The 243,793-nt window shown below is 43.1% G+C and overlaps 1 protein-coding gene and 1 long non-coding RNA gene across 2 annotated transcripts; both read left to right on the forward strand.

The window, feature by feature from the left end:
- Positions 1-80,382: 80,382 nt before the first annotated feature.
- Positions 80,383-234,637, forward strand: RSPO3 (R-spondin 3). Its single transcript, XM_030195059.1, has 5 exons — positions 80,383-80,414; positions 166,769-166,960; positions 180,017-180,163; positions 189,616-189,818; positions 234,401-234,637. The coding sequence occupies exons 2-5, from the start codon at positions 166,879-166,881 to the stop codon at positions 234,635-234,637; spliced, it is 669 nt and encodes a 222-aa protein (XP_030050919.1). The 5' UTR covers positions 80,383-80,414; positions 166,769-166,878.
- LOC115466853 lies at positions 126,446-137,318 on the forward strand. Its single transcript, XR_003941605.1, has 3 exons — positions 126,446-126,457; positions 129,395-129,398; positions 137,232-137,318. It is a non-coding gene; the product is annotated as an uncharacterized LOC115466853 (long non-coding RNA).
- Positions 234,638-243,793: the final 9,156 nt, after the last annotated feature.

A 243,793-nucleotide genomic window follows, 5' to 3' on the forward strand; every position in this document is an offset into this window, starting at 1 on the left:
GGGCGCCGATGGATGCAAACCAGATTTGATCTGTGCATCTGGGCATAAGATGGTCATAAAAGTGTGACTTTTTTATTTTTATTTTTTGCATGCTAATACTTTTGCTCCTGTTCCTCCCAGCAAACAGGCCTTGTCTCTGACACCCTAACGCCAGCTCCAAGCTGGCATAGGGTTTTTGGCAGCAAGAGCACCCTTGTTTGGCATGCTATCCGCTGAGCATTGGGGAGGAATAGGGAGTGAGCTAATTAGCATGCATTTGAATGATTATTTCACTGGGAGCCGGCAACCTCGTTGTTTAGAAACTCATTAGAAGTAAAAAGTGCTACAACAAAGTACAAGAACTTTGTAACTAACCATCTCTGCCTACCACCTACAAAATAGGTGTCGATAGGGGCTCACGCACTAATGGGAAAATTAATGCATGTCCATTAATATGAAAAATAGGAATTTCAGCCATTTTATCCTAGTGGTACAAATGGCCTTAGTGAGCAGGAATGACCCACATAACATAGGGGAAAGAAAGCCAGCAGATCAATATCACAACAAAAAGATTTTATTGAAGATACCGTATATGAACAAATCGCCCGACACAGGCCATGTTTCGCCCACCTAGGGCTGCGTCAGGGGCTAATTTGAAACCTTCATAAAGGGGCAAATATGGTGCACAAAAGTCAAGAAAAAACCCGGCTCAAACGGGAATCCTGTAGTCTCTAGCGTACACAAATGGACACACCATTATTCCAGCTTCAATAATGGTGTGTCCATTTGTGTACGCTAGAGATTACAGGATTCCCGTTTGAGCTGTTTTTTTCTTGATTTTTATGCACCATATTTTCCCCTTTATGAAGGTTTCAAATTAGCCCCTGACGTAGCCCTAGGTGGGCGAAACACGGCCTGTGTCGGGCAATTTGTTCATACACGGTATCTTCAATAAAATCTTTTCGTTGTGATATTTGTCTGCTGGCTTTCTTTCCCATATTGGATTTTGCAGATCATTTGCCTTGTTGTTTTTTATGACCCACATAAGGGCACACTAAGGCCACTTTTTACCACTGTTTGGTAAAAATGTTCAAATATTTGCATTCCTTTTGTATATGTTCTTTTAAAAAAATTTACTTTGAGAAAATTCACAAACCTTGCCTAGTGCTAATAGGAGAAACTGCTGCACAACCTAGTTTCAGTGTACGTGTGAGGTCCCACGTATTTCCAACCATCATTGCTCGGAGATGTGGGATCAGTGGCATAGACAGGGGGGTGCCAGGGGAGCGGCCGCTCCCCCAAACGGAGTTCTGCCGGTGATGGCGCCTATTCTTTTTCAATGTGTTGCATTGAAAATGAGCTCTGGCACCGGCGGAAGTCTGCTCTCGCTCCCCCCACGCCGTCAGCCTGGCTACACTTCTGTGTGGGATATAACCATGCAAATATATGGTTGCTGAGAAGGCAAGGACAACTCTTTCTTCTGATGGTGAGTATTAACAACAGGCCTAACATCCAGGAAAGAACAACTGTTAATGAAGAAAAATGGAAAGGGTTTCCTGTCTTCCTTATTGCAGAGGTCTTGAAGGAGGGGGCGGGGGAGTTTCAATGATGGAAACAGAATGCAAATGGCTATTAGCAGAAAAATGTGGGAATTTCATGCAAGACCAAACTGCATGCTCCTGCCCTGCTATGCAGTAAAGCGGTGGGGGGGGGGGGGGGGGGGAGCCTTGGATTTCACAGATAGCTCCACAGACAGCTATTAGGGCTTAATCCAGTGTCACATTTCTGCCCAGCGCTGTCTGACTAGCAGCCAGATTTGCTGTCTTCCCTCTTGCTGTGTTTCTCTATTGTTGTGAGCCAAGCAGGGGCTTATTTTAATAATGGGTCAAGCTTCAGTCAGATGTGCTCAGCTGAAGGCCACCATGGGAGACTGCCAGGAGATTGGCTTTCCAACTGCAAGTGAATTGCAGGCAGCTTAAGCCAGTATCCGTTTCACACTCTAATAGCAGTTTGTGTTACAGCCCTTTTCAGCCTTCTAATTGCCCTGTATTGGTGACATTTATGGACATACCATATGTTAAATGAAAACATAACACTGGGGTCAGTGGGAGGAGGGTCTGAAATAACAGAGATCCTAGGTGAGGCAGAACAAGGAAATTACTTTACAACTCATAAATGTCAAGCACCTTTTGTTTAAAAGGAAAAGTAAATAAAGGTTTGGGGGCAGAGGATGGGGGCATGAATTATAAGACTATAACAATTGAATAATCCGCCTACCCCCTTTCAAATTTTTTTTTTGCAATATTACTTTTTTTCTATTGGTTTTCCTGGAGCTTGCCTAAAAGTTAGGCCTGACCAGGGCTGCATATCCTATATGAAATTCTGACTAATAAAAATGGCACTAGGGTTATTCACCTCTATCACGCTCCCCCCCCCCCCCCCTTTTTTTTCCTTCATGCATTAGAACAGGCCAACTGTTCCTAGAGAGAATGACTTTCCATAGAACATGAATCCCACCTTATGCCACCACTAACACACAAACCTCTGGGAGGTTTTCCTCATTTGGTTGGTTTTGTACAGGTAGGGCTCGATATTCAAAAAAAGCTGAGCTCCTAAGTTATACTGCTAAATCTGTGCCCTATTTTTAGCCAAAATTATGAGCAATTTATCTTTAGATTTTCATCCTAAGATCTTACTCATACTTTCACAAAACACATTATAAGTGATTTTAGGGGGGTGGGTGGGGTGGGATCCAATGACTAGTCTGAACCAGTTATAGGACCCTGGCACTATGACCCTTCATTCACAATATCCTGGGAATTTGTCACTCATGAACAGGATCAGAAAGCAATGGGAAGAGGGAGTTTCTCCCCCAGAGATCATACAACCTGGTCCTAAAGGGAAAGGGAATGGGACTTGATATATCACCTTTCTGTGGTTTTTGCAACTACATTCAAAAAGCATGTGAAAACAAGCTCCTGTTCAGCCCAGGTAGTTCTCTGATATCTTCGAAATTTGGCATCCTAGGCAATTGACTATGCCTAAATCCCCTGTTTTATAGGCACCTTCCTCCTCCTTTACCCTAGTCTGGCCATTAGATGATGTTTCTGAGGCCAAGAGGTGTCATCCTAGTTTGATGAAAAATGAGGTAGAAAACCATCCACTAACTTTAAAAATGTGTTAACACAATAGTGGACCAACTTGCCAAATAATGAAAATAAATTCTGTTATTAACTATTTTACAGCTCTTAAACATAAAATTTGTAATAAAAGAGGAAAAAGGAGGAGTGGAGGAGTAGCCTGGTTAGAGCACAAGTCTTGACATCCAGAGGTGCCTAGTTCAAATCTCACTGCTGCTCCTTGTGATCTTGGACAAGTCACTTAACCCTCCATTACCTCAGGTACAAAATTAAATTGTGAGCCCTCCAGGGACAGAGAAATATTCAGTGTACCTGGATGTAACTCACCTTGAGCTACTACTGAAAAAGGTGTGAGCAAAACCAAAATAAATAAAAGACCTCAGCAGAGCTGCACCAACTTGGACTAAACCTGGTCACACATTTGGCACTTCCAGACCACAGAGAAGGACAAGAATGGCCAGAATTGCTGGTGTTAAGGCATTTGATTGATATGGCTGCAATGACATTGCATATAAAACAAGCACTTTTCTGTCTCCTGAAGAAGTTGAGGTCCCCAAAGGGACATGTTTTCTATTTATTTAGATTTTTTTGCTCAAACCTTTTTCAGTAGTAGCTCAAGGTGAGTTACATTCAGGTACACTGGGTATTTCCCTGTCCCGGGAGGGCTCACAGTCTAATTTTGTACATGAGGCAATAGAGAGTTAAGTGACTTGCCCAAGATCACAAGGAACAGCAGTGGGATTTTAACCGAGCACCTCTGGATGTCAAAACGGCTGCTCTAACCACTAGGCCACTCCTATGTGCTACTTTGGTTGTATGGAAACAGTTATCATTGAATTTTGTATTTTGCCAAAGCGACACGTCAGCTAAAGATGTTTACATGCATTGGAACTTGTATACTTTGAATCACGGATACATTTTGAATATTTATTGTGAATCGCAAATATATGGTTTATAGGCGGTTTTGTGACCAGTGATTACAAACAGGGATCTAGTCATGACTATTAGTAGCTATAGTCCAATTCACCACTGACCCACTGAGGTCTTTTTCCTCCTTTATTATAAATATTGGGTCAGACCACGGGAAGTAGCTGGGCTGCCTCCCATGGTCGACACTGAGCCAGGATATTCAATTCTGGTCCGTTTCCAGCGACTGGCATTAAATATCTGGGCGTATTTTGGCTGGGTTCAACTTAACTGACCAAGCTAATATTCATCACTGACCGGTTAATTTGAAATCAGCCAAAGATAGGCCAGCTATTTCGGCAGCCTAATAGGGTTGCCAAACCTAGCCAGTGATGTGCTGAATATCTGGCTAGCCACTAGCCGCTAACCGGCAATATTCAGAGGGAGATAGCCAGCAATCTCCTGATGAATATCACTGGAAAGCAGCAACATGCAGTTAAACCAGCCAGGAGCCAATCATGACCGGTTAAAGGGTTTTAAATATTGGCCAACTTGTGTATAAGTGCAGCAATAAAAGCATGTTATTATTTGCAAGTTGGTCCACTATTAGTTCATATTATCCTAGTTTTTTGTCAATGACTCCTTCCTGACAAGAAGTATGATCAGTAGAGCCAGTGCAAATGTGGTGGGCACCCTAGGCAAACCTTCAACCTTATTCTCCCCTCCCCCCATTAACTTTCTGGCCCCTTGCCTGCATCTCACCCCCAATATTTTGATAATTAAAGTCAGCAATCATGATCATCACACAAACATCCTATAAAAATGCAGGTTAAATTATATGTTGATTCTGTGGCTGTCAATACTTGTTTGTTTAGACTGCAGCTGCTCTTAAGGGAAGGGAAATGGGACTTGATATATCACCTTTCTGTGGTATTTTGCAACTACATTCAAAGCGGTTTACATATATACAGGTACTTATTTTTTTGTACCTGGGGCAATGGAGGGTTAAGTGACTTGCCCACAGTCACAAGGAGCTGCAGTTGAAATTGAACCCAGTTCCCCAGGATCAAAGTCCGCTGCACTAACCACTAGGCTACTCCTCCACTCCCTAAGCAGCCACCTAGTCTTGCCTACTGGCAGGCCAGCCCTACCAATCTGGGAATTTAATTACTGAACCATTAGGCCAACCTAACATGTCTACTTTTTGCCTCATTAAAAAAGAGGAGTTCTGGAGAGCGTAGTTCAGCGGGGGAGTGGCCTAGTGGTTAGAGAACCAGTCTTGCAATCCAGAGGTGGCCAGTTCAATTCCCACTGCTGCTCCTTGTGGTCAATGGGCAAGTCACTTAACCCTCCATTGCCTCAGGTACAAACTTAGACTGTGAGCCCTCCTGGGACAGAGAAATATCAGTTTACCTGAATGTAACTCACCTTGAGCTACTAGTGAAAAAGGTGTGAGCAAAATCCAAATAAATAAATAGTTGGAAACTACATGCATACATTTAGGGCCAGGTTCTATACATTGCACTCAAAAATGGGTGCTGGAAAGCAATGATGCTAAACTTGATTCTATAAAAGGTGTGTGTCCTTTAGAGAATCATGCTTAGCATTGATTCCTAAGCCTAAACCTTAAGCACCATATTTATGCCTTATAAATAGTGTACAGCTAGTTGCGTGCGCAAGTTCTAATGGTACCAATTAACTTCAATAATTGGATGTTAGCACCCAATTATTGATGGCTCTGAGCTTGTTATTCAGTTAATTTATGTGCGCATTTCAGGGGTGTGCCCAAATTTGGGCGTGTAAATCTGGGCACCATTCATGCATAATTAACAAGAATGCTTTTAGCTTTCATTTGAAATATTATTTATTTATTTACTTATTAGTACTTATTTACCACCTTTTTGAAGGAATTCACTCAAGGCGGCGTACAATAAGAACAAATCAAACATGAGCAATAAACAACTACAGCAGTAAAATATTCAAATAATAATACAAAGTATGGCGTGGAGGGGCATAATCGAACGCGAACGCCCATCTCCATGGGTGTCTATCTTCAAGAACAGGTAGGTGAAGGGGTGGGACAGACCGTATTTTCGAAAAAAATGGGCGTCCATCTTTTTTTTCGATAATATGGTTTGTGCCGGGCAAATGCATCGGATTTGTGCGGATTTGAGCTGGGCGGTTTCACTTTTCAGCGATAATGGAAACCGAAGGCGCCCAGCTCAAAAACTAACAAATCCAAGGCATTTGATCGTGGGAAGGGCCAGGATTTGTAGTGCACTGGTCCCCCTCACATGCCAGGACACCAACGGGGCACCCTAGGGGGCACTTGTAACAATTAAAACAAAAAGTAAAATACCTCCCAAGTCCATAGCTCCCTTCCCTTGGGTGCTGAGCCCCCCAAATCCCCCCCCCAAAACCCACTGCCCACAACTCTACACCATTACCATAGCACTTATGGCTGAAGGGGGACACCTAGATGTGGGTACAGTGGGTTTTGGGGGCGGTTTGGAGCGCTCCCATTTACCCCCACAAGTGTAACAGGTAGGGGGGATGGGCCTGGGTCCACCTGGCTGAAGTCCACTGCATCCACTAACAACTGCTCCAGGGACCTACATACTGCTGTGATGGAGCTGGGTATGGCATTTGAGGCTGGCATACAGGCTGGAAAAAAAAGTTGTTGAAGTTTTTTTTTTGTGGGAGGGGGTTAGTGACCAGTGGGGGAGTCAGGGGAGGTCATCCCGGATTCCCTCCGGTGGTCATCTGGTCATTTAGGGCACTTTTTTGGGACTTGTTTGTGAAAAAAAGGGTCCAAAAAAAGTGACCCAAATTTGCGCTAAAAACGCCTTTCTTTTTTCGATTATCGGCCGAGGGGGCCCATCTCTCCTCGGCCGATAAACACACCCCAGTCCCACCTTCACCACGCCTCCAACATTCCCCTGTCAACTTTGCCCGTTTCCAAGACAGATTGCAGTTGAAGACACCCAAAATCGGCTTTCGATTATACCGATTTGGGCGCCCACGGGAGAAAGACGGGCTACATGACCAACCTAATAGATCTACCAAACCAAAATGCAATTAAGTCGGTGAGATCTTACCTAACCCTCCACTTCCCCAATTGTAAAGGCATTAAATATAAATCAACATACGATTATGGCTTCTCATATGTTTGCACCAAGCTCTGGAACACACTACTGAAAGACCTAACACTCAAGGACAATTACCTACTCTTCCAAAAACGCCTGAAAGCCCATTATTTCAGAAAGTTCCTCCCTGCTGAACCAACCTAACCAACCAGATTACCCAATCAGCACTACAGAAATACAATGGACAGAACTGAACTAAGCTTCATCACTCAATTCATCCCAAATACTTCACACACCTACCTGAAGCAGCTATAAACACATAAAGCCTGTCAAACTCAAGACAACCGTTAATCTCATTCTTCTATATAAATTATAACCTAGTTTTAAACAAATTGTACCCAATTAATTTTGTTCTATACAAACTGTAAACAATTTACTCTTGACTCTTGTAAGCCACTTTGAACTTACCCATAGGTGGGAAAATATGGGATACAAATGCAGAAATAAATAAAAATAAATAAATAAAAATAATCCAATCTTCAAAAATACACTATGGGCTAGATCCTAAAAAAAATCGATGCTGAAAAAAACATGCTTAGCGCTATTCTATAAATCTTGCCTAATGTTAGACACGATTTATAGAATACATGTAGCAGCTGTCGCACAACTAAAATGTAGGTGCAGGCATTTATACTAACTAAAACCTGGTGTGAATGCCCATGTCTTATTTAGGCGCAGATTTGGCATATTCTGTAACAGTTCATGTAAATTTTCGGAACGCATATGACTTGCCCATGTCCCTCCCATGACCATGCCTCCTTCTGAGATCCACGCGGTCTGATTTATGCGCATCACTTTATAGAATATGCTTAGCGAACTATGCATGTAAATCCTAATTCATTCCAATTAGTACTGATAACTGCTTAACATCCAATTATCAGCACTGATTGGCTTGTTAACCAATTAAGTTTTGCGCATAAATTGGCTACATGTGCTGATTTGCACACAGAACTTTACTCGCCATTTATAGAATCTGGGAGGATATGGCTGGAACAAGAAAATAAAATGTTAGGAATTATTTAGAAAGGAATGCAGAATAAAACAGAAAATACTAAAATGCATCTGTATCAATCCTTCATGCAACCACACCTTGAATATGGTGTAGAGTTCAATTCCCCATAACATATATTTGAAAAACAAAGGTTTTATGTGGTTCTAGATAATCAACATTATATGACCAACCTAAAGGAGGAAAATACGGACAACACCAACAAAACAGAGGGAAAGATCACAACAAGCACCCACCACCCAAGGAACGGCAACTAACAAAAATCCACATATCATCAAACCTAGCAACCCCATACCAAAATATCCAAGTGGGTTACATTAATGCTAGGTCCGTAGTTAACAAAACAACGACAATATCAGACTGGATCAGCTCAGAAAATCTCGATCTTATCTTCATCAACAAAACATGGATCCATGATCAAAAGGACCCCATAATCCTTGAACTTTGCCCTCCAGGTTACAAAATCACTCACTGGACCAGAACGGAAAAAAGAGGAGGAGGTATAGCTATAATCTATCGAACCCAATTCACCACAGAAACCATTGCGGAATCCATAACACCTCAACTAGAAATCGCATCATTCAGAATCCTTAACAAATCCCTGACCGAGCATCTGAACCACGTCCTGTTTTACAGACCGCCCGGCAACTGGAACGAAAGCCAACCTATTTTCACAGACTTTATCTCAAACACTTGTGTAAACAACTCCAATATATTAATACTAGGTGACATAAACCTTCACCTAAAAGACCCCAACTCTACCAATGCACGTGAATGCAAAGAATTCCTACAGTCATGGGATCTCAAATGGCCTCACATGCAAGCTACCTACATCAAGGGACACTAGACCTCTTATCACACAAACTGTCCACAGAGCATAACCTATTATTAACAAACATCAAATGGGCAGAAACACCTTGGATCAACCACTACAAATTGAACTTATCCCTAAACTGGCAGAAGAAGGGACTAAACCATTCACCAGCACACACAACTTACACCACGAGAGGGCAAATAGATTCACAACTATTCTGGCACCTGATATACAACAACGAATGGAAAACACAGACTCCATACACTACCTCAATCAGTGGGAGGATAGATGCAGAAGCGTACTAAACGAAATAGCACCAGTAAAGACAAGAATATCAAGAAGACAAAACTCGATACCATGGTTCAATGATGAATTAAAAAAAAACTCAGAACACAATACAGGAAACTTGAACGAGCATGGAGAAAGACAAAAGATGAACACACACTCAATGCATGGACACAAACACACAGAAAATACAAATATGCTATAAGACAAACCAAAAAGTCCTATTACAAAACTAAAATAGGACCAGATTACAAAGATCTGAAGAAACTATTACAACTCATAAATAAGATACTAGACACCACTCCTATCACCACGACCAACACAGACATCCCATCTGCAGACAAACTAGCTAACTACTTACTTTAACGAAAAAATAATAAAACTATGCAGCACAATTCCTCAGCACAACACTAACATCGAAAACTTCTTCAACGACCTGGACCTAATCCCTGGTGGATGTCCAGCTGACCATATCTGGTCAAAATTTACTCTCCTCGCCGTTTAGTTAGTTACAAAAGCAACTCATAGGTTTGCCAACACCCACTGCAAACTGGATATATGTCCAGTCATCTATTCAAATCCGCCCCCAACTGCTTCATGGCAGACCTCACATCCCACCTAACCTTCAGGCTATAACAAGGTCTCTTCCCCGAGGAATATGGTAACATCCTACTCATCCTAATACCTAAAGACACAAAGAAAAACACTAATGACCTAACCAATTACCGCCCAGTTGCATCTATCCCACTAGTAGTCAAACTGATGGAGAGCTTAGTGACCAAACAGCTTATGGAACACATGGACAAGTTCTCAATATCACACGACTCACAGTCAGGATTTTGCCCCCACCATAGTACTGAAACTGTCCTAATCACTCTCCTGGCCAAATTCAAGCAAGAAATAGCCACTGGTAAAATTATACTTCTCTCAGTGGCGATCCTAGCCGGCGTGACACCCGGGGCGGAGCGCCGATACGCCCCCCCCCAACGAGTGCAGCGCGGCCCCTCCCCCCGGTGAAATGACACCCCCCCCCGGGTGCACGCCACTGGGGGGGGGGTGTTGCGGCGCACGCCTGTCAGCTGAGTTCGCTGACTTCGCTGCAGCTCCCTCTGCCCCGGCCGGAACAGGAAGTAACCTGTTCCGGGGCAGAGGGAGCTGCAGTGAAGTTAGCGAAGTCAGCGAACTCAGCTGACAGGCGTGCGCCGCGGCGCGCGCCGCGGCACCCCCCCCCCAGCGGCGTGCACCCGAGGCGGACCGCTCCCCACCGCCCCCCCTTGGTACGCCACTGACTTCTCCAATTCGACATGTCGAGCGCATTCAACATGGTCAACCACAATATACTACTAAGACTCCTTGGCCACTTCAAGATTGATGGAAATGTACTTAACTGGATAAAGGGTTTTCTAACCACTAGAAATTACCAAGTAAAATCAAACTCAAACATATCACCACCGTGGAAAGCTACCTGTGGAGTACCTCAAGGATCACCATTATTACCAATACTCTTCAACATGATGATGATCCCACTGGCAAAGTCCCTATCCAACCGAGGCCTCAACCCGTTCATCTATGCAGACGACGTCACAATCGTCATTCCCTCCAGTCATGACCTAACAGAAATCAATGACGGCCTGAACATCATGGACTCCTGGGCAAACTCATTCCAATTGACTATCCTCGTAATAAATAAATAAATAAATAAATAAAGATCTCAGAAGCCCTGTTCTAAATGGCAATTGTTTTTACCTATCACTGGGACTGGGGTTTTTTCATTCATAGTTCAAAAATCTCCTCTAATGTCTATTCCCCCATTAAAAGAAAGATGTAGTGGTAATGTGGAAAAAGCGCACTGCCTCATCCTCTCATCTCAACATAACAAGTACAAACCCACATCCATAAACACCCCAGAACACACCCTCCCTACCTCAGACAGCCTAAAAATACTCGGCATCATAATCGACCATAACCTTACCCTTGAGAGCCAAGTAAACTCCGTAATAAAGAAAATGTTTTACTCAATGTGGAAACTCAAACTAACAAAACCTTTCTTCCCAAGGGAAATTTTTTGAAACCTAATACAATCAATGGTCCTAAGCCATACAGATTACTGCAACGGAATCTATGCGGGATGTAAAGAACTCGCAAAAAAACTCCAGACCGCCCAAAACACAGCAGCCAGGCTGATATTTAGTAAAACATGCTTCGAAAGCGCTAAACCCCACCGAGAAAAGCTACACTGGCTCCCAATCAAAGAATGGATCATCTTCAAAATCTGCACCTTGGTCCACAAAATTACGTATGGCGTAGTCCCAGGATACATGACAGACCTCATAAATCTACCAACCAGAAACAGATTCGCATCATCATGATCATACCTAAACCTACATTACCCAAATTGCAAAGGACTGAAATACAAAACAACTTATGCATCCAGCTTCTTCTACCTAAGCACACAACTATGGAATGGACTCCCTAAAGCTGTGAAAATAATCCATGACCATCTGAACTTCAGAAAATCATTAAAAACCACCTTCTTCAAAAAGGCCTACCCCACCGATCCAACGTAAATCCCCACACCCAGCAATACAATACAACTATGATCATACTGGACAATATACAATCTCCATCCCTCCCATCCTCATGGTGCCTGATACATATCTACCTCATTTCGACCGCAATATAACTTGTATTTGTTATCAACCGACTGGCGAACGCCTGTACGGTACAATGTAAGCCCCATTGAGCCTGCAACTAGGTGGGAAAATGTGGGGTACAAATGTAACAAATAAATAACATCTCAGAAGCCCTGTTCTAAATGGCAATTGCTTTTACCTATCACTGGGACTGGGCTTTTTCATTCATAGTTCAAAAACCTCCTCTAATGTCTATTCCCCCATTAAAAGAAAGGTGTAGTGGAAATAGAAAAGGTACAGAGAAAAGCAACCAAAATGAGTAGCAATTACAACTCTAGACAAAGACATGAAGGGTACCCTGTTTGCTAGCTACTATGATAATGAGGATAGAGCATCTCCTCTATGAAGAAAAGCTAAACAGATTAGGGCTTTTCAGCTTGAAGAGACAGCTGAGAAGATATCACAGACCCCTGTAAAATCATGAGTGGGATGGAGCAGGTAAGTAGGGAATGCTGTTTACCCTTTCAATAGTACTGAGACCAGGGACTTTTCATGAAGACAGTGAGTACCATATTTACAAGAAATCAAAGAAAGTATTTCTTTTTTTTTCGGTCATTATACAATTAAGTTGTGGAATTTGCTGTTGAAGGATTTAGGCAAGGCAGTTAACATAGCTGGATTTAAAAAGGGTTTAGATAGGATTCTGGAGGAAATGTCCATTAACCATTATTAGCCTGTAGATTCCAGAAAGCCAAAATATGTCAGCAAGAAACTTCTCAAATAATGTTTCCACAAAAATATTATTTCTAAAGAATTCTTAAATCTTACAAAAATTGGAAGGAAAAGCCTCAGGGTGTGGTTTTTTTTTTTTTTATTGTGAACCAAAAAACAATATTTCTCTCAACACATTGAACAAGCTGCAAATTCTACCAAGCAACTATTTAAAATAGTAAACAGTCTACTGCAAACCCCACAATAGAACCAGCCTTCCCAATCACAACTAACCAGCAATGATTTTGCCACATACTTTGCCAACAAAATTAAATGTCTCCAACAGGCTCTACAGACAGTTCCATCAAAGCTACCACCAGCTAATGAGGAGAACACTCCCTCTCCTCCACAATGTACAGCCATCTGGGACTCATTCAGCCAAGTCACAGAGGAAGATCTTGATAAAATCCTGAAAGTTCTACGGCCTACAACCTGCCCTCTTGACTCCTGCCCAGCAACAATAGTACAACAAGCGAGCATAGGCTTCATTGAAGGGGCCATTAAAGTTAATTCCTCTCTTGTGAAAGGGCAGCTACCAACAACACTAAAAAGAGCTGTGTGCCCGTTACTGAAAAAGGGCTCCCTTGACCTAATACTATCTAACATTCTATTTGCTTTCTTAGCCGCCGCACACTGAGCAGAGGGTTTCAACATATCGTGAATGATGACACCTAGATCCTTGATAGGAGTGTTATCTCAATGCCACCAGCCTTGTGTTCAAAGATGTTGACCCCTTTACAGAACACCAAGTCTATCTTATGGCCCTTTTCATGGGTTGGAGATTTGATCATTTGAGTAAATACTAGAGCTGCCATCTTATCAAGGAAAGCAGCAGTGGCAATGTCTGGAGTTTCAGTGTGTAGGTTAAAGTATCCCATGATCAGTAATCTAGGGTAGCTCAGGGTTACCTCAGTCATCAGATTTAGCAGTTCTTGCACGGATGATGTATTGTTGCGAGATGCTCTGTAGACCACAAGCAGCCACATTAGTTCCTTATTTCCTAGCTGGATTAGGAGACATTCTCACTAAGGTGCAGGATGGAGACTCTGTACAGTTTAATTGTCTCTCGGATCAGGACTACTACCCCTCCAACCCAATTCCCTTGTCTTGGTTGGTGCAGGATAGTGAATCCTATGGGGCATAGTTCAGCCAATGGTACTCCTCTGCTTTCATCCAGCCAGATCTCAGTTATTTCCAAGATGTCTAGGTGGTATTCACTGATTACATCATGGATCATAGGAAATTTTTTATTGGCTGATCTGGCATTTACCAGGCCCAAGTTTCCAAGTAGTGGTCTGTTAGTTGTGGCTGTGGTTGTAGTTGTAGGAGTTACCTATGTTTCCTTCTGTCTGTCCTACCCTTAGCCCTTATTGGTCCTGTCTGTCTGTCTGTCTGTCTTGATTTAGATTGTACTTGATGGTGGTAGGAAGGTATTTGTGTGGGTATAGCTAGATAAGTGTTTTGCCTCTTGAGTTTGTGTCCTCTAGGCATATGGGGGAATTTATTGTTTCTTCTTCCCCAGATTATTGAGATGTATTTATTTATTTGTTACATTTGTACCCCACATTTTCCCACCTATTTGCAGGCTCAATGTGGCTTACATAGTACCGTAATGGCGTTCGCCAAGTCGGTAGATAACAAATACAAGCTTATGAATATCTTTGGTTTACAAGGCCAATGCCCATTTTGTTTAAAGTAGGAAAGATTACAGAGCTCTCTAGCTATTCAGTATAGCAAAAAGCCAATTTGTCTTTGGCAGCATTTAACAGTGGAGTGTTGATTACGCAGACAGTGCTTGATGAGAATCTAAGTCCCTTTAAAGTATCTGCTTCCTAGGAAGCTGATCCTTTAGATGATATGTTCAGCCAGCCTTGTAGAACTAATTCAACCTATATTTTGTGCTTTTAAATCTATCTTGAAACAAGGTAAAATAGATATTCGATACTAGACTTTAAAAACTATCAGGCGCTTCTGTTTGCTAGAGACATAAATCAAATGGCTGTATTTCACTCCTGTGAAATTATTTGGAAGTTTTAATGCAGAGGAAGATTCAGCAGGATATCAGATATTTAGAGGTAAAATAAGTTAAAAATATGAATTTCAACTCACAGATTGTGCAGTTTATGAGCCAGATATCTTTTGATGATCCAACTGATGCAAAACACTGGAGGCTTTTTTGTTGTAGATCCAGCTCAGATCACAAGCAAAGAGAAAGGGTGCTTGCTTGAAAAATGCAGGGAGGCAGAAAGTTGCCTTTATTCAAACAAAACAAATAAAGTTATCTAAGGGCTTATTTTACAAAGCTGCACTAGTGATTCCAACATGGCAAATGTGACATAGCCCATAGGAATCGAATGGGCTTCGTTTCATTTGTCCCATGGGAATTGCTAGCACAGCTTTGTAAAAGGAGCCCTAAGTGAAAGAAAGACTCAAGTCTGGTACCCCAACATAGACTGAGCAGAAGTATGTAAACTTTTGAGCAGTAAATAAACAAATAGTGTATTATTAAACCTGAGTAGTAGGAGCCCCCATGTGAACACAGCCTCTGCCTTCCCCAGCCCCAGTCTATATGTAGGTACAGTAGGTTTTTGGTGGGTTTTGGAAGACTCATACTTTCCACCATAAGTGTACCAGTTAGAGTGGGATATGGACCTGGGTACCTTTCTCTACAGTCCATTGCACCAACCACTAGGTTACTCCAGGGAGCTGCTCGCAGCTCTAATAGGATTGGCAAATAACATTTGATGCGGTCATAGAGGCTGGTATGTACTATTTCTTTCACATCTTTGAGGGGTGGGAGGGGGTCAGTGACTACTGGGGGAGTTAGAGGGGTTATGCCTTAATTCCTCCAGCAGTCATTTAGGGCACCTTTTGGTCACTTAGTCATGATTGAAATAGGTCTAGCCAAACACATCTTAATTTTGGCCCTAGACGTTTTCATGTTGTTCCCTTATTTCAGAAAAACATCAATCTTTTGGCCCATGTCTCACCCAAAACACGCCCTCAACAGCCCCTCGAAATCTGGATGAACTGTGGGGCACATGTCTAAAACCGGGGTGTTGAAAATTGACACAACGTTTTAGAGATAAAAATATCTTTCTGCCACATTATGACACTTTTAGGATTTTTTTTTGTTTTGAAAATGAACCCCAATGTGTGCAATATGAATTGAATATTCTACATTAGGAAATTGTTCCTGAAGAAGCTTTATATAATGAACAGGTGGCTCCGTTGAGCCAGGAAAAGGTAAGTTCCCAGTTTATTGCTTTTTTGTTTGCAAGTTTGTGAAAGTCTTCCTTGCAGCAGGTTTTTCAGTTCAATATTGAAAATTTTAATTTGAGAATATATTGAAAGTTCAATGGCACATTTGAATGGAATATTTTTGAATGGGAACTAATTTTTATTATTGTCTTATATTAAGTATGGAGGTTTTTTGACCAATCATTGAATCTCTGTAAGATATATTCTGTCTCTGTATATGAGAATTCAAACTGCTACTGAGGTCTTTTTCCTCTATTCTTGTTGAAAGTTGATTACTACATGTAGGTATGTATTTAAATAATTTCAACTTGCCCAGGTCCCAGGTCCCAACATGGGCCATGTTTTGCCTAACAGCTACCTCAGGTGACCAAAAATTCAAATTCCAGAGAAAAGGGCAAGCTCTATAATCTACAAAGACAAAAGCTACAAATTAACACTAAAGGCCAGATTCTATATAAGGTGCCTAGAAACTCTGCGTGGAAAACATTTCTGCCTAAGCATATTCTATAAGCGATGTCTAGGTTTAGGTGCAGTATATAGAATACGCTTAGTTGATATCCTAGCACCTAAGACTATGCACCTCCATTTACACCAATGAAAATGTGGCGTAAATCCTGGCGCATAGATTTAGGTGCAGAGTGCCATATTTTACAACACACATAAATTTTGAAAAGACCATGAAATGTCCATTTCCCTGCCCATAACCTTGACTCTTTTTGCCTGCCCATTAAAATTTAGGTGCAATGCATTACAGAATACACTTAGGGAGTTGTGCGTCTAAATTCTAATTAATGCCAATTAGTTCTCATTAATGCTTGTTAAGTGCCATTAACAACGCTGATATCTTTCTCATAGAAACATCCAATTTTGGACGTCCTTAACTGCCCATTGCTGAACTGTCCAAATTTTGGACGTCCTCAACGGCCCCGTCGCTATACCTCCGACACCCCTTTGAAATTTGGCCATCCCTGCAACTGATGGAAAAAGGGGGAATTGATGTGGAAGGGAGTGCCCACACACTCACACACACACTCATTATATACCCTGATTTTTGGTAATGGTTCTGTTAACAACATAATTGCAATTACATCATCATTATCCTAGTGCCCGTTTCATTTCTTTCAGTAATGGGCCTTTTTTACTAGTTCAATATATAAAGGAAAAGGAACTTGACACGATTGGAGGAAAATGTCCATCAATCACTCCTCACAACCAATGGCATTCCACCAATTAAAGTTCAACACATATGATAAATTCATTCAAAATACAATTCTGATCCATTGATTGTGAATCAAGCACAAATGCAAACACACAATCTAATCACTGTTCTTAATTAAACCTAAATGAATCCCTTGTCACTACCTATATTTTTTCAAAATAAGGCTCTGAAAAAAGGTTATCATTTTAAAAAATCCATCTCTCAATTCAGTCCCGATGGCTGAACCGTATGTCATCTGTTCTTTTTGCCATAGTAATACCGGGGCGTATCTGCGTGGGGCCACAGGGGCCTGGGCCCCCGCAGATTTCGCCCTGGCCCCCCTCCCCGCCGTCAACCCTCCCCCGTCATTGGAGCCGACTCTATGGGTGCTGTGGGTGCTTGAGCACCCCCAATATTGAGAAAATTGCTTGTAGGGGTCCAGTGAGGGGTTATTTCCATTGGGCTTAGCACCCCCAATAATTTTGAAAAGTTGGCTCCTATGTCCCCCGCTGCTTACTTTTGCTGGCGCCAAGGTCCGACCCGAAGTCTTCATATTTCGTCTTCCTCCAACTCCTCCGTGGCAGACGAAATATGAAGACTGCGGGTCGGACCTCGGCTGGCGGGGGTTGGGGCCCCCCGCCAGCAAAAGTAAGCAGCGGGGGAGGGTTGACGGCGGGGGGGGTGGAGAGTGGCGGCGGCGGCGGGGGGAGGGAGGCAAAAATGTGCCCCCCCTCTCTGGCTCTGGCCCCCCCTACCGCCGGATTCCAGATATGCCCCTGAGTAATACAGGTAAATCCCCCCCTCCCGCTCAACTTTGGAGCCTCCAAAACTAGAAATCTCAAATCAGTAAGTTCATGCTGTGCTGACACCCAAAGGGGTTTGTAATTATCCACATATGGGCATACCGTGGCATTGCATGTGCAAATGAATGAGTTTGAGAAAAAAAAACACCTTATACGAATTGTTATGCAATTTTTGCTTGTTTAAATTATGCGTCTTAAGTACATAAGTAATGCCACACTAGGAAAATACCAAGGGTCCATCGAGCCCAGCATCCTGTCCACGACAGCGGCCAATCCAGGCACCTGGCAAGCTTCCCAAACGTACAAACATTTACACTACTTCCAAATTTTTGCACCCTATTTATCTTAACTGTACACAGTTCTACAAAACCTGTTGCGACATATTCCATTGGCACATGTGTTCTTTAATGCATTTTAACAGTGTGTTCTCTTGATAGACTCCAGATTTTATTTTTCTTTTATAGGGAGCTCGTTCATCAGAATTTAAGAGTGTTGTACACATTTTATTGCATTCATTAACAAAACAGATCTGTATATATGTGTCTCTAAGAAAAATAATGCTATGAATTGTCTTTAAAAGACTTTCAGCTGTTGTCTATAAAACAAGGCCCTACTGCAATACTCGTTGTAGCCACTTCAGTTTTCCTAAAGCTTCCCAAACAATGCACATACAGACATGGGTGTTTGGCGGGTCTTTCATTGGCAGTTTACCATCAGAAAAGGAAGGTGAATGGATTCTTTTGAGGTACATTCAGGTACACTAGCAGGCTGATTTTCGAAACAGAAGGACGCCCATCTTTTGACAAAAATCCGAAGATGGGCGTCCTTCTCACAGGGTCGCCCAAATCGGTATAATCGAAAGCCAATTTTGGGCGTCCCCAACTGCTTTCCGTCACGGGGATGACCAAAGTTCACGGGGGCGTGTTGGAGGCATAGCGAAGGCGGAACTTGGACATGCCTAACACATGGGCGTCCTCGACCCATAGTGAAAAAAGGGCGTCCCTGACAAGCACTTGGACAACTTTACCTGGTCCTGTTTTTCTTACAACCAAGGCACAAAAAGGTGCCCAAACTGACCAGATGACCACCGGAGAGAATCAGGGATCACCTCCCCTTACTCCCCCAGTGGTCACTAACCCCTCCCACCCTAAAAAAAACATCTTTAAAAATATTTTGTGCCAGCCTCTATGCCAGCTTCAAATGTCATACTCAGGTCCATCACAGCAGTATGCAGGTTCCTTGAGCAGTTTTAGTGGGTGCAATGCACTTCAGGCAGGCAGACCCAGGCCCATCCCCCCCCTACCTGTTACACTTGTGGTGGTAAATGTGAGCCCTCCAAAACCCACCAGAAACCCACTGTACCCACATGTAGGTGCCCCCCTTCGCCCATAAGGGCTATGGTAGTGGTATATAGTTGTGGGTAGTGGGGTTTGTTTGGGGTGGGGGGTTGGGGGGTTCAGCACACAAGGTAAGGGAGCTATGTACCTGGGAGCAATTTCTGAAGTCCACTGCAGTGCCCCCTAGGGTGCCCGGATGGTGTCCTGGCATGTCAGGGGGACCAGTGCACTACGAATGCTGGTTCCTCCCATGACCAAAGGGCTTGCATTTGGTTGTTTCAGAGATGGGCGTCCTTGGTTTCCATTATCGCCGAAAATCAGAAACAACCAAGTCTAGGGACGACCGTCTCTAAGGACGACCTAAATGTCAAGATTTGGGCGTCCCCGACCGTATTATCGAAACGAAAGATGGATGTCCATCTTGTTTCGATAATACGGGTTTCCCCGCCCCTCCACCAGGACGTTTTGCGAGGACGTCCTCAGCAAAACTTGGGCGTCCCTTTCGATTATGCCCCTCTATGTATTTCCCTGTCCCTAGAGGTCTTACAATCTAGTGATATATGGAAAAACAAAAGGCTGTACTGTATGGAAACAGGATCCTTGGTGAGAAATTCAGGCAATATGTTTCTAGTCATTTAAACTAGAAGGAGGGGGTGGCAAATGGAAGCAAGGGAAATTCACAAAGTCTCCTCCAACTAAAGCAAAATTGTGAAAGCAGTGAGGAAGGTAGAGTTAATAACACACACACATACGCAAAAAAAAAAACCATGTTAGCAAAAAATTAGAAGGGGAGACTAAGCAAAAATATATACAGCAGATGAGACAGTCAACAAAGTATAGCAGGATCTGCAAGCCCTAAAGTTAGAGGCAGACTTAGATATTATGGCTATCACGGAGATATGGTTCAATCACTCCCATGAATGGGATGCAACCATACCAGGCTATAATTTATTTAAGAAGGATAGAGATGGCCAAAAAGGTGGATGAGTAATGCTGTATGTATATATATTTAAAAAAAAACAATATAACAGCAGCTGGAGTACAGGGGGCTTAAGGAAAAGAGATCATTTACAGCTCTGGGTCTCACCAAAAGTATTATTTTTGCACAAGATATGTTGGTATTAGTTTGAACAACCTTTGTGCTTAGTGAACATGTCCTTGCTGAGATTTCTCATAATAAGAATGGCTTGAAACATTCATACATCTCTTGGGCACTAAAAAATTAAGTGCCAGATATATGCACTGTAACAGGCAAAGCTTGTCATGGACTGAAGAGAGGGGGGAAAATAAAGGGAAGCAGGCAAGAAAAGGTGAGCATTTTTCCCCATCCTCCAGGAAAAAAAGAAAAACTACCCTTATTGTAACCCCCTAAGGGGTTAATACATTTTTCTTACCTAGGTGCGGTCCTCCGGGACACTCTGGTGGTCCATGGGTGCCCATTTTGGCCAGTCCCGGCCCTATGAAGAGTCCCTGGTGGCCAGTGGCTTCATTTTTGGCCAGCTGGTAAGTTGCCTATGGGTCCAGAGGCATTTTGGGACCCCAGGGAGGAGATCGCATTAGGCACGACCTTCCTCTGTGCTGCCCGGCCAGGAAATGAGCTTTCCCAGGCTGGCGGTGCTTAGGAAAATGGCCGGCTTCAACCTAGGAGTGTCCCTGGGGCATGCATGTCTTTTTTACACATGCGCAATAGGCACCGGGAATATGAAAAGGCCCAAAGCTGAGCCTGGGCCTCAATTTATACAAGGCCTGGCCAGAGTTCCAGAGATTTTTGTGTTTGTGTTTTTTTAATTTGAGGCTCCGAAATCGCTGGGGTCTGTTGGGAACCAAACCAACAGTGATCACCAGTTAGAGGAACCTCAAGGAGCAAGGTAAGAGGTCTGGTGGCCTAAGGGTTAATTTAGTTGTTTTTTTTTTTTATTGTACTTTTTCAGTCCTGTTTGGCTGGGCTTTAAAGGGTTAATTTTTGTTTTAATGTAAAAGTAGTTTTGGGGTCCTGAGAATGTCCTGAAAATAGCAAGAACAAATCAAGATCCAGAGTATATATGTTATTTTGCATCACATGCTATGAGTTTATCTGATTGGGCAGACTGGATGGACAATGAAGGTCTTTATCTGTCATCATCTACTATGTTAATATAATTAAAATTACTAACAAATCTTCTATATCTGCGAATATAGTTGAGCTTCATATAAGCTGGCTTCCCTGTGGATGAAAGGCACTCTGTGGAGACCGTGATCGTTGTTGACAACTCTCCCAACAGTTACATAGTACAGCTTAAATCTGTCGACTGCATCCTCAGTCCATACTATCTCCCTCTCCATGTGGCAAAACATTTGAGGTCAATGGTGAGTCCTGTGCAGTCAGCTATTTTTCAACCTCAGAGGAGGACTAAAAACGTGCTGCACCCCATTCTTCCAGATATGTTTGATACATCATTACAAATCAGTAATTTTTTTCTTCTAGCTCGGAGCAGACTCTGGCAAAGGTGCGGTGCTCCATCAAAACTCTCGTTGAATAAGCATGGCATACCAACATTTGCTAATCCTGGTAGCTTAAATTCTGCTGTTTCCTGTAGACTTGCATTAAAGCCACCTTATGAGCATGGTTTAATATTTTTGCTATGTAACACTTACAGTCAGGATGAGGCCTCCTTCTTTGGCCCAGGTCTATGGGCTCACTCCACTCGGAACCTGCCCAGACGTTCAGTGAATCATAAGGCTTGGGGAAGCCATTGCTCTAAAAACCTGAGCAATTCTGAGTCCACAATTGATTCAGGTAGGCCCACAAACCAGAAAATGTTCCATCGGAAGTGATTCTTCAGATCATTAAGTTTTTGTTCATAGGCTTCCACTTGTGTCTGCATTGTTGACAGCTGTTTTCTTAATTGATGTACCTTGTCTTCTGCATCTAATATTCTCTGCTCCACATCTCCAACCCTAGTCGAGTGATCCAACAAGGTTTGTGAAAGCGACTGTATTTTCTCTGACAGTCTTTCAAATTTGTCAGTCAGTGCTTTCACTACAACCAAAGTAAGCTGCATCAATTGTTCCTCACCGAAGCTACCAGCACCATCATTGACCTCTGCCATCTTGGAATCTGCTACTCATAAGGGATTGTACTTTTTCTGTCCTTTTGAAGTCATTTCCCTGCCCATTTAGTAATGTATTTATCCATAAAACAGTCAATCAAAATCTTGAGAATCTTGCCACATCCATAAATGTAGAATAAAGGATGTGGGATGATGGCCCAAGAGGCTGCAAGAACCGCAGGAAATCACAACTTCCTGGGCTCAGCACAACATGTACTTTCCTCATGTCTGCCTAACGTTTAACATACTGTTTTTGATTTGTCTATTCACCGAGCAATTTGTTGCACTTCTATGAATATAAGTTTTAATGACCCCTGATGCAGGCGAGATGCCAAAATATGACTATGTTGTGTATTTTATAAATTTCTCCTTTTATTTATACTGTTTTTTGGCTCTTCACCCATTGAATTCACTATGGACCCCATTTACTAAACCATGCTAGTGATTCCTGTGCAGCATATGTGACAAAGCCCATTCGAATTGAATGGGCTGCGTCGCATTTGCCGCACCGGGAATCACCAGCATGGTTTAGTAGAAGGGCCCTATGTACGTGCATGCATATACCCCAGAAAGTAAGTTCCATTAACTATTGTTTAATCTTGTTTTTCTGAATTGATGTAGTTTGAATTTAAAGAAATTTCCTAATGAAGCAAGAGACTTAGAACCAAGCCCAATAGAAAGTGGTTAATGTTGATCTGTGTAATAACATCCTTATAGTGTTATTCAGGCCCATGTTGTGACCATTCATATTATCCTCTCTTGTCCTACTGAATCAAATAAAAGCTACTGTCAACAAGAAGAAAGTTCACTACTCTAATAGTGTAATTCTTTGTGCCGAAAATATAGCCATTAAATAGCACAGATGGACCTTAGTAATTCAAACCATCCTCATTTCCAGAGCTAGTTCAAACTAGCTGGGTCTTCAAAAAGAAAAGAAGCAATTTTTCGATTGACTTATTAATGTGGTGGATACTTTGGTCTCACCCACACTGGAACTATGAGACCTACAGCATAGCACCTCTTCCTAAAACTTGCAATTCAGTTCGTAATTTCATGATAAATGTTCTGGCTACATCTGCTTTGCAAACACTATGGAGCAGAATTATTGTTGGCTCCTTGAGCCAGTGAATGCTTTGGTCATTTTCTAACTTTGATTATGGAATGCAGTTCACCGTGGAACTCTGTGTATAATTAAGGGAATAATCTTTCATCACTTCTAGTCTGTAGAAAGCAATTAGATCTGTTTCTCAGACGACAGTACATGCTGCCAAGGCAAAATGGATGCAGAGCGCTGCAAAATGGATGTAGAATACTGAGGCCATTAATTTGCTGTTAATTTGATAGTGATAGCTGTTCCTGTTTTTCAGAATATGTATACTTTAGTTTTACAACATTTCTAAGTGTTTCTGGAACTTCTGCTAGGTTTACTGAATATTAATTTTGTAATGTGAATGAACAAGCATTGGGACCCGAATTCTTGAATCTGCCCATATGGCCATGGCTATTTTCAGGCATTTTTACCTACTGTGGTAAAAAGGGTCCTACACTAACAGTGCGGATTGTTTTTGCTGTATACTGTGGCCCTTTTTACCGCAGCAGGTAAAAATGCCTGAAAATAACCATGGCATATGATTAATGTCCCAAACATCTATATAGAGAGCAGGATTTTTCAAAACACCATCTGGTGCATGGGGATTATCAGATTAAATGCTTCTCACAACCATATGAACAGTCTTGTTCTATCGCTACAGGCGAAATGGTGTGGTGCAAATCCTCATACAATCCACTTCCTTCTTTTGTATTTATTTTCACATCTTTTATATCCCAAAACTGTGCAAATTCGCAAAAGTATATAAATATATTACTTCTTGACATTAATTTATCTTTAAAAGGCAGCAGCTTAAAGATAACAGGGAACCCCCGCCGACATGGCCAAGTTTCGCATAGTGCTTTATCAAGGAAGAGGCTCTCATTTCATCCTGCTTACGCTCCTGCATATCAAAAATGGCCGTTATCTTTAAGCTGCTGCCTTTTAAAGATAAATTAATGTCAAGAAGTAATATATTTATATACTTTTGCGAATTTGCACAGTTTTGGGATATAAAAGATGTGAAAATAAATAAAAAAGAAGGAAGGGGATTGTATGAGGATTTGCACCACACCATTTCGCCTGTAGCGATAGAACAAGACTGTTCATATGGTTGTGAGAAGCATTTAATCTGATAATCCCCATGCACCAGATGGTGTTTTGAAAAATCCTGCTCTCTATATAGATGTTTGGGACATTAATCATATGCTTTGACTACTAGTCCCCACATCGTGCTGGGTTGGTGGTAGTTAACTGAAAATAACCATGGCCATGTGGTAAGATTGCTCCTACCGAGTAGCCATGCGAGGAAGGGCACTTACTGCTACCCATTGAGGTGGAGGTAAGAGCTCCCACGTTAACCTGGTGGTAACCGAGTAGAACATGGCGCTACCCGATTACTGATTCTCACAGATAGAAACCGTTGGAGATTCTTCATATATTTTTTTTCTTCTTTTTTTATATGCTCTTAATTATTAATATATAAATTAACTAACTCATTTCACTAGGTAATGCTATTCTCAAAGCTTACCCAGTTGTGGCTAGACTAATAAATAATACTACAAATAATACTACAGTGCTCAGCTGTGCAACTTATTAATCACTCCGAATGATTGAACGTATAGTTTAGTTCAACATACATCATTGCACTGGGCAGGGCCGTGCCAAGGGTCTCTGGTGCCCCGCTGCAGACTATCAGTTGGTGCCCCCCCCCCCCCCCCCACTTCTTCATTAGATGTTGCTCTCCAGAAAAAGCACTGCCTTTATAAAGAGGCTTTTCAGTGGGACTTAGCCTATTAAAAACTATTAGCATAATTAGGAATGGCCAGCCCTTGTAACTGCAGAGACCTAACCTTTGATTATGCATGTTCCTGTCTTTGTTACAGTGGGGGGGGGGGGGGGGGGTCTCTTCATCTCATTTACACAGTCTGACCTCCCTGGCTCACTGGGAGCCCAGTGTCTTGGAGACTGCTATACATTGCAAAATAAGATAGCAGATGTAAATTCTCAAAGTGGACATATTCCAAACACTAAAATGAAAATAAAACTATTTTTTTCTACCTTTGTTGGCTGGTGACTTTCTTTTTCTGATCATGCTGGCCCAGTATCTGATTCTGTTGCTAGTATCTGTCCTCTTAACTCTGTTTCCAGGGCTTCCTTTCCACTGTATGTATCCCTCATTGATAAGTCTCTGACTCTAAAGTTTAGCAATTTCATTAAAGCAAAATGTATTTTCAAATATCACAAACTCTCCCTATCCAAGCAGAATGTTTTATATAAAAACAAACACACAAAAAAAGCAATCAGATTTTTACTTACCAGCTATTCTACACTATACGTCAGCTAAACTTCCTCAGCCAATTAAATGGATTTTAGCTGTAGCTATGATAATTATGTACACATCATTGCAGTCATGCCCTCCTCTCAGTGTACATGCTCAAAAAACAAAAACTTTGAACCACTTACAGATAACAATTACACTATTTATTTTTTATTTCTCCCCAGTTTCACTTGCACACCTGCCTCCAAACCTGTTCTCTTTAATTTGAATGTTGTTCCAGCTCACCCTGAATGAAAGTTGTTCACACACCAAGGCCATAAATAGCTGCTGGTTGTATTCTTTGAAGCAGCTTTAGCAGAGCAGCGTGTCTGCTGGGCTACCTTCACTTCCTGATGCAGGCAGGGGAGAGAGGAGAATCACAACTTCAGGTAAAAGATTTTGCAAGTGAGTGGTGCCCTCTAGAGGTCGGCGCCCCCCTGCATTGCTTACTTCGCTTACCGTGTCACGGCCCTGGCACTGGGTCCCTTCCTCCTCCAGTATATGACATTAAGTACTTAGTAATAGTAGTTAACAATCAATTTTATAAACATAAAGTACTTATCTGGAGATGGTTTGTTAATTCTCCATGAGATGTGAGTTTTTTTCAATCGGAGTGAGATATAAATGTGATCATGTGCTCGTGCTCACTTAAAACAGTCCCACAAGTTTCCCAAACTTGTTATTCTTCCATCCGTAGGTATTCCCTTCCCATTAAAGAACTTCCCAACACTAGCTGTGTTTCGCAGTATAGTGCTTCATCAGGGGAATTCTCATATCCTGCAAGTTGGAAACATTGTGTTACAACTCGCACTTGGTTTTCCAATATGCATGGAACACTGCTATATTGTATTACTAGTTCCTTAGATATAAAATCCTGCCCTTATAATCTTCAGAATTATATTTCTCTCTTAAGAAATAGACCCGATTACTGCCAGGTTCCTGCCGCACTAGAAAATCATGGCTGATTTTCCGTAGTGCAGGAAATGGAATGCGTTATGGTTGGAACTACCGCCGGTGCCCGCATTGGGCCAGTGGTGGTTCCAAATTAGCGTGTGGTAAAGCCCGCGCTTGGCTTACCGCCGCATTGTAAAAGGGCCCCTAAGCCAATTATATACAGTTTACTTCTAGCACGATAATCCACGAATGCTAAAGAAAACACGGCAGTGTTTAAGGTCACAAAGGATAACTGCCACAGCTGAAAAACTGTTTCACAGTGAACCTTTGTGACCTTAAACACTGCCGTGTTTTCTTTAGCATTCATGGATTCTCACGCTAGAAGTAAATCATATATAATTGGCTTACTCACATCACTTTGGACTGCTGAGGCAGGCACATAGCACAGAAACACGGTGCCATGTCGAGTATGTTTGACATCCTTGCAATAAACTATACATATAAAAAAAACTCTCGTCCGCCCTGTGGTTTTTGGAAGAGCCATTCCCACACCCTACTGTTTGGTGTTGCATGGAAATTTTCCATTCAATCTGGACCACTCTTCTCCTTTCCAGGTCAGAATCACATATAGACACATACCAGAGACTGCAGGGCTCCCAAACTTCTGCACTGACCATTATGCTATATTACAAACCTTGTGCTCTTTCTGTAGTGGGTTACCTTTGCTGGCGGGGACCCCTGGCTGATCTGCAAGGCTTCATTCTGTTTCTGTGAGTCTGACGTCCTGCATGTACAATGTGCAGGATGTCAGAAACAGAACGAAGCCTTCGCGGGATGAAGAGGACCTCCTCGGCTGGCAGGGATTGGGGTCCCCCGCCAGCAAAGGTAGGCGACGGCGGGGGAGGGTTGGCATTGAGAGGGGGGTCAATAGGGTCGTCGGCAGGGGTCGTCAAAGTTGGCGGCGGTGGCGGCCGATAATGGCTTGGGGGGGCAGCGGCACCGGGGGGGCTAAAATGTGCCCCCTCACCTCGGGCTCTGGGCCCCCCCCTCCCGCTGAAGTCTGGCTACGCCCCTGCCACAAACTGCAGTTACATGCTGTCCCAATCCTCCCAGGAAACCCGCTGCATTTCCTGTAATTCTTGCAAGCAGCTCTCATGTGCCTCAGCTGCCCCTGCTTTGGTGTAATCTAGGACCTGCCATGTCTGTCCCCCACCTGTCCTGGTGGGCTCTCCTCTGTGGGCCCCCTTTGCTGCACTATTGACCTGCCTCGTGGTTTGCAGAACAAAGAACAAACTTCTGTCTGTGCACTGGCAGAGAACACTAGCTGGGTCATTGTGCTAGACAATAGACCTTTAAGTTCTTTTTCTTTTTTTCTACTCATCTTTTTACCTATCCCTCTATGTATATTTAAATCCCTGTATATATGTAGATTTATAAGCTACACCTGAATGTACCCGTAATACAGCCCATAGCCAGAGCTGATGTGGGGAAAGCAGGCTGCAGTGCAGAGAGCAAAATCCAGTCTTGGCACTGAGATGGAACCCATGCTGGTTTTGTACCTGCCATGCAGTTAGTGCTAAATCACACAACTTGACTTACATCTGCAGTTCTGCCTCAGGGATCTGTACTGGAACCAGTAATCTTTAACATACTTATAAATGATCTGGACATTAGAATGACAGGTCAGGTGATTACATTTTCAGATGATACAAAACTGAAATCTTCTGCCCAGTGTGTGGCAGCGACCAAAAGCAAACAGGATGGTATTAATTATTAGGAAAGGGATGGTAAATAAGACCAAGAATACTATAATGCCTCTGTATCGCTCCATGGTGAGACCTCACTTTGGAGTATTGTGTTCAATTCTGGTCACCATATCTCAAAAAAAAGATTATAGCGGAATTAGTAAAGGTTTAAAGAAGAGCAACTAAAATGATAAAGGGATGGAACTCCTCCCAAATGAGGAAAGGCTAAAGAAGTTAGGGCTCTTCAGCTTGGAAAAGAGACAGCTGAGGGGAAATATATTTTTTTAATTTTTTATTTATAACCATTTAAATGTTTACAAGCGATAAAACAACTTGCTGGAAATACAGAGAGAGTAATATGTAGGAATTATTTCAGTCAGGTAATTCTATTCTCTTCCTTAGACCACTAAATAGGGAGAGTGAAACAAGATAAGGAGATCAATTAAACAGTAAACAGAAAAAAAAAACGTGGAAATATTATTGAGGTCTACAAAATCCTGAGTGGTGTGGAATGGGTAAAAGTGAATTGATTTTATACTCTTTCAAAATGTACAAAGACTAGGGGACACTCAATGAAGTTTCATGGAAATAATTTTATTTCAATCATTTTTATTAAACCAGATAAAAAGAAAAGACAATTCAAACATGTTGATAACATTTTCAAAGAACCCCCCCCCCCCATTTTCCCCTTCCCCCCCCCCCCCCGATTATAAACGAACCTGAATGTTGGTATGCCTAGACTCTAAGCTCAATTTGACAGCAAGATCGATAACACCATAATACAAGAGGCAGAGACAAGGTAACAGAGTATACTGTTAAAGGGCCTTGTTTTTTATAACCCTTCCCTAGAGCACCACACCTCTGCCTTGTACATAGTTAATGGCAGTTACAAATTGCTAAAAGTATGGCGTCAACAGCATGTTGAAATTTTAACACCTTTAGGTGAATATCAACTGGACCAGCTACAACCCAGGTCACCGAGATTGCTCCAGTTTCTTCTATTGTCACCCTTAATTGAAACCATTCTTACATTCAACTATCTTTCTTTTGATTCCACATCACAACCGGCCAACAGGCTGGCTGTATGTGCTATATATGACCCACAAATATCTGCATACCTACCACCAGATAATATTCCTATCATCATTAACCCTGAAGTAGTGCAACATCTTAACACCTCCCTTATCCAAAATTCCTTCCCACCCTTCCTTCAATTAGTGTATGAAATATTGTTATGTAAACAAAAACAGGAAAACACCATTTTCCCCCCTGGGCACAAGATCTTAGTGCCAAAACTACACTGTCCTAAAATTACTACTTCCTTATACCTCCACAACATCCTAATCCTCCCCTCATCTTCCCCCCCCCCCCCAACACACACACACACACACTCAGATACCCCACCCATCTAAATCCAGTGAAGGTAACTAATTCCCTCACCAGAAGAGGAAACCATACAAATTAATGTCCCAGTTTATTAAGGGCCGCGCACTCCGGAGTCAGAAGACAGCACTTCTGCTGGCGGGGGTTCAGGTGGAAGGGACCCGGCCCGGTGGCGGATGCGGGTGGGACTGTGGCGCTGGGCGACAACCTGGGGGGGGTGGCAGTGGGGGGCGGGGCACAGGGGGTGAGGCCGGGGGCGGCCTTGTCCCGGGCCCAGCCCAGTCTCTCAGCAGCCCTGCACCAACACGGCTTTGCACTAGCATTCTACAACTGCCTCGGTGCACCCTGAAGCCATCGGAGAAGAGGCGCTGCGTACCCCGTTGCGGTGTCTACTTTTCAGTGCCATGTTATAAAACTGCCCTGATGGTGATTTTTCTTTTTAATTTTTGAGGTCATAACTTTGCTGTTTTGGTTATTGATGGTTGTTAATATTTTTTCTATGTCAAGAATTATTTCCTTGATTGTAAAATATAAAATAAATCCACAATAACGTGAGATAATCTCCCTGCAGATCCTACAAAGTCTGCTGTAAATTGAATTATATTTTATATTAAGTTAAGTGTGAGCCGAACTACAGCTTTCACAGCAAGACCCAGAGACTGGGACCCAGTCCCTGAAAAAACATGCTGTTGTCTAAGACAAAAAAACCCATTCATGTCCAGAACTTTCAAAAACTAATTCATCAAGAATGAAATTGTAATTTATGTTAGTAGTACAATTAGTTGCCTGTAGGGCTTGAAAAGAAAAGGTATTAATGAGGAGAAGTTAGGTCAAAGTTTATGACCTAATCTTGACATACACCTACTTGTTTCTGTCTTAAATGTGCAACAAAAATACTGAATGTCAAAGCCAGCTCCAGTCCACTGTAATTACTGCCGTGCTGAAAGTTTTTAGAACAGTTTAACCATTTTTTTTTCATCCAAGTTGTTGAAAAAGAGATCTGTGTTATTTTGCCATGAATCTCTCTCACATGTTACGGTTTGTTTTGATTAGTCCTTCCCCTGCTTTTCACTCTTCATCTGGTCATTTACATTTCACAAATGCATGCTCTTCCCTACACTATCAATGTTCTTGTCTGTACTGAACAGTTCACAGCAGTCTAAACCTTAACACATTGCTGCTACGGCTGTGGTTTTCTAAATCAACAAATGGGGAAAAAATGTGTATCTGCAAAGCACAACATGATCTCGAAGACAAGCTGAAACCTCTAACAGTTTATCACAGTTCACTCATGGACATCCCTCTTCAGGTTGTCTGAAAATGGGGAACACTGGATTTCACTTCAATCAGGTACAGATGCAATTGGTCATTCAGGTATTACATATCCTATATAATAAAGCTCACCTCCAACGTTCTGAGGCTGCCTGGTGGCTTCCGGTGGTGGTGTCCTTCATGGAGTAGATCATGACATCAGGGAGAGGGGAGAAGCCACGAGTGTCCAATGTGGAGGTGGAGTAGGGAAACGTCAGGGACAGGGGAGGAGCCACGAGTGTCCAATGTGGAGGTGGAGAAGTAGGGAAACATCAGGGACAGGGGAGGAGTTGCGAGTGTCCAATGTGGAGGTGGAGTAGGGAAACGTCAGGGAGAGGGGAGGAGCCGCGAGTGTCCAGTGTGGAGGTGGAGTAGGGAAACGTCAGGGAGAGCGGAGGAGCCGCGAGTGTCCAATGTGGAGGTGGAGTAGGGAAACATAAGGGAGAGGGGAGGAGCCACGAGTGTCCAATGTGGAGGGGGAGGAGTAGGGAAACACGCGGAGCATGTTTCCCTTCTCCTACCCCTGCCCAGGAATCCGAACGGAGCGCCAGTGAGGGCCAACGGTCTGCATCCTCCTCTCCTGCAGCCGATACCTTGGGACATTGTCAGGTAGGCGAGAATCTCGTGTGTGCGCTGCAACATGTGGGAGCGGGGAGCAGGACTCGGATACCGGCAATCGCGCTGATCGCGGAAAACCTTGCTAACGCCCGTTTCATTGCTTTCTGAAACAGGCCTTTTTTTACTAGTATCAGCTATAAACAAAAAAATCATGTCACATACTGAAGGACCCACTCTTAAAATGCTCTGCCCTACTGTGTACTCATTGGGTTGTTTTATGATACGGTGCCTATAAATGTTTCTTTGTGATATTTGGTTTTACTTATTGCATAAAGATAGCTTATGCATCATAAGGAAAATTCTATAAAACATTGTCCATGTGGAAAACATGTTTTATAGGGAGTAAAGGATTTTTATAAAATTGCATGGCCAAATATGTGAGTTTAAGTACATTTACAGGATTCACAAAAGTGAAGGAACACCAGAATCCCACTAAACAGTACAGTAGAAGAAAGGAAGTGGGAAACGGATCAAGAAATGCCAGCCCAGTAAACAGAAACTACCTTCTTCTACATCTACCCAATTGCAAAAACAGCATCTACAAAACTATCTACATAGCAGGATTTAGCTACCAGGGTTCCAAATGGTGGAACTCGATACCAAAAACCATAAGAAGCATCACAAATCTCCTCCAATTCAGAAAAGAAATGAAAACCTACCTCCTCAAAAAATTCTACAGCTAATCACAAATATATCATCGCCTTCCTTTCAAATCTACCTCTTCAAAAACGATATGAATAAAACATCACTGAAACTCTACAACTGAACACAAAAGCTACTACTGCCTTTTCCTCTTCAAAAACTCTATGAATAACCACACGAACTATAGATGCCGTCTGCATATTGTGCAACACTATTGTAACATCACCAGAATGTAAATTGTAAGCCACTTTGAACCGAAATTTGTTTTTGGATAATAGTGGAATACAAGAATGCATTAATTAATTATGGCCCTTCAAAAAATCTCTTTATTGATAGTAGCTTGTAGATGCGACACAGCGCCATGTTTCAGCCAAATGTGCCTGCCTCAGGAGTCTAGTAGTAGAGAGTGTTTTGTAAAACTTGTTATTGAGGATATGCTACAAAGAGCTTTGAAGTGCTGGTCTTTAAGAAGACCTTCTGATTTCACCAATGAAATATGTCGTCGACAACATTTTAATAAGAAACAAACACTCTCTACTACTAGACTCCTGAGGCAGGCACATTTGGCTGAAACATGGTGTTGATTCGATAAGATATTATCAATAAAGAGAACTTATCCCATACTTGGGTGTGCCTTGGTCTGTTTTTGAAGGTCCATAATCCGTTTTCCACTTCCTTTCTGCTACTTAAAATGCTTGTGCCAAGATGATGCATAAGGAAACCCACACAGCACATAATTCCTGGAGGCATAGTTTGGGGAATGAGTAGTGATGTATGTGAATAATTTAATCCATTCTATAAAGGCACAAACATTTTCCTCCTTTGTCTTCATAATTTTTTTATTCAAAATATATTCATAATACACTGCAAAAAATTATTTTCAATTCTTCATATACAAAAGAGATCATCCAATAATAAGACAAACGTGACTTGACGACTTGTTGTTTTTACTATTAAGTTAGCTTTTGGCACTTATCTTTTCAAACATGGCAAGACATGGACGCCACCTGCTAATGAGTAGCAGCAACAACAACAACAACACTAAAACAAGTGGAACAACATGAAGCTGAGTGCATATGAAGATAAGGAGCAGAATATTTAAAGTTACATGAGTCCCTGCCGCATTTAGGTGCCATTCTTAAACAAATTTCTATGGCTGATGTAAGTGCCCAGGCCAAAATGTTACGCATGTGAATACTGGGTTACACTAATATTCTATAGCAGATCCTAGGTGCCTAATTTATATTATAGAATATTGTCTCCCACCCTCAGGATGCCTGAATGGAGTCACCAAGTTATAGAATTGCCCCATAGCCCTTAGAGAAAAAAAAACATGTGATATGTGCTTTTTAGCTTTCTTCTTTACTTTATATTTCAACGGTTTTTATTGATGACAAACATTACAATCACCTTATACAACCTTTTGGCAATAACAAACGTGCATCTACTAAGTACATCTAGCGTGTTCTTGTAATTACATGATGTCATCAAATTATAATTCCTAACAGTATATGAAGGATTCACCCAGAGGTTCACCAGTTATCAATTGTACCAAAATGAAAATTCAAATTACTAGTGAATACAAAATGATAGCTTTCTTCTTTACTTTAACGATGTTGTAGTGACACAAGAATTGCCAGTTTAGGCTTATTTGAGGGAGTCTATAAGATGCTACCACTCCCCCTTAATGATACTCCTTCACAGTATCAGAACTCCTTAAAACTCACAGTGTCGCCTAGGGAAGTAGGAGGAATGGAAGTATAAAAGCTAAGGGCAAAGCTAGGTTAAGGAGGTCCAGAAGGAAGTAGTGATGCCCAACCAAGGGCATAGCTACAGGAGTCCTTGGGGGCCCAGGCCCCTCCCCCAATCTTGGCTCAATGCCCCCCCTCCCCAGTCAGGTGCACAGGCATAAAGCCTGGTCTCTCTCTCCCTCACCTTCTCCCCACATTGCCCGGTATCTCTCTCCCTCCCTGACACAGCCTGGCATCTGTCTCCCTTTCCTCCACCCATCCACAGTCTGGCATCTTCCTCTTTTCTCCCTGCCCCTGGCACTGCAGTCTTCTGACCATTCCAGCAGCATCACAGAGCAAGGTAGTCTCATTGCCTGCTGGCCCAGAAGTCTTCCCTCTGCACAACTCCCTGTTCCTACATAGGCAGGATGATGCAGAGGGAAAGTTTCCAGGGCCAGCTGGCGAGAATGCTGCCTTGATCTGCAACAATGCTGGAATGGTCGGAAGACTGCAGCACCGGGGAACAGGGAGAGAAGGAGAAGATACCAGACCATGGGTGGGTGGAGGGGGTGAATGGGAAAAAATGCTCCTACAGGGGGGATAGAGAGAGGTCCAATGCAGTCGTGGGGGTGGGGGGAGAACGGTCCTACTCACCCCAATACCAAAAGACACCAAGAAAAAAAAAATGACGTTACCTACTACCATCCAGTAGCATCTATCCCATTGGTAGTCAAACTAATGGAAGGCTTGGTAACCAAACAACTTAATGACTATATATACAAATTCACAATACTTCATGAATCACAATCAGGATTCCACCCCCTACACAGCACCGAAACAGTATTACTTACTTTCTTAACCAAATTCAAGCAGGAAATAGCAATAAGTAAAAGTATAAGTACATAAGTACCGCCATACTGGGAAAAGATCTAGGGTCCATCAAGCCCAGCATCCTGTCTCCGACAGCGGCCAATCCAGGCTTCAAGAACCCGGCAAAAAATAAAACAGAAAAAATATCATGCATATTTAGCACAGCTACCACAGACAATAAAAGTTGTTTAGATATGTGGCACTGGGGTTTTTTTTGCCTATGATGAAGAGAGGACTATTTGTCCATTTAAGCTCCTTGAGATCGAATTTTGGTCTCGGAGCTCTTTGAGGCTTTTCCCTTGAGTACAGAGCCATTTTTTATTTTGTGAAATTTGTTGTTTGTTTTAAAACTTTGTATACGTCCACACCACGTGATCAGTTTTCTAGTGACTTCTTGACATACTGCATGCATCAAAGAAATTGCATATTACACAGTCACTTATCTAACGAAACTTGCTCATGAAGGGTTATCTTGAAGTTTCTATCAACAAGATTCATGGGGTTTCTTCCATACCTTGTGACAAAACCATTACCTATGTGTCCATTAAAAATATTTTTATCCTGTGGTCAAATAACAAGAAAATTGTTTTTGACTCAGCTATAACACAGTTCTTTCCAAAAGCTTATGCTCAAACCTTGATCTCAAAACAACAACTCATCTTCTCAAAGCCTTTTACTCAACATGGGTTCATGTTTCGCTCTTTGGAGTCATCAGGAAACAAGACTGAAATGAAATGAATTTATCATACTCTTCATTTCTTGAACACCATTTTCATCTTAAAATGAGTAACTGTAATTACTACTCACAAAAGACTAAATCTTTCATAAATGACATGGGCATGTAATGGCATAGAAAATTTGTTGAGAATCACAACCCATACAGTACTTGAATATAAAATAAAATCTCTTCCAGTGTTGGGATTCACAGTAACAACTAGGCAATATACACAAAGATTACACCTATGATGTCTCCGATGCTCAGAATAAGATGGAGCCAATTCCTCATAAGTTGAAATATTTCTCCCAAGTTTCAACTTCTGGTGTAAGCAAACCTTGGAATATTATCAAATATAAAATGTAAGGTCAAAATAGGACTGTGCTTACATATAACCTGACGTATCCAGTTAACTCATGAAAAAGAAGAAGATACATGTGATGTATTGTTCTAAATTCCTATGAGATCTATTTTCACCAACATCTATGGGCATTGCTCACTCTCTTAAAAGCCTTATGAAAGATTCATCGTTTAAACCTCTCAAACATTTGTGAGACGTGCTCTTTTAAAGTGTCCTTGTTGGTACACAGCCTTCTCAAATGCAAAAACTGCCCTATGGGTATACTGTGTTTTATTTTTTTAGGATGATGACTCCGATAATGTAAAATAGTTCTTCTATCTGTAGGTTTCCAATATAGTTGTGTAATGAAAGCTCCTCTTAGATATTGTATATATACATCCAAAGAATCAACATGATGCCCTCCTACATGAGATGTAAAAGAAATGTTGGGGTCACATCTGTTCAAATGATTCATGAATAATGACAGTGAGATTATATCGCCTAACCATATTAAAAAATATATATATTGTCAATGAATCTGGTTTCAGATAATAAATCAAAAGCCATTTGATGATATGTAGGCATGGGATCCTCCAATAATTGGCTTTAAAAATTCCTATTAGATAACTTGTAACGAGAAAATCAGTGGGCTTACATTCAGATCAATGTTTTATGCTCCCCCCTCATCTCCGATAATGCATTCAGAGGCAGAAACTCATAGTTACAATCCTCAGCAATAAAACAACATTTTAGATGGTGATGCTGGAGAGGCATGAGAAACTGGGGATCATTCTTGCTCTATTACCACCGACAGACTCTTGCCGTTAAGGAAGGACCAGGGGGAAAGGCTTAGGAAAGGAGGCTCAATGTTTGCATTTTGAGTGGAGTGCAGAGATTCTGATCCAAAGGAGCAGGGCTAGCTATTCACATGTTATTAGGGGATGCTGACAAGGAAAGATCTGGAGAAGGGGGTTTTTTGGGGGGGGAGGGGATTTGGTACAGGGGATGTTGTTTCAGTGCCTGAAGAACTGTAACTAGATTTTCTGCACTGTAAGAGTCACCATAAAATGCAGAACTACACATCTAACAGGTGAAAATGGAAAGATGTTACCAGTATTAGTAATGCCCATACAATCCTGGCCACAACAACAACCTCTTCCATTGGTATTCATTAAACTGCAGTAGTTATCACTGCGCTTTAGTGAATATGAGTTACTTAAAAGCATTAAAACCACACTTTAAAGCACATTTTAATGTCTGTCGGTAAATAATCCCTTTAAGGAGTTAGGGGTCAATTTTCAAAAAAAAACTCAGCATTTCACTCAGGCTTCTAAGATATACCTGAAAATTTCTTCTTAATTAAAGGCAAACTGAAGCACTGAGGCTTTTTCATTTTTCAATTGACCTCTCAGTGATGAAAATATGTGTTAGGAAATGAAAAACTAGAAAGGAAACTCCCATCCACTTTGCACTCATGTCTATTTTTAAACCCTAAGCCAGAGTATAACATAGCACAAAACTGAATAAATACGAGAACAAAATTCTTCCACGCGACAGTATAACGTTAAAGTAGGCAAGCCAAGACAAAGTTTTAGAAAATGTAAAATTTGAATGCCAGTAGATTTTGAGTGACGTATGTATGTGGCCTCTAGTACTGTTTAAAAGTATTTTGTCATGCGCAAATTAATTGTATAAAGCCAAAATAAGAACTTTTGTGTAACCCTATTAATAATAATGTGGGAAAATAAGTCTGTTAACCAACAGTGTGTGCCGAGGAAAGCACACATTCCAGCAAAGAGCAAGCATGAAATGGACTTAGTGGATGGAGGCCACTGAATTAGAAATGGGTGAACCAGCCATGACCTGGCTCATATAATAGCTTGGAAGAGCTTTTCCTGGCTCATGGTTTTGTCCAGTTTTCCAAGTCAGTTCTAAGAAGCTGATTCTGTATCTATTGGGGGGGGGGGGGGGGGGGGGGAGAGAGATTTGTCATTTACTTTGAAATCTGAATTGGTTGAGCATGGGTGGGATTCACCTATCTTGTGTTACCTTGGATTTTCATAAAAGCCAGCATGGAGGTCTTTGGGAAAGGGGGTGCAAGAGCTGCCTCATCTTCAATGCAAATTCTAATTTATTGAGGTTTTCCTTTTGGTTCAAGTAGTTTTTCCACCTAATCATCATCTCTTGGCAGCTCTTATACTGTAGTTAGACATCCAGCGAGTGCCTGGCTTGTGAGTCACCCTTGTCCGATTCATGAACTGGGTCACAAATGGGAAACTGAGCCAAATCAGAGCTGACTCAGATTTTGGAATACTGGGCAAACCATGGGCCCTTTATTACGGCTCATGTTAAACCAAAACTAGTTCCCCACCACATCTACAGGCATATTTAAAGCCAGTCAGCTTGGAGTTCCATTTGTATTTTCTTATTTTTAAATTAAGCATTTCTTCTCAATCTCTTGGAAACTTTGGAAATATGCATCTTCGCTAGCCTTGTTCATATCTTTGAAAGCATACATGGCATTAAGGAGCGCTCCCACTTCAGAGAAATTCTTTACATTTACAGAAGAAGAAGAATTCAAATGATCACAAAGAGTGAATACATTTTTTTTAATCCTACACATGAATAAAGACTAAACAAGCAGATAAAATATGTTTTTAATATATAGGGCCTGAGATTCCAAAAAAAAAATTGAGCTCCTAAATGGGGAGCCCCATTTTGTGTAAGGTGTCCATGTAGGAATTGGGTGATCCAGCGCAGGACATTATAAGAACATAAGACCCCTGGGGAACCCCACTATCTAACCTTCTCCATTGAGAATATTAGCCATTTAACCCTACTCTCTGTTTTCTATCTTTTATTCAGTTTTTAATCCACAATAGATTACTACTTCCTATCCCATGACTCTCCAATTTCATCAGGAGTCTTTCATCAGGTACTTTGTCAAATGCCTTTTGAAAATCCAGATACACAATTGGGTTCATTTTTGAAAGAGAAGGACACCCATCTTTCGACATAAATCAGAAGATGGGCATCCTTCTCACAGGGTCATCCAAATCAGTATAATCGAAAGCCAAATTTTGGACGTCCCCAACTGCTTTCCGTCGCGGGGATGGCCAAAGTTCAAGGGGGCGTATTGGAGGCGTAGTGAAGGCGAGACTTGGGCATGCCTAACACTTGGACGTCCTTGACCCATAATTGAAAGAAACAAGGACATCCCTGACGAACACTTGGATGACTTTACCCGGTCGTGTTTTCTTACGACCAAGCACAAAAAGGTGCTTGAAATGACCAGATGACCACCGGAGAGAATTGGGGATCACCTCCCCTTACTCCCCCAGTGGTCACTAATGCCCTCCCACCCTCAAAAAACACCTTTAAAAATATTGATTGCCAGCTTCTATGCCAGCCTCAGATGTCATACTCAGGTCCATCATAGCAGTATGCAGGTCTGTGGAGCAGTTTTAGTGGGTGCAGTGCACTTCAGACAGGCAGACCCAGGCCCATCCCCCTCCCACCTGTTATGTTTGTGGAGGAAACAGTGAGCCCTCCAAAACCCACCAGAAACCCACTGTACCCACATCTAGGTGCCCCCCTTCACCCATAAGGGCTATTGTAGTGGTGTACAGTTGTGGGTAGTGGGTTGTGGGGGGGGGGGGGGTTGAGGGGCTTAGCATACAAGGTAAGGGAGCTATGTACCTGGGAGCAATTTATGAAGTCCACTGCAGTGCCCCCTAGGGTGCCCGGTTGGTGTCCTGGCATGTCAGGGGGACCAATGCACTACAAATGCTGGCTCCTCCCACGACCAAATGGATTGCATTTGGTCATTTCTGAGATGGACGTCCTTGGTTTACATTATTGTCGAAAATCAGAAACGACCAAGTCTAGGGACGACCATCTCTAAGGATGACCAAAGTTCAGGATTTGGGCGTCCCTTTTGATTATGCCCCTCAATATCAACCGGCCTACCTTTGTCCACATTTATGTTCACCCTTTCAAAGAAATGTAGTAGATTAGTGAGGCAAGATTTTCCTTCACTAAATCCATGTTGGTTTCGCTTCATTAATCCATGCTTTTCAATATGCTCTATAATTTTGTTCTTTATAATAGTCTCTACCATTTTGCCCGGCACCGATGTCAGGCTCACCGGTCTATAATTTCCTGGATCATCTAGCGGTCCAACTGATTCTTTTGCAGGCTTCTTGCTTTAAATATACGTAAAAAAGGTTTTACTATATGTTTTTTCCTTCAGTGTAATCTTTTTTTTCAAAGTTCCTCTTTGCCTTCCTTATCAGCACTTTGCATTTGGCTTGCCATTCCTTATGCTGTTTCTTATTATTTTCAGTCAGATCCTTCTTCCATTTTCAAGAGGATTTTAACTTCCTTCACCTCACTTTTTAACTATGATGGCTGTTGCTTGGCCTTCCTTCTTCCTTTTTTAAATATATAGAATGTAACTGACCTGGACTTCCAGGATGGCATTTTTGAACAGCATCCATGCCTGATATAAATTTTTGACTTTCGTAGCTGCTCCTCTAAGTTTTGTTTTTCACCATTCTTCTCATTTTATTATACTCTATTTTTGAAAGTTAAATACTAACGTATTGGATTTCCTTTGTGTACTTACTTCAGAGCCGATATCAAATCTGATCAATTCACCAGGATTCTTTATCAATCCAGACAGGCAGAATGAACAAATGTATTTATTCTCAGAATTTGGAACAGTGGACAAAAAAAATGTGCATTTAGCAAACAGTAACAAGTAACTGAAAAATGGATCAATTAGAAAAACTAACTAAACGTTTGCATACTTCCTAGAAAGTACCTGGGAAGATCAGGACATATATAGCTGTTCACCAGTTATAAATATAACTGTTTTTTTACAGGACTTCAGCAAGGAGCTCTCTCTCTCTCTCTCTCTCTCTCTCTCTCCTCCAGGCTGAAACATCCATGCCTGATTTTGGGGCACTTTTACTAAACTGCGGTAAAAGGAGCCCTGTGCTAATGGCGGTGGCCATTTTTGCCGCATGCTAAAGCTCTTTTTACCACAGCAGGTAAAAAGCTTGACAAAACAAATGGTCATGTGGTAAGTTTGCATTTACCGTGCAGCCATTTTGAGAGTAGCACTTACCTCCACCCATTGAGGTGACAGTAAGGGCTCTCACATTAACCCCCGGTAACTGGGCAGCGTGTGGTGCTGTCCGATTACCACCGGATAACCCCCTGTGGTAATATTTTTCTGGAATTTCCGATAGCTCTAGAAATACCATGTGCTGGGGGGTTAACTACTGCCAGAGGCTGCATTAGGCCTGCAGTAGTTCTGATTTGCTACGCGGCGAGCCTGTTACCATATGGCAACTCTTTAGTAAAAGGGCCCCTTAAATGTTCTAAACTTTGCAGCTGATCCTTTTAGCTTCTTTTTAACCATTTTCATTATTTTATCATTGCCCTTTTGAGAATTAAGTGCTGCTACTATAGACTTCCTTAGTGACTTCACTCCAGATATTAGCTCAAATTTGATCATGTTATGATCACTGTTTCCCAGCAGACTCAACACTGTTACCTCTTGTACTAATCCCTACAGTCCACTAAGAACTAGATCTAAAATAACTCCTCTTCTTGTCAGTTCCTGGACCAGTTGCTCCATAAAGCAGTCATTTATTGCATCTAGCAATTTTACCTCCGTAGCACTCCCTGATTTGACACATATCCAGTTAATACTGGAGTAATTGAAATCATCCCTTATTATACTGTTGCCCAACTTGCCACTTTCCTCATATCTGTCAATATTTTTTTGTCTGTTCATGCTGTCCTGTTGGATGGTAATACAGCCCTACCAGTATACTCCTTCTCTTCACACATGGAATTTCTCTCCATAAGGATTCTGTACCAAACACCTATCCCCCCCAACCCCAGAAATGTTTGAGGGTCCTCACCCAACAGAATTCTTTTTGAAGTGGTTTCTACAGTAGCTGCAGTTCTCACCAATGCATAGCAATCTCCTTATGGATCAAGCTCGCTAGACACAGGGCGTTATACCAAAGGATGATAAGCTCCCCAGAGTGGTTATTTTGTGTCGCCAAGAAAACAAAAATTGTGACTGCTGTGCAAAAAAAATTCTGGTTCATTGTTTTACGAGGATGCACGACTACACATCTTTCAGGATTTCTCTACTGTAGTTCACCAACACAGGACGAAGATTACTGACGTTAAAAGAGAACCGTGTGGATGTGGTACTACTTATGCTATGCTCTATCTAGCAAAGCTTGGGACAGAGAAAGTACCTGTATATAATATGTAAACTGCTTTGGTTGTACCACAGAAAGGTGGTATATTAAATGCTTTCACCTTACCCTTACATCAAACAAACAGGTTAAAATCTTTGAGATTGTCCAAGCAGCTGGGGACTAATACCCATGTTGTTTTAATCAGTCCCATAGTAAATGAAACTCCCTAATCTCTTATTTGTCCTGTCTGTCTTGAATAGATTAAAGACTCCGTCAAACAGGGATTATCTCTATAGATATCACCACTTCTCATTTCTATATCACTATAGAAATAAGTGGTGGTAGTAATAGTTAAATCATGAGGAGTGGACATCAACTCAATGTTTGGAGATCATAGAATTCTGGCGTTTTGATCTCAACTGAAATTTTGTAACTGTGGCCCAGGGGTGCCCAGTGGGATATCCTTTGCTGCTTTCTTAAAATTATTTTTCTTCGTTTCCCTTTGTTTTGGTTTTATGCCCTTGTTTTCTATGGTTTTTTATTCAGTTGTTTGCCTGGGCCCTTATTTCCCTGCTCTTGGCTTAGGTGGAAGGACATGAGAGCATGTTTGGATTCTTTGTTACTCAGTGTGGTATGTCTAATTTTTTTCCCTTTCTTTCTTTTTTTCGGTTTCTGTTTTTCTCCAGGGATCTGGGCTGTGGACATCAAGATTTGTGTCTGTTTTATCCAATTCACATCAAAGTCTGAACCACCCTGGCATTCTTGGGGATTTCTTATAAGTTACAGTTTCTGGTCATACTTCTGCTTGTGGGCAGGCAGTTGGCCAACACTGGTCTTGGAGCAGCTCCTACAGAATTCTGCATTTTGGTTTGATTTCCACAAAAGGGCACAATGACCGAAACAGCTGGCAAGATCACCAACTCATTTGAGTGGAGGAGTGGCCTAGTGGTTAGGGTGGTAGACTTTGGTCCTGAGGAACTGAGTTCAATTCCCACTTCAGGCACAGGCAGCTCCTTGTGACTCTGGGCAAGTCACTTAACCCTCCATTACCCCAGGTACAAATAAGTACCTGTATACAATATGTAAGCCATATTGAGCCTTCCATGAGTGGGAAAGCGTGGGGTACAAATGTAATAAAAAAAAAAAAACATTTGTCTGCTAAGCTCCTTTTTTCATATGTTCTCTCAGTGCATTGCAAATTACCTTTAGTGTTATTGTTTATATTTGGTTATATTTATTGTCTGTTTGTCTCCTTGGTTTACTTATGTTTCATGTTATCTGTTCTGGTCCTAAAGCATCTGGCATGCTGTTGCCTGGTTTCTTCCCTTTTTGTACTTTGATTTTTGCTGATATTTCTCTGCTTTTCCATCACTGGACACCCGTTTTCCCTTGATGTAATCAACATAAGAGATTTTTTTTCTCTTTTTTATTCATTTCTTTAGCGTTTTACCTATCTACCATTTTTCGGACACCATAAACAGGATCTCGAGTGTTCTCCCTCCCCCAAACTCACTGCTGTCTGCATGGGGGAATTCTGCTCTGTGGTTTCTGGGAACCAAATTAATTCATTTGAATATCTTATTCAGAAATATAATATTCCTGCAGATATGTTACCTATTTATACTCAGTGTACCTGCATGTAACTCACCTTGAGTTACTACTGAAAAAGGTGTGAACAAAATCCAAATAAATAAATAATAATAAATTATAATGCCTTCAAAATTTCACTCACTAAATTGAAGATGTCTGGCTGGACTCCTACACATTCTAACCTAGTGGAAAGGTATTCTACAAAACTATGCCTAAGCTCAAAATACTTTCTGCTCCTTACCATATTCTTCTCTTCTTTACTGGAGTTTTCTCTAATCTTGACCACGTCATTGAAAAACAAAACATGTAGCTATTGATACAACTGGTTATCCTCATTTGAATTTTTAGGCTTGCTTTTCAGAAGTAGGCTGTGAGAATTGTAAGGCTGTTTATAGCTATTCTGCAGCAGGGCCGCCAAGAGACTAGGTCGGGCCCGGGACAAGGGCGCTCCGCCTCTGCCCCCAACCCCCCCCCCCCCCCCCCCCCCCCCCCCCGCTGCCACCCCCATCACTCCCCCCACCGCTGCAGTCCACGGTCTTACCTGCCTGCCTCTACGGCTTCGGGCCCCCTTAATTCAAAGTGGCAGTCGCAAATCGCGTCTCATCTGGCCTTCTCTCCCTGTGTCCCGCCCTCGTGTGAAGTAACTACCGGTTTCCGCGAGGGCGGGACACAGGGAGGGAAGGCCAGAAGAGAGGCGATCTGCGACTGCCACTTTGAATGAAGGGGGCCCGGAGCTGAGGAGGCAGGCAGGTGAGACCGGGGACTGCAGCACCAGCAGCCTGACCCCGGCGCCGGGCCCCCCTTGGAGCCCCCTGCCCCCCCCCCCCCCTCTCGGCGGCCCTGTTCTGCAGGCTGTTTTAGATTCTTTAATTTGTGATTTTATTTCAATTTGTATTTTGTATTTCTTATCTTTTCCTAACTTTAATGTTTTTAGGGCTGCATTACAATGAAAATGTGTAACTGCAATTTAATCACACAATTGCGCGTGTTATTTTTTCCCCCCATTGCAGCTCCTGGTGACTCTGGGTGAAGTTCACACAAGAACTGAACATGCTCGGGGAGTCCCAGAGTCAGCAGCTAGAGGCACCCCACTGACTTCTGGGTTAGTGCAACAGCAAGAAGAGGAGGGGAGCAACTCAGCAGGGAATTTATTTGGCTGACAGGTCTTCGGTATCCCCGTCAGCAAAGGTATTATTTTTAACACCCCGGGGGGGGGGGGAATATATTGCCCCCTTAGAAGACTTTCATACTGTATATAGCATAATACTGCAGCAAAAGAGCTCCAGGTAAAGGGGTGTGGATTTGAAATACCACCTTTCTGTAGTACAATCAAATTGTTTTACATATATATATATATATATATATATATATATATATATATATATAGTATTTTTTTTGTACTTGGGGCAACAGAGGGTTAAATGACTTGCTCATGGTCAGAAGGAGCTGCAGTAGAAATTGAACCCACTTCCCTAGGCTCATAGTCACTACACTAACCATTAGGCTACTCCTCCATTCAGTCTTAAAAACATTTTCATCAACTAGGATTTAGTTAGTTACTGCGTTTTTGAAGGAATTCATTCAAAGCGATGTACAGTAAGAATAAAGAGGTGTCCACTGGCGTTCTTTACACAGATTAATAAGGCATTTACTTATCAAAAACAAAGTCATCACACACTCATCACATTCCCACTGCAGCTCCTTGTGACTCTGGGCAAGTCACTTAACCCTCCATTGCCCCTGGTACAAAATAAGTATCTGAATATATGTAACCCGCTTTGAATGTAGTTGCAAAAACCTCAGAAAGGCGGTATATCAAGTCCCATTTCCCTTTCCCTCATCAAATTGTAGTATTTAATTATTTTGTCTTAACTTCAGGCAGGTTTTAGAGCACCTTGCAGGAAACTATGATGCATATAGAGAGTGGAAGAGAAACCTAATGATTAGTGTACTGGGCTGGAAACCTAGGGAACTGGGTTTGATTCAAAATACAGCTCCTTGTGACCAGTGCATTTTTTCTAGCAAATGCCAAACCATCCTTCAGGGGTGGGGTGATCCTACCCCACAATAGCCAGGCCCTCTGCAAACAGTCACAGAATCTATGTCAAGGCAGAATCAGTATGTAGAACCTGAGCTCTTTCATTAAAACTTGGGGGCCATGGGTCAATTTTAGCAATGGAAAAGGTGTTGGTACTCAGTACCCCCAAGTACCCCCTCAAAAAAAAGCCCTGCTTGTGACCTATGGCAAGTCACCTCAACCTCCATTGCCCCAGGTGCGAAACTTAAGAATGTAAGCTTGCTAGGGACAGAGCCGGGGGGGGGGGGGGGGGGCTCTATCCCTAGCAGGCTTGCATATTTAAAACTATTTAACCAGCCAGGAACAGCTGTTGGCCAATTAAATGGCACTTAGACAGCTATCTCCCGCTGAATATCACCAGTTAGCGCTTAGCAGATATCCAGTTATATCATGTGATATAACTGGCTATCTGCCAATATTCAGCATATTGCCAGCTAATTTATAAAATACTTACTAAAGCAGAACTTCATGGTAGTACATTAGTACAATATGTTAAAAAAAACCATGATACCGAGAGGATTGCGAATTATCAAAGAACCAAAAATCTTTTTGTCTATTAAAGAGTTTATTGATAAATGGATCAGAATTTTGAACCGATGCAGCAGAGATCTGATGCTATTGATCGTGGAAACAACAACGATAGTTGAATGCCAGATTAAGGACACCATTGCTGAGTGTGAAACCTTGCTGAAGCAAGGATCAGATGAGCAGGAATATACAAAACAGATGACTGAATTACAGCAGAATATAACTACGTTTCGTGAGACATTGCAGCAAACTAAAATAAAGAAATACCGTAGAGACGAGCGAGCATGATTATTTATAAGATAAGGTATATTCTTGGACCAACAAGGAGAGGAAATTTACGTCTAATAAAGCCGATTTTGAAGGTTCTTCTGGAAAATCAGGCAGTAGTTCATGAGAGGAAGCCAATCAATCAAACTGAAAATAGAGGTCAGAAATGTCCTTTTCCCAGAGGCCAGAGAGGCAGAGGCCAGTATCGAGGCAACAGGTCCCAAATGCACAACGATTCGTGGGGCACGAGATACAATACACGTCAAAAGAAAGTAACGATTCAGCAATAATAAATATTTCTCAGCACAGTCAAACTCAAGATCAATATGATATATTAAATTTATGTTTGGGGTTCATCCCTAGCCATGTAAATGACCCCTTTAAAACTAGGGTAGCAATAAAATGCTTTATACGGAAATTACATTTGCGAAGTTATTTTGAGACTAAACCATCCAGCCCTGACATATCATTAGTTAAGCCTAAATCACGGTGGTCTCCACCTGGAACAGCTAGCCCTAATAATACTGTATTTCAGACTTTGATTGAACATGACTTTAAGTGCTTATGAAAGTACTTTATCTCATCAACATTTCTGCTCTAATTTAACCAAGAATCAACGAGTGGCATTACAGCAACTCTGCTCCCAACAAGATCTTATTATTTCTAGACCAGATAAAGGAGGAGTGGCAGTAGTGCAGAATAAGAACCAATATTTTTTGGAGGCTCATAAGCATTTATCGAACACGAAATATTATCAACTACTATCATTGGATCCCACTGCTGACTTTCAAATACAAATTCAGGATCTTATTCGGAAGGCACAAAATTTAGGCTGCCTAACATCTAAAGAAGCAATGTTCCTTTCCTCCAAATATCCGAAGATTCCACATATCTATTTTTTTCCGAATATGCATAAAAATGTTGAACATCCGCCAGTACGTCCTATTGAGTCCACAAAGGAATCAGTACTTGAACCACTATCAATCCTGCTGGACTGTTGTCTGCAACCTTTTGTTAAAAAATTTAAATCATTTGTTCAAGATACCACACAGGTGCTTAATATTCTTCAGGATTATTGCTTCTCTAATAAAATAATGATCATGGCTACTCTTGACTTATCAGCTCTGTACACTAATATTCCACAAGACTTAGCCTTGCTCCTTGTTGAAAGAATTTTGAACAAGCACACCATGTCGTTGAGACTTCCGACAGCTTTATTGATGGAAATGGCTGCTCTAGTGATTCATAAGAATTATTTTCTTTTTGAGGGTTCTTTTTATGAACAAATTCACGGTGTAGCAATGGGCGCTACGGTGGCCCCTGCCGTGGCATCTTTATATATGGCTGAGTTCGAAGAAAATATGTTATATGGAGCTCCCCAATTTCAACTGACCTGCCTCTGGAAGCGTCATTTGGACAATGTATTTTTTCTATGGGAAGATACTGAGGAACAACTTCTATTCACGCAATGGATGAATCAGCTTGATCCAAATCTACAATTTGAATTGCATTATTCCTCTAAATCAGTTAATTTTTTGGATCTGAAAATACAGATGACAGAGAATTTTTTAGTAGCGCTTTACAGAAAAGAAATTGATTGCAATAATTTCTTGCGTTTTCATAGTTTTCATCTGACTGGACTTAAAGCTAGTCTTCCAATTAGTCAATTTCTGCAGGTTCGCAGAATTTGCTCCACACTTGATGAATATAAAAGACAAGCTAAGGATTTAACCCAGAGATTTTTGCAACGGGGATATCCAAGCAAGATAATCAGGAGGGCATATCTAAGTGCTCGTTATGCACATAGACCCTTGTTATTACAATACAAACGACATAATGAGCTGGATAAACTTGTATGCGTATTGCCATACTCTCAGGTCTCAGGTGCGGTAACATGGGCCATACATAAACATTGGCATCTGCTTCAACTGGACTCATGCTTTCTTGATCATCCTACTATAGCTTTGCAGCGAGGAAAGAAACGTGGGAGAAATGATTAAACATAAACCTCACAAAATGTCTAAAATATTTGATGCTAAACACAGTTGCTGTGGATCCTGCCAATGGCGCACTCTGACGATGGAAGGACATAGTTGGATGGCTCCTTGTACAGGTTTTAAAATTCATGCCAATGTAAATACTGATTGTAATACAAGGAATATAGTGTATATTATTTAATGCCCTTGCAACAAAACCTATGTAGGGAGTGTTAATATGTGTCCCAGCCTGAGACCCATCCACTGGAATAGTGGTGGGCCAAGTTACATAGCTTAAACAGCTGAAAAGCACTGACTAGGCCTGAAAATCAGATGATGGCCTTATAGCTGAGAGCCTGCAAGAGCAGGACTGCTTGGTGAGTCTTATTGAAACCTGATACAACTTTCAAATTCAGTGTAAGACTTAAGATGAAGGAATTAATGACAGAAACCGGTGCCGGAAAGAATATTTGAAGCGGGGGAGTCGGAGAAACTAAACAAATTCTCTGTAACCTTGGAGGATGTAATGGGTCAGTTCAGCAAGCTGAAGAGTAGTAAATCACCGGGACCTGATGGTATTCATCCCAGAGTATTAATAGAACTAAAAAATGAACTTGCGGAGCTACTGTTAGAAATATGCAATCTGTCCCTAAAATCGAGTGTAGTACCGGAAGACTGGAGGGTAGCCAATGTTACTCCGATTTTTAAGAAGGGTTCCAGAGGAGATCCGGGAAATTATAGACCGGTGAGTCTGACGTCGGTGCCGGGCAAGATGGTGGAGGCTATTATTAAGAATAAAATTGCAGAGCATATACAAAAACATGGACTGATGAGACAAAGTCAGCACGGATTTAGTGAAGGGAAGTCTTGCCTCACCAATCTAATGCATTTTTTTGAGGGGGTACGCAAACATGTGGACAATGGGGAGCCGGTTGATATTGTATATCTGGATTTTCAGAAGGCGTTTGACAAAGTGCCGCACGAAAGACTCCTGAAGAAATTGCAGAGTCATGGAATCGGAGGTAGGGTATTATTATGGATTAAGAACTGGTTGAAAGATAGGAAGCAGAGAGTAGGATTGCGTGGCCAGTATTCTCAGTGGAGGAGGGTAGTTAGTGGGGTCCCGCAGGGGTCTGTGCTGGGTCCGTTGCTTTTTAATGTATTTATAAATGACCTAGAGATGGGAATAACTAGTGAGGTAATTAAATTCGCCGATGACACAAAATTATTCAGGGTCGTCAAGTCGCAGGAGGAATGTGAACGATTACAGGAGGACCTTGCGAGACTGGGAGAATGGGCGTGCAAGTGGCAGATGAAGTTCAATGTTGACAAGTGCAAAGTGATGCATGTGGGTAAGAGGAACCCGAATTATAGCTACGTCTTGCAAGGTTCCGCGTTAGGAGTTACGGATCAAGATAGGGATCTGGGTGTCGTCGTCGATGATACGCTGAAACCTTCTGCTCAGTGTGCTGCTGCGGCTAGGAAAGCGAATAGAATGTTGGGTGTTATTAGGAAGGGTATGGAGTCCAGGTGTGCGGATGTTATAATGCCGTTGTATCGCTCCATGGTGCGACCGCACCTGGAGTATTGTGTTCAGTACTGGTCTCCGTATCTCAAAAAAGATATAGTAGAATTGGAAAAGGTACAGCGAAGGGCGACGAAAATGATAGTGGGGATGGGACGACTTTCCTATGAAGAGAGGCTGAGAAGGCTAGGGCTTTTCAGCTTGGAGAAGAGACGGCTGAGGGGAGATATGATAGAAGTGTATAAAATAATGAGTGGAATGGATCGGGTGGATGTGAAGCGACTGTTCACGCTATCCAAAAATACTAGGACTAGAGGGCATGAGTTGAAGCTACAGTGTGGTAAATTTAAAACGAATCGGAGAAAATTTTTCTTCACCCAACGTGTAATTAGACTCTGGAATTCGTTGCCGGAGAACGTGGTACGGGCGGTTAGCTTGACGGAGTTTAAAAAGGGGTTAGATAGATTCCTAAAGGACAAGTCCATAGACCGCTATTAAATGGACTTGGAAAAATTCCGCATTTTTAGGTATAACTTGTCTGGAATGTTTTTACGTTTGGGGAGCGTGCCAGGTGCCCTTGACCTGGATTGGCCACTGTCGGTGACAGGATGCTGGGCTAGATGGACCTTTGGTCTTTCCCAGTATGGCACTACTTATGTACTTATGTACTTATAAATGATAAAAAGTTTGGTTCATAAGATGGAGTCTGTCTTCATAAGATGGCTCCCAAAGTCACAAGATACAAAGACACAGATCTCTCTCAATATTAGGAAACAGGTTTTACAAGTGTGGAAATTGGCATTATGAAGAAATCTTAGAAAGGAGGGGCAGGTGGGCACCTGACCTGCGGTTAAGTATGATTCAGAGATGAAGAAAGATTAGAAAAAAAGTCTCTCTCCAATTGACTTGTATGGGGACAAAATACTATAAAAGAAATGCAAATCTGAGTTGAATTCGGACTCTTTCCCCACCAAATCTCAGAAGGCAAAGCTCTGGCCGGTTCGACCCAGAATCTATCTGATGTATGTACCAACTTGAAGTCCTGATTGGTGAGAATAAAAGACTATTTCTATCACTAAACTGCTCCAGTCTCAGTTTCAATCTCTTCTCTCTCCTCCACCTGTTTCACAGAATACTACACACACCAGTAAAATTCACTCTCACTCATATAGATTTCATGTGGGCCAAAGATTCACTTAAATCCAAAAAGACAGAAAGCTGTGGTCATGGGAATTAGATTTGAACTGCGCCTTCTGTCACCCCCCCTACACCTCCGTGACCGGAGGCACTCCTTAGAACCCTGATTCATAACACCATGGAATGGGGTATCGCAGAAGTTTAGGGAGGGGTTGATCAACAAGATCCTCGAAGAACAAACCCTCTGTACACCTCCGTGGGCAAGGGTCCTGCGGGGGTCTAGAGAGGGGTAGGTTTAACAGGAGGAGTGGTAGACCTGTCAAAATCCGATTGACAGAACATAAATCCAAAATCAGCACACTATAACCAACTTGCGCTGGAGGATCATTGACACCGTTATTAAAACTAGCGAGGGAGGTAACATAGAACAGATTCTCAACTATAGGGAGCAAAACTGGATCTTCAAATTAGATACTGTTGAGCCTATTGGGCTCAACAGAGAAATTGAATGGCTATAATTGATTTGACTGACTCAGTAATTGGTTGGTGGGGTCACCTGATTCCGATGTTAAAAGGAATTGACCAAGACGCCGCAGCCATTTTGGCTGACGGGGTTTGAACATTTGACACTCGATACAGAGTTTTGAAGGTAACAGACCATACTAATGTAGTTCAAGTATGATTTGCATATGATGCTACTGCCTGCAACTTAACTGATATATGTTTTCTCCATAGGGGCATACCTTGATAAAACCATTTTGGCGAAACACGTGTTGGTATGCAGCCCCGGTTTCAGTCTGACAAGGCATACAGACTTGAAAGTTAAGATAAGTAGAAGAATTTTTTCAAAGAATCTTTTCATATTGAATATTGAAATAAAATTTAAAAAAAAGTTTAATATAAAAATATACAAAATTAAGACCAATGACGATAAGGGTACAAATTTAATCACCATATGTGGAGTGTCACACGGTGTACTACCAGCGAATGAAAATTCTACCTCTGATGGTCTGAAGTATACTATTGTTGAAGTATTCATTTATATATTTATATACAGTGATCATTCATATGGCTTTATAATATTATACAATTATGATCACTAACCACTGATTCTATTTCAAGTGGGCATTATAAGGTTAACTTATATAAAGGACAAATCAAGACCAGGTATACATATGAAGTATCACATACCATATGTAATGAGTTTATCTAGTTGGGCAGACTGTATGGACGGTACAGGTATTTATCTGCCATCATCTACTATGTTACTATCAGGCTTATTTTCAAAAGAGAAGGGTGCCCATCTTCCGACACAAATCGGGAGATGGGCGTCCTTCTCTCAGGGTCGCCCAAATCGGCGTCCCCAACTGCTTCCCATCACGGGGACGACCAATGTTCATGGGGGCATGTCGGCACTGTAGCAAAGGCGGGACTGGGGCGTGATTAAGAGATGGGCGTCCTTGGCCGATAATGGAAAAAAGAAGGGCGTCCCTGACGAGCAATGTCCACATGGATGATATCCAAATGAGTCAATGGAGGTTGTTGTGATATCTGGCAGTGTTGATAGAACCAAGAGTCTGTGCAAAAACTATATGATCTGGTTGGACAAGTGCAAGAACCTCAGGACACATGCTAAATCAGGTGCTGGTTTATTTGTTCAAGGTACAAGCAAAGTTTTGCATTCAGCTGTCAAGGCTTTGTGATATCCTTCTTTTATGGTTCTATCAGGGTATCCCCGATTGAGGAATCTTTTGCACATATTGGCTGCTTGTATTTTAAATTCACCAAGATCTGTGCATAGTCTTCTTAATCTCAGGAATTGTGAAAAAGGAAGTTGTTGTTTGAGTGCCCGTTAGTGAAAGCCTTCAAAATGCAAGTATGTATTCTTATCTGTGGGTTTCCTGTAAATTGCAGTGGTAAATGAATATGGTGTTTTGTGTATCAAAATATCCAAAAATGAGATGGTATCATGGTGAAATTGCATCTGGAATTTCAAATTTTGCTTTCTTGAGTTGAGTCAGGTAAGAAATTCTTTGAGTCATGCAGTGGAGTCCTTCCATAAAATAAAAATGCTGTCTATGTATCGTTTGTAGAACCAGACCTCTTGAATGAATGGATGGTCTCTGAGAAAAGAGTCTTCAAAATGTGCGATGTAGAGATTGGCCAAGTCCAGAGCCATGGAAGCACCCATGGCTATGCCCTTGATTTGTTGGAAAAAATTTGCCTTGGAATGCAAAAAAGTTCTTGGTGAGGGCAATTGTGGCTAATGTAAGGATGAATCTATTGGGGATATGACAAGCTGTAGTTCTTCTTTTGAGTGTTTCGGCAATAATAGACAATGCTTCTAATTGTGGAATATTTGTATATAAAGATTCTATATCAAGGGTTACCAGAAGGGCATCTGTAAGATCATCGTCAAAAGTGTCCAATAAGTTAATCATGTGTGTAGAATCATGGACATAAGATGTAATGGAAGGTACAAATGGTCTACAAAAATGGAGAGAGGTTCAAGTATGGAACCGTTGGTGGATATAATAGGTCTTCCTGGAGGATGATCTAAGGTTTTGTGAACTTTTGGTAAGATATATATGGTGGGAATGGTGGGATGTTCAACCAATAAGTCTGGGAGTGATGTAGCCTGCATTGTGTGCAAAAAAACAATCTCTTTGATGTCTTTTTGTAAATCTTCTGTAGGGTCAACTTGTAGTGGAAGGTAATACTCTGGATGAGATATCTGCCTCTCAATCTCAGCAACATACTCATCTCGATCAAGTACAATGATTCCCCCACCTTTATCCGCAGGTTTGATGGCAATTTCGGAGTTGGTTAAAAGTGATTTTAATGCTCGATTCTCTTCTTTTGTAAGATTGTAGCACCTCATGTGCTTCTCATGTTCTAATGTGGAAATGTCCGCTAAAACACATTTTTGGAAGGCATGAATAAGTGGATCCATGGGTCCTGGTGGAATCAATTTCACTAAAAGGAGTGTTCCGGACGTGAGGGGAAGCGAGAGTAGGGCAGGCAATGCGGCGGCACCGGAGACCCGCGTTGGACGAAGGCTTCAGCTGGAGGGGGTTGAGGACCCCTGCAAGCCAAACCAGGGACCCAGAGCAAATTTGGGGGGGCCCAGGCCCCCATGGCCCCATGTAGCTATGCCACTGCTGATACCAATCCAGACCCTTTAGGCTGTCCTTCCAGCAGTGCGCCTCTGTGGGCTGCACTCTGGCCTTGAACAGGATTCCCCTGTCCTGGACCCGCTTCCAGGCTGGATTTCCCTTATCCACCTGAAGCTCTTTCTCCTTCTCAGTTGCCACTTAAAGGGGCAGCAACTGCTCTTGTAACAATTCCTCTACTATTTAGCCAGGTAGTTAAAGTAGACAAAAAAAGTCTGTCATGTCGTTTAGCAAATAAGCTGCACATGGATCTAAACTGCAGTTAGACTTCATAAATTAGCGTGCCCAGCGCTAATTGGGTAGCACATGTACATTGCCATGTGCTGCCCGATTAGCACAGGAGTAGCATCAGAGCCCTTACCACCTAGTAAATAGGTGGCAGTAAGGGCTTCTGTGGTAATGGCCACACACTAATTGGGAAATTAGCGCGTGGCCATTATAGTAAATTAGACAAGTGTGGCCATTTTACTACCATGCTCAAAATGGCTGTAACATGCAGAAAATCCATGCCCTACAAACAGCTGGCCACTTTTGAGCACAGCTTAGTAAAAGGGCCCCTTAGGCAAGCAACTTGTAGAATACTGTAAGTTACCACATGCCTGCTACATTTAGGTCTCCCATTTATGCCACTTCTATGTCAGGTGTAAATCGAGGCACCTAAATACATACTTGCCTAAATGTAACTCTGCTAGTCCATAAGGACACTTAGATGCCCAGCCAGCTTATAATCGAAAAAGAAAAAAGCCTATATTGCGACCCAAATCGGGAAATAGACGTTTATCTCACAAAAACGAATAACGCGGTATAATCGAAAGCCGAACTTGGATGTTTTCAACTGCACTCCATCGCGGAAGCGTACAAAGTTGACGGGGGCATGTCGGAGGCGTGGTGAAGGCGGGACTGGGGCATGGTTATCACCCGAACAGAGATGGGCGCCTTTCGCCGATAATGGAAAAAAAGTATGCGTTTGTAGCTAGAATTTAGGGCACTTTTCCTGGACCCTGTTTTTTCACGAATAAGGCCCCAAAAAGTGCCCTAAATGACCAAATTACCCCCAGAGGGAATCGGGGATGACCTCCCCTGACTCCCCCAGTGGTCACTAACCCCCGCCCACCACAAAAAAATGATGTTTCACAACTTTTTATTTTCACCATCAAATGTCATACCCACCTCCCTGGCAGCAGTATGCAGGTCCCTGGAGCAGTTGTTAGGGGGTGCAGTGGACTTCAGGCAGGTGGACCCAGGCCCATCTCCCCCTACCTGTTACAATTGTGCTGCTTAATGCTTATTAGTCGTCCAACCCCCCAAACCCACTGTACCCACATGTAGGTGCCCCCCCTTCAACCCTTAGGGCTATAGTAATGGTGTAGACTTGTGGGCAGTGGGTTTTGAGGGGGATTTGGGGGGCTCAACACACAAGGGAAGGGTGCTATGCACCTGGGAGCTCTTTTACCTTTTTTTTTGTTTTTGTAAAAGTGCCCCCTAGGGTGCCCGGTTGGTGTCCTGGCATGTGAGGGGGACCAGTGCACTACGAATCCTGGCCCCTCCCACGAACAAATGCCTTGGATTTATTCGTTTTTGAGCTGGGCGCTTTCATTTTCCATTATCACTGAAACACAAAAACGCCCAGCTCACAAATTGTCGAATAAAACATGGAAGTCTATTTTTTGCGAAAATACGGTTCGGTCTGCCCCTTCACGGACCCATTCTCGGAGATAAACGCCCAAGGAGATAGACGTTTTCATTCGATTATGCCCCTCCAAGTGTCCTACAGAACAGGCTCTCACCCCATGTTACTGGGGCACTAACAGGCAGATGATCAAAAGCAAATGCCAGCGCTAGAGACTGCTAGCGCCATACTAGCATCGGCGTTTGCTACCGCTCCATGATCAGAGCCCTCGAGCATGTGAAACAATAGACTCAAGGGCTCTTAGCGCAAGTAGCATGCAAATGTATGCTAAACAGGGCTTTTAACACAAGTAGCTTACAAATGCATGCTAGTCAGTGCTTAACGCATTCATCCCCAATGATCTGCGACCAGCGCATCAAAGATTGGGTCGCTGGCCACGACAAACCCTATGCCAGCTCCGAGCTGGCATTAGGGTTTGCAGATCATTGGGGAGGAATGGTGAGCCCTGTACAGCATGCATTTGCATGCTGGCAGGCCCCCTTTCCCCCCTACAGCGAACCTGCCAGCGAGGGCAGTTGAGGACATCCAAAATTTGGACGTTTCTGCAATGGGCAGTTAAGGACATCCAAAATTGGATGTTTCTATGAGAAACGCGTCTTTCTCATAGAAACATCCAATTTTGGACGTCCTTAACTGCCCATTGCAGAAACGTCTAAATTTTGGACGTCCTCTACTGCCCCTTCATAGAAATGTCCAAATTTTGGATGTCCTCAACTGCCCCGTTGCTATACTTCTGACACCCCCTTGAAATTTGGCCGTCCCTGCAACAGGGCAGTTGAGGACGTCCATCTTCAGATTCAAAGATGGGCATCCTTCTCTTGTCATTGGTCTCTAGCCCAGACCTGTCAAACAAGTGCGGGAGGATTGTGCTGAGCGCATGCTCAGGCAAAATTCTCCCGCTCTTCTACCCCATCATCAGAGATAATTGCGCTGTTTAAATTTGCATGCATTATCTCTGATCATAGGTCTAATAGCGCCCCGCGCTGTTCCAGCGTTATTTTACAGTGCTGTTTGGAACAGCGCAGGGCTTTTGATCATCTGCCTGTAAATGGAGATGCCCTGCTGTAGATTATGTTTATAGTAGTAATATCTCCTTACTCGTTGACAATTGTACACTGCTCTGTATTTAATCAAACGTTTTGCTTAATTAAATATAGTAAATTTGCTGATAAAAATTTGAACTGGAAACTCCAAGAAGCCAAGTTTTGCATGCAATGCAATACTGGAGAAATAGAAACAGAAATGCACTTCCAATTGCACTGTGGAAGATACCAGATATCAGAAATACGCATTTCCCAAAACTTAAGACACAAAAACAAAGCTTTCCTGCAAAAGATTGAGCAAGAAAAACACTGTGTATTCCTGGAGGAAGAGCAGAAACAGCAGCTATCCCTGCAAAATATGTCTCTGCTAATTTATTATAAATTTGTAATGCTATTGTACCCTAGCATGCGGGGAAATCAGAAGAGTAGCTGAAGGCCATTTTTGTCATTGGGGCTTAGCAAGTCCAGCTAGGACAGTCAATAAGAACCATTAACTCCTTGTGTTTCTAAAGAAAGAGGTGCTGAAACCATTGTGCAAAGTGAGAAAAGCTCCCCAGGAGGCTGGAGCCAGAAAAACAGAGCTAGCCTAAGGCTGCTTTTAGCTAGAGACAAACTTATCTGAAATGTGTGATCCATGGACTGACTGGATGTTCTGGGTTTGTGTTTTTCTGATCCCATCCAAAGATTTACATATCACTGTTTTGTGTGTTCCACTACTGAAAAGGTGTGAGCAAATGTAAATAAATAAGTGTTGCTGGGGACGGTTTTGTGTGAATAATTTACTAAAATAACAGGAGGGGTCATTTTTTTAAGTACCTATAATCTACTATAATAAAACGCAGCCTCAACGTTCTGAGGACACTGACACTGAAGTCACTCACACACCGGTTCGTGGTTTCATGGTGGTGAAGCCACCACAACATCTTCATGCCCCGCCCTCGCGTCACACGTGATGACGTCGAGGGCGGAACACAAAAACAAATTAATGCACGGGGAGCAGTAAGGAAACACGCGGAGCGTGTTTCCCTACTCCTCCCCTTCCAACAAATCCCAGCCGCCGTGCACATGAATCCGGCCCCTTTCGCCACATAGCCCCGCCCCTTACAACTTACCGCCCTGCCCATGGTAGCACACGCTTAACCTCACCAACTTCCCTCCCCCCCTGTCACCTCCCCTCCCCTTACGCGTGTCTCCCTGGTGGTCTAGAGGTACCTGTTCCGTCGGCCCAGGAAAGAAAGAGCCCCCTCTTTCCTCCCGTAGCGGTGGCTTCCTTGCTGCACCGTGTGGGAGTTCGGCTCTCAGCGTTTGAAAATGGCCACCGAGAGTTCAAGCTGCCTCGCGAGACTGCAACTCTCGGCGGCCATTTTGAAACGCCGAGAGCCGGACTCCCACACGATGCAGCAAGGAAGCCACCGCTACTGGAGGGAAGAGGGGGCTTTTTCTTTCCTGGGCCGACGGAACAGGTACCGTAAGGGGAGGGGAAGGGAGTCCCATGCCCGCTAGCGCCCGTTTCATCGGTGCCAGAAACGGGCCATTTTTACTAGTAGGGAAATAAAAATGATGGGCTCTGCACTGAAAGGGGGCTAACCAGAAGCTTCAACCACTGAGTAGGCCAAACTCAGATATTCAGTTGAAAGGAAGCTCTGGAACAAGGGGCCATAGGATGTAGGTAAAAGGAGATAGATAAGTAACCTGAAGAAATACTTCTTCATGGAAAGAGCGGCGAATTCGTGGAACAGCCTCCTGGTGGAAGTGATGGAGGTGAACACAGTATCTGAATTCAAGAGTGCATGAGACAAGTACATATAACAAAAGAACATAAGAATAGCCATACTGGGCCAGTCCAATGGTCCATCTAGTCCAGTATCCTGTTTCCAGCAGTGGCCAATCCAGGTTACAAGCACCTGGCAGAAACTCAATAGTAGCACCATCCCATGCTACCAATCCCAGGGCAAGCAGTGGCTTCCCCCATGTCTGTCTCAACAGCAGACTATGGACTTTTCCTTCAGGAACTTGTCCAAACCCTTTTTTAAACCCAGATACGCTAACCACCATTACCACATCCTCTGGCAAGGAGTTCCAGAGCTTAACTATTCACTGAGAGAAAAAATATTTCTTCCTATTTGTTTTAAAAGTATTTCCACGTAACTTTATTGAGTGATAGGAAAAGGAATTAGTTGGCAAGATGGGTTAGGCTAAATGTGAGGGGGTTTCCTTGAAACAGCAGAGGCGAAACATGGCATATGTTGGAAGACAGTCCCCCTATGCTGACAGTTTAAAATAAACTCTATAACGAGATGAGTACAATTTTTTTATAAAAATTAAGTTAAAATATATAAAGTGAAATAAAGAATCGATGAAGTAGTGAGTGTAATAAGTCTCTGGGTAGTAAGCTATTAATACCCTTGGAGCTGCACAGCTGAGGTTCTGTCTAAATACTACAGTGTTTCTAATACCAGGTGACAGAGCTTGGTACCACTCTTGTGATATTAGTTGCTTATTAATGGTTAGTATTCTAAAGATTACATGTGTAATGGGAGCAATGTTAAGATCTACTTTATAGAATTAACCCCACCCCCCTACACACATCTTTATAAATTTGCATCACCTAAGTTGCAATAATTGTGGCTAAAATGCACCTGCACACCTTTACACCTGCTCGGGAGTAGCTATAAACATGTGTGTATGAAGTACACATGTACGGGTGTATTTTAAAAACTACAGGGTAGATATACAGGCAGTGGTGCTCAGCGTTTGATCCCTGGAAATCCATTGCCTCAGGTACAAACTTAGATTGTGAGCCCTCCTGGGACAGAGAAATATCCAATGTATCTGAATGTAACTCACCTTGAGCTACTACTGAAAAAGGTGTGAGCAAAATAAATAATAGTAATAATAAATAAATAATGTTGGATCATGTCTGGTCTCCAGCATTGAATTTCCGGGTATACAAAGGCAGCAAAAACATAGCCGGATAAGTGCGATATTCAGGGCCGGCCCAAGGCAAGATGCCACCTGAGGCGGAGCTTGCATGTCGCCCCTCAATCATGTCAGCATTTTACCTGGTCACAGTGACTTTCCAAACCCAGCAGCGGCAATGATTCCCATATGCTGCCCTGCCGCTGCCAGCACCTGTCTGTTCTGTTTACTGCAGTTTTTCCTGAGCGAAACAGGAAGTTACTTCAGGCAGCCACAGTAAAGGAAAGAGGTGGGTGCTGGCGATGGCAGGGCAGCGTATGGGAATCCCTGCCGGGCTTGGAAAGTCACCATGGCCAGGTAAAACGCTGTGAAGCCGACCCTCGAGGTGCCACTCCTGAAGAGTGCCAACTGAGACCCCGCGTCAGGTGGCCTAATGGTCGGGCCACTCCTGGCAATACTCAGCACATAAGTGGCCATGGTGAACGGCATAAAAATAGGACTGCATTTTCTGCAGTCCTATTTATGCGGTTAACCTATCAGCACTTAACAGGCTAAAGGGCCCTTTTACTAAGGTGCGTAGGCACCTATGCACATCCAGCGCACGTCAAGTTAAAACTACTACCCGGCTATTGTGTGCCCTAGGCAGTAATTCTATTTTTGACGTGCATCCAAAATGCGCGGCAGAAACTATTTTCTATTTTCTACTGCGTGGTGCTAACCATGCGGTAATTGGCAGTGTACGCACGCTGACGATTACCGCCCGGTAACACGTGAAACCTTACCTGTAAATGGATGCACACAAAATGGGTGTCCGCTCATTTTAATTTTGCCGCATGTCCATTTTTGGACACACAAACAAAAGGCCTTTTTTGCAGGCGCAATGAAATATGGACCTGTGCGCAGGGCCGTGCCAACACAGTAAGCAGGGTAAGCACCGCAGGGGGGCGCCGACCTCTGGAGGGCGCCACCGCACCATGCTTACCCTCGCTGCTTACCTCATCTCCCGGACCCCGACAGCAGCCCTTTTATTTAAATTTACTTCCAACGTCGCAGCAGCTGAGCAGCGTAAGTGAAAGCGCTGCCGACGTCTCCAGCCTTCCCTTCGCGCTCATTCGTTCCCTCAGTGTCCCGCCCTCACAAGGAAATGACGTCAGAAGAAAGCGGGACACTGAGGGAACGAATGAGCGCGAAGGGAAGGCTGGAGACGTCGGCAGCGCTTTCACTTACGCTGCTCAGCTGCTGCGACGTTGGAAGTAAATTTAAATAAAAGGGCTGCTGGATGGAGAAAATAGGCAGAAGCTGGATCCACTGGACAGTCTGCAGAGGACCCAGCTTTTACTTACGGATGTAAGGAAAGAAATGAAGAAGAAAGGAGGAAAGTAAAGAAATAAATGGAAAGGAAGCCCTGGAAATGGAGTTAAGAGGACAGATAGCAGCAGAATCAGGTACTGGGCCAGCAAGATCAAGTCACCAGACAACAAAGGTAGAAAAAAATCATTTTATTTTCAGTTTAGTGTTTAGAATATGTCCACTTTGAGAATTTACATCTGTTATCTTATTTTGCAATGTATAGCAATTTGTTTCTAAGAATATTGCTGACAATTCCTGTCAGTGTAGCAAGTGGTGAGCGATCATTTTCACGGTTAAAAATCATAAAAAATTATTTGCGATCAAGTATTTCGCAAGAAAGGCTTGTAAGCCTTGCCATGATTGCTATTGAGAATGATATATGTACCTAGTTAGATATTGTAACCAGGTACCTCTCTTGTGCAGCCAAGGATAGAACAATCTCCTCCAGCCATAGGCTCCCGGTACAATGAAGAAATAGATGTCCACCAGTAACTTCAAGCTTAAGGACTTTTAATCCATGCAGGTTTCTAGTACACAGTTCCAACAGCAGCATAGCACATACCAGGATTCAATACAGGCTTACAGGCTCCAGTCTGGGCTCTTTATCCAGTGCACAATAAACAGTAATTCAATTCCCAAGACAAACAGTTCTTTCAGTTCATCATCACAGTTCAGTCACCAAGCAGCATTTTCTACCTTCTATCCTCTTTACCTTCAGGAGAGTTCAATATTTTAGGGACTCCTTCTACCCAAGGGTTTCCCCTGCATCAGCTTCACAGTGAATTCAATACTTTTGGGACTTCCTCTCACCCAAGGAATCTCAGCCTGCTTCGGCACTTTAGGGACCTCCCTGCCCAAGGGTTTTCAGCCTGCAACTGCTTCTCTCCTTCAGCTCCTCTCTCCTGAACTGAACTGCTGGGACTCCTTCCCACCTGCCTAATCAATCCCTGGCTTCAGCTACCACCACCAATCATTCTCCTTCCATTAGCTTCCTCACACCCAAACCAGCTGAGTTAAGCATTAGACTAATGAGACCAATGATGAGCTCCTGCACACAGGGTTTCCCAACTCTTTCTTCCAAGTGGCAGCCACTCTACACAACCTGCCAGCTTACACCCATGTCTTCCCTGATTGCAGCTAGGAGTCCAGTCCGGGTTCTTCATCTCCCCCTCTGGATCCTTGCCTGCAATGCCTTCTGGGACTTGTATTTCAGACTGAAACTGCCTTAACCCAACTATCCTGGAGGTGACTTTATCACAATATCAAAGATTTAATTACTAATTTCGTGAACATGAAAGCACGAAAAGCTAAGTGGTTGCAAACCCTCTATTTGTTCAGCAATCCCACAAAGATGCACGCCATCTTTCAGCTCCTATTTCCTTTGCATCTTGTGCCACACGGGGGGGGGGGGGGGTTGCCAACTGATAGTCCGCAGGGGGGCACCAGAGACCCTAGGCATGGCCCTGCCTGTGCGCGTCCAATATGCGCGTCTACAGCAGTACAGGCCATTTTCTGGTGTGCCTTAGTAAAAGGGCCCCCCTAAGTGTTAACTCCAGCCCAGGAATGCCCACAAAGTAGCCGGTTCCAGCTTAGGTGCTTGCCAGGCATTTTCAGTGGCATTGTTGGTTAAGCTATTTAAAGAGCCAGAAGCTATTTTATGGCCATCTAAATCACTCTGAATATCTACCCCTATGAGTGTAGTTCACAACTCCACTGATGCTCCACCAAATTATGCCTCGCCCCCAAACACACCTACATATCTTTTATCACTGCATTTACTATTACGTGGGTATACCATGGGATAATTTTTCATAGCCCTTTTCCATAGGTAAAATAGAGTTGGCTCACAGAAAAAAAAAAGAACAAGATTTATATAATCACCTCTGGAATGCTATGGTGATTCGTGCTCCAGCTATAAATAGATTTTGGACCAAATATCAGCTGAATATCCTTGATATTTGACTAATTCCCACAATTCACTTCCTAGAGGACAACATATTGTTGGTGAATCAAGACCTATTTGCAATCTGAAATTAAATGTCACTTTTTTATTTCTCTGTCTTTCCCTAGAATGTTATTTAAAAAAAAATGAAACCTTGACAAAATGTATTTATTAGGATTTATTTACCACCTTTTTGAAAGAATTCACTCAAGGCGGTGTACAGTAAGAATAAATCATATATAAGCAATAGACTATTACAGCAGTAAAAATATTCAAATAACACTACAAAGTATGGCATAGTATACTACTTACTATGACAACACAATACGCAATAGAATATTTTAATAGACAGTGTAAATATGTGTGTCATGTTGAAATACATCCTGAAATCACCGACTTCCATATGTTCCTAAGAAACAAATTATTCTCACAGCAGGTCTCTCTTGAAGGGAATATTTTGACAAGTTTCGACTTCTGGCTCTTGAATTAGTTTGGGGAGTTTCATATAGGATGTGTAAGAGAGCTGAGGGGTATAACATGAAAACCATTTTCAGCAGCCAGTGGGGGGTAAACCAGGTTTTGAAATGGAAAGAAGCTTTGTCCATCTGGGTTGCTTGCATATGATCAATTTCAGATGTACTAGAAAATTATTTAAAATTATCCTGTAAATCTTAACCAAAGAGACTATAAAGCAAACAACAAAAGCAAGTTTTTCCAGTTATTTGTGGTTCAATTCATTCCCACATGGGAATTAATAAAATTTACAGCCACAAATTATGTGCCACCTCAGCCAATAAGTTTATTTAGTATTCTTTCTTTAAAACGACAACATTTGAGATACCTTTAAAGCCAAACCCATTTTATCTGGGGTTTTAGGCTGTCTCCTTCTCTCCAGTACATAATATATTATGAACTTGGATATCATACATAGCTATGTATGACGGGATTAAGACCTAGGCAAACTAGAAACATGCCTATGGACCAAATGTTAGGCTGACCTGTCAAATATGCTAATTCATTCTCTTGTGCTGACTTCTCCCCTCCTGTTCTATTCAGGTGGCCTGAGAGAGTGCAAGAAACAAAAGGAGGAGGGGCTGAATTGAGGAGCACCAGCCTCACCCTCACCCTTCCCCTCCTGTTACCTGAGAAAAGAAGGGAGGGGAGGGAGGGGCTTGAGCAGGAAGTTATTCTCTCTCACAGTGGTGGCCCTACCATTTAGGCCAACTGAGGTGGGGGCTTCAGGCGGCACTCTTCTGAGGCATCACCTCCCCGCCCTTCCTTCCCCAACCCCCCCCCCCCCCCCCCCACACACACACACACAAACTGCATGTCTGGAAGGGGAACGAGATGTGTAAAATATGTTGTGGAGGGGTGTGAGGGGGGTACTGCCCCCCCCCCCAAATGATCTGGAAGAGGAAAGGGAGGGAGATTACTTGTCCTCTAGTGACTTTTGTATTTTGAGGCTTATGGGTGGGAATTGTCCTCCCCTGCTGTGATGGGAATTGTCCAGATGGAAATTAGTGGATGGGAACTCTCCGGTGGGAACCTTCCAGGTGGAAACTGACCTAGAACCCTTTTAGGCACCCTGATGCCATGTAGTGAGAATCTATTCCATAAGAGCATCTGGGTGCTCAGATTCCATTATAAACAACTAGCACACTCCGGTATCAGCACATCTTGTATTTACTCGGCCGTATACCTAAGGTGCCAATGATCAAAAGTAAATTTACTAGAAGCCATTAGTGCCATACTAGTGCCCGCTTTTACCAGCACAGAATGAACAGAGGGGTCTAGTACAGTAAATAATGAGCATGCCAGGCCTTAGCGCAGACAGCATGCAAATGTAGTCAAGCTCATTTAAATGAGATCATTTTGTATTCCTCATAAGTACATAAGCACCACCATACTGGGAAAAGACCAAGGGTCCATCAAGCCCAGCATCCTGTCTCCGACAGTGGCCAATCCAGGCTTCAAGAACCCGACAACCCCCCCCCCCCTCCCAAAAAAAAAAAAAAAAAATTAATAATGTTCAATGGACTTTTCCCTCCGGAATCTGTCCAAACCCCCTTTAAATTCTGTAAGGCCAGCTGCTGTCACTACATTCTCCGGCAACGAGTTCCAGAGCCTACCTACAGGCTGAGTAAAGAAAATCTTTCTCCTATTTGTTTTAAATCTACCATATCTACCAATGATCAGAAAAGTGCACCCAAAACAAAGTGCCTTACCGCTGTAAAAAAAAAAAAACGCCAGGTGGGAGCAGGCATTAGGGTGTTGGAAGAGAGGATTTCCCATTCTTCTCATGCTTCTCTCATGTTTCTTTCTGCAAAATCTACCGGTTTTGACTGCTTTTGGAAAAAGAGGGAAGCCCGTGCAAGCTCTTGAGTGCTGGTTGTAAGAAACAGCAGACCCGAACGTGAAGCACACATTGGAGTTCTTGTCCTGTGTCTAAGCGGCCATGCTTTAAAAAAAATCCCCAAAGCACACATTGGCGTCTGTTACTTGCATCTAAATGTAAGCATCCAGAAAAAAAATGTTTATATTTAGGCTGCAGAAAACAGACACCAATGTGTGTTTTATGTTCCAGTTTTATCGGGTGCATGCACACAGGAGCCGAGCTTACCACAGAACTCATTTTGCGCATGTGCCAAGCACAATCGTCCTGCCGAACTCCCTAATGCTCAAAGCTATGAGCGCGCTTATATTTGCATCTCATTAGCTTTGAGCATTAGGATGTTGGTCTTCTGCACTGTTCCGGTGCTATTTTTAATGGCGCTATTCAGAATAGCGCCGGAGTTTTGATCATCAGCCCCTAAATGCAAGGGTGAGTGTAATTTACAGTCTTCTGACAGCACCCCCCCCCCCCATGCCCCTCCCGTGTGAACGTCCCTTGTGTTTACTTGCTATGGGGTAAATTCTATTTAGGTTGCTAAAAGTTAGTCGCCAAGCTTGCATTCTATAGTGACAAAGTTACACACCAAATCTGTTATAGAATACTAGTGTAAGTCTGCAGTGATGTGCCGAATTTTAGGTGCAACCATTTACCCCATGTCCATGACTGGCTTAAATGCGGCAGTTGGGTGCAGCTATTCTATAAAGTGTGAATAACAATAGCAAGAATGCCCCTGACATGCCTATTATCCTCCCATGTTAATGCCCCCTCTACATTTGCATGTGAGGAAAGACAAGCACATTCTGGCCCAGAGGCGGATTGATAGTGGTCTGGGCTCCCGGGATGTAAAGGTCATTGGGCCCCCCCTACCACCACCCCACTGCTGCCTCCTCCCGCACACTGCAGACCCCCCCCCCCCCCCACCGCCGCATCCCTCCCACACACTACAGACCCCTGAGCCAAAGTGGGGCTTCCCCGGTCCTACCTTGAAGGGTCCTGGTGGTCTTCTGGTTTCTCCAGGGGCAAAAAAGAACCCCCCTCTTTCCTGCCCACTATCGCTGCTCTGCCCAGCGCCGTTGTGCTCTCAAAATGGCTGCCGAGAATTCCTGCTGTAGTGTTGTGGGTCTTATCAGGCTCGCAAGAAGTCTAGGCAGCCATTTGTAAAACATGGCAGTGTCACCACGCAAATTAGCGGCAGTGAGCAGGAAAGAGTGGGATTCTTTCCTGCACCCACAGAGGCAAAGAGACCACCATGGCCCTTCAAGGTAGGAACAAGGAGAGCCCACTGAGGCTGTGGGGGGGGGGGGGGTTGTAATGTGCAGTGGTGGCGGGCAACCAGGCAGAACCTCTGGGCCCTCAGGCACTGTCCAGTTGACCGAATGGTCAGTCCACTCCTACTCTAGCCAATATGCAAAACTATTTAACTGGCCAGAAACGGCTCTTGGCCAGCTAAATAGCATTTTTAGTGCTTAACCGCGGAAATTCTGCGGGAGATATCCGTTTATCTCCACTGAATATTTGTGGCTAGTGACTAGCGGCTAACCTGCTATATCGTGTGACATTGCTGGTTAGGCACGGATATTCAGTGCCAAACTGGCTATGTTTAGCGATTAAAATAGGCTGCTTAAATAACAGGCCTATCTTTAACCGCAGAGGCTGGATGGCATGAGGGGAAGGGGAGAAGAAGCTGGATAGAAAAGGGAAAGAGGGGGAGAACTGGATGGAACTTGGGAGAAGGGGAGCAGAGGCTGGATGATACTTGAAGGAACGGGCGCAGAAGCTGAATGGGACTTGGGGGAATGGGGGGCAGATGATGGATAGGACTTGGGGGGAAGATACAGGGAAGGATATCAGAAGCTGGATGGGATTTGGGGGAGGGGTAAGAACATAAGAATAGACATGCTGGATCAGACCAGTGGTCCATCTAGCCCAGTATCCTGCTTCCAACAGTGGACAATTCAGGTCACAAGTACCTGACAGAATCCCAACTAGTAGCAAGATTCCATGCTACCAATCCCAGAGATAAGTAATGGCTTTGCCCATGTCTATCTTAATAGCAGATTATGGATTTTTCCTCCAGGAACTTGTCCAAACCTTTTTTAAACCCAGTATATGTCCCACTTAGGGTTCTTTGCTCCTCCACTTCTCCCCCAAGATCCCAGTCACATCCTTGGAGCAGGAGCCCAGGCTGGCTGCTATATTCCCTGGTGTAGCTGACCCCTACTCCTCAGAGATTTCAGCCACTTATCAAATGCCCCCTCCCTAACCTTTTCCCCATGATCCCAGAATGGGTCCAAAGGCATGGACCCATCCTCCTCTCCAGATACTGGCATCCAGTGGCCTCTGTGGATTAGCAGACCTTGAGGCCATGTTATATATGGCTGTACGGAGAAGACATGCAGCCTCCTTCAATTCATCAGCATAATATTTCCTTTAGATTGTAAGCTCCTTTGAGCAGGGAATGTCTTTCTTTGTTAAACTGTACAGCGCTGCGTAACCCTAGTAGCGCTCTAGAAGTGTTAAGTAGTAGTAGATAATACATGATTAAAAAAGACAATAGAATCCAAAAACATTCCTCATTGTCAGCAACATGCAACTTGTTATAGCAGCCCTCACTGCTGTCCCTTCTATTTGAAAATAATATAGACTTTTCCGAATCAAAATAATTGCTGTACGATCACATTAAAGAAGCGGGAAAGTGCTTCCAGTGCCCATTAGCTGTGTGTGACAGCTGCAGGATTCTCAAGATTGCTAATCTTGCCCTTCCATGCCCGACTTGAAAAGAGATCCTTAATCTTAACAAGCTCTCCTTTTCAAATAACATCTACATAGATAAATGAACAAATGCAATTAGAGCTGGGTAAATTAGTGTTGATTAAATCCCAGGCACATTTGGACGGGGTGGTAGATATGACCTAATTAGAGCTAAACCAGAGGCTCTTGTAATTCTTCCACCCACTCCAATGCCTCCTGTCCACAGGCTGCCTTCTGGAACTCCAGAGTCCCCTGGAGGTGGTCCCTCTCCTGGGGAATACCGCTACGCTCTGCCCCACATATACATTGATCCCACTCAAAGAGCACAACATGCAGGCTCCTGTGCACAACTACAGTTTTCCCTTATCATGGGTTGCTGGTTGCGGCAAAGCCTACGCCAGCTCCGAGCTGGCGTTAGGGTTTGCAGATCATTGGGGAGGAATGGTGAGCCCTGTCCAGCATGCACTTGCATGCTGGCAGGCCCCCATTCCCCCCAACAAAGCAAACTGCCCCCCCCCAGCGACAGGGGGCTGGAGGTCTGGTGGACCTCCGGTCCCCCCCCAGGTTCAGGGAGGGCTGGAGATCTGGTGGGTCTCCAGCCCCCCTCCCAACTCCCCTCAACAAACAGTCCCTGGTGGCCTAGTGGGCATCCAACTAACCCCCCACCCAGTGACAGGGGGTTGGAGGTCCGCTGGACTGCCAGTCCCCCCCGACGATCCCCCCCAGGTTCTGGGAGGGCTGGAGATCCGGTGGGTCTCCAGCCCCCCTAACCCCCCAGCAAAGGGTCCCTGGTGGTCCAGTAATCAATACACCCCCTCCCTCCACCCTTATATGGTGTGTAGCCCCGCCCAGCACATCCCAGGATACACTGAGCAGGGCTGTACGCCTCCATTTTGCGGCGTCGAAGGAAGAGGAGGGAGGCAGGCTACCTCCCTCCTCCAACCCACAAGGTAGGGGGGTAGGTACGGAGGGAAGGAGGGGCGGATTGATCACTGGACCACCAGGAACCCTTTGCTGGGGGGGTTAGGGGCTGGAGACCCACCGGATCTCTAGCCCTCCCTGAACCTGGGGGGGGGGGATTGTCGAGAGGGACCGGCAGTCCAGCGGACCTCCAGCCCCCCAGTCGCTGGGCGGGGGTTAGTTGGTCGGTCGCCCACTAGGCAGGGCCGTGCTGATACGGTAAGCGGGGTAAGCACCGCAGGAGGGCGCCGACCTCTGGAGGGCGCCACCGCGGTGCTTACCCTCGCCGCTTACCTGAGCTCTGCGTCGCCGAGGCCTTTAAATCTTTTACCTCCGGTCGCAGCAGCGTCAGTGAAAGCGCTGCCGACGTCTCCCTTCCCGTCACGCTGGTTGGTTCCCTCAGTGTCCTGCCTTCTTCTGACATCAGAAGAAGGCGGGACACTGAGGGAACCAACCAGCGCGAAGGTAAGGGAGACGTCGGCAGCGCTTTCACTGATGCTGCTGCGACCGGAGGTAAAAGATTTAAAGGCCCAGGGCGCGGAGCTGAGGTAAGGGAAGGGCAGAGAGGCATGGATGGGAGGGCAGAGAGGCATGGATGGGAGGGCAGGGCCCAGGGAGAGGACAAATTGCTGGAAATGGAGGGGAGGGGGAGAGGAGGATTGCTGGCTATGGATGGAGGAAGGAAGGCAAAGAGGGACAAGGATGGACATGGATGGGAGGGCAGGGCCCAGGGAGAGGACAAATTGCTGGAAATGGAGGGAAGGGGAGAGAAGAGGATTGCTGGCTATGGATGGAGGAGGGAAGAGCAGAGAGGGACAAGGATGGACATGGATAGGAGGACAGGGCCCAGGGAGAGAGGAGAAATTGCTGGAAATGGAGGGGAGGGGAGAGAAGAGAATTGCTGGATATGGATGGAGGAGGGAAGGGCAGAGAGGGACATGGATGGGAGGGCAGGGCCCAGGGAGAGAGGAGAAATTGCTGGACATGGAGGGGAGGGGAGAGAGGAGAATTGCTGGATATGGATGGAGGGGAGAGAAGGGAAGGGCAGAGAGGGACATGGATTGACATGGATGGAGGGGAAGGGAAGGGAGAGAGAAGAAATGCTGGGCATGGATGGAGGGGAGGGAAGAAAGAGAAAGGAGATGAGATGAGGGAAAAGGGAGAAAACCTGCACATGGATGGAGAAAATAGGCAGAAGCTGGATCCACTGGACAGTCTGCAGAGGACCCAGCTTTTACTTACGGATGTAAGGAAAGAAATGAAGAAGAAAGGAGGAAAGTAAAAAAATAAATGGAAAGGAAGCCCTGGAAATGGAGTTAAGAGGACAGATAGCGGCAGAATCAGAATGATCGGAAAAAGAAAATCACCAGACAACAAAGGTAGAAAAAAATCATTTTATTTTCATTTTAGTGTTTGGAATATGTCCACTTTGAGAATTTACATCTGCTATCTTATTTTGCAATGTATAGCAATTTGTTTCTAAGAATATTGCTGACAATTCCTTTCAGTGTGGCAAGTGGTGAGCGATCATTTTCACGGGGGGGGGGGCGCCAACTAATAGTCTGCAGGAGGGCGCCAGAGACCCTAGGCACGGCCCTGCCACTAGGCCACCAGGGACTGTTTGTTGAGGGGAGTTAGGGGGGCTGGAGATGCACCAGATCTCCAGCCCTCCCTGAACCTGGGAGAAATCGTCGGGGGGACCAGAGGTCCGCCAGACCTCTGGCCCCCATCGGGGCAGGGGTGGTTGGGGCCTGGTGGTCCCATGGACCTCCAGCCCCTGTGTTTGACAGGTTTGGGCTTTTGACAGCCCAGACCTGTCAAACAAGTGCGGGAGGATTGTGCTGAGCACATGCTCAGGCACAATTCTCCCGCACTTCTACCCCATGATCACCCCATAAATCTGCATGCAATTATCTCTGATCATAGGTCTAATAATGCCCTGCGCTGTTTGGAACAGCGCGGGGTTTTTATCATCTGAGTGCAAATGAATTCAAGTCCAATATTTTCAAATCCTGATCTGGAACTAGCTGAATTATTATTGCATCAGCTACATTTCTACAGCTTTCCAGAGCTAACACTTCCTACCTCAGGTCAGAACTGAGTCAGCAATAAAATAACATTTATCAAAAAATAGAATTCAGTGACAGGGGTTACTGTGCCAGGACAATAGTCAGGAAGGATCACAAAGGTTTGGATCGTCAGAATAATCATTGATGAATATGAATGGTATAAATTTGCATGCAGTGGAGATGGCACACATGCAAATCACTCTCATGCATATTCATTAGGGGTATTCTGAAAACATTGGATCTGTCTGTCATCCCACAGGCCACAGGGCCGATTTTGGGCAGGTGCGACAGGGGCGGTCGGACAGGGCCCCGCATTCCCATGGGCCCCACATCTCTGGCACATCTGTCCTCCTGTCTCAGAATACCTCTCTGTTCCATACCTTAATGTGCATCCACATTTCAGTAGAGAGTATCAGACAGCGATTTTCATTTCTCATCAGCTGCCGAGCCCAGAGCCTCCTCACTGCTGCATCCCACCTCCTTTTGATGCCACTTCCTGCTTCCACAAGGGTGGGATGTAGCAGCGAGGAGGCTCTGGGCTCGGCAGCTAACAGGATATGAAATCGCTACCACTATCTGCCGCTGTCTAATGAAAAGTGTTGGATGCACATCAAGGTATGGGGTGAGGTGGGAGTTCCGAGAGCTCTAAACCTCCTTTTAAACTCTGATAAATTATGGAATATGGTGGTGGGCGGGGGGAGGGGCACTGAACTGGTATGCACAGGGCCCCACAATTGCTAAGACCGGCCCTGAGGCCATTTTAAAGTACATCTTTGGCCTCTCTCCTCTTTCTTAAGAAAGATATTTGGAAAACAGTGGCATTGAAGCCTGCTAAATATTCTTAGATTTGACTCCCTTGAGAGCATTTGGTAGAGAAAAGATGTGGGCAAATATTTCACTGCTTGAACTAGGACCCTCCAGTGCAGGGTCCCTGCAATCTAGAGATAGGAACACAAGTGAGGGAGGCGAGGTGGAGACCACTGGTTGAACTTCCACAGCTGATTTGTGCCAAGCCTCTGCAAGATGGTGTCAGAGTAGACAAGCCCCCCCCCCCCCCCCCAAAAAGAAGACGAAATCAACCCACTGCTGGAGCCCTTGCGCCGTCTGCCACCAACCCACCGGGTTCTGGGATCATTGCCTTCTAAAATCTGTTGGGTGTCCCACATGAAATACTTCAGTCCAGTTCTCTTGCTACCATCAAATTTGCCATCACATTTTGATACTAAATTGTACGCTGATTGACAGCTTCCACAGAGAGGCCAAGAAGTAGGCTGAATTTCCCTCCTAAAGGGGATTCCCAGAGCTGCCAAGCTACCCAGTTCCAGGACAGAATTTTAGGTCAGTCCTGGGTTTTTGACAGCCCCATCCTGATGCATGTGAGACCTGCACCCAGGGGTGTAGCCAGACAACAGATTTTGGGTGGGTCTAGGCAAGAAATGGGTGGGCACCAAGTGTTCTCCCCTGTCCCAACCACCACCAAAAAAAATACCTCAGCTGGCGGGGAAATGCTTCGTTCCACCTTGGCAGTCTCCAGCAGCAGACATGCGCAGGTGCCAGTATCGTGGAGAGTAGCGTTTTCGTTACCATCAGGGGGAAGTCTTCAGCTGGCAGAGCTTGGGATCCCCACCAGCTACCACTTAACGTGTGCTACTGTTGGGTGGGCCTGAGCCCTAAATGGGTGGGCCCCGGCCCACCCAGGCCCACCTCTGGCTACGCCACTGATTTCAGTAAGCAAAATCAAGGACTACATATACCACACTGCTTTTTGGAGGTAAGCACAAACCCAAGCCTGGCTAAAAACAAAACAAAATTAAAAAGAAAGAAAACAGAAACCTACAATAAAGACCAAAAGAAAAAGCTGACATTTTGAAAAATTTAATAGTGAAACAGCAGCACTATGAAGTACTTGAGTACTAGAGGATGGGACCCATGGGTGCATCCAATCAGCATGCTTAAAACCTTCATTAATCCTTGAGGGATGCAGATGATAGATAAACTATTTAAGGTAATAGAAACATAGCATTTTAATAACTTCTGTCACACGAGGTCTGTCTTACATCGTCTTCATTTTATTTCTAGGCAATCTTTAACAGCCATAAAATCGTCTTTTTTTTTTTTTTGTGAAACCACACTGCAGGCAGTGTAAAAGTAGATTCCCCCTGCTCTCCCTCTCGGACCATCTGACAGGCGATTGGAGGCCTATTTTAGGACTGCCCACGTCCTACTGGAGTCTGCTTTCAATACTTAAGCCTTGGTTTGAAAAAGAGAGAGTAGAGAAGAGGCACTGTAGTAAAAATCACTGCTGCCACCAATATTGCCAGGAACGGAGAAAGGACCAGAAAGGGTTTAGGGTGACTGCTATGCGATCGGGACGCTGGATTTATTTTTGGGGGGTTGCAGAACTGTGAGCCTAGTTACACTGCTGAAGGTGAGCAGCCTGCACCCCTCCCCACCCCCAGGCCTGCCGGCACCCCGGATCTCTACCTCCTTCCCCATCCCTTCCATCCTCCGGTGTCCTTCCACGCTGTTCCTCTCGGGCATCTGGAAAAAAAAATTCCTGCAGATGAAACTCCCCCAAATCTTACAGCAACCCTGACTTGAACATTTTTTTTGCAAAATATTTGCTCCCCCTCCCCAATTCCCATCCCCCTTCCCCTAACCTCCAAGATTTTTTCCCCCTTCCCCTCAAGCTCTATAAAACGAAACAATTCTACCTATAAGGAAACCTCCCCCTCACATGTGGGTTGTTGGAAGGAGTGTGTCCAGCAAGGAGAAGAAGGGCTGAAAGTGACAGATGAGAGCCGGATCCCCAGTGGCAGTTGGGCTGCTGAGGTCTCTCTGAGCAGGTCTGTTCCGTTCCCCCCTGCACCATGCTCCCTGGCCCTCGGGGTCCTTCCCAGCCCTCTGGCAGACCATGCGGGCTGCATGAAAGTGCAGTGATCCCACTGCTCGCTCTCCGGGGCGGGGGAGGGGCGAGCGTTCTCTCCGTTTGTTGAACTACCTGCTGAAGAGTTGGCGGTGTTCTTTTGGACCAGTGGAAGGAGATCGCTGAGGGGGGAATTCTTCTACAGGAAAGCGAGAGGACACCACTGACGGGGTTACTATGCTCTTGCGGCTCCTTTCTTGCTTCTTTATCGTTTTGAACTTTGTGGAATACATTGACAGCCAACACGTTCCCAGAGGAAGGAGGCATCGGAGAAGTAAGTGAAAATGCCAGGATGGTCTAGTCTCCGCCGCCTGTGGATTTATTCACCTGTTCTGTGTAGTCCTCTGTCTCTTTGAAGACGATTCAGAGCCAAATAGCCCGATAAGCAGAGCAAACGGGGTAAATGGATAGTTTTTTCCCTTGATGGTGTGAATATTTTTTCTAATTAACGTGAGCAGTTGAAGTTGTTGAGGAGCCAAAAAGGTATGAGAAATGTCTCTCCCATTGTTATTACCGGATGTTAACCTTGATGTAGGTGTAAAGTCTACAAGAATATAGAAATGCATTTTAATTTTGAAAATGGTTTGTTTGGTTTGCGCTCCAACCCATTGGAGCCGACTCTGTGGGTGCTTGAGCACCCCCAATATTAAGAAAGTTCCTTGTATGTGTCCAGGGAGGGATTATTTTCATTGGGTTTAGCACCCCCAATAATTTTGAAAAGTTGGCTCCTATGCTCCAACCCTTTACTCATAGACCCTGGTAGAAGGGTAAAGAGCTTTTAGAGCTGATGAAATTACCCAAATTCAATGATTGCAGAGTTTCTTTTTCGGTTGGGATATGCTTCTTGGTGGGGGCTTGTTCCTCTGAATACATATATATATTTTTTTTTTTTGGGGGGGGGGGAAGTAATATCACATTAATACTACCATGTGTATTCAGATGTATTTGGAAAACCCGAGGTTCCCTGACCTGTCAAAGTCCATTGCGCGCCAGCCACTTCTTTTTTAAGTGATCTTTTAAACAATTTAGTAGGTTCCCCCTCCCCCCCCCAGTCTTTGAGGCGACACCTACAATACGAAACCAGCAATTATGTGCCAGACCAGCCCTCACTAAAACTGTACAGAACAAAAGGAGACGGGGAAGGGGGGGATCTGAACCCAGCTCCTCTGTGCAGGTAGCTGGGGCTGAATAGAAAGGGCAGGGCTGGAGATTTGGCTTATCTGGCGCTCGTCGGGTACAGATAAGTCTTTTCTTTCTTTTTCTGTTTGTTTTGTCTGCGGAGCATCTTCTCGCTCCCTTTCTCCCTGCTGGGGACACCTGACGTGTAGAGATCTGAGCGTCAGTCTCTTACCTCTCCGCTAGGGGGAGCAGTGGGGCATTCGGCTCTGTCCATTGGTGAGAGAGGCATTTAGCAGGCAAGTTGCAATTACTTTATTCTCTCCATCTCGAAATTCCCTTTGTGAAGGAACAGTACGAAAGCTCCCCCCCCCCCCCCCTCTCAATAGCCCATGTAAGGGCTTTCCCTACTTGGCTCATAGACCACTGTAAGCCAGTTTTCTGCTTATTGTAAGGTTATCTGCTGGGTGACGACGCCTGCAAGGCTCGAAGTTATGTTTGCCACTTCACTGATTGAGATTCCCACTTGGGGGCTTGATAGATTTCATTGATTTCGTCTGGTTTCGTTTTCTGCCCTGAAGTCAGGGCTTCATTAATAGCTCTACCTCCCCTCCTCACATTTAAAGGCGCATTCTCTTTTTGTGTCCAAAGTTAAAAGCGCGGTGAATCCGCCTCTGATGCCTGTTCCGTCCGTGCAATGAAAGAAAAGGAGAGTGACCTACAGAGTTTATCCGGGGGGGGGGGGGGGGGGGGGAGTTGTACAAATTAACGGAGTGGAGTAGTCTAGCAGTTAGGGCAGCAAGCTTTGATCCTGGTGGTGAACTGGATCCCATTCCCACTGCAGTTCCTTGATGACTCTGGGCAAGTTACTTTGAATCCTCTCCTTGGCCCCCGGTACACAAAGAAGTATACAATATGTAAACCGCTTTAATTGTAAACAACAGAATCGAGCCCTAGATCCCCACATTCTGGACTTGATCGCGCTTTTTACATTGTGGATGATGTGGTTGAATGTATGTGGCTTCCGATGCATCATAGCGGGCAAGTGAAGGGCTTGCTTCCCCTTCTCCCCTAGCCGCGAACACTTGTGGCATTAAGAAATACACTTCAGCTAACCCAAGACTCCCAACATATTTCTTTATATCAAAATGCTTTTATTACATCGTCTGTGCCTTTAACCAGCACTCGACATCATTAACCTAATCAGTCACTCTTCCACACTCATTCACCAATCACCCTCTGTACCTTGTAATTAAAATACAAATTAAGTCATATAATACAGCAAAAAGCACATTTAGCAATGTCGTTTACACACAGAAAAAAAAGTAAATATTTGACTCTGACTTATCTACTTTTCCCCCTATTTTTCGTGATATTATTAAGAAATACACGCCAATCTCAGCCTGCAAGCCGCAGTCCAATCTAATCCAAGACTAACCTAAATTAAAAAAAAAACCGATAAGTGTGTGAAAAGAGAAACAAAAAACGATGGACAGCCGAAATAAAGTAGAACTACATGGACTGTTTGTGTGAGGGCTGATAGTAATGTAAGATATAATAATAATAAAAACATTTCGTGGTTGCAGAGACTCATTCATTCTCAGGCATTGTGCTGAATGAAGAAGGTGCCTGCAAATGTCTCTTTTTCCATCTCCTGCTCCCACGTGAAAAGCGGAGGGTTAAGCTTCTCCCTGCCAAAGCCCAGTCTTGGCTTCCTGCCTCCCAGGTGCTCACTGCATCTTTCTCGCTGCTTTAGTGGAAGGGACGGCGTTACAATCCACACACACATTTCCCTTTTCTGCAACCGGGTATTAAAACGGGTCCAAAAGAGATTTTTCTAGCCGCTGAATCCCAGAAGGTCCACAGACCAAAACCAAAGCAAACCCTGAGAGGAGGAGGCTAGCCTAGGAATAATCCCTGCACTGCATCCCATATGACATTTCTCTACAAGGTTAAGGTTATATGCGCAGCCTTATTTTTGGTGGTTCTCTCTTCTTAGGTCTTATGTACAAAAGGTTTTCTCTGTAAAACCTTCCTAGTAGGTAGCCAGGACCCTAGGGAAGAGAGACGGGGGCACATGCGGTTTGGCAATGCTGTGGCATTTCTGTGCTGACTTGCGGGAGTGGGGGGGGGGGGGGGGGGGGGGGGGGAAGGGGAGGGGGAAAAACCCGGTGCCAGGCCCTAATACTGTGGGAAGTGCGCCCCCTTGTGTCCTGTGGTGACACGTTGCAGCACAGGTGCAGGCAACATGCAGGCGAATGGGTGCTGCTGAAAGAGCGCTTTAAACCCTTTACATATCAAAAGTGGAGGCTTAAGGCGCTTCTTATCGTTTCTCATCTACAGCTGTACTAGGGAGACCTGCAGAGCCAATTAAATAACAAAGGGAGCTTAACACTTCGGATAGACTTAAGAGGACACGTCAGTAGCTTTGAGTGGCATTTACACAGGGAAATGATAACATATGTTAATGCCAATTTTACAATGCCACTATCATTTAAATGCTATAAGATGCACAGATGCAAGGGTGGGGGGAGGGGAGTTCTGGGCATGGTTTCTGATATGCAAGAAATTATGTGCATTCCCTGTTAGCTTTTGCACCTTCTCCCGGTCATGCAGAAGTGTCAGCTGCTCAGTTCAATCAGGGTTGTAACTCCAATATTTGTAATGATTTTATAGGAGCTTGGCTACTTAATTAGCTCCTGCTATGCCTGTAGTTTTCTGAAATTTCAGTCTTACACATGTGAGCACTGGTACTTACACATGTAGGTTGGAAACATTCAACACTTGCACATGTAGAAGCTGGGGCCACTAAGGGGGAATTTTACTCAGTTATTAGTAAATAACGGGGGGGGGGGGGAGAGAGTTTTCAATGTGGCTCTGGTTAAAAACATGAGGGGGGTATTTATTATTACTTTTTTTGTTGTTACATTTGTACCCTGTGCTTTCCCACTCATGGCAGGATCAATGCAGCTTACACGGGGCAATGGAGGGTTAAGTGACTTGCCCAGAGTCACAAGGAGCTGCCTGTGCCTGAAGTGGGAATTGAACTCAGTTCCTCAGGACCAAAGTCCACCACCCTAACCACTAGGCCACTCCTCCACTGTTGCTACTATTTGAGATTCTACATGGAATGTTGCTATTCCACTAGCAACATTCCATGTAGAAGTCGGCCCTTGCAGATCACCAATGTGGCCGCGCAGGCTTCTGCTTCTGTGAGTCTGACGTCCTGCACGTATGTGCAGGACGTCAGACTCACAGAAACAGAAGCCTGCGCAGCCTTCTACATGGAATGTTGCTAGTGGAATAGCAACATTCCATGTAGAATCTCCAATAGTAGCAACATTCCATGTAGAATCTCCAATAGTATCTATTTTATTTTTGTTACATTTGTATCCCGCGCTTTCCCACTCATGGCAGGCTCAATGTGGCTTACATGGGGCAATGGAGGGTTAAGTGACTTGCCCAGAGTCACAAGGAGCTGCCTGTGCCTGAAGTGGGAATCAAACTCAGTTCCTTATCAATGTAGGCTACTGTTAAGGCAGATTATTTTACCCAATTATTAGTAACTAACAGGGGGAAAAGAGAGAGAGAGAGAGTGAGAGAGACAGTTTTCAATGTGGATCTGGTTAAAACATGTTATTTTACAGTTATTTATTTATTTAGATTTTGCTCATGCCTTTTTCAGTAATAGCTCAAGGTGAGTTACATTTAGGTACGTTAGATAACTTCAGTTATATGGAGTGGAGGAGTGGACTTTGATCCTGGCAACCTGGGTTCAATTCCCACTGCAGCCCCTTGTGACCTTGGGCAAGTCACCTAACCCTCCATTGCGCCAGGGACAAAACTTAGATTGTGAGCTCTCTAGGGACAGAGAAAGTACCTGCATATACTACTACTGGTACTACTATTTAGCATTTCTATAGCGCTACAAAGCGTACGCAGCGCTGCACAAACATAGAAGAAAGACAGTCCCTGCTCGAAGAGCTTACAATCTAGTAGACAAAAAATAAAGCAAACAAATCAATTAATGTGTAGAGGAAAGAGGAGAGGAGGGTAGCTGGAGGCGAGTGGATACAAGCATATAATGTGTACAGCGCTGCATAAGTCTAGTAGCACTATAGAAATGATTAGTAGTAGTTATTAGCAACTAACAGAGCAGGGGAGTTACTGCAGGTTCCCATTTTATGCAATAGGTCTCCACACTAAAATAACCCAACTTGTGGTAAACTCACCTCAGTGGTAGTCCACATTGATAGCATCATCTTTGAGTGATACTATTCTTTTTGTGAATGTCTATTTTTACAAAATGCTTGCTCCTAATGCACTTTTAGGGAAGTATTCTTGTAAATTGCCCTAAGTTTTATGTTTGGGCGGGTCTGTAAAAACTGTTGTTGCTATTAATAATAATAATATATACACCATTGATCCACTGTTACTTTGGTTCTTAGATAGTGCCTTGCAAAGAAGGTTTATCCTGTTGCTCTTAAGAAACTGATTATTGCTTAGCAGCTTAAAAAAAAAAGTAATCTTTGGAGCCCTCTTGTGAAAACTATTATCCTGTAGCCAATATTTCCTTTTTTGGTTAAACTGGTTGAGTAGGTCCAGTCATCTCAGGCCAGTTCATTGAATTTCTTGAACAGGGCGCTTTTGGATCCTGTACAATCAGGATTTAGAAAAGTGTTAAGTGTTAACCAACCTCCCAGAGGAGAATAAGACTAACTTGGATAAAGGTAGGAGGGGTATTTAATCCAATCGGATCTCGCAGCAGCTTTGGACCGTATTGATCATTCTCTGTTTTTGGAAAGACTGACAGGTTTGGGGATTCAGGGTAAATGTTTATGCCTGGTTTTCCTTTTTTTTTTTTAGCATTCTCTCTGCTAAGGAAAGCCAGGCATAAACATTTCAGGTCATTTGCCTCAGGTTTTTGGGTGATGGAGAGTGGAGTGGGATCTTTTTCTCTCATCCATTTTATTGAACATCTTTCAGGCTTCATTGGGAAAGCACTTCAGGAAACTAGATTTGAAACATTTTTACTGTATTTATGCTGATGATATTCAAATACCACAAGCTCGATCCTTTCTTGATGCTTATGCTAAAATACAGGAATGCTGTCAATGTGCATTGGTTTGCAAATAATCTGCTGAAAATAAATCTAGATACAACAGTGGCGCTATGGCTGGGTAGTAAAACATATCCCCCCCCCCCCCCAAATCGATCCTACTATTGCAGGGTCAAACTTGTAACTATTGTTTTTAAAACTGTGAAGGGTATCAGACCCCAAATAGTCGGAGTCTTAGGTTATGCAATATCTGCCAAACAGGAGCTTAAGGTCTCAACAAATCTTTTGCTTGGTGCTTGGTGCTTTCAATTCTTTTAAGTTCACATTCAGTCTTATTTGATGTACCACAAATGCACCACAAATCCATGACTTCTGTCTTGGAAGAGGGAAGAATTCAAGGCACAGTCTCTCTGATCTGGAATTCATTACTGTTAGATATTAAGTTGGAGTGCAAGTATTTGATGTTTTTGGAAGAAATTTAAAAACTGTCTTGTGAAGCAGTTATCTGTTAATTAGTTTTTATGATTGATGGATTTTCTTTTTACTTTCTTTGCATACGTTCTAATTTTAAGTCTCAATGTTGGTTTTTAGTTCTTGGTTGTTTTCAGGGCCGGATCAACCACTTAGCAGACAAGATATCTACCTAAGGTCCTACAGTTTAGGGGCTGCACCGACAGCTGCCATCTCCACCCCCCCCCCCCCCTCCAAACAAATAGGATTTTTGGAGGGGGCAGGATCTGGCAAGCCTTGAACATGCATGGATGCTCAAGACCCCATGCCAGCCACACTGGCACCACCCTGGAAAGAGTAAGGAAGGAAGGCAAACACCGAACACCTCACTGGGAAGAGGGATGGGAGTGAGATGCTGAACACTTTGGGTAGGGAAAGGAGTGGAATGGAATGGAAGCTGGTGAATTTTAGGGAGGGGAAAGGGGAGATATGCTGGGCATCATGGGAGAGGGAGAGAGATATTCCACTATGGAAAGAAAAAAGGGAGATATTGGGAGAGCATTGATGGGGGGACATATGGCTGAAGGTTTGCCTAGAATGTAATGTACTCTTGGGCTGGACCTGGTTGCTTTCAGTTATTGATGATTGTTTTTTGTTTATATTGTGATTTTCTTTCCTTTCTAATGTTTTATAGTGATGATGTTTCTATATTGTGATTTGCCTTGGACTGAGTTGTCTAACTAAGCAGAATATAAATGTCAAATTGAATTATTTCTTATTATTTCAAGAGGCTCTGTATTCCATCATGACTTTTGTAAAATAACCAGGAAACTATAAACATCCCTATATGGACATCCAATTTCCACCTAGACAAGAAAGCTAAGCTGCCAGAAAGGCAAGGATTGACTAAGGATTTGGGACTGGAAAATAGGGCATGTTTACAAGTCCTACAGGCTACTGCCTTCAGAAGATATGTTTGAGAGGGGTTTAAACTCATTTTTAAATATTGATGTTTTCTTAGTCAACCAATGAAAGCTTATCATGTGATAAAAATATGCAAATATGTAATTCAGTGCTTATGCTACAGAGAGCTTACAGTTTGAGATATGTAAAGTAGTTTTAATACTAAAAGGAAGTTGTATTCAGATAGGACCCATACGTGGGCGAAGGTTTATTCAAAAGTCAATGGGATGTAGTATTAACATATGGACAATGTCCCTATATATTGATCCATTTACATGGTTAATATTTAACAGGGCATGTCTTCCAGCAATTTCTTTTTAATTCATTTGGATGGCTGTAACCAAAGAATATCCATACTGGGTCAGACCAATGGTCCATCTAGCCCAGTATCCTGCTTCCAGCAATGGCCAATTCAGATCATAAGTACCTGGCAGAAACCCAATTAGTAGCAAGTAGCGGCTACAATCCAATACATAGAAACCCTAACATTTTGCTGCTTTAATGGCAGTTTTGTTGTCACTTGTCCTGGACACTGTTGTAAGGATAGGATACATATCTAAATAAATTAATGTGGAATATCATTTTTATTGCTCATATAGGGCTAGATTTTATATATCACACTTAAAAAAAAAAAAAAACTCAGCACCAAAAAAAAGATATGCCTAAGTGTATTCTATAACGTATGCCTAGATGTAGGCATAATTTATAGAATACACCTAAATTTTGGGATGGCTTATAAAATACGCTGAGCAGCCATCCATGTGACCAAACATAGTCACGAGCATTTATTCTAGATAAAACTTGATGCAAATGCCGTCACCTAAATTAGGTGCGGACTGAGTGTATTCTACGACAATGCGTACAGATGTTAGAAATGCCCAGGACATGCCCATTCCAAGCCCAAGGTCACACCCCCTTTTTCTTTCAGCTATGCACATTAGAATTTAAGCATATTCTGTAAAGTGATGTGCCTAGACAGTTGTGCATTTAAATTCTAATGCCAGTTAGTGTCAATATTTGCTTGTTAATTGGCAATTATTGGCACTGATTGGCTTGTTAACTAATTAAGAATACGACTGGATCTCCACATGCAAATTAAATGGCACTATATAGAATCTGGGGGGATAATATTTTTTTTTTAATTCAAATTTAGAATAACAGAAAACATGATTCTAACATTTTCCTGTCAGATATTTTACTCACCAAATAGCTTTTATTTTAACACATAAATATTGCATATCCAATAAACCGTTTGGGCACAGGAACTAGCTTCCTTCTCTTGAAATGCAGTGCTTGATGGTTTTCAAGACCTGTTGAGCTCCCCAGCATAAATAGTAACAAGTGGGCTGCCAGAGTCCTTGCTGTCTCCTAAGCCCAGCCAGCACAGCAGTGTAAGGCTCAGGCTAGTTGCCCAATTCACTTCCCTGCAACAGAGGATGGGCATGCCCTTACATACAGAACACAGAGTAGCAGCAGTGCAACTGTGAGTCTGTAAGAAGCGTACTGCTGCTTGTTCCTGCAACCTGCCTTCTACCTCTCTCAGTGCACTTCTGTTGAAAGAAGGTGGGGTTCCCAGAATAAAACAGTGCTACCCTTCTTAGAGACCCCCACAGCTCATACTGTTGTCACTATTCAGAAAAGCTTTTGGGGATAGGAGGAGTGGAGGTGCAGAGAGGAGGCACAAGGATCTGCAGAACCACAACAGAAGCAAGTGGAAGAGGCAGATGATCTGGTAGGCCCCAGAATGGAACACTGCAGGACTATGATGACAGGGAAAGAGAGAGCCAAGAGCAGGTGCATCCCTAGAAGAGAGAGTGGTGGTGGTAGTGGCCAGGAGTTCTAGGGATTGACAAGAGGTGTGAAGCAAACAGCAGACCAAGTCCACAAAGGAGAGAAGAGGTGGTGATCAGGAGCTGCAGAACCACAAAGTAAAACAGATAAGAGTGGTGGAGGCAGTCAGCCCCAGAGCAGAGAGGATGCAGATGAGCAGAGTGAGGCTGGAGCAGTAGAGCCAATGAAGTGATGGCTAGAGGAGGAATAACAAAACTAAAGAGGAAAAGAAGGTCAGAGTAGGGAGCAATAGAGCATGGGCCAGAGGAGAGGATGTTGGGAGGGGTTAACTAGAGGAAGGGAGAAAGAAAGGGATGGGCAAATGGAACATGATAGCAAAGGATAACTAAACTGGGATGATGGGACTTTAGTGGGGAGGAATTGAATTGGTGCAGAGGAAGTACTGGAACAGGGGAGGAGTATGAAAATAGTACCATGAAGTTTCTCATGAAGCTCTTCTTGCAAAAGTTCCAGTGGTAGCACAGTTTTGATTTAGAGGAACATTTTTAAGACCCTTTGAAGCAGGCAACTGTGTCTGCCATTTAGCGTCAGGTTTCTATAGTTCAACAACTTATTAGGATTTACATATTTGACAAGATAATCTTGATTTGCTTATGGACAAAAGAACCAAAAAGAGAAGTTAACATTTTTTTATCAAAAGGATTTTCAGAATGTTGATATTTTTTAGTCTTGTCGGATGGGTCACATGATCATATGACTTTTGTCATCACTGAAGATTTAAAGGGCACTTTTCTAGTACCTTTTCTCACTCTGGTGAAGTGTTACGATTTAATAATTTAAAATTTGTATTAGTGGTGTTTTGATACAGATATAGTTTACGGCGCCACTTTTGTTTAGAAGCGTATGACTTGAAAATAATTGAGAGCAGCAACACTAAGTCCCTGAGGAAGCCACATGAAGGTGAAACGGTGGCGCTGTTGGACAAAAGCTAAGTGTTGCCTTATATCTCTTGGCGCTTTCAATTAAGCCTTGTTAGAATTCAGTCAGAATCAAAATGCTATTTTTTTTAAAGCACAGCATTGAGCACATATAAAAACAAGAAGAAATTCAAACCCCTATGATACAAACTATTAATGGCCATAACCAGGCACATTGTAAATCTAGGACGTCTTGTCCGATAGGTTCTGAGGGGTTTCCTCCTTTTAAAAAACATAAAAATTTAGTAGGATTAGCCATTTTTTTCTGGTGTTGTTTTCTCGTTTAGTATAGATTTACCCCTTTTACACATCCCTTTCCCCTTCCAGACATGCAGTTCATCTGGGGGGGGGGGGGGGGCACTGCCCTCCCACACACACACCCTAACTGCACCCTGCCTACGAGTAAACTAAAAAAAAAAAAAAAAGATTTTAAATGTTCCTAAATAAGTAAATAGATAGAAACTCTGAATTTTGCCTACAACACATGCAAGGGGTCCCTATAATAACCAGCCTCTCAAAACTGAATAAACTTCCTTGAATGTGCGGCAGCAGGAGGGGAGTCACAGGGCAGTTACCGAGCTGGCAGTCCTGTCTTTTCCCATAATGACATACTGTATGGTTGTCCCTTCCTTCTCTGCTGTGGTGGTCTGTCTCCATTACACCATTTTAAGTTAGATTTTTTTTCTCCTCAGGAAGAAGGAAATAGTACTTGATTAGACTGATTCTCTGTCTGTTGTCCTGCCAGACCACTGACTTTCTGAACTGTGGAGTCTGGATGCTTTGGCCATTCCATTTGTATCACAAAGAATATCAGACTTGCTAGGGGGATTTTTTCGCACTATGTTCTAAAGGTGGGCAGCCCAAAAATATTATTTTGTTGTGTTTCCCATGTCATTTGTTGCATTGTTCATTGTGTTTTGGTTAGTCCTCATTTTTGTTTTGGGGCACTGCCATTAAGAGCGGATCCTCTTTGCACATGTTGCAACCTCTCTGCAAAGAGGGTGCATCCTTTGGGAAAGAATGCACGTTCTTTCCTGATGGTGTGCCTATGTCAGATAACCACGAAGGTGGAAAGAACACAGAGATCCCACAAGGTAGTATCTTACTAGGAGCAGGGGAAAGGCCAAGGGACTATGGGCATCAGACGACTGTAATAGATGTGTAAACCACAAAGGTACCCTGACGCACCAATTTCTAGAGTGTTCGGCATTGCGGACGTCTTTACGTTTCTCTTGCTAATAAAAAAATATTTCAAAAAAAAAAAAAAGAATCCAGGAACAAGGAGTGGGAACTGGATCAGGCTCTTTGAGAAACAGACTCAGGACGCCGGACTGAAATTATAGGTGTTTATTAATATTGACTCAACATGAAACCATGTTTCGGCACCTGTGTGCCAGCCTAAGGAGTTTATACAGATATCTGCCTCAGGGGTCTATACAGATATCTGTATAGACTCCTGAGGCAGGAACAGAGGTGCCGAAACATGGTTTCATGTCGAGTCAATATTAATAAACACCTATAATTTCATTCCGGCAACCTGAGTCTATTTCTCGAACAAGCCCGATCCAGTTCCCACTGGTGTACATATGTACACATTAAGGACTGGATTCTGTACATGGCACTCAAAAATCGGTGCCAAAGAATTGGTGCCCTTTATAGAATAGTGCATAACACCAGAATCCGTGCCCAACTTTGGGCATGAACATTTACACCAACTGAAACCAGATGTAAGTCCCGCGTACAAGTTGGGCATGGATCTGCAGTATTCTGTAACACTGCGCGCATTTTAGGGGAATGCCCATGTCCCTCTGCTCGTTACGTCCCTTTTCAGATCTGTGCAGAAAAACTTAGGCGCTATTCTATAACAAGGCATGTAAGTGTGGTTCCACGCTGATCTGTGCTTTTGGGCCATTTCAGCACCTGGCTTCCATTGTAACGCTTTTCCGTGCTGAAAAACTGGCACAGAAATAGTGCATAATGGTAGGCACCTTATATAGAATTCCATAGTTATTCATGCATGCGCAATGGATTGTACATGTGTGATAGGGCATCGGGAAATAGTGCGCCTTCGCATAGAGTTTGCAGTATTATCAGCAAACATGAAAAACACAACCCCCCCCCCTAATTTTATAAAAGTTTCCAAAATTGTGTGTGCAAATTTGGGTGTGTGGCCAATTTGCACATTTAATTTAATTGAATGAGCCAATTAGTGCCAATTGGCTTTTAAACAAGCAATTATTGACACTAATTACATTCAATTGGCATTTATGTACAATCTGAAAAAGGGGGCATGGAAAAGGGAGGGTCATGGGCATAATCAGGGCCACTGAGAGACTGGGCCGGGCCCGGGGCAAGGCCGCCCGCGGGGCCCCACTCCCTGAGGTCGCCACTGCCCCCCATCCACCCCCCCCCCTCCATCCGTCACCGGGCTGGGCCCCCTGCTTTGAAATCACAGCGCCTCTCACCTCCATGTGAAAGAGCTGCAGGTATGCAGCAGATCGCCTCCCTTCGGGCCTCCTTCCCTCCCTGTGTCCCGCCCTCGGAGGTGAGAGGCGCTGTGATTTCAATGCAGGGGGCCCGGCCCGGTGGCAGACGGTCGATGACGGAGCCGCGGGCAGGTGGGACTGCGGTGCCGGGCCCCCCTTGGAGGCCCGGGCCTGGGGAATTTTGTCCCCCCCCTGCCCCCCCCCCCTTGGCGGCCCTGGGCATAATGGGGACGTTCCTAAAATTAATGCACGTTGTTATAGAATGCACCTAATACATGCGTGTATGTTTGCACCACGTCAGTTAGTGCAAATGGCTAAATTTAGGCATGACTCTTGGGCATAAGTGCTAGTCTATAAACCATGCCTAACTTTAAGTGTGGCTTATAGAATAGCACTTTTTCTACGCCAAATTTTTAGGCACCATATATAGAATCTAGCCCAAAGTGTCCTGTTTTGTTTAACAATATCCAATGACATGGAATATGTCATTAATATTCCTATGTCACTGCAAATGACAGCCCATATCTAGCATGCTCTTCCTCTTGGCTGTGAAGTAATGCCCTTAGCATCTGATCTGGGCTATTATGAGGCTCTTTTTCAAAGCACTTAGACTTACAAAGTTCCGTAGGTTACCATAGGCCTCATTTTCAAAAAAGAAAAACGTCTAGAAAGTGTCATAAAGTAGCATTTGGACTCATTTTTCTCAAAATGTCCAAATCAGTATTTTCGAAACCTATTTTGCAATCCTTTGTCTATGCAATTCATCTGCAGTGCGTCCAAATCAGAAGAGGGTGAGTCAGAGGCATTTGGAGATGGGATTAGGGTGTGCCTAACGCTTGGATGTTTTACAGCCATAATGGAACAAAATCAAAATGTCTAGGGCAAAAACTTCACAACATTTTGGTCTAGACCTGTTTTTCTAATGAATAAGACACAAACAGGTGCCCTAAATGACCAGATAACCTCTGGAGGAATTCAGAGTTGTCTCCCACCCACCCCCAAAAATGTGAATAAAAATAGTACTCACCAGCCTCTATGACAGCCTCAGATGTTATAGCCAGATCCAATAGAGCAGCATGCTGGTCCCTGAAATAGTATAGTGGTGGGTGCAGTGCACTGTAGACAGGTGGACCAAAGACCACACCTCCCCCTACCTGTTACGCTTGTGGTGGAAACTGTGAACCCTCCAAAACTCACCAGAAACCCACTGTACCCACATACAAGTGCCCCCTTCACCCATAGGGGCTATTGTAGTGGTGTACATTTGGGGGTAGTGGGGTTTAGCTGGGTTTTGGAGGGCTCAGCAGACAAGGGAGCTATGGTGAGATGTGTACCTGGGAGCACTTATATGTAGTCCACAGCAGTGCCCCCTAGGGTGCACCATTGCTCTCCTGGGATGTCTGGGAGACTAGTTAGCTAAAAATGCTGGTTCCTCCTACATCCCAATGATTTGATTTTGTGTGTTTGTAACTTGTGCATTTTATTTCTCGAAAATGGTCTAAAAGATAAATGCAAAAAGCACAAAACCTTGTTCAAAATGGTATTTTCAAAAAAAAAGGTGTTTTTCTTTTTTCAAAAATGGTTATATTTGCTATTCAGATTTGGGACGTTTAACACAAAACATCCAAAGTCCGACTTAGACGTCATATCGAAAATGCCCCTCCACGTAACTTTGTAAGTCTAAGTGCTATGAAAACGAGCACCTATATCTCTGAGCGTCATCTGACTCCTCTTGGGCACTGGTCAGTTTGTGTTGCCTTAAAAACAATTCTAATCTGTCTGATTTTACAGGTTGATTGCTCTTAATATTTCATTGGATAAATTCAGGAGCTAATAATCCAGTTCCTGAGTGAGATGAAGTCAACAAAACAAATTGAGTTATTGCTGAGAAATATATGAAAAGTGTTATTGTCTTATCTGTCCTTAGTGAACATACAAGGCAATGAGGCTGATTGGTACACTAGTACTGCTGAGACAGCTCTTATGTCTTCCATTTTATTTGCTGTCAGGACAGTCTTGGCTTTGCTGGCCAGAAAGTTTATGATGTCATAAAAGTCATTTTACTGTGGATTTATGTTTGGATAAAATTACCGTGGTCTGATGTAGTAAGAGATTCCAGTGCAGGCACGAGGAAAACGTCAGGACCTTCGGAATCTGGAATAGATGCAGTATTTCCAGTTTCTGTCAAATAAATCTTAAGTGTGGATGACCAGCCCCATTTCAGAGTAATTTGCCCATCATCTAAAACTATTCCAAAAATGAATTTTCAAATCCTGTAGCATCAACAAGTCTGTAAATTGCAAGAAAGATTTACATGCCTTTGTCTAGATTTATACATCTCGTAATAGTTATACAACTTGTAGCACCCGTGAATTGTTACAAAACATGTTGATTTATGAATCTAAACTTTGCTATGCACTTGGACTATAAGTGACTAATTTAGAAACAAGGGCTGGAAAGTACAGTACAAGCATAGGGTAGTAATGATCTCCATAAAAGGGTCTGCAATTTGGCTGTTACTCCTTAAAGTGACCTTACAAAGATGTATTCAGTCCCTCCAGCCCTGGAGGCCATAGCCAAACCTTAAGCCTCCACCCACAAGGAAATGAAAAGGAAGAAAATGAAACAAATCACAAGATTCCCTCCTTCACTTACAAATACCTTGGATTTTAGAGGTGTTGATAAAAAGAACTTAGTAAGTTAGACTAGGGCTTCGTTCATTTTACATAGCTTCAATCACAAGACAATCTTCAACTTCAATTGCATTACCTGGTCCTTAGCGTTATTCTTCTAGGAATTACATGTCAGTGAGAAGACTTCAATTAATTCAAAACAGAGCTGTGAAACCTTTTTTTTCCCTTGGCTGCCTGTTGTGTTTAGGATAAGATTCAAGCTCCTTACCTTGTCTTTAAGATCTTGATGACAAATTGTCCTTACTGTGTAGCAGAGCTTTTCATCCCTTGAACTTCAATTCATACTCTCAAATTCACCTATCTTAACCTACTATTCATTCCATTTCCAAATAAAAAGTGATTAGAATAAATCATCCAACTTGCATTTAACGATGAAGGACCTTTTGTTTGGCACTCTATATTCCCTCTAACATGAGAACAAATGTTACCTGTTCTTGAGGTCATTCTCAAAAGGTCACTGTATTAGGCAAGTAACTGCTAGTATTCTGGAACCCATATAAGTATGTGCCAGGCATGCCTCCAACCAGCCCTTAGAGTAGAGGAATAGTCTAATAGTTAATATAGTGGCCTGAGAACCTGGGGAACCAGGTTGATTCCTACTACAGCACCTTGTGACTCTGAGCAACTCACTTAACCCTCCATTGCCCCAGGTACAAAATAAGTACTTGCATATTATATGTAGACCGCTTTGATTGTGACCATCCCCTTTCCCATGCCCCTTCCAGGCCATCTATGCTTAGAACTAAAAACATGGTTCTTCACACCAGCTTTCAGGGTTAGCATTAACATTCCATATAACCAATCCTTATATTCCTACTGATCTGTCATGTATGGATTTAGATGACTTTATTGCATCTTGTTATCTTTCTGTATTGTCATTATGTTTTATGTCTTAATGATAACTGTTTATTTCTTTGTAATTTGCCTGTCTTTGTGACAAAGGTTTTGTTTTTTTATGTCAATTTTGATTGGGACTGCCTTTTTGCAGAGTCCATGAGGCTGATCACTACAGGCAGCAATGTAAACAATTCTGCCTGCACCCAGCCCCATCAGGGCCTTTCTTCTGCTGCTTCTGCCTGCAGGACGTGATGTCACAGGAGGCGGGACAGCAGAGGAAAAACCCTGGTAGGGCTGGGTGCAGGCAAAAGTGTTTACATTGCTGTCTCTGCCAGTCGGCTACCAGGGTTCTGGAGGATCTGGGGACGGGAGTTGCTATAGGGTGATGTGACCCCTGGGGAGGGGACAGCAAAGAGATGCTGGACCTGCAAAGGGGTAGGAGAGAGATGGAGGACCCATGAGGGAGTGGGGAGAGCAGAAAGAGGTGCCAGACTCGCACAAGGGGAGGGAGCAGCAGAAAGACTTGCTGGACCTGCATGGGGATATGGTGTGGAATGGAGAGAGAGGATAAGAGATACTGATCTCATGGGGAAATGGAGGGAAGATAGACAAAAATTGGGACCAAAAAGGGAAGGAAGAGAGAGTGAAAGATGCTGGCCTTGGAGGGGGGGGGGGGGGTCAGGGGTAAGGTACAGGAGGAAAGGAAGAGAGGAGAGATGCTGAGCCTAGGAGGGACAGGGACATAGAGATAAGATGCAGAACATGAAGGGAGCAGACAGAGAACACTGAGGGGCAATTCTGGACAGCAGGGGGGTGGGAGGGATAGAGACACAGAGGGGAGAGCCAGATAGGATGGATAAGGGATGCAGAGGGAAAGTGGATGGCGGATATACAGAAGAAATGTCAAAAAGACAGAAGACCTTGAAAAGAATCGGTGAGAGCATTATCAAGAAGAGCTCCCTAAGTTTTTGAAAAGTTGTGGTCCTGCTTATTGACTACTGCAAGTCCCTGAAGGAGAGAACGAAACATTGGCCACTGTCAGACTAGGGCGGTGGTTGTAAAGCTAATAAGTTAAATATGGCTTTTTGGAAATAATTTGCAGTAGAGCATACTATATTTTTTTGAATTAAAAAGTAACACAAAAGAGGTTTTTTACGGAACCCCAAATGGCTGTGACTATATGAGACAGCAGGGGTCTACTGAGGCTTTTTCCTCTTTGTATTTATGTACAAGTGTTCAAAATTATTAAAACTTTGAACTGCCTATTATCCGGTGTAAGGTATACATTGTATAGATTTAGAGACTTATAGGTACTTCACCGCCTTCCAAGTGATTGTTAAGCATTGAGAAAAGTACAAAAGACACACAGGGACAAAAGCAATACTCAGACAACAAAGGTAGACAAATGAATTTTTTTCTGACTGTATTAATTGGATTATGTCACCTTTTGGGAAACGTGCGGCTCTATATCTTGTATTTCAGTTTCTATTACTATGACAGGGTTTCTATATAGGTCTGAGATGCGTTTTGCTTTTGCAACGTTTGTTTACTGGAGCTCTGAAGGGCTTTACCCTCCCCCTCCCCACCACTACCTTGGATAGAGATGATGTTATAAAGGGGCCAATCTCAATTTTTCCACCCAGGGGCTATCCAGTCCTAGCTATGCCACTGGCCACTCCTAAACCAGAGTATGTGGAATATGATCTCAGTCTCTCAGATGTACAAAGAACGGTCACAGTAGAACTTGCATCTTGCCAAAGAGAGCTTTCCTCTGGAGTTTATAAGATGTAATATGTTTACACAATCTATCAAATTATGGGGTCCTTTTACTAAGCCATGGTAAAAAGTGGCCTGCAGTAGTATGGGTGCGTGTTTTTGGCACACACTAGGCCATTTTTTACCGTAGCTAGAAAAAAAAGACTTTTTAAAAATTGGGGGCAGCGTTAAATATGTTTTCTTTATACCTGAACATTTAAAACAATTTATTGATCAGAAAAAGTTATTATGATGCAAGTTGGAATCACGCAGTTTTGATCCAGGGTTAAAAGATTTGTTATTATTTAGTGGATAATTTGTTAAGCTTTACTTTAACTTTAAACGCATGAATCTCATCTCCTGCGTTTGTAACAGCTCCTGCCCCCCATATTTGGTGGTCTAATACAAGATGAAAAACATTTTGCGCTTTAATATTAGTCAATCTGTTTTTCCTATTCAAGTGTTAATGCTTGTAAATTTTAAAAAATGATAAAGAATAAAATAAATAAATAAAATAAAATTGGGGGCAGTAAATGGCCGTGCGCTAAAATGAAAAGTAGTAAACGGCTCTTTACTGCCTGAGCCCTTACCGCCCACCCATTGATTTAGTGGTAAGGGCTCATGCACTACACACGTGGTACTCTTTCAGCATGCACCAATGCTGCCGCTCTGCCAATTACTGCCAGGAACATCCCCCGCAGTAGAAAATAGAAAATTATTTTCTACCGTGGGAAACAGCGTGCCCCAGCTTCAAAATTACCACCGGGTGGGCGCACGAACTGGGTGGTAGTGTCAATTTGGTGCACGCTACACATGGTAGCCCTACCACCACTTTGTAAAAGGGACCCTGTGTTTGGAAATTGCTTTTAATTAGGCTGTGACATCCAGAGCAACAGCAAATATTCAGTGGCGTAGCTACGATTTGGCCCTGGACCCCCCTGCCAACAACCCTCCCCCGCCGCCGCCTACCTTTGCTGGCAGGGGACCCAACCCCTGCCAGCCGAGGTCCTCTTCTTCCGGCGCAAGGCTTCATTTCTGTTTCTGTGAGTCTGATGTCCTGCACGAACGTGCAGGACATCAGACTCACAGAAACGAAGCCTTGCGCCGGAAGAAAAGGACCTCGGCTGGCAGGGGTTGGGATTCCCCGCCAGCAAAGGTAGGCGGCACGGGAGGGGGGTCGAGAGGGTCGTCGGCAGGGGGGTCAAAGTTGGTGGTGGCAGCGGCAGAGGGGTCAGTAATGGCGGGGGGGGGGGATAAAATGTGCCGCCTCACCTCGGGCTCTGGATCCCCCTTCCACCGAAGTCTGGCTACGTCCCTGCAAATATTTCTGTATCATTTGGCCACATTTTGTTGGTCTTTGGCTGCATTGCTTGGCACTTGAGGATCTTTCCCCTGTCCACGTCATTCACAGAATAATAACTTGGCACTAGCACTATTAATTGTTTTTACCACTTTGTCTGGTTTCTTTGCATCAAGGTTCTTACCCCTTGGAATGGGGATGTCCCAGGTGATCTAAACCAGAGTTTCCCAAATCTGGTCCTAGAGTACCCCTTGCCAGTCAGATTTTCAGGATATCCACACTTCGACATGACCTTACCGATTACCTTCTAATTAATTCCTCTTTTACTACAATTCACTACCAACTGTACCCAACTCTATGTAACGATCATACCAAATTCACATCCTGTAAGCCACATTGAGCCTGCAAAAAGGTGGGATAATGTGGGGTACAAATGCAATAAATAAATAAATAAATAAATAAATAAATAAATAAATATGCATGAAAGAGATTTGCATACAATGGAGGCAGTGTATGCAGATGAAATTCATGGATATTCATTGTGGACAAGGGTTGCTCCAGGACTGAACTTGGGAATGACTTTGAACCTCTGGTGGGGTGTTCTGAATTCAGATTGACTTGGGCTGGAGTTGTGTTTCAGACAGTGTTCATAGCCCTTGGAAAGAAGAGTCAGGGCACCCTTGGGGCAACATGTACGCGCAACTTAATTGCTAACGAGCTGATAACCATCAATAATTGGATGCTAACAACCAATTGACATTAATTAGCACCAATGAGGATTTATGCATGCAACTTGCTGTGCCCTATTCTATAATATTTGGTGCCTATATCCCATAGTATGCAAACCAAAAGGGGTACGGCATTCCAAAAAGCAGTTTCAGCAGGCGTAAGTCTGGCACCCAGAGTTGTACGCCAGAACTGGCACTTTTGGGTTTTTGGACTTGGGTTCTCCTACTATTGTGGACTTTAGTCAAGCAGTGAAAATTGTTTTCTTATTTCTTATTTATTTTTGTGTGTGTGATCCCTGGTGTGGCTATTCTGTACAAACGTTGTACTTGGATTTGAATTTAGCATAAACAGAGAAAGTTAAACAGAATAAAAAAAAGATCAGAGTCTTTTAGCTATATGATAACATAATATGACAATATATCTTATATCCCACCATTTACCTTGCGGTTCTATGCGGATTACATCAAGAAAACTGGATATAACCAAGAAAATACATCAGACATATGATTAAACTCGACCCTCAATATAACTATGCAGCAGAATTCAAGACATATTTCCTGAACAAATATGTCTTGATTAGACCTCTAAAGTGCCTGTAACCGATAGCTGATAATAAAAAGGTCCGCCGAACTGTTTTATCCAATCTTGCTGCCTGAAATGAAAATAAATTATCTAATAACTTAATTCTCTTCATACTCCCTAAAGAAGGAAAGGTGAACATTCTAGACTTCCCTTGAAACACAAAATGTTTTTTAAAAATATATAGGGGAACCAAACCATAAAGAACCTTCTATATTAGGCAGAAAAATGTATTTTTTTAATTATTATTATTATTATTATTATTATTTATTGCATTTGTATCCCACATTTTCCCACCTATTTGCAGGCTCAAAGTGGCTTACATAATTTTGTTAAATATAGTTATTCCTGGATGTCAGGTACAATTATTGTTGTGCAGAGATTAATTAAGGGAAGAAGTAGAGAGAAGGAGGAAAGAATTTATTAGGTATATTAGACGGTGGGTTTTCAGAGGTGGATTAGTAAGGTTCTGGGTTTTCATTGTAGGCTTTGTAGAAGAAATATATCTTGAGGGATTTGCGAAAGATAGTTGTTTCATTAATTGTTTTCAGGTCTCCAGGTAGTGCGTTCCATAACTTCGTGCTCATGTAGGAGAAGGTGGTATCATGCATCATCTTGTATTTTAGTCCTTTGCAATTGGGGAAGTGCAGGTCGAGAAATTTGCGGGATGATTTTGTGGCGTTTCTGGGAGGTAGGTCCACAAGGTTTAACATGTATTTTAGGGCGTCTGTGTGAATGATTTTGTGTACCATTGTGCAGATCTTGAATGCAATACGTTCCTTAAGTGGGAGCCAGTGGAGTTTCTCTCTTAAGGGTTTTGCGCTTTCATATTTGGTTTTTCCAAATATGAGTCTGGCCGCAGTATTCTGGGCAGTTTGGAGTTTCTTGATCTGCTCTTTGCAGCCTGCGTACAGTGCATTGCAGTAATCAAGATGACTTATTACCATTGACTGTACCAGGGTACGGAATATGTATCTCGGGAAGAAAGGTTTTACTCTTTTGAGTTTCCACATGGAATAGAACATCTTTTTCGTCATGTTTTTCACGTGGGCATCGAGAGTGAGGTTTCGATCAATGGTTACTCCTAAAATTTTCAAGTTTTGAGAGACAGGCAGAGAACAGTATGGTGTGGTTATGGTAAGGAAGTTTTTTGTGTTATGTTGTGAGGTGAGAACAAGACATTGTGTTTTTTCTGCATTTAGTTTCAGTTGGAATGCATCTGCCCAGGAGTGCTTTATTTGGAGGCTTTTTTAAATAACAACTAACAAACAACAAATGTCTTAACTTTGGAACAATGGTCACTGCAAGGCCTAGGCCATCAAAAAGGCTCTCTCTATATATATCAATAAAACCATGCAGTGCGGTCTCTCCAGCTTGCTGCTGCTGCTTCTTCCAGCCACATCACTCATTCTGTGGGTGGATGTTGATGCTTCCAGTGATGTGTGGTGACTAGTCGCACTGCCATCAGGAGATAGGTAGCCACATCTTTTCTTTGTAAGCAAGTCCCTTCCTCCCCTCCCTGGTATCTACTTTAAATGGCAGTGTGCTGCCTGTAATTTCTTTGTACGTTGTCATGGACTGCTCTCTAACAGGACTGTATAGAGGGGCTTTTCCACCAAACATGATCAAATTGTTCCTTGTTTACTACATCTTCTCCAACACATGTCAGATACGTTGTTGTCATTGGTATGAACAGTCACTGGGGTTATTTAAACAGCAGTTAGTGTATCTGGGTTTAAAAAAAGGTTTGGACAAATTCCTGGAGGAAAAGTCCATAGTCTGCTCTTGAGGCAAATATGGGGAAGCAACTGCTTCCCCTGGGATTTGTAGTATGGATTATTGCCACGTTTTGGGTTTCTGCCAGGTACTTGTGACCTGGCTTGGCCACTGTTTGGAAAACAGGATACTGGGCTAGATGGACCATTGGTCTGACCCAGTATGACTACTCTTATGTTCTTAGGGGCCTTTTACTAAGTCGCTTAGGTGCCTACGTGCACCCAATGTGCTTCAATTTGGCATTACCACCTGGTTACCGTGTGGCCTGGGTGGTAATTTTCATTTTTTTATGCGCGTCCACTATACACGCCGGAAAATAAATTTTCTTTTCCAGCGCACGGCGCTAACCGGGTGGTAAAAGGCATTCTACACTCGTAGACCATCACCGCCCAGTTAATGCATGAGACTTTACCGCTAACTCAATGGGTGGCGGTAAGGTCTCAGACCCAAAATGGATGCATACCAATTTTCATTTTCCGGACGTCCATATTCAGCCAGAATTTGAAAAAAAGGAATTTATTACAGCTACGCTGAAAAATGGATCTGTGCACGTCCAAAACACGCGCCTACACCAGCGCAGGCCATTTTTTTGTGCCCGTTAGTCAAAGGACCCCTTATATAGTGCTGTTTCATTATCACATCTTCAATAGTGAGGGATGGGCAAGCTCTGCTGGACTCCAGGGGACCTGCCTGTCCCTAGCAATTGAAAGCTCAGCTTAAAGGGAACATGGTTTTCTTTGTGACATCATATCCCTGGAAATCTTGACTTGTTTGTGTACTCATGCACCACCATTCATCATTTCTGGTTTTGGATAAACAATTTGCAAAGGATCTCTTAAAAAAAAAAAAAACTGTGGTGCAACTGCTATGGATATGAGACAGCTAAGGCTGAAGATGAGTTAAATGAGATGCTTTAGCTAGCCTTATTCTTAAGCAACACTTCTCAACCCTCTCCTAGAGGAACACCTAGCCAGTCAGCTTTTCAGAATTGCCACAATGCAATAGCCTTTCTGTGGTTTTTGCAACTACAGACAGGACTTAACAAAGATCTGGGTTTTCTAGCTCATTATAAACCATAAAGTGGTATCTCTCTGTTTCTCTCCCTCTTTCCTCACCTACCCACCCCCACCCTGTTAGATTGTCAATGAAATGCTTGGATGTTTCATTTATATATACTGTCATCTTCCACATTTGCTTATTTCCGATCTGACGAAGAAGGGCAACCTTCGAAAGCTAATCAAGAAATGTATTAAGTTATGTCCAATAAAAAAGGTATCATCTTATTTTCTTTTCCATGTTTTATTTTGTTTGATTTCTATTGATTACCTCTAAAAGTGGACTAACACACCTCTCTACCTGCAACTACATTCAAAGCAGTTTACATAGTATATACAGGTACTTATTTGTACCTGGGGCAATGGAGGGTTAAGTGACTTGCCCAGAGTCACAAGGAGCTGCAGTGGGAATCAAACCCAGTTCCCCAGGATCAAAGTCCCCTGCACTAACCACTAGGCTACTCCATATCCACTGAGGTAGTTCTGAAAATCTGACTGGCTAGGTGTGCCTCCAGGAGAGGGATGAGAAGCACTGCTTAAGCAATAATAGCCTGGATAGTCTCCATTTTTGATAAACATCTTGGTTTTAATTGGCTCTTTTTGTGCTGTCTTTTCATTTTCTCTTCAGCTTATCTTGGCCTCTTTGGCTGGGGGTGCTGGCTTAAAAAACATTTGCAGAGATGGGAATGCTGAGGAGTGTGGAGGAACCCTGAAGGGAGATGAGCCACCTCCCACTGATATATCCCAGGAGGGTCAGCCAATTGCTGTAGCAGACTGTGAAGTGAGATTGAATATCCATTGCTCGTAATCTGGTGTCCTAAATTTTACCCCAGTGACTTTCCTTGTGAACTACAGTTTATTCCAGCCTATTAGTACATTTTCAGCCTTGTTTTTAGTATATAGCTGAGGGGTGCAGTTCTTCATATATTGCTTCCCAAGAGACGTATCAAGATGCCAGATAAAAATCATAAGACCCAATTAGATTGTAAGCTCTTTGAGCAGGGACTGTCCTTCTTCTATGTTTGTGCAGCGCTGCGTATGCCTTGTAGCGCTATAGAAATGCTAAATAGTAGTAGTAGTAATTTGTCTCCCCTTTTCCAATCTAGTGTACTAGTGGAAATGTTATTTGAGTTCCAGCGTCACCCTCTTTTCCCAACCACTAAGGTTCTTCTATGCTTGTTCTATAAATTCTAGTATTGTTTCCATCAGATGAAATGAATTGCTGTAAATTTGTGGCTGGCTGGGTTTCTTTCTGTCTGGAGTGTAACAGGAGCCCTTCCTGCTGCTTCTCAGTGTCAGACAGGGTGAGAGGCAGGACTTCCCAAGGCCGGTTAGAAGAAAAGTAGGCCGCTCCTGGCCAGATGGGGCGAGAAACAGGCTTTCCTGTTGTTTTTCAGGGCCAGACATGCCATCCCACAGCTCCTTGGAACCAGGCAGGGAGAAGGGAAAGTCACCTGTGGCTTTCCAGGGCTGAACTGGGAGAAAGGTAGACACTCTTTTCTCTAAGCTGATTGGGAGTCTTCCACCTACAGTCCTGCCAGTGGGGGTTGCTTTTTCACTATCACATTTTCAGTCATCAAGGACCGACAAGATCTGGAGGACTCTAGGGAACCTGCTTGTCCCTAGCAATTGAAAATACAATATTGAAGCACTACCTTCCATTGGTAGGAATGCAGTTGGAGGACTCCCGCTCACCTTAGAGGGAACAGCAGAGGCAGGCCCTCTAGTTTTCTCAGTAAGAGACTCTGATAATCTAAAAATGTTGTTACCACCCCTCTCGGCTGGACTGTAGTGATATGCTCCCAGATACCTGATGGTTGTAGTCGTGGCGAATATCCAGGGAACACACACTCACAGCCGAGGGAGTGGAACAAATAAACTAACCTCATCCTTTACTCTCAAAGAATAAAGGAGGAAAAGAAGCTAAATTTAGGATTTGTTCCTGAACTGGAAGAACCGCACCTTCAGGGCGACGAAAATGATAGTGGGGATGGGACGACTTTCCTATGAAGAGAGGCTGAGAAGGCTAGGGCTTTTCAGCTTGGAGAAGAGACGGCTGAGGGGAGATATGATAGAAGTGTATAAAATAATGAGTGGAATGGATCGGGTGGATGTGAAGCGACTGTTCACGCTATCCAAAAATACTAGGACTAGAGGGCATGAGTTGAAGCTACAGTGTGGTAAATTTAAAACGAATCGGAGAAAATTTTTCTTCACCCAACGTGTAATTAGACTCTGGAATTCGTTGCCGGAGAACGTGGTACGGGCGGTTAGCTTGACGGAGTTTAAAAAGGGGTTAGATAGATTCCTAAAGGACAAGTCCATAGACCGCTATTAAATGGACTTGGAAAAATTCCGCATTTTTAGGTATAACTTGTCTGGAATGTTTTTACGTTTGGGGAGCGTGCCAGGTGCCCTTGACCTGGATTGGCCACTGTCGGTGACAGGATGCTGGGCTAGATGGACCTTTGGTCTTTCCCAGTATGGCACTACTTATGTACTTATGTACTTATGAATACAAATGTGAGGAAATTTTCATTCAAATAAACTCAAATTCACAATTTGTGTGAGGCTTAATAGAATTGCAATAACATATTCAACATTCAAATGTAGAACTACATGTATACCCTTAACTTTGTCTGTTTCACCTAAAAAGGCAGAAAAGAACCTTTTCAGTTAAGTATTTAAATTGTCTTTTATCAAAATCAGATATTTGTGGTTATTCTCTTTCCTGATGTAAAAATTGGTCTCTTTGTGTGCACTATTGGTGTTTTTGCAGGGATCTCATGGATTTTTAATATCTGATGGTCTGTTCCTTTGTTTTCCCTTAAAATGTTGTGAAAAAAATAATATATTCCGTTCAACACCCTTGGCAATGTCACTTAGCTGTAGTTGAATTTACTTAGATGATGTCTTTCTTGCGTTGGAGCTCATCTGGAAATCCTTCAGCGGATGATCTACAGAATTCTTCTTCCTAAAACCTCACTTATAAAGAAAATAAATGGAGGCAAAGCCCTTAAAACTCCCTGCTTGTCCAGGAACGGACTCCACTCTGGTGACAATTAATCAGTTCTCAATACTGTGGCCAAACGTTCTAATTGAAATAAAATAAGTTAAAGGTTTTCTCGCTACAAAACCTATTTCTCACTGTTGTTTCCCTAGTCTAAACTGTTGCAGAAGAAGACTTTTGCACTGCATTCAGGGATCTCACACAGTAACCCATTCCATATTCAAATGGTGATTCAACATTCCATCTCACAGACTTCCCATAAAAACATAACATTTCCCTGCACAGCTATCAGATCTATCTGAAAAATACAGCACACTCATACACAGGCAGTGCTGGATTTTCTTTATTCTGAAGTCAGATTCCAAACCTTGCTTGCACTGAACTCAGAACTCTCACAAACAACACACCTTCCCCACAGACACTTCCCACTAGCAACTTTCTCCAAATAACAGATTCACCTCTCAGTCCTTCCCCTATGTCACACTTAAAATCCTTACACACTTTTTCCTGACACCCTTATAGGCTCTCTCATGTAGTACAATTCCCACCACAAATCAAAGCCTCTCTCACCCTAAAATGGTAGGCAGCCATGTGTCCTCTTAGTATCTTTGCAAACAGACTTTCATTCCACCTTCCATGACCTTAAATTCCCTTAGAACTTAACCATTCCATGCACTGCATGCAGAAACATAACTGTTTCACTCCAAACCAAACTAAATTTGGTTTAAACTTTCTCACAACTTTCTATTAGTATAGCTCTCTCACCCAAAACACATCAGTTTTCCCCACATGAATTCAGCAATACAGCCATGAAAAAGGCAGTCTGTTTATTTAAGTACTCACTTTTAAGCTCTAATCGTCTCATTCTCAGTACCAAGGCTCACCTTCACTCACTTTCAATATCAAAGTACCCCTTTTCAATGTCACATTTCACTTTAAACTCATAAAATATACTTTTATTTCTTACATTTCACACAGACACAGACCATACGTTTTTTTCTTTTTCAGCCTTCCGTTGCTCTCTCTGCCTGGCAACTCCCCCCCCCCCCCCCCCAGAGGAACACCTGACATCACTCAACCAATCAGCTTGTCAGCTAAAGACTGGGGTTTTTTTTCTCTGATCTGTTGAGAATCTTGGCTGTCCCAACCCCCCATAAAAGTTACTGCAAAACTTCCTATATAGAGAGTTTCAAAGTCAATTTTAACTTGACTTGTACCCAAAACAGCAAGGAACATTTTATAGTATAATCCCCACTTAATTATAGTTTATTTCTTGAAAAATAAAACCATATTTAAGAAACATCTCAAACTTTCTTCACCTAACTCTATTAATAATTTCCAAACTAACTTTAAACCTTTTCTAGCCAGCACCATCCATCAAAACCCTGGAACAGCCCCCCCCCCCCCCCAAGCCCCAGGAAAAAAACATTTAATATATGATACCATATATTACAATGTTACTAATTGTTAGCTGTCTCTATTGGTGCACATTATTCACTAGAAGAACATCAATTGTTCATGATTTCCCAACATAGGTAACACAAATTGTTCAGTCCTTGCAAAGTATTACTTATACTAGGCTTGGCATTGAGTTTAAGCCAGAGTAGAACATCACTATGAGAAGACTCAGAACTCTTGAACCAAAATCTTCTTTACTGCAGTAATTGATCAAGGAAAAATAACCTACAGTTCAGATGTGCTGAACAAGAGATTTTGCCTTGCAAACTATGAGGCTGTTCTTAACCTTCTCATGCAAAAGAGGCTGGGAAATTTGTCAGCCACACCCTGAGTAGTAATGCTGTTTATACTTTTACACTGGTAAAATCTTGATAGCATCACAGTAGTTTGAAGGGGGGGGGGGGGTCATATAACAGAGTATAGCATACCATAGGCAGTTTCAGTTCACAGAGGAGAATGCTGCAAACTAACTCTTACAGAACCGATGGAGAGAGAAAGGGAGGCAACTAGCCCAGCATACACAGAGAACAATGTAAGCCAATAGAAAGAGTCCCATCAGACACAGGGAACTAGACGTGCTCAGAAAGAACCTATTACAGGGAACTATGTAAGATGGTATAAGCAATGCCTAATACATACGTAAATTGCAAACATCCTGTCTCCAATCAAACGGGGATACAGCACAAATGTTAACAAATCAGGTATTAATAAGAAAACTGCAAAGTCCCTAAGTGAAATCTTAAACAACAGCTGAATAAATGCAGGCAGGAGACTTTCCCCCTCTTGAAATCTGACTTGTCATAAGACCCCCGAGATTGTGAACAGCACTTGTCCTGCCATCACAGACGTGCAGGAAGCAAGGACTGAAGGGAGATAAAGGGATTACTACTACTTCTTATCATTTCTATAGCACTACCAGACATACGCAGCGCTGTACACTTGAACATTAAGAGACAGGCCCTGCTCAACAGAGCTTACAATCTAATTAGCTCAGACAAACAGGACAAATAAGAGATAAGGGAATATTAAAGTAAGGATGATAAAATAAGGGTTCTGAACAAGTGAATAAGGGTTAGGAGTTAAAAGCTGCATCAAAAAGGTAAGCTTTTAGCTTAGATTTGAATATGACCAGAGATGGAGCTTGACGTACCGGCTCAGGAAGTCTATTCCAGGCATATGGTGCAGCAAGATAAAAGGAACGGAGTGTGGAGTTAACGGTGGAGGAGAAGGGTGCAGATAAGAGAGATTTACTCAGTGAACAGAGTTCCCAGGGAGGAGTGTAGGAAGAGATGAGAGTGGAGAGGTATTAAGGAGCTGCAGAGTGAATGCACTTATGAGTCAATAAAAGGAGTTTGAACTGTATGCAGAAATGGACAGGGAGCCAGTGAAGTGACTTGAGGAGAGGGCTAATATGAGCATAGCGACATTTGTGTAATAGTCATGCAGCATAATTTTGAACAGATTGAAGAGGAGAGAGATGACTAAGTGGGAGACCTGTGAGAAGCAAGTTGCAATCGTCTAAGCGAGAGGTGATAAGAGTGTAGATGAGGGTTCTGGTAGTGTGCTCAGAAAGGAAAGGGCGAATTTTGGTGATATTATAGAGAAAGAAATGACAGGTTTTAGCAGTCTGCTGAATATGTGCAGAGAAGGAGAGGGAAGAGTTGAAGATGACCCCAAGGTTACGAGTTGATAAGACAGGAAGGATGAGAGTGTTATCCACAGAAATAGAGATTGGGGGAAGAGGAGAGGTTGGTTTAGGTGGAAAGATAAGAAGCTCAGTCTTGGTCATGTTTAGTTTCAGATGGCGGTGAGACATCCAGGCAGCAATGTCAGACAGGCAGGCTGATACTTTGGCCTGGATTCCTGCTGAGATTACTGGTGTGGAGAGGTAGATCTAGGAGTCGTCAGTGTAAAGATGATACTGAAAACCATGGGATGAGATCAGAGTACAAAGAGAAGAAGTATAGATGGAGAAAAGAAGAGGTCCCAGGACAGATCCCTAAAGTACGCTGGGAGAGATAAGTAGAAAACCAGGAAAGAAGAGCCCTGAAATCCAAGTGAGGACAGCGTATCAAGGAGTAGGCTGTGATCAACAGTGTCAAAAGCAGCAGATAGACTGAGAAGTATAAGGATAGAATAGAGCCCTTTGGATCTGGCCAGGAACAGGTCATTGGAGAATTTAGCAAGCGCTGTTTCGGATTATCAAGTTTAGTAGTTGGTATAGATGGGCAGACTGGATAGGCTGTATTGGTGCATTTTTTCTAGCAAAAAAGGTGCCGGTACTCAAATGCTAGGCCACCCTTCAGAGGTGGGATGATCACTGAGGGGCCCACCCCACAATAGCCAGGCCCCCTGGTCATAGAATCTATGATGAGGCAGAATTGGTATGTACAGCCTGAGCTCTTTCATTAAAACTTGGGGACCATGGGTCAATTTTAGCAGACAATGAAAAAGGTGCCAGTACTCAGTACCTCCTCAAAAAAAGCCCTGGGCTGTATGGTCTTTATGGGCCATCATGCTCTCTGTTTCTATATTTCTAGATTTAAATGCCAATCAAACTTTATGATATGACTGTGCTTGTTGTGACTGATTCTATGCTAAAGAAAACTGGAGTTCTTTTCTTCTCTTTATGATTTTTGTTTTAAACTGTGAATTGTCTACCACTTCAACTTGTTTGTGAAAAGGAAACTAAACAAACCCGTAAACTATGTTAGACAGGATTATAAATAAGCTACTTATTCTATCGTATACACTTGTCATCTATACGTAAAGTCTTTTTGGGAACAGCAAGCATTTGTGTGATGTTTTAATTGGAGAGAAATTAAGACGTCAGATGCACCTGTTACCTCACTGAAGGTAACACAAGATTATTCTTTCTTCCTAAGATTATTCTTTCTCCCTATGCACAAGAACCTCCATGAGATCCCATGTGAGCCAAGGATAAAAAAAAGTTTCAGAATCAATTTACAGTGGTTAAGAGATGAGGGCCAGAGCAAAATATGCAGTTTATAAATTTAAAAGCTTGAATTTGCAAAATCTTTAGAAAGGCATTTTAAGCCCATTTCTTCACTGAGCAAGAGGATACATTAAAGGGCAGGACATACTACATTCACAGCCAGTTACCAAACAAGGGAAAATGATAACCTTGGGGCCTTTACACATTTTGCTTGTAGTTTTTTTTTTCCAATAAATCACTCTTATATGGTAAAAATCTCTCAGCTTGAGGCTGAGGGTGACCCCAGAAGCAGGTCCACAACAATTTTAGGGAGTGTCTGTGGCAAAAACCTTTTAAACTCTTCAAAATCCTTTTTCAAGCACAGGCTGCTATTATAATAGATCGTATTGGACATTGATGAACTCTTTTACCTCAACCCAACTTGATTGAATCTTATCTTCTCTATCCCAATACAACATTTTGTACCTATCCCGTACCGGATTTGGCGAATGCCTTCACAATATTATGAAAGCCACATTGAGCCTGCAAATATGTGGAAAAATGTGGGATACAAAAGTAACAAATAAACAATAAACTCTTTGAATATCAGTTTCTTAAGGGTCCTTTTACAAAGGCACACTAGCATTTTTAGCGCACGCTAAACGTTAGTCACCTACATATTTCTATAGGCCTATATATTTCTAGTATGTGATAATGATTAGCTGGTATGTTGTTCTAACATTTTGCTGATAGGTAGGATAAAGTTGTTGAGTTGTCTGACTTAAATCTGACACTTTTTATTGATGGAAATACCAGGTCCTGAAGATTTCATCCTTCTCTTTTCAGGTAGTATTATCCAGTGGTTTAAGTAAGTGCTGGTCATCCACACCACAGAAAGGCGGTATATCAAATCCATGACCCTTGACCCCTTTACTCTTTACTTTTTCATACTTGGATATTCAGTGCTGGTGTCCAGACATAGTCCAGTATTGAATATCTGGGCATAAAACCAGGTGTGGCAACACAAAATTGCTGCAACAAGAAAAGCACAAATGAGCCTCCCAAGACTGGAACAATGGAAAAGTTCTTTAATTCAAGAGACCCAACATGGGCCGTGTTTCAGCTCAAACTGCACCTGCCTCAGAGGTCAAACTAGTACACTCAGTAAAGGTTAATTAAATCCCATGACATCTTTCAAGACAGAAAGGTTAGCAGTAAGACAAACCAAACGCATCCATACACGATAATAGCTTCCAAAAACCCGTAAGGAACCACAGGTGTGGAAAGAACGCCAAAGTCTCACATGAAAGACGCAATCAAACGAGAAGTGGGAACAGGATTAGGCTCTTCAAAACAGACCAAGGACTCTCAATATGTAGTTAACTTTTATTAGATGTTGACTCAACGCGGTACCATATTTCAGCACATTCGTGCCTGCCTCAGGAGTCTGCTAAGATATGAATAATCACAGATATGAACATATAAAAACAATAATATAAAAGCAGTATTAAAAACTAAATAGAAACATACAGTGGTGGTATGGAGGAATCAACATAAAATCATAAACCCTAAATCATAAACTAGAAAAATAAAATAACAAATTATTGTGAAGGACAAATCAAAAAATATAACATCTATTTAGATGCTTAAAGCAAGTGAGATAAATGAATGTCAACTTTAAAAGATGGTTTGTGGAAGAGACAAATGAATATATTAAAATGAATTGTCTTGTGAACCAATGTGATTTGGAGAGACAAAATAAAGCGTTGTACAGGTTACAAATTGACAAATTAACTAACCTTAATGAAAATCTTCAACGAATTGCAAATATTTTGGTGATATATCTCTAAACTATGAGCGTAGCTGGTCTGAAAGAGTAAAAGTAAGAAGGAAAATAAATGGCATCTGAAAAGGACGGTGTTTGGAAGAGACAAATGAATGTAATAGAATGAAATATCATGTAAACCAAATAAAATGTTATACAGATTAAAAATTGACAAATGAACTAACTTTAATGAAAATCGTCAACAATCGCAAATATATTTGGTGATACATCTTTAAGATATGAGCACAGCTGGTCTGAAAAAAGTAAAAGTAAGATAGAAATGAACCTAACGTGTGGACAATCTTGTATTGAATGAGATCGTCATTGCAATGTGATTATATTGAAATGTTCAAAATGGATATGTTAAATGAGGAACGAAGCAAACAACGAATTGAGAACACGAGCTACTTATGATGTATGTCCAACAAGACATTGAAACATGTACAAATAAAAATTAAAACTACAGCTATAAAAATGAGCCGCACTAAAAATATGTTAATTAGAACATATGGGATGGATTCCAATTAAATACTGAAAAGTAAGTAAATAAATAAGCAAACCATACGTTTTAACAGAAAAGTAGAATATAGTACTTATAAATGTCTTAGCAGATTGGAAATTGATTGAAGAAACAAAACACTTATGCTGACACTTCCTAGGTTAATCTAAGACACATTCTGCCATTAGGGCATTCCATCATACCTGTTCTAAAGTCATGTTAGCTGAGATGGCTATCAATGCAGCACGATCTGTGCGTAAAAATATGCTTACATGTATATTACACCTGTGTAAATATAGATTGATAAAAGTGCGCACTAGTTTATGAATTATGGTCTATCATTTTATGGTGCTTCCTTCATACCACCATTGTATGTTTCTATTTACAGTTTTTAATACTGCTTTTATATTGCTGTTTTTATATGTTCATATTTGTGATTATTCATATCTATGCAGACTCCTGAGGCAGGCACGAATGTTCCGAAACATGGTACTGTGTCATGTCAACATCTAATAAAAGTTTTTAACTACATATTAAGAGTCTTGAGCCTGATCCTGTTCCCACTTTTTGTTTGATTCCAAAAAACCACCACCGGCTGAATATTTACCTCAAACGGCCTGATTCCAGCATGCGCTGATGCAATCCAGCAAGTGCCAATAACAGTCTTTTTGTGCACAGGACATAGGAACCCTTTTTCCAAACTGTGGTAAAAAGTGGTCCTACCATGTCCTTGCATTGGTCATTCCTATGCACTAAAGCCATTCTTCCCGCAGAGGTAAAATGGCCGATTTTTCTATTTCCAGTATTGGGGCTAGATTGTATATATTGCACCTCGATTTCCGCAGCGTATTCTATAAAGTACGCTTTAATTTAGGTGTATGTTATAGAATACGCCGAGTGCTGCTCTGCATGACTAAACTTAATCATGATCAATTACGCCAACTGAAACCTAGTGTAAATCCCGACACCTAAATTAGGCGCAGACCCACGGATTCTATATAATGCACTTAGATTTGGGCAAAAATATTGGCGCAGATTCTATAACACTGCGCATAACAAGCTAAAGAGCTCTGATAACAGCACTTAAGCAGTAATGAGCACTAATTGGCACTGATTATAATTTAGGCGCACAACTCACTAAGCGTATTCTGCAATGACATGCGCCGAAGTTCTAATGCACGGAGGCAAAAAGGGGAGTAGTTACGGGCGGGGAAATGGGCATTTCATGGATGTTCCAAAATTTAGGCACCTAGTTGTAGAATATGGCCCTTACACCAGGTTTCTATTGGCGTAAATGGATGTGCTTAGATATTGGTGCTGAAATATCAGCAAAGCATATTCTATAATCAGCGCCTAAATCTAGGTGCCAAATTAGTGCATATTGAATGAGTACTGCACGTGTAGCGCATGAGCCTTTATCACTAGGTCAATGGGTGGCGGTAAGGCTCAGGCAGTAAATAGACGCACAGTGTGGGGAGGGGGCAAATGCTGGATCGGACCTGTAAGAGAGGAAGAGAGGTCCAGGACAAATGGGGTAGGGAGAGTGGCAAGCTTTGGAAGGCCCTCCCATCTTAACTGTGGGCCTACCCAAAATGTGAGGTCTGGCTATGCCACTGGTTAAACTATTAGAAAGATTTCATCTACAGTTTCTTTGTCAAAATCTATTTTACTTATGCAAGCAAACTAACAAGGCAACCAGAATATTTTGCTCAAGATAAGTGACTTTAGAGAGTTTCATATTCCCTTTATCAGGTCAGCGTATTCTAAAATAATCTAATCTACCACGTGTAGAAGGAGATAGCGTCCTCCTTAGCTCATTTCTGCCAATGTGGTAAGAAAACTATAGCTATTTATTTATTTATTTTTATTTACATCAATTTATATACCGTATCTTATTGCTACTGCAAGACAGAACGGTTTACAATTTATAAAAAAAAAAAAAGCAGTACAATAAGTACAAATTGGACAAACATTAGAACTCCAATCATTACAGGAAAGCACAGCAAACCCAACAAACTAGCTACATAAGATGAAAACAATATAACTCATGATTAATACACAGGAGAACACTGCAGATACAAAATTAAATACATAATATAATCTACACAGACAGATAATACAGTTTTGACTTAGTATATATTACAGATGCCCATTTATAACCTTTCTTCCATTATTCTAAATTCTGATCTACATACTCGATAAAGTAGAAGGTGTCGTTAGTGCATAGATGTCGCCAACAGCTCATTTCAAGGGAACTAAAAAGGCAACATAACTGTATCCTGCTTATGGTTTTCCAGCAACTAAATGTCTCTAAGTATTCCTTTCTAGTGTAAAATCTTCTTTCTCCCATGTGTGGATAACTGCCAACAGAGTATCTAGTTGATAAGACTGTCGGTTGAATAGCTGATGCACGCAAGGTCAGGATTTAGTGCATATGAATAGGGAACTTGTAGCTGACTTCCATAAATACTTTATAGTATACAATGCTAACATCGTCCCCATTACTACACAGCCACCAAAATGATGTCCTGAACAGTCCTTTAGACTATCCTAAAGATAAACAAACACATAGACAAGCAGAGTTAATTTATAATATACTGTAATGTTTATCTTGGCAGCTATTTCTCTCTTTCTGTTCCTACTCTTCTCAAATGCTGGCTTGAGTCCTCTTTCCCTTTACAGCACTCATACATCTGTTAGGGAGGTCTCTGGTCTGGGATATGTTGCTGCCTGTAATAGTGGCACCTTTTTCTCTCTATATCGGTCCCTGGAAAATGGCAACACAGGTGAAGGGCTGAGTTAGGGAGAGGAATAATTCTTCTGTTAAGTTCTATCTGCTCCATTCTCAACCCGTCACTCCTGTTCTGTACAAGCTGTTGCCTGGGAGGGGTGGGGCTGGATAGAGCAGGAAACAGGAAGTATGCCAAATTTGAGCCAATGCTTGGAAACGGTAATGCATTGTATAAGTATTAAGTTGAAAATGAATTTACAGAACACAGAATATTATAGGTGTTTACACAGAATCTCTCACTTATGGAACAGTTCACGGTGGTTGATCTATCCAGAGCCAGTGAGGATGTTGATCATTCTAGGGCAGTGGTTCGCAAACCAATTTTTGTGAAAGAGCCAGCCAGTCAGGTTTTCAGGTTTTCTACCATTAAATCACACGATTAAATTTGCATGTGTTGTGGGCAGTTCTATAACTTGACGCCTCCAATTAGGCATGCTGAACCCACATGCTGAGTACCAATTCTATAACGGCATCTGTGCAACAGGATGCCATATGACTATGTTATGTTATATTGGCATTATAACCCGCCAACTCCCTCAATCGAGGTTCTAAACGGGATAGAAAAATAAGTATTGATACAGATTAATCAGGAATTACAAATGAATTCTAACAGCTACTTAAAAGAATTAGAAAACAAATAAGTCTTCACCATTTTATGAAAAGAAAAACAATTTCTTAAAAGAACAAATTTTAACAGGAAGCTCATTCTATAACCGCACAGCAAGGTACATAAAAGAATGAGAAGAAAATGCTTTAAACCTAACATTTCTTATAGTTGGGAAAGATAGAAGCAAAAAGTACAACTCCCAGTTGCAGAGATCGAACTTAACATTTTTGAGGTAACCCTACTGGACAACAGCCTTCCAAAATCTTAAATACCAAACAGACCACCTTAAAATAAACCCCAGCCTGCACAGTCAACCAGTGCAGCTCCTCCAACAAAGGTGTAACATGATCAACTAGCGTAAACTCATATTGAGGCGCCTAAATTTAGGCACAACCATTTACAAAGGTGCGCCAAATTGGCATTACCACCTGGCTACCCACATGCCCCTGGAATTCATTGCCAGAGAACATGCTAAAAGCAGTTCACTTAGCAGGGTTTTAAAAAGGTTTGGATAATTTCCTAAAAGTCCATAAGCCATTATTAAGAAGGACTTGGGAAAATCAACTGTAGGATAAGCAGTTCTTTTGGGATCTTGCCAGGTATTTGTGACCTGGATTGGCCACTGTTGGAAACAGGATATTGGGTTTGATGGACCACACCCATGTCTTGCCCTCTCTGTGACTTAAAAATCATTATTTGGCCTTTCACGTCTATAGTTTGGGAATCTCTGATCTATTTTATCTCCAGTGACTAGCAGAGCTTTGAAAATGTAAAGCACTTTATTTCTTGCAAAATGTAATAGTATCTTCTGTTTGGTAAGAGCATTATTTTCCTTTCAACCACAGAAATACATTTTCCCATTGTGCAAGCCAAGTTTCTCACCTCAGTTCTTTAGTATCACAGGATTTATGAATAATAATAAAGGGTGTTAGTATGTTGTCAAGTGAGAAAAAAAAGATCACACTGAAACTTCAAGGCTGTGTTTTTTTGTGTTAAGGCTCCTTCATGCAGTAGATGTACACATGTGTCACATTCAGAATAGCAGCAGCACACACACACCATTAAAATATGAACTTGGAAAATTCTGGAAAAGTGACCAAAACAAGTCCAGGATTCAGACTGGAAAAAAGAAAGTCCACTATATGTGACTAAACCTGGATAGTAGGGTAACTGTTTCCAAACAACCATAATCGGCATCTGCCAGACAGACCCAGCAGCAGCAGGAGATGACATCCCATTAAATACTACTGGAAGAGATTCAGGGAGGAGGAAGAGGAGGATCAGGAGGGTAGACAACCATGGGGGAGGTGCAGAGGAGGAAGTTATCCAGCCACAACAGCAAGAGGGGATGAGTCGAAGGAAGTATAGGAAAGAATCCAGGGAGAGTATCATCAGGAGGGCCAGAGAGAGAGGTTGAGAAGGAGGGAAAAGCTTGAAGGATTGCTCTCTCCCTCCTTTCCTCCACCCCATGCAGTACCTGTCTCCCTTGTTCCCCTCTCCCCTCCAATGCAGCACCTCTCTCCCTCTTTGACCTCCCCCCTCCCCTGCAATCCAATACATCTCTTCTTGTCGCAATCAATATTTTTTATGCAGTGCCGGCACCATCGGCAATAGCAGGCTGCTTCAGGCAATCCTGGGGCCCTCCTTCAGTCCCACCCTCAAGGAAAGGAAGGGGTAAGGCAAGGCCGAAGGAAGACCCCGATTGGCTGAAACAGCCTGCTATTGCCGATGGTGTCGGCACTGCATACAAAAATTTATTGCACCAAGAAGAGAGGTACCAGATTGTGGAGGTGCAGGGAGGACAACGAAGGAGAGAAGTGCTGTACTCGAGGGGGCGGTGGGGAGAGATGCCTGAGCCACAGGGGAGGAGGATGTCAGGAGGAGCCCAAACCCAAGCCCAAATTTTGGGAGCTGGTTGTTAAAGTAGCCACAGGGGGCCTACTTTAACAACCGGCTCCCACAATACTTTAAAAACTAACATATGGCTCTCGTGAGTTGGTGTGACCTGGCTCCGGGTTTGAGATGGCCGGGTCCAGTTTCCATTATGGCTGAAAATCGGAGCCAGTCGTCTCATCTAAATGTAATTTATCCTTAAAATCAAGCGTAGTACCAGAAGATTGGAGGGTGGCCAATGTAACGCCAATTTTTAAAAAAGGTTCCAGAGGAGATCCGGGAAATTATAGACCAGTGAGTCTGACATTGGTGCCGGGCAAAATGATACAGACTTATAAAGAACAAAATTACAGGGCATATTCAAAAGCATGGATTAATGAAACAAAGCCAACCTGGATTTAGTGAAGGGAAATCTTGCCTCACCAATCTACTGCATTTCTTTGAAGGTAGATAAAGGTGAGCCGGTTGATATTGTGTATCTCGATTTTCAGAAGGCATTTGACAAAGTACCTCATGAAAGACTCCAGAGGAAATTGGAGAGTAATGGGATAGGAGGTAGTGTTCTATGGTGGATTAAAAACTGGTTAAAAGAAAACAGAGAGTAGGATTAAATGGTCAGTATTCTCAATGGAGAAGGGTAGTTAGTGGGGTTCCTCAGGGGTCTGTGCTGGGACAGCTGCTTTTTAACATATTTATAAATGACCTAGAGATGGGAGTAACTAGTGAAGTAATTAAATTTGCTGATGTCACAAAGAGGGGCATAATCGAAAGGGACGCCCAAGTTTTGCTGAGGACGTCCTCGCAAAACGTCCCGGTGGAGGGGCGGGGAACCCATATTATCGAAACAAGATGGACGTCCATCTTTCATTTCGATAATACGGTCAGGGATGCCAAAATCTTGACATTTAGGTCGTCCTTAGAGATGGTCGTCCCTAGACTTGGTCGTTTCTGATTTTCGGCGATAATGGAAACCAAGGATGCCCATCTCAGAAACGACCAAATGCAAGCTCTTTGGTCATGGGAGGAGCCAGCATTTGTAGTGCACTTGTCCCTCTCACATGCCAGGACACCAACCAGGCACCCTAGGGGGCACTGCAATGGACTTCATAAATTGCTCCCAGGTACATAGCTCCCTTACCTTGGGTGCTGAGCCCCCAACCCCCCCCCCCCAAAAAAAAAAACCCACTATCCACAACTGTACACCACTACCATAGCCCTTATGGGTGAAGGGGGGCACCCAGATGTGGGTACAGTGGGTTTCTGGTGGGTTTTGGAGGGCTCACATTTACCACCACAAGTGTAACAGGTAGGGGTGGATGGGCCTGGGTCCACCTGTCTGAAGTGCACTGCACCCACTAAAACTGCACCAGGGACCTGCATACTGCTGTGATGAACCTGAGTATGACATTTGAGGCTGGCATAGAGACTGGCACAAATATTTTTAAAGATGTTTTTTGAGGGTGGGAGGGGGTTAGTGACCACTGGGGGAATAAGAGGAAGTGATCCTCAATTCTCTCCAGTGGTCATCTGGTCAGTTTGGGTACCTTTTTGTGCCTTGGTCAAAAGAAAAACAGGACCAGGTAAAATCATCCAAGTGATCGTCAGGGTCGCACTTTTTTTCCATTATGTGTCGAGGACGACCACATGTTAGGCACGCCCCAGTCCCGCCTTCGCTATGCCTCCGACACACCCACGGGAACTTTGGTCGTCCTCGTGACGGAAAGCAGTTGGGAACGCCCAAAATCGGCTTTCGATTATGCTGATTTGGGTGACCCTGTGAGAAGGATGCCCATCTTCCGATTGGTGTCGAAAGATGGGCGTCCTTCTCTTTCGAAAATGAGCCTGAAATTTATTCAAAGTCGTTAAATCGCAGGAGGATTGTGAAACATTACAAGAGGACCTTAAGACACTGGGAGACTAGTGGGCTCATTTTCGAAAGAGGGGGCACTGCAGTGGGACTTCAGAAGTTGCTCCCGGGTGCATAGCTCCCTTACCTTGGGTGCTGAGCCCCCCAAACCCCCCCCCCCCCAAAACCCACTCCCCACAACTGTACAACACTGTCATAGCCCTTACAGGTGAAGGGGGGCACCTACATGTGGGTACAGTGGGTTTCTGGTGGGTTTTGAAGGGTGGGAGTGGTGACTATTAGGGACCAATATCAAGTGAGCTGGCGAGTGAGCTGGCCGCCAGTGCTTATGTGGGCCCAGCCAATATTCAGCCAGGGTCCACATAAGACAGTTATGCGGGCCCTGGATAAATATCATCTGGGACCTGCATATCCTTTTGTAGCTTTAAAAAAGTCCCCCAATCCCCCTCCCTGACCCCCAATCCCCCTCCCCAGCCCACTCCATGAAGAGGACCAACCCCCCGCAGTCTAGGTAGGTCCTAGCAGGCCTACCTTTGCTTCCTGGTGGTCCAGTGGGGCACTGGGGTCAGAAACAAAGCCCCCTCGCCCCTGTCCCTTGTGGCTGCCAGTACCAAATGGCTGCCCTGAACTCTCAAGGCAGCTTATGGTACTACAGAACCTGTACATTTTGTGGTGTGGCAATCAGAGGTGATGTTCAGCGGCACTGCCTGTTTTGGTGCCGCTGAATATCAGGGAGTAGGTGGTAACAGGCGACTTAAGCAGGCAGGAGCCTGTCCTATCCACTTAAATTGCTTTGAATATAGGCTGGTATAAGTTTTGTGCATATTTTCCAAAACAAGAAAATGGCTCATGCCTAATCACATGCGTACATATATATATCAGGTTACACTAGTAGTCTACAAAGGAAAAGTAGGTGCCTACGTTTATTTATAGAAGATGTGTCAGTCAAGTATCCTCTAGGCGAGAGAGCGAGAGAGAGAGAGAGAGAGAGAGAGAGAGAGAGAGAGAGATTTGTTATAGAATTACCCAAATTGAATTTTATCTTTTGGATCACCTGGTAAAGGTTTCATAAGCAGATTGTATTTTTGAAGGCAGCTGTCTATGTACTGTATCATGTATATCTGGTAGGCTATAATATAGGTTCAAAGAGTACTTTGCAGGGATTTGTGTCATTTGCAAAGGTAGCACAAACAAAGAAGTGGGAAATAGACCAGGCTAGGCAGAGACATACGAAGAAACTTCAGTAGATTGTGGACAATTTATTGATATTGTGTTGCATTCTATTTAAAAGTCCGATTTGGTTATTTAATATTTCACTTTTACTATTCTGACTAGAAGAATCTTCTATATTTTAATTCATTAAAAACATTTTCTTTTATTAATTGCATTATTATTTACATTTGTTGTAGCATCTTGTCATATTTTATTGTTATTTAGACTCCTGGTACTGTTTCGAGTCTTCACCAATAAATTGTCCACAATCTACTGAAGTTTCCTCATTTGTCTCTGGCTAGCCTTGTCTATTTCCCACTTTTTTGTTTCTGCTGTTGCTTCCTCGTGGGATCTCGATGTTCCTCCGCCCCGGTGAATTCTCACCAAACTGCTCCTGAGGTGACACTACAATTTAGTTTATATATATATATATATATATATATATATATATATATATATATATATATATATATATATATATATATATATATAAAGTTGTAAAGGCAACTTTCCTAGCTCCATTGTTGAGGAATATGGTGTGTGCATTACAAGGTTTTATGCTGAGATTCACTCCAATCCAAACTTCACTCCCATGTAGAAGAATTTGTTGAATGATGCTATCATTTGACTTGTTCACCGATATTGGCTTTGGGGCTTCTTTATTCATAGAAGGCCTTTGGGACATTTGCCTGTAGTCTCTTATAGCTAATTTAAAGGCAGTGGGAGAGACTGTTATCTGGTGGTGGTTACCCCCTCGCATACTATGCTTTCCTGTCCCCCCTCCCTGCCCCCCCTTTTTAGCAGGCAGTAGAAAACAGCAGAAGTGAAGCCCCTCATTAAAAAGAATTCTTTAGATCTAGCACTACCAGAGCACTATAAACCACAGACCAAAAATAATTCTCTCTAATTGGAAGAACAACCACTCACTTAGGGCCCTGTTTACTAAGCTGCGCTGTAGGCACGCTAACATTTTAGCATGCACTAAAAATTAATGTGCGCTGATGCTAGAGACACCCATGCTAATTTTTAGTGCACGCTAAAAAGTTAGCGCGCCTACAGCGCAGCTTAGTAAAGGGGGCCCTTAATGCCTTTTAGTGGCAAGCAGTTTTGCAAAGTTACAAATTTTAAATGCTAATGCTGATAAATTTTGAGCCACCGTATATATATATATATATATATATATATATATTTATATATTTATATATTTATTTATTACATTTATATCCCACATTTTCCCACTGATCGCAGGTTCAATGTGGCTTACATAAATCTTTCTCTTTAAATACATATTTGTAATGCCTCAATGTTTTATTTGTTGTTGTTGCATTTAGGCATAGAGGGCTAGATTCTATATATGGTGCCTAAAAAATTAGTGCCATAAAATACCTGCTTAAGTGCTGTTATATAAGCCATGCCTAAAGTTCAGTGCAGTTTATAGATTAAACGCTTAAGCGGACAGGTCGCACGTAAATTCAGGTGCCACCATTTGCACCAACAAAAATGTGGCCCACACTTAAATTCACATGCAGAGCACCATTATTCCATAATTTCGTGCATAACTCAAAACTACATCCCCAATCTCCCCCAAAATGCCAATAACTCTCCCATTTCCACGTTCCCTGTTTTGGAACACGTGTAAATTTTAGTCAGAGATCCTGCACCTAAATTTACATGCGTTAGTCCCAATTAAATCTAATTAGTGTCAATAATTGCCTGTTAGCCAATTATTGGCACTAATTGGCTCATTCTATTGCATTGCGCATGCAAATTGTGAACGTACCTAAATTTGTGTGCAGAATTTTTAACGGCCTTATAGAATCGGGAGTAAATGTGTGCAAACTCTAGCCACCCAGGGTGAGAAAGAAGTGCTTCCGTGCCCTCAAAACAAAATAATCTAGAGATGTATGCAAACACTTCCATAACAGCTATGGCAGCAAACAAATCCAACCTAACCATTGTGTGAAACAACTCACTATTACCTAATACAATGAAAAGTCTCTCGACAGATGTCAACTTGAGAATAAAGGAGAGTGATACTTTCTGAACGGCTTCTACCGCAGTAGTGGTACACCAAACGATAGCTCTGCAAAAAAACTATGTATTCACCACAAATAGCTAATCTGAGACCTCACATGCTGTGCTAACATACAAAAATAGCTAGAAAACTCATCTCTATCCATTGTAAGCACAAAACACCACTGGCTTCCAACATCATTGAGAAAAAGAAAGTGCCTGCACGGGAGATTTAATGACTCCACAGTACATGTAATCATAACATCACAACACCGCCAATGGAAAACTAATGTAAATAGGGGTTCGAAATGTAAATTAAACACTGCATTAAATGAATCTTCATAATTCTCAACTACCATGGAGTACACCAAACCAAAACTCACATGTTAAAAACTTAAAAAAATGTAGCGATAAAAGCTAGTCAAAGAAAGGAATATTTGCCAGTACCATCGAAACATGGCCCATGTCGGGTCTTTGAGGCTGGTGCTTTCAATAACGAATATTCTTACATTCATCCCACAGCTGGTCATCATTTATGTCATCCTCTACTCATTTTGGACTTTTTGTTGCTGGCCTAGAGGTTTTTTTTCCTGTTTATGCTATAGATCTTTTATGATTCTTGTCAATTTTTCTAGTTCTGGATTGTATGTCACTACAAGGGGGATTCCTTCTGTGGCTTTCTTCTCTCCAGGAGAAAGAATTACTGAAAGAGATATTCCCAACCCCACCAGTGCTGGTCTTCTGACAGTCACCTAATTTGAAACAGAAATTAGAGAAAAGCAAACTCCCAAGAAAAGCTCAAAAGAGAATGGCATACGTCCCTGCAATATACCTAGCTGCAAACTGTGCCAACACATTTCACAGGATCTGACAGGCACTCACATGGGAAAAGCATTCAGCATAAGGGGATTGTTCACATGCTTGCCCTCAAATGTGGTATATATCATTCAATGCAAAAAGTGTGACGAAGGGTGCTATATTGGAGAATCAGGCCAGATGCTAAAAACAAGGCTCAATTTACATAGACACAATATTAAACATTCCAAGGCCAACCAGGATGCCACCTCTGTGGGACAGCACTTTACAAAACCAGAACACTGCATCAGTGATCTTATGGTAAGAATACTAAAAGTACATTTTGAAGTCAAAATGATGAATTATTTTAACATCTACCAGACAGGATTTACAGATCTGGGTTTTCTATCCCACTATAAAGCATAAAATTATACTGCTTCGTCACTGTCTTATCAGCCATCCATCTCTCACAAACCCAGCTCTCCCTGTTTCTCACCTAACCCACAACAACCTCTTCCTGTGAGACTATCATTGGAATGCTTTTGTGTTTCACTTATATATTCTGATATTTGTCAACATTTGCTTATTTCCAATTTGAAGGTAACCCTTCAAAGCTAATCAAAAAAATTTATTGTTAGTCCAATTGCAAAGGTATCATCTTATTTTCTTTTCTCTGTTCCAATTTATATCTGTTTATTACCTTTAAAAGTGGACTAACACGGCTACTACGCCAATTTACTCAAAAGGTTTAAAGAAAGGCAACCAAAATGATAAGGGGATGGAACTTCTCTCGTATGAGGAAAGGCTTAAGAGGTTAGGACTCTTCAGCTTGGAAAAGAGATGGCTGAGGGGGGATATGATTGAAGCCTACACAATACTTAATAGTGTAGAATGGGTAAATGTAAATCGATGTTTTACTCTGTCAAAAAGTACAAAGACCAGGGGACACTCAAGGAGGTTACTACTACTACTACAAATCATTTCTATAGCGCTACCAGTCATACGCAGCGCTTCACAATTGAACATGAAGAAAAGACAGTCCCTGCTCAAAATAGCTTACAATCTAAATCAGGACAGACAGACAGGACAAATAAGGGATAAGGGTAGGACAGACAGATAGGACACATAGGGAAAAGGGACTATTGAAGAGAGGAAGACAAGATAAGGTTACGAGCAGGTGACAAGTTAGGAGTTAAAAGCAGCATCAAACAGGTAGGTCTTTAGCCCGGATTTGAAGGTGGCCAGGGATGGAGCTTGATGTAATGGCTCAGGAAGTCTATTTCAGGCATAAGGTGCGGTGAGATAAAAGGAACGGAGTCTGGAGTTAGCGATGGAGGAGAAGGGTGCAATTAGGAGAGATTTGCCTAGTGAACGGAGTTCTTGGGAAGGAGTGTAGGGGGAGATAAGGGTGGAGAGGTAGTGAGGGGCAGCAGAGTGAATGCACTTATAGGTTAATAAGAGGAGCTTGAACTGTATACGGAAACGGATAGGGAGCCAGTGAAGTGACTTCAGAAGAGGGCTGATATGGGCATAGCGACTTTGGCGAAATAGTAATCATGCAGCAGAATTTTGAACAGATTGAAGAGGAGAGAGATGGCTGAGTGGAAGACGGGTGAGAAGCAAGTTGCAGTAGTCCAAGCGAGAGGTGATGAGAGTGTGGATGCGGGTTCTGGTAGTGTGCTCAGAAAGGAGAGGGCGAATTTTGGCGATATTATAGAGGAAGAAACGACAGGTTTTAGCAATCTGTTGAATACATGCAGAGAAGGAGAGGGAGGAGTCGAAGATGACCCCAAGGTTACGAGCAGATGAGACAGAAAGAATGAGTGTGTTGTCGACAGAAATAGAGAGTGGGGGAAGGGGAGAGGTTGGTTTAGGTGGGAAGATAAGGAGCTCAGGTTTGGACATATTGAGCTTCAGGTGGCGGTGAGACATCCAGGCAGCAATGTCAGACAGGCAGGCAGATACCTTGGCCTGGATTTCTGGTGTGGAGAGGTATATCTGGGAGTCATCAGCGTAAAGGTGATATTGAAAACCATGGGCTTTACATGGTAGTACTTTTAAAACGAACAGGAGGAAATTTTTTTTCACTCAACAAATAGTTAAGCTCCGGAACTTGTTGCCAAAGGATGCGGTATCAGCAGTTAGTGTATCTGGGTTTCCTGAAGGAAAAGTCTATAGCCTGTTATTGAGATGAACATGGCGGAAGTCACTGCTTGCCCTGGGATTGGTAGCATGGAATGTTGCTACTAATTGGGTTTCTGCCAGGTACCCATGAAGCAGGATACTGGGTTAGATGTACCATTGGTCTGACCCAGTATGGCTATTCTTATGTTCTTATCTTCTCCTTTTGTTCTGTTTTCTAGCTATCCTGTTACCGTTTGTTATAGATACATAAACTGCTACAGTGCTGTTGTAAAGTGTGTCAAAATGGAGTTACTGCCCTGTTACCGCATGACTCTTGCAGTAATTTCATTTTTAGCGCGCGTTCAATATACGCGGCTGAAAAATAATTTTTTATTTTCGGATGCACGTATCAGACACGCCCCAAGTGGCATTTGATGCGCATAGGTCATTACCGCCTGGTTACCGCGTGTGACTTTACCGCTAGGTCAATGGCTGGCGGTAAGGTCACAGACCCAAAATGGATGTGCGGCAATTTTGATTTTGATGCACGTCCATTTTCAGCAAAACTTTTTAAAAGGCCTTTTTTATAGGCATGCTGAAAAATGGATCAGCATACGCCCACAACCCGCGTCTACACTACCGCAAGCCATTTTTCAGCACACTTTAGTAAAAGGAACCCTATGGCGCGCAGTTATAGAATAGGGTCAGTTACGCCAGTCCTGGAGTACCCCTTGCCAGTCAAGTTTTCAGGCTATCAACAATGAATATACATGAAAGAGATTTGCATATAATGAAGGCAGTGCATGCAAATCAAGTTCATGCATATTTTATTTATTTATTTATGTATGTATGTATTCTGCATTTGTACCCCACATTTTCTAATCAGGTTGTTGGTTCAATGTGGCTTACAGATTAATATGGTTGGATATGTAGCATTATCATTAGTAGCTGGTGCGGGTCATTATATTTTTTTCTGTTGGTGGTCGGGTTCCGTGGAGTGTTGCATTGTTGATTAGTCTGTGCGGGATAGTCGAAGAAGGATTGTCTGAAGAAGTGGGCTTTCATCAGGTGTTTTCAAAAAGTTATGTAACATTTTAGGATTCACAGTATTCCAGATTTTGAAGCATATGTATGTAAAACTGGTTGAGTTTGCAGATTTGTATTTCAGGCCTTGGCAGCTGGGGAAGTGTAGGGTGAGGAAGGTTCTTGCACCTTTGACTGCATTTTGCATGGGTAGTTCTATTAAGTTTGTCATGTATTCAAGTGCAATATGTATCAGATAGATAAATAATTAGTCAAATCTTATAACACAATGCAACAGCTTAACTTGATTTCACTAAAAAGTTACAACAATGAATAAGAAAGCTATAAAAACTAGAGGTAATACCTCACTCGGGGCTCCTTTTACAAAGTGACGTTACAGTTTAGCATGCGCCGAATGCGAAGAAGCCCATTCAATTCCCATGGCTTCTTCACATTCAGCAAAAGTAGAGGCTGACAAATGTTACAAACCAACAGGGAGATAATGTCAAAGAGCAGTTTATTCAGAATATTCATATCAAAGGACCCGACATTATCTCCCTGTTGGTTTGTACATTTGTCAGCCTCTACTTTTGCTGTTTTGTTTTGAATCTCCTTGGAGGCTCCTCCTGTTCTTTTGGATTTGTTCTTCACATTCAGCACACGCTACTCAGTAGTGCTGCTTTATAAAAGAGCCCTAAAATTGTGTAACTTATATAAATGCATTTATTTATTAAGAAAAAGTTGATATACCACCTTAAATTAGCAGGTAGATATAGGTGGTGTACTTTAGTAACAAGTTTCAGAAATATAGGAAAGGAACTACAATTGTTGACAGGAAATAAACATCCATTTATACAAAATAAAGTGAAACCTAAGAGAAGGTTACACAAGTGTTAGGGGGAAGGCAGACATATACCAAATACTTGAAAGGGAAGGGTATTTGTGAGAAGAGAAAGTGTAAATCAAGTAGAACAGGTTTCTACTCCCAATGCATATTGTAGCTCAAAGCAGCAGAAATCTTAAAACACATTTTGAAAGATCATACTCAAATTATTAAAATCTCACTGTTTCCATAAGTTTTTGACCTTAGGAATGCTGAAACAAATGCTAAAAAGTACCGTGGGATCAATACATTCCAATTCATGCATTCCAATGATGTCATCACACCAGGGGCGTATCTGAACTGCGGCGGTAGGGGGGGCCAGGGCCAGAGAGGGGGGGCACATTATAGCCCCCCCCCCGCCGCCGCCGCCGCCGCCGCCGCCGCCATTGCCGATCCCCCTCCCCCAGCCGCTGCCATTGCTAACCCTCCCCCTCCGTTGCTCGCCTACCTTCGCTGGCGGGGGACCCCAACCCCCGCCAGCCGAGGTCCGCGTCCTCCTGCCGCTGCCGGCTGCCTTTGGTCCTTTCATTCTTCCATTGAAGCTGGCGCCGACGAAAAAGTTTCTTTTGAATCTGACGTCGCTGCACGTTGCACGTTGTACGTGCAGGACGTCAGACTCAGAAACAATTTCTGAGTCTGACGTCCTGCACGTACAACGTGCAGCGACGTCAGACTCAAAAGAAACTTTCGTCGGCGCCAGCTTCAATGGAAGAATTAAAGGACCAAAGGCAGCCGGCAGCGGCAGGAGGACGCGGACCTCGGCTGGCGGGGGTTGGGGTCCCCGCCAGCGAAGGTAGGCGAGCAACGGAGGGGGAGGGTTGGCAGCGGTAGGGGGGTCCAGGGCGAAATCTGCGGGGGCCCAGGCCCCTGAGGCCCCACGCAGATACGCCCCTGCATCACACATCAGTGACATCATTGGACACTAAACCATGGGTGGATGATCAAAAACAGCACAAATAAGCATAAAAACCTTGTGGCACCTAATAATCTTATAATAAAAGGCACCTCCAACATTCCAATGAAGCCTCAAGCCGGAAACTTGAGGCGCCAGAGATATCCAGTTTGGCCTGTAATCAGTGTAGCTCCGCCCTCCCGTCAAAACGCGATGACGTAGAGGGCGGGGCGGGCCTTCAGTCACTGTACCTCCGCCCTCGCATCAAAACGCGATGACATAGAGAGCTGGGCGGGGAAGGCACAATGCACGAGTTCCACAGATACAGTGACAGCAGCGGGGAGAGCGCTGCGAACTTTAATCACAAATTCGCAACCAAGTGACTGAGGGACAAAGGGAGGGAGAGGGGGGTGTGGAAATCGGAAGGGAGGGATGGGGGGGGGGTCTGGAACTCGGGAGGGAGGATGGTGGGAGGGATTACCTTGCTAGCACCCGTTTCATTTTTATCCAAAACGGGCATTTCTCACTAGTACTATATAAATATTAATTAAAATGTAAAAGTTTTTATTCCACCTCCAAGGATACTGAAAGCAAAACCTATGCACATGCATTAGTAAAAACAGCAAAAGCTCATAAATATATAAATGCAGGAATAAATGTTTATTACAATAAATAAAAGACAAGAATAAAAATCAGAGAAATACCGATGGGTCCGTTTCCATGTTCAACCTCAAGGGAGTCACTGTCTTAAATTTAAAAATTAGTCTCTTGTTGTACACAGAGCAACCATGACAAAAAAACTGTAGTCCTCAAACTTGTGTCCAGCTTGGATGGTGTGCTCTTCCAATGGCTTTTAATCTGTCGCTTAATAATAATACTGACTGAATCTTCTTTTGGTCTTGCCAATGTAGATCAAGTTGCAGGGACATAATGCAGCATATACTACTCCCACGGTTTTGAAACTGGAAAAATGTCTGATTTCAAATTCTTCTGTAGTGGTTGGGTGAAAGAAGGTTTTCATCTCCCTTTTACATGGGTGGGGCATGGGACCTTATAGAATAGGCTCTCACAGGGCCGCTGAGAGACAGAGCCGGGCCCAGGGCAGGATCGCCTCCCCCCACTCAGGCCCTGCCCCCTGCCTCCCCCACTCAAGCTCCTGCCCCCATCCCCTTACCTTCCTGCATTTGCTGCTCCCACAGTCTGTCATGCTCCTGCTCATGTGTGCCAGGACCCAGGTTATCGCGTTAATGCAATCAGCCAGGTCCCGAAACACAGGACCAGGAGAGAGACAGATCCCGAGGCTGGGCCTGGGGAATCTTGCCCCCACTGCCTTCCCCTTCCATCAGTGGCCCTGAGCTCTCACTGTATGGCATCAGGGTTCCTAAAAGTGGCATTTATATATAGAATTACCCCAAGACTAATTGCTTTACCCCAAGAATCTTTCTTTTAGGATGTATGCGGAGGACATAAAGCTGTTAGTTCTAGTAGACATTTAGATTATTCTTCTGAGATTTTGAGGCACTATTTTTCTGATGTGGGCCACTGAATAGCTCTAAATGTTAGCCTTAAAAGTGAAGAACGAATGGAGTGATGAGTGATGGAAGGAGATCAGAGCAGGGGAAGGGGGATAAGAAGGGGAAAGAGTAGAAGGAGAAAGGGGTGAGAAGGGGGAAGACTGGAGGAATGGGGGTAGAAGGTGAGAAAGAGAGTGTCTGGAAGGAGGGGTGAATCCAAGAAGACAGGAGGAGCCTCCATGGAAAGTCAAAGCAAAACAGCAAAAGTAGAGGCTGACAAATGCGCAAACCAATAGGGAGATAATATCAAAAACCAGTTTATTCAGAATATTCATATCAATATCAAGGACCCGACACGGTCCGTGTTTCGGCGCCAAAGCGCCTGCCTCAGGGGTCACAATCAACTTTCTCTGAGAAGAAGCTGATAGGCTTGAATTCCTTTATGTATGCTGATCGGTTGGCTGTTCTTTTGTTCTCTCTGTGGATTAACTTGCATACATAAAGGAATTCAAGCCTATCAGCTTCTTCTCAGAGAAAGTTGATTGTGACCCCTGAGGCAGGCGCTTTGGCGCCGAAACACGGACCGTGTCGGGTCCTTGATATTGATATGAATATTCTGAATAAACTGGTTTTTGATATTATCTCCCTATTGGTTTGCGCATTTGTCAGCTTCTACTTTTGCTGTTTTGCTTTGGAAGGAGGGGTGAACAGATAACATAATGGATCTGGAGAAGCTGGAAAAGGGTTGAGATCCAGTGCAAAGAGATAGATGAAAGAGACATATTTGTGAAGAGTGTGAAAGAAGGGGATAGAGAAACAAGCTGGCAGGTAAGAGAAAGAAGGATACCAGGAGGGAATCAGTGGCAGGTAAGGAGCCGAGGCTAGTGAGGAAATTAGATTTATAGGAAGATGAACGAGGGGTAGAGAAAATGGAAAGCTTGTAAGTAGGTGAGATATGAAAAGAGAGAAACAGGACTAGAGAGTGAGAGAAGGGGAAAATCTAAAAATCTAACTGAGTGGAGCTGCAGAGAAGAGATAAATAGAGAAAAACGATTAAGGGGCATGATCAATGTCAGAGACTTGTAGAGAGGAAAGGAAAACAGGAGAAGAAAGAAGAAATGAAAATGACCCTAGAAAAAAAATTAGATGAAAACAGCACAAGAAAAATGGAAAGGCTGGAACCAACCTGATCAGTGAAATAAAATAGCTAGACAGCAAAGGCAGAAGACATTCTATTTTCAGTTTCGTAAGTGGAATATGTCAGTTTTTTAAATGTTCAACCCTAACAAATTTGTTTGTTGCACAATATATGTATTTTCTGTTTCTCCAGTGTTGCACTGCATTCAGGCTTCTCGGGGTTCATATTTCTAGTTAGTGGCAGCTTATTCCGTATTTGAGGCTCTGTCTATCTTCTGCAGGTGTGACAGAGGTATTCTGCTAATGTTTACTTTATATGTAGGGATCCATGGCAATAAGTAATGCCACAATGGGAAGACCAAGGGTCCATCGAGCCCAGCATCCTATCCACGACAGCGGCCAATCCAGCAGGAAGTACATTGGTATTCTAGGGTGCTGCCTTTTATAGATTGGGTCTTTGCTATTTGAATCCTAGATGTCAGTGCTGTTTTAGTATGCCAGGTTTGCTATGTACTTCTGGAATGTGCTTTTTGTGTTACTTCTAAAGTATTTGCTGGTAGAAACTTTGGGTTGCTGTTATTGAAGTGACTCCAACATTTGTACATAAGAAGATAAGAATAGCCATACTGGGTCAGACCAATGGTCCATAAAGCCCAGAATCCTGCTTCCAGCAGTGGCCAATCCAGGTCACAAGTACCTGACAGGAACCCAATTAGCGGCATCATTCCATGTTACCAATCCCAGGGCAAAAAGTGGCTTCCCCCATGTCCATCTCAATTACAGACTATGGACTTTTCTCCCAGGAACTTGTCCAAACCTTTTTTAAACCACATCCTCTGGCAACGAGTTCCAGAGCTTAATTATTCTACGAGTGAAGAAATATTTCCTACTATTTCTTTTCAAAGTATTTCCACATAATTTCATTGAATGTCCCCTGATCTTTGTACTTTTTGAAAGAGTGAAAAATCGATTCACTTTTACCCATTTTACACCACTCAGGATTTTACAGACCTCAATGATATCCCCCCTCAGCTGTCTCTTTTCCAAGCTGAAGAGGCCTAACCTCTTTAGCCTTTCCTCATGTGGGAGGAGTTCCATCCCCTTTAACATTTTGGTCACTCTTCTTTGAACCTTTTCTAATTCCGCTATATCTTTTTTGAGATATGGCGACCAGAATTGAATGCAATACTCAAGGTGCGGTCGCACCATGGAGCGATACAGAGGCATTATAATATTTTTCATCTTATTTTGCATCCCTCTCATAATAATTCCTAGCATCTTGTTTGCTTTTTTGGCTGCTGCCACCACAAACTGGGCAGAAGTTATAATTGTGCATTTCTGCTTTTGTGCATGCTTTCTATTCAATCCAAATAAAGTTTTAAAAAATCAGTGGAATGGTGGAGCTGAATTCAATATTGATACAAATGGTTTATTTCTGTTACATAGTGAGTAGATATACAAAGCAATTTAAACAACTAGAAACAGCTTCTGGCAGTTTAACTCATGTGTCCAGGGCTAACTGAGCATATTCAGCAGCACTTAACTGGACAATGCCACTGAAAATGTCTGGTTAGCACCTAAGCCATGCGGGTGTTGCCAGAGCAGAGTTGGCACTTAAGGGGGAGATTGTATATATGGTGCCTAAAACGTTGGCGCTGAAATTGGTGCCGGAGAAGCGGAGTAATCGGTGCCTATATTTAGGCGACGATTATAGAATACACTTAGGGCTCCTTTTACTAAGCGGCAGTAAACCCAATGCGGAAGTACCACCGGGCTACTGCAGCAGCCCAGCAGTACTTCCCACCCCTAGCACGCTGTCATTTCCGGCGCTACAAAAATGTATTTATTTTTGTAGCACCGGAATGTACCCAGTGCCCGGTTACCACCGAGTTAACGTGGGAGCCCTTACCGCCACCTCAATGGGTGGCGGTAAGGGTTCCCCCCTGCCAAAATGGCCACACGGCCATTTCCTGCAGGAAGGCGAGACTTCCCTTTTACCAGCTGCAGTAAAAGGGGGCCTCAGCATGCATGTAAAACACGCACCAACACCAGCGCTGGCCCCTTTTTGCCGCAGCTTGGTAAAAGGGGCCCTAAGTTGATACCTCAGTGCCTAAAACTATGCGTATCCATTTACACCAATGAAAAAGTGGCATAAATCCCAGCACGTAGATTTAGGTGGATTAGACTATATTCTATAAGTACATGCAAGAAACGCCCATTTCCCCACCTATAACCATGCCCCTTTTTGCCTGTGCATGTTAGTAGTTTGGCACACTTAGTTACAGAATACGCTTAGTGAGTTGTGCACGTAAATTCTAATCAGTGCCAATTACTACTACTATTACTTATCACTTCTATAGCGCTACAAGGCATATGCAGAACTGTAGACCATACACAAAAAGACAGTCCCTGCTCAAAGAGCTTACAATCTAAATAAGACAGGTAAACAGACAGAACAATTAAGAGGTAAGGGAATTAAAGAGGTGGGGTACAGGGCAAGTGAGTAGTGGCTAGGAGTCAAAAGCAGTGTCAAAGAGGTGGGCTTTTAGCCTGGAATTGAAAACGGCCAAAGACGGGGCTAGACGTACAGGCTCAGGAAGTCTATTCCAGGCGTGACATTTGGCGAGATAAAAGGAACGGAGTCTGGAATTAGAGGTAGAGGAGAAGGGGACAGACGAGAGATCTCTCTGCAGAGCGGAGTGCCCAAGGAGGAGCGTAGGGAGAGACAAGAGTGGAGAGGTACTGGGGAGCAGCAGAGTGAATGCACTTATAGGTCAGTAAGAGAAGTTTGAATTGAATGTGGAAATGGATAGGGAGCCAGTGAAGTGACTTGAGGAGAGGGCTAATGTGAGTCACACAGCAGAGTTTTGGATTGATTAGTGCTCATTATTGCTTGCTAAGTGCTGTTATCAGCTTGTTAAGTTACGTGCATTGTTATAGAATCTATGCCGATTTTGGCGCAGATCTCTAGGAGCGCTAAATAAAATCTAGGGGTAAGCAGCTAGGATAACCACATAAATAGAATCGCATAAAACACAGTCCTATCTTTACACAATTCACCTTAGCCACTCAAGTGCTGAATATCACACTTAATCGACTATGTTTTCGCCACCTGCATATACCCGAAAATCCAATAAAGGAGCCCGGACATGACCTGGCATTGACTTTCCCGGGATAATGCCAGCAGCAGTCAGCAAAATACTGGGCACCAACGGCTGAATATCCACCCCAAGTGAAAGAAGTCATAGGTGGGGAAAGTAGTAAAAACGTGCATATGGCAGGATTTTAGTCCCTTTTAAAATTGTCCACCCTAGTCACATCATTGAAGGGGGCTGCCTATGCCTTTCCTGCCCCCTCCCCATCACTTCCCTTCCCCTCAGCCTCACTGACTGCCTGTGCACACACACAAAGTTTAATATTTAAAAGTATGACCACCATTATGCATTTGTACAGGACTTCTGGGGCACGATCATGATTGTCAAGTTTAATCAAGGCGCTTTTACATTTGGGCAAAAGAGGCAACTGCTCTGGACCCTGCATAACAGGGGCCTATAAGAAAAAACACATTTTTCTCCAGACCACCTGCTCTCACCAGCCACCAGGTGGCATTCAGAAAATGATGTCTGGGGCAGGGTTACTACTACTGTAGGAGTTGATCCTTGTCATAACACTGCTCAGCTTATTTGATGGTACCTAGTGAAGGAGCAACAGCAGTGTGGGCTATAATGATTATTGTCCTGCCTGCCTCTTCCCTTAATCCCAATGCTTCAGAGCACTGGAGGAATTTCTGTGAAGGCAAAGTATGTTTACAGAACTGGACCTATAAGGTCCTGTAGGGTTCATCCCCATCCTGTAAAGACATCAGACTTCATTTCCATATATGAGTAAATAAAAGCTCTCCATGCTTCATGTCCGTTTTTTACTGGCTGTTTGTCATCTTTACTCTGGGTACATCTGTTTCTTGAGATGTTTGATATGACATGACAAAGTATTGGAAGGTGATTCAATGTTTATTGCAGTGGTTCTCAATCCAGTCCTTGGAGCACACCCAGCCACTTAGGTTTTCAGGATATCCACAATGAATATGCATAAAATAGATTTGCATGCCAAGGAGGCAGAGCATGTAGATCTCTCTCACGCATGTTAACTCTGATATCCTGAAAATATGACTTCCTGAGTGTGCCCTGAGAACTGGGATGAGAACCACTGGTTTACTTGATGCATAATTTTAGGGCAGGTCAATCTGGAAGAAATAAAAGGAGCCCCAGGCATTATTGGTGGTTAATTAGCAATCTTAGGAGAAAGGGGCAGGTTAGGGTCCTGAAATCTAACAGTGGAAAGACATAAGACTAAAGGTTTGCCTAGGGAATCCAATAACCTAGCACCCATCCTGATGAGATGTAAAAGCTGTTGGCTCATTCAAAACCCCTACATAAACTTCAGATAATATTTATCATCCTTTGTCACAGCAAGGAACTTCATGTATTCCTAGCAAGATGTAAGAAATAAAAAAAAACAAAACTTTTCCCTTCATACAATGTGGTAAGGCTTAACAAGTCCACTGTCCCAAATTGTAGTCCCCACAGCATCCCTTGGGGTGTCTCTGGTGTCTAGTGGTCCCCCAAACCTCCCCATAAGCTACACCATGGATCAAAAATTAAGAAAATGTTTTATAGACCCCTGCCCTAGGGGGCAGCGAAATCTCTGCTGACTAGTAGGCCAGAGCTCCCACTCCTCAGCCCTGATGTGGGATATATACAGGGCTTTTTTTGAGGGGGTACTTGGGGGTACTGAGTACCGGCACCTTTTCCATTGGCTGCTAAAATTGACTCATGGTCCCCAAGATTTAATGAAAGAGCTCAGGCTCTACACACCAATTCTGCCTTGTCATAGGTTCTGTGACTGGTTGCAGGGGGCCTGGCTATTGTGAGGAGGGCCCCTCAGTGATTACCCCCACCCCTGAAGGGTGGCCTAGCATTTGAGTACCGGCACCTTTTTCACTAGAAAAAGTGCACTGGATATATATGTCAAAGGACTTCTCCCCCTCCCCCCCACCGCCCCTTAGATTACCTAATTTAAGGGTCATGCCTCCCTTTAGGATTCTGGTCACCCCAAGGGGTTTGGGGGCAATAGGTGTAGGAGTGATCCCCACTTACTCCTACTCCAGTGGCTGCCTCTTCGAAAATGATGTTACTTGACCTCTAGTCTTAGTGCTATTGATAGTGAGCCTGCCAAAGGCAGTCTGAGAAAAGTGCTGAGAAAACATTGTCAACCCCAAGTAAAATACATGAGAATTACCAGGGTACTCCTGTTTAATGGAAAGCAGTCTTATCTTACACAATAGAGGATCTAATGAAACGGTTCCATGTTTCTTGACACAATAAATGTACAAAGTAAGAACTATAAAACTAATTCGGAACCAGTGTGTGAAATGGTAAGTGAATCCTCTAGCACAATTAATTGGCTAATTGGAATCAGGTGCTTAAGCAACTGGATAACACTGAAAGCACCCTACAGAATAAATCTGCATGACTGAGTTTGGGCATCCTGTCCCCTTTAAGAAAAATATTTATGTTCAGTTTTTAGGAGATCTCTATTTCTGCAAAGCATTAGGAGTAGCAAAAACCAGATTTTAGTACTATTGGCAGGCAAGAAGCTGGAGAAAATATTTGTGCCTCAGAGCAGATTATTTATGAAGCATAAATCAATTTTAATGTTAAGTTGTTTAAAAAAGAAATATGAATGTAAGCATACTAGCTATAATTTATTCCACCAAATAACAGTTGCTGAAAGTTGTCTCAAACTTAGGTGGTATGATCCTGCACAGGGCTCCAATATATCAGAAAAAGTTCAAAGTCTTACAGCGATCTAAGGAGCGAATGCACTGAGCCAACGCTCGCAAGTTTTATTGCATGAGCAAAAGGTTACACTGCATTTGGGGAGGTTGTTCTGTAACACTGCACCTATATATAAGCACATTTCCATAAAGAAAAGAAGGTGCCTATTTTCCTTGATAGATATACCCACATATATACATGTGTATGCTTAGGTCCAAGCACTCATGCCAGCCATAGAGCTGGTTTAAATGCTCAAACCTAAATGCAGGAAATACAGCATTCCATATAAATGTGCATGCCACCCACCAGTAGTGTGCGGTCGGAGCCTTCAAGGGATTAATTGAATCCTTACATCACCCAGTTCTACTGTGGAGGAGTAGCCTAGTGGTTAGAGCACCAGGTTTGATATCCAGAGGTTGCGGGTTTAAATTACACTGCTGCTCCTTGTGATCTTGGGTAAGTCACTTAACCCTCCATTGCCTCAGGTACAAAATTAGATTGTGAGCCTGAATGTAACTTACCTTGGCCTACTACTGAAAAAGGTGTGAACAAAATCCAACTAAACAACAAACTCCTGTTGATTTTTGGGGAGGGGTTGTAAATTTTGCAATGATATCTCTTCCTCCCATCTTCCCCCTGTGCAGGTCCAGCATCTCTCCTTTTCACCCAACTCTGCAGGTCTCCCTCCCCACTCCAAAGTCCTTCAAACCTGCCTTCTTCTCAGTGAAAAGCATAGGCTATGGTAGGTCCGGAGTCTTCCCTCTACCATGTCCTACCCACGCAGAAACAGTAGTTGAGGCAGAGGGGGTGGGACTTGGCAGAGGAAAGGCTCGGGGCTGGCTGCAGGCAGTCTGTGTTTACTGTGCTACTGCCAGCAAAGAAGGCAGGTTTGAAGGACAATAGGAGGAAGGGGAAGAGTGAGAGATGCTGGACCTGAACAGGGAAAAAGGAAGAGGGAGAAATGCTATACCCACAAGAAGGCAGGGAGGAAGGAAGAGGGAGAGGCTTTGGATCCGTGGAAGGAGAGGAAAAGGAAAATGCTGGACCTGCAGGGAGGGAGGGGGGACAGGAGAGATACCTTTATTTATATATACTTTCAAAAATTATATCCCATAAAAACCTTTGAGAATTAAGGAAATACATGTCCATAAGAAACACAATCATGTAATCAGAGTACAAATTTTCACCCACAAAATAAAGGGGCCAAGTAAGGGAAACAAAGGGGCATAGGGGAAGTGGGTAGGGACACAGAGGAGCAATGCCTGACATGGGGGAGGATATGAACACAGAGGGACAATGCTGGGCATGGAGAGAGATGGACAGAGGGGAGATGCTGGACATGGAGGGAGTATAGGGACATAAACATTGGGGTAATCCTGGACACTGGGGGAGAATAGGGACATAGAAGAGTGTTGCTGGATATGGGAGGATAGGGAAAAAGGGAGGATATTGAACAAAGGGGGGGCAAGGACACAAAGATGCAATGCTGGTAAAAGGGGGAAAATATGAACACAAAAGGGAAATGACGGACAGGGGAAGATAGGGGACTCAGAGAAGGGAGATACTGAACATATGGAGATAGGGACACAGGCAAGATGGATGATGGACATGGAAAGAGAAGAAATATCAAACATACAGGAGAAGACAGACGAAAGCAGAAACCAGATACCAGAAGAAAAACTATTTTAAAAAATAAAATGACCAGACAAAAAGAAGATAGAAAAATAATTTTATTTTCTATTTTATGATTACTTGTATTTTACACAGTACAGTGGGGAAATGTATTTCTTTCTATTTCTCTGGTGTTGTTCTGCATGCAAGAGCTGGCTTCTTAGTTTATTCTGTATTTGATATCTGTGTGTTCCTAACTCTTTCAGGAAATCCAGACTGCCCCAATTTGACCGCCCCTGTCAGACTGACTGTTCACGTGTCCTTTAGATTGTAAGCTCTTTGAGCAGGGACTGTCCTTCTATGTTAAATTGTACAGCGCTGCTTAACCCTAGTAGTGCTTTAGAAATGTTAAGTAGTAGTAGTAGTTGTGTGAGATGGGGATAGGGTCAGGGCAGAAAGAAAAAGGTGTGTGGGTAAAAGTAAAGAGGAAGGAGGGGTGGTAGGCAAAGTGAGAGAAGTTCAGAGCACAAGAAGGAAAGAGTGAAGTGATGGGGCGGAGAGGAGAGTGTGGGGTGGGACCAGGTGCATGGCACAGGGTGGAAGTGAAGGTATTGGTGGGAGGAGGGGAAGAGAGAGGAGTTAAGTGGACAGCAGGATAAGGGACAATGGAGTGTGGGTGAAGGAATGGGAGACAAGGGTAAGGGGAAGTGACAGGGATAAGAGGAAGAAGTTGCTGGGTACAGTTTACAGGGAGAAAGAGGATTTGGAAGAATGCAGCTACTGTTTTGCTGGAGTCACCGAGTCCCACTGTGGGAGGTATGGTGTTGAGGTTGCTGAGCCTCTCTTGATGTTTTCATGGAAGTGGGACGTGCTAGATGTTGGTACACATTGTGCAGATAAGTACTGAGAAAATTGGCACTTACATGCCTAAGGGCCCAATGCACAAAGATTATTATACTTACAACATTTGCTTTAGATCGGTTATAGCCAGTCTAAAGCAAACATCATTTAGCATGTAATGCACAAAAGGATTTTGCATGGCTTTAGCCATTCACTGTAGCAGCTACCGACAATCCAATGCAAATGTATTACAATGAGCTCATTAGTATTAAAATGAGCATTCCGAGCGATGCGCAAATGTTTCCAAGCGATGCACAAAAAGAAGCGCCTACCTTTAGCGTGCAAAATTTTCTGGTAGGTCTGGAGCTGCAGGTGCATGAAGGTGTGAGATGGCTAAAAGTTTTGTAACAGAAAAAGAGCAAACATTTGCACTATTCAATCTAGCGTCACACCGCATCCAAGCTCCAGTGAAAGATCAGAGTAGTCCCAGAGGACTGCCTCGGTTTGTGGTTGCAGGATCGGGGGTCATTCCCGGCTGCTCCCCACCTATCTTGGGCAGCTCTCGCAGCTGGTTGGCATCCAGCAGCAGTTCCTCCAGGCTGCGGCTGTAGTGATAGACCCCATCAGAGTCAGCAGGTAGGGAGCAGTGCCTCTTGTCCAGTGACTCCACGTGATGGTTTCACCGCCACAGGAATATGCACGACAACATGCACAAAAGGTAGCTGCTCTCCCCACCTCCTAGCCAGCCCATTGGGTGAGTGGAATCCAAATCCCAGCAGTGTAAGTAGCAGAGAATGGAATAATGGGGAGAGGAGGAGATGTCAGTCTGTCTCTACTCTGGGAACAAAGCCGGCAGAAAGTTCCTGGGATCTCCCAGTGGCTGTTCGTCAGGCGTTTCCAGTCTGGTGCTGCGTGCTGGCGCTCCTACCATCCACTTTACCTCACGTCCCTGGCCCGATCGCTCCTCTGCCCCCTTCCTAGCTTAGCCTCTGCTTTTACTCCTCAGGCTTGGGCCAACCTAGAACACATGGCTCCCTCCTTCCAGCCTGACTTCAGTGCTCCCCAGTCACTGCCACTGCCATGCCTGGGACAAAGGGGAGAGGATGCAGCAACTGTGATCCCTGGAACCTGGCACAGAAGGGGAAGAGTGTGGATAGTATGGGCTCAGCGCTTGGTGGTACAATTTGAGCCAGGCCTTTTGCCTTCCCCCTCCACTTGTGTGATCCCCCACTAGTAACTGTCCTCTCCTCTCTGGGCAAGCAGTGCTGTCATGGTTTCGGGAATCGCCCAAGGTTTCCTGTTTTTATTTATGATTGTTTATTCACAAATTTTGATATTCTGCTATGCCAGAGTCTGATCAAAGCAGTTAACAAAATTGTAAAATTCATAAAAACAATGGAAAAGAATGCCAATTCCTGACAGGAAAGAAATCTCAAATACAACCTAAAAGGGAACAAGGAGAGGAAGGCTCAGGTGTAGGTAAAAGGAAATGTGCAGAGATAGATTAAACTGTTCCCTTTGTCACAGGCTCACTAATACTGCAAAAATCACATTGGGGGGGGGGGGTGGGGGTCCATAGGCTAATTCAAAAAAGTTATGTCTTAAGGTGAGACTCAAATTTTGGAAAAGAAAATTCTGCTCTAATATATTTTGGAAAATTGTACCACAATTTTGGTGCTAGGAATAAAAATGTTGATGATCTGGTACTATCATAACGGACCAGCTTGGGTGACGGAAGGACAAAACGGTGACCATCTAAAGAATTAAGTGCATGTGATGGAGTATATGGGATAACCATATTTGACAGATAGGAAGGGACTCCAAGATGATAGGCCTTGAAAGCCAAACACAAGAGTTTAAATTGAGTGCGGAATTTGATGGGCAACCAGTGCAAAGAGCGAAACAAAGGAGTAACATGATCATATCATTTTGCATGCTACAAGAACCGGACAGCTGTATTCTGCAGAGTTTGTAAATGTCCTAATTGCTGATTAGTTATGCTCACATAAACAGAGTTTACCTAGACATGATACTGTAGGACGCCAATTATCCGAACTCCAATTATCCAGAAGTCAAATTATTTATTTATGACATTTATTGCCCACATTAGCCCAAAATAGATTCAAGTTCAATGTGGCTTACAAACAAAAAGTGAATAAAATGTAATAATGTACAGAATATAACAAAAATTAAAATACCTTCAAGAAGCAAATTAATACATGTGCAGTAAGTAACCAGGGGCTTAAACTATCTCAAGGACAAACAAATGATTAAGAGTGGATAGGTGAGAGCATAATTAGGCAGGACTTAATGGGGGAAAAAAAGAACAAGGTGAGATTAAGAAAAGGAAGTGGGTAAAGTTCAAATAGAGTTCTTTGTATTCAGAAAAGCCAGGCTGAAGAAATGTGTTTTTAGAAGACTTCTGAAAGTCAGGTAATCATCTGTAAACTTGATTGATTTATTTAGGAAGAGTATTCCAAATTTTGGTGCCCGGATAGGAGAAATTAGCAGAGTGAATTGTTTTATATATCACATTCTTACAGATAGGGAAATGCAAGACAAGATATTCTCTACATGATGAAACAGCATTATGAGGGGGTATGCCCCATTATTCATATATGATGGGGCTTGAACAAACAGGATTTGGTGAATGAAAACACATAATTTGAAAGATTTTCTATCTTTTATTGGTAGACAATGAGGCATATTTTCAAAGCACTTAGCCTTCCATAGAAACCTATGGAACTTTGGAAGGCTCAGTGCTTTGAAAATGAGCCCCATCATGGCTCATATAAAAGAGGAGTGGCTGAGATCTACATATAAGGCGAGCTGAAGTATTTTGAGCTGTTTTTAACTTGTTGAGAAGACACCATTAAGTCCAGCATAGATGGAATTGCAATAGTCAAATTTGGTGAGGACAAGGGATTGAACCAAAGTACGAAAGACAGATTTAGAGAAAAATGGCTTCAATCTCTAGCTTCCAAAGTAAATGAAAGACACTTGAGGTCAACTTAGAGACTTGGTTTTCAAGGGTGAGGAAAAGAGTTTCATTGACAACTCAAGAGAATAGGTTTTATTCTTAATAGTAAAGATACCAGCGCTGCACAAACAAAGAAGAAAGACAGTCCCTGCTCAAAGAGCTTACAATCTAATAGACAAAAATAAAGTAAGCAAATCAAATCAATTAGTGTGTACAGGAAGGAGGAGAGGAGGGTAGGTGGCCACCTTACCTGTGCCCAGACTCTGTGGGGTTAATTCTATGAGTATAAGCAGCTGCCTAGATTAAGCCAGAGAGTATGTGTGTAAATGCCTCTGTTCTGGTCATTTACATACATACGTGAACAGACATTTGTGCAAAGGACCATTTGTCAGCTAAGCGCTATTCTGCAAAATTACGCCTAGATGTGATAGTGCAAACTTTGCAGTGAGTGTTCACATGGGTGAAGTTTGGGCAGGAAGTGGCTGGGGCACACAATTACACGTGTACATTAAAAAATATTATAATCTCAAAAATATATATATTATCTCCGTACGTTCTTTAACAATCTAAGCGTGAGCATTTACACCAGCTCTGTGGCCGATACCAGTGATCACCCCCAAAACAGAAGCACAACATAGAAACTAGTATTCTAGAAAGAAAAGTATGTGGTCTCCTTCTCTTTTTTACTGGTTCCCAAACCTGGTCCTGGAGGCACCTCAGCCCAGGGGCGGACTGACCATTTGGGCAACTGGGCAGTGCCCGAGGGTCCAGAGGCTCTAGGGGGCCCAGAGGCTCTGCCTGGATGCCTGCCATACACTGCAGCCCTCCCCAGTCCTACCTTTAAAGGCGCTCCACTGGTTTTCTAGTGGCCTCTGCTGGGGGGGAACATGTTCATTCCTGCCCGTTGTGCTGCCGCTATTTACCCTGCCCGGCACTGCCGTATTTAAAAAATGGCGTCCGAGACTCCCTAGACCCACGAGACTACCACGGGAAGTCTTGGCCACCATTTTGAAATAATGCTGCTGGCAGGCAGGGGAATAGCGGCAACACAGCAGGCAGGAAAAAGCATGCTTCCCCCACCCCCACCCTTTCCCACAGAGACCACTAGACCACCAGGGCCCTTCAGATAGGACCGGGGCTGTGGTGGCAGGGGGGTTGTCAGGCAGTGGCCAGGCAGGGGGGGCCCAGTAAACCACCATCAGTGCCCGGGGGCCCAGACCACTCTCAGTCCTCCTCTGCCCCAACAAGTCAGGTTTTCAGGAAATCCACAATGAATATTCATGAATTGTCGCTGGTATTTACACCAGCTGAAACCTGGTGTAAATGCTGGCTCTCAGCTCATGGCTTTTCAGTGCGTAAATGGCTCTGTTCTATAACATTATATGCAATTTATCGGCCTGCCCCTGACCTACCCAAGCCCCTCTAGTGGCCATGCCCCCCTTTTGAGTTGTGCCCGATCCAATATAGGCATCCAGCGTTACAGAATAGCGTAAAAATCATAATTAACACCAATTAAGTGCTTGTTAATTAAATCATTGGAGCTCGTTAACTAATTATTTTGCACACGGCTCTAGGATCCGCACCCAATTTTAGGTGTCCAAATTTGGGAACCTTTCTAGAATCTGGGAGAAAATGCCTCTTGTACCACACGTGCAAGGGCAGGCTATGATAAGTAGATGTGTACTTGTACATGGCCCAGGTGTAAGCGTGTTTCAGGGAGAAGTTTGAATTCAGCACAGTCAGAGTTACAAAGAATGCAATGTAGGGTACAAAATGCAGTCATCCCCATATAACTGGAAGACCATTCCAAAACATTACATTACATTACAAATCGCATTTATCAACTGCCAATACCTAAAAGGTTCAAGGCGGCTCAGGAAACAACTGAGCATATTTTTTATTGGACTAACAATACATTTCTTGATTAGCTTATGAAGGTAACAAAAATGTATTAAGTTAGTCCAATAAAAAAGGTATCATCACATTTTCTTTTCTGTTTTGTTTTTTTTAAGTTTATTACCTTGAAAAGTGGACTAACACGGCTACCACATCACTTTACTCAAGGCTCCAAAAACAAATCCTTACTTAGTTAATACAAATTTACGAAATAAAAAAGCTTTCAGAAATTTTCTGAACTGGTTGTAGTCCATCATCAGGCTTATTTTCGAAAGAGAAGGACGCCCATCTTTTGACACAAATTGGAAGATGGGTGTCCTTCTCACAGGGTTGCCCAAATCGGCATAATCGAAAGCCAATTTTGGGTGTCCTCAACTGCTTTCTGTCGCGGGGACGATCAAAGTTCATGGGGACGTGTCAGAGGCGTAGTGAAGGCGGGACTTGGGCGTGCCTAACACATGGGCATCCTCGACCCATAATGGAAAAAAAAGGGCATCCCTGACGAGCATTTAGACGACTCTACCTGGTCCAGTTTTTCTTATGACCAAGGCACAAAAAGGTGCCCGAACAGACCAGATGACCACCGGATGGAATCAGGAATGACCTCCCCTTACTCCCCAGTGGTCACTAACCCCCTCCCACCCTCAAAAAAGAACTTTAAAAATATTTTGTGCCAGCCTCTAATGTTATACTCGGGTCCATTGCAGCAGTATGCAGGTCCCTGGAGCAGTTTTAGTGGGTGTAGTGCACTTCAGGCAGGCGGACCCAGGCTCATCCCCCCTACCTGTTACACTTGTGGTGGTAAATGTGATCCCTCCAAAACCCACTGTACCCACATCTAGGTGCCCCCTTCACCCGTAAGGGCTATGTTAGTGGTGTACAGTTGTGGGTAGTGGGTTTGGGGGGGGTTGGGGGCTCAGCACACAAGATAAGGGAGCTATGTACCTGGGAGCAATTTCTGAAGTCCACTGGAGTGCCCCTAGGGTGCCCGGTTGGTGTCCTGGCATGTGAGGGGGACCAGTACACTACGAATGCTGGCTCCTCCCACGACCAAAGGGCTTGCATTTGGTCATTTCTGAGATGGGCGTCCTCGGTTTCCATTATCGCCGAAAATCAGAAACGACCAAGTCTAAGGACGACCATCTCTAAGGACGACCTAAATGTCAAGATTTGGGCGTCCCAACCGTATTATCGAAATGAAAGATGGAAGCCCATCTTGTTTCGATAATACGGGTTTCCCCGCCCCTTCCCCGGGACATCCTGCAAGGACGTCCTCAGGAAAACTTGGGCACCCCTTTCAATTATGCCCCTCCTTATGTCTCAGGAATACAGGCAGTTTGTTCCAAGTCCTCACTGCCAAGAATAAAAATGATGTGGTAAATAGCCTCTTATATCTGATCTTTGCACTACGAGGGTACTGCAGCATTAAGGAGTCCTTTCACTGAGGTGCGCTGAAAAATGGCCTGCGATAGTGAAGACGCATTTGTTGGGCGCACGTAGAATAATTTTTTTAGCGCACCAGTGCAAAAGGCCTTTTTTAACGTTTTTGCTGAAAATGGACGTGCGTCAAAATGAAAATTGCCGCATGTCCATTTTGGGTGTGAGACCTTACTGCCAGCCATTGACCTAGCAGTAAAGTCTCACGTGGTAACCGGGCAATAAAGACCTACATGCTTCAGAAAATAAAAAATATTTTTCGGATGCGCCTAGCGGACGTGCGCCAAAAATGAAATTACCGCAAGGGCCCGGCAGTAGCCGGGCGGTAGCTCAGAATTGGCACGCATTGGGGGTGCATAGGCGCTTACGCGGCTTAGTAAAAGGCCCCTAAGTAATGGTTAGAAGTGTAATAACTTTTTGTTAAAATACTAACCAAGCTCCTCATATATTCAGGAGCTTGACCAGACCATGTAAAATCAGAAACACAGAAGTACAAATTTTAAATCACCCCAGCCTCTAATGGTAGCCATTGTAACTTTGCTAACAGTGGCAAAGCATTATCAAATCTTGATGCCTGATAGATAAGACATGCCACCAGTATTCTGTATATCATATATTGGTATGGAGAAAAAAGGACTTCAGTATGGCTACAAAAAGCTCATAAACGTATCTGGGTCTCAAGAACTGCCAAGTACCATCATAGGTCCAAAAAACTCCACAAAAGAAAGTGCCAAAAAAAATTTATCAGTTCATCACATCAACCACTTCAATAATCCCCAAAAAAATGTTTAAACTTTTTTTTAAAGAGCTTTTTCAAAATGTCAAAGATCTTTCAATAAATAACCAGTTCCAGCAAAATCAGCTCAGAGCTAAGCACTTATCATCATGAGGGTATTCATCCGATCCGCATAGAAATCCAGTGTTGCAAATCATTCAAAATTAATAGCAGTTCCAGTGCTCCCAGAGCCGTTCTCACATCATTTGTAAAATAGCTGTGGCAACAATAGGAAGCCTGACAAGGATATCTTATTTTACCATTGAGGCTGCTTCAGGGGACTGACAACAGAACATAAAAACAAAACATTCAAACATAATGAAAAATGAAAATAACGCTCTATACATTGCGTTGTCATCTGCTGATGTAAAATACAGTATGTGTCTTTTTCCTTTAGTAGCTTTGTCAACAGCTTTCTCCAGCAGTATACTTCAGAATTAGGAAATAATTAAAAGAATCATACCCCATGTACACTCCTTTTCCTTCTATATTCTAGATTGTATGTTGAAACCTGATGATAAGATACTAATACAGTACGTGCCATGTGTGTAGTACAGCAGCAAACATTTACTACAGTCCTACTCCTGAGCTGGTGTAAGTTACACTGGTTCATTTTAGCCTCAATTATTGCAGGTTTTGTGCTAGTATTTCATAAAAATACGTAGGCGCCTATGTGTCTTTAGAAAATAACCTCAAAATAGGAACTTGATGGTCTAGGTGACCTATTATCAAATGACCCTCATCAAGCCAAAGCAGCCACAGCAGTTTTCATTGGCACCATCAGTACAGTGCCTTTGAATATAGAATACGCAGGCACCAACAAAGTATCAGCCTGCCTGTCTGACATTGCTGCCTGGATGTCTCAGCACCATCTGGAACTAAACATGACCAAGACTGAGCTTATCATCTTTCCCCCTAAACCAACCTCTCCTCCTCCCCCATCCTCTATTTTTGTGGATAACACTCTCATCCTTCCTGTTTCATCAGCTTGTAACCTTGGGGTCATCTTCGACTCCTCCCTCTCCTTCTCTGCACATATTCAGCAGACTGCTAAAACCTGTCGTTTCTTTCTGTATAATATCAGCAAAATTCGCCCTTTCTGAGCACACTACCGGAACCCTCATCCACACTCTTATCACCTCGTGCTTAGACTATTGCAACTTGCTTCTCACAGGTCTCCCACTTAGTCATCTCTCTCCTCTTCAATCTGTTCAAAATTCTGCTGCACGACTAATATTCCACCAGTATCGTCCTCAAGTCACTTCACTGGCTTCCTATCTGTTTCCGCATACAGTTCAAATTCATCTTATTGACCTATTAGCGCATTCACTCTGCAATTCCTCAGTACCTCTTCACTCTCATCTCTCCCTATACTCCTCCCTGGGAACTCTGTTCACTGGGTAAATCTCTCTTATCTGCACCTTTCACCTCCACTGCTAACTCCAGACTCTGTTCCTTATATCTTGCTGCACCATATGCCTGGAATAGACTTCCTGAGCCGGTACGTCAAGCTCCATCTCTGGCTGTCTTCAAATCTAAACTAAAAACCCACCTTTTTGATGCTGCTTTTAACTCCTAACCCTTATTCACTTGTTCAGAACCCTTATTTTATCATCCTCACTTTAATATTCCCTTATCTCTTGTTTGTCCTGTTTGTCCTAATTAGATTGTAAGCTCTGTCGAGCAGGGACTGTCTCTTCATGTTCAAGTGTATAGCGCTGGGTACGTCTAGTAGAGCTATAGAAATGATAAGTAGTAGTAGTAGTAGTAGTAATATGTGTGAGCTTTTGTGTATAAGTTTGAGCAGACCACACCCCGAGGCAGCAATTTGCGAAACAAGCCACATGTTGGTGGAGGCATCCGTGCACTAAAAAATGTGATAAAGATGTTGTCAAATCATTCTGATTGAAGGATTTTAAAACTTGAAGAATGTTTGAACAAGTTGAGAATACACATTGAAAATTACAACAATAAACAATTGGGATTGTCCACTGAAATCGTTATGTTGGTTGGAATTGAATTGAAGCCCTTTTGGAATTTAAAGAGTAACAAAGAGGCAACAATCAGCTGGGTTTATGGTACTACTATTTTGAAAATTGGTGGGCAGCTGATTTGTATGTTTGCATAAACAGTGGTACTGCATAGCTGGATGGGAAGGCATAACAAAGGCATATTTGGGAGGTCATGAGAGAAGCAGGGAGATTTTATCTTCCCTCCTTCCACATCCTATTGTCCTATTCGCCTTCTACATCTCTTTGGGGCCCTGCAAGCCCAGTGGTGGTTCCCACCCCCCTCCGTGCGCCATTTCTGGCACTGCAAATATGTTTTCTATTTTTGTAGCGCCAGTGCTTACTCAACGGGTGGCAGTAAGTGGCAGTAAGTGCTCCCCACCGAAATGGCTGCACGACAAGTGGTTCACTTATCACACAGCCATTTCTTTTCAAACAAAAATGGCAGCCTTTTACCTACTGTGGTAAAAGGGGGCCTCGGCATGCGTGAAAAACACCAACTGATGCTAGCACAGGCCCCCTTTTACCGCAGCTTAGTAAAAGGGCCCATTTTGTAGCTTGCTAGTCAGGTCTTCTGCAGCTCTTCTTCTGCCACAGTGGATTCCAGCTAAGCCAGCGCTCTATTTCTGCTGGAGTTGGTCCCTGAGACACACCGGGCATAAACCACATTACTATGCACACAAAGAAGAGGCCACAAATGCTGAAAAAAATCAAAGCTCAATAACAACAAAAGGAGAAGCACTATTAATAGCATAAAGCACGCAATATATTTCCTTCAAATTACAAAAATATACATTAAAAAAAACAAAATGGCGCCAAGGGTGTTTCATAAACCAGAGTCATCCAAACACCAGACAACCCTCTATTAATAAATCTGCATCAGAGATAAGCAGTAGATTCAATACACCTCAACAGGGCACCAACAAACTTGCAAAGGCTCTATTTAGACGAACAGCATCAGGAACGCAGCTAAAATGCAGCATGGCGAGCAAATCATAAGGGTTGTCTGGTGTTTGGACGACACTGGTTTATGAAACACTCTTCACACCATTTTGTTTTTTTAACTTTATATTTTCATAATTTGAGGAAATGATATTGTTTGCATTCTGCCAGTAATAGTGATTCTCCTTTCGTTGTTTATATACCACAAAGCCCATATGTAACCATCTCTGGCAAAAAAAAAGTAACTAAAGTGACCAGAAACAAGAAATGAGGTTTTAATGAATTCTGTTAGAACAAAGGTTATCAATAGAAATCAAACAAAATAAAACATGGAAAAGAAAATAAGATGATACCTTTTTTATTGGACATAACTTAATACATTTCTTGATTAGCTTTTGAAGGTTGCCCTTCTTCCTCAGATCGGAAATAAGCAAATGTGCTAGCTGACAGTGTATATAAGTGAAAACATTCAAGCATTACTATGACAGTCTGACAGGGTGGGAGGAGGAGGGTGGGTAGGAAGTATGCATGGGGACATCAAAGCATATCATTGATATTCTAACAGGATGGGTGTGGATAGGTGAGGGGAGGGTGATCAACAGAGACATACAGCTTTATGGTTTATAATGGGCTAGGAACCCCAGATCCTTGTTAAATCCTTTCTGTTGGGTGTTAAAATATTCAATCATTCTGACTTCAAAGGTCTTACGTTCTTGTATGGTTTTAAAGTTACCTTTCAGGATTCTCACTGTGAAGTCACTGGTACAGTGTCCTGGTCCTGTAAAATGTTGACCAACAGGCGTGGGAACCCTGCTGGCACCAGTATTGTTCATATGATGTCTATGTAAATTGAATCTTGTCTTAAGCATCTGGCCTGTTTCTCCAATATAGCATCCTTCGTTACATTTTTTACACTGAATGATATATACCACATTGGAAGATGAGCAAGTGAAAGATCCCTTTATGTTGAATATCTTTCCTTTGTGGATGACTTTGGGTTACTGTGAAATATTTTGGCATAGTTTGCAACTGGATAAATTACAGGGAAGTGTGCCCTTCTGTTCCTTTTCAGTCTGTGATGGAAGTTTACTTCTGATTAGCTTGTGTTTTAAATTGGGTGGCTGTCGGAAGGCCAGTACTGGTGGGGATGGGAATATCTCTTTCAGTAATTCATCCTCCTGGAGTATAGGTTGTAGATCTCTTATGATTTTCCTCAGTTTTTCCAGCTCTGGATTGTATGTCACTACAAGCGGGATTCTGTCTGTGGATTTTTTCTTTTTGTACTGTAGCAGATTCTCCCTGGGTGTTTTGAGGGAGGAGGCAATATTCTTGGAGATTATTTTGGGGTTGTAGCCTTTCTGTTTGAAGGATTCAGTCAGGCTTTTAAGGTGTCTGTCTCTGTCCCCTGGGTCAGAGCAGATACGGTGGTATCTTGTGGCTTGGCTGTAAATGACAATTTGTAATACAACCATCCAAACCCCATCGTTTTATGTGAAAAAAAAAGTTACAGAAGTTCAAAAAAGTAGTTTTTTTCAGACTGCTTATGAACCCATGATATGAAAAATCGGCCATTCTCAACATTTTGGATCTGAGACCTTTGTCCATTTTTCCCAAGGCCACATGCAGCATGCCGCACTTCTCAGCAGCATGCCAGGGGTCAGCCATCCAAGCCTCTACCTCCAACAAAGTCAACTACCACACCTTCAACTCCTACAACCTGATGCACAAACCTCTGCCCCTGCCCTGGCCAATTGGCAGCATTTTACGAGTTTCCTGCTCCCATGTGAGAATGGGCAATAAACACCCAATATACAGCCTGTCACAAAGTGTAGGGAATGTGGGCTGTGGGCAGTTAAATGTTGGAACAAAATCAGAAGGCCGTTTAAGAACTGTGTGTGGCCAAATCACATTGTAACATTTTTTCACATTCTGTATCCTGCAAAAATTACAAAGTTTAGGCAATACTAGAATCGGATACGGTTTTAAAAATCAGCAAGATGAAACAGACACATCCTTTGTTTTAATTTTAATTGTCCCACCTTGTGATCTTCCTGTAAGTTTTCTGGGAGTCCTTCACTCACAGTATGCTTCTCCTTGTTCCATAGAAAAGTTTCATAAATTGATATATATACATGAATGTGCAAAATAAAATGTCTCAAAAATGAGGGATTTTTTTTCTATTTTTATTCTGACATATAGGTCCTCATTTTAGACGCAAACCCACAGGTAAATAGGGGCATTTATATATATATAGATTGCAATACACTTTAATGTAATTTTAGAAAGCTGCATTTGACATGTAGGGATGCTTCCCAAAGTCTAGATTGCAAGGAGGCATGGAAAGGGAGTGGGCATGCAATATCGATGTGGATTCTGCATTTGTAAGAATGTGGAAATTTTCCACATCCTGACCTGACCGCCTTAATTCCCCTCTCCACTTCCTATCTACAACTGGGCTTCATGTTTCCCATATTTATAGAAACTTGAGTTTCAGTCATGCTAATGCTAGCCAGAATAGATTCAGGGTGTTTCCCATTTTGTGTCTATGAAGGAAAAATGCTTAGTATATTATCCCCAAAATATAACATCAGCATGAAAAAGACTGTGATAATTGGTAGCTGGAAGGAACTAACAGCAATTAACACATTCAGCTGAAAACATGTGGTGTGTAAAACAAGACTGTGAAATAGAGTTCAGAAGGCCAGTTCCATGCTGACTATTTCCTTATATGTCCTAGTTAACTGCTTGCTGTCCCAACAGGGCCATCTAGTGGCAGGAAGAGAGCACAGCTATTATAATCTACCTCAGGAGGACTGTGTAATGGGTCCTGTTAGAAGAAAAGTAGGTGTAGTAAAGTAAGGGAAAATTCCTCTTGTGGCACTATACTCTTCAGCCTGGAGACTCAGCCCAGTAGCAAGCTAGGATGAGAGAAGACAGTGAAGAGGGTAGAGTGGATAAAAAGAGTAAACACCTGGGGAGAAAGAGGAAAGGAAAACACTGGAGGGGAGGGGAAGAGGAGAGAAAGGAAGAATTGTGAGATGGGCCATGAGGAGGGGTATGCTGGAGGAAAGGGTTAGTAGGAAAATGGAGAGGGACAAAAATTATAAGAATGGCTTTTATAGCTCAGGTTGTGCATGTGTTTAAATGGATATCCAAGTCAGGACATCCAAAAGTTATCAGGTAATTTATAAAAGGCTTTGAGGACATGAGCTTTTAATAAAATGTGGAGCTCTCCTCCCCTGAAAGAATAAGTACCAAGAAAAAAAGGTATCATCTGAACATATACATGTAAGTGGCACTAAATGTGCTACTTACATGTGTAACCATCAGTGGTTTTTTTCACTAGTTATATTTGTAGCCGCTGGCAATTTTGCGTCAATTATATATGGATTTTGACTTTGCACATAGAGCTAGCATTGTCACTGAATGGAGCTGGAAATATATCTTCTGTCCACCCGGGTTACAGTGTCCTCTACAGAGGCAGGAACCATTGCATGGAAATGGCAGCCAGAAGGCAACCCACCTTTCAGACTCAACATCCTCTTAAGAGGGATACAGGCAGCCTTTCCGAGTGCCTTTTGGCTTCACCTGAAAGGATATCTAAAGGGCGATGCAGAGGTAAGCATGCTGTTAGTGGGGCCTGAATCCATGCATCCTATGAGGTATAATGATTCATTCAACTTATAAGGCTGTATACCAGGATGTTGCTACCACTGTACAAGAATCCCTATGAGTTTTGGATGTATGGGTGGGAGTGGGTTCATTCACACAGGATGCCACTTGAGCATCTATCCCCTGGCTCATCCCCCCTACCTGTTACACTTGTGGTGGTAAATGTGATCCCTCCAAAACCCACTGTGCCCACATCTAGGTGCCCCCTTCACCCGTAAGGGCTATGTTAGTGGTGTACAGTTGTGGATAGTGGGTTTGGGGGGGGGGGTTGGGGGCTCAGCACACAAGATAAGGGAGCTATGTATCTGGGAGCAATTTCTGAAGTCCACTGGAGTGCCCCCTAGGGTGCCCGGTTGGTGTCCTGGCATGTGAGGGGGACCAGTACACTGCGAATGCTGGCTCCTCCCACGACCAAAGGGCTTGCATTTGGTCGTTTCTGAGCTGGGCGTCCTCGGTTTCCATTATCGCCGAAAATCAGAAACGACCAAGTCTAAGGACGACCATCTCTAAGGACGACCTAAATGTCAAGATTTGGGCGTCCCAACCATATTATCGAAATGAAAGATGGACGCCCATCTTGTTTCGATAATACGGGTTTCCCCGCCCCTTCCCCGGGACATCCTGCAAGGACGTCCTCAGGAAAACTTGGGCACCCCTTTCAATTATGCCCCTCCTTATGTCTCAGGAATACAGGCAGTTTGTTCCAAGTCCTCACCGCCAAGAATAAAAATGATGTGGTAAATAGCCTCTTATATCTGATCTTTGCACTACGAGGGTACTGCAGCATTAAGGAGTCCTTTCACTGAGGTGCGCTGAAAAATGGCCTGCGGTAGTGAAGACGCATGTGTTGGGCGCACGTAGAATAATTTTTTTTAGCGCACCAGTGCAAAAGGCTTTTTTAACGTTTTTGCTGAAAAAGGACGTGCGGCAAAATGAAAATTGCCGCACGTCCATTTTGGGTGTGAGACCTTATCGCCAGCCATTGACCTAGCAGTAAAGTCTCACGTGGTAACCGGGCAATAATGACCTACATGCTTCAGAAAATAAAAAATATTTTTCGGATGCACCTAGCGGACGTGCGCTAGGTGGCAGTAAGGGCTTCCACACTAACCTGGCAGTAACCGGGCAGCTCGCGGCACTGCCCGATTACCGTCTGGTACACCGCAGCACTACAAAAATAAATATTTTTTGTAGCACCGGATATGACGGCACGCTAGAGGTGGGAAGAACCACCGGGCTGCCGCAGCAGCCTGGCAGTACATCCTGTTTAGCGAGCGGTAAGCCCACATTGGGCTTACCACCACTTAGTAAAAGGGGCCCTTAGAATTTGAGCCTTCCAGGGACAGAAAAATACCAACTGTACCCAAATGTACACTACGATGGTTTGCAGGTGTTATATAAGAAACATAAATTTTAAAAAGACTAGGTGGGAGTACAGGGGATTGAGTGTGAGAGAGTGAAAGTACATAAGCACCGCCACACTGGGAAAAGACCAAGGGTCCATCAAGCCCAGCATCCTGTCTCCGACAGCGGCCAATCCAGGCTTCAAGAACCCGGCAACCCCCCCCCCCCCCCCCCCCCCCCAAAAAAAAAAAAAAAATTTTATAATGTTCAATGGACTTTTCTCTCAGGAATCTGTCCAAACCCCTTTTAAATTCCATAAGGCCAGCTGCTGTCACTACATTCTCCAGCAATGAGTTCCAGAGTCTAACTACACGCTGAGTATAGAAAAACTTTCTCCTATTTGTTTTAAATCTACCATAGTGTACATGGATACTGAGTAGAGAGGAGAGTGGGGAATAAGATTCAACAGGCATCCAGGGATTTGGCAGTTAAGTGAAGTGTATGGCAATGAATGTGTTTTAATACATTCACAATTCAAAAAAAATATGAAGAAATATTTTTTCACTCAAAGAATAGTTAAGCTCTGGAACTTGCTGCTGGAGGATGTGGTAACACTGGTTAGCGTATCTGAGTTTAAAAAAAGATTTGGACAAGTTCCTGGAGAAAGAGTCCATAGTCTGTTACTGAGATGGACATGGGGAAAGCCACTGCTTGCCCTGGGATTGGTAGCATGAAATGTTGGTACTATTTGGGTTTCTGCCGGGAGAAGGATGGTGAGGGACAGAGATAGTGTGTAAGAACAAGGGTAAATAGGCAGTGAAAAGGGACAGGGATTGTGAAAAGGGTGGGTGACAAGAGGGTGGAAACGAGGAATTTGGAGAGGAGGTGAATGCAGGGCGGTGGAAGCATCATCCCAACGGGGACCCGTTTCACCGTTCAGCTTCCTCGGGGGATTAAGTATTGCCGTGTCTTCTTTTGGAATGCTGCCTGTTCAACTCAGTGCCAGCGACCGTATAGTCTGGGATGATGTTTCCACTGCCCCGCACTGCCATCTAAAGCTAAGTTCAACTGGATTTGTCACCTCATTTTCATAGTTGAGGATGTTTTTGCACCAATAGAAATTGTTTTTTGGTGTGGTTGGGGGGGGGGGGGGTTATGACCAATAATAAAAGCTGGCACTGTGACTTAGATGCTGGAATTTGACATTATAACAGCACAGAAGTTGTCACAGGCATCTGAGGTCTTTCCCCCCACCATTCCTTTAAAGTGCCAATCTTCAGAGAATTCATTTCTCACTCTTACCTTTGAACTGGGTTTTGACATTACTGAGTGAGTTTCCAGTTAGTATTGTTACTTGGATATAAATGTCATAAATAAATAAATAGATAGAAACTGAATGTTGAGCACCTAATTCTCATAACATGATGTCTGTTTTAGTGGCCCTTTACCAGGAAAAAAAAACATCTTTGCACGAATATAACACTTGCTAGGGTGTCTCTATAACCAGCCCCTCCAAATGACACACTGGTTACAATTTATAACAAATTACTACTCTACCTAGGAAAATATATTCTGATATTATACTTCCTGTGTGTACATCTTCCTCTGTGTACATCCATATGCTGCAATAAAGAACGACAATGTGGATGCAGCAGCTAATAGGTTTGTTTGCTTTGTTTTGAGTGTACACAGAATGACGGCTGTGCGGGAAAGAAGAACACAGATTAACCTAAGTGGCTTCAACTTTTTGATGTCATGCCGTCTCCTGTTCCCAATCAAACCTCCTTGTTTGCATCAAGTCCACCCTGATCCTGAAAGCCCTGCTAAGGCTAAACCCTGTTCCTGGTTCCTGCTCCAGCCAAGCCCTGTTCCTGGTCCCAGCTCTAGCCAAGTCCTGCTCCTGGTCCCTGGTCCCTACTTCAGCCAAACTCTAGTACTAATTCCTGCCAAGCCTAGTACTCTGCCTAGTGCTGTGCCTAGTCTGAGTGACTCACCTGCCACAGCTGGTTTTCCGGCTGCGGTCCAAGGGCTCACCTTCCTTGAGTTCGTCACAGCAAAAAACTGGATCCAGACAAAGTAAAACAAGGCAGGGCAAGAACCACTTCCAGACAGGACAAGTCAAGACAGACAGAAGACAAGAGCCATGACTGGCAAGGCAGGAATTAGGAAACAAGACTGGACTGAAACTTGAAGACAAGGCTGGACTGAAACTTGGGCTGGAGCTTGAAGACAAGGCAAGACAGGAACTGGAACAAGGCAGGATTCGGCTGGAACACACACAAGGAGACCAGAAGACCTTGTTGCAAAGACACCGGGACCAAGTCATAAGACTCCTTAAGTACGGAAGTGCAGGAAGTGACGCTTCCCGCAGAGTTCTCCAACGTTGCTGCCGCAGGAGCACAAAATGACATCTTCGGCATGTGTGCACACCCTAAGGAGCCAGCATTGGTCAGTAGATGGAGCCGCAGCACAGGAATTGGCCACCGCTTCAGGGAATGCCACAGGACCCTCAGGAAAAGATGTGTCAGGGCAGAAGGCACAGCAGAGCTGTGACAACTGAGATCTGCTGTTGGGTTCAGGGGAATGAAACAAGAAAGAAGCATAAAGGAGATAAACAGAGCAAGAAATACCAAGGTATGATAATATTAATATGTGTAATTTCTCATCAGTGGCAGAAGTTCAATAAAGGGGCACCAGAGCAGGAGACTGGGATCCACCTTAAAAGGTACAGGAACATCTATAAGCGGACCCCCACCCCCCCCCCACAGCACTGAAGTGGCTGCTTGGGTGGAATTTAGGCCATTCTTTCTCATATTTTTGCCTGGATGATTCACATAACCTGTGTTTGCAAACCATTTATTTGTGCTGTATCTTAATTCCTTTGCACAGGAGCCACCCTTGGCAATTGTTGTAGCTGAATAACCCTTCATAACTGCTTGTGACCTAACCTTTACCCACGCTCCAGTTCTCTAACTTTATGACCAAATCTGTAATACCCTGGCCGGCCTCCCACTAAAACAGGAACTTCCGCTGGGACACCATTTTCACAGAAATCAGACTTCTGGGCCAGTTTACATTTGCTGAGTCCACTGGGCGGAGCACGGACAGCAATATTTCTCATAATTCAAGCAGTCTTTCCACCCAACTTATGACTTTTGGCAATAATCATGCTGCTGTTGGACAGAAAATATGTATCTAACTCAGACCTCTCCCCCCACCCCTAAGGCTATCCAGCTTGATGAACCAGGTCAAAAATGGGACAAGGTTGAGCTAAGGTTAACTTGGGTTTTGGCTTGAAGATTCACATCAGGATAACAATCAGCAGGGGCTTCAATTCAGCCTAGACTAGTTCATCCAACTCAATTAATTATGAAAATAATTACAAGTGAGAATTGGATGATTTATAGGAAGTGATGTCATGAATCAGCAGCACCCCTAGGACAAATGGTCATACAACTGCAATGTGAACAGTTCCTCGAGCCATAGGCTCTCTATATAACCAGTAATACGATGAACCCAGCCTCCGAAGGCTTTAGTGCCAAGAAATGAAGGCATATATTTTAGTCAAGCACTAATTAGAAGAGGACACAGATTCAACAGATTCATCTTCTATTCCCAACATTTGCTCCTGACTTTGCACAATTTGGGCACAATGGCTGTACACTGAAGTACAGTGAGATGATCTTTCTGACTCAAAGTTGTCACAATTATAGCCCTGGAAGGCATCACATTAGTATTTCACATAGTTTATTGTAAAATACTCACAGGTGTATTTTATACATTCACTTAAAAAAACAAAACAAAGAAAGAAATAGTAATAATTTCTTTTTCTTGGATGAAATTTCTTTCTCTGCCTGAGGGTTACGATGCCCATGTACGAGCCATGAAGTTGCCTGCTATTGATAAAGATTTAAAGGGGAAACTGCCATACTCAAAATTCAGTGACTTATTATTCAGCTAGGAAGGTGCTTCCCCCCCCCCCCCCCCCCCCCCCACCAAATGTAGCCCAAGCATTTCTCTTTAACTCCCAGGTGCTTCACAGAGAAGTGTTAAGTTTTTCCTGTGCCACAATGCCCCAAACCTCCTTCTTCCTTTTCCAGATAATCCCTCTTGCCTAGATGGAAACCAAGGAGCATGAAGGGAGGACAGGAGAGGATTTGGGAACTCGCACAGCAGCAGAAAAGGCTGAGAAAAACTCATCAGGTCAATTTTTAAAGCCAGTGTGATCACATTTTTTAGTTAATGGATACAGCATTCAAAAAAAAACCCCACAAATAGCAATCATATCTCCTGTAATCCATTTGCTACAATGGGGAATTCACTCTAGGAAAGGGAAGAGACCTCTTCTAAACATGGGAAGATAAGAGATTGGACCGTATAGAGGGGCATTTTCGAAAGGTCGTCCAAGTATGAATTAGGACGCCCTCGTGAAGTCGGCCAAAATCAGGTAGGTATAATCGAAAAATAGTATGGACGTCCTTAGACATTCCATTATCGCAGTGCAAAATGCCCAAATCACGGACGCCCATCTTCCAGAGTAAAACAACGTCCCTAAAACATTCACTGTACTTGCCAATTTGTCATATCAACGTCCTTCGCTGGTTCTACAAGAAAGACGTCCTTATTACTATACTTTGGACTTCTCTGATGTACCTGGTTGTTCCGCAAGTACAGTGCAAGTAGTTGCGGACATCCAGGTATGGGAAATATAAGGAACATTCATAAGTGTACAGTAACAAGGATGTGTTTTTCACAGAACTGCCGAAGGACGTCCATGTTACTAGGCCCACCGAAGAACGGCGGGCCTGTAAGAGGGACGTCCTTCGGCAGTTCTGTGAGAAACACGTCCTTTTTACTGTACTTTACACTTAGGAATGTTCCTTATATTTCCCGTACCTGGATGTCTGCAACTACATGCACTGTACTTGCGCAACATGTAGCTATGGGAAATATAAGGAACATACACATTTTATTGTGTATATGAAGAGGTTCGCACACTCAATAATGATCTATATAAGGAAGGCTCCGCACGTATGAACACGTACTCATCCAAATAAGGCCCCACACGCGTGACGACAGCCCATGCACGTCATGGACATCCATGCGTCATGGTCGTCCACATGCTGACCCATCATATATGGAGCAGGACGTCCATGTGCTGACTCGTCCATATATGGGATGGTCATCCATTTATGGAACTGTGCATGTAAGGACGTCCATCACGCATGGGCGTCCATATAAGGCAATGCATGTTTTCCAACGGTTATTCACTGAGCAACATGGCGCTTCATAGAGAACCCAACTTTCGCTTCGCGGAGAGTCTGCTCCTGGTGCAGCTTTGCCTGAGGCGCAGGCTCTTCATGCACCACCACCACCTGCCCCCCAGGACTGTGTCCATTAGAACATGCACACAGATATGAAAAAGGCTGGAAAGGTAAGTGCTTTTTTTCACACACACACACACACACACACACACACACTGTTCCTAGGCTATCAGGTCCCTCTCCTGTAGCACCACATTTAAGAGCTCCCTCAGCAATCTAAGCACTAAATGTAGTCTACATTCAAGGGTAATCAGTGATATGTGCACATACACATTCATTAATAGAACCTATGTACTAGAAAGGAAAAACATTCCCACATCCTTACAATACTCTACACAAATGGTACTCTCTGTCCTCATGTCCACTTCAATGACATCAGCTGTACCAATGTAATGTCCCCCCCCCCCCCCCCCCAATCACTGTTGTGTGTCTCTACAATTTGGCTGCCAAATGAATTTGTGTTGTGAAAGCAAGAAGGGCCAACCCCTGACTCCTGGTGTACAAACTTGTATCTTGCAGATGTTTTGGAATTTGGAGGGACCTGGAGTCCCTGAGACGCCAGTTCCAGCGTATAAGGCGGGACAGCCCCAATCTTGTTAGGAGTGTGTGACGGCACCTCATGGCTCGACGTAAGTATTGTAAACAGGGCATCTCTACTCATTTGTAAATGTATTTATTTAATAATGCAAATGTCGTGCACAATATCAGTTTCCCTGTGGCTAATAGGCAACTAGTAAGTCATAACACCTCTGACCCAGATCAAGGCCTGAGGTTGCTGCTACCCTCACATGAGTGTGGCTGTAACTTCCAACTAATCTCCTCTGAGATGAATGAGATGACATGCCTCACTTCTGTATCCCCTTTTCTGGGGTGGATACTGTTTCATGGTATTCTTGCCTGATGTCCTGCTCTTAGTGGATGTCATAGCATAATTTGAAAGTAAAGAAATAGTTCTTCCATCGCCCTCCCCCCCCCCCCCAAAAAAAAATGGCCATCCTACCATAATCACAACTCAAAATGCTAACATGCTGCTGAGGAATGAGTGTTCCCCGCCAACACATCTTACAGTGTACTCCTTTTTCAGACCAGCTTCCAGGGTTCCCTGTCATGTCATCTCATGCATCTCACACCCCATGTGTCTAGCCCAGGGCTTACCACTGACCCTACCTTTCCCCATTCCTGCCTCATGCCAGCCAGCCAGCTCCTGCACTATGCAAGCCATGTTGAATGTGCTGATCTCAAGGACAATCCTTTTACATACACAGGTCGCCAGCAGCAGGAGGAGGAGGCAGGACTGCCTGCAGCAGTGGTCGAGCAGGAGGAGGAGGACCCCTGGCATGATATGCCTCCCCTCGAGGAGGAGGGCCCAACACCTCCAGCCCTGTCCACACCAGCCACATCACTATCCCCAGCCTCAGCACTGTGCCTCCTGCAGCAACTGGTGAATAGCCAAAACCAGGAGGTGTCAGCGATGAGGCTGGAGGTGTTGGCAATGCAACAGGCTAACGAGCAGCACTTCAGGGCTCAGAGGTTGCTCCTGGTGCTGCTCGTTAGCCTGCTGCACAACGTGCAGGGATGAGGATGTGGCCTCCCTTAAAAGATTTGGGGGGGGGAAACAATTTGTAAATAGTTATATTTTTTTCATTTACTTAAATACACAATTTCATATTTTTCATAAAGCAGGGTATGTGTCTCTACTTTGTGCACTACATATTATCAAATGCTGGGGTTGATGTGAGAGGAGTCAGCAATCTGGGTTGCATAACAGGTGAACTGTGACAGAGAAACTTTGGTACATAAGTGCGATAAGTGTGGCCATATAGAAGGCCACCTGTTCCTTCCAAACTGCATGGCTGTATGGTAAGGGGGGGAGAGGCTGGGTGGGCATTTCTGTTGAGGAACAGAAATGCCCATCCAGCCTCTCCCCCCCCTTACCATAGAGCCCCACAGCACAGAGTTATATAAATAATAGGTATGTTGTCTAGCACTAGTGATCTGCCAAGTAGAAACTTGCAGATAACCATAGGTAGCGCATAGACGATGTTTGGTCTCTGATTACCAGACACCCTTATCCATAACCAAACCACATTGGTGAGGGCGAGGAAGGAGCTACATATAGATGGGTCATCTTTTCACATTGAATGTATCAGCAATAGTATATAGTGCTGAGGAGAAAAGGGAAAACAATGGTAAAAGTATTAGATGGATATTAGATCACAATTGCAATATAATACATCAGGTACAGAAGGGCACTGGCTAGGGGAATTATATAGGCACCAGGCTGTAGCCACCTGCAGGTAATTTAGAATAGGAACTGTAACCAGAACCCGTCTCCCTCACCATGACCTCCTGCGGTCAAAGGCTGCCGCTATTTAAAGATAAGTGTGTGCTATAATGCACGTCTTTTATATTGCTAAAATGCTGTTACAACGTGCAGCTATAAGATACTGAAAGATTAGAAAGAAAAGAAGAAAATTAATAACAAAACATTCTTATAAAAAAATACAGAAACAGGGTGATCCTATGAAGATTTGCACCACAACCATTTCTTTGAAAAAGAAAGAACAAAATTGTTCATATGGTATGTGCTGCAGTTAGATCTGATGATCCCCTTGAAGCTAAATATAAGGTTTATCTCATTGTAGCCATGAGAAAATTTTAATTAAGTTTTGATGTTTGGGACATTAAATAGAATTACATACACACATGTATCTGGCATCTAAATATAGAGACACTGGTCCAGTTGCAGGGTTGCCAGGTGGAAAATTTGTTCCCCACCCAATCGAGCCCAAAACCAGCCCAAAACCCGCCCCAAGTCAAACCCCACCCCTGACACCCACACCCTCGCCGTCATCAACCCCGCCCCCGCTGTCATCAACCCCGCCCCCGCCGTCATCGGCCCCGCCTCTTCTGTCACCGGCCCCGCCCAGAACGCCACTAGCCCCACCCCCGCGGCCCGAAAAACCGCTAAAAAACCGCGGAAAAACCCCAAAACAAGCCCAAAAAACTGCAACCCGCCGCGGGCAAAAATTTCTCACGGCGGGTCGCGGAAAACCGCCCAATTGGGCAGGAAAACCGCCCACCTGGCAACACTGTCCAGTTGGAGCATTGCCTGTGAGGAGGAAAGCCCTGCCAGGTGTCGTCATGGCAGGCATTTTTTTTGAACAGACCTTGTGTCATCTGGGTCCTGGTTCTGGAGTTTAAAATCATCTAAGCTCTGTGGCACTTTCAGAGGCTGGTCTGGTTGGAGCATTGCCTGTGAGGAGGATTTCATTTCAACAGGCATATCACTGGACAGACACCCTGTCAGCTGGGTCCAGGCTCTCTGGGACTTAAAATCATCTAAGCACCTTAGCATGTGGCTCCAGGGCATTGCCATAGGGTCATGCCAAGCCCCTTTGTAGTATTGTTGGGGCACTTTTGGAGTATTGCTGTGGATTTTGCCTTCTGATTGCTCCTGTAGTAGACTAATGGTTAGTGCACTGGGCTTTGATCCTGGTGACCTGGATTCGATGCCTACTGCAGCTCCTTGTGACCTTGGGTGAGTCACTTAACCCTCCATTACCCTAGGTACAAAAACTTAGATTGTGAGCCCTTTAGGGACAGAGAAAGTACCATACATATAATATGTACAGCACTGTATACATCTAGTAGTGCTATAAAAATGATTAGTAGTGGTACAGGAATACATGCATCCAGTATTTCTACTGAGTTTATTTGCCCATTTCCTTGCTACCTTCTTGGTGAGTTATTTTCTATTTTTTGAACACATGAAATACCTACTGTGTGACATATTATTAGACGTTGGTTGTTCATTAGCTTTATGACATTCATTTCTTTAAAAAGATATATCAATGTGTGTACTGTCAGGATCATTATATGACTTCATTGAGGTATATCAATATACTCCATCAGGATAATTACAGGGTTCTTTTGTTTTACGTTTTCTATACATATATATGTATTTGTTTCACTATTATCATTATGTTTTTTGAAGTTTTTTATATATATTTTTGATATATGTTAATGATTTTTATGTGTGCATTACATTATATATCCTAATTGCCAGTTAACAAATTTACACAAGATCTACACAATAACGTAACTCTCTATTTCCTAATTGTTGTATTAATTTTATCATGATTTGAAGTTTATATTCCTGATTGTTCAAGTTTAAATTAATCACGTATGAAGTTTAATCCAATACCTTTTTATTTCTTACTATCAAAATGAACTCTCTTTAACTGAATACCTAATCCACTCTGTTTTCTCTACCTTAACTATGTATTTCTCTTTTCCGGAATTGGTGATCACCATTATAGAACAATGTAAGCCACATTGAGCCTGCAAATAGGTGGGAAAATGTGGGATACAAATGCTACAAAAAAAAATATATATATATATATAATATATATTTTTTTAAATCTAAGAATTTATATATTTGTCTACTTTTATGGATTCCTTTTATAATATTTTAATACTAGTAAAAAAGGCCCGTTTCTGTTTGAAAGGAAACGGGCGCTAGCAAGGTTTTCCTCTGAGTGTGTATGTTTGAGAGAGTGTATGTGAGAATGACTGTGTGAGAGAGGCTTCTGTTCCTGCTGCTGTGCATTCCCCGTGTTGTGCTGATTCGCTGCTCCCTGTATCGTGGCTCCGCCCCTCTCCCTTCTACTGGCCAATCTGGTGTGGGTTGTGTGACATCACTATTATCTACTCCAACATGATCCACGGTTCCAGGCAGCCTCAGAATGTTGGAGGTGAGAATTATTGTATAGGATATTTTTGTTATATACTGTTTTGTTATTAATTTATTGTTTGTATTTAATATAGACCCCTGACGCAGGCGCTGTGTGCCGAAACACGGCTCGCGTCAGGTCTTTTTAAAGACCGTTCTCTAAACGTGTATGATTAAAGAATTGTGTCCCCTTTTCTGAGGCCCCTGGTGCTGTTCTTTTTGGGTTTTGTTTTGTTTTTATTAGTAGTAGTGGATCATCTTCCTCTGAGGTGAGCTAGGGCAAGCACAAGGTTAAGTCTAGAGGTCCATCTTCTGTTACAATGAGCTTTAAAGGCTCAATGAATAAGCATGTGTTGCCTACATCAGGCCTTCCTGCTGCATCCTGCTCTCCAAGACAGTGTGTCCGTGACTTATATAGAATGAACCCCTCCTCCTTTACCAGCACTATTATCTGAGAGTATCTTAACTTATCCTGGGGTGAATGTCTTTTTTTGGTTAAAGAAACTGAAGGGCTGTCTTTTACATCTTCGCCTGTACTGCTGTCTGAACCAATGTTCCCTCTAAGCTGTGCAAGAGTTCCCCAACTGATTTCCTGCCAGTGGGGGAGAAGCTTCAATATCATGTTTATATTCACTAGGGAGAGGAAGGTCTTCTGGAGTCCTGCAGAACTGGCCTGTCTGCCTGTCCCTCACTATTGAAAATGTGATATTGAAACAGCACTACTACTGGCAGGAATGTAGATGAAGGACTTCCACACAGGTTAGAGGGAACATTGGTCTGAATCTAGTTTTGAAGCACAACCATCATGGAAGGACTCGGGGGAGGGGGCTGATTCCATTATCTGATATGTGTCATGCAATTATGAGACTGGGTTGACTCTTCAGGGGTTAGTATCTCAATTGAGTAATTTTTCATCTGAAACAGTTACTAAATTCAATAATGTGGATACCAATTTGGTTCATATTGATTCAAGATTGTAAGCCCTTGATTCCTGTGTAACATCACTGCAAACTATGTTTGTGTCCTCTGTTAAAGATTCACTATCTATTCATTTTAAGTTCTCATCTTTTGAGAACAGATTAAGAACTAATAATTTTTGGATTTTGAAGTTTCCTCATGACGGACTTTTGCCATTATTAAGATTAACTTGGGGAAATCCACTGCTTATTTCTAGGATAAGCAGCATAAAGTCTGTTTTACTGTTCTGGGATTTTGCCTGGTACTTGTGACCTGGATTGACCACTGTTGCAAACAGGATTTTGTGCTTGATGGACCTTGGGTCTGTTTCAGTATGGCAACACTTATGTTCTTATGTTCTATATATGCCTGCTAAAATCCTTTTTGCAAATATTTTAAGGAGATTCTAGATCTTTTTACTGCTGACTCTTTTTCTTTTATAAACTATTACATTCCTAATAGAAAGTGAATACCTATGGAGGGAGGGGAAGAGTTCAATGCTTTGGTGCCTCAAGGGAGTTTGGACCTTATAGGTTTTATAGAGGATCGTCGGGATAATATTTCTACGAGGTCTACCTTGTGTGTGATTTTGGCATCCAAAGATGGCAAAATGTAAATTATGAAATCCTGAATCCTATTTCATGAAAAGAATGCTGTATTCTGTGAGGCTACTGGTCAAATGTTTCTAGATGTCTCTAGATCCGTTCACAGCATTACAGCAAGTCTCTCTTAAGATTAAAATCTAGAGCAGAGGTGTTCAACCTCGGCCCTCGCCACATCGGGTTTTCAGGATGTCCCCAATGAATATGCATTACCACAATTAAAAAAACAACTGTTGCAAAATATTAATCTTTATTAAATTCCTTCATACACATATAACCGTCTTAAAATATCACACACTTTGCTGTTCTAATACATATTATCCTAACTCACAACTAACGTAATCATTGCACATCAGATCACACCTTTACATAAGGGATCAAAATGGAGTACTAGTCTATATTACTTTAGAGCATGGTCCCAGATCTTTTAACTTCAATCAAACAATCTTCATAAAAACTCATTCGATATCCAAATATTCTTTGTGTTTACCACAATTCACATCATGCTTCTCAAAACTGAAACTTCAATTGCTCATATTCTCTTCACTCCAAAGAGTCGGAGCTATATCATCATTATTCACAGTTTCTTCTCTCCGAAAAAAAACAGAGCTATGTCAAGCGCTTGGAAAGTGCTTCTTCAGCTTCAACCAAAGGTGGTAAACTTTTTAACCATTCTCCGAAAATATTCCTCTCTCTTCTTTGTGCTCATACAAAATGCCTCATTAAATGACGCAAATTCTCATATCATTTCCACTGCAACTATTATATGAGATTTTACCCTAACAATATCCTATATAATAATACACACCTCCAACGTTCTAACCTGCCTGGAACCGTGGCTCCCTCCAAGGTGGTCTGCTAGGCAGGCTAGAACGCACTGACGTCAGTGACAGCTGATTCCAAGGGAAGGGGAGGAGTTTCCCTACTCCTCCCCCTGCCTGGGAATCAGCTGTCAGTGCGCCGCTCCCTGCCACTTCAGAGCAAGTGGCAGGGAGCGGGGCAACACAGACACCCCCCCTCGCCGCATCACCAACCCCCCCCCCACCCAACGAACATCAAGACCCCGGCCAGGCAGGGGGAGGAGTAGGGAAACAAGCGAAGCGTGCTTCCCTACTCCTCTCCCTGCCTACGAAACAGCTCTCAGTGCCCCTCCCTCGGCGCAACGCCCAAGCCCCTCCACATCATCCAAGCTCCCACCCCCTCCTCGGCGCATCACCCAAGCCCCTCCCCCAGCGCATCACACAAGCCCATACCCCCCCCCCTCGGCCACACCAACCCCCTCGCCACCCGCAGCCAACAATACTAACACTGTCCGGCTGCTGCTGCTTCTCCTGTTGAGCAGCAGCAGCCTGGACAAAAAGAAAAAAGCAGAAAAACATTTGAAACCTCAAACAGTGCTCCGTAGACAGCCAGCTGGCATTGGCTGCCGTCTCTGCAGCCACTCCTCCGGGGTCTTCCTCCAGGGGCAGTGACGTGCAGCCTTATATTCCTTTATTTATTTATGGCATTTATATCCCACAGTATTCCCACCCATGGGCAGGCTCAATGTGGCGTACAATAGCTAATAAGCAAACAATAGTACAAAATACAGTTTACAAGGTCACAAGAGGGAGACTCTGCTCTGCACTGTGGGCACTGCTTGTGGCCCAGTTCCATGTGGAACCCTTGTTATTCTCTCTCCCATCCTAGAGTGTGACTCGGTTCCCGGTCAGCTGTGAGGCCTGCTTGCTTGGTCTCTGCGTGAGTGGGTTCCCGATTGGCCATAAGACCCGCCTGAATGCTCTGTCTTCCCCTTTCTGGTGGTGTCTGTTGGCTGTTGTGAGTGTGCAGGGTTTGGTGGCTGGGGTAGTGCATAGGACCTGTTCAGTCCACCCTAGGCCTTGGCCTAAATCCTATAATGGACCTGTACTCAAGGGCTCATGTCCGGAATAACACCGTCTTGTTATCCTAATTAGAATAATTGACTATTAGTTAAGACTATAAATGAAGAGATGTGCTAGGGGTGGGTGTGAGTTGGGAAGGATGGGTGAGAATAAAGATTGAACTAGGAACTGTTAATATTGTATGCTGTGGTTTGAGTTTTAGAAACTATGGGGGCTAGGGAAACTAGTTAATACAGTTTGCTTTCTTAAAGTTTAACTGTCTTTATCAATAAACCTACCATGCCTCTTTTAAACCTAAGTCTTTAAATTACCAAAAGCACAGAATACAGAAAATGTTCACTTACCCAGAGAAATATCTTCTCTCAGAGCTTCTCAGAAAGAAAGTTTCCTGGGACCTTTCCTCTGTATATAGTTTTGATTCTAAGAGGACTGCTTCAAACAGACTCTTTGAAGCTAACACAGTAATCAGATTATCCTAGTAGCCTTTGTAGCTATTCTACCTTCCTCATACTTTAATTACCACCTAATTCAGGTCAGTAGCACTGCTACCTCACTTCCATGCAGGAAGAGAAAGTAACTTTCTTTTAAGACAAAGTTTATGGCCTGCTACTATCCTTTTTAATGCTCTTGACTGTTACAGTTAAGTTTCTGCCTCTAGAATAAAGTTTCAGTTTAAAACTATGGGGAAAAAGGTTGTACACTAAGGAAACTAATTAATACAGTTTGCTTCTTTTTTAAATGAAGATTGAACTAGGCCCTGCTGTGCCTTCTAATGAGTAAGACTTGGCAGCTTTGTGTGGCATTCATGTGAATTTGGTTTTAATGAGTACAGAACTTCCAAACTAGTTAATAACAGTGATACAGTGGTTTTTGGATGAAGCCTTTTAGCACATTCACTTTGTACCATTGTATTTACCTGTGGGGGGTCACCCTGCTCTTCACCCTTGCCATTGCTCACTATTTTATCTGCTTTGGTAACAGTGGGATACAAATACTCATGCAGCAGTGCGTAGCCAAGGGTGGGCTTGGGTGGGCCCAGGCCCACCCACTTTGAGCTCAAGCCTACCCAGTAGCAGCACACTTATGGTGGAGTGTCTGGCAGGGATTCCCTAGCTCCACCAGCTGAAAACATCCAACAACTATCCCTTCTGCATACCTTGTAAATAGCAGATGGCATGCAGGTGAGACAAGGAGAGACCAAATCACCTGTGGGACAGGGAGGGGTTCTTCTCCCCACCCATCTTGGGTCCAGGCCCACCCAAAGTTAGGTGTCTGGCTATGCCCCTGTCATGCAGATTTTTTATGTATTTATTTGGATTATTTGGGAACATAAGCTCTTTGTCTTGTCTTGAATTCATCAGTTTTGTTAAAACACAGATGCAAAAAGATCGCCTACTGCAGTTATTTATGTACTTTGGCTATAAGTCATGACCTTTCTGAATTTATAAATGTTAAATTACTCATGGCAGTATACCATCCTGTGCTATAAAAATATATTCATCCTAATGCACCATTTTTCCCTTTAGCCTTTCAAATGTTTAGTTGGTTCCTTTTACCAGACAATGAATATGTGTTTGTGGCTAGATATTTGAGCTTGTGAAAGTATGGTATGCCTCTGTGGCCTGGGGTATAGCGTTAACACCAAATACATCAGCAAAAGTATTCTCTGATCTCAGAATTTCCAAAGATACTTGTATAAAAACATGATAAAAGGACAAAAGAAAGGGAGAGGAAAGATCTGAAAGATTTTTAGGTACATATTCAGCATGGTTTAAGCTGGCAAGAGAGGCTGCAATCCATTTAAGCCACATTGAGCTGGCCAGCTGTCAATATTCGGCAGTATTTAACCGGCTAATGCTGCTGAATATTGACTGTGACCGTTAGGCCGGGTCAGGGGGTGGAGACAGGGTAGTCCCAGAAGTTATGCAAGCACCAATGATATTCAGTTTTGTTCCCTACCTAATCAAACAAGTAGGACTGCATAAATAGCAGTCCTAACCAGTGACAGGACCAGGAAGTTGCATCAGGGGGAAGTCTCGGAGCCAGCGTGAGCATGGGGAATGAGTTGCAACTTGCTGCCAGCGAAGACCTAAAGGATTTAAAGGTACCGGGGGGGGGGGGGGGTTGGAGCATGGAGTTAAGTGACCCCCCCATGACAGTAACGAATCTCACTCCTAAGTCAAGATGTATTGGTATTGATCTCAGTCTCTCATATTTACTTCTGGTGCTCACTTTAATACTTGGAAATTATCGATGAGAGATTCCTTCAGGAGTTCTTAAGATGTAATACGTATAGGCAGCCTATCGAGGTATGTTTGGAAGCTGCTTTTTTAATCAGGTCTGGGGAGCCCAATACAATGGGAAATATTTATCTCGTTCTGCCATAATTTCTTGGTCTCGGACTGCATTTCTTGATCTTTCTCTCTACCTTATGCACAGAATAATCACTCGGCCAGACCCCTCTAGCCAGTGGTGTGCTGGAGCAGGCTCTCACAGGCTCGCAAGAGCCGGTTGTTAAGTTTTTAAGAATTTTGGGAGCCGTTTGTTAAAGTAGGGCCCTCCATGGCTACTTTAACAACTGGCTTCCAAAATGTGGGCTTGGGCAACCTGCTGAATTATCTTTTACTTTGCTGGTGGGGGTGCTGAGCCCTGCCAGCCAAGTAAATAGACTACTGCTGCTCCCCTCTGCTTGTTTCCAGCTCTGGGCAGCAGGCTGGGACTTCTCGAGCATGTGAGAGAAGTTCCAGCATGCTGCTCAGAGCAAGATGTTGGGAGTGGTGGCAGTCCATTTATTGGCTGCCAGCAAAGGTATGCCTAGCATGCCCGCACGAAGGGAGGGAGGAGAGAGAGACAAGTGTTGCTCCCCCCCCCCCCCCCCCACCTCCGGCCACCCCTGGCCCTTCCAACTGCAGAGCTGGCTACGTCCAGTGAAAGAACCTGTTGTTAAAAATTTACCAGCACACCCCTGCCTCTAGCGCTGTGGGAAAACTGCAATACTGGTAAATGGTGACAAATTGTCGGGAGTGACAAGTTTCAGTATACTGAGGCACCCATGTGGTTAATTTCAGACATCAGTCACTCTTAACTTCTTCTAAGAGATGTCATCAAACCTCTATTACAATCCTTCAGATTTACTGGATGTCAATACAAATTGAAAGTATCCTTTTAGCGGAGGAAAAGGGAAAAAATCAAGCAACTCCTGTTAAAACTTGGTCAGATTGTATTTCAAAGCAGTGCTCAGACTGCAGGAACAACCTGTCTACTTGGTTTCTTATAATCTCTTCTCCTTGTCTTCTCTCTTTGCTTCCTCAGTGCCCCCTAATGTCAGTCAAGGTTGCCAAGGAGGGTGTGCCACATGCTCGGACTACAATGGATGCTTATCTTGCAAGCCACGACTTTTTTTTGTCCTGGAGAGGATCGGTATGAAACAAATTGGGGTTTGTCTCCCTTCATGTCCGAGCGGGTACTATGGGACACGATCACCTGAAAAAAATAAGTGTACAAGTAAGTGACTTTTTTTTTTTTTAACTTTGCAAATACCAGCTGAGAGTGGATGTAGACTGAGCAGGAAACTGATTACTCTGTCTCTTCAAAAGAAAGAAACCGGGACAGAACCTTCTATTTTAAAACAATCCCACTGAGTTCTGAACCTGCAGAAGATACAATGTTCTGGCTCCAATTTCAAACTCTTTAGCCATTCGGGTATCTGTTACTTTACCAAAGAAAGCTAAGGAGTCAAATCACAATGTAAACATTTGCTGCTGAGCCACACAAATTCAGGAGGGAGATTTGGGGTTAGTCCTGCTTCATTATGTCTTTCAGTATATTGGTAATAAATGTATATAAATATATTTGGAATTTTATCTTTGAATCTTTTTACTGAAAGACACAACATAATACATTGGAAATATTTGTTCCATAATTAGAACATCAATAACCCACCTTTTCACTGCTGCTTTTAGCTCCTAGCCACAATTGCCCTCGCCTTGTCCCTTCCTCCCTTCTCACCCATTACTTCCCTCACCCGTAACTGTATTGTCTGTCTGTATTATTTAGATTGTAAGCTCTTTTGAGCAGGGACTGTCTCTTTGTATCAGGTGTTCAGCGCTGCGTGCATCTGGTAGCGCTATACAGTAATAATAATAACATTGTGTGTGTTAATAAACTAACTTCCAACTTGTATAAATATATTACAACTGAAATAGTGATTCCCTCGCCTTTACTTCCCTGGCCTTCCAGCACCTGCAAACTTCCAAATTGTTCAACAACTCCCTGCACACTCTCATCTCTAGAGTCTCCACACTTTCAAGAATTTTTCTTTGCTACAATACCTGCAAATGCTATAGAGAGATGCTTCATTCTTGACAATGCACATGGTTTTCTATTGCAACAATATACGTTTTGCTAATAAGCATGCCTTTCACATGAAGAACATATGTATTCCATCCAGAACTGGCAAGTCTGAGTCCTTCTCAGGAAGACAGATCTAAGGATCTTTGACCAGAGATAGATAAATCTATAATTTGGCTCAAAAATCTGCTGTCTTGCCTTTCCCTGCTGTGAGTTTCTGCCCACCTGCAACCTGACTCTTGATTGTTGCACGTGGTCTTTCCCCAAGCCTGATCCTGCTGACCTCTTTCTCATTGTCTTGGAAAGGTAGTTCCTGCTTCTTAAGGGAAAACAGTGCCTTCTGGTTTCCCTTTTCTTAAAGTGGAAATAAATGCATTATAATTTGAACCAACCCGTCTCCACTGTCACAACAGATGCACAGCAAAACAAATGAAAATACAAAAATAGGCACTGGATATTCAACTCCTGCAGTCTAATTTAATCTAATCTTGTACTTAATATACCACTAAATTCCTCAAATGGGTCCGAAGCGATGTACAACACTAATGCTTAATCATTCAGGGGCCCTTTTTATTAAGACACGTAGGCACCTACACAAGTCCAACACGCGCCAAATTGGAACTACTGCCTGGCTACCGTGTGCCCCGAGCGGTAATTCCACTTTTGATGCGCGCCCAAAACACGTGTTAGAAAGTATTTTCTACAGCATGGCACTTACCCGGCGGTAATCAGCAGTTTTATACACGCTGGCCGCTTACCACCCGGTTAGCGCGTGAGACCTTAACACTAAGTCATTGAGTGGCGATAAGGTCTCAGCCCAAAAATGGATACGCGCTGGTTTTAATTTTGCCACATGTCCATTTTTGGCCACAAAAAATATATATGCCTTTCTTTCCAGGCACGCTGAAAAATTGACCTGCGAGCATCCAAAACACACGTCTACACCAGCGCTGGCCACTTTTAGGCATGCTTTAGGAAAGGACCCCTCAGTTAAGTAGTCCCATACACAATTTGCACAAAACAATACAGGAACGTAAGACCTTTGAAGTCAGAATGATTGAATATTTTGACACCCAACAGACAGGACTTAACAAAGATCTGGGTTTTCTAGCCCATTATAAACCATGAAGTTGTATTGCTCTGTTTATCACCCTCCTCTCACCTATCCACCCCATCCTGTTAGACTATCTCTGAAATGCTTTGATGTTCCCATGCATACCTCCTACCCATCCCCACCCTGTTAGACTGTCAATGAAATGCTTGGAAGTTTTTCTTATATATACTGTCATCTACCACATTTGCTTATTTCCGATCTGACGAAGAAGGGCAACCTTCGAAAGCTAATCAAGAAATGTATTAAGTTATGTCCAATAAAAAAGGTATCATCTTATTTTCTTTTCCATGTTTTATTTTGTTTGATTTCTATTGACAAAATAATATAAAATGGTCAAATCATGTATACAGCATTTTCTTTTTCTTTTTTTTCAAATTATTTTATTAATATTTTCCAATGCAAAAGTCAAATACAGTACAAAATATTAATATTAATTATTATAATCTATGCAAATATAAATGGGTACTAATTACATACATATGTATAATTTCTTATCTCCACCTCTAACATTTAGTAATATGCTTATTCCTATAGATATACAATACCTGTAATGAAACAGAATCAGGGATCCTAGAGTTGATGTAAACACTGTCTATAATTCTTCTACAAGTCAGTGTACATAATCAAACTTGTTAAACTATTATTAAGTCTCTGGTACTTAATTTCCTTTCTTTTTGTTATTTCAAAATGAATAAAAATGATTGAACAAAAAAAAAAATACAGTACAAAAGCCAGATTATGCCTCACAAATACAGTATCAACAATACCCATTTATACAGCATTTTCTACTCAATTTTCATGAAATAAAATTGTTTTCAAATTCTTGCAAAATATACCATATGAACTTTCATGTTTTAGATCTAATGGCAGAAAATTCCGGAAATAAGTAGCCTGATATGAGTATGAACATTCATGATACGTTCACTGATGTTATCCCCTGGGTTCTATATATGATGCCTAATGTTATGTGCGCTAATCAGGTCATATTCTGATTAGCATGCAAACAATTAGCTTAAGCCAATCAGTGCTGATAATTGCCACTTAACAAGCAATTATTGACACTAATAGGCATTAATTAGAATGTTACCTATAGATTGAGATCAATTTTATTCTGGGTCTCTACTTTGTAAGATTAGTCTCTTGAATTAGGCCTACAACCAAACACAACACATCAGGGGGAAAATCCGTAACCCTGAAAGGATAAGCTAAATCACTGAATATCCTAATAATAGGCAAGGAAGTACATTGATCTACACCACAAAGTAAATGTAAACAAGCTCTTAGATCTCACAACCTATCTTCTTCCTGTAACTTACAGAAGAGGTGAAGGAAAAAATAGAGTTGGGACTCTTCCAAAGCTGTGGCTCTCATTACAGCTTCTGCCTCTGTCCAGACTAAATGCTTGGTGCAAGGCAAGATTCTGGTTTCATGTGATAAATGTATGCACATTGAATCCCTCATGAAATATGTACAAGAACTAAGAAAGGAGGTGGCAAGACTAAGAATCATCTGTGACATCCAGAAATTCATCTCAGAGATGCATGTTGAAAAACTGGGGATCTCCAGCAAAGGAAGAGAAGACCTTGTGCAGAAAGAGGACAGCTGGACACAGGTCGCCAGATTCTGCAAAATCAAACCCCCCAACTCCATCTTCTGTTGAACTGAAGATTCAGTTTCCAGCCCTGGAGACAAAAGACCTGAAAACATCTCGAGAACAGGAGAAAACAACGATAAAAAATCCCAAAACTATTGGATCGGTGGCCAATAAGAAGCAAAAGGTAGTGGTGGTGGTTAGTGATTCTCTTCTGAGTGTTACTGAGGTGCCCATCTACTGACCATATGATGTCCAGGGAAGTGTGCTATCTGCCTGGTGCCAAGATTCGAGATGTAGTGGAAAGATTGCCTAGACTCATCAAGCCTACTGACCACTATCCTATGCTGCTCATCTATATTGGCAAAAATGATACTGCTAGGTATCCTACTGAACATAACAAACATGACTTTAAGGCTCTGGGTCAGAGGGTGAAGCACCTAGATGTATAGGCGGTGTTCTCATCGATCCTTCCTATTGAAGGTAAAGGCTAAATGAGGGAAGCTTGCATCCTGGAGCTAAATGTGTGGCTGTGTGGATGGTACCAACAAGAGCACTTTGGTTTCCTTGTCCATGGGATGATTTTCCAAGAGCTACTGAGCAGTGATGGTGTCCATCTTTCAAGGAAGGGACGAAGTCTTTTCAGTATCAGACTGGCTAAAGTACTAAAGAGGGCTTTAAACTAAATTTGCTGGAGAGGGGTGAGAAAATCCCCAAAGTCATTAATAACCCTCAGAAAGGTAAGACAACAAATACCCTGATAAGGGAAAAAAAGAGTAGGGGCATGGCAAGATGGTGGCCTGAGTCTTGGCAGCTTACCAGGTTCAGGTGTTCTCTGGCGCTGCCTCTTTGCATTTCTTCTTTTTTGATGCCTCACACCAAGTGAAATGGGGTGGTAAAAGGCCAACCGCCGCTGGCCAGAACCTCTTCCCTGATCCAGCAGACACTAGACCGCTACGCGACGAGTCACCCAATGGTAACCGGGGTAGCGAGTCCTGCTCAGAGCACCGATGGAGGAGCATCAGCCCTCTTGGGATCGAAAACAACTCTATCGTCCCCGGAGCAGAATCCACCACCATGTCCTGCGATATTTAGGAGCGCAGCAGGAGGCCCAGCTGAAACGGAATCCATTATTGGCAGGATCCAGGCTGGCTGTGCAGCGCCCAAATTTGTAGAGAGTAAACCAGGAGTCTGGAGCTTCCATGGTGGCTACATTGGAGTCCATTTGGAAGGCAATTCAAGATTTAACTGAAGCAGTAACAAAATCAGCGCAAGATACCTCCCTTCTTGTGAGTAAGGTGGATAATTTAACTTTATCTTTGGGAAGTGTTAAACAGGACTCAGCTAAGCAAGTTTTACAGACACAGTCAGAGGTTAATAATTTAAAATCTCCAATGGAAGTTTTGGTAAACTTTGATCCATCGAAAAATAGAGCAAATTGGGAACTATAATAGACGTTTGAATCTTTGTGTATTGAATTTTTCCAGAACTACAGGTTTAACCCCAATGGATTTCTTCAAGAAATACCTTGTTGAAATTTTGAAATTTACCTCTTCAGCAGTTCCTCCTCCTAATAAGATTTACTATCTTCCTCTATCTTCTCAAACAGGGGTAGAGCCTGTGGGTTCTGGAGATTTAGTTCAGACTCATGAAATTGAACCTGGAATTCAAGATCTTTCCGCATTACAGGAGGACTCTTTGTCTGATGTTTCTAATCGAGGGACATTAATTGTCTCATTTGTATTTGAACAAGATCTCAATGCTGTAATGAGATTATACTTCAAGAACTCTCATATACCATTCTGTGGTCATGGAATATGGATATACCCGGATGTGACAAAGGCCACGCAGGATAGAAGGAAGTTGTTCTTGGCTCTTAAGAGAGGAGACGAGGGCTCTGGGTGCATCATTTTTACTTGCATATCCATGTAAATGTCTAGTCCGCTATTTGGGTATTAAGTATGTTTTTTTTGTACCAGAACAATTGCGAACTTTTTTGGATATGAAGAAACTTTCTGGTGGACTGAGAGAAACAACTGATTAAAGCAAAAAAAAAAAAAAAGTGTGGGATTAACTAGGTTTATTTTTAACCTCATTTTGATCTCATCTTTATACCACTCCCCCTAATCTCTTTGAGGTCTAAGAGAGCTGGTGATTATTTTCTTTGTATCTTTTTTCGTTTGTTATTTTTATTTTCTCTGTATTTCATTACTCAAGTTTCACTTGTAAAAAATTTTAATTGTTATAAATAATAATTAAAAAAAAAAGAGAAACATCTGGAGAGCCTTTTATACCAATGCCCGTAGTATGGGAAACAAATTTCTAGATCTAGAGGCTGCAATACTAGAAGCCAACTTTGATTTAGTGGCGGTCACAGAGAAGTGGTTCGCGAAGAACCATGACTGGGATATAGTTATACCTGGCTATAATCTATTCAGGAAGGACAGGGTAGGAAAAAAGGGTGGATGAGTGGCATTATATGTTAAGAATAATTAAAGTGTGTAAGGAAGAAGCATTGTGGGTTAAACTGGTAAGAGGGAAAGGAATATGTATTTACATTGGTGTAATATACAGGTCACCATCACAGTAAGAAGAAATAGACAGAGACTTAATTGAAGACATCCACAAGATAGCTAGGAAAGGGGAAGTACTACTGATAGGTGATTTTAATATGTCGGATGTCGATTGGGGCATCCCTGTTGTGGGGTCGTCTAGAAGCAAAGGGATCTTGGATTCTCTACAGGAATAATTATTTCAGCGGTAGATAACAGAACCAGTGTGGGATGGAGCTATTCAAGACCTGGTGCTTATAAACGGGGAGAATGTTTCTGATGTTACCATGGGAGATAATTCGGCATCTAGTGATCACCGAATGGTGTGGTTCAATATTAAGACAGAGGAGGAGAGGGCTTATTTAAGATTGAAGGTCCTAGATTTCAAAAGAACTAACTTTGCTGAGATGGGGGAATTTCTCAAGGAAGAGTTGGTTGGATGGGAACAGCTGAAGGAAGTAAAACGGCAGTGTGCAAAACTAAAAGGAGCTACTTTAAAGGCGACGTGGAGGGGAATAATCGAACGGAAATGCCTATCTCCATGGGCGTTTATCTCCGAGAACGGGTCCGTGAAGGGCCGGGCCGAACCGTATTTTCGAAAAAATGGACGTTTTTGAGCTGGGCGTTTGTTTTTTTTAGCGATAATGGAAACTACAAACGCCCAGCTCAAAAACGTCCTAATCCGAGCCATTTGGTCATGGGAGGGGCCACGATTCGTAGTACACTGCCCCCCTAATATGCCAGGACACCAACTGGGCACCCTAGGTCAGTGCGGTGGACTTCAGAAAATGCTCCCACATGCATAGCTCCCTTACCAAGGGTGCTGAGCACCCAACCCCCCTCCCCCAAAACCCACTACCCACAAATGTACAACACTACCATAGCTCTTAGGGGTGAAGGGGGCACCTACATGTGGGTACAGTGGGTTTTGGAGGCCTCCCATTTACCAGCACAAGTGTTACAGGTGGGGGGGGGATGGGCCTGGGGCCACCTGGCTGAAGTGCACTGCGGTACCTACTAAAAGTGCTCCAGGGACCTGCATACGCGCAGGCCTCTAGGACTGGTTGCTGCTATATAACATTGGCACACCAGTTGACACCTGAAGACTAATCTCTCTGAAAACGTCCTTTATTGGAATAACCGCCTTTACTCACAGTTAACTGCAGATCAGAGGTTGTGCCCCACTGGCAACGAGTCTCCCTGGTACTGAGATGAGCAGTACGTCAGAGCTGGCAGAATGCTGTACAATGCCCTCTTTCAGCCACATTCAAGGTAAGAACTAAGTTGTCTAACGTGGCTAACACAAGAAAGGGAACTAAAACTGGCTTACAAAAATGGCCACTACCGCATGGACTACAACAGGAAACAGAACAGGGCACACTCTGACCCAGTAGGCAGGGGGAAAAGCACCATGGGAGAAGAGCCTACCAACTACCAACATCGTGAGACTGTAACACAAGCTAATGAAATCTCGGAGCCCAATACCCTACACCCACCACAATGCAATGCTGATGTGACCCTGTACTGCACCCGAGAGCCACATCTGACCCAGGGAAAGGCTGTGACAGGATCGAACACATTCTGCTGTCATGGAGGTGGGTACAGCATTTGAGGCTGGCATAGAGGCTGGAAAAAAAGTTTTTAAAGTGGGGTTTTTTTGGTGGGAAGGGGTTAGTGACCACCGGGGGAATCCGGGGAGGTCATCCCCGATTCCCTCCAGTGGTCATCTGGGCAGTTGGAGCACTTTTTTGGGACTTGTTTGTGAAAAGAAAGGGTCCAAAAAAAGTAACCCAAAACGCCTTTTTTTTTTTCGATTATCAGCTAAAGACGCCCATCTCTCCTCGGCTGATAACCACGCCCCAGTTCCGCCTCCACCACGCCTCTGACACGCCCCCGTCAACTTTATTCGTTTCCGCGATGGAGTGCAGTTGGAAACGCCCAAAATCAGCTTTCGATTATACCGATTTGGGCGCCTTTGTGAGACAAACGTCTATCTCCCAATTTAGGTCGCACTATAGGCGTTTTTCTCTTTCGAAAATAAGCTGGATAGTAACATAGTAACATAGTAGATGACAGCAGAAAAAGACCTGCACGGTCCATCCAGTCTGCCCAACAAGATAAACTCATATGTGCTACTTTTTGTGTATACCTTACCTTTGATTTGTGTCTGTCATTTTCAGGGCACAGACCGTAAAAGTCTGCCCAGCACTATCCCTGCCTCCCAACCACCGGCTCTGGCACAGACCGTATAAGTCTGCCCAGCACTATCCCCGCCTCCCAACCACCAGCCCAGCCTTCCACCACTGGCTCTGTCACCCAATCTTGGCTAAGCTTTGAAAGATTCATCGGATTCTATACCTGAATTCCCTTGATCAGAATTTGCAGTTCTCAATGAATTATGATTAGAATCAGATCCTCTTTCTCGATGTGATTGTAAAGAAATTAAGCACATGGATTTTTCACAATTTACAGAAAACCTACAGATAAGAACCACTTCTTGCATTTTGAAAGTTTCCATGATAGAAGTCTCAAGCAGAATTTACCCTATTCACAATTTCTTTGTTTGAGAAGACTGTGCAGTGACTACAAAGAGTTCAATTGACAGGTGATACCATTGGCGAGAAGGTTTAAGGAGCGAGGATATCTGTCCAACTGTATTGCAAACCTTTATGTTAGACAATTACATAAAAGTAAGAGGAAAAGAAGGTCACTCTGGTTATCAAACGTAGTAGCTGAAAAGGTAAGGGAAAGAAGGTTAGCCTTCATATGTTACAACTCAGAAAGAGGAAGACAGGCAAAATAAGTGGGGACAAGACATTTTTCAGATGTGTAAATGACAGGAGGAAGTGTCATAATAGCATTGTGAGGCTCAAAGCTGAGGGGGAGGAATATGTAGAAGCTGATAAGGATAAAGCTGAACTGCTTAACAATTATTTCTGGTCTGTGTTCACGGATAAAAGGTCGGGGGTAGGACTGCAGAAAACAAATGCTAATGGAGATGGATGGATGATAGACAGAAGACTGTGTTCGTGAGGATCTAGCTAAACTAAAAGTAGGCAAAGTGATGGGGACTGATGGGATACATCCAAGGGTACTCATGGAGCTTGGAGAAGTTCTGGCAGCTCAGCTGTCTGACCTCTTCAATGCTTCCTTAGAGTCTGGAGTGGTCCTGGAAGACTGGAAAAGGGCAGATGTGGTCCTTCTGCACAAGAGCAGGAAAGGGATGTTATCAGTGGTGTACCGCAGGGATCGATCCTTGACCCGGCACTTGTTAACTTCTTTGTGAGTGACATTGCAGAAGGACTGTCTGGTAAGGATTGTCTCTTTGTGGATGATACCAAACTCTTTGGATCCTATACCATCAGCATGGTTGAAAAACCACACGCTAGAAATCCAACAGTTTATGTATTTAATTATCGTACGGAGTCTTTCTGAAGGGGTAGTCCCTGCTACTCTCAAAGAGGCGCTAGTAAAGCCTATTCTGAAGAAGCCCTCATTAGATCCTATAACACCCAACAATTATAGACCAGTTTCTAATCTTCCGTTCCTATCCAAAGTGATAGAGACAATAGTGTTCAGACAATTGCAAACTTATGTGGACTCCAAAAATTTGCTACATCCTAGACAATCGGGCTTTAGGAAAGGCCATAGCACAGAGACTATCCTGACTTCGCTGTTAAGTGAGATTCATGCAAAACTAGAGCATGGCTATATTGCCTTGGTTGTTTCACTTGATCTATCTGCAGCTTTTGATTTAATTAATCATAAACTACTTCTTGACAGATTAGGTGAGATTGGTCTTTCAGGGACAATTATGAAATGGTTTATATCTTTTCTTACCGAACGTTCATTTAAAGTAGTTCAGCAGCAATCGTCCTCTACAATACAGAATTTACCATGTGGGGTTCCACAGGGATCGGTCCTGTCCCCATTACTGTTTAATCTATATGTCAGTCCCTTGGCACTTCTCATTCAAACAATGGGTATTAGTTTTTATTCTTATGCGGACAATTTTCTTCTTATTCATTATGTTAATCCATCCAATATGGATCTTACACCGCTACAAATCTGTCTGGATAAAGTGGCAGATTGGCTCACAACATATCAATTAGTATTAAATCCAGATAAGACTATAACTTCTTGGATAGTAGGACAGGGCACATGTCCAGCAGTGGTACCTATGCTATTTGGCCAGAACATCCCTACAGTTAAATCCTTTAGATACCTTGGGGTTATAATTGGTTCTGCTCTGACTTTTGAGGAACAAATATCCGACGTAGTGAAAAAATCTTTTTTCCATCTTAGGAGACTTCGGTCAGTTAGGAATTCAATTAGTAAGGATTCCCTTAAAACGTTGACATCCGCCTATATTACTTCATGCTTAGATTATTGTAATATCATATATGCAGGGATCACTCAAGCTAGCTTGAAACGACTACAAAGAATTCAGAATACTGTAGCACGTATGATTTGTAGGGCCCGGAGGGATGACAGAGCAACACCTTTACTACATCAACTGCATTGGCTTCCGGTTGAAGCAAGAGTTAAGTTTAAAGCCTTAGCTTTGACCCATAAGGCTTTTTATACACTAAATCCTGACTATCTGTCAAATCTAACTATTCCTTACACTGCCACACGAACCCTTAGATCCCTGACAGACAACAGGTTAGTGATTCCTCCTCTCGCTAGGGCTAGATGGGAATCTACACGGAATTCGGCTTTTTTCTATTTGTCCCCCTCTCTTTGAAATGGCCTTCCAAAGGAGATCAGACTTGAGAAATCTTACTTTCATTTTCGGAAACTTTTGAAAACCTTCTACTTTATCAATTATGTAGAACAGAATCTAGAATAATGGAAGAAAGGTCATAAATGGGCATCTGTAACATATATTAAATCAAAACTATATTGTTTGTCCGTGTAGATTATATTATGTATTTAATTTTGTATTTGCGGTATTCTCCTGTATACTAAATCATGAGTTATACTGTTTTTCATCTTATGTAGCTAGTTTGTGGGTTTGCTATGCTTTCCTGTAATGACTGGAGTTCTAATGTTTGTCCAACCTGTACATATTGTATTGCTTCTTTTTATAAATTGTAAACCGTTCTGTCTTGCAGTAGCAATAAGATACGGTATATAAATTGACGTAAATTAAAAAAAAATAAATAAATAATAGAGTGGACACCCCGGAGGGTGTGGATGGTGTGAGGAAGGATCTAGCGAAGCTTCAAGAATGGTCCAAATAATTGGCAACTAGAGTTTATGCTAAGAAATGCAGGGTCATGCACTTGGGTTACAAGAATCCAAGGGAACAATACGATATAGGGGGTGAAGTGCTTCTGTGTACAAAAGAAAAGTGGGGCTTGGGGGTGATTGTGTCTGATGACCTTAAGGTGGCCAAACAGGTAGAAAAGGCAACGGTCAAAGCCAGAAGGATTCTCGGGTGTATAAGGAGGGGGATGACCAGCAGGAATAAAGAGTGATAGTACCCTTGTATAAGTCTCTGGTGAGGCCCCATTTAGAGTACTGTGTGCAATTCTGGAGACCGCACCTACAGAAAGATATAAACAGGATGGAGTCAGTCCAGAGGGCAGTCTTGGCCATATAACTTATAGGGACAGGCTTATGAACCTCAACATGTATACACTGGAAGAAAAGTGGGAGCAAGGGGATATGATAGAGATGTTTAAATACCTCAGTGGCATTAATGTTCAGGAAGTGAACCTTTTCCAAATAAAGGAAAACTCTGGAATGAGAGAGCCTACGATGAAGTTAAGAGGAAATAGGCCTAGGAGGAATCTAATAAAATACTGTTTCATGGAAAGGGTGGTGGGTGCATGGAATGGCATCCCGGTGGAGGTTGTGGAGACAAGAACTATGTTAGAATTTAAGATAGCATGGGACACGCACGTGGGATCCCTCAGGGAAAGGAAAAGGTTATGGTTACTGTGGATGGGTAGACAGGATGGGTCATTTGGCCCTTATCTGCCATTATGTTTCTATATTATAAAAAAAAACGGCTGAGGGCACTCAGTTTATTTATTAGTTGTCTATGCGGAACCATATCAAAGGCTTTGGTAAAATCTAAATACACCACATCCAGCACTCTCTCGATCCAATATTCTGGTCACCCAGTCAAAGATATTAATCGGATTTGTCTGACTAGACCTATTAGTAGTATTTCCCCTTTCACAGCTATATTTTGAATGTCTTCAATTAAATCCCCGTCTTTCTGTCAGTGTAAACACATTTGCCATTTCCTCTTTCCAGATTGACCCACAGTGCCTCTTCCTTACCCTCTAAGTCCTGCAATTGTGTGCCTGTCATCTATATTATTAAGTGGTTCTGGCTGCAGTACACAACATCCTGTGCAATCCTCACATCAGTGGCATAACCAGACCTCAGTTTGGGAAAGGGCATGATCCCAAAGTAGGGGGGCAAATTTTGCCCCGCCTCCCTGCCGCTGTCAACCCCTGACGCAACCCCACATACCTGGGCTGGCACAGGTCCCCAAGCCCCAGCAGCAAAAGCTTTCCTGCGGTGATATTCACTCCCGTACTGCCTGCTCTGTTTTCCCCCTTCCCTGTGCGCATGCTCTGTTTTAGTGAAATTAAGCATGAGCGAGCTTCCGAGCGTGCACACGTGGGGAAGGGGAAAGCAGGATAGGCAGCACAGTGGCAAATATCACCACAGGAAAGCTTCTGCTGGTGGGGCTTGAGGACCCTTGCCAGCCAAACCAGCAGACCTTGGGGGGCCCTGAACCTAAGCCCCCAAAGCCCCCCCCCCCCCCCCGTGACTACACCACTGCTTCACATTGTATTTTATAACTGCTGTTTAAGCATACATTCTCTAAGTTCTGTTCCACTCTCTGCCTGTTTATGATGTGTAAATTGCTCATGGCTCTTAGTGCCTTCAGTTTTGGATTTCCTTTTTTTTCTCATTTTGTATTCCAGAATGCAAAGCTGACTGTGAGACCTGTTTCAACAGCAATTTCTGCACAAAGTGTAAAAGCGGATTTTACTTGCACATTGGGAAGTGCCTTAAAACCTGTCTAGAAGGGTTTGAGAACAACAATCACACTATGGAGTGTACCAGTATAGGTAAGTAGAATTTCAAACTAAAATGAACAAAATAAAGATCAGCAAACAAGTTGTAAGTGTTATGCTTTTATTGGGCTTTATTAATGAGGAGTCATACCAATACCAAAAATTTAGTGCCTGGTACTAGCCAGTTCCAGCCTCAAGGAGCAACAATGCTATTGCAGTGGCATAGCCACCGATGGGCCAGGGCCCATCCAATTTGAGATCAGACCCACCCAAAATTCTGCCACCTTTGTAATGGCTGGCAGGGATCCCCATGCCGCACCAGCTGGAAGAGGTTCTCCAGCAGCCAGAACAGGTCATTTTCTTACTTGCTGCAGCCGGCAGCACTGTCCACTCATTACCCTCCCCCCACCCCCAACCCGCATATGTGACTACTGAGCATGTGTGTGGGAGAGAGGCTGGCACCACAACAGCACAAGGACAGTGCCGTTGGCTGCAGCAAGTAGGGGAATGACCTGTTCTAACCGCCAGAGAATCTCTTCCAGCTGGCGGGGCTTGGGGATCCCCTCCAGTTCAGATATTTATTTTATTTGTTGGGGTTCGCTGGGGCAAAGATGGGGGCAGAAAGCATGGGGGTGGAATTGTGTGCCCACCTACTGTGGACTTAGGCTCACCCAAAATATCATGTTTGGCTACACCACTGTTGGCAATCCTGGGCCCAGGAAGACATACCAGCATGACCTCTGCCTCTTCCATTGGAAGAAGGAGAAGGGAAGAACCAAAAAAGGCAAACAGTAGAAATATTGGAAAAGAAGGAAACAAAGAGAGAATGAAAAATAATAACAAATTAGGTAATTAAGGGCGTCTTTTTCTAAGGCGCGCTCACGTTTTTAGCGCGTGTTAAAATTGTGGGCACGCTAAATGTTAGAGATGCCAATTATTATTATTAATTACATTTGTATCCCGCGCTTTCCCACAAATAACAGGTTCAATGTGGCTTACATAGTAAATAGAAATACATAGTCTTGAAAGAGAAAATTACAAGTTGCATTCCTATGGGCATCTCTAACGTTTAGCATGCCCACAATTTTAGCGTGCACTAAAAATGTGAGCATGCCTTAGTAAAAGACGCCCTAAATTTAAAAAAAACTGAGTAAGATAAACACACACAAACAAGCAAAATAAATATTATCAGGCCAGTTTTCCAAAGAAATTAAAAATTTACTGGCAGCAGGTAAATATATAAAGCCTCTGGCCACCTATAAGCAAAGGGATTTATGGATGGTGCCCGCCAAAAATCATTCTAACTTGCTCCATTACTAACTATATTGTGCCTGGGCACAGTTAGGGAGTAGTGAGAGTGGGAACAGGCAGTGTTGTTTAACCAAATTTTGTCACTTGCCACTAAAATGATAGCGGGGATGGAATGACTTCCCTATGAAGAAAGACTAAGGAGGCTAGGGCTTTTCAGCTTGGAGAAGAGATGGCTGAGGGGAGACATGATAGAGGTATATAAAATAATGAGTGGAGTGGAATAGGTGGATGTGAAGCGTCTGTTCACGCTTTCCAAAAATACTAGAACTAGGGGGCTTGCGATGAAACTACAGTGTAGTAAATTTAAAACAAATTGGAGAAAATCTTTCTTCACCCAACGCATAATTAAACTGTGGAATTCGTTGATGGAGAACGTGGTGAAGGTGGTTAGCTTGGCAGAGTTTAAAAAGAGGTTAGACAGTTTCCTAAAGGACAAGTCCATAAACCACTACTAAATGGACTTGGGAAAAATCCACAATTCCAGGAATAACATGTATAGAATGTTTGTACGTTTGGGAAGCTTGCCAGGTGCCCTTGGCCTGGATTGGCCGCTGTTGTGGACAGGATGCTGGGCTCAATGGACCCTTGGTCTTTTCCCAGTGTGGCATTACTTATGTACTTATGTTTGTTACTTTTACTTTTACCAAAGTAATAATTTCACCAGTTTATACTGCTTTTACTTAGTTACATCTGATGCTTGCAGTTAAAAGTAAAAAGTAAAAGTGGAAGCAAGACATAAATGACGATTCCTTGGTAAACCAAATGAAACAGTAAAAACTGGAACAAGATTTTGCTAATGCAAACATTGCCACACAAACAATGGATCATCTCATCTTAAATTTTGCTGCTCAGGGAATACAGCCTATGAGAATAGTGGAGTTGCCTGTCTTTGTTGAACTAGTTACTGGTCTCCAGTTGGGTCACTTTGAAGCAGAGATGAAGCAGAAGCTGGTTGCAATTTTTGGTGGACAGACATACGTTGTCTCTACCACAACAGACTGCTGGTCATCCCATGGAAAATTTTACGTGGGGGTGACTCTCCACTGAATTGATAGAGCCTTTAGAGAGCAAGTCTCATTGTCTGGCCTTAAGAAGATTGAAGAGTTCCCACACATTTGATTTTCATCATTTCTCGGTTTTGGACATGTTCAGCTTCAGGTGGCGGTTGGACATCCAGGCAGCAATGTCGGATAAGCAGGCCGATACCTTGGCCTGGGTCTCCGCGGTGATGTCTGGTGTGGAGAGATATAGCTGGGTGACATCAGCATAATACCTGACAGATAGTAGCAAGATTCATGCTACTGATCCCAGGGACAAGTAGTGGCTTCCACCATGTCTATATCAATAGCACACAAGTTCCTCCAGGAATTTGTCCAAACGTTTTTGAAACCCAGATACACTAACTGCTGTTACCACATCCTCTGGCAATAAGTTTCAGAGTTTAACTATTTGGTGAGTGAAAAAATATTTCTTTCTGTTCATTTTAAAAGTAGTACCATGTAACTTCCTTGGGTGTCCCCTAGCCTTTGTTCTTTTTGAAAGAGTAAAAAAATCAATTTACGTTTACCCATTCTACACCAAATGATAGTAGATAATCACTCCAAGGCCTGCCTAATCTGCCCACTTTGCCTCCCTTTACAATGCCTTAGACCATAGCTGATTAGGGTTGCCAACTGGCCAGTATTTGGCCAACCTGGCTGGTTTTATGTAGGGCAGACTGGTGGCTAGCAGAACCATATACCTTCCAATGTAAATGCCAGGTTTTTCCCAACCACCGACCTCAGGGGCAGCTCTGTCTATTGTCTCCCTTCCCAACACCGGGGCTAAGCCACTCATCCGCTCTCTTGCTCACTTGCTGGGTCCGCTGCCTCCCTAGGTCCATAGTGGTGGCAGCAAACAACAAAGAGAAACCAGGCACGAGACCATTGCTGTTTTTGTGTGATGCTGCTCTGCCAGTCCTGCCCTTTCAAAACAGATAGTTACATCAAGGGGGTCAGAACTGGCAAAGAAATGTTGCACAAAGAGCAGAGGTACAGCATGTGGTTTGTATTTGTTGTTGACACTGTGCTGCAGATCCAGAAATGCAGCAGGCTTGGTAGAGGTGCCAGAAAACGGGGGGAGAGGGAGAGAGGAAACTGAGAGAAATAAGGTGATGCTATATGGGGAAGAGAGAAAAAGAGAGAGAGATGGGGCAATGCTGGATGGTGGGGGTAGCGAGACAAAGTGACAGCTGTGGGTGAGAGAGACACAGGGTAATGCTGGACACAGGAGCATAGAGAGACAATGGAGATGCTGGACATGACAGTGGAATAGGGAAAGAAGAGGATGCTGGATATGAGGGAAATATGCTGGACGCAGGAGGATAGGAAGACAGAGAGGAGATACTGGATATGTGGAATGGAACAAGGTGACAGAAGAGATGCTGGACATAAGGAGAATAGGGAGATCCTGGAGTGAGGGAAAGAGAAGGATAAATGTAGGTGCTGTTAAAAAAAAGACATTAAGGAATGGTTGGTAAGGACTAAAATATGGATAACGAAGCAGAAAATAAATGGAAGAAAGCTGGAAGGAAGATAGTGTAGAGATGGATGTAGGGGAGAAGCTGAAGACAGGAAGAGAGGAGAAATGGGAAATGTACAGGATGAAAGACCTTGGAAACAGAGTTAAGAAAAGATGGACTGAGGAAAGCTGAAACCAGAACCTGGGACCACATAATTAGAGAAATAAAATGATCACAGGTAGAAAAAATAATTTTATTTTCAGTGTTGTGATTGGAATGCCAGTTTTCACAATGTATAACTGCTGTCTTTATATTTTGGAAATATTTCTATTTTTCTGATATTATATTACATGCAGGAGTCTGACGACTTGGCATTTCAACTTAATTTCTGTCTATATATTTCTATTTTCAATTTGTGGTCACATTTGTTTTTATTTGGTGAGGGTCTGGATGTGTTCTACTTGTGTGACAGAGGCTAGGTATTCTGTTAGCATGGAGTTCCTGTGTAAGGATCGGACGTAATTTGGATTATTCAGTTTTCTGATGTTCTAGGACTTTGCGTATTTATGGTGTTGCATTTCCTAGATAGGGTCCTTGTTATGTGAGTTTTGAAAGTTATGCTGGGATGGTAAATTTGCTCTAGGTCCTGATTAAATGTTTAAAGAGTTTTGTTTTACTTCACAATATGCCTGGTACTGAGAGGGTTTATGTTATTGTTACTGAGGTGACACTAGAAATGGGCATTGTTTTGTATGGTAAGATTTATGTGGAAATGTCCTAGCTCTGTTTACACCACTGTTGGGGGAGGGAAGGGGACAAAGGGCTATGTGATTGTATAATATATTGAATTTAATACTGTATGGAAGAGCAAATATGTGTTGGAGGACTGTAGTTTATTAGGGGTTGAAGGAGGCAATCTCTTGTACTCTGTCCCTTCAATGTGACCTGCAGGCTCTGAAGCCTGCATGGCTGAACTCACTACAGGTATTATTGGAGGCAGGGTAGGGGTGAGACATGGGCAGTGACAAGTGGCAGGTTTCTCTCTTTTTAAAAGTTGGCAACCCTACAGCTAATCCCTTTCTTTTCCTTCTCTTCTCGACCACAAAGATCCCCTGGGCTTGTCCCTTGCCTTCTTAAATTCTGTTAATGCCTTTTCTTTTTCCACTGAAAGGTTGTTCTGTATATCTACCATCTTTTCTACAACATATTTTTAATGCTACTCCAGAATTTCATGATCACTTGTTCTAGAACACCTTTGCCATTGAAAAATGTTTGCTTCTTTTGGTATTATTATATATACCTTTCAACTAACATTTGAATAGGTCTATCAATTTCTCCCTCTTCCTTTAAGGTTTCCATATTTAGGCACTTAAAGTCTCGTTTTGTAGAACTACTGGTATAAAGTAGTTTCATTTTGAGAGCTTTTTCTAGAATACTTCTTTCCATACTCTTTAAAAGGTATGGCATCCAGAATAAAATACAATACTCTCAGTTAGATCTTATTAACACATCTCAGAACTCCTGCGTTCTGGTCACCCTGAGACAGGCATGGATCACCGAGGAAGGGGTGTACACCTTTTACCTCAGCTTGATATTGATTTTGCAGGACAGCAAGAGGAGCGTATAAGCAAAATCCCCCGCCCTATTCCTCCTACTCGGTTGATTAGAGGGAGGGAATGAAAGCAAACATTCTTACCCCCCCCCCCCCAACTCAGACTGCCATATACTATCCAGGGAATATACATAAACTTTCTACCCTCCATCCCCCAGACTGATTCTCTTTAACACAGATACATACCAGCACTCTCCCTCTTCCTGTTTCTAGGCCAGGGGTTCTCAACCCAGTTCTTGGGACACCCCCTAGCCAGTCAGGTTTTTCAGGGTACCCACAATGAATATGCATAAGAAAGATCTGCAAACAAGCAGTGCATGCAAATTTATCTCATGCATATTCATTGTGGGTAGCCTGAAAACTTGACTGGCTAGGTGTGTCCTGAGGACTGTGTTGAGAACCCCTGCTCTAGGCCCAGCTCACCCATCTGTTGAGCTGCTTCCCGAAAACAGCCACCACCACCTCATGTGTGGACCAATTCCAACACCCAGTGTTCAGAGACCATGCAATTTATGCAAATTTCCTAAGTTTCCAATTGAAACTTGGAGAGTTCCCAGGTATGCTGATCAATAGCCTGTACGGAAGCATTATCAACTCTTCTGTCTACTGATTATGTCTATTTGCTGGGTGTCTTTATGGCTGTGGCCACTGCTTTATCACACTGTTTCACCACCTGAAGATCTTCAAACATAAGATAAATATTGCTAAGTCAGACCAAAGTCTATCCAGCCCATCATCCTGTCTCTGACAGTGGCCAGTCAGGGTCACAAGTACCCAGTGGATCCTAAAAGAGTGGATAAGCAATGGCTGTCCTAAGCCTACCCAGCTAATCATTTTTTGTGGACTTTTTCTCCAGGAAATTTTCCAAACCTCTTTTTGACCCCACTGTGTTAGTTGCCTTGACCATATCAACTCTGGCAACAGATTCCACAGCTCAATTATATGCTGCGTATAAAAATAATATATACTTTTTATGATTTGTTTTCAATCTGCAGCTGTTAGTTTCACAGAGGGCCTTCTTGTTTTACTTTGAAAAGTTATATAATCATTCTCTATTTAACTGTTCCACAACACTCAGATTTTATACACTGAGTTATCACTTTTCCAAGCTGAAGAGCCTTGACCTGTTCAACCTCTCTTCGAAAGGGAGGTGTTCCATCACCTTTTATCATTTTTGTCACCCTCTCTCTGAATCTATTCTAACTCTGCTATAATCCTTTCTGAGATGTGATGAACATAACTTAAGGTCCACTCACAACATGGACCTATACAGTGCTATAATAACATGATCTCCTTTCTTTTTTGAATAATTCCTATCGTTTTTTTGTTTTTTTTTCCAGCCATGGCTTACAGAGTTGAAATTTTCAACATATTATTCAAGTGACTCCAAGGTCTTTTTCTTGGGTTGTGACTCCTAACTCCGAACCCTTCATACATGTAGCTGAGATTATTTTCCCCTATATTCATCACTTTGCACTCATCCACATAAAATTTCATCTGCCATGTAGATGCCCAGTTTCCTAATCTCACAAGATCCTTCTGCAAATCCTCACAATCATCCCTGCTGTTTTAACAACTTTAAATAATTTTGTGTTATCTGAAGATGTGACCATGCCACCCATCACTCCTTTTTCTAATCATTTATCAATATAAAACAAGCACAGGTCCTAGTACAGACCCTTGAGGCACTCCGCTACTCACCTTTCCCACTCTGTTTCCTGTCTTTTAGCCAGTTACTAATTCACAATATGGCAAGGCCTCCCATCTCATGACTTTCTAGCTTCCTGAGGAGTCTTTCTGAATACGCTATCATCTAGAATTACTACTGCATTTGTGTATATTTAAGGGGGTCAATATTCACCGTTGGCGGTGAGCGTTTTTGCTCACCACCAACGGCATTATTCCCAGCTATTTAAAGCCAGGACCTGTGCGGGCCACTGACCAGTTAAATCTCTTGCTCGGGGCTAGCCTCAAATATTTAGTGGCACTTAACGGGCTAAAAATGTATTTTCTAGTGTGGGAAATGGTGTGTGGCAAACTCAGAAGTTATTGTCCTGTCTGTTCTGATTTAGATTGTAAGCTCTTTTGAGCAGGGACTGTCTTTTCTTCATGTTCAATTGTGAAGTGCTGCGTACGACTGGTAGCGCTATAGAAATGATTTGTAGTAGTAGTAGTAGTAAGTGCCACTGAATATTACAGTTAGGTCCAAACTGTAATATTCAGTTAGGGGCGTTCTGGGGTGGAGTCGGCACTTGGCTGCTTAAATGCTGACATTCAGCCCTTAAATGGCCAGGTTTACTGCAAACATGGGACCGCATAAAAGTCTGTCCTATTTTTATGCGGTAACGCATGGCTGCTTAAGTGCTGAATATTGACTTACACAGCTATGGGGCCCTTTTACTAAGGCATGCCTAAAAGTGACCTACGCCGGTGTAGGTGCATGTTTTGGATGCGCACAGGTCCATTTTCTAGCGCGCCTGGAAAAAAGGTATTTTTTTGTGTGCCTGAAAATGGACGTGCAGCAAAATTAAAACCAACGCGTGTCCATTTTCGGGCTCAGACCTTACCGCCACCCATTGACTTAGTGGCAACTTGTCATGCGCTAACCGGATGGTAAGCATCAACATGCTTCAACTGCTGATTACCGCCGGGTAAGTGCCACGCAGTAGAAAATATTTTCTACTGCGTGTTTTGGACGTGCGCCAAAAATAGAATTATCGCCCGGGGCATGTGGTAGCCGGCCGGTAGTGCCAATTTGACGTGCGTTGGATGTGCGTAGGCGCCTAAGCGCCTTAGTAAAAGGGCCCCTATGTTTTAACCAGCTAAAAAATAACCGGATATTTAAATCCGAAGCTCACACAGGTCCCGGCTTTGAATACCCAGGAATAATGCCATTGGCGGTGAGCCAAAACTCTCACTGCTGATGGCTGAATATTGACCCCCTGGTTATTTTTAAGCCAGTTAAAACATAGCCACTTAAGTTGATATTCAGCACTTAAGTGGCCATGGGTTACCACATAAAAATAGGATGGACTTTTATTCGGTCCCATTTATGCAGTAAACCAGGCCGCTTAAGGACTGAATATCAGCACTTAAACAGCCAAGTGCTGACTCCGCCCCCAGAATGCCCCCGACGTAGCCGGCTTTGAGTTTGGTGCTGTGGTATTCAGCGGCACTCAGCCAGTTAAGTGTCGCTTATATTGGGCCCAATGTTAACATGCATTATTTTCCCACAGATAAATACATTATTAGAAAGTAGGCCATATTACATACCACATTAACATGTTAGCACACGTTAATTACTCTAGCCGTATATCAGCTGACACCTTTATCCACTTGTTTATACCATTAAAAACATCTAATAAATTAGTATGGCAAGATTTTACTAAACCCATGAAAACTCATTCACATTAAGATATGATCAACCTGATGTGTATCTTCTATTGAGGCAAGTCACTATTGTGTGTTCTCCCTTGGATTTCTGCAGAGCTAGTACACGATTCAGCACTCTTTCAACTTCCTTAGATCACTCTTTATTTTGATTGCTCCTTCAGGACAGACATTTCGGGCCAATGTAATAAGTTGTGCAGTGATTTACTTTCGCTCTTCCTGTGCTAATCTTGCTCCTGATGCAGGAAGGGTTTTAATGCAGAGAAATCTGTAAATCATAATGCAAATTGCACGCTAATCTTGCTCCTGATGCAGGAAGGGTTTTAACGCAGAGAAATCTGTAATAAAACCATCATGTAAACTGCATGCCAGCCCCGTCATCACCCCCTTCCCCCCAAAATCAGGAATTGTTCCAGATGTTTAAAAAAAATGCTGAATTTTGATATGTTTTTTTCATTTTTTGCACTTTCTTTATAAGCTGTTTCCATTGAGTTGAAATGTTTCTGGTGGTATATGCACTGCTGCTTCCTAGATTTTCACATACTAACAGGTCTTGAAATTACTAGGATGGAAGTTCAGATCAAAACTAGTACATGGCCACCTCATCTGCTGAGAGTACTACATTCGATTTCATACAGATACATGGTGACGAGCAAAGCTAATGTGCTACTTGTCATTTTGTTTTCCTTGCAGTGCACTGCTCAGTCAGTGAATGGAGCCCCTGGAGTCCTTGTGCAAAGAAGGGGAAAACCTGCGGCTTCAAACGAGGCAATGAAACAAGAATCAGAGAAATTGTCCAGTCCCCTTCAGCACATGGCAGCCCATGCCCACCCCTCAGCGAGATGAGGAAATGTATAGTGCAGAAGAAGAAATGTCAGAAGGGAGAAAAAGGTACAGTGAAAACCACCAGCAGCAAGCAAGCAGGCATGAAATGGTCCAGTAGCTGCCAGTGGCTTCCCGAGGGTGGAATCAATGGGGGGGGTTTGCTCCGTTGGTCTCCATCCGTCCCTGCCTTCGCCCTTCTCCTAACTAAATAACTTCTCTACTGCACTGTCTTCATCTTCAGCGGCACCACTCAATGCGTCTCCTCCCAGCACCGAGGCTCCTCTCTCTCACCATCTTGAGACTCCCGACTGTAACTCCCCTCCCTCAACACCTTCCTCCTGGCCTCTGCCCCTACGGCACCCTTCACCATAGCCGCCGAGAGGGGGGGCAGGAGGGACAAAATTCCCTGGGCCCGGGCCTCCAAGGATGGCCCTGCTCCTGTGGCCCCCCCCCAAGGTCGCCGCCGCTCCCTCCTCCACCCGCCCCCTCCGTCTGTCACTGAGCCGGGCCCCCTGCATTGAAATCACAGCGCCTCTCACCTCTATGTGAAAGTGCTGCAGGCAGCAGGGCAGCAGATCGCTGCCTCCCTACAGGCCTCCTTCCCTCCCTGTGTCCCGCCCTCATCTGATGTAACTTCCGCGAGGGCGGGACACAAGGAGGGAAGGAGGGCCGAAGGGAGGTGATCTGCTGCCCTGCTGCCTGCAGCGCTTTCAAACGGAGGTGAGAGGCACTGTGATTTCAATGCAGGGGGCCCGGCCCAGTGGCAGACGAAGGGGGTGGGTGGAGGGGTAGCGGCGGCGATCTTGGGGGGGGCGGCGGGGGCAGGTCCCCAGGTACGGCTTTGCTCTGGGCCCAGCCCAGACTCTCCCTCCGTACACCACCGGGCTGGGCCCCCCTGAATTCAAATCATAGCGCCTCACCTCGACCTAGCTCCATGTGAAAGAAGCGCAGCAGCAGCAGTCTGCAGATCGCCTCCCTTCGAGCCTTCCCTCCCTGTGTCCCGCCCTCGTCTGACGTAACTTGAGCAAGGGCGGGGCACAGGGAGGGAAGGCTCGAAGCGAGGCGATCTGCAGACTGCCGCTGCTGCGCTTCTTTCACATGGAGCGAGGTCAAGGTGAGGCACTATGATTTGAATTCAGGGGGGACTGGCCCGGTGGTGGACAGAGGGGGGCAGGTGGAGGGGGATGACGACAACCCGGGGGGGGGGGGCAGCAGTGGCGGGCCTGGCCCAGTCTCTCGGCGGCCCTGCAAGTATATTTTGGTTCTTCTGTTTCTGCTGCTATTGAAATAAATTTGGGTTTTTCCCAAGTTCACCCTTATTAGTAACATTATTCAATTTATATCTTAGGACATTATGCAGGGTGTTATGTAACTTGGATGTCAAGTACACGATCTATACAGGTGTTAATACAATTTTTTTTCCCCTGGAGATGATGTTTTGTTCTACTAGTTTGATAAACTTGAAAGCCTGTGTGGAGACTATACAGAGCTGGATGTTGGCAAATAAGCTGACTTTGAATCGTGCAAAAATTGAACTGATAGTGGTTGGGTGGGAGATTATTCCATTACAATATGATTCTGTAATATTTAAAAAAAAGTGGCACTTCCTGTGAAAGATCATATAATGAGTCTTGGTTTTCTGTTAGACTCTAGATTGATGACATGACTTGGGTAATTCAGAACGTGTTTTTCCAATTGTGTATTCTAAGTAACATAAGCTGCCACAGGAAGATTTTCGCTTGGTTGTTCAAAGTTTGATTCTTTTTAAGTTGATTACTGTAATGCTTTTATTTATTTATTTATTTATTTATTTATTTATTTACCACCTTTTTGAAAGAATTCACTAAAGGTGGTGTACAGTTGTACCTGGGGCTTTCATATGCACAATGTATGGCGTTACAGATTTTACAGAATGCAGCAGTACGATTGGCTCATTGGGATCAAGTGACTCCTTCTATGCAAGATCTTCATTGGCTCCCCTATACTATTGAATTAGGTTCAAGTTATTGATTTTTGGTCATAAAGCTGTTTATGGTTTGATTTCAGTCTGTATAACAGTAATCAATAGAAATAAAAGAAAATAAAACATAGAAAAGAAAATAAGATGATACCTTTTTTATTGGACTAACAATACATTTTTTGATTAGCTTTCGAAGGTAGCCCTTCATCAGATCAGAAATAAGCAAATGCTGATAACTAACAGTATATATAAGTGAAACATCAAAGCATTTCAGTGACATTCTCACAGGATAAGGGTGGGGTGGGTTAGGTGAGAGCCGGGTGGATGAGGGACAGGGAGATATACATGGTGATCAGAGGGTGACAAAGCAGTAGAATTTTATGGTTTATAATGGGCTAGAAAACCCAGATCTTTGTTAAGTCCTGTCTGGTGGGTGTCAAAGTATTTAATCATTCTGACTTCAAAGGTCTTGTGTTCCTGTATTGCCTTAAAGTTTCCTTTTAGTATTCTCACCATAAAATCATTGATACAGTGTTCTGGTTTTGTAAAGTGCTGCCCCACAGAGGTGTCATCCTGGTTGGCACTGGCATTTTTTATATGATGTCTATGTAAATTAAATCTCTTCTTACGATCTGGCTTGTTTCTCCAATATAGCACCCTTCGCCACATTTTTTTACATTGAATGATATATACCACATTGGAAGATGAGCATGTGAAGGATTCCTTTATGTTGAATATTTTTCCTTTGTGAATGACTGTGGGATCCTGTGAAAGTTTTTGGCACAGTTTGCAGCTGGATATATTGCAAGGATGTGTGCCCCTCTCTTCTTTTGGAGTTTCTGTTGAGAGCTTGCTTCTCACTAGCTTGTGTTTTAAGTTGGGTGGCTGTCAGAAGGCCAGCACTGGTGGGGATGGGAATATCTCTTTCAGTAATCCATCCTCCTGGAATAGCGGCTGTAGATCTTTTATGATTTTTCATTTTTCTAGCTCTGGGTTGTATGTCAGTACAAGGGTGATTCTGTCTGTGGCTTTCTTTTCCTTGTACTGTTGCAGATTTTCCCTGGGTGTTTTTTAAGTCTTAGTATTTTTTATTGATTTTGTTACAAGAAAAGGAATTGGTAACAACAATTGCATTACAATACAATATATGATTTAAATTAACATTGTGAGTATAGAAAGAAAGAGAGAAAAAAGAGAGAGAGAGAAAGAGAAAAGAAAAAAAACATTAGAGGATGCAAAGCAGAATATGATTTATGCATATATCACAGATGGTAACGATCAACAATAATATAAAAAGAAATATAATAAAATATAGGTACAAGAACACTTCTCAATTTACATCTTTAAAATAACGGTGGAGACCACTTTTTCTTATACAAAACGAGATGATTTTTTGGCAAAGTATGTTTCATATTTATAAGTTTGAAATAATAAGTTCCACCACTCTTGATAAGTAGCTTGATGCAGAACTTTCCAGTGTGAAAAGACTACTTTCAAAGTTAGATTCAACATGGTATTAACAAGTGAACATTCATTAGTCTTTAAAGTGGTTCTAAAGCATTGATCTTTAAGTATCACATATTTATATAATATTGGACCAGAAAGATAGAATATACAGTGGGGGAAATAAGTATTTGATCCCTTGCTGATTTTGTAAGTTTGCCCACTGACAAAGACATGAGCAGCTCATAATTGAAGGGTAGGTTATTGGTAACAGTGAGAGATAGCACATCACAAATTAAATCCGGAAAATCACATTGTGGAAAGTATATGAATTTATTTGCATTCTGCAGAGGGAAATAAGTATTTGATCCCCCACCAACCAGTAAGAGATCTGGCCCCTACAGACCAGGTAGATGCTCCAAATCAACTCGTTACCTGCATGACAGACAGCTGTCGGCAATGGTCACCTGTATGAAAGACACCTGTCCACAGACTCAGTGAATCAGTCAGACTCTAACCTCTACAAAATGGCCAAGAGCAAGGAGCTGTCTAAGGATGTCAGGGACAAGATCATACACCTGCACAAGGCTGGAATGGGCTACAAAACCATCAGTAAGACGCTGGGCGAGAAGGAGACAACTGTTGGTGCCATAGTAAGAAAATGGAAGAAGTACAAAATGACTGTCAATCGACAAAGATCTGGGGCTCCACGCAAAATCTCACCTCGTGGGGTATCCTTGATCATGAGGAAGGTTAGAAATCAGCCTACAACTACAAGGGGGGAACTTGTCAATGATCTCAAGGCAGCTGGGACCACTGTCACCACGAAAACCATTGGTAACACATTACGACATAACGGATTGCAATCCTGCAGTGCCCGCAAGGTCCCCCTGCTCCGGAAGGCACATGTGACGGCCCGTCTGAAGTTTGCCAGTGAACACCTGGATGATGCCGAGAGTGATTGGGAGAAGGTGCTGTGGTCAGATGAGACAAAAATTGAGCTCTTTGGCATGAACTCAACTCGCCGTGTTTGGAGGAAGAGAAATGCTGCCTATGACCCAAAGAACACCGTCCCCACTGTCAAGCATGGAGGTGGAAATGTTATGTTTTGGGGGTGTTTCTCTGCTAAGGGCACAGGACTACTTCACCGCATCAATGGGAGAATGGATGGGGCCATGTACCGTACAATTCTGAGTGACAACCTCCTTCCCTCCGCCAGGGCCTTAAAAATGGGTCGTGGCTGGGTCTTCCAGCACGACAATGACCCAAAACATACAGCCAAGGCAACAAAGGAGTGGCTCAGGAAGAAGCACATTAGGGTCATGGAGTGGCCTAGCCAGTCACCAGACCTTAATCCCATTGAAAACTTATGGAGGGAGCTGAAGCTGCGAGTTGCCAAGCGACAGCCCAGAACTCTTAATGCTTTAGAGATGATCTGCAAAGAGGAGTGGACCAAAATTCCTCCTGACATGTGTGCAAACCTCATCATCAACTACAGAAGACGTCTGACCGCTGTGCTTGCCAACAAGGGTTTTGCCACCAAGTATTAGGTCTTGTTTGCCAGAGGGATTAAATACTTATTTCCCTCTGCAGAATGCAAATAAATTCATATACTTTCCACAATGTGATTTTCCGGATTTAATTAGTGATGTGCTATCTCTCACTGTTACCAATAACCTACCCTTCAATTATGGGCTGCTCATGTCTTTGTCAGTGGGCAAACTTACAAAATCAGCAAGGGATCAAATACTTATTTCCCCCACTGTATCTGTCAATATGGACCATATGTCCTTCCAAAACTTTTGAATACATATACAATCAAATGTAATATGCTTAATAGTACCTTGTTGGGATTGACAAGACCAACATAAGTTGGAAATAGATGAGTTAATCATGTGTGATTTGAGAGGTGTCCATAAAGACCTATGAGTGAAGAAATAAAGAGATTATATTATCGATGAGGATCTGGAGCATTTAAATAATGAACTCCATATCGGCTCCCAAGATTTATCTGTGATAGATTGCTGGATATCCTCTTCCCAGCATTTACGTAAACCCATACATTTAATAGGAGATTTGTTTAAGATAAATTTATACATATGGGATGCAACATGTCCAGTAAATTGAAATTGCTTGGATATATCAATGAGCTCGGGAGTATGAGATATTATTTGAATTTCTAATTTGCTCTTTCTCAGCATTTTACTAAGCTGTAACCATTGATAGAATTGAGTATCTAATAAAGAGAATTCAGCTTTCATAACTGAGAATGGTTTCCAAGTATGATTATTTAAATCAATGAAACTTCTGAGATCCCATATACCTATGCATTGCCTTTGTGACCAGAAAATTTGCTTTTTATTAATTACAAATTTGGAATTATTCCATATAGGTATACATGTGGTATTAGACCAGGGTACATTTAGTTGTTTATCAAAAGAGGATATTAATTTGTGAGTGGTGTTAATAATGGGATTAGAGGCAATACTTTTAAGAAGATGAATGCCAATTAAATGAGAGTGTATTAGTGGATCTATAATGGATTGTTCAAAGATTAACCATCTAGGTAACAAGGTAATATTGAAGGGAGTGATCCATTCAAAGCCCTGACGAATAATAAAAGCTTTATGATATGTTAAGAGATCAGGAAATCTTACCCCACCCTGCAATTTAGATAACTTTAGCTTACCTAAGGAGATTCTGGGTGACCTAAGATTCCACAAAAAATTAGAGAGTACTTTTTCTAGCTTTTTATAGAAAGAGCTAGGAAAAAGGAGAGGAATCATGCTCAGAGTATATGTAATTTTAGGTACTATCATCATTTTGATAGTGTCAAGCCTGCCCCACCATGATAAGCTGAGTGGAGACCAAGATGAGAGGGGATTTTCAACCTTAGCTATAATCTTATCAGAGTTAATTTTGATAGTGGTAGGGAGATCCCTATCGAAAAAAACCACCAAAATATTTGATAGAAGAGACTACCCATTTGAGGGGTAGCCAGAAATGGTAAAAGGAGTACAGTCGTCATTTAGAGGCATTAACTCAGTTTTATCCCAATTGATTTTATATCCTGACAACACTGAAAATTGGGAAATTAACTAAATAAGTGCCTCCATAGATGTTTGTGGTTTAGTGAGATATAGCATTATATCATCAGCATATGCTGAAAGCTTGAACTCTTCCTTACCCATAAGAACTCCAGTAATATCATTTGAATTTCGAATAGCCACCAGGAGGAGTTTAAGAGCCAGATTAAACAATATAGGAGATATAGGGCAACCTTGCCTAGTGCCTCTATGTAATATGAATGGAGCAGAAATCTCACCATTAGCTGCAATTCGAGCAGATGGTAATGAATACAATAAATGTAACATATGTATGAAGAATTCAGGAAAACCAAAGTGCCTAAGTACGTTAAACAAATATTTCCACTCCACCCGGTCAAAGGCTTTTTCAGCATCCAAGGAGACAGATAATATAGGGCAATCTTTAGACCGGGCGAAGTGGATGAGATGACATGATAATCTAGTGTTATCAGCACCATATCTGAGTTTTACAAATCCAGCTTGATCTCTGTGTATAAGCGATTGAATAATGGTCTCCATTCTACAACATAATAATTTTGTATAAATTTTATAGTCTGTATTTAGTAATGAAATTGGCCTGTAGTTTTGTACAAGAGTACTGTCTGTATTAGGTTTTGGTAGTACTACAATGTTTGCAACCAAAAAATGGCCTGGAGATGATGAGTCCAATAAAGTCATCAAATGAGTTGAGATAGAAGTGGAAAATGATTTATAAAATTCCACTGGAAGACCGTCTGGTCCTGGTGCTTTTGTTGAAAGTAACTTTTTGATTGCAGAGATGATCTCCTCTTGGGAAATGGGTTGATTTAAGCTGGCTTATTTGGTGTTCAGAAAGGCGAGGAAGATTTAATGATGTAAGAAATTTAGAAATTTCAGTATCATGAGCCATGCATTCTGAAGAATATAGTGATGTATAGAACGATTCAAAAGCTTCAAGTATTTGAGCAGAAGAGGTCAAAAAGGCTCCTGAAGGTGATTTTATAACAGTTATGTGTTGTTTTGTTCTTTTGCCTTTGAGATAAGATACTAGTAGTTTACCAGCTTTATTGGATTCTGTATAATGTATAGCATTTTGCTTAAAAGTGATGATATTGGAAATGCTTGATAAGAGAGAATTATACTGCATTTTAAGGGATCTGAGATTTTGAAGTATAGACTTAGATGATAATGTGTATAAAGTCATTTCAAGTTGGCGTATTTCTTTCTCAAGTTTAATAAGTTTAGCATTATTGGTTTTGCGAAGATGAGATACCTAACTAATTATTTCATCTCTCAACCGTGACTTGAACGCTTCCCATATTGTTATATATGATGATATAGAATCTTTGTTGTTAGCAAAAAAATTCAGTAGATTTCTGGGAAATGTTGTAGGAATGTTGAAACTGAGAGCAGAGAGGTATTAAGTCTCCAAGTATAAGATTTTATTTTATTAGAAGACCAATTGAAATCACAGGAAATTGCTGCATGATCAGAGATCGATATTTCATGTATTTGTGCAGCAGATAGCATAGGAATCAAGTCCTTAGTATCCAAAAAAATAGTCAATTCTTGAATAAGTGTGTTGAGGGGTGGAAAAAAAAGAGTAGTCTCTAGCAGTTGGATAAAGTAATCTCCATAGATCAGACAATCCATTGGACTGCATAAGTACATTTAGTGAGTTACGAAGTTTGAGTTTGGCAGGCCTGCAGTTTGAAGATCGGTCCAGATTTGGGTCAATTGGAAAGTTGAAGTCACCTCCAATTATAGTGTGAAGAGCATTCGATCCAGAAATATTGATTTTGTGGAAGAAATTAGGGTCATCAATATTTGGAGCATAGACATTAATTAATGTTATGGGTTTGTCCTCTAAAGAACCCTCTAGTCGGGACCATCTACCTTCATTATCATGGATGTGAGAGATTAATTGGAAAGGTAAAGATTTTCTAATGAGAGTAATAACACTATTTTTACGACTATTAGCTGGGCTTATAAAGCATTGATCAAACCATTTACCTATAAGCTTGGAGCCTTCCTGTGCATCTAGATGAGTTTCTTGCAGAAAACAAATGTCAGAAATTTTCTTTTCAGATAAAGTAGGAGTTTCTTTCGTTTGATGGGATTGGAGATCCCTTTAATATTATTGATATTATTAAAGATTTGTACCCAGCTGATCAATATATTATATATATGCATGAGGAGAGGCTTGTAAACAATTGGCAGGCATAAAGACCTAAAAAATAAAGAAAAAAAATCAGTAAGTAGAGCAAGGAAAATAGTAACCTTAACAAGAGCATAAGATTAAGACGAGAAAAACATTTGCTCCAGGGAGAAAGAAAGTGAAAATCGATTATGGGGCACATGCATCCAATTCAGACACAGTTCAGACACAAAAAAAGAGTTTAAGCCAGCATGCGAAAATATGATATTACATATAGCATCCATGAGTATGCAGCTACTAGAAAATTAGGCAGGATAAAGTGATCAGAATATCACATGATGACAGAAGAGTCTTTATCAAGAAATTTTTGCAGGTCAGCAGGATCGTTATAATATTTAGTACTAGTAAAAAAGGCCTGTTTCTGTCAGAAATGAAACGGGCGCTAGCAAGGTTTTCCTCGGAGTGTATGTTTGAGAGGGGGGGGTGTGAGAGATGGAGAGTGTGACAGACAGAGAGTGTGTCAGAGCATAGGAGCCAACTTTTCAAAATTATTGGGGGGTGCTAAGCCCAATGGAAATAACCCCTCCCTGGACACATACAAGGAATTTTCTCAATATTGGGGGTGCTCAAGCACCCACAGAGTCGGCTCCAATGTGTCAGAGACAGTGTATGTGATAGAGAGAGTGTGAGTGTGTGTGTGTGTGTGTGTGTGTGTGTGTGTGTGCACCCCTCCCCGCTCCCTTTATGGTCTGAGGCCCCCCTTCCACCCCCACCTTTCTGGTCTTAGGACCCCCCTCACCCCCTCCAGCCACCCCTGTCCAGCGACCCTCCTGTCCCCCCTGCAGCCACCCATGTCCAGCGACCCTCCTCTCCCCCTGCAGCCACCCATGTCCACCGACCTGACCCTCCCCTTGCCCCCCTTGCAGCCACCCATGTCCAGCGACCCTCCTCTCTCCTGCCCCCCTGCAGCCACCCATGTCCACCGAGCTGACCCTCCCCCTGCCCCCTTGCAGCCACCCATGTCCAGTGGCCCTCCTGTCCCCCCTGCAGCCACCCATGTCCACCGAACTTCCTCTCCCCCTGCCCCCCCTGCAGCCACCCATGTCCACCGACCTGACCCTCCCCTTGCCCCCCTTGCAGCCACCCATGTCCAGCAACCCTCCTCTCCCCTGCCCCCCTGCAGCCACCCATGTCCACCGAGCTGACCCTCCCTCTGCCCCCCTTGCAGCCACCCATGTCCAGCGGCGACCCTCCTCTCACCCTGCCCCCCCTGCAGCCACCCATGTCCAGCGACCCTGCTCTCCTCCTGCCCCCCCCCCCTCCAGTAGAACATAAGCAATTAAAACTGTAAATTGTATTTTTCCTTGGTGGTCCTGCCTTAGAGTCAGCCATTCTTCTGTGCTAGAAGAAAAACTCCCTACTCTGAAGCAGCTAAATCTTGATTTCACAATCGTGAACAAACACTCTTGAATGGTATTAGGGTAGGAAAATTGTGTAGAGAATTATTGTAATGATGTTCCAAGCTTCAAGGTTTGATGGAACCCAGTTCCAGGTTCCATGGCTGCACAAGCAGGTTCTCATATGTATCATGTTATACCGCACTTTCAGTAGTTTCCAAAAATGCTTATATAAAATTCCTAGATACACATCAAGATTAGGGAAGATGTTACTCTAGAGCCTTTAGTTCCAAGAGGCTTAATATTAAGTGCTAAAAGCCCATTCATGTCCAGCCACTCTCACTCACCATGTTGATATAACCAAAGAGCTGCAGATTAAAGTAGACTGTTGATCCCAATGGAAGGATTGTTTTGCTGATGCATAATCGCCTCAGCTTTTGTTAGAGAGAAAAGCAGTCTAAAAATAAAATAATAATAATATTTATTGAGTACTGTCAGTGCGTGTTACAATAACATGGCCCTGTCTGAAAGAGTTTACATAATTTAAGTGTATGTACTTTGCTGGTATAATTAGACAATTACCACTTTGCAGACTGGAGCACCAGTTGATTAAACTATAGACACAGTGAGAATAACAGAGTCAGACATAGAAATGAATGGTTTCTGACATGATGCTTGAACCCTAGCTATTCCCAAACCTGTCATGGTAACTCGTAGCCAATGAGGTTCACAGGCTATCCACAATGAGTATGCATGAGCTACATTTGCATACATTAGTGATTCCATATATACAAATACACCCTGGGCCAGCTTAACCATTAGGCAACGTAGACAGTCACCTAGGGTGGTAGCCTCTAGGGGGAACCAAAGAGCAGCTGTAGTAGTAGCAAAATAATAGGTCCTGACAATGGGCAGACTAGATAGGCCATATAAAGGGCAATTCTATAACTGGGTGTCCATGTTTACATGCCCCTTGCGTGTGTAACTATACAGAATACTGTCACTTATATGCATTAACCCCCAGATTCTATATAGCATACCTAGAGATCCGCACTGAAATCTAAGTGTATTCAGTAACAATGCACATAACTTAATTGACTTAAGCCCATCGGCATTGTTAACAGCACTTAACAAGCAATAATGAGCACTAATTGACAATAATTAGAATTTATTCGCAAAACTCCATAAACATATTCTGTAATGCACTGCACCTAAATTTTAATGCGTGCAGGCAAAAAGGGGCACGGTTATGGGAGGAGAAATGGGCATTTCATGGGCATTTCAAAATTTAGATGCATTGTTATAGAATATGGCCCTCTGCTCCTAAATCTACATGCCTGGATTTACACCATATTTTTGTTGGTGTAAATGGATGCGTATAATTTTAGGTGTTGGGATATCAACTAAACATATTCTATATACTGTGCCTAAATCTTTATGCAGATGACTCTCTGCTGCTTTTTTCTTCCCCCCCCCCCCCCACCCCCATTTTACCTATTACTTCTGACAAATGCTGAAATGTATTACATTTATTTGGTTTCAGAATGTATATAGTAGTCGGTGTTAGAACTGAGACTAAGTAAATAACGAAGCTTTAGTAAATCAGACAAGACCCTCTTGGTTGTGTGTGTTAGTATTATTCTGTTCAAAACAGCAACAGTAGAGGCTGACAAATGTAGAAACCAATAGGGAGATAATATTATTCAGAATATTCATATCAAGGACCCGATACGGTCCGTGTTTCGGCGCCAAAGCACCTGCCTCAGGGGTCACAAACAACTTTCTCTGAAAAGAAGCTGATTGGCTTGAATAAATCCTTTTTGTATGCACGTGGTTATATAACCGTTAAATCCACGGAGAGAACAAAAAAAACAGCAAACCAATCTAGTGCTGGGCAAGACTTCTACGGTTTGTGCCCTGAAAATGGCAGATACAAATCAAGGTAAGGTATACACAAGAAGTAACACATATGATCTTGTTGGGCAGACTGGATGGACCGTGCAGGTCTTTTTCTGCCGTCACCTACTATGTTACTATGTTATGTTACTATCTACATCTCCACCCCTGAATTCTCAACCATAATCCAGGACAAAATTTCATCCTGCTTGTCTGACATTGCTGCTTGGATGGCTCAACGCCATCTGAAGCTAAACATGACTAAAACTGAACTTCTCATTTTTCCCCCTAAACCCACTTCCCCTCTTCTCCCATTCTCTATCTCCATTAATGGCTCTCGCATCCTCCCTGTCTCCTCGGCTCGTAACCTTGGAGTCATCTTTGATTCCTCTCTCTTCTTCTCTGCATATATTCAACAGATCGCCAAAACCTGTCGTTTCTTTATCTACAAGATTAGCAAAATTTGCCCCTTCCTTTCTGAATACGCTACCAGAACCCTTATCCAAACCCTTGTCACCTCTCGCTTGGATTATTGCAATTTGCTTCTCACTGGTCTTCCACTCAGCCATCTCTCTCCTCTCCAGTCTGTCCAAAATTCTGCAGCAGGACTTATTTTCCGCCAAAATCATTATACCCATACTAGCCCACTCCTCAAGTCACTTCACTGGCTCTCTGTCCGCTTCCGCATACAGTTCAAACTTCTCTTACTGACCTTTAAATGCATCCATTCTGCAGCCCCCCATTACCTCTCCACTCTCATCTCTCCCTACATTCCTCCCTGTGAACTCCGCTCACTGGACAAATCTCTCTTGTCGTTCCCCCTTCTCCTCCATTGCTAACTCTAGGCTTTGTTCCTTTTCCCTCGCGGCACCTTATGCCTGGAATGGACCTCCTGAGCCTGTACGTCTAGCTCCATCTCTACCTGTTTTCAAATCTATGCTGAAAACCCACCTTTTCACCACTGCTTTTGGCTCCTAGCCACTACTCAATTGCCCTCCCCTTGTTCCTTCTCACCCAGTACTTCCCTCGCCCTTAATTGTCTTGTCTGTCAATTTTTAGATTGTAAGCTCTATTGAGCAGGGACTGTCTCTCTGTGTCAGGTCTGCGCGTCTGGTAGCGCTATACAAATGCTAATAATAATAATAAATCTAGGCGCCGCTTATAGAATACACTTAGGCGGAAATGTTTACTGCATGGATTTTCTAGGTGCCCTATATAGAATTTGGCCCTAAATGTACACTTACCCACAAACCTGACTTCAGGGGTGACTAAGTGCTGTTCTGTAATACCACACATAAGTGGCATAGGGTGTAAATGCCAGGGGGCATAAACATGAGCCAGATATGGGTGGGGCTCCCACTTATCTATGTAACTTTTACAGAATACAATGTGTTGCGAGCATCCCTGCTGCATTTATGCAGCCAGAGTTACACCAGCTCTATGGCTGGTATAAATGTGGATATGTAAATGTTAGGCACACTGATTCCAGCTTGCACTAGTATCCTATAATGGCTGTCACCACGCAGCATCAGGGTGCCGAAATGGAGGTGCCCATATAGAGAATTCCCTCCGTAGTCTTTATTTGCCATCATTTTCTGTGACAACCCCAGAAACTCAAATAATCATCAACTTATCCGGAAGGAGGGTGAACAATTTTCAAACAGAGAATAAACAGGAAGCAAATGTCCATAAATATCAATAGTGAGAAAACAACGTGGACTAGAACGGCAATAAGCTAGTACACAAAGAGGGGCATAATCGAACGCAAACGCCCATCTCCATGGGCGTCTATGTCCGAAAATGGGTATGTGAAGAGGCGGGACAGACCGTATTATCGAAAAAGATGGGCATCCATCTTTCATTTCGAAAATACGGTTTGGACGGACCAAATGCCATGGATTTGATCCCTTCTGAGATGGGCGTTTTGTTTTGTTTTTTAGCGATAATAGAAACTAAAACGCCCAGCTCAGAAACGTCCCAATCCAAGCCTTTTGGTCGTGGGAGGGACAAATGTACAACACTACCATAGCTCTTAGGGGTAAAGGAGGCAACTACATGTGGGTACAGTGGGTTTTAGAGGCCTCCCATTTACCACCACAAGTGTTACGGGTGGGGGGGATGGGCCTGGGTCTGCCTGCCTGAAGTGCACTGCAGTACCCACTAAAAGTGCTCCAGGGACAGGACTTGCTGCTGCTGAATAACCTTGGCACAGCAGTTCACACCTGAAGACTAATCTCGCTGAAAACGTCCTTTATTTGAATAAGCACCTTTACTCACAGTTAACTGCAGATCAGAGGTTTGCCCCAATGGCAACGAGTCTCGCTGGTACTGAGATTAGCAGTAGGTCCGAGCTGGCAGAATGGTGTACAATGCCCTTTTTCAGCAACATTCAAGGTAAGAACTAAGTGCTGTAACGTGGCTAACACATGAAAGGGATCTAAAAGTGTCTTACACAAATGGCTACTACCTCATGGACTACCAGAAACAAAAGGGCACACTCTGACCCAGTAAGCAGAGGGAAAAGCACCATGGGAGTAGAGCCTACCAACTACCAACATCGTGAGCATTTAACACAAGCTAGTGGAATCACGGAGCCTAATACCCTACACCCACCACAATGCATTGCTGATGTGACTCTGCAGTGCCCTTAACAGAAAAAGTGTCACACTCACCTGAGACCCACATCAGAACCAGAGAAAGGCTGTCAGAGGATAGAACACATTCTGCTGTCATGGAGGTGGGTACGGCATTTGAGGCTGGCATACAGACTGGGAAAAAAAGTTTGTAAAGTGTTTTTTTTTTGTGGGAGGGGGTTAGTGACCACTGGGGGAGTCAGAGGAGGTCATCCCTGTTTCCCTCCGGTGGTCATCTGGTCAGTTGGGGCACTTTTTTGGGACTTGGACCTGAAAAAAAAGGGTCCAAATAAAGCGGACCAAATTCTCGTCAAAAACGCCCTTCTTGTTTCGATTATCAGCTAAAGACGCTCATCTCTCCTCGGCCGATAACCACGCCCCAGTCCTGCCTTCACCACACCTCCGACATGCCCTCGTGATCTTTGTTCGTCTCCGTGACGGACTGCAGTTGAGGATGCCAAAAATCAGGTTTCGATTATACCGATTTGGGCGCCCACGGGAAACGGATGCCCATCTCCCGATTTGGGTCAAAATATGGGCGTCTTTCGAAAATAAGCTGGAAAGCCAGTCCAAAAAATGTAAAGTCAGTCTAAGAAAATAAAAACTTTAATATTTCATTCAAAACAATAGAAAACCCCAACATGGTAATGTTTCAGTAAAAAACTGCATTAGGGTACATAAAACTAAAAAGACATAGCTTTTTTTTTTACTAAGTTGTAGCTTTAACAACAAAAATTAAAACATGCTAAGTGCAAAGACTGTACAGTAATTGTTCGGAGTGTGCCCAGCATGTCCTCAGCAATTACCACACTGTAAACTTCATTAGCAGGCCTTATCTCGATTGCAATTAATGCCTCTTCCTGTTGAGGAGGCACTAAGTAAACCCACACTAACAGCAAAAGTGGCGGCATGTGGTAAGCAGGGGTGTAGCTACGTGGGGCCACGGGGGCATGGGCCCCTGTAGATTTGGCCCTGGCCCCCCTGCCAATGACCCTCTCGACCCCTCCTCCCATTACCACCCCCCCCCCCCCGCCGTCGGGTACGTTTGCTGGCAGGGGACCCCAACCCCTGCCAGCCAAGGTCCTGTTCTCCAGCGCGTCCACGTTGCTGATCTGCAAGGCTTCGTTCGTTCTGTTTCTGTGAGTCTGAAGTCCTGCACGTACACTTTTTGGTCATTGTTCAATATATTTTTAAGACAATAAACAATTTAGTTTATTACCTCTTTGTCTGGACTGATAAAGAATCCTGGTGGTTTGTGTGTTGGGTCTGTGAGTGCTTTCTGGGAACTGTGGGGCCACTGGGAGTGTGGCTCCAGTAACCTAGAAATCACTGGGAATAATTAGAGAGCGGGAGACTCACCCAGAGATGGTTGTGACCCTGTCAGTGGGATGAGCGTGTTACTGTAGACCACAAGCGCAGGTGCAGGCAGACCTGAGAGGTGCTGGAGATAGACTCTAAGTGGCCGCATGGTAACCCCAGGCGGGTTGCTAAGTGTTTCATGGCAACCATTCATGGAGGTTTTACTGAAACACAGTCATGTTAGATTTTATATTATTTTGAATGCATTATTAGTTTGTATTTTCTTAAGACAGGCTTTGCATTTTTTGCACTGGCTTTGTGCACTGGTTTATCACAACTGAGGTCCACTCTTTGACAATTCAGCCCATTTACCTAGATAAATAACTTTTGGAAACTGTCATCACTTGGCGTAGTTTTATAAAGAGTTTTTTCACTAGTATATGCCTTGATATGCATGTGAAAGGCCTCTGATAGTACATACTTGTACACATGGGGTAATTCTATCTCATGTAGGCACATACTTACAGACCTAAGAACATAAGAATAGCATTTATTGAGTCTTAATGTCTTGTCAGTTAAGCAACGGGAGGGCTGAGGGACACTATTGTTGAGCTGTGTTTAGGGCATCAGTAGTCCTTAATCCGGCCCTGCATCTGTGTAAAGTGCAATTCCAGCCATGCTCTGCCCATGAGCACACCCTACACACAGGTCACATACAAGCACATGTCTTCTTGGCACTGCATATACTTTTACAAGAGTAATCCCTGGGGTAATTTTATAACATTATGCCCATAGTGGTGATGCTCAGTCTAATCAGTCACTACACTCCATGTATATCCAATGCTTCTGAGTATATGAGAAGTGCTTCATATACATATTAATTTAAATGCTGTGGCCAACATTTGAATTACTATTTTTTTTTTTTTTTTGTTACATTTTCCCCGTGCTTTCCCACTCATGGCAGGCTCAATGCGGCAGGCAATGGAGGGTTAAAGTCACTTGCCCAGAGTCACAAGGAGCTGCCTGTGTCGGGAATCGAACTCAGTTCCCCAGGACCAAAGTCCACCACCCTAACCACTAGGCCACTCCTCCGCTCTATGGTGATCACAGCCACTGAATGTTACCCCCCATGATGTCCAATTATATATTTTTACAGAATGACTTTGGCAAAAGTGATGTTGGAGTAATCATGGTCTAAGGCTGAAGATAATTGAAAATGGGGGGGGGGGGGGAGGCGCGCAAGGTTGAAGGTCACTTAGGGTGTCAAATCTCTTCGAACTGACCTTGTATGCCCCTCATGCATATTCATTATGAAAAACCTAAAAAGCTGACAGGCCGCAGGGTCACCAAGACAGATTTGGGAAGCTCTCACTAAACTATCCTGCATTCCCCAAATTGGAACCTAAAGAAGGGGCATCCAATGTGCAGCCCATTGGTCAAATGTGGCCAGTGGTGTCCTGTAGCGGCTCTCATGGGCTCACGAGAGCCGTTTGTTAAATTTTTAAGAATTTTGCAAGCTGGTTGTTAAAGTAGCCCCCCATCCCCCTACCCCCACCCCGTGGCTACTTTAACAACTAGCTCCCACAATGTGGGCTCGGGCCCCCTCCTGAATTGTCTTTTACTTTGCTGGCAGGGATACTGAGCCCCCCCCCCCCCCCCCAGTGAAGTAAATAGACTGCTGCTGCTCCCCACTCCTTGTTTCCAGCTCTGAGCAGCAGGCTGAGACTTCTCGTGTATGCAAGAAAAGTCCCAGCATGCTGCTCAGAGCCAGAAGCAAGCAGCAGGGAGTGGTGGTAGTCCATTTATTTGCTGGTGGGTCTCGGCATCCCTGCCAGCAAAGGTATGCCTAGCATGCCCACACAAGGGGGGGGGGAGAGAGCAGTATGCGTTGCCCCCCTCAGTCCCCCTGCCCCCCCCCCAATTGTAGGGCTGGTTATGCCTGGAGAGAGAGCTCATAGTTAAAAATTTATTATCACACTCCTGAATGTGGCCCACCTGATGTTGGAATGTTGCCCATTTGAGATTTTTAGCAAAAACATATTTTTAGCTAATTATGTAGCACACATGATTCTGAAGCATTACAGAGTCATTAGGTAGATTTATTTATTTATTTATTTTATTGCATTTGTATCCCACATTCCCCCACCTATTTGCAGGCTCAATGTGGCTTACATAGATTTGGTAACATAGTCATAACTGGATATCTGATACAGTTAGTAGTGTGTAGCGATTAAGGAAGGGGAGAGGGAAGAAGGGAGAGAGTTGTTAGGGTAGTTATAGATGGTGTGTGTTCATAATTGAGTGGGCTTAGTGAGGTTATAGGTTTTCATTGTAGGCCTTGTTGAAGAAGAATGTTTTCAGAGATTTTCGAAACATAGTTGTTTCTTTAATTGCTTTCAGTTCTGTAGGTAGTGCATTCCATATCTGCGTGCTCTTGTAGGAGAAGGTAGTGGCGTGCATCAGCTTGTATTTAAGTCCTTTGCAGCTATCACAATTTCAGAAGAGAGTCGCCATAAAATCTTGGATGCCCCTGATGTAAAACAATTGCACCGAATACTCAAATATTACCAGGCCAGTTTCTGATGTGCAACAACGAGCTAAACTTAGCTGCACAAAGAAAACTGCTGTTAGTGTTTTACATTCCCTTTGATAATGCAAACAGGAAAGTGTTTTCTTCCTCATACAAAAATCCATACGGTCTTGTTAAACTCATAGACTGAAAACCAAGTCAGAGCACTGGCAGCACTAGTCAAGACATCCTCCTAGACCAGCTCTCTGATGCAGTCTTAGGGACATGTGTTTTGTGTGAAAGACCCCAATGTGGTTAATGACCTTTCTGTGCGATTATTCACCAGACTTGCTGTGACTTCAAAAATGAACTCACAGACTGCAAAGACATCAAAAAATGTACTTGAAACTAATTACTGTATCCAGCTGTTTATATTTTACATACGCTACTGGATCATAGCTTCACCTCTGCTTCTCCAGTCCGATATAAATTCAGAAGTCTGCCTTGTTAAGGGTCGTGTTGTTTATGCGGTGTCCACTTCTTGCCAAGTGCCATTGTGGAATTTTTTTAATAGTCTTTTCCTCAATACAGCGCTCATTCAGTCACTGTGTACCAGCAAAAAGGTTCTGCCAGGAAGGAAAATGTTTTTATCCTTGCTGAAAAAAAAAGACACCCTTGCTTATTAAGGGCACATCAAGGTTTATTGATGTGCCCTTAATATTAAGGGCAGATTTAAGGTAGGGATACCATAGGTGTAGTTTGAGTTTGGCATGGAGAGTGCCCCCAATGTTGCAGGTGCTAATGATAAATTGTTCCCCCTACCCTTACTGCCAATGTTTTCCCCCCACCCCCAACACATACACAGTAATTAGGCATAGTACTCCAATGGATGATATGTATTTATTTGGAAGGAACAGAATCAGTGCGTTTTTTTCTAGCAAAAAAATGCAGGTACTCAAATGCTAAGCCATCCTTCAAGGGTGGGATGATCACTGAGGGGCCCACCCCACAATAGCCAGGCCCCCTGCAATCAGTCACAGGATCTATGACAAGGCAGAATTGGAGTGTAGAGCCTGAGCTCTTTCATTAAAATTTGGGTTTCTTGGGTCAATTTTAGCAGACAATGGAAAAGGTGCCAGTACTCAGTACACCCAAGTAACCCCCTCAAAAAAAGCCCTGAACAGAATAGGTTGTATGCTTCAGTGTACATGAATTTATGGGTTCACCTCCAGTTCCCTACAACTAAGAATCCTTTGTGCCTATCAGCTGTGCTTAAGTTATGATATTTGCTTTGCATCCACCCCGTCCACTATAACAGTGGTTCCCAAACCTGGTCCTGGAGGCATCCCACCAGCCAGTCAGGTTTTCAGGCTATCTACAGTGAATATTCCTGAAAGATATTTATATGCAGTGGAGGCAGTGCATGCAGATCTCTCTCATTAATATTCAGTGTGAATATCCTGAAAACCTGACTGGTTGAGGAGCCTCCAGGACCAGGTATGGGAGCCACTGCACTAGAAGGTTCTGCCACACATCTGTCACCCTTTCACCACCCTTGAATTTTCTTATGTTACTCCTGAGTCTACCCTCTTTCGGCCTCATGCTATGACCTCTTCTCTTAGAACTTCCTTTCTACAAAAAAGGCAGCTATTTGTTATGGCATTCATTCAATGCCTGTATACAAAGCATCTTACAACACTACTGTCTGCATGAAAGACCTCGATACACTGTTTATATAGATGGGGATTAAGAGGACTATGGTTTAATTAAAGGCGAGATCGCAGAAACAACTTTAAAGTTTGCACTTCAAAAAGACAGAAGAGAGGAATTCTGGATATCAGTGGAGAGGATTCCAAATGTGGGGAGTCAGAAGGGAAATGCTTAAACTCAGGATGAAGCCTACTTGACGTGAAAAGGCAGATATACTAAAAACAAAAATGGCTTTGTACTGCTAAAACAGGAAATAGTGCATCTTATTTGCGATAGGGTGCACTGTTTCTTGATTAAGGTCCACATTTCAGAAGCATTGAGATGTGTCAATGGCGCCATTTAAATGTCTAGATTGAATAGATGTGCAAATAGCAATTTTGTAAATCCACTATTACATGTGTAGAACCCCCAGGATGCAGAGATTTCAATGGGACATGATAGGGGCTTGACTTAAGTATAGTTCAAGCATTCCTAACAAGTAGACATGGACTTCCCATTTCACACTGAGAAGCCACGTCTATTTAAAAAAAAAAACCTTGTTGGCTTGTGCACCTGTTAAACTCATATGCAAGTGCTACCTTGAAGGAGCTGGTACAAAAGACAATGGAATCCCTTCCACTCCAACATCATCAGATCCCCTCCTCCCCTAAAACTTCCCATCATCAAACCCCTGGCATCACCAGACCCCCTCCCTAGACCACCCCTAGCATCCCAAATACACTCCTCCTACTCCACAGGCTCCTCCAGTGGCGTACCAAGGGGGGGGGCGGTGGGGGCAGTCCGCTCCGGGTACACGCCGCCAGGGGGGTGCCGTGCGCCGGTCAGTGTCATTTGTTGCCATGCTCCCTCTGCCCTGGAACAGGAAGTAACCTGTTCCGGGGCAGAAGGAGCATGGAAACGAACGATGCTGACCGGCGCGCGGCACCCTCCCCCCCCCCCCCCCCCAGCGGCATGCACCCGGGGGGAGGGGGTTCTTTCGCCGGGGTGGGGGGGTGTCCTTTCGCTGGGGGGGGTCACGCTGCACAGGGGGGCGCTGCACCCGGGGGGCGGGGCACATCGGCGATCCGCCCTGGGTGTCAGCGCCCGTAGGAACGCCACTGGGCTCCTCCCAACTCTTATCAGGGGTTCAGCCCTCTCCTAGAGGCATTTCTAGCCATTCGGGATTTCAGGATTACCACATTGAATACACAGGTGATACTGTACATTTGCATAGAGCAAGGACCCATTATAGTCAAGTCTGTCTCACGCAAATTCATTGTGGTGATCCTGAAATCTGACTGGCACAGTGCGCCTCCAGGAGAGGGATGAGAAGCACTGGTATAGCAGGGAGCAGGAGCCAATCCCTTGTCACTCCTGCTACATCAAGTGCCTCAAAATGGCACCTCTGATCCTTAGCAGTAGTGTCGTAATATGACCACTCAGAGACAAGCTGCCAAATAAGGTGCATATCTTCTTAATAGAGAGCTGCACGGGAACGGGGTTAACAGGAATCCCACAGTTCCCGCAGGGATCCCCTCCAGGTCCATGAGATTCCCGCAGGGATGGATACAGGTCCCGCAGGGTTCCCACGGAAGTGTAGTGCCAGGCCTGCCTATCTTTCCTTGTGCCATGGCAATTATAATAGAACAAAAAAATTAATAGATATGGTCATAGCATTTTGAAAACACAGCACTGCCGGCAGGCGGGGGAATAGTGGCAGCGCAGTGGGCAGAAAAGAACATGTCCCCCCCCCCCCCCCAGACCACCCTCAGTGCCTGGGAACCTAGACCACTCTCAGTCCACCCCTGCACTGCACCCAGCATGACACTACTCCAGGGACCTGCATGCAGGTCTAATGAGGCTGTCATAGAGGCTGGTGAGTACTATTTGTATTTTGTTGGGTGAGAGGGTTTAGTGACCACTTGGGGAGTAAGGGCGGTCATCCTTGAATCCCTCCAGTGGTCATCTAGTCATTTAGGGCACCTTTTTGTGTCTTATTCATTAGAAAAACAGGTCTAGACCAAAAAGTTGAAGTTTTCATTGTAGATGTTTTGGTTTTGTTCCATTATGGCTGTAAAACATCCAAGTGTTAGGTACACCCTATGCCCGCCCTATCCCCACCTTCAAAACGTCCCCAAAATGCCCCCTTGTGATTTGGACACACTGTTGCATAGACGTCTGCAAAACAGGTTTCGAAAATACCGATTTGGATGTTTCGAGAAGAAATCCATGCAAATGGTGACACTGGATGTTTTTCTCTTTTGAAAATGCCACATAGTAACATAGTAGATGACAGCCGCTTTAGCCTTTCCTCATAGGGCAGTCGTCCCATCCCCTTTATAATCTTTGTCGCCCTTCTCTGAACCTTTTCTAGTTCCACTATATCTTTTTTATAACAGCAATTATGTGCATGCCAAACGTTAGGTGCTATTTCTGCACTGAATTTTCAGCATGGGAAAAGCATTCTAACAGATGCAAGGCGCCAAAAGGGGGCAGAAATGGCAGATCCATGTGAAAACACATTTATGCACCAATTTACAGAATAGAACCTAAGTGTTTCCACGTGGATCTGCAAAGGGCATGGCCATAGGAAGAGCATGGGTGGCTCAGAGGCATTCCAGTGTTAGCCAATAGATATACAGATCCTCACCCAACTAGTGCACGAGGATTTACACCTGGCTCGGATCCTGGCACTATGCACTATTCTATAAAGGACGCCAATCCCAGAATGCCCATGATAGAACAGTGTTCAGTGCCAATTTTTTGGTGCCAAATTTTAAGAGCCATGTACTGGATCCAGCCCTTAGTTTGTACCATGACACTACCACTAGGGATCATCAGTGCTATTTTGAACCTGATGCAGTCCCAGGGCAGCAGTGTAGGGGGACTGCTTCTATATGGGACATTAAACTAACAGGGAGACCACCAGGTAAGTCCCAGAGGGGCAGAGCGAGAGTTGAGGTTTGCATTTCAGGGGCAGTTTTATGTAGGGAGAAAGGGCAGGTTTTTTAAAATGCACTTTAGGCTGGCGCTGTGTTACATGATTTTGGCAGATAGCACTGTCTGCCAAACCATATGACATTCATGCAATGACCCCCTGATTCTGTGAACTTGCATGCCAAAATTTGCAACTAGCGTGCAAAGTTGCATGCACAATTTATAGAACTGGGTCAGTTACACGTGTAATTCGCTAATGCACTGCTAATTGGCATTAATGAATTATTGGCAATAATTGGTATTAATTAGTAGTTCCACACATAACTGCCCCTAGTCAGTCTTCTATAACCTATGCACATAAAATCCAGAATGTACAACTGCAAGGGGACATGGACCTGGGATGAGCATGGGTGGGTAGAGCTGTGGGTTATAGAATGCCTGCATTTATGTGTCTAACAGCTTCCAGTTAGGCAGGGGCGTAGCCAGACTTCAGCGGGAGGGGGGTCCAGAGCCCGAGGTGAGGGGGCACAATTTAGCCCCCCCCCCCGGTGCTGCTGACCCCTCCCCCCACCATTGCCGACCCCCTGCCACCGCCACCATCTTTGACCCCCCCCCCCCGCCAAAGACTCTCTCGGCCCCCCTCCCCCCTCCCGCCGCCAACCCACCATCGCCTACTTTTGCTGGCGGGGGACCCCAACCAGGACATCAGACTCACAGAAACAGAACGAAGCCTTGCGCCAGAAGAAGAGGACCTCGGCTGGCGGGGGTTGGGGTCGCCCGCCAGCAAAGGTAGGCAACGGCGGGTTGGCGGCGGGAGGGGGGGTCGAGAGGATCGTCGGCAGGGGGGGTCCAGGGCCAAATCTACGGGGACCCAGGCCCCCGTGGCCCCACGTAGCTACGCCACTGCAGTTAGGTGCAAGCTTTTAAAAAAGCCACTTGGATGGTGAAAATGCTTGTGCCTAAATCTAGGTTCATAAATGCAGACTAACGCTTAGTGCATACATCCCAGCGGCAGGCTTGAGGTGATCTTGTGAGAATTACCTGCTGAGTGTTTTCCCTGTGTGCTAAATGCAGGGTAACATAAGCCCCGATGCTAAAAACTCCAGTGCTGTTCCGATTAGTTCCAGCAGTGGCTCCTTTAACAACATTTAAAAGATATCTTTCTGAAGTATTAAAAACTACTGAACAATTGTTTCCACCTGTAGCAAGGATTTATTATTTGGCTCCCTATGTTAAGAAACCAAGTGAGTGCATAATACCATCTATGGAAACCCCATTTGAGGAGCTAAATTTGAATTTATCACAAACAATTGAAGATGAACTATGTGGAGTACAACCTGCTACATTAATTATAGACTTTGTTCTACAGCCAGATCGGGACTGGATCTTGAAAACTTTCTTTAAACATAGACATGAAGTCTTTCTGAATTGCAAATTCAAAGTATTTCCTGATATTGCTAGACAAACTCAGAAAAGATCGTGTATTGTCACGGGGGGGGGGGATTTTCTGGCTTAATTTTCCTTGTAAATGTGTTGTTAAATTTCAATCTATTAAATATGTTTTCTTTGAGAGTGATCAATTAGCAAAATTCCTGAAGTCCAGACAAGAACCAGCCGTAAACTCTCTGGTGCTTCCTCCATTAGTACCTACTCCGTGATAGGATAAGTGGGAATATGTTCTATTCATTTTTTCCTATGTTAACCAATTTTTGAATAGTGCCTTGCCTATAATTATGGACTTTAGCAGTAATTATCATTTAATAGATTGTCTTTATAAAATATTTTCTTGCATGGTATGGTAATACTCCTTTTCTGTACAAGTGTTTCTTGTAAAATTCATTACAAATAAAAAAAAAAATAAAACTACCACCAGAACAACACAGAAAAACAATGCCCTAATGCTCAACACTAATGAGATACAAGTATAGGTGCACTCATAGCATTAAGCATTAGGGAGTTCGGCATGGGAGGACTGTACGGCACATGAGCAGAAGAGTTCCACGGTAAGCTCGGTTCCTGTGCGCATGTGCCTGGTAAAACCCAAACATGACACGTATATTGGCATCTGTTTTCTGCAGCCTAAATGAAAGCGTTTTTCATTCTTTTCAGCTTGGACGCTTATATTTAGCTGCAGGAAACAGACGCCAATGTGTACATTCACTGGACATTTAAAATTTTTTTTTTTTGTTAGCGTGGATGCTTTAAATTTAGACGCAGGAAAGAGATGCCAATGCGTGTGGTCTGCTGTTTCTCACAACCAGCGCTTAAGGGCTTCCACAGGCTTCTTTCAGCTTCCAAGAGCAATCAAAACCAGCAAATTTTGCAGAAAGAATGGCGAGAGAAGCATGAGGATCATGGGAAATCCTCTCTTTCAACACCCTAACGCCTGCTCCAATCTGGTGTTATTTTTTACAGTGATAAGGCAGTTTTGTTTCGGGCTCTCTTTTTCTGAATATTGGGGAAGAATACAAAATGACCTCATTAACATGAGCTTGACCGCATTAGCATGCTATCTGCACTAAGGCCTGGCGTGCTCGCTGTTTGCTACGCTAGACCCTTCTGAACATTCTGCGCAGGTAAATGCAGGCACTAGTATGGCGCTAATGGCCTCTAGTGCCTGTGTTTACTTTTCAGCATCGTTGCCATAGTAACATAGTAAATGACAGCAGATAAAGGCTTTACACTCACCACACGTTTATAGCTGAGGTACTGTAAGTACAAAAACTTACTGCTCTTTAGTAAAAGGTTCATGTTTTGGAAAGTCAGAAGAGTAGAAATATGATTATCAAGAAGCTGAGTAAAACTGGTAAATGTCTGTTTGCCTAGTTTGGTGCATTTGTACCTTTAAAGTTATTTGAATGTTTTTCTAGTGTAACAAAGCCCACTGGTTAGTGCAATGGGCTTTGATCCTAGTGAACTGGGTTCAATTCCCACTGCAGTTCCTTCTGACTCTGGGTAAGTCACTTAACCTCCATTGCCCTAGGCACAAAAGAAATACCTGTATATAATATATAAACCACTTTGATTGTAACCACAGAAAAGCAGTATATTATGTCCTATTTCCTTTCCCCCTCGCCCACTTGTAGGTGTCTGTCTTACCTCGAAGGGTGTATAAAGCAGGCTGTACACCATTTTTAATTACCATTCTCTGAACTGCCTGACCACAATATATCTTCCAGAGGAGATCCGGGAAATTATAGACCGGTGAGTCTGACGTCGGTGCCGGGCAAGATGGTGGAGGCTATTATTAAGAATAAAATTGCAGAGCATATACAAAAACATGGACTGATGAGACAAAGTCAGCACGGATTTAGTGAAGGGAAGTCTTGCCTCACCAATCTAATGCATTTTTTTGAGGGGGTAAGCAAACATGTGGACAATGGGGAGCCGGTTGATATTGTATATCTGGATTTTCAGAAGGCGTTTGACAAAGTGCCGCACGAAAGACTCCTGAAGAAATTGCAGAGTCATGGAATCGGAGGTAGGGTATTATTATGGATTAAGAACTGGTTGAAAGATAGGAAGCAGAGAGTAGGATTGCGTGGCCAGTATTCTCAGTGGAGGAGGGTAGTTAGTGGGGTCCCGCAGGGGTCTGTGCTGGGTCCGTTGCTTTTTAATGTATTTATAAATGACCTAGAGATGGGAATAACTAGTGAGGTAATTAAATTCGCCGATGACACAAAATTATTCAGGGTCGTCAAGTCGCAGGAGGAATGTGAACGATTACAGGAGGACCTTGCGAGACTGGGAGAATGGGCGTGCAAGTGGCAGATGAAGTTCAATGTTGACAAGTGCAAAGTGATGCATGTGGGTAAGAGGAACCCGAATTATAGCTACGTCTTGCAAGGTTCCGCGTTAGGAGTTACGGATCAAGAAAGGGATCTGGGTGTCGTCGTCGATGATACGCTGAAACCTTCTGCTCAGTGTGCTGCTGCGGCTAGGAAAGCGAATAGAATGTTGGGTGTTATTAAGAAGGGTATGGAGTCCAGGTGTGCGGATGTTATAATGCCGTTGTATCGCTCCATGGTGCGACCGCACCTGGAGTATTGTGTTCAGTACTGGTCTCCGTATCTCAAAAAAGATATAGTAGAATTGGAAAAGGTACAGCGAAGGGCGACGAAAATGATAGTGGGGATGGGACGACTTTCCTATGAAGAGAGGCTGAGAAGGCTAGGGCTTTTCAGCTTGGAGAAGAGACGGCTGAGGGGAGATATGATAGAAGTGTATAAAATAATGAGTGGAATGGATCGGGTGGATGTGAAGCGACTGTTCACGCTATCCAAAAATACTAGGACTAGAGGGCATGAGTTGAAGCTACAGTGTGGTAAATTTAAAACGAATCGGAGAAAATTTTTCTTCACCCAACGTGTAATTAGACTCTGGAATTCATTGCCGGAGAACGTGGTACGGGCGGTTAGCTTGACGGAGTTTAAAAAGGGGTTAGATAGATTCCTAAAGGACAAGTCCATAGACCGCTATTAAATGGACTGGAAAAATTCCTCATTTTTAGGTATAACTTGTCTGGAATGTTTTTACGTTTGGGGAGCGTGCCAGGTGCCCTTGACCTGGATTGGCCACTGTCGGTGACAGGATGCTGGGCTAGATGGACCTTTGGTCTTTCCCAGTATGGCACTACTTATGTACTTATGTACTTATGTACTTCTATATATATAAAAGGCACCACTGAAGCCTCCAGCCGGAAGTGTGAAGCGCCAGAGATATCCGGTTTCCCCATGAGTGAAGGAAAACAGCACAGCACGAAATCCCAGGAAACAGTGAAGGACTCAGAGGGGAGAGGGGAGAGAGATGCCCTCACTCTCTCTGTAACAAAAACACAGAACAGCAGGAAACAACTCTGAAGGACTGGACTCGGAGGGGGGAGGGGGAGGGAGAGAGGGCAGGGACACACACACTCCCACATGCACACTCTGAAGAAAACCTTGCTAGCCCCCGTTTCATTTGCATCAGAAACGGGGTTTTTTTTACTAGTATCCTTATAGAAGTACACCTCAAGAGTTTCGTAACATTAACATTTTTGGATATCTAAAGAGAACAAACCTAACCAAACTTGGAATTTTTTTTTTGAGACATAATAGCCATTATAATAATCCAATTATAAACAAACATTATTCTTGCAATTACTCCTAACTTCTTTTGCAGAGTTTTAGAGGCAAACTGATTTTTCCTGAATCCAGGGGTGCATTGTGCTGTATGTGAAACTGAAGTGGTAGGATCTGTGTCTATTTACTAGTATGTCATGTCTCTCTCATCCCATTTATAAGTGCCCCCCCCCCCCCCAACCCCATCGGGTATGTAAGTTCTGAAGGTTTACTTAAAAAGCCTGGGGCCAAATATTCAAAACGGTTTAACGGGGAAGGAGAGGCTGATATTCAGCAGCACTTAACCAGGCTGTGCAGCTGAATATCAACTCTGTTATTCAGAAACTAGGCAGTGGATGGGTAGTCCGGGGGCAGAGCCAAGCAGGAACTTGCACTTATGACCAGGCAGTGCTGAATATCAACTCTGTCATTCAAATACTGGGCAGTGAAAGGATGGTCTGGGGCGGAGCCAAGGAGGAACTTGCATTTATAACCAGGCAGTGCTGAATATCAACTCTGTCATTCAAATACTGGGCAGTGAAGGGATGGTCTGGGGGCAGAGCCAAGGAGGAACTTGCACTTATAACCAGGCAGTGCTGATCAATATCAATTCTAGCTGTCATTCAAAAACTGGGCAGTGGTGGGGGCGGACCAAAGGAGGAGCTGGCACTTATGCAGGTATGGGCCACATTCAGTTCCATTGCCCTCATAGCAAAGCTGCCAGATAGGACCACACAAAAGGATGTCCTATCTCTGGTCACTTAGCTGTGGAAATGCTAGCGCTGAATATTGGCCAATACTTGCCTAGCATTCACTACATAAATCCTATAGGCAGGAGATCGCAGACTATAAACCATATGCAGATAAACACAATCCTTAGCAATGTAGTAAGCAACAAAACAAAACTCATTTCAGAAACTCTTGAAATCACTAGCAAAAGGGAGGAAAAAGCCTCAAAGAGCTCCAGATTAAGAACAATTTTAAGAGCTATTCACGTATTCATCATAGGCATAAAAACCTTCCTTTGCAATTACTGACACAGTGAAAAATATAATAGACAGATTACTTAACTTCAATTCAGAGTGATTGCTGCCCTCTTCTCAATGTCAGAAATTATATTGAACAAAGCCCATGGCCAAAGGTGGCCAGCATTTCACTGGAGCTGCTTCAGGGCTCATGGACTATATTCATCCATGCTCTGCACTCTGCGGCTGACACTATATTCAGGCTTCAAAAAACCTGCTTAACATCCAGGTCACAGCCATCGGGTCAGCAATCTGATCCCTCGCCCCCTAACCCCTTCCCCCCCCATTTTCCTGATCCCCCAATCTCCTCTCCCTAACTCCCCCGCCCCTTGGTTCTGATCCTCCCTGGTTTCTATCCCCCCAACTCAGCTCCCAGCTACAATCCCCCCCCCCCACTCAGCAGCCCTCTTGAGGCTCCTCCCACTCCTCAACCACCACGAGAACCCCCCAGGACTTACTTGAGAGTCATCCATACTTGTCTACTGGCAGTTAGGCCTCCTGAGAATCTCAGAGCTAGAACAGCGAGTACAGTCAGAATAGTGGGCAGGAATCCAACTGATGACTAGGATTACATTACTTAACTAGATGAATCAGCAGTAAACTTTTTTTTTTTCCTGGAAACAATCTATAAACTAGGAACTGAGCAAGAAAGGAGCAGGGTGGAAAGATTTCCTAAAAATAAATATCATCAGCACTTTAAATCGCAGCTTTCTCTGAAGCCAAAGATTAGAATTAAAGGAAACAACTATGCAAGAATCAAGATTAAAACAACGCATCTGCTGCCGGACTAAAGGAGGGCTCAAAAACAATGACCTATCTGCACATGGCCCTTATATTTTAAATTATTGTAATCTACAGATCTGGGCTCCTTTGGATTATTCATATATTAAGATCCTAGAAACAGAATCTGCAATAAACTACCTCATTCATTTCATTACATTTCCTCTAGGATTCTATCTTATATATTGATATCCAAGTTTATTAAAGACTTGATATACCACCTTGCAGAAACCTATTAAGGCAGTTCACAATAATCAAATAACCAGACATTAGGAAAAGAACAACAATAACATATGGAAAAAGAGAAAAGAAGGAGATAGACAGCAGCCACAATTGAAAACGCTTAAGGTGAGTTACACTTAGAAAAACTGGACCTGATATTCAGTCAACGGCAATCAGCGTTTTTCTGACCGCTGCCAGCGTTATACCCAGAAATACAATGCCGGGTCATGTCTGGGCTCTGGCATTGTTTCTGGGTATATGGAGCTGGCAAAAACATAACCAGTTAAGTGCAATATTTGCCTCATGTGATGTCACTTCCTATAGGCAGATACAGCAGATGAAAGATCCTGGCGGGCCCAGCTGCTGGCAGCCTGTTTTTAGCACTGCCTCTGCTGGTCAGCCACTGCCACTTTGGGAGGACCACAGGGGGGAAGGAGATGCTGGACCCACATGAGATACTTGGCCCGTGGGGGGGAGGGGTGGAAGAGACACTCATGCAATGGAGAGGGAGGGAGAGAGAGAGATGCCAGACCACAGGGGGTGGGGAGGAGATTCAGGATGCAAGAGGAAGAGATGCTGGCCCCATGGTGGAGGGGCAGGGGTAGCAGGAGAGAGAGAGAGGGAGGGAGAGATCTTGGTCTTGTGGTGGGGTAAAAGGAGAGAGAGAGGAAGACATACTAGTCCTGTCGTAGGGGGCGGGGGTAGCAGGAAAGAAAGATGGAGAAATGCTGATGGGTGGGCAGGATGAAAGGAAAAGGAAAAAGCTGGACATTGGAAGGGTCAGAGAACACAAAGAACAGATGCTGAGCATGGAGGGGAGCATAGGGACAGGGACACAGAGAGACAATGCTGGACACAGGAGGAGAATAGGGAGGGGAACACAGAATAAGCAATGGATAAGCAATGCAGAGAAAAGATGGAGAGTGGACAGAGAGAGAGAGAGAGAGAGAGAGAGAGAGAAGACATGTCAAAAAGAGATCCGGGAAAGAGAGTGAAGAAAAAATAGAAAAGAGACCAAAGCAATGTTGAGGTAGAAAATTGTAATGTGTCAGCTTTGGGAAATGTGTATCTCTGATATCTTGCATGTCAGTTTCTATTAATATTACTATGACACATTTTCTGTGTACGTCTGGAATGTGTTTGCTTTTTGCAGGTTTTGTTTACTGGAGCTATGAAAGGGTTTCCTACCCCCCCCCCCCCCCCCCCCACTACCTTTGGGGGCCCATCTTAATTTTTCTTACATACGCCACTGCGCTAAGCAGCCTCCCCTACTGCCATGGAACCAGTCTCGCAATAAGAGCTGCATAATCTCACAGCTCTTACTGCAAGACTGGGCCTGCATCAGCAGGAAATATTTTATTAATGCATCTCCTGCTGCCTGAGGGGAGGTGGCCTGCTGATTCCATGGCCAAGGTCTGTCAGGGTGGAGCCAGGAGGTGGAGTGGGTGGGTCTGGGGTGTGATTGGGTGGAACTGGGGCTTGTGACTAGGCAGTGGGGCGAAGCTGGGGCGTGGCTTAAATCTTCCTCTCAAAGATCAGGCCCCCTTTGGCAGCTCTGTTTGTTGCACATGCTCAAACTACAGTTTCACAGCTTTGTCTATTTTGTACATATTTATGACATTTATATCCCACATTATCCCAAACAAGTTTGAGTTCAATGTGGCTTACAATAAACAGTATAGGATACATAACAAAGAATAATGCATTAAAAAGTAATTTGTTGTAAGCAGGACTTTTTTTGAGGGGGTACTTAGTGGTACTGAGTACCGGCACCTTTTCCATTGTCTGTTAAAATTGACCCATGGACCCAAAGTTTTAAATGAAAGAGCTCAGGCTCTACACACCAATTCTGCCTTGCCATAGATTCTGTGACTAGTTGCAGGGGACCTGGCTATTGTGGGGTGGGTCCCTCAGTGATCACCCCACTCCTGAAGAGTGGCCTAGCATTTGAGTACCGGCACCTTTTTTGCTAGAATAAACACACTGGTTGTAAGAATCCAATTTTACAATACAGTATCATAAACATACTGGGATAACTATGGATATTAACATTATGAATGAGAAATTGCACATGAAGCAAAGAGAAAGTTAATGGTAAAGAGAGTAATAACCAATTCAGGTAATAATTAATTGTTTGAGATATGGTCGTTCTTTGTGAGGGTTTGTTTGAATAGAAACGATTTGAGGATTTTCCAGAATCTAGTATATTCCTGTATATTTCTTATTTTTAGTGGTAAGGAGTTCCACCATTTGGTTCCTACGTAAGTGAAGTCTGCAGAGTGGACTGTTTTGTAGATCACTGTTTTGCAATTTGGGAGGCGTAGTCTGAGATAGTTTCTTGCCTCATATTTAGTGTTTCATTGAGGTAAGTTTATTAATGGTACCATAGAGTCTGGAGTTGTGCCATTTAGTATTTGAAAGATAAAGGTACATAAATTGAAGGTGATTCTTGCTTTGATGGGAAGCCAGTGTAATTTGATTAATAAAGGGGAAGCACTTTCAAAACGAGAGATTTTATATGTGAACCTGGCTATAGTGTTTTGAGCTGTTTGCAGTTTTTTCAACAGATAGTCCTTATAGCCAGCATATATGACATTACAGTAATCGAATTAGGATAATGTTAATGATTGTACCAATAGTCTGTCTGAATGTTTCTGATGAGAACTAGGGTCTGATCCTTTTTAGTTTCCAAAGAGACCTGAAAGATTTTGTGATTCCTGAAGAAACCTGAGTATCAAATGTTAAATGTTTGTCTATAATTATACTTAGAATTTTCAGATTATTGCCAGTGGGGAATGAAGTGTTGTCAATTGTGAAACTGTTGTAGTCGTTTTGGTCAAATAGGTTGGTAATGACCATGAATTTAGTTTTTTCTTTATTTAGCTTTAGTTTGGATTCTGAGGCCCAGTTGTGTACCAAAGATATAAACTAGATGCATCAAACTGATGTATTTCATTACATGAGCACTGAACAACTATGACCTCTTCTTTATCAAGCACTCTGGGCATGGCCTCAGTGTGTACATTTTACCAATTCATACCCACACACTGGCAGTATTTGGATTCAGTCACATCTTGTTTCTATCCATAAACTCTCAGCTCTTGTTCCACTTAGTTTAATAATCTCAGACAAGAAAAAGAGCTTGGTATTATCATGCAATTATTGTCAAAATGTGCCTACATTGTACCACAGCTGTAGATTTGTCTTCAACTATCTGGTATTTTTGTACATAGAGAGTTAGGACATAATGGTCTGCACTTCAGAACTCTAGGAGGCTCACTAAACTGGTTAGAGCTGTTATCTGCCGCTCTCCACATGCAAGAAAAAAAAATAATAAGCAGTGGCGTCAAACAGTAGCCTTCACAAAGATTTACAGCCACGCTTACATTTCCGCTTTGTTCTCAGGCTTGTATGTACTTTGCTTCCTAAAGTACTCATGCCCATTTGTCATTAGAAGAATGTAGTTAAAAGAGAGAAGCCTTACACATGAAACACTAGGGATTCCCAAGCCATCAGATGCACAGCCTTTAATCTACCTCATCTTTCCAGTAAGGTTGTGCCCCCCCCCCCCCTCCCCATCGTAGCATTAACCTACTGAGGACATTGCAGAGTGAACTCAAGTTTCACATACTGCTCCTCTCAATCTCTCTCTCTCTCTCATTCTTTTGGTTTTGATTGTTTTCAGGATTAAGTACCTAATCTAAACATTGGATTTTACAAATTCTCCTTATAGTTGGCTGAAAAGAAGAAGCCAAAACACTTTCTTTTATATATAAACTATAAAGGGGTCAGATTTGGAAATATCCCATCTGCTAAACTTGGAGCTTACAAAGCAATGGCTATTTATAATTAATATTAATGAATGTCAGATGACATGTGTTTATAGACTAACTGCAACCATACGTTGTATAAACCAGAAGTGGTTCATTTTTAAGCTCAAAGGGCCCTATTTTCTAAACTGTGGTAAGGTTTTGCAGTTAATGTGTATCAATTTCCACTATTAACGTGCTGTTACTACAATATCTCTGTATTAACTGTTGGCAGGATTCCAGCATCTTCCCTTATAGTTAACAAAGAGGGGCATAATCGAATGGGGCGCCCATGTTTTCCTGAGGGTGTCCTCGCAGGTCATTCCCAATTCCCTCTGGTGGTCATCTGGTCAGTTCGGGCACCTTTTTGAGGCTTGGTCTCAAGAAAAAATGGACCAAGTAAAATCGGCCAAGTGCTCGTCAGGGACACCCTTCTTTTTTCCATTATCGGTCGAGGATGCCCATGTGTTAAGCATGCCCCAGTTCCGCCTTCGCTATGCTTCCAACATGCCCCCGCGATGGAAAGCAGCTGAGGACGCCCAAAATCAGCTTTCAATTATGCCAATTTGGGCGACCCTGGGAGAAGGACGCCCATCTTCCAATTTGTGTCAAAAAATCCCTTCTCTTTTAAAAATAAGCCTGAAAGAGTCAACACACTTTTATCTGCAGTGGTGTCAGCATACAGTAACGTGATGCAGTTAATGCCACCTACTGATCCCATTGCTGAAACTGATTTTTGGGTATGTGTTTTGGAAGATTGAAGAATAAAAAAATAAACTTAGGTAGAACAATCATTTGTAAAGCTGCTACTACCCCCCCCCCCCCCCCCCCCCCACAAGGACATCACCACTGAGTTCTATCTCTGCAGTTCTATCCTGATTTGGGAAGTAAGCCTAACATAGTAGGTAAGAAGAAATAAAAATATCCAAGTATTCAAAGCCCTTTCGCACCAGCTTAAAGGGAAAATCTCTAGTATTCTCCAGTGCAGAACTGTAATTGGGGAAATGGCCTTGGATCTTCGAATTTTTGCTGCTAAAGGCTCCATGGCTAATGAAAATAGCATGGGGGACATCGGACATCCCTGTCACATGCTCATCCCAAGCAAAATTTCCTCGGATATCATTTCATTTACCACTATAGATCTGGAAGGACAGGCTTAAAGATCTTTTATCCATTTTCCAAATTCACCTCCCAACCCCACCTGCTCTAGTAATTTAAACAAATACACCCACTCCATCAGATTGAATGCTTTCTCGGCATCAAATGCTATACAAAGTGCAGGTTCTTTTTTCCTGTGAATAAAGTCAATCAAATTCAGAGTTCACCTAACAGTGTCACTGAGTTGCCTGCCCTTGACAAATCTAGCTTGATCTCTATTAATCAATTTGGGGAGATAGCCCTCCAACCTATTAGATAACACTTTACCAAAAATTTTCATATCATTGTTGATCAGGGTAATAGGTCTATAGTTCCCACACTTTGAAGGGTCCTTGTCCAATATTCGGAGAACTACAACCTGGCCCTTAAACATAAACAGAGGGGAGGGAGGCAACTCCTAGTATCACATTAAACATCCTCGAGGGGAGTATCAAGCTATCCTATTGTATGACTTTATAGAATTCCCCCGGACATGTTGATCAAATCTAAATGGCTGTATATCTTCCAAATACTGCCTTTGTTTCATACAGTTGCAGATGAAAAATCGTTATGTAAACAGCTGCAGGTGTATTAGTGGCAGGGCAAGAGGTCCCATCTCTCTATGCGTATCTATGCGGAGTGGAGGAGTGGCCTAGTGGTTAGGGTGGTGGACTTTGGTCCTGGGGACCTGAGGAACTGAGTTCAATTCCCACTTCAGGCACAGGCAGCTCCTTGTGACTCTGGGCAAGTCACTTAACCTTCCATTGCCCCATGTAAGCCGCATTGAGCCTGCCATGAGTGGGAAAGCACAGGGTACAAATGTAACAACAAATCATTGCCTGTCCTAAGGACAAGGGGAATTCTTAACATCAGATACTTGACAGTCAGCTGTGGTATGAGGCACATCAATGACTGGTTCTGAAATACTTCCATGTTTTCTGCCACCCTTTTTGAACTATTGTTGTTTGATCATGAACACTTTAGTGCTTATTTGCATGCTGTGGCTCCTCGCCAACTTTCCAGAATATTGCTCCTACATACTATACAAACCTTTGCGACTGGTGTGGAAATGGGTTTGTGGATTTCATCATCTTAATGCCCAGTAGACACCATTGCTACCTATTTGGAAGAACAGAGCTTTTTTTTACCTGGTATTGACTCATCTTCCTTTGTGACTTGGGAAACTCGGGGCATCAAATATCTTTTCCAAATTCTTACTGATGATGGCCACATGAAGTCTTTTGCCACTCTGCAGGAGGAATATCACTTGGCTTCTCGTAAGGTGTATGCCTACCTTCAGCTTCAGTATTGTGTAGCTACTATACCTCCTACCTCTACAGCTTGAAACTGTTTATACCCTCAATTCATAACGGAAAGTTCTGTTGCAATTCTATCATTGACATCTTCAGTGGACTATACAAATTTGTTGGCTGCATGGTCAGCTGATCTTGGCATGGCTTTGGAGAAGGAGTGGCTCACTGTTGGACTTAAGAGCCTTCATTCTCATACTAACAAATGTATTGGGAGATGCAATATAAACTGTTTATGCGCCTCTATATCCCACCTAATAAAGCGTGAATGTTTATTTTTATTTATTTATTACATTTGTACCCCGCACTTTCCCACTCAAATCAATGTGGCTTACATAGTAATTGGGATTACAAAGTATTGGTGGAGAGAAATAAGTTGAGTATTATCGGAGTAATAAAAGAAATAGGAATGTAGAAATGCAGGGATGAGGGGAGTAGGAGAAGTATGAGCAAGGGTAATTGAGCAATTGGAGGGTAGATGAGGCGGTGGGGAATGCGCAAGAGTGAAGGAAGTAGGAGAGGTCTGAGTAAGGGTAGGTGAGCATTGGGGGAGGGGTCGATGAGGAGAAAGGGGATAGAACAGGGGATAAACAGGGGAAATGAGGCGGGAGATGTTGCGTCTCTGACCTAATTCTGACTGTCCTAAATGTGGGTCTCCAGATGCAACACCTGGTCATATGTTCTGCTCTTGCCCAGCAATTCTGATCGTCTGGAAAGGTGTTCTGTGATTTCTTAGTACCATCTGGACAGTTTCGGATCCATATATTCCTCACTTGCTGTTTGGGGCTTTTCCTAAACTACGCCCAGTGAAGAAGGGCTTTGTGTGTTTTTTACGCTGGTCTGTCCTTCTAATTTTGAAAAATATATTGCAACAATGGATCTCTGTAATTGCGCCCTCTGAACAGATGTGGCATTCCCAGATGATTGGGCTTTTGGCAGTGGAGCGGCGCTATATTCAAGATCTCGCCTCGCAGGCAGGACTCCAGTTTCAGGCCACCCATGAACCGTTTTGGTTGACTCTTAGTCCTTTAGCTAGGAGTCACATTCTTAATGGTTGATTCTTATTAGTTCCCACTCTGCAATCATTTCATAGCTTGTAGGGTTTTGGGGGGGTTGGAGGGCAAGGGGTGGTTGGAGGGAGGAGGAGTTTGCAGTGGACTAATTGGAAAACTGTACTTTTCTGGTTCTGGTTTGACTTGTTTGTCTTGTGTTGCGCAGTAAAAATTGCTTTAAACATAAAATTCTTTGAGTAGGCTGGCCTCCCCTGGGGACTTTCCCAATGGTAGAGGCCTCATCACCTTTAGCCCCTCCTGTGGAGTAATAAGGGCGTTAAGATGGGCTCAGTCCCCTGCACTGAGATAGACAAGAGCCACACTAGTTATATATTGTTTAATCTGCTCGGAGGAACATTGGAGTTCTGATGTATATAACTGCTCATACAAAGCATGAACCTCCTTTGCAATATCATCATTTTTTTTTTGTTACATTTGTACCCTGCACTTTCCCACTCATGGCAGGCTCAATGCGGCAGGCAATGGAGGGTTAAGTGACTTGCCCAGAGTCACAAGGAGCTGCCTGTGCCGGGAATCAAACTCAGTTCCTCAGTTCCCCAGGACCAAAGTCCACCACCCTAACCACTAGGCCACTCCTCCACACACATATGAGATGTACTGCTCTCATCTGCAGCAATAATTTGCCCTACCCATTTAGATTTTTTAATGCGAAGAAGTGCAAAGTGATGCACTTGGGGGTGTAGGAATCTAAAAGAACAGTATACACTAGGGAGTGAGAGACTGGCATGCACAGATCAAGAGCGAGACCTTGTGGTGATTGTGTCTGAGGATCTCAAGGCAGCAAAACAATGTGACAACGCAATGGTTGTTACCCAAAGAATACTAGGCGGCATAGAGAGAGGCATAACTAGCAGAAGGTGATGTTGATGCCCTGTACAAGTTGTTGGTGAAGCCTCACTTGGAATATTGTGTCCAGTTTTGGAGGCCGTATCTCTTCAAGGACATAAAAAGACTTGATACATTTCAAAGGAAAAACAAAAATGGTGCAGGGTTTGTACCAAAAGACATATGAGAAGAGACTGGAGGACTTGAATATGTATACACTAGAGAAAAGGAGAGAAAGAAGTAATAGGATGCAAACATTTAAGTACTTGAAAGGTATTAATACACAAACAATCCCCTTCCAGAGATGTAGGGGCAATAGAACTAGAGGACATGAATTGAGGTTGCAGGGAGGGTAGACTTAGGAGTAATGTCAGGAAATACTTTTTCACAGAGATGGTAGTTGCCACCTGGAACACCCTTCCAGGAGAGGTGGTAGAGTCAAAAATGGTGAGCGAATTCAAAAATGCATGGGATAGACACAAGGGATGCCTAAATAGAATGAGGATGGAAACAAAACATGACTGTTGAGGTGTTATGTTGGGCAAGAGTAGTGGGAACTAAGATCAAAACCAGACAGACTCCTACAGTCTGTGTCCCACAAATGACAGAAGGCTGAAGAAAATGCGCCAAATCTAGCACGGGGGAACCAAGGTTGCTGCCAGACAGACTTCTATGGTCTGTGTCCTGCAAATGGTAAAAGACTTTTGAAAATTAGCAACTCCAGCACTGGGGGAACCAAGGCCGATGCCGGACAGACTTCTATGGTTTGTGAACCTGGAAGACATACTGAGTCAAAATGATAAGTTAAAGAGTGATAAATCACTTGGACCAGGTGGCATACACCCCAGGGTACTGAAAGAACTCAAATATGAAATTGCTGATCTGTAGTTAGTGATCTGTTGTAACCTGTTGTTAAAATCATCCATAGTACCTGAAGATTGGAGGGCGACCAATGTAAAGCCAACTTTTAAAAAGGGTTCCAGGAGTGATCCGGGAAATTACAGATCGTTAAGCCTGACTTCAGTGCCAGGGAAAATAGTGGAAAGCATTATAAAGAATAAAATTATGGAACACGTAGACAAACACAGTTAAATGGGACAGAGTCAGCATGGATTCAGCCAAGGGAAGTCTTGCTTCACTTTGCTTCATTTCTTTGAAGGTATAAATATCAATCTGCAGCATGTCCATGGTTTGAGTATTGTGTGCAGTTCTGGTTACCCCATTTGAGAAAAGTATAGCAGAACTAGGTAAGGTTCAAAGAAGGGAAACAAAAATGATAAAGAGGATAGGGCATAACATAAGATAAAATGTTTATACATTGCTACTATCTAAGCAGCCTTTGGGCGGTTCACAAAAGTTATCCTAATATAAAAACACACGGAAAACAACATTGTAACTCACATCATTAATATAAAGACAACAATTTTTAACAATAATAATTTGTAAGGAGTCATTTTACTAAGCTGTGCTAATGGATTGGTGTGCATTAAGTATGGGCTGTGTGGCATTTAGCATGTGCTAAATCAATTAGTGCACCTTAGTAAAAGGAGTCCTAAATAAAGGATAACTTATTTCAGTACGTAATTCCAAAGGTAAAAAAAATCCCCCCCAACAAACTAAGATTTCAAATAATGTACAGTAATCACCTAATTGCTGAGCTGGAAAACAAGTTTAAACTGGTACTGATAGATTTGTCTAGAAGAACGTACCTAAGATTGCAAAGTCAAATAAGGACAAATACCATGCATAACTTTAAAGGCCAGAGATAATACTTTTGCCTCTCTGTTTACTAAACCGCACTAGTGGCTGGCGGTGCAATAATGCCGACTGTCGGTATTGCCGCGCGGCTTAGTAAACGGGGGGGGGGGGGTAAATTTGATATACACAGCAAAAGGAAGCTAGTGCGGCGAAATAAACACACTTCCCTTATGAAAAAAAAGGCTAAATAGATCAGAGCTCTTCATCTTACCAAAGTGACAACTGAGAAGGGGTATGATACAGATTTATAAAATCATGGGTGTGGTGAAACGCATAAATAGGGAACAGTTGTTTACTAGGAGTAGGGGACACTTCATGAAGTCTAGCGTCCATTGTGATGGTTAGAAAGCAGGATATATAAATAATTAAACTAAACTAAACTAATTTAAAACAAATTTCAGAAAGTATGCTTTCATTCAATGCTCCATGAAGATTCTCATTTTTCAGACAGATTTGAAGACATTAATGGAAGACTTAAATAATATTAGAACATCTGGATTTCAACAAAAATTTTTCCTACTTGTGAACTTGTGTAAAGGGGAAACTGCAGTGAAGACTGTTGATGCCAAGGGAGTACCAGCTGTCTCCTATCACTTATAGCTTTTCTTGATTATTTTGGAAGAGGTAGACTAAACACGCAGCTCTGACATAATACAGAATTGCAGGCCAGCTCAGTCGCTTGCATCAGCTAAACTGAGACTCTGGCAAGGGCAGCCACTCTGACCGCAGGGGAAATTAATGCCATAGATTAGATCATATGAGTCTCAGAGCATGGTGCAAGTGAATACTAAGTCTCTGTTTTTCTCAGAAACCATATTAGCGCATTCATTGTTTCTTTTCTTGGTGCTGAAAATAAGGGTCATCCGTGCCCCATTGTTAGGAAGATAAGAACATAACCATAAGAACCAACTTTTTAAAATCCTGAGCACAATCAAGGAGTTGCTCGATATTGGGGGAGCTGGCACCTATGAACATAACATAAACTTTGTAGAATCAGATTAAGGTTCATTCAGCCTAACACCCTGTCCCCACCAATGGCCACTCTGGGACACAAGTACCTGGCAGATTCCGAAAAATAGATCTGATTGCCTAAGGAGCGGGGGGGGGGGGGGGGGGGGACCATTATTTTTCAAATATAACCTTAATATCATCAGATCTATTTCTCATAGCTCATTTCTAGGGATAAGCCATGGCTCTCCAATTCCACCTAGCTAAGAGGTGCTTTTACTAAGGAGCCACCTAAAAGTAGTCTGCACTGGTGTAGGCATGTGTTTTGGGCGCGCACAGGTCCATTTGCTCAGTTTGCCTGGAAAAGAGGCATTTTTTTTTGTGCCCGAAAATGGAAGTGCGGCAAAATTAAAACCAGAACGTGTCTATTTTCGGGCGAGACCTTACGGCACCCACTGACATAGCAGTAAGGTCTCACTCGCTAACCAGGTGGTAAGCGGCCAGCGCGTGTAAACTGCCGATTACCGCTGGGTAACCACAATGCGGTAATATTTTCTACCACATGTTTTGGGCACGCATCAAAAATGGAATTACCACCTGGGGTACGCAGTAGCCAGGCAATAATGCCAATTTGGCACACGTCGGACGCACGTAGCATGCACGTAGCTACCTACGCACCTTTCTAAAAGGGCCCCAAATATTTTCCCTGCAAAATTTGTACAAACTTCTTTCAAACCATACTATGTAAGTCACCTTGACTACATCTTTCAGCAACAGATACCACAGCTTAATTATGAAACAATACTTTCTACAATTCATCTTCAATCTGCAGGTTATTAGTTTCATAGGGGCCCTTTTACCAAGCTGCAATAAACACTAGTGCATGCTTACCATGGCTTAAAAGGGCTTATCACATTCAGGTACATTCAGGTTGCATTCAAGGATAAGTTTCAGGGTAGTGTGTGCACACCGCATGGTAAAAAAAAAAATCATTTTTATTTTTACCACAGAGGGGACATGTGAGGGGGGTGGAGAGTGGGCGTATCTGCAGTAATCAATTAGCACAGCTACATTGCCATTGATTACTGCATGATTAGCACATCAGTCTTTACCACCTACAAAATAAGTGGGGTTAGGGCACATGTGCTGATCTTTTTTAATGGTGACTTATTAATGGCAACATTAGCACGACGTGGCCCATTAATACAAAAATTCAAAAATCAACCATTTTACTGCTGCACTAAAAATGGCCTTAGTGCATGAGAAAGACCCCTGAAATGGTGCACTAAGGCCACTTTTTAGCACTGCTTTGTGAGGCAGGGGCCTCAGGTAGCACTCTTCCTGGAGCAGCATCTCCCCCTTCCTTCCTTCCTCCACCCCCTTCCTCGAGTTTACCTTCTTTTTCCATCTTCCAAAAGGTGACAGTGGCAGCAGTTCTCATACACTGCCCTGCCACTGGCACTGGCCTCTTCTTTTTATTGTGGCCTGCCTCTCTGATGCAACTTCCTGTTTCCTCAGAGGTGGGCCGCAGTAGAGAAGAGGCCGGTACCAGTGGGTTGAGGAGTGGAGAACACCAGAATGATTAGAACACTACAGCATGTGGATGAGCTAAGTGATTTCTAATGGTGTCCATTGATTGATCTCATTTAACAGAACTGAATTTTGTATCAAAATTGTCTGAATAATTTAGAAAGAGTGGAGACACACAGATTGGATAGCTGAGAAGTACAGCGAAAGTAGACCCCTATATGAGGATTAGTTTAAAATATATGAATGGAGTTTTTTTTAAGCTATATGATGGCACGCCGAGCCTACGCCTTATAGCCGACTACGTCGGGCTGGCTGGGTGGCGACACTGAAGCTTTTTTCTCCATTAAATTAGATTAATTTGACTACATAAGGGTGTGAGTGTCCCACACTAGAATTACACGGCTGTTGTGAAGTTGTGTTGTGATTTTCAAACATGATCTTAAGCTTGAGTGGATTATTAGTCATTGGACGATTCCTATAAACACAACAAAAATACATATATGCTCTATGTATTCTATTTATTGCTTGTATATAGGTTAGTTGACATGTTCAAAAGTAGATTCAATGTGCAACCAATCGTTATCTGATATTATCCTGCATATCAAAAGACATTAATTCCTCACTACAAGTTTTCCTCTCCACTACCATTTCTCCTCCCCATCCCTCCTTTCCCTTTCTCCTCTGCACCTTCTTTTACACACCTCTGATCTGTTTGTGCACTTATTCAACCATCCTCTACACAGCCATGTATCAGGTGGGGGGGAGGGGGAGAAGCCTAGTGGCCATTGCAGCAGACCTTGATCCTGGGGAACTGGGTTCAATTCCCACTGCCGCTCCTTGTGACTCTGGGCAAATCATCCAACCCTCCATTGTCCCAGATACAAAGTAAGTACCTGTCTATAATATGTAAACTGCTTTGATTGTAACCACAGAAAGGCAGCATATCAAGCCCCACCCCCTCTCCTCCCCATGGTAGGAGGTTTATCTCTGTTACCTGCTGCCTTTTCTCTTCCTCCCCACTCCCAATAACCTTTTTTTTTTACAGCCAGAGGGCAAGAAAAGTCCCTTCTTCATGCTAGGGCATGTGCAGAAGAGTATAGGGTTTGCCTCCTGTAACAGATGAGAAACATCACTGGCGCTGTCACATTTTTAAAAGGGATGTTATTAGATTCAAGAGAGCCTGAAAACTCCATAGAGGCACAGATACTTCAGCTCAAATATCAAGAATTCTTAGGTATGCTTTTAATTGCACTGAACAAGAAGGGCCCACATTCTGCACTGTGCGTGCAATCAGTAGCTAAAGTAGAGGTTGAAGGCCTAAGGAGACGTGCTCTGATAATCTGCACATTAAATGGGTCTTCATTCTGCAGTCCAGAGGCAGGGGCCTTAAAGGGTTATGTAAAATCCTTTGTCTTCTTGGCAGGCATTTGACAAGTTCAATCTGAGTACATTTTGGCATTTGCTCTGTTCCCATGACTGGGCCAAGATTCTTAGACATGGAGCAAGAATCTGAGAATGTGCATAACCTTGCACTGGACAAGGTGGCTTGAAAGTAACTCAACGATGAACATAAATTTTCAGCACCGACTTCTAAGGAATCATCCGCTCACATACGTGGTTATTCCATTAGGATTTGCCAAGGCTTGTTCTGCACATGTTTCTCTTGCAAGCTGATGACCTTTCTGCCGAGTGAAATATTTGGTTCTATGATGGTGCATGAGAGGGGACCTATTGAGGGGAGGAAAACTTCAATGGTGTATCTTACCTGCTGGAAATTGTATTCAAACTTGAAAAAAGGTGCAAATATTTCTGCAACTGCAGTATGGCTGGGAAACATTTGTTCGAAAAGGCATACCATAACGATCCAACCTAGTCACCTGAACCCTACAACACAACGAAACTTATACCAGATCTGGACAAAACTTAACTCTCCCTCCTTGACTATCTAATTCACTCCGTCACTTATGCAACTTTAATGCAATACCACTGTATTTCTCAAACCGGAATTGGCAATCGCCAACACGGTACTATGTAAGTCACATTGAGCCTGCAAATAGGTGGGAAAATGTGGGATACAAATGCAACAAATAAATAAATAAACATTGTATCATCAAAGCTGTTGCTCTAGTTACAGCTTCTGTCTCTGTACAGACAGAAAATATGATCCCAGGAGAAGGGCAGGTTCCACGTGCAAGATGCCTTCAGTTTGAATCCCTCAAGAAAGAAGTGACAAAAATGAGAAAGGAGGAAGCAAGGTTGAGAAGCATCCACAAAAATGAGAAATATGTTGATGAAATGCTTCATGAAACAAATTTCCAGCTGTGGGGAAGAAGAAGCTATGCTGAAAGAGGACAACTAGACTCAGATCACAAAACCCTGCAGGATTGATACTATGACTCCACCTGCCCTTGAACTTAAGAATCGATATGCAGCCCTGAAAATAGAGGAGGTGAGAGCATCCCAGAAAGAGGAGGAATCAGAGCTCGAAATTCCCAAAATTGCTAGATCAGTGACCACTAACAGGTGAAAACAAAGTGGTGGTTGGTGATTCTCTTCTGAGGGGTACAGAGGTTGCCCTCTGCAGACCAGCCATGATGTCCTGAGAGGTGTGCTGTCTGCCAGATGCCAAAATTCAAGATGTTACAGAAAGCTTGTCAAGACTCATCAAGCCTAATGACTATTATCCAGTGCCGCTCATCCATGTTGGCACAAATGATACTGCTAGGTACCCCTCTGAACGTATCAAAAGTGACTTCATGGCTCTGGGAAAGAGTGAAGCAGGTAGGTGCGCAGGTAGTGTTGAGGGTAAAGGCCAAGGCAGAGAAGCTTGCATCCTGGAGATGAATATGTGGCTTCACAGATGGTGTCATCAAGAGCATTATGGCTTCCTGGACCATGGGATGCTTTTCCAAGGGCTGCTGAGCAGAGATTTTGTCCATCTATCAAAGACTGAAAGAAGCGTTTTCAGTAGCAGACTGGCTAACCTACTAAAGAGGGCTTTAAACTAAAATTGTTGGAACAGGTTGATCAAAGCCCTCAAGGTGAGTACAAGCTCTCAGATAAGTGAAACATTAAATACCGCTACACAAATGGGAAAAACGGACAAAGTCTAGAAAGCAGTGTATCCTGGTGCCCGAAGTGCAAAATAAGGTTTTAGATCTTGAGGCTGTGATGGAAGAGGCTGATTTGGATTTAGTGGCAATCATAGAGATACGCTTTGGGTAAGCAGTGAAGTTCCTGTCTGAATCCTATTTGTCAAATTAGCATCAGAACATTGTATGCATCATTAAAACATCATGACATCATTGGAACGCATATGTGGAGCACAGAACTTTTTTTTGCTGTTTTCAAGTAATCCAAGTGAGTAAAAATTGGGAAACGGTATGCCTTTCAGCTAATTTATACTCTCTCTTTTGATTCATTTTAAAATATTTATTCCAGATTTTTAATGATCTTGTTACTATAAAGAGGAAGCATTTTTGAATGGTTTTAAGTCTCTTATTATTTTCATTATTTTAACCCTAATTATTTGATTTTGAGTGTCTCTATCATCAGTTGTCAGATATTTTTGATGTCTTACTCCATTTTGTTTTAATGACTGAGTCATATGACCACGCACAGAAACTTTGTTGTACACTGAGACTGGTTGCTTTGACAACACATCCAATGACTCAGGGAGAGAGACAGTAAGTTTGCAGGCCATTTTTTTTTTATTATTTCATTAACTGCTCCATTTTCAGATACCTCCTTTGGTTTTACAGCTTTTATCAGATTTGGTGGTGGCATCAGTTTGCACCAATCTGGGTATATAAATTAATCCTTTTTTAGCAATGACTTTTCTAAGACTTTTAAGTCTATGGATATCCGGTGTCTTTTTTCATGTAGCTTTTCAATATATATGTGTCCACCCCCTTCATGACGCCCCTGCATCTGGGGCCTGACCTAACTGGAGCCTCCGGAGGGCAGTCTCTGTCAGTCCCTTGCTCACTTGGTCTTCGGTGCTGCCACCTGGGGAAGAAAAGTGTTAGCAAGTGGGAATACCCTCTTCACCCCCCCCCCCCCCCCCCCCCCCCCCGAAAAATTCAAAAGACTGCTCTTAACAAGGCTGGCTAATAAATTTTAAGTTTTATCGAACTATTCACATAGGCCTCTATATATACTGTTTTATGCATCTAAGAAATGAGGATTTCTTATCACATTAACTCAGTTGCCATAAACAAACATCAATAGTCTTGTTATGTAACCTCTTAAACCAGTATATCAAATACTTCCTGATTTGTGCACTCAAACCAATAACATTAGTCTTTAACCCAGATCTTCAGAACCAGTAACTTGTAGTCTCTCACATCCTTTTAAAATCCCTTCAGTCTTGATTGCCAAGGTAGTAGCTGTAAGCCCTACCCAGGTTCCTAGTTAAGTCTGTGTGTGGGTGTGGCTATATTGCTTAGGTCCCTCCTCTCCTTTCCATATTGGTCCACTCTTACCCAGTCCCCAAATCTCACCCCTCCACTGGAGTCCTGTTGGGCTCATGGCTGCTGGACCTCTAGGCTGGCTATACCTAACCCTGCTGCGGCCTCCTGGAAGCTTCTCCTGAATTCCAAGGACCAACTGTCCTCCCAAGAGCTATGCTTCTCCACTGGGCTCCAAATGCCAGCCACACCCCAGGAGCATTTTCCCTTGTTGTGCTCTTAGTTCCAATTGCACCCTGGAGGTCTTGACCATCACTGGTTCTCTCTTCGAGAGCAGCCTCTTGGGTTTCTCCCTGCTGGGGTAGGCTTGCCAGCCCTTAACAAGGCTCTGTTATGACCAGTAACAGGGTTTCCCACTAGAGGGCTACCTCTGCTCTTCTCAGCCCAAGGCATCAACAGTTCCTCCACGGGCCATTTTTTCCTGCCCTGAGCTGCTCTCAAAGGCTCCCATGCCTTCAGCACTGCTCCCATAGGCTGCTGCTCTTCTTGTCTTCAGGAGAGCCTCTAGGTGTACTCACCTGCTGATGTTCAGAATTATCAGCCCTTAACAGGTCTCTGCAACCAACAGGAACAGGGTTCCCCACTAGAGAGCTGCCTCTCATCTCTTCAACCTTCAGCAAAGGCTCTACAAGAGATAAGCTGTTCACCCAAGGTGAACTCAAATCCACCTCAGAGCTCTCTTTCTAGAAAGGCCACCATTCTCCCTGAACTCATGGGAGCAGATTTTCTAATTCCCTTATTCTGATCCAGCTCTCTCTCTCCACTCAGTCTGTGTGCATCATTTATCCCACAAGCTTTATTCCTTTCACTGAAAAACCTCTCTCAAAATACATAAAAGTGCTCCATCAGCCTACCTGTTTGCTTCTATTTGCATGCAAGGACTAGTAGAAGATCAATGTGTGCATCTTATGTCTTGCTAATATATTAAAGGAAAAGTCTCATTCAGTCGCCAGGGTTATTTATATCACCTATCTCGGCAAGCCCCTGTTTTTACATCAGTTATAATCATCGACAGTCCCTTCCTCCAACCCTTGTTTTGTTATGTATTTTCTTTAAATATTTTGTTAATTTGTTTCTTTTTTTCTTTTTCTTGTGGAGATATCGACTTAATCACTTCAAGATTTCTGCGTACACACTGTGAACTCATGTGGTAAGCATTAAGACTAGGCTGTACTTGTATTCAGTATTAAATCTTAACTTAGCTTGAATTTCCAGGTGCTGGTATTGCCCCGACAGGTGCCTGTTTCGCTTGACATGGCTTTCTCAAGAGATCAATAGCACACTGGTCCCGTATGAGGAAGGGAAGGCTGTCCTGCTGACCAGAGTGCTATTGATCCCTTGAGAAAGCCACATCGAGCGAAACAGGCACCTGTCGGGGCAATACCAGCACCTGGAAATTCAAGCTAAGTTAAGATTTAATACTGAATGCAAGTACAGCCTAGTCTTAATGCTTAACACATGAGTTCACAGTGTGTACGCCGAGATCTTGAAGTGATTAAGTCGATATCTCCACAAGAAAAAGAAAAAAACAAACAAAATATTTAAAGAAAATACAACAAGTGTTGGAGGAAGGGACTGTCGATGATTATAATTGTCGTAAAAACAGGGGCTTGCCGAGATAGGTGATATAAATAACCCTGGCGACTGTATGAGACTTTCCCTTTAATATATTAGCAAGATATAAGATGCACACATTGATCTTCTACTAGTCCTTGTATTGTATATTCAAAGCATTATAGTAGAATACCGCTATCCAATACTGACAGTTCTATTTGCATGCAGGCAGAGCTCTGTGGCATATCCCCCTCCTGTAATGTAACAATGTTTAATCAGCTATATCCAGTGCAGTTCTACCAAGGCAAGCAAAAACTGGCAGTCATGAACTCCCCCATTTCACCTCAGAAAAAATTGCAGCTGTTTATGTTTTACTAAGATATCTTCTCTCTTTATTCTCAATAAAACCTACCTACAAAAGTGGGTTTCACCCTCCCCCTTTTCACCTTCTTGTTCTCCTCAATAAGACATTATAGATTTATTTATTCATACTGTCACAAAATGCCTAGTCACCCACCTGGGGTTATCCCGCGGTCACTTAGAGGGTATAGCCCCAGCACAGCTCAGGTCCGCCTGCCACTTGTACTCTATGTCTCACACTCTCAAATTATTCCCAGTGATTTCTAGGTTACTGGAGCCACAGTCCTAGTGGCCCCACAGTTCCCAGAAAGTACTCACAGACCCAACACAAAAACCACCAGGATTCTTTATCAGTCCAGACAGGCAGAGAGGCAACACACTAAATTGTTTATTGTCTTAAAACTTGAATAATGAACAAAAACTGTGCAATCAGCAAACAATAACAGGTAAGTGAAATATAGATCAATTATAACACTAAACATTTGTTTACTTTCTAGAAAGCACCTGGAGAGATCAAGAAATATAGCTGCTCACCAGTTATCAAATATAACTGTTTTACAGGGCCTCAGCAAAGAGTACATAAGTACATAAGTATTGCCATACTGGGAGAGACCAAAGGTCCATCAAGCTCAGCATCCTTTTTCCAACAGTGGCCAATCCAGGTCACAAATACAAAACATTCTATACTGCTTATCCCAGAAATAGTGGATTTTCCCCAAGTCCATTTAATAAAGGTCTATGGACTTTTCCTTTAGGAAGCCAGCCAAACATTTTTTAAACTCCGCTAAGCTAACCGCCTTTACCACATTCTCTAGCAATGAATTCCAGAGTTTAATTACATGTTGAGTGAAGAAAAATTTTTCTCCAATTCGTTTTAAATTTACTACATTGTAGCTTCATCGCATGCCCCCTAGTCCTAGCATAGGAGCCAACTTTTCAAAATTATTGGGGGTGCTAAGCCCAATGGAAATGACTCCTCCCTGGACACATACAAGGAATTTTCTCAATATTGGGGGTGCTCAAGCACCCACAGCACCCACAGAGTCGGCTCCAATGAGTCCTAGTATTTTTGGAAAGCGTAAACAGACTCTTCACATCTACCCGTTCCACTTCACTCATTATTTTATAGACCTGTATCATATCTCCCCTAAGCTGCCTTTTCTCCAAGCTGAAGAGCCCTAGCCACTTTAGCCTTTCCTCATAGGGAAGTCGTCCCATCCCCTTTTAGCATTTTCGTCGCCCTTCTCTGCATCTTTTCTAATTCCACTATATCTTTTTTGAAATACGGCGACCAGAATTTAACACAGTATTCAAGGTGCGGTCGCACCATGGTGCGATACAAAGGCATTATAACATCCTCATTTTTGTTTTCCATTCCTTTCCTAATAATACCTAACATTCTATTTGCTTTCTTAGTCGCAGCAGCACACTGAACAGAAGGTTTCAATGTATCATCAACGACGACACCTAGATCCCTTTCTTAGTCTGTGACTCCTAACACGGAACCTTGCATGACGTAGCTATAATTCGGGTTCCTCTCTCCCACATGCATCACTTTGCACTTGCTCACATTAAACGTCATCTGTCATTTAGAGGCCCAGTCTCCCAGTCTTGTAAGGTCCTCTTGTAATTTTTCACAAACCTCTCGCAATTTAACCACTTTGAATAACTTTGTGTCATCAGCAAATTTAATTACTTCACTAGTTACTTCCATCTCTAGGTCATTTATAAATATGTTAAAAAGCAACGGTCCCAGCACAAATCCCTGGGGAACCCCACTAACTACCCTTCTTCATTGAGAATACTGACCATTTAACCTTACTCTCTGTTTTCTATCTTTTAACCAGTTTTTAATCCACAATAGAACACTACCTCCTATCCCAAGACTCTCCAGTTTCCTCTGGAGTCTTTCATGAGGTACTTTGTCAACTGCCTTCTGAAAATCCAGATACAAAATATCAACCAGCTGTAATGGAAGTGAATTTTAAAGATTCTTTTTCATCTCTGTCTTGATCGACCAGTGCACTCGGGGTCTGTATTGTTGATTAGAAGTAATTCTGTTTGTTTAACTTTGATTGTGTGAAAATAAGTTGGAATGCAGAAGATAAGACACAGCTCTAATTAATTTGGTATATGGAGGGGAGGATGGTTCTTGTCTTCAGAAGTTTAAACCCCTCCTGTGTTGTTGCTATTTTAATAAATTCAATTTTGGACTATATTGGCCTGCTTTCATCTGCTCTTTTGTTTGTCGGTCTGGTACTTGCAGTCCAATTGCCTGTTTTGTTTTCTGGGCAAATTCCATGCAGCGAATGGGAGAAGAGCTGGGCTTAGAATGGTGCCTGGCCACTCCTCCACATGCAGGCACACAATTCAATTCACCAAAATGCAAGATGTAGAAAAACATGTGGCAGAAAGGATACAGTGCCTTGAAAAATCTTCATGGCCTTGTAAATTTTTCACATTCTGCTGTCTAAAAAATACAGTTCAAAATGAATGAAAATAGGAACATGTTTCATTGATCTTCTCAAGAAGAAAACTTTTTTGTTTTACTTTGCAGTGACCAGGAACGTGTGAGCTTGACCCCTGAAAAAGGCTTTTTTTGCCGAAACACGGACCGTGTAGGGTCCCAATAAACTCTGTTTGGAGTTCTTACTTCTGTGTTTGGGCTGGTCACTTGGACTTGGTTCTTCTCTTCTACCCTGTGTGTTTTTCATTGATCTCCTCAACATATTCTATGCTTTAACCTAAAATAAAAGGTATGGAAATATTCAAAAAGTAATTAAGAATAAGAAACCAAAAAGACTTGATTGCATAAGACTTAACACACCTTGACTCTGTACTTGGTGGAAGCCCCTTTTTCAGCAATAACAAATAGGAAATGGACAGGTAGGAAAGGGTAACAGGAAAGAGCAGACCAGCTACGCAGTTTCCAAGTCACGCCAAAGATTTTCTACTGGAATTCAGGCGAGGACATTCATTTTCATCTAGCTGAGCCATTTTACTGTTGCTTTTGGATCACTGTCCCCAGTTCTCCGAGGACAAGCAGGCCTATTTATTCTCACAAGTGGGTAACGTGATGCCGCATTGCCCAGTCCGGAGCATATAACAAGATTTAGAGAGCTTTGTGGAACATGAGACATGCTCCACCATGCATGCGCAAGTGCCTTCCTGCCCTCCGCGGGGGCACGGTTACCGCAGTTGTTTTTCTACCACAGTGAGGAGATGACTGTATCTGTACATTCTAATCACTCCCGGTTCGGAAGAGTTTCTTTTTGGTGCTTTTTCGGCTTCTTTTTCCTGCAATTTCAGGCTTTTCTCCCCTTCTCTTCCCATACATTTTTAGTTATTTTTGCCGGTTTTTAAGTTTCCTTTATTTTCAGTGACTTAAGTTAGGCCTAGTCTCCAGTCAGGTCTTTCCCGTGATTTTTCTTTGGTGCCTTGCCTCATTTTTCAGGCACCATTGCGTCTTTTGATTTGGCTTCGGAAGTTTTCCCTTCCGTGTCCTCTAAAGTTCCCAGGGCTTTAAGCGCTGTTCCCAGTACTATTGGATGATCTCTACTACTACTACTACTACTATTTAGCATTTCTATAGCGCTACAAGGCATACGCAGCGCTGCACAAACATAGAAGAAAGACAGTCCCTGCTCAAAGAGCTTACAATCTAATAGACAAAAAATAAATAAAGTAAGCAAATCAAATCAATTAATGTGAACGGGAAGGAAGAGAGGAGGGTAGGTGGAGGCGAGTGGTTACAAGTGGTTACGAGTCAAAAGCAATGTTAAAGAGGTGGGCTTTCAGTCTAGATTTAAAGGTGGCCAAGGATGGGGCAAGACGTAGGGGCTCAGGACGTTTATTCCAGGCGTAGGGTGCAGCGAGACAGAAGGCGTGAAGTCTGGAGTTGGCAGTGGTGGAGAAGGGAACAGATAAGAAGGATTTATCCATGGAGCGGAGTGCACGGGAAGGGGTGTAGGGAAGGACGAGTGTGGAGAGATACTGGGGAGCAGCAGAGTGAATACATTTATAGGTTAGTAGAAGACTCCCATTTCTGGTGTCTTCAGTGCTTAGGGTCCTTTCTCTTTGGATGAAGAAACGGATCCAAGTTGCCAGAGAGGCTCAACGTGAGAGGATATTTGGAGCCAGGTCTGAGTCCTCGACATCAGCATCGAGGTCGGTGGTGTTGGCATCAGGCGCATCGGTCCATATGGTTGCTTTGAGACCCATGGACACTCCTAACCCTTGTTCACTTGTTCAGAACCCTTATTTTATCATCCTCACTTTAATATTCCCTTATCTCTTGTTTGTCCTGTCTGTCTGTCCTAATTAGATTGTAAGCTCTGTCGAGCAGGGACTGTCTCTTCATGTTCAAGTGTACAGCGCTGCGTACATCTAGTAGCGCTATAGAAATGATAAGTAGTAGTAGAGCAGTAGTGCATCAAGCGGGTCTCCACCTGTCTGGACGCCGGCTAAGGGGCAGGGCCCCCTGGACCGGCCAGTGTCAGACCCAACCCTGAGGCAATATGAGGATTTGACGTTGTCCTCGTCCGCACCAAGGAGTCTCAATGCTGAGTTTCTGGCGAAAGCCAAGAAGCATCAGTATCAGTTGTGCTCAACACATGGTGCCGGGAGCTGTGGGGCGTCGAGGGATTCGGCACCCAAGAAGCGTCGGCACCAGGAGGATCTCTCCCCCTCTATCCAGGAGATATCGATGCATCTGTCTCCAAGCAGTCAGGGCCCAGATCCCGCCTCAACCCCATCAGTTCTGCAGCCTGTCTCAGAGCCGGCCCCCCAGTCTTTCCCAGTGTCGGCCCTCAATGAGTGTCTCCAGGCCTTGCTCCCTGAGCTGCTGGATGTCCTTTTCCAATGGTGTTCATCGGTATCGGGGGTGCTTGCCATTGCAGCCCTGCTTGGTCCTCAGCCTGTGGTGTTGCCTCCGACGCCGGCACCACATGCAGCCCCAGCATTGACTGCCTCCTAAGCCAGTACCCCCTCAATGTCGGTGGAAGAAGCTTCGCCGGAGTCGAGGCAGGAGCTAACTTTTCAATGCCCCTGTTGGGGACATGGCTCCTCTAAGTCAAGGCGGATGCGGTCTCAGCCCTCCCACGAGTAGTGTCTGTCTGACACTGATGAGGAATGCTCATGGGCATCAGAGGAGGATCCAAGG

Source organism: Microcaecilia unicolor, chromosome 3 (assembly GCF_901765095.1).
Source record: "Microcaecilia unicolor chromosome 3, aMicUni1.1, whole genome shotgun sequence".
Lineage (NCBI taxonomy): Eukaryota > Metazoa > Chordata > Amphibia > Gymnophiona > Siphonopidae > Microcaecilia > Microcaecilia unicolor.

What these genes read in the sequence shown, in the direction of transcription:
- RSPO3 (XM_030195059.1), top strand. Translation starts at nt 166,879, where the DNA reads ATGAAACAAATTGGGGTTTGTCTCCCTTCATGTCCGAGCGGGTACTAT. An exon ending in TATGGAGTGTACCAGTATAG is followed by an intron (nt 180,164 to 189,615) that starts GTAAGTAGAATT and finishes TTTTCCTTGCAG; the next exon opens with TGCACTGCTCAGTCAGTGAA. An exon ending in AGAAGGGAGAAAAAGGTACA is followed by an intron (nt 189,819 to 234,400) that starts GTGAAAACCACC and finishes GTCTCTGTACAG; the next exon opens with ACAGAAAATATGATCCCAGG.